The 267,668-nt window shown below is 51.0% G+C and overlaps 2 protein-coding genes and 2 long non-coding RNA genes across 5 annotated transcripts; 1 reads left to right on the forward strand and 3 right to left on the reverse strand.

Annotated features, from left to right (window-relative positions):
- Positions 1–22,013: 22,013 nt before the first annotated feature.
- Positions 22,014–109,857, reverse strand: PHF2 (PHD finger protein 2). Of its 2 annotated transcripts, none has more exons than XM_051846981.3 (22): positions 109,469–109,857; positions 60,925–61,010; positions 56,143–56,257; positions 49,363–49,523; positions 47,168–47,309; positions 44,001–44,187; positions 43,027–43,189; positions 42,091–42,178; positions 41,529–41,635; positions 40,202–40,293; positions 39,398–39,487; positions 38,512–38,880; positions 36,201–36,320; positions 35,062–35,177; positions 32,517–32,695; positions 32,370–32,440; positions 32,081–32,244; positions 28,035–28,312; positions 26,192–26,287; positions 25,592–25,701; positions 24,501–24,951; positions 22,014–23,867 (listed from the first exon to the last, which is right to left on the reverse strand). In XM_051846981.3, the coding sequence occupies exons 1-22, from the start codon at positions 109,564–109,566 to the stop codon at positions 23,779–23,781; spliced, it is 3,372 nt and encodes a 1,123-aa protein (XP_051702941.3). In that variant the 5' UTR covers positions 109,567–109,857; the 3' UTR covers positions 22,014–23,778. The 2 variants fall into 2 exon arrangements, with proteins under 2 accessions (XP_051702941.3, XP_051702943.3); XM_051846983.3 differs by having other exon boundaries at positions 32,081–32,241; positions 109,469–109,787.
- A 2,538-nt stretch (positions 109,858–112,395) lies between these two features.
- On the forward strand, positions 112,396–114,370 carry LOC138843983 (uncharacterized). The gene is made up of 3 exons (XR_011379272.2): positions 112,396–113,409; positions 113,520–113,618; positions 114,068–114,370. It is a non-coding gene; the product is annotated as an uncharacterized LOC138843983 (long non-coding RNA).
- A 7,338-nt stretch (positions 114,371–121,708) lies between these two features.
- Positions 121,709–239,972, reverse strand: FAM120A (family with sequence similarity 120 member A). The gene is made up of 18 exons (XM_051846971.3): positions 239,262–239,972; positions 211,287–211,533; positions 207,502–207,584; positions 187,717–187,845; positions 186,943–187,039; positions 172,065–172,162; positions 171,598–171,860; positions 163,272–163,359; positions 161,534–161,761; positions 158,452–158,626; positions 146,762–147,011; positions 142,295–142,409; positions 136,235–136,444; positions 135,314–135,497; positions 134,765–134,899; positions 132,641–132,782; positions 131,463–131,559; positions 121,709–123,598 (listed from the first exon to the last, which is right to left on the reverse strand). The coding sequence occupies exons 1-18, from the start codon at positions 239,733–239,735 to the stop codon at positions 123,287–123,289; spliced, it is 3,327 nt and encodes a 1,108-aa protein (XP_051702931.3). The 5' UTR covers positions 239,736–239,972; the 3' UTR covers positions 121,709–123,286.
- On the reverse strand, positions 228,871–237,491 carry LOC149128686 (uncharacterized). The gene is made up of 2 exons (XR_016236356.1): positions 237,355–237,491; positions 228,871–228,912 (listed from the first exon to the last, which is right to left on the reverse strand). It is a non-coding gene; the product is annotated as an uncharacterized LOC149128686 (long non-coding RNA).
- Positions 239,973–267,668: the final 27,696 nt, after the last annotated feature.

Raw genomic sequence — 267,668 nt, forward strand, 5'->3', positions numbered from 1 at the left:
TGGCTGTGGCTAGGAATGCCACTCCTGGCATGTCATTCCTTTCGTTTAAGGGTCTGCTAGTCCACAAATGTGTCTCGAGCAACCACTGCCCACCGGCCACGCTCACTGCCTAAGCACCAGACAAACACCCCCAGGATATGCAACAGGCTGCAGGCTCCTGGAGTCCCTGCTCGTGAGGGTGCCTGACTTCCAGGGCCTGTGCTGGGAGCAGGAGACCGCAGCAAGGGAGTGATTTCGGGGAGGGGGAGTGGGGGAGCCAAGTGCTGATGTTGACAGGAGCCAGAGTGGCGGCCTGGGTGAGCAAATGGGCCCGGTGGAGACTGAGGCCAGGCGAACAGGCCCTGCCCCACCCCCACACAAAAGCTGCCACTCAGCTTAGCCCCTTTGCCACCATATGGGAGCTTGGGCCTTGCGTGGCCAGATCTCACTTCCTCCAGAAACCCTGGTGAAACGTGTGCACCACTGAAGCCCGCCTGTGACCCGCTGCACAAACAACCCACCCCCACGTCTCCATCATTTCAGGTGACAGATTTTTCTCTCTTGTCCTGCTCCAGGTGGTCACCACAGTCACCCACAGTGAGCTATGCTCTGTGTGACTCACTGGCCAGAAGAGCAGCCCTTGTACCAGAGGTGCAGAGCTCTGCAGGGCCTCCTGCTCGCAGCCAGGGGGTGCCATCCTGGGAGGGACCTCGGTCCCCTGCCCACGCAAAGAAGCAGACAACAACACAGAACAGCGTGAATTCCTTGAAGTAGAGTTGCTGGATCATATCATAACTCTGTGTTTAATGATAGATAGATAGATAGAGATAGATTCTGTGCTTAATTATAGATAGAGAGACAGACAGACAGCGAGCTCCTATGTCTCATCTCTCCCTGCTAGTCCATGCCCTACAACAGCTGGGGTTGGGTCAGGGCTAAAGGTCAGAGCCAGGAACTCCATCCAGATCTCCCCTGTGGGCGTCAGGGACCCAAGTGTGGAGCCATCACTGCTGCCTCCCAGGGTCTGCATCAGCAGGAAGCTGGAATCAGGAGCCAGGGGAGCTACCAAAGCCAGGCACTCCAGGGTGCTATGCAATCATCTGTGTCTTAACCACCAGGCCAAATGCCTGCCCCGATATTTTTAGTAATTCACACTCATTGGGGAAAAAAAAGTGAGAAAACCGCAGACAAGAGAAAAAGAAGGAAGCAAAACAATGGCTGTTTTTCCAACTTCCTGGAGGGAAACCACTGTTACCATGGGTGGGGTCCCCTCCAGCCCTCCAGGTTGAGCCCTGGCACCCTGGGCTCAGTTGGGAGGCCCCGGGGGATGTCACCAGGGCCCCTCCCCAGTGCCCCGCCCACCGCAGGCAAGCCTTGCAGGTGCTCCGGCTGCCTTCACCGCCTCATAGCAGCCGGGAATTAGCTACGGGGTACATCCGAGCTGTCGTGTGGAGTTGAGTTTCTTTTGGCAAACGCTGGAGACTGACAAAAATACTCACGTCAAAACATTTCTAGTGCAAAATTTATGAAAGCATTTGAATTTGGCCTGGGCACTTTTCCCCTTCTTTGCTCTGCCTGCCCCCTCCCTGTCCCGGCTGGGGTGGGGAGGGAGATAGAGTCCAGATGTTGGTGGGAATGACTCTCCCCTCTCCCTCCCCGCCCCCCTCTGGCCAGGGGCATGGCAGAATCAATGGCCGCTGTGTGCCCGAGCACAAAAGGCCCCAGCCCCGGCCCTGGGCGCTGGGGCTGGGTGAGCTCCGAGGAAGTGCCCCCCGCCTGGAGTCTGCCCCCTAACCCCGGGCGCGGGGTAATTGTGTGCAGAGGCGGCCTGGGGCCGGGCAGGCCATAATGATTTAGGCAGGATTGATTTCACTTCAAGCCTTTTCTCCTCCGAAGAGGCCTAATCGAAAGTAATCTGAAAATTAGGGAAAATAAAAACCATGCCCACTGTTACATAAATACCCATTTCCTCACATCGGCTGCTCGAAATCACCTCATTCCAGGGCGGCGTGATGTTTCCCTGACGGGCGAGGCCCGGCCCTTGGAGCTGTTTGATCTGCCGCCTGCTGCCCCACAACTGACCAGCGCCAGAGGAGCAGAGGGTGGGAAGAGAGGGAGGCCACGGGGCGCTGAAGGCCCGGACTCCACAGGGGCTGGACCTTCCCTGCAGATCCAGCATCTGGCCCGGGGCTGGGGGAGGAGGGGACAGAACTGGACCCGGGGTGGCCTCAGTGAGTCAGTCACTTACTCCTCCGTCCCACTTTTTCCCTGAGACCCACAGGTCCCTTGGGATGGCTCAGGGAGCCCTCTCCTCTCGAACCCCCTCCCCAACCTCCTGTGTCACGCCTTTAGCCCTCAGACACTTGCAGCTCAGTCACACCCCAGGGACTTTGCACATGCTGCTCCCGATGCCTGGATGGCCCTTGCCCAGTTCCGCACAAGCCTCAGGCCTTCTCTCCACTGTAGTCTCAGATGACAAGCCCTTGATAAAGGACCCGGTCTCCCTGGGACTGGTGGGTGTCCTTGTTGGTTTCTTGTCTCCCCAGGTCCTGTCTGAGCTCCAGAAAACAGGGACCTTCCCCAGCAAACAGTTGTCGACAGAATGAAGTGGTTCATGTAGCAAGGGCGTGCAGCTGTTTACAGTAGGTGTGTGGGTGTGGGGGCCTGGAGCCTGCACATGGGGGCGCCAGGGAGCAACATGCACCTCACAGGGTGTCCTGAGTGCACACATGGGAGAGGGGGCTCTGGCAAAGCCGCAGCCCAGCGCCCTGCTCCAGGAGTAGCCGCTCCTGTTACTGCTATCTGTTCTGATGGGGGCTTGTCCTGCCCCTCATCAGGGAGTGGGGTGAAGCCTCTCCCCTGGAGTAGGCCTGAGCTGCCGACTCCTTTGACTGACAGTCTCAGGGAAGCCACCCTGTGATGGCCTTCCGCCAGCTGCACCAGAACAGCCACCCTCAGGGCCCTGTGCCTCCTCACAGAAGCCACGGAGCCCACCATGCCACGAGGAAGCTCAAGCCATGTGGAGTCATCCTACCCCCAAGCTAAATATGCGAGCGAAGAAACTTCCAGATGATTCCAGAAGACGCCAGCTATCCGGATGTTCTGGGTCAGTCTGTGGCTGGGATGTGCAGGCTCCTCTCTGGCCAAGTTACTAGCTGGGTGTGCAGATGCGACCAGGAACCAATTCTGACACGTTGGCTCTGTCACCCTGTGCTCCTCCCACCCCGCGGACCCCACGCCTCAGCCCTCTGGCAGATGTCCATCCGGGCAACCGGGGCTCCTGGATGGAGGGCTTGGTCCTCAGAGCCCTCTGCAGATGATGGGCAGGTAGGAGATGCCCCACGGGCGCAGCTGGCAGGCATGGAAGACAAACACCCCAGCTCACTCACCCTCCGCCGAGCAAACTGGGGTCGGGTGTCGGGAGTCAGCTTTTCACTGCCACAACAAAAATCTGAGGCCGCTGACCTTACAAAGAGAAGAGGTTGTTGAGCTCAAGTCCAGCGTCCAGCGGCCCCACAGCCCTGGTGTCTGGGGAGGGTGGTGGGAGGCGATGGCGGACACGGGCGTAGTAACTCAGCCTCGGCTGGTGCCGCGGCTCACTAGGCTAATCCTCCACCTTGCGGTGCCAGCACACCGGGTTCTAGTCCTGGTCAGGGCGCCAGATTCTGTCCCGGTTGCCCCTCTTCCAGGCCAGCTCTCTGCTGTGGTCCGGGAGTGCAGTGGAGGATGGCCCAGGTGCTTGGGCCCTGCACCCCATGGGAGACCAGGAGAAGCACCTGGCTCCTGGCTCCTGCCTTCGGATCAGCGCGGTGCGGTGGCCATTGGGGGGTGAACCAACGGCAAAAGGAAGACCTTTCTCTCTGTCTCTCTCTCTCACTGTCCACTCTGCCTGTCAAAAAAAAAAAAAAAACTAGTAACTCAGCCTCACGCCAGACCTGCGGCCTGAGGGCGCCCCCGGGACCCGGGAGCCCCCCGCTAGGCCGCTCTCCCGGCCGCCATTATTGGATTTCGCTTGCACCTTTTTAGAACCATCCACTTCCGACCTGGGGGCTAAACCCCTGCGTGAGTTAGACACCAAACCTGTTCAGACCACAGCGCCAGCCGGCCTGGCTCCGGTGCTGGTGTTTCGGGTAAGCCGCTCCCAGTCAAACCATGCCCTTCACGCTAGTCCCAGAGGCTGCTCCCTGTCCTCACAGAACACAGCTGCTCGTACCCTCCCTACACCTGGGGCCCCGGGAGCTCCAACAACACAGACAGTGAGAGCCCTGGGGCCCACGCAGCGCCCAGGGACGGCCAGCCCCGTGCCCTCTGTACATGGCCGGGACATCGGCCGGTCTCCCCCTCCTGTCCGTGGAATCTGCCTGTCAGCTATGTTAGCTCCCAGCAGCGGTCCTAAAACAGCAGGATCACTGGGGTTTCCCCTTGGTGGGGTCAAAGCTGCTCCCCAATCCGCACCCTTCCCACCCCACCCCCACCCCCCTTGACTCAGTGCACAGAATGGCTCCCGCTGGGACAGAGAAGACGCCAGGAGAGGCAGGGCCTGGGCATGCTGCAGGGACAGCCCTGGGCAGAAGGGCGGATGCTTCCGACTCGGGCCCAGGATGGGTCAGGACCTCTCGAGTTCTCTGACGGTCGGCCTCTAGGGGCCTGTGTGTCACAGGCAAGGGGCTGGGTCACACGCAGCCCCACAGCGCCAGCCACTGTCACAGCCTTTGCGTGCGCAGTACCCCCAGCCCACCAGCCCTGCCGGCCCTCCCCACTCCCCAGGGCCCCAGGGACATGGGGCCTGCGCAGCCTGGCCTCGTCCTGGAGCAGCCCGAGGGACACCTTCCCCAAGGTGAGGGTGCTTCGTGGGGAGCGGCAGTCAAAGCCTCCACCAGCTGCCACACAGTCGTTTTTCTGTGCAGCAAACGAGACCACAGGGAATCACTGGAGGCCATGGCTTCCTGAGTTAGGGAAAGCAGGTACCTGCTATGTGGGGTGGAGGAGTATCCAGAAGGGATCGCGCCGTGCTGGGGTGCGCACAAGCTCACACAGGCAGGTTCGCTAAGGCAGCCTCGGCATTTTGGGTAATGAACCATAGACTCCTCCCAGGGCGGGGAAGGGTAAGCAAAGAATGGCTCTGGCCGCTGCTGGGCAGGTCTGTGTGGGCGTGGCTTTTGCGGGAGGGTGGAGCTTGGGCCAGTTCACCGCGGCTGGTCTGGTGGCTGCATCTCTCCCTGGAAGGTAACTGAAGAGCAATTTTTAGAGACTTTAGAGCTCTGAAGTAGGTAAAAGACTTCTGGAGGCGCCGACGTTGTGGCGGAGCGAATAAAGCCACCGCCGGCATCGCACAGGGGCACTGATTCGTGTCCCGGCTGCTCCACTTTCAGTGCAGCTCCCTGCTAATGGCCTGGGGAAGCAGCTGAAGATGGCCCCAGTGCTTGGAACCCTGCTACCCACGTGGGAAACCCAGATGAAGCTCCTGGCTCCTGGCTTTGGCCTGATCCAGCCTTGGCCCATTACAGCCATTTGGGGAGTGAACCAGCGGATAGAAGATTTCTCTGTCGCCCTGTGTGTGTAACTCTTTTGAATAAATATCTAAATCTTAAAAAAAAAAAAAAAAAAGACTTTTGAAGGGCAGGCGTTTTGTGTAGTGGTTAAAATGCCACTTAGAATGCCTGCGTCCCGTATTGGAGTCCCTGGGTTTGAGTCCCAACTCTGCTTCCAAACCCAGCTTCCTGTCAGTGCACACCTTGGGAAGCAGCGCTGATGGTGCAAGTAGTCGGACCCCTGCCATACCCATGGGAGACCCACATGGAGTTCCTGGCTCCTGGCTGCTGCCTGGCCCAGCCTTAGCTGTTGCAGACATTTGGGGAGTGAACCAGCAGGTGGGAGATCTCTTTCTTTTCTGTATCTCTCAACCTTTAAAAAAAAAAAAAAGACGAGTTTCTCAGGGCGTCAGCTGGTGACACAGGTGGCAGGGGCTTGGGCATCCACTTCCAATCCTGCTCTCAAGACGATGCTGCAGAGGCAGGCGCTCTGTGTGGGCTCCACCCCTGAGCCCCTGGGATGGTCCAGCATGGTGAGAGCTACCCGATGAGACGGTTCAGGAAGACCATGAAGCAGAGAACAGTGGGAGAGCTGAGCTGTGGCCAGAGCCTGAGTGCAGACAGATTGCCAGATGAGGGCCTCCCAGGAGCGGGACAGGTGAGCAGGCCTGATGGTGTCCTGGGAGCAGAGGCAGGGTGCTGGGGAAGGAGAGGACCCCGCAGATGAGCTGGGCAAGAGGCCGCGGCTGCAGACTGTTGGGGCGCAGGTGGCGACCGCTCAGAGACCACGCAGAAGAAGCGCCCTGAGGACTGGACTTGGGAAGCCAGAGCTGAAGCGTGCGCAAAGACTCACGGGGAGTTGAGGAGACAGGACGCCATGGACTGAGACCCCAGGAAGCTGTGTCCTCCCTTCCCCCGTGGAGAGAGCTCTTTCCAGAAGCCCAGTTTCTGTAAGTCTGGGGTGAGACCTCAACTGGCATGCTGGGCCTTGAAGCTTCGGGGGTGGGTGCCGGGGTCTCCCAAGGCCGAGGCGTGTTCCCCAGTAGTAGGGCGGGGATGCCAGGCGGGGGCTCCCCGGCAGAGCCGGTGTTCTGTTGCAATTACCCGTAAGCCTGGTGTTTACACGGGGTTTACAGGGAATTCAAAGCATATCTTCCTCTTGCTGTGGCAGCAAAGGCGTATCAAGTGAGTGTTCAAAAGGGCCGAGCCGCGTCTGCAGAAATAGAAACCAAATGGCTGAGTAATTTCCACCAGAGAGGAACTTACTCTCGCAATTGCACGGTCTATTTAGCGTGCTTTCATAAAACCTTTTAACGAATCAGCCCTGAACCCCCGACAGCAAGGCCCACCCCACCTGTCAGGCTTGGATTTCCAAACACAGGTATGGCCACTCGCTCCGAGATTGGATGCAGGTTTCCTTCCCACTGGAGCAGAAGCCCTGGAGTCCCTAAGGACAGGCCCCAAGCAGGGGGCCCGCAGTCCTGGCCTCGGGGCTCTGTGCTCCACGAGGGTGGGGGTCCCTGCCCTAGAGAACATCCCAGGGGACAAGGGAGCCAGTCATTCCAGGAAGACAACCAGGTCAGCTCTGTGGCCCCGTCAGGACTCCAGGACCTAGGCCGCTCAGCCTAGGGCATCCTGGAAAGCTTCCGGGAGGAGCAAGAACCTGAAAAGTAGGACCTGCCTTCTCAGGAGAATAAGAGCCAAAGGAGACTGGAGGAAAATGCTTGCACATGCAAGACCCTGTCCTGGAAGAGGCTGGCAAGACTGTTTCCCCAGGCGGGGCTACCAAGGCAATCAATGGGCTGGAGATTAGCCGTTAGAAAAGGGGGGGCCGTGGGGCTGGCACTGCGGGGCAGTGCGGTAAGCCACCACTTGCGATGCCATCATCCCATATCAGAACACTGGTTCCAGTTCTGGCTGCTCTGTTTCCAATCCAGCTCCCTGCTAATGCACCCAGGAAGGCAGCAGATGATGGCCCACCCACTTGGGCACCTGTCACCCACGTGGGAGACCCAAATGGAGCTTCTGGCTCTTGGTTCCTGGAAGCCACCTGGAGGCATGAACCAGCAAATAAAAGATACCACTCCTTCGCTCCCTCTTTGTTTCTCCTTCTCTCTCTGTAACTCTGCCTTTCAAGTAAACAAATGAATCTTTTTTTTAAAAGGGGAGGAGCATGTGGGAAGGTGTTTTAATTTTTTAAAACATAGGTATTTTGAAAGGCAAAGAGACAGAGAGAGGGCGAGAGAGAGAGAGAGAGCACGCACCAGACACACACACAGCACTGGTGGTGCACTCCCCAGATGCCCGCCATAGCTGGGGCAGGGACAGAGCCTGGAACTGAATTGGGGGCTCCCACTTTAATGAGGCAGGATTTACAGAGCATGAAATTCACCCATTTTAAGTGTGATGTTTGATGGCTTTGGGTCTCCCCCACACCCCTGCATGGAGATCTGAAGTGTTTCACCTCCCTGGAAAGGTCCCTCCTGTCCCCAGCCCTGTCTCAGGTAGCCCACATTCTCTGTTCTCCCTAGGAGGCCAGTTTCCCCTGCTGATAGGTCTTTGTTTTGTTTTTAAGATTTATTTATTTATTTGAACAGCAGAGTTACAGAGAGGCACACGCAGAGAGAGAGAAAGAGAGGTCTTCCATCTGCTGGTTCACTTCCCAAATAGCTGTGACAGTTGGAGCTGGCCTGATCCAAAGCCAGGAGCTTCTTCAGGGTCTCCCACATGGATCCAGGGGCCCAAGCACTTGGGCCATATTCTGCTGCTTTCCCAGGCCATAGCAGAGAGCTGGATGGAAAGTGGAGCAGCCAGGACTCGAGCCAGCACCCATATGAGATGCAGGTGGCGGCTTTGCCCGCTACGCCACTGCGCCAGTCCCGATGGTAGATCTTGTATGATCGGAACCCACCCACGTGCGCCTGTCTCCGGTGCCTGCTCAGCTCAGTGTGTTCCCTCTTTACTGCTGAATGGTGCTGCACCATGCAGAGGTCCTGGGGTTCTCACCCACTCACCTGTTGCTAGAGATCCAGGCCGTTTCCAGTTAAAGCAACCTGTTTCTAAAGCTGCTCTGGCCAGGACTTGCAAGGCTCTAGCTTTCACTTCTCTTGGAAAAGTACTTAAACACGAAGAGCTCTGGGTAAGTCCCTGGTAGGAGGCAACCACAATGTCTCACCCAGGGGCGCCCATTCTCCACAGCCACCCAAGGTGGATGGAGACCCAGAGCCTTCACGTTTGTTCCAACGCATGTGCAGTCATTCAGGCTGGCAACACTAAGTGATGCTTAGTAAGTGGTAGCGCCTTCCGGTTCCAGTGTGCATGTTCCTGATAAACGATACTGAACACCTGTTCCTGTGCTTCCTGGCTGTTTGAGTATCTTCTTGAAAGGTCTGCCAGGGGCCTGTCCGGTACTGGATCGGTTCCCTGCCGCTCCACTTCCAATCCAGCTCTCTGCTATGGCCTGGGAAAGCAGCAGAAGATGGCCCAAGTGCTTGGGCTCCTGTCACCCATGCAGGAGACCCAGATAGAATTCTAGGCTCCTGGATTCAGACTAGTCCAGCCCCATCCTTTGTACCTGTTTTGTGGGACTGAATCAGTAGATGGAAGATCTCTTTTTCTCTGTCAGTCTGCCTTTCAAATAAATAAATAAATAAATCTTTTAAGAAACAGCAGCAGTACATTGTGAAAACAAGGGAGTCAACATTGGTATAATCCGCAGAACCTATGCTGATTTCCCCAGTCATGCATGCACTGTGTGTGTGTGTGCGCGTGTGTGCGTGCGTGCGGCGCTGTGCACTCAGATCATATGCAGGTTCATGAAATGAACACCAGCACAGAGACGCGTAACTGTGCCATCTCCAGAGGCTCTCTCACACTCCCCGTGACAGCCATTCCTGCCTCGTCCTAACCCCAGCAACCGCCAACCTGTTCTCCATCTCCATTGTTGCCTTATCTGATGGGTGTGGTGTGAAAGGAATCATGCACAGGTGTCCTTTTGACACTGCGCGCAGTCCCTTGAATTCCTGCACATCCCTGTGTGCAGCGAGGCTCCATCCTGTTCACTGCCAGGTAGCATCCGCGGTGGGGATGTACCACAGTGCATTTCGACATTTGTTCCTTGAAGGTGATTTGGGCTGTTTCCAGATTTGGGCTGTTACAAAGAAAGCTGATATAAATATTCCTGTGCAAATTTTGACATGAAAATAAATATTCCTTTCTCTGGGATAAATGCCCAAGAGTCCAATTGCCGGGCCTTCGAGTAATTCCATTTATAGGTTTAAAAAGAGCTGCCGTTCTCCAGAGTGGCTGTACCATTTTACATTCCCAGCAGCAATGAATGAGTGATCAGCTTCCTCCGTGTCCTCATGGCGTCGCGTGTTGTCCCTGTTTGTTAGTGTAGCTGATGGGTGGATCCTAATATCCCGTTCTGGGCTGCATTTGGTGTTGAGCACCTTGTCACATGGTGGTTTGCCACCTGCATATCATTTTCAGCAGAACGCTCGTGCATTTTAGCAGTTCCTCTGGTGGGGACTGTTCTTCACTGTTAGGTTTTGAGAGGTCTTTGTATCTTCTAGACACTCTTCCTTCAGCAGGTCAGCAATTGCAAATCTGTTCTTCCAAGCTGCAGTCTGTCTTCTCACCCTCTTAGTAGAGACTTCCACAGGGGAGCAGAAAGTATTTTTCTGCGATCCATTTTCCTTTTATGGATTATCTTTTTGCTACCCATCCTGAGAACAGTTCGATTTATCTAAAACTCTAAAATTTTCTTCTGTGTTTTTTTTTAAGTGGTTTAGTTTTACATTTCACATTTAAATCTCAGATCCATTTTGAGTTTTGATCTGTTTCTAGTTTGCTAAGGTTTTTCTTTAAATCAACGGTTGCTGGATTTTTATCAAAAGCTTTTTCTGCATCAATTGATATCATTATATGATTTTTCTTCTTTAATAGTGGATTAAATGGATTGATTTTAAATAGTGGACCAGCCTTGCATCCTTGTAATAAGTCCCACTTGGTCGTAGAATATACTTTTTTTTCTTATATTGCTGGTACTACCTTTGCTCTCGGGATCAAGGCACTCCTGGCCTCAGGAAATGACCAAGGAAGTGTTCCCTCCTGTCCTGTTTTCTGAAAGAGACACTGTGGACATGGCACTAACTCTTCATTATGTGTTTGTTGGAATTTTCCAGTAGAAAATTTTGGCTGGGACATTTATTTTTTAGTAGCTTTAAAATGACCAGGTCAGGGCAGGTGTTCAGCCTAGCAGTTGGGACACCCCATTCCCTTTCAGAGATCCTGGGTTCAAGTCCTGGTTCCCTCCCAATTCCAGCTTCTGGCCAGTGAGCACCTTGGGAGGCAGCAATGGTTGCTCAAGTGGTTGGGCTTCCTCCCACATGGGAGACCTGGATCAAGTTCCTGACACCCAGCTTCAACTTGGCTTTGTCCTGGCCATTGCAGGTATATGGGGAGTGAACCAGTGAATAGGTGGGGGGGGGGGGGGGAGGAAGAGAGAGAGAGAGAGAAGAGAGTGAGAGTACTTACTTGCCTGTCTCTCAAAAATAAAATAAAATTACTGGTTCAATTTATTTAGATGTTATAAAACTATTGAGTTTGTCTCCTCTCAGTAGCATTTTGGTCACTGGTGGTGTTGGAGGACTTGGTCCATTTCTTCTAGTTTGTGAAACTGATGAGTGTAAATCTGTTCATAGTTTTTCCTTGTGACACTTGAAATGGCTGTCCTATCCCCTGTCTCATTCTCGATATTGGTGGTTTGGGGCTTTCCTCTATGTACCTTACTTTTGCTAGCAGATTATCAACTTTACTGATGCTTTCATAAATTTCCTGTATTATCTTCCTCTTTTCAATTTCACAGACTTTGGCGCTGGTGCTGTGGCACAGCAGGTTAAAGGCCTGGCCTGCAGTGCCAGCATCCCATATGGGTGCCAGTTTGAGTCCCAGCTGCTCCACATCTGATCTAGTTCTCTGCTTTGGCCTGAGAAAGCAGTGGAGGATGGCCCAAGTCCCTGGGCCCCTGCACCTATGTGGGAGACCCGGAAGAAGCTCCTGGCCCCTGACTTCAGATTGGCGCAGCTCTGGTTGTTGCGGCCGTCTGGGGAGTGAACCAGTGGATGGAGGATTTCTCTCTCTCTGTAACTGTCTTTCAAATAAATAAAATAAATCATTTTTAAAAGATTTATTTATTTATTTATTTGAAAGACAGAGTTACACAGAGAAAGAAGGGGAGGCAGAGAGAGAGATAGAAAGAGAGAGGTCTTCTTCCATCCTCTGGCTCACTCCCCAAATAGTGAACCACCTCGGCCGAAGCTGTGCCAATCTGAAGCCAGGAGCCAGGAGCTTCTTCCCCGTCTCCCAGGTGGGTGCAGGGGCCCAAGGACCTGGGCCATCTTCTACTGCTTTCCCAGGCCATAGCAGAGAGCTTGAATGGAAGTAGAGCAGCCGGGACTGGAACCAGCACCCATATGGGATGCCGGCACTGCTGGCAGCGGCTTTACTCACTACGCCACAACAACGACCCCAATAAAACAAATCTTTTTAAAAATGTCACAGACTTCTGCTCTTGTCTTTATTATTTGCCTTCTTCAGATTGCTTTGGAGATAATTTGCCTCTCTTTTCCTGTTGCTGTAGTCCACATGCCCTACCCATGTGGATTAATTTCTGGATATTCATTCAGTTCCATTTTTCTGTATCTGTATAGATTGTATATGGGCTTCTATATACATTCTTTATAACTTCATATCAAGGATTTTTAAGATGTTTATTTATTTAAAAGGCAGAGAGAGAGATAGAGTAAAAGAGAAAGAGAGATCTTCCATCTCCTGGTGCATTCTCCAAAAGGCCACAATGCCCAGAGCTGGTCCAGGCAAAAGCCCGCAGCCAACCGGCACCCTGATGTGGGAAGCCTACACTGCAAGCCGTGGCTTCACCCACTGCAGCACGAGGCTGATTTCCTATACCAAGTCTTGAAATCAACCAGTGTAGTCCTCCAATTTTGTTTTTTTTTTAATTGTTTGCTTTGCATATTCCAGGCCCTGTGCATTTCCATGTCAGTTTCTACTGAAAATATTGCTAAAATTGGAATTGCAACAAATGCGTAGCCTAGTTTGGAGGAATCAACATCTTAAAAGTATTGGCTCTTCCAATCAATAAACATAGTTTATCTCTCCATTTATTTGTCTTCTTTAATTTCTCTCAGCAGTTTTGTTAGTATTTTGTGCATATGTCTTGCAAATATTTTTGTTAAATTTATCCCTAAGTATTCCCTGTTGTTTTGAATGTTATTGTAAAAACAATTACTTTATAATTGCATTTCCACTTGTTCATTGCTAGCACATATAAATATAGTTGATTTGTCTAGCACTGATCTTGCATCCTGTAACCTTGGTACCTGACTTTTGATGGTCTCTCCGGCGTTACCACTTTTCTTTGTCTCTCCTTTGGACATTACAAGAGAAAAGTGATCTGTGGTCCAAGTCTTTGCTCAAAACAGCGCCAGTAGCTCCTTTGTAGATTCCTTAGGTATCGCTGTGTACACAAAGTCATCTAATCAGCATGCCTTTTACTTGTTTTCTTGCCTCATTGCAGTGACTAACTGCAATGTTGAGTAAGTCCTGACAGTGGCCGTCTTTGCCTCAATTCTGTTCCCGGGGAAAGCAGTCAGTCTGCTTCTCACCAGGAAGGATGAGAGTACTTCAAAACAGTCTGTGGAAAAATAATTCAAAGACAAGTTCGCTTTGCTGGCGAGTAACTTTGAAAGGCACGCACAGCCTGTGCGCAGTGCACACGCCCATGGACTCTGAAAACCCGCCATGTTCACAGATGTCCTGCATCAGGACATCCCCCTGCTCAGTTTGGGCAAATGATTTCTGATCATACTGTTCTCTGCTTTATTCTCTTTGGACAAATTAAATTGATTGGAGGATGTTAAGCCGCCCCGCCTTCCTGAGAGAAGCCTCACTTAACCGTGATGCTGGGGACAGGCACAGGGCCGGCACAGCGGCTTTCCACACTGGCACGTCTGAGGCTGAGTCCTGCCTCCCTCCAGGTGCAGACGAGCTTCCCGCTAATGCACACCCTGGGAGGAGCAGCTGATGGCTCAGACGTTTGAGCTCCTGCCGCCCGCGCACGGGGGGACTCGGATCTCGGATGAGTCTCTGAGCTGCTGGCTTTCGCCTGGCCCAGCCCTGGCTGTTGTGAGCATCTGGAGAGTGAAGCAGAAGGTGCTATCTCCCTCTCCTACTTTCAAATAAAATAAAAGTAGATAAGTTTTAAAAATGTGAGGCAACATCCTTTTAATCAACTTATTTCATGGAGAATATGTGTCTGTATGCATAAGGAATGTAAGTTTGCAGATTTTTTTGTAATTTCTTTGTAGTACCTCTTTGTGATATTTCTTTGTCATTTCCTTGTGGATAAGGATAATGCTGACCTTGTAAAATAAGAAGTGTTGTCTGATCCTCTATTTTCTGCCAAAGTTCATATATTTTCATAAAAGGTTTGCTAGGATTCACCAGTGAAGCCATTCGGGCCTGCAGATTTCTTGGTTGGATGATTTTAAAATTAAGAATGCCAAGGGGCCCTCCCTGTGATGTAGAAGATTAAGCCTCCGCCTGCAGTGCTGGCATCTCATATGGGCACCAGTTCAAGCCCTGGCTGCTCCATTTCCAATCCAGCTCCTTGCTAATGCTCCTGGGAAAGCAGTGGAAGATGGCCTAAGTACTTGGGCCCCTAACATCCACGTGGGAGACCTGGAGGAAGCTCCTGCTTCCGGCCTGGCCCAACCCTGGCTGTTAGGGCCATCTGGGGGAATGAACCAGTAGATGGAAGATCTCAGTCTCTCTCTCTCTCTTTCTCTCTCGCTCTCCATCTCCCTCTCCCTCTTCTTCACCCTCCCTCCCTCCCCCTACTCTCTATCTCTGTCCTTCAAAAACATAAATAAATGTTTTTAAATTTTTTTAAAAAGAATGCCAAGCACATTTTTAATATACAGACACCTAATTGGATTTTCTATTTCTTTTTGCATCAGTTTGGTTTTGTGTGTCCTTTGAGGAATTTGTCATCTAAGTTGTCAAACTTGCTTGCATAAAATTAAAATATCCTTTTGTTTAAAAAAAAGATTTATTATTTGAAAAGCACTGTTACAGAGAGGGAGAGAGGGAGGAAGAGAGAGAGAGAGAGATCTTCAATCCACTGGTTGACTCTGCAAATGGCCACAATGGCCGGGTCTCCCATGTGGGTGCAGGGGCCCAAGGACTTGGGCCATCTTCCACTGCTTTCCCAGGCTGGATGGGAAGTGGAGCATCTGGACTTGAACCAGCGCCCATGTGGGTGGCTTAACCCACTACGCCACAGCGCTGGCCCCCTTTGTTGTTCTTTGAATGCCTGTAGAATCTGCAGTGATAATCCTTCTCGTTGCTACACTGGTAATTTGCTCCATTTGTTTCTCGGTCTGTCTAGCTAAAGGTTGGTCAATGTTATTGACCATGTCAAAGAATCACTTTGTTGTTTCTTTGATTTTCTCGATTGTTTTCCTGTTTTCTACTTCATTTTTTTTTCAAGTGACTATTTAACATTCAGTCACTAAAAGTACATTTAAGATGCAACGCTCAGCCGTGCCCTGGGGCCATTTATCCTGAGGTCCTCTCGGTACCCCTGCAGGCTTCCTGCGTCCCTGGGAGGGCCAGGTGGCTCCGCAGCCCTTCCTGTCCTCTCCGTGACCCTGGCCTTGGCCCCAGCTCAGCACCTATCCATCACCACTTCCCCTCTCCCTTATCCCTCACCCCTACTGTCTGCGCCCACCTGTACTTCCAGAGGGAGCCTTCCCCTCCCCCAGACTCCACCCCACACTCAGGTCTCTGGCCCCCCAGGCTTCCCAGCCGGGGAGGGCCTGTCTCACCAGCAAGGGTGCTTTCAGACGCGTTGGGAGCACCCTGTCCCCTCCTCGCTGTGCCCAGGGTACTTGGGGAGGGAGGGGACGAAAGTGACAGCTCCAGTTCCAGAGCTTACAGCCTGAGGCCCGAGGTCCTGCCCAGGATGTGGCCGCTGCCAAGCTGGGGCCATGAATCACCACTGCCTCCCGGGAGGAAGCAGCAATAACCCAGACCCCAGCAAGGCCACCCGGGGCCTCATCTGTCCTGCCCATCACCCAGCCCTCTGCCCCCACAGGCAGCTCCTCTTCCAAAGTCCCCTCTTACCCTGCCACGCCCCAAGCCTCCCAACCCCGTCCACATCCCAGGCTCCTGGCCCCTCAGTCCTCCTGGCTGGCCCACCACCCACCAATGCCCTTGTCTACCCACGAGTGAGTGAGAACCCTGAGGGTGAGACCACCACTGGCTCACCCCTTTTTCCAGCACCAGCCAGCAGAGGGTCAAGCAGGGGCTCTGCTCTCAGAAACCAAGGGGACCCCCCTGGAGGCCTGTCTGACCATCCCCAGGGATGCCCCAGGGGCTGGGCATGGGATGCCCAGAAGGTTGAGATGCCCTGGGCAGTTAGTGGACAGCCAGAGGGCAGTGGGGAGCCTCCCTGAGCTGGAGGAGGGTGGCCAAAGGAAATGAGGCTTCCAAGATGGGCGGAGAGGAAGACATGGGCTGCTGTGGGGTCCCAGAGGCTGGGTGGGCCGGTCCCGGGGGCTGAGGGGGAGCAGGGCTGTGGCTGCAGCTCGGGGACCGTGAAAGCACACCGCCTGCACACGCCTCCCCAGATCTGCAGCGCACTCACCCGCAGGAGGGCAGGTTGGAAACTCATCAGGAGACCGTTATCAAAACTCCAGGGCACCCCGTTCAGAACAGAAGAAACAGTACAAAAGGACCATATTCCCCAGAAACCCCTCCTGCCTGGAGTCCTCTCCCTGGCCGGGCTCCTGGATGCCCAGGTGGAGCACAGAGTCCAACCCTGGATCAGAGCTTCCCACCAGGAGCAGCCCAGGCCAGGGGACCCCAGCGCCGGGAGACATCTGTGTGCTGCTGCAAACATCAGGGTTCCGGAGGGCCCCCAGGTCGGAAGGTGACGTAAGCGACTTTTTGGGGACAATCAGGATCCGGAGCCAGCTCCACGCTCTCGCTCTCGTGGTTGGTCTCTGTAATCCCGCAAGCACCTGAAGCCTCAGAGGGGACCCAGGGGGCCCCCTGGAGGCAGAGGCCCGCGGTCCTCCCAGCGCCTAGGGGGTCGGCCTCGGGGCGGGCCCTGGCTCACTCTGCAGGAGCTCCCCAGGACCTGCAGCCAGAGGCCAGGTGCACAGGTCGCGTTACTAGGCAACTGGGCCGAGTTTCTAGGCAACACGTGGAAGGAATTCTCCCTCTCCAGGGCATCAAGGTGCGTGCAGCCGCTGGCGGGCGCAGGTCTGCAGGGGCCCTCGTCCAGGTGGGCCCCACGCCCCTGGCCCTGGGAGCCCAGGGCCGACCACGCTCAGGCCTGGCAGGTGCGGCCCCCCGCGCGGGGCAGGGCGCGCGGGTCTCACACCCACAGCCGCCCATGAGGCCGGGGAGGAAGTTGAGGTCCAAGGCCACAGAGTTGGGGAGGGTCCAGCCGGGACCCCCGACCCCAGTGGAAGTGGAGCGTTCCGCTGTCTCCCGCACCGGCCTCGCGGCTCTGCACTTCCGCCTTCTGGTAAATAGTGTGCGGGGCTGGGGCGAGCGGGGGTGGGGGGTTCCGATCTTGAAGCCACAGGGGCTGGGGTGGGGGGGCCCTGGGCCGGACAGTGAGTGACGAGGCCGGGCGAGGGCCCAGCGGGGCCGGGTGTTTACACGCGCGCTCGTCTGTTTGGGGCCTGCAAATCCGTGTCAGATGTTAATGGAACAGCGTCATTTTTCTGCCGAGGTGGCACCCCGGGTTGTTTGGATGAGGCCGCCCAGGGCTCAGCCTGGGAGAGGCCTGGGGGGCGGAGAGCAGCTCTCCGCAGCCCTGGCTCTGCCGGCCCCACCCCTGCCTGCTGGGTTCCTGGGGGGCGGAGAGCAGCTCTCCGCAGCCCTGGCTCTGCCGGCCCCACCCCTGCCTGCTGGGTTCCTGGGGGGGACGCCCTGTGTCCTGAGGAAAGCACTGTAGCAGGGAACTAGAAACTGGGAATGAGCCAGTGTTTAATCAAGCATTGATTCGGCCCAACGCTCGGGGTGGGGGGCAGCCGCTGCCCAGGCTCCAGCCCTGCCTGGCACTCACAGGCCTCAGCCTGCACCCACAGCAGCACCGCAGGTGTGGGCGGCCCACTTGCAGGCTGGGGGGTGGGGGGGCTGGCTCTGCCCTGCTGACTGGCCTCAGCTCTGCGGGCCATCTCAGATGTGTGGGGCCCCTCCCCTCCACCCCGACGTGTCCTAGGCCTCCAGACAGCAAATAGAGGAAGAGGCCCAGAGAGGGAAAGCGACCCATCCAAGGTCACACAGCATGCCAGGCCCTCTGGGCAGGTCGCTATCCGGGAGTGGCCTGGGAGGGATGAGGATGGAAACACCTCCGAGTGATGTCAAAGCCCTCATCCCCCTCTGCAGGTGAGAAGACTGTGCAGGCCACTGGGGCCGCACAGCTGGGCTAGGCAGAGGCAGGGTCTGGATTCCTCGGAGCTGGAGGCCCAGGCAGCTGGGCTGTGCAGAGCAGACTGGGCCAAGAGTTCGAGGAGATGAGAGCTCCCTGTCACCCTGGCCCTGCCATAGTGACCCCCACTGCCTCCAGCGGGTCCTCGGCAGGCTTGCTCTTGCCCCTGCCCCAGGGCCTTTGCACAGGTGGCTCCTTCTATGGACCGTTCAGGGAACTGGGGATCTTGGGGCCCTGTCAACCGTGGTCTCCTTAGGGACCTCCCAGGCCAGGCTGGGAGAGTGACCCAGCCGTCTCCCTTCCATTGGGTGAGGCTTAGGGAAGATAGTAAGTGCTAAGCCAGTGTGTGACAGCTTATAGCAGGCACTCGGGGATTGGGGCCACACTGGTTCCACTGAGGCTGCAGGAAACCCCGGTGTGTTTAATGCCTTCCATCTGAACGCCCTCCCCCCTACCCCCCATCTTTTTAAAGATTTATTTATTTATTTGAAAGTGTTACAGAGAGGGAAACACAGAGAGAGAGAGAGAGATCTTCCAACCCCAGGTGGCCAGGGCTGGGCCAGACTGAAGCCAGGAGCCAGGAGCCAAAAGCTCCATCTGGGTCTCCTACAGGGGTTGCAGGGGCCCAAGCACTTGGGCCACCCTCCGCTGCTTTCCCAGGTGTATTAGCAGGAAGCTGGATCAGAAGTGGAGCAGCCAGGACAGGAACTGGTGCCCATAAGGGGTGCCGGTGACGCAATGGCAGCTTTACCCACTACGCTGCAGCGCCGGCCCCTCTGCGTCTCTCTTCACACTTGATCTTAGCCAAAGGGCCGAGAAGCGATTGTGCCTCATCACTGGGAACTGTGACTGCGAACACTGCTGTCAAGACGGCTGGGAACACAGCATAGATTTCCAAATCAGTAGCGTCTGTTTTTAAACCCTGGGTGGGGAGTGCTCTCGGGTCTCCCTTCCATGCCCCAGCCAGCGCCTCAGGACCATGGAGGATGAGGGCAGGGGCTCTTACAGCCACGTGTCCCAGACAAGCCTGCCTCAGTGCCCTCCCCCATCCCCCTGCAAAAGGGGCTCCCTGCCCAGAGCTCCACAGTGTCTGGGGTGTGTGCAGGGCCCAGGCCAGGCTGGGGAAGGCAAAGAGAGGAACCTGGAGGGCAGCGGGCGACCCCTTCATGATGGAGAGGGGAGCCTGGGGTGAGGATGGTGCTGCCGCCCTGCAGTAAGCTTTGGGTACCTGCCGCTGGGCTCAGCCCCTGCCCTGGCCAGCCTTAGAAAGGGGTGCTTCTCCCCACCCCAGGCCCTTTGCACTTGCGCCACTTCTCCTGCAGACTGGGAGTTGGCTCCTGGCCACCATCTGCAGGGGTGGGCTTACCCCCGGTCCACCAGCCATCCGCCTGGAGGCCAAACAAGCCCTCCCCACCCCCCCATCAGTACAATAGTCCTGAGCCAAATGAGATTTAAAACGGGTCACTGCTAAGGCAATTCTATTTTACTGTCTCACTCCCAACACTCACAGCATGCTTTTCATTTCATTCTTTCTGCCTTTAGTCCCCCTGAGCCATAAGGCTCTGTATCCCAGCCCCAGGCATGTAATACCTCCTGCGATTGTCTGCCCTGTTCCCAGCCCTGCCCTGCCCCCTGGTGTTCGTTCTGGGAAGTGCCCCCCCAGGCTCGTGAGTTTAGGCCCCTTGCTGCCAACCACAGGTTCAGACAGCTTCCGGACTTGGGCACCTGGCAGGTGGGGGTGTAGAGCAGACGGAGCTGCCTGCTTTGCCGAGCTCCCTGGCAGGCAGGGGGAAGATGGGCATGTGAAAAGGGGTGGGGAGCTCCTGTATGCGGCCCATCGGCCCACAGTGTGGGCCGCCCCTGCCCTGCCCTGAACCCTGCTCTGAGTCGACCCCAGGCCCTCCTCTCTACTCATTCCACAGACCCAGCTGACCTCAGCGTCCTGGCTCCAAGGGGCTGCCCAGGCTGCCTTCCCCTCTGGGGGTGTCACCCACACCCTGCCCTGCGGCACAGGGGGTTCTGGGGGCTTGTGCCTCCACTGAGCTTTGGTGGGCTGAGCACGCTAGGACACGTAAGATGCCTTCCTGCAGGAAGCTTCCCCCGCAGTGCTGGGCACTCGGGAGCCAACCGTGGGCTCCGACGAGCTTGCTGGGCCGGCCGCTCAGTTGGACGGGGCTGCGGGAGGAAACAGCCTCCCTCCCTCCGAGGCCGGCGCAGAGACCCTGCTGCTGCCTGCCCTGGGCAGCCCTCCTCCTGGTGGGCGCTCCAGGACCCGGCCGTGCATCCCAGGCCCCCAGTGCTGTCCCAGCAGGGTGGGCAGACCAGCGGCGCGGTCCCCCACTATGAGAGGGCTGAGCAGCGATGGCGAGTGCGGGCTGTTCCTGGCGCGCTGGGTCCCGTCCTCCAGCCCAGGCTGCCTGAAAGTGGACGGGGCATGGGCAGAGGCCCGAGGGTCGCAGTTCTCTGGATCTCTGCGTGCCGGAGGGTGCAGCTCTGGGATTGGGGCCCCATCCCAGCCCGCACACCCGTGGGGTCTAACTGGACCCAGGAAGGCAGGAGCCGAGCCCTGCGTGCCAAGTCCCAGGACTCCTCGTGGTGGCTCCCGGAGGTGGACTATGAAGCCAAACGAAGAAGGGGTCCAGGCTGTCTGCAAGAATCTAGAGTGCTGCCCCGTCGAGGCTGCCTTGGACAGAGCTGGGGCCTGCCTGAGTAGGCTAGGTGCCCACCTGCTGTGGGCCTCAGCCGCCCAGCCTCACTGGCAGGGAACTGTGATCCGCAGGAGGACCCCGGCCAGGGCCCCCCACTGCACCTGCTGCAGGCACACGTGCACTGAGCCAGGAGCCACAGGCTGGCACGAGGCAGGGCAGGCCAGGGGCCCCAACCCTGCTGCCTCTGGACCCCCAGCTCCCTGAGGGTCCTGACAGTGAACCCCAAAGCACAGAGGGGCAGCCCTGAGGTCATGGGGTCAGCCTGAGCATGGTGAAGGCCCAGGGCCAGTCCTAGAGAGGCCGCATGGGCCTTTCCCTGGCTGGGGGGGGTGTCCTGGAGGCTTGGGAATGCCCCTACCCTTTGTCTCCAGAGGACGGGCTCAGGCGGGGGGTGCCCAGGGCCCAGCACTGGGCTCACTGCAGCAGGGGTGGGGGCGTCTCCCCTGAGCGTGCAGCGGCACACAGGATCCCAGCCACAGGCCCGGCACAGTGGGCTCCGTCCAGTCTCCCTCAGGAAACCTGTTTCTAGGCTTAGCTCAGGGTCCAACCTGGCCCAGCTACCTGCAGACTGGGTGACCTTCCATGGAAGTAGGAGCCTTCCTCACGCCCAGCTCCCATCCCCATGTGTGTGCGGGCGCAGGCACCAGGGCTGGGGGGCAGCGCACTTCCGCTGAGGCTGCCAGGGCGACCACCGGTGCCATCACCGGTGCTGACACGGTGTGAGCAGCCCATGGTGACTGTTGCTGTCTCGCCTACCGTTGTCAGCGTTGTCATCAGCCCCCACCATAGAACCACCTGTGTCCCAGCAGCCCCACCCACTGCAACCAGGAACTGTCACCTGGTCCCCGTGCTGGACACCCTCTCTCGTCCCCTTATTCCCGTGCGTCTGTCGGGGGCCAGGGCCACTCCCGTTGGTTTGTCGTGACGAACCCTGAACCTCTGAGTGCCCTCTGGGGGGGGGGGGGGTCTGGCCCCATGCTGGGTGGGTGCACCTGCGCGTGTGCCCTGGACTCAGCCAGGCCAGGCACCTGTGAGTAAGGCAGCTCCAGGGGCCCCCCGAGGACACTCGCGGGGCTGAGACTGGCAGAGCCAGGGTCTCAAGGACCACCCAGCCCTGGGAGTCGGCTCGGGGCACTGCAGGTTTGGGGGGGCCCCCCGAGGCTTGCTGTGGGGAATGCCGGTGGCCTGGCCCCCACCCCCAATGCCGTCCCCCCACCACGACGGTAGATGAAGGCCAAGGAGGCAGAAATGACACAGACATGGTTCTGTACAAAACCTGAAATATTTTTACTTTTTTAAAACTTTGGTCTAAGTTGCCTTAGACCTCATGGACTCGATACAAGAGTAATATGAATCGGGAAATAAAACACTTTAATAGCCACGATAAACTTTGTTAGAAATGTACATGTTGCCAAAATAATAATAATAAAATTAAAAAGAGAGAGAGAGACCAGCTTGGTGCCCGGGTTCGATTATATAAATGCTCATCAAGGACGGGGCGCGGGTTCCGAGCAGGCCTGGGGCCCGGGGTCCCCCTCTCCCAGCCTCGGGCCCTGGACCCCGCCGCGCCTCCCCGGACAAGTGGGAGTGGGGAAGGCTTCCGCCAAGCTGCTTCTCCCCGTGGACAGAACATCCAGGGGACGGGTGTATAAACAAAGCTCATAAGAAATGTACAAATATAAAAAGCTACAAACATTAATAAATTACAGCATCACAAAACACGGAAACACTTCACAAGGTGCTAGTAAAATAACTGTATCCCCACCCCTCATCATACAAGAAGGAAAACGAAGAGCTGGTATAGAGTCGAAGTCATCCTGACGCGGGCGCGGCGGGGGCAGCGGCTGCACACACGGCACTTGTTTTTCAGGCAATACCTTAGTTCCTAAAAGAAAAACGACAGCGACGGGAACGGAAGGAAAGAAAGAGCGAGGGCAGAAGCGTCGGAACCCACTGTCCGTCAGACTCGGCAAAAAACTCGTATAAATGTTAATGGAGGACTCTCTAGAAAGAAATCCCTAAAGATACTTTTACTCTTATAAAAAAGAAGTTATTTAAAAAGCTATTTACACGCTACATTCTATGAAAAATATGCTTCAGGAAATACATCTAAAATGAAAATACAGGATTGCCTGAGAAACAAATCCAGCCACTCTGTGTCGCCGGGCGGACGCGCCGCCCAGGGACGACCCACGCTCGCCACGCACACGAGGGCCGCGTTCCGACTGCGAAGTGCTTCTCGGGAGCGTCGCTGGCAGGGCCGGCGGGGGCCCTCCCCGTGGCTTAGCCTGGGCCCCCCGGACCCAAAGACGTGGCCGAGCCCCCGCCCTTCCCTTTCCACACGGCTCCCTGGCTCCCTAACACACCGACCTGGCTGTCGGTCCCAGCCGCCCCCGAGGCATGCCCCCTGGGCACTCGGGGCACGAGGCCCACCACACGGCCTGCCGCGGCCAGCCGGGGAGCGCAGGGCACACCTCTCCTCGCTGGCCAAGCGCCCTCCGCACTTGTCTGAGAATCACTCGGGAAGGCAAGGGAAGGGAGGCACATTCACGCCCCACCTGCTCCTCCTCCTCTCTGTGTTCTTGGCCTTATTTTTTTAAGCCCCTGGAGGCTACCAGCCTGTGGCCAGCTCACGCTCTGGGGCTGGTGAGCATTGGCTCACTCTGCCTTCCTGGAAGGACTCACGCTCCCAGCAGAGCTGCGGAGGCCCCTGCAGTCACACCCACACTCAGGGGTGCCCGGAGGCTGTCCTGAACCTGGAATGGTCCTCCTCCTGGCAGGGCTGCTGTTCAGGAACTGGTCACTCTAAGCAACTTGAGAAAGGACGTCCGTATTCAAACCGCGGGACGGCCGGGCTCGGCTCCCCCCCGCCTGCTCCGGGACACGCGTTCGTTTGGGGAAGTGGTAGCTGGCAGGAGGCAAGGCCCCCACCCCCGGGCAAGGCAGCTTGGCCACCCTCCTGGGGGGCGATGGTTCAGCGGGGCTCCAGGGGTCCTGAGCGGAGCGAAGGCTCCTGGCTTTCCAAGCTTTAAAGGAGCAGTTTCCCATTCCGATGAATTTTCAGAATCTTCCCGAGCCTCTGTTTGGCGGTGGCCATGCCCTTTTTTGTACGTTTTCCTACAGAGAGATGGGGGGGGGGGGGCAGGGACACGAGAAAGGAAGATGAGTGAGGGGGCAGCACGCAGCCCCTCGCCCGCGCCCCTACGGCCCATGAAGAGCGGCTGGACTCAGGCTCAGGTCGGCATTCACGGAACGTGAGGCCACCCGGGGCCCCCACCCCCTGCAACGCGGCCACCTGGAGCCACGCCAGTGACCACGCCAGGCTCTCGATCTGGGGGGTGGACTGGGGGCAGGAGAGGGAAGACACAGCGAGGCTGCAGGGCCTCTGGCCAGGTTCCTCTGTCCCCCAGCCACACAGAGGGACCCTGGGGGGTCAGCCTGGCTCACCGCAGGCCACCCCCAGCCACACTTGACCGCGTCAGGCCCCAGAGCTGAGGACCTGGACAACTCTGCCGTAACCAGGGTCCCCTCCCCGGCCCCATCCGTCCATCTCTGTCATACACAGACGAGGCACATCACCTGGCAGGCCAGCCGTAAACACTCAAGTGCTACACTGCGGGGCACGCAGATGCTCAGAGAGCCTGCCCTGGACCCCGGCATCTGCTGCCCCAGGCCCAGAACCACCCCTGGTGGAGCGCCGTCCCCTCCCGGGGAACAAGGCCATGACGGGGAGGGCGGGAAGGACGCTACCTTTGGCAGCGGTGCTGTTGTTGGGGGGTGAAGCCGAGGGCCGCCTCTGGGTGAGGAAGACGCCGGGTGCCATGGGCTGGGAGGCGCGGCCACCCTGGGCCCCGGCGAAGGCGCCAGCCGCCGTGTACTCATGGTCAGTCAGGCTGCTGCTGTGGGACTCGGGCGGGGGCTCGGGCGAGCTGCCCTCCTGCGAGGCCTGGCTGCTAGCCGTGCTGGTGGAGGCCGGCGTGGTGGAGGCCGGTGTGGTGGAAGCCGGCGTGGCCGAGGCCGGTGTGGCCGAGGCCGGCGTGGCGGAGGCTGGCGTGGTGGAGGCTGGCGTGGTGGAGGCCGGTGTGGCCGAGGCCGGCGTGGCGGAGGCCAGCGTGGCGGAGGCCAGCGTGGTGGAGGCGGAGGCAGCGTTAGGAGTCAGCTTCCTCTTGGCGCTCTTCTTCTTCTTGCTTTTCTGCTCCTCCTTTGAACAAGGCACGCAGGTGCGTTACCTGCAGCCCTCAGACACCCACCACTATCACCGGGGACGGGGCAGACCCGCTGGGGGCAGGCGGGAAGGGCCGGACCTCTCCCAGGCCCACACATCTGGCCATGATGAGCTCAGTCTGCCAGCTTTGGCTCCCGACGCACACCTGCCCAGCGGCAGGGGGAGGTGGGGGGGCGCGGTGGGGGGCTGGCGTGGCCTCTCAGATCCTGCTAACCTCCCTGAGCCCAGTCCAGGGGATACCTGAGGCTCAGGACCTCCCCTTCCTGAGTAAGAAGGAGCTGGAGGCAAACAAGACGGCGCTGGGGAGGAAGCCGGCTGCCGCCAGCAGAGGCTGCCGGCCAGGGGCGCGTAGAGGCCTCAAGGCCCCCGCATCGAAGAACAGCCCACCCTCAGCAAGGGCACCTGCCCAGACTCAGGGTTCCAGGCCACCGAGTCTGGCTCCCTGCTCCCCACTCACAGGCCTCAGAGGCCCAGAAGAATGGGCCACTCTGTCATCAAGCAGCCCCAGGTCCTTTGCAGCCCGCAGCCTGGGTGGCCCGTGCCCGGGGGTGCCTGAGCCCAGGGGGGCATGATGGTACCTGGCCACTGGGTGTCACCCACCTCAGCCCCTCCTCACCTGCTGGGACAGCTTGGCCGCGGCGGCCGCCAGCCCAGTCTCAATAGAGGCCACTCTGGTTCCCTCGCGTACAGGCCTGTCCTGTCTTGGCACTGACGGGCCGACCCTCGCTGTGGAAGAGAGAAGCCCCTCAAGCCATCAGCCACGGCCCATACCAGCCTCGTGGCCTGGGCCCACCCCACCTGGCCTGTCCCAGAGTCCAGGGCTACGAGCACCAGGCCCCTGGAGGCGAAGCCGTCAGAAGCGTCACAGCCTGGCCACCCAAGCAGACAGGTGCCTCCCTGGTGTCTCCCTGGGGCAGAGCCCAGACACGCAAGACGGCAAAGGGCAGGCCCCGGGGCGGGGGGGCATGTGGAAGGAGGATAGAGCCCACGCCCCTGGCCACAGTGGCAGGCATCCCACAGCCCCATAAAGCGGGCTTGGGGGTGGAGCTCCTCACAGGAGGAACCCAGAGAGGAGGGGCAGGAGTCAGGGGCTTCTGGGTGAGGCGAAGCTGGGCCCATCCCACCCCCAGGGCAGTGAACCCTCCCTGGGGGCCAGGCTGCCAGCGGTGGGCCGGGCAGGAGCAGCCCCGGACTCACACGCCTGCCCTGGCACTACCTGTGGGGCTGTAGGGGGCGTCGTCCGATCCTTTCCTCTTCTTGGACCGGGACTTGAAGACGGGGTTGTCTTCGTCAGACTCCAGGGAGGGGTAAACTGAAGGAGGCAGAGGGAAGGCGGGGCGCTGAGCCACTGGGCGTGGCCACGGGGGCGGGAAGCTGCAGGTGCCAGCAGCCCTTCTTGACCAGTGGCCCCAGGCCAGTCCTCAGGGCTGTGCCACATCACTGGGGACAGAAGCTACCCAAGTGAGGATGCCCCCGCTCAGAGCCCGTCCACAGGGGCTGGGCCTTGCCATACGGCGGGGCACCTGCACCCTGCCAAGCAGTCATGCCCGCCCCCCAGGACTGCTGTCCACACCACTGTTCGCAGAGCTGAGACCCAGAGGCCTGGCCATGGAGGCAGCTGCAGCGCACAGGGGGAAACCAGGGAGGCGCGGGCCCCGGGTCCCAGGAAAGGCTCTGCGTGGGGAGCAGTCTCCGCGGCTATCAAAGGAAATCGTGTCCAGCGTCCATGGCGCAGGGCCTGCCTGGCGGGAGCGGTTCAACTCAGGGACCTGCAGTGACCCGCTCTGAGCCGGGCGCAGCCCTCTAGCGCCAAGGCCTGCCAAGGACCCCCGGAGCTAAGACGGCCTGAAACAGAAGTTGGCTTCGCTGTCAGTGTGTTTGTCGGAGCAGGGCGGGCCCCACCACGAAGACCCAATCTGTCCACCAGATGTGGGGCAGGGCCAGTGGGAGGCGTCTCCCGGGGACAGTAGGATAAACATGTAGCTCTCCCAGTCACAGCAGCCTTGGGATGGCTGAGGCCCGGCCTCTGGCCTTAGGAACAGGTGTTGGAGGCGGCCCCGGATGAAGTGAGCCACAGCACACCCGGCCTTGGGAAGCACGAGCCTGTGCCAGCTTCTCTCAGCAGTGGCTGCAACGTCTCCCTTGCAGCCGGAGCAGCTCCCCCTAGCGGGAGCCGGGAACCCCCAGCCTACCTCTGGTGTGGCCCCAGGCTTCTCCGCCTCACAGAGACCGACAGGCTGGATGGGCAGGGTGCAGCCCAGTAACCACTCGCCTGGGACAGAGCCAGGCAGCACGTGAGCACTGGCCCCCAGCAGGAAACCCACGCACCCATGTTTGCAGACGGCTACTCAAGACAGCCCAGAGCAGAAGCAACCCGCGCATCCACCGGCACACAGACAGGTTAACACAACAGCGGAGCGTTGGTCAGCCTTATAAAAGGAAGGGATTGGGGCCGGCGCTGTGGCCTGGTGGGTAAAGCCACTGTCTGCCGTGCCGATATCCCATATGGGCGCCGGTTCAAGTCCTGGCTGCTCCTCTTCCAATCCAGCTCTCTGCTATGACCTGGGAAAGCAGTGGTAGATGGCCCCAAACTTGGGGCCCCTTCACTTATGTGGGAGACCTGGAAGAAGCTTCTGGCTTCAGATCAGCCCAGCTCCAGCTGTTGCGGCCCTTTGGGGAGTGAACCAGCGGATGGAAGATCTCTCAGGGAAGGAGGGAGGGAGGGAGGGAGGCATCCTGACACTGTGATAGCCCAGATGAACCTTGAGGATATGATGCCAAGGGAAATCTATGAAATGTCCTGAACAGGCAAACCCACAGACAGACAGCGGAGCAGTGGTTCCAGGGGCTGGGGCGAGGCGATGGGCACAGGGTTTCCTTCCGCGGGGATGACTGCCCCGGAGGACTGCGGCCTCGGCTGCACACGCCAGCTCCCCAAGTGCACGCTTTCCCGCGGCAGACCTCACAGCAGTGAACCGCAGCTCAAAATGAAGGCGGGCCCCTGCTACCCAGCCGCCCCAGACCCCAGGGCAAGTGGCCACCCGTGCCGTAACGCTCACCATAGTCCGAGTCCTTGAAGCAGGCGTCCAGGTGGTCCTGCTCCTCCTCGTAGTCGTCCAGGTCCACGCTGTTCTTGGCGGGCCTCTTCAGCAGCCGCTTGCCTGCACCCTTGCCACCGCCACCCCCGTTCTTCCGGGTGCCGTGGGCCCCCAGCGAGCTGCCCTTGGCCTGGCCAGCGCCCCACGTGGTCTGCAGGCAGGAGTCGGAGGCCTGCAGGTTGGCCATGGACAGCATTCCCTGAATGGCTTCCTGCGTGCTGGGGGAGGCCGGGGGCTGGCTGGGGGCACAGGGAGACAGGGACTCAGCCCTTGGCCACGGCCCACAGCCCAAGGCCCATGCCCATGGGCCTCGCAGCCCAGCAGAGGGCACGGAGTGGCATGGGTGGCCAAGGGCTGATGATCTCCCCATGGGAAAAGGCCAGCTGCGCCCCTCCACTCACCTCCCCGTACGCCCGTGGGGAAGGCTGGAGGCCCGGGCAGGGTCAGGAGGCTGAGGACAGCGGGGTCCCCCCCCCCCCCCCGTGCTCAGCTGTGAAGAGATTCAGCCACCTCCTCCCATGCCCTTCAGTGGGCTCTGCACACCCTACACTCCCACATCCACCCTGCACCTCTCTCCCCAGTGCAGAGCGTGTCCCCCTCCCCTCCCAGGACACCTGTCGGCCACTGCCCCGGGATGGCAGCAGGACGGCCTTCCCTCGCCAGGGGACCCCACTTCTCCATGCCCACCCTTGTGACCTCCCTGGACAGGCACAGTTGCCACTTGCCTCAGTCCAAGATCTCCGGCGGCACCAGAATCCCAGGCTTTCTCATGGCCACCCAACCGCCACTCCCACAGAGGCTGCCCGGGGCTCGGGCTGTGTCCTCGGCCCCGGCCCCATGCCTGCGCCTCCTCCCCCGGCGGCACTGGCTCCCTGCCTCCCAGAAGGGGCTTCTGAAACACCAGGGTGTGACAGGCTTGCCCGGGCTCCAGAGGGCTGGACAAGGTGGTCACTGTCACCTCACACAGCCAGTGCCCAGTGTTGCCTCAAGGCCGTCCACAGGGGCCTCCCCTCCAGGCCCCCAGAGCTGCCCACAGGGTCCAGCCCCAGCCTCTTCATGAGGCCCTGCCCCCACCCTGGCTCACCTGAGCAGCTCACAACAAACGGCTGATGGGTCAGGGGTCCCCCTGGACCCCCAGGCCATGTGCAGCCCCACAGCCTCCCACACCGCCACACGGGCCTGGCCTTCAGCATCCTTTCTGGGCCGCATCCTTGCCCACCGCCCTGTGGCCCCAGCCCTGGCCAAAGGCGGACAGGACAGCCAACCCCAGCCTTCAGGGAAGGCCTAGTTGCACTGTCACTGTATCCAGCACTCCAGGAACCAGACTCAGGCACGCAAGATGCCTGCCATCTCCTTCCTCCACTCTGGGCCTGCCCCTCCCAGCACTCCTTTGGTACCACCCCCACTATGTCCAAGGACTGGCCGGAGCATTGTTAGTGAAACCATGAGAAGAGGGTAGGTGGGAGATGAACGCATGGCAGGCCCAGGCCCCGCTGGAGTGCACGTGGGTGCTGCGTGGACTTGTACACCCATGCCCTTTGCTGGAGGCAGGGCGTGTGGGAGGTGAGAGAGGAAACCAAGGCAGCCGCAGGGGCCATCCACTATCAGCAAACACACACAGGCGCCCAGGCAAGAGGGTTCCCAACATGGAGGCCCTGCCACCAGCCAGCTGGGAGACGAGGCTGTCCCCAGTGAACACAGCTGCTCCTGTGGCTGGCCATGCCAGCTTGTCCAGAGCTGTCTCCGAGGGCCAACACTGACTGAGGCCCAGACTCATCGGCCCTCTGAGGGTCCCGTGGACAAGGAGAGACTGCACCATGAGCCTGGGGAGGGGGGATGCAGCCACGTTCAGTCGCCGCCCACCAGCCAAAGCCACGAACATGGGAAAATCAAGTCTGGCGAGGCAGCCCTCAGAGCCCCTGGAGGCCCATGGTACCTGGGCCGCAGTGCTGCGGAGCAGGGAGCACGGACAGCTCACCCCACATGGCCTGCACCAGGCGCCTGACGCTCCAGCCTGCTGGGCCCAGATAGACAGGAGGGCGGGGCCTGCAGCCAGCCTGCAGCGGGGGCGGGAGGCGCCAGGACACCCACCACGCGGGTCCCACACAAAAAGCATGCTGCCACCCATGCCATGTAAGTGACCTGGGGGCGGGCCCGTCTGTCCACGCGGTCGCAGGCGAATCAGTGGGCAAAGCTTAACCAGTTGGCATAGAAAATAATACTTTAATCCTCCAATTATCATACCAAAATCCTCTCCTTTTCCCTCTCCAGCGGTAAACACTAAGCAAACGATCCTCGAGAAATTAGCATATTTTCCTCAGCTGTTCTTCCCCAAACAGTCAGTACTCAAAACAGAGCAAATGGACCATCAAAAACTGACCAACGCTCCAAATGGGAGACTTGGGAGAGGAACTGCCCGCGGCGGCGCGGGGGCCGGCCGGCTGCAGAGGCCCAGTAGGCACGTGTGTGCACGTGTGTGGGCACACGCTGGCGCTGCACAGCGCGCTCCTCTGGACACACGCACAGGACCTGGCAGCTCGGGGCTTCTCCTTAGCACACAGGCCGCCCCCTCCTGGCTCTCATTCACAGCCAGGGTCCCCGACCCAACCCTTGCAAGACCCCCGGTGCCCAGCCAGGTACACAGACCTATTTGCCACCAACATGGATGGGTGGCCCCAGACGCCCTGGCCCCACAGTGGCCGGCATGGCGGTGTCAGCTGGCACACACTTCCTACCCAAGACGTGGACCCCAACACGTGGAGCCCTGCCCAGCAAGGGCCACAGCTTTGGCGGGGGGCGGGGCAGGCACTCACAGCCAGACATCACCGGGTGGGCACAAGCACCTCTTTCCAGGTCAGAACATAGACCACCTCATGCACACAGGGAATCTGTCCCCAAGGCACTGGGGGTACCTCTGCTCATGCTGCAGTCCCATTAAAACAGAGTGCCTATGGGGCTGGTGCTGTGGCACAGCTCGTAAAGCCACTGCTGCAGTGCCGGCATCCCACATGAGCACCAGTTTGAGACCCGGCTGCTCCACTTCCAATCCAGCTCTCTGCTGTGGCCTGGGAAAGCAGTGGAGGATGGCCCAAGTGCTTGGGCCCCTGTACCCACGTAGGAGACCCGGAAGAGGCTCCTGGCTTTGGATCAGCCCAGCTCCAGCCATTGCAGCCATTTGGGGAGTGAACCAGCAGATGAAGACCTCTCTCTCGATATTTATTTATTTCAAATAAATAAATAAATCTTAAAAAAAAAAAAAAAAGAGTACTAACAGCTGGCTGTGAAATAAAACACAGCCAATTGAGTCAGCCAGAGCTCCTCTCAATCACCCTTAATCCGCTTCACTGGAGCCCCTCTGTCATCTGAGAGTGGCCTCAGCCCACCCTGAACAGTCCTCGGGGCTGTGCTGAGCTGTCGGCCGCGCAGCCCCGGATCACCTACCCTGCAAAGTGCAGAGGCTCGGCAGCCACCCGGCAGGCCCCGTGGGCCCTGTCTTCCGCAGGCCAAGGCGCTCCCGTCAGACAAGGGCACACATATCACGGGCTGGCGCAGTCAACACCCTGGAGACCCCAGGCGTGGGCTCGAGAACCACATGGAGAGTCTAGGCCTGCCTCTGCTGTGCACTGGGATCTGCACTGGGGAACGCCACTCCCCATGGTGGCTGGGGTCCCCACGTGCACCCAGCTGGGGGCTTCGAAGGCATGTGTAGACCCACCCCCTCAGGCACTGGTCTGCGGTACTCAAGCGGAATCCCCTTGTGATTCTCATGTAACGAAACGAGATCACAGTGATGAAAACAAAACAGACACCCGTGACCTCCCTGGGACTGCTTTGAGAGCCACAAGCCCTAGCTCTCCTTGCACACAATGCCCAGTGGGATGCTGGCCAGGCCGGCACCTCTGTCCTCTGGGAGCCCTGCCCGGGCCCCAGCCAGCTCAGCCCCTGCTGGCCCCAGCCCCACAGCCCGAGGGCCAGCCTTGCACCTGCCGGACGTGGCCGGGGCCCACCTGTTGGGGTTGTACTCGAGTGCCCCGACCTCCTCGCTGGCCTGCAGCAGGTCCAGGATGCCAGCCGCAGAGCCCCCGCTCTCCTTCTTGGCTTTGGCGTTGCGGCCGGGCTTGGTGTCCGTGTCGATGTGCAGCGAGCCCTCGTCTGACGAGTCATCACTCTGCTGCGAGGCACAGAGCAGTCGGTCAGCGGGGCTCCCGGGATGGAAGGGGGCTCCTTCCTCCCTTCAGGCACGCCAAGGGCCCCTGAGAGCCCCGCCCGCCAATGAGCACAGGCTGGGTGGCTCACCTTGTACACGGTGGAGTCCAGCTTTGGCTTCGTGGCGGGCGTGGGCAGCACCTCCTTCTTATCCAGCAAGACTGCGAGCAGAGCAGACGGCGTCCGGCACTGGCCCCCGGTGGCCCTCCCCCGCCCCCCAGGCCCCGCCACACTCACAGGACAAGTCCCTTTTCGGGGCATTCTTCTTCCTCCTGATGGGGAACTCGTCGATCTTGAGCTCCCCGTCGTCCGACACGTACTCGTACTCATCCCGCACGGGCTTGGGCTGGTCCTCCTTGAAGTTCTGCAAGGCCCCGAACACCCCAGGGCTCGTCGGGGGCCGCACCGCCTTGGAGCTAGGGCAGCAGAAGGCGGCGAGTCAGCGGGCGCCCGTGTGGCCCAAGGCCAGCGCATGGGCAGCATGGCCCTCGGGACCCTGGCCCCGGGGCAAGTGTCGGCGCTGCCCTGCCTGCTCAGGGCTTCGGGAACTCACCCAGCCCCAGCCCCATAGCCCACTCCCGGACGCTGTGTTCCCCGAGCGTGGCCCTGAAGCAGCCCGCGTGGCACGGAGAAAGCATTTCCCTGGACGGTGTAAGTACACGAGCCTCCGCCCCACTGTCCAGGGCCGCAATGGCGTGGGCCTCCAGCCAGCGGCTCAGATACCCTGACACGTGCTGAAACCAGCCTCACACACAGCAATGGGATCCAACCTGCCTGTTTTTTGTTTTCTTTTTTTTCCCCCTGCACTGCTATTTTAGAAAAATGAATTCATGGCCAGGGCCAAAGCACAGACACAGTGATCTAAGAGCCGCGTAATCCGTCTCCCTGCGGGGCCAGGCAGAGCTCCCACACACAGGCGTGCCCACGCACTCGGCCTGCGAGCACTCTGGCCTTGGCCTCCGCGAGGGCTGCAGTACAGCTTCCCTCCCAAGGACAGGGACAGCAGGCCCAGGCAGAGATGTCCGGTGCTTCCAACAGACACAGCTCCCATCGGGAGCCCAGGGAGCCACAGCTGTCTGGTCAGCACTGGGCACAGGGTGGTGGCGGGGCCACAGCACACACATACATGCACACACAGGCAAGTGTGCGTGCACAGCCGGAGAGCCACCTGCAGCTCTCTCCTCCCGTTTTACACTCTCAGTAGCACTGTCACCGACCTGATGCCACCCGGGAGCCTTCCCGGGACCCGGATGCAGAGCTTTGGATAAGGTAAGTGACACGCTCGAGGCTCGAGACATGCGGTAACGTGTTGGGCATTGCCTAAAACCTCCACTACAATATGGCGCCTGGCGGATGTTCGAGGGGCCTGTCTGCGGCTGCTGCGGTTAAGCCACGTAAGATCAGACCACCGGCAGGGACAGGTCCACTTTGGTTCCGGACACGTGGACAGTGCGTGATCCCTATACTTTGCTTAAGATGCCCCTGTGCGTGGTCTACCCATGCCTGCGTGACCTTTTCACTGATTGGCTCCCTTACTGCGCACGTCCTTCGTAAGCTTTATAAGCCTGCACACTTCCTCAATAAAGTGGTTCCTGCTTCGACAGAACTCACGGGTGCTGTGGTGTGTTTGACCAGTCGACCTTACCTCTCCCATTCACCTTGTCGGGGAGTGTCTGTACTGCCCCCTGCTGGTCAGGGGTCAGCCTCGGGCTTGAGACCCCAACAGTAATGGAGCCCCGCAGATCAGACCCACACACGTTTGGCTTCTGCTGGGGCTTCTGCTGGGACCCCGACCCTTTCCGCACTCTCTCAGGCCCTGCTTCCTGTTTCTCCAGCACCCAGAAAGGGAAACTGAGGCCAGGCCAGGGAAAGTGGCCACCACTTCCCCAGGGACATGAGTCAGCAAGTGACCGCATGGGGAACATCTCAGCGGGACTGGGGGCCAAGCTCACGTGTCCTGAGTCCTGCCTGGCAGGTGTGCCACTCCTAGAATGCTGTCCATCACTCAACTCAGCACCTCCTCCCTCCTCCCAGAAGTCCTCCTGACTCCCATGTGAATCCTTCTCCAGGGCACTTGTCACAGCCATAACTTTAGGTGGATTTATCAGATTACTAAGTTCACCCTGCCCCCCTCACTGGCCACTAAGAGCCAAGGCCATGCCCATGTCCTCAGCACCAGCCCACAACTGCCCAGCAAACACCTGTGGAGTCACCCGCACTCCCCCGCCAGGTGCTGTGCCTCCCACAGGCGGCCTCCTTCCAGCCCACCCCCAGTGCTGCTGTCCCGGCCTGCCCTGCAGAGGCCCACGCAGAGGCTGTGCCACTGTAGCTCTCCCCGGATCTGCACCGGACCACGGGTCCCAGGGCACAGACGCTACCAGCTCATGGGAAGGGGCACTGCCGGGGAACCCAAATGCTCAGGTGTGTGTGCTCTGTACTCTGTGTATGTGTGTATGTGTGCGGTGCAGTGTGCAGTGGGAATGCAGGTGGTAAGTATGGTGTGTGTGTGTGGTATGCGCACAGTGTGGTGTGTGGTGCAATGTGTGTGTGTGTGTGTATTTGGGATACATGTGCAGTGTGTGATGTGTGTGCTATGTAAATGTGTGGTGTGTGTGCACTGTGGGGTGTGTAGCCTGTGTGGTGTGTATGTGTGCACTGTGGGGTGTGTAGCCTGTAGGGGGTGTGTATGTGTGCACTGTGGGGTGTGTAGCCTGTGGGGGTGTGTATGTGTGCACTGTGGGGTGCCTGCATGGTCTCCCGTCCCACCTGCACCCTCACGTACCCCAGGAGTTTCTTGTTGGAGAAAGAAAAGGAGAACTTGTCCTTGTTTCCAGCCACGGGCGGCTTTTCCAGCTTCTGCTCCTCCTCCATCTTCAGCAAGGAGTCAGGTTTGCTGTTCTGAAAACAAGACCAAGCCTGAGCGCTGACTGCACGCATAGGCAGAAGGCTGCCCACGGCTCTGCCGGCTGCCTGGGCCACTGTGGGGCACTCGGGAGCTGCACCCCACAGACTCGGCAGCCACTGCAGCCCCAGGGCCTGCAGCACTGGCCCTCAGCACCGCCCAGCCCAGGGAAGCACGAGCCAGGGCACGGACAGCAGCCGGGGGAGCGAACTGCCATCAACACAGAGGGCGGCGCGCTGGGTCTCCTGTAGCCTCACAGACACGGGAGAAGGCGGCCGGCACAGACACCCCCCTGGCACTGCCTCCTGGGAACAGGCCGACACAGCCTGCATGCACACGGACACGTACACACAGGGCCTCGCAGGCTGACATCACACACACACACACACACACGCACACTCACACACAGGGCCTCGCAGGCTGACATCACACACACGCACACACACATACACATGCACACACACACAGGGCCTCGCAGGCTGACATCACACACACGCACACACAGGGCCTCGCAGGCTGACATCACACACACGCACACACAGGGCCTCGCAGGCTGACATCACACACACGCACACACAGGGCCTCACAGGCTGACATCACACACACACACGCACACGCAGGGCCTCGCAAGCTGACATCCCCCACACACACAGGGCCTCGCAGGCTGACATCACACACACACACACACACACACGGCCTCACAGGCTGACATCACACACACACACACACACACACACACAGGGCCTCGCAGGCTGACATCACACACACACCCATACACACAGGGCCTCGCAGGCTGACATCACACACACACACACACAGGGCCTCGCAGGCTGACATCACACACACACACACACAGGGCCTCGCAGGCTGACATCACACACACACACACACGCAGTGCCTCGCAGGCTGACATCACACACACACACACACACACGCAGTGCCTCGCAGGCTGACATCACACACACACACACATGGCCTCACAGGCTGACATCACACACACACATGTGTGCACGTCTCACCTTGTACTTCCACTTGGCCTCCGACTTGCTCTTCGTTTGCTCTCGGACTTCCAGCCTCTCCACGTCATTCTGCGTGTGGACTGTGTCTTTATTGGGCACGCTCAGGACGCTCTTTGTAGCCTGGAAAAGAGAGCAGCAGTGACCCAGATGCAATTCGGGAGGGAGACAGAACCCCTCCAGTTACAGCACAAAGGCCCGGCCCATGGACACCTGTCCACCGGCACATACGCAGCTCGTCCGCCACTCATCTATTCATTCTTTTTTTTTTTTTTTTGACAGGCAGAGTGGACAGTGAGAGAGAGAAACAGAGAGAAAGGTCTTCCTTTGCCATTGGTTCACCCTCCAATGGCCACCGCGGCCGGCGCAGCACGCTGATCCAATGGCAGGAGCCAGGTACTTATCCTGGTCTCCCATGGGGTGCAGGGCCCAAGCACTTGGGCCATCCTCCACTGCACTCCCTGGCCACAGCAGAGAGCTGGCCTGGAAGAAGGGCAACCGGGACAGAATTCGGTGCCCCGACTGGGACTAGAACCCGGTGTGCCGGCACCACAGGCAGAGGATTAGCCTGGTGAGCCGCGGCGCCAGCCCATCATCTATTCATTCTTTCATCTACCCAATCACCCAGCCATTCTCGGTCATTCATCCACCCCATCTGCTGTCCGCTCGTTTACTAATTCATCCATCTGCCCACTTGTCCACTGATTCGTCCATCTGTCCATCTGCCCACCCATTTGTCAGTTCATTCGTCCATTTGCTCATCTATCCATTCATATCCATTCATTTTGAATTCGTTCATTTCTTCATCTATCCACTTAATCACCCATTTGGTCACACATCCACCCATTCACCCATCAGCTCATAACCCATTCATTCTCCCATCCCATTTGTTCATTCATCCATCTATCCCCATTTTTTTTTTTTTTTTTTTTTGACAGGCTGAGTGGATAGTGAGAGAGAGACAGAGAGAAAGGTCTTCCTTTTTGCCATTGGTTCACCCTCCAATGGCCGCCACGGCTGGCGCGCTGTGGCCGGCGCACCGTGCTGATCCGAAGGCAGGAGCCAGGTGCTTCTCCTGGTCTCCCACGGGGTGCAGGGCCCAAGCACTTGGGCCATCCTCCACTGCACTCCCTGGCCACAGCAGAGAGCTGGCCTGGAAGAGGGGCAACCGGGACAGAATCCGGCGCCCCGACTGGGACTAGAACCCGGTGTGCCGGCGCCGCTAGGTGGAGGATTAGCCTATTGAGCCGTGGCGCCGGCCTCCCCTCATTTCTTCACCCATCCTTAGTGCACATATCCGGGGCCGGCACTGTGGCACAGTGGGTTAAGCCACCATCTGCAGCACCAGCATCCCGTATGGGCACTGGCTTGAGACCTGGCTGCTCCACTTCTGATCCAGCTCCCTATTAATGTGCCTGGGAAAGCAGCAGAGGATGGCCCAAGTGCTTGGGCCTTGGATGAAACTCCTGGCTCCTGGCTTTGGCCTGGTCCAGCTCCAGCCATTGTAGCCTTTTGAGCAGTGAACCAGAGAATGGAGGATCCCTCTCTCTGTCTCTCTTCTCTCCCTCTGTAATAAACATACATCTTCTCTCCCTCTTTCAAATAAAAATACATCTCTTTAAAAAATCATACATCCATATTATGTTCAATTTCCTCATTTGTCCACTGATCTGATAATTAGCTTATCTACCCATTCATCTATCCACCTATCCACCTACCCGTTCATCTGTGCATGCACTCACTCACTTGAGCCTGCCCTGAGTAAGAACACGGACACATCCCACTGCACAGTGGTGGGCTGCTGCTCCCAGGAAGTGGGCGGGAGCCTCCTCCCGGCAGAAGCCCACACTCAATGGCACTTGATGTCAGGGGCTCCTGGCCCCAAAATCCCAGGGGCAGGGTTCTCAGGGCTGAGCCCACCTCTCTCACTGTCCACAGGGACTCAGGCCACCACGGCAGCCCTGCCTCTGCCCTCGTCCTCTCCACCAGCATCCTCCTTCCCTGCTGTGCCCGCATGGACACCATGTTGTCACCTTCAGGCCTTGGCCCCAGGGACAGCTTCTCAGTCCGCTACAACCTCCCACCCCTCCCTGGAATGCCACTCTGTCCCCTCCAGCAGGCGCGCCCCCCCCCCTCCCCGCTCTGTGGGCTTCCTGGGCTGCTCCTACCCTCGCAGGCTCTGGGCCTGGGTGGGGAGCAGGCAGTACGTCTGCCTGACAGACTGCCCCCACAGTGAGACCCCAGAGGTTTGCAGCACAGCCGGCTCTGCAGAGGGCTTGCACCCCGGGCCCCCTCAGCGCCCACCCTCACCCACCTTGCCCTTCTTGGGTGGCTCCATCTTGGTCAGCGCCTCCTTGGTGTGGGCCTCCAGCAGGTCCAGGTCAGGGATGGTGGGCGAGGTGGACTCCCGGCTCCTCTTCCCTTTCTTCTTGCCTCCATCCTTGAGCTTCAGAGACTTGGGGGGCTTGGGCGGCTTCGGGGGCTTGGGGGGTTTGGGCATTTTGGACGGCTTGGGCATCTTCACAGTTTTGGGAGTCTTTTTTTTGGACACTTTTTCTAGGAGGGATCGAGGTGGGGTGGCTTCGATGGGAGATGGGGGTTCTTCCTTCTCCCGGTCCCCCTCACAGATCTCGTCTGAGGAAGCCACAGCATTCACTTCCGGCCGGACCGCCTTGGAGGCATTCTGGCGGGGGGAGCGGGCAGAGCAGAGAGGGCCATGACTGGGTTTCTGCAAAATGCAGCCGGGAGTCTCACAGCTCCCACGCCACGACACACTCATTCATCTGTGCCAGCAAGTGACACCGCCACCAGCTGTGTCCTTGAGGGACGGGTTCACACCTAGCCACTCCATCGTGACGTGCTCACACCCACCCTGCCATCCTGCGACACCATCCTAAGCGGCCCTGCCATCAGCCCCCAGGCCCCCGCACCCCAGGGCTCTCGTGTCTTCCTGAGTTCCTGAGCACAGGAGGCTGCAGGGCTGGGCCAGGCTCAAGGACATCCGGATGCAGAAGCTCCTTCCAGATCCCCCACCCCTCGCTCCCTGCATCTTCACATCCAGAGGGCTGAGCCCTCACCCAGGTGAGCTCAAGAAAGCACAGGGGCTGTGGGGGACCCTGGCCCACCCCCAGTGGGCCTCCCCGGGCACGGCTGGCTCCCAGGCCAGTGGGTCCCCTCTTGCTCCAGGGGTCGGGCCGTACCTCGCTGAGCCGGATCTCTCTGGCCAGGTCTTTGATGAGCTGTGAGGGTCGGAAGTGCTCGGGAAGCTCGTCCTCGTGTTCTGCCAAGGCCTGCATGATGGTGGGTGGGGTCAGTGCCTGCCCTGGCCCCCGAGGCCCCTTGTCACTCTCTACATCCCAGCCGGCACTACGGCCAACCAAACAGGCAAAGAGCAAGGGCAGCCACAGGACGGCCTAGGTGCACAGGGCCCTGGACCCCAGTCCTGACAAAAAGGCTCTGCTGTGACCACCCGCCCTCCCCCACTGCCCTGCAACTCACAGGTGGGCACACCCAGCCCTGGGTGACGGAGCTCACCGGAGACCACCCCCAGCTGTCTGCACACTTCTGAGCTGATGCTGGCTGGCCAGGAGGAGCCGGGGGTGTCCTGAGCCTCCCTCTCCAGAACCAGACGCCTCCTGCTCACTGGGTCCCTGTCTGCCCCCTGCCGGCTCCAGGCCTGTCTGTGCTCACACAGTGCAGTCCACCCACGGCTGCCTAGCCCTTACTTGCCTTCCCCTCCGGCGTGCCAGAGCCCATTCACTTCTCTCATCCACTGGAGGGGACTTCTAACCACCAGGGTCCCCCACCCCAGGGGGCCCAGTCAGCAGCAGCAGCAGGGTGTTGGTGTGGGATGCCCTGTACATGTGGGCCAGCCTGGGCAGGTAAGCACTGCCTGCCCTCCCTCCCCACACCAGCTCACTGAGGCAGATGGGCTGGGCACTGCTCTCAGGTCTCCAGGACGCCCCCCCCCACCCCATCCAGGGCACGAGCGATGTGCTGCCTACCTGCTTCTTTGTCCATGACCTGAAAGCACCATTGAGAATTTTAGCTCCTTGGACTAAATGAGGGGGCAGCTGTTTCCCGGATTTGTGAGAGCCTAGGAGGAGACGGGCAGGTTAGCTGGGGAGGGCAGCCGGCCCACTGTTCACTGCCTGCCACCTGCAGGCCAGCAGCTAGTCAGGGACATGCAGGGCCCCACGTTCCAGGGCCCTCAGCCACAGCCACCCGCCCAACTGCCAACGGTTGCTCTTGGAACCTGGGGCGCCCAGTGGCCCACCCTGTAATGGGAAGGACTGGCCTCCCCATGTCCCACCCACAGCCCACCCACAAGGCCCCTAACACTGCCCCACAGTCTTCACCAAGGATCCCCAGCAGCCTTCCGAGTCCCACCTCGGGACAGAGAGCCCAGGGACCAACCGCCATGCCTCAGCCAGGTAGGGGTTCCTGCTGGGCAGGGCCTCAAAAGCACCCTTAGGCCAAGGATCAAGTGCATCCTCCCCTCTTCCTGCTGTGGCATTCTGCAGGCCTAGTGCTCTGACGCCACCAGGGGACCACAGCAGCACCCTGCAGGGCTCTGAACTGTCCCACGGAAGGTGGCCCAGACACACAGAGGCCAGAGGACTTGCCCAGGAGGCCAGCTGACCCCACAGCATGGCTCCACCCCAGTGCCACCCCATCCCCACCCTGGCACCAGCCCCCCAGGGCAGGGTGGGCCTCCCTCCTGCCAGTCAAGCTCAGGGCTAAAAATCATGGGGAGTAGCGGACATGTTCACTGACACCTGGCCAGCCAACGTTAAGGATGCTTCTCAGCTTGTCGCAAATGAGAGACACAGTGCAAAGCATTCTGGGAGACTCTCGGCTCATAGCCATTATCAAAACCAAAGAGCAGGGTACCACCAAAACGGAAACCGTGCGTAAAAGCAAACCTTGCACCAGTCTGCTCTCATACTGCTGTGTGGCCGAGCCCTAAGCAGGGGGGATGGCAGCAGGGGCCACCGGCTCTCATTCTGCCGGAAGAACCGGTGGGGCCCAGGACCGAAGGTGCAACGCCAGGATGCAGAGTCCGGGAGGGCGGGGACCTGCCCTGCAGCGGGACAGCTTGAGGAGAGGTCCCTGGGCTGCTACAGAGTAAGGAAGACCCCTAGGTCTCCCGCCTGCGCAGGGGTGGAGCTGGGAGTGTTGTCCGTAACTACGCTGGGGCCACAGGCTCCATACAGCACAACTCTTGCTCCCGCAACACGCCGCCTCATTCTCTAAAACTCAGGCAGCCCTCCCAAGAGGACAGAGCAGCCAGCCCCCAGGCAGCGCCCACCGACCTGCAGTGACCAGTACCTTTGAATGCCTCCAGCAGATGCTTCCCCATGTACCAGCAGGCAGTCTCAAAGTTGGGAAACTGAGTCAGGCTGCCCAGTTTCAACCTCCTTTCCACTTCATATGCTCTGTGGGCCACAGCAAAGAACCGCTCAGTGCACTGTGCACCAGGCACGCCGTGCCACAGCGTGAATCTGGACCACAGGCACACAGAAGCCACGCCCCAGCCACGCCAGAGCACGCCTCCCCACTGGGCATGGTGAGGTGGACCAGGGTAGCAAGCACGTGGGGACAGGCACCCTGGATGGTGCCATGGGCTACGGCTAGGGGACTTGGTTAGAACCCAGGAAAGGCAATGGTGGCCTCAGGGACCCCAAGCCCACCCGGCCAGCAGGGCCACCACACACCAGGCCCCTCAGGAGTCTTGGGAGACCAGTAGCCACATGCTCCTTCCTCACAGAGCACCAGGAAACCCAGCGAGGCTGGCGGTCCCACCCAGGGCCAGCCCCAGTGCCCGTCACAGCAACTGGGCCTCAGGGGACCCTCCCCGTGGAGCCTGAGGTCGCCGGGGTACATGCACTACCTCATCTGCATCTCCACGCTCAGGCTGTGGAGAAAATGACCCGCGAAGGCCAGGCAGTCCACCGGGGTGAGCGTGGCATAAATCCAGCCTGGGAGAGACAGACAGGGGCACAGCTGGTCTCCAGCCTGCTCCTGAGGGCAGCCGGCCTGAACCTCAGCACCCCCACCTGCCCCCAGGGCATTCCCAGAAGCAGCTTTGTGGCCCAGCCTCCACGGGGACAGACTCCGTCTGAGGTAGCCTGGCCTGTTCAGTCCAACTCTGCAGCACAGAGATGGGGAGACGGAGGCCCGGGAGCTCTGGGGGCAAGCTCAGGACACCTGAGGACTGCGCTCAGACCCAGAGAGCGAGCCCGGCGGCCATCCTGTCCTTGGCACCCAGGGACAAGGGAGACTGGCTGGGGCCAGACTGCAGGAAATCCATAGCTCCTCCGGGAGGGGACAGGGTGAAGTCCAGCCCTGCTCCAGGATCCAGAGGGTTCTAGACCAACTGAAATGCCGGGGCCTTGCTGCAGCCCTGACTGAAATGGGGGAAAAACCTACACACAACAGCAGGGAGACCTCAACACCCACGGCTACCTGCGACCTGGGGCAGGGTGGGTGACGGCTCACGGCTGAGGCATGCCCGTGGCATTTTAAGTGTATTATTTTCGAAGGCAGGCAGTGTCGGGGAAAACAGAGTGATGGGATCTGCTCTCACTTAACGCTCAGGCAGGTTCTCTCCTGCGCAGTCTAACCGTCCCTCAACACAGGGTTCTAGATCCGTGGACATGCACGCCCAGGACCCTCGGGCAACCTCGCTGTCTCTGAAGCCATGGCCACACAGAACTCGCTCCTGCTGCTGCCAGGCCCACGGCCAATCCCTCAGAGGAGGGATGCGGCTGGGATGAGTGTCAGGCCCAGGGAAGGGTAAGCAGGCCAGGGGCGCCAGGACACTCACCCGAGGGGATGAAGAGGGTCTGGCCCTGCTTGACGGTGCACCTGTAGCACTTGTCCACCTGGTCGGCAAAGAACATCTCGCTGTGGTTCGACGCTGACCGCCAGCGCTCATACAAGGAGATATTGGCAGAAGCTGGCCGGATGAGATAGAAGATCTTCTCCCCCTGCCGAGAGAGCTCATTGGCAGAGCCGCGCGCACAGGGCCCACCGCGTCCCGATGGCTGGGACTGGGTCCTGGATTGGAAAGCGTCCCGCCTGGGCCTACCACTCCTGCCCGTGACACCATGGCACATGGCGCTTTGTAATCCCCAAGTGTGCACTCACACGAGCCCTGGGCAGGTGAGCAGCAACGCCCTGCAACCCCGCCTCCCTTGACTGCTCAGTACCGCAAGTGTGTGCATGCATGCCGGGGCCAAGGTCTTGTATGGCTGGCTAGCTGGTCAGCTCCAGGAAGCTCTGCTCACGGCAGGTGCTGGGCCCTGGGGCCTCCTGCTCACACACTGGGCTGAAAATGAGCTCAGACGACACAGAGCCACACCTGAGCCTGCCACCCTCAGTCCACGCTCTAGCTGATCTGGAAAAGCCATCCTAGGCCTTGGCCCCTTGAGCCTCGGGCTTAGGGTTTACTTTGTGGTTCCTTACGGCTCACTTGTCTTCCAGTCTCCCTACCTTTGCCCTACACACACCCCGGGAGTGAGACTGCTAGCACTCTGGCCCCTGGTTCCTGGGCAAGGCACCTTGCTGGGCCCTTTCCAGGGCTGTCTCCCCAACAGCCCTCTCCCTTCTCGGGGTGCTCCAGGGTCTGGGCTGCCCCCACGTCCCGTCTCCACAGCCTCCTCTCCAGAGATGGGCATCCCAGTGCCCCTCCTGTGGGGCTGTGAGGCAGCGGCGGCGGGGTGGGGGGGAGTAGTGGGGGGAGCTGGCGGCACAGAAGGAGGCGAGCTCGGAGGGGGCAGGCTCGGGGGCGGAGCTCACTTTGAGCACGTGGTGCCAGGCGGAAGCGCCGCCCGAGTCGATGTGGAAGTCGGTGTAGCCGTCTTTCACGCAGATCAGACAGTACTTGGTCACTTTGGGCTTGGCCAGCAGCGCGTCATCAGGCCAATAGTTTTCTACCCAGGACAGCTTCTTCACGATGTCAGGTGGCTCCACGAAGCTGGACATTCTGGGGCGGGAGGGAAGAGGGGTCAGCGGCAAGGGAGCCGGCAGCCCCATTTCCGTGTCCCCTGGCGGGGGGGGGGGGGGCGCTCTGCAGGCCACGCCCCACACCCTCCTCCCCACCTGTGGGCCACGCGGCAAACCCCATTTTGCAGATGAGCCAACTGAGGGTGGGATGGGGCTGCAAGCTATCCTAGGCAGACACGGAGAGAGCAGAGAACCAACTACCCCGGGAAGGGGGGGGGGGGCACTCCCTCTGCTGGGACGGGGAGGCCAGCGTTTCAGGCTGACAAACAACTGTGTGGCTGGCAAGGCCCCGGGAGTCAAAGTCACTTTTCCACACAGCCCCAGGCACCTCTTGGTGTCAGCCGTGTAGACAGCACGGCTCTTGGGCAGACAAGCACGTGTGTGCAACGCTGACTCCCTGTCCGACCTGGCTAACTCAGGGCAAGACTGGAAAAGGCGAGCACAGCCTTTGAAGCTGTGAAATGTCTCTGTCTGGGTAAGACACACAAGGATGCCTCACAATCGTCAAGCTCGGCGGCGCCCGAGGGGGGACACAGCAGCCGCCACGAGACTCTCCATCACCCCATCTGGAAGCCCGCTGGCACGCTTCGTCTCTGGAGCCCGTGCCCACCCGAAGTCTGCAGGGAACTCTCAAGTTTTACGTCATGGCTGCATGAGTTTTCTGTCCAAATCTTTCTCATACAGAGTAGGGTTTCCCCCCAGGCCCCACTGTGCCCCCTCTGGATCTCCGCCTCGACGTCCCCTCCTGGGTACCAGCTTCCTATGGGGACGGCTTCATGCACCTGCTGGACAGGCCCCCGGCCAGGTGGGTGCAGAAGGACCCCCTGGGGATTCGTGCCTGTTGCTTGAAACTGACCAATTAAAACTGCCCCTGGAAAACCTGTTTGGATAACGCCCTGGGCCCAGTCAAGGCGCTGGCCCCCAAGTTCCTGGCCTCCGTGTACCCCCCAGGCCCTGGGAATGCTAAAGGCTGGATTTCCATCCTGTCTCTCACAGTCACTGAAGGGGCGCTCCCCTTTCTCAAACAGCCTGAGTCACAACCATCACAAACCATAACCTGACCTAGGGCCCCGAATGCCCCAGCTCAGTCACAAACCTGCCCTTTAAATCCCTAGCGTGGGGGCCAGCACTGTGGCACAGTGAGTTAAAGCCCTGCCTGCAGCGCCAGCATCCCATAATGGGTGCCAGTTCAAGTCCCGGCTGCTCCTCTTCTGATCCAGCTCTCTGCTATGGCCTAGGAAAGCAGCAGAGGGTGGTCCAAGTCCTTGGGCTCCTGCACCCATGTGGGAGACCTCAAAGTAGCTCCTGGCTCCTGGCTTCTGATCAGCTCAAATGGCCATTTGGGGACTTTTCTCTCTCTACCTCTCTAACTCTTTCAAATAAATAAACCTTAAAAAAAATTCCCTAGCATTGTCCATGCTGATGTCTCCGTCCCCTCCCCAGGGGTCTAGTCCTGGGTGGGCCACTGTGCAAGGGAGAGGGTCCTTGGCCAAAGGACAGCAGCCCTGTGCACAGAACATGGCCCCTGCTCCCGCAGCCCGGGCCTGAGACTCAGGTCTGATCAGGCGTTCACACCCCGCACACCACAGGGACTGGCCGTCCCATCTGCCGACACGGCCCCCGACTGCCTGGATTCCTCGGCTTGGCAAAGTGAGGTGCAGAGCCAGACCCTCCCAAGTTGGCATCCCGTGTGACGGGTACCTGCACGGCAGGCACGCTGTGGTCTGGGGGTCACTGAGAGCTGCCCCGGGCAGCACCTTGGCTGAACGTGGCAGTCTAGGTGACATCTTGGGGACGACTCGCTGAGGAGGTGGAGACCACACTCAGTAGCTAGCGAACAGAGCGGAACAGGTGCCAGGGCTGGCCCACCAGCCCCAGCCCACACCTGCACGAGTGACCCAGTATGGAAGCGGCTCACCACCTGCCGTGGCACCTGGACTGGGCTGGGGTCAAGGGAAGCAAAGGCAAGATCCTGCGGGGCTCACGAGGGAACTCCAGGGCCAAGCACCATCTGCCCCTTGCTCCGCCCCTCTGTGAGGACCCTTCCGGCCGGGGCATAAATGAAGCAGGCGGCGACACAACCTCCCAGGGTTCTTTGGTGCCCTGGAGGAGACTTTTCTTAAGAGGAACACACAGGAGGCTGCTTCCTCTGGTACCAGCCCATCTCCCTTTTTGCCTCTGCTATCAGGAAGCTCAAGCAAAACCCCATGTCCAGATAGAGTTTCCATGGCTTCTGGTGTACTTCTGCATTCTCTCAGTGTGGTTTTTGACCCTCCCTGTATTTTTCCCAGCCTCACATGTGCTTTCTGGAAGACACAAAATGTCTCAATCTCCAACACACACCTTCCATCTAGAGATCTGAAGCAGACCGCAGGGGAAGGGGCCTGACCGTGGCGAAGCTGAAGGCCCCAGGAGGAGGGTACAGAATCCTGGGGACAAGGGCAGAGCTGGCAGCACTGTCACCAGAAGCAGCTGGGATCCCACCCACCTGACCAAGGCTGCCCCGACCCTGGCGACTAGGTGCTGATGGCAGCACCTGGGCCTCGTGGGGCGAGACTGCCAGGGCACATCTGTGCGGGGACCTCATTGCCTAAGCAAGGGGGCCAGAGGAGCCGGGCCTGGGGCGGGGGGCAGGTGCAGGGCAGCGGCCGCTGGGAGCCCATGAGAGGGGCTGCACACACGTGTGAGGATGCCATGGGCACCGCAGGGGCGTGTGGTGTGGGTGTGAGCATGTGCGCCCTGAGTGTATGCCTGCTGGAAGGAATGGCTCTCCCCGCGGAGGGGGAGGGCACGGGCGGGGGGCTCCCCACCTCTGCATCACTCTCATACTCTGTCAGAGGAGAGAAGCAACAGACGGCGGGGTGCCAGGCCCGGTATGTCACTCCCAAGACCGTGACCGGAGCTTCTCCGCCCGCTCCCAGGGACGGCTGCCCCCGATCCCTGGCCCACAGCGCCCGCACCTGGTGTCGGAGAACTCGAGGTTGGTGACATTGAGCACACGCTTGCGGCTGGTGCTATAGTAGTAGTCCACGAACTCCTTCAGCTTCATCTTGCAATCCTTCTGCTTGGTGACGTCCGTCACGTCCACGCTCCGCTCCGGCCCTGGGGAGGTGGGGGCATGGGGGTGGGGCTGAGTGCCCAGCAAGGTGGCCCATCGAGGCCGGGACCCGTGGAGCAGATGCACACCCTCTGCTGCCCTCACATGAGGCACTGGCTGCCGGCTGTTGGACCTGAGACCGTGGGTGCTAACGTCTGTCCCCTTCCCAACTCTCCCAGCTGGACAGAGCTGAGGGTGGCCATCTGCCACCTGCACAGGTGGCCAGGTCAGCAAATATAGATCCAGATGCTTGGTCAGCTTGGACTTCAGGCAGACAGTAAATATAAAACATGCCCAATGTGTCTACACTTGGAATATGCAAGTGGATTCGTGATCAGCTGAGGGGCGGGCGGGCTCAGCAAGGCAAGAGGCCACTGGGATTCCCGTGTGCAGATGGGGCCGGGTCACGAGAGGTGGCGGCAGGTGCTGCGGCTGTCCCTGTCCTCACACACAGATGCTCCCTCCCCCCTGGATGTGGGGAATTATTCAGCACCCCCAACCCCGCGCCCAGCAGACCCAGGGGCCAGGTGCAGCATGTGGGTCTGGCCTGCAGTCGGACCCAGAGAGCGGAATATAAAAAGCGCTTTGTAGTTAACGGGGGAGGAGGAACCCGGGTCTCAGACACCATCCCAGAACTGCCGCTCAGGCTGTGGACCACAGCAATGGAACTGTGCTGTGTGTCCTGGGGTTCTCGTGGGTGCAAAGATGGAAGCAATGAGATCCACTCTAAAATACCTCAGAGGGAACAGAAGAGTGAGGTTGGCAGAAAACCAGCCACAAGCTGGGGGTGTCTACAGCCAGTAATGGGACAGGGGCTCACCATTCATTCCCCTCATTTTCTGTGTGTTTGAAAAGCTCCATATTCAAAACAAATGTTTAAGAGGTGAGAGAAAAACACAAAAGCAATAAAAACCAAGAGCCATCTCCTCCCCCACTCTACAAGGACAGCAGCCGAGGGGCAGGGCCTGGGGGTGACAGGGAGCCCACGGCCTCCAGGGAGAACGGGTCCCTACCTCCCACCGCTGTGGAAGCGGTGAAATTGGCTCCAGTGTGGGAGGAGCTTGGAGAACCGCCTGGCGCTGAGCAGCCAGCAGCGGTCATCCCTGGCGCTGGCCTCGTGCTGGCCTGGTGAGCAGGAACGCACCACACAACAGCCCCGTGGAGCCCTCTGCTGCATCCCAGAGCCACAGAACAGACCAGCAGGCACGCCGTCTGCACACAGCTGGGCAGCTCCAGCCATGCCACCCGCCCTCCCCGAGAAGAGCCCCATCAACACTCGGCCCAGGATGAGCCCTTCCTGGCCCTGCCCCCGGGCGGCTCCAAGGTGGCCCCCATCCCCCTGCTTCCCACGTGAAGTGCTGACAGCTTGTGGGGATGGTCCCATCGGGTCCTTCAGCACCCCACACGGGGAGCTGTGGATGAAGGGAGCCAAACTCAGGGCGAGGAGCCACCTGCCCACAGGACCCCGCCCTGTGTCCCCTCTGGGTCCTGAGCGTTTGCCTCTTCGGGGTTTTTCCTGCTCCACCTACCACAACCCAGGCACTGCCCCGAGCACCCGAGCCCTACAACCACTGGGGCTGCAGAGCCCGGGCCTGCAGGGGTCAGTCCCAGGGGGAATGCAGGGTGTGCCCTCCCCCCACGGCATCCGACATGGTCACCTTCCCCCAAGCACACAGGCCCTGTGTGTCAGTCCTGGGGGCTGCAAGAGGACACGCAATGGCAGCTGCTGACGGGCTCAGCAGGGGCCAGAAGAAGCCAGGAGGCAGCCTTGGCGTGGGGGGGGGGGGGGAGGTGGTGGTGCAGCTGGGGACAGCACAGCCCCAGTGTGGCAGTGAGGACAGGACAGGGCCTCGTAGCTCTGGGATCCTAGGCACGGCAGTGTCACGTGGCACCCAGCAGTGGTGGAACTCATGGCTGGCAGGACCAAGGGGGCCACATGCCTGATCCAAGAGCCCCGGGGTACGGCCAGGGCCCTGGGGACAGAGGGCAAGGAGTGTCCCCAACACCCTCCAGCTCGGGCCCCATGCAACACCACGGAAGGGACCACACAACACTCACCCACGTAGTTCTCGACGTCACTGACGTAGAAGGTGGGGGCTGGGACAGCCAGGCCCAGCCCGTCTTTCTTGGGGACCAGGATGGGCTCAGTGAAGCCGTGCTCCTCCAGGTAGCCCAGCGTGAGCTGGCCGCCCGGCACGCGGGCCACCACGTCTTCCGCACTGCAGGGGAGGCACGCATCAGAGGTCGGCAGGGGCCTCAGGGCACGGGGGAGATTGAGCTGCACTTGTCTGCACCCCTCCTGACCCCACCACCTGGATAGGCTGAGCAGGCAGGCCCCTCACGCACCCCTGCCCACGCAAGAGGGCTGGCCAAGCTCCACTCAGCCCTGGTTCCCATGGGCAGGGGCTACCAAGACTGAAAGGGGCCCAAGAGGGGGCCAGGTTCCCTTTTATTCCAGGAACGCCCCACCCAGCCACCCTGTCCCCATAGGACTGCCCCAGAGGAGGTGACCGGTGAGTGTCTGGGCCTGGCCTGCCCCCTACTGGACACCGCCACCACTGCAGGGCCAGAGGCAGAAGAGAAGGGGCCCACAGGTGGAGGGTATGAGTGACCATCACAGGCACGGACATGTCCTGGCATCTTCCAGCGGACATGGGAGCCCGAGGAGAGCATAGTCTACTCGAAGCCACATGCTGGAGGCCCTCTCGTCCCCACCCCTCCTCCAGAGGCTGCCTGGCCACCCACAGTGAGCAGCCCCCTCTCCCCTGCACTGGGTTGGGCACTGCCTGCCCTGGGCCCCGGAGCCACCAGTCCCACAGGAACTGGTGACCATGGGGCAGGCTCCCCTGGGAGGAGCGCACAGGGCCCCACCCACAGCTGAGCACACTGCTGAGGGCCAGTGAAAGACAGAGACCCCGCAGGGCCTGGGAGGCGAGGAGACCCCCAACAGGCAGACGCCTCGGCTAGGAGACCGGATCCCAGGCTCCGGTGTTGCTGGTGAGGCTCCCGATCATGCCAAGTCCCAGAGTGGGGACCTGGCCCCAGCAAAGGGCAACCACAGAACCCTCCTGCAGGGACACAGGGGCCGGGGGCGTGGCAGGGGGCATGGGGGCTACTGAAAACGCTCCCCTCCCAAAGGGAGGCTGTGCAAGCCAGGAGCGGGTGTGGGGCCGGGGCGGGTCCCAGGAACCGAGGATGACCGAACCACGGAACCACGGAAAAGCAGATTTTCAGATGGACACGAGCAAGCGCGTTCAAAATGGTAACAAAAAGATGGGGGGAAAAAAGCAAACAGGGAAATATGGGAACAGACTGGGCAATACAAAACCAACTTTACAGAAATCCCAGAAAATGTGATGATTAAAATGCGAAAACTCAAAACGGCAGAAGGAAAGAAAGGAAGGGAAGGAGGGTGGAGGTAGAGAGGGTGGAAGAGAGGGAGGAAAGGAGTATCATATTCTTAGAATTATATCTACGAACCAAACTGAATCTGTTAACAACTATTAAACATTTTTTTTAAATAAAAAAAATTTTAAACTCAATGAATGTATTAAATGGTAGTGGCTGAAAAGTAGTGAATTTGGGAAAGATGTGCAAAATGACACAAAGACTGTGCGAGAAATGCTAGTGAAAGATCAAGTAGAGGCTGGTGCTGGGGCCAAGCAGGGTAAGCGGCTGCCTGCGACACCAGCATTCCACAGGAGCTCTGGTTCGGAGTCCCAGCTGCTCCGCTTTGGATCCAGCTCCCGGCTAACGCACCTGGGAAAGCAGCAGAGAATGGCCTGAGTCCTTGGGCCCCTGCTACCCATGTGGAAGACCCAGATGGAGTTCTGGGCTCCTGGCTTCAGCCTGGCCCAGCCCTTCCACCTGTTGTAGCCATTTGGGAAAAGAGGAGATCTCCACCTCTCCCTCTCTGTCACTCTGCCTTTCAACTAAATAAAATATATCTTAAGAGAAAAAAAATGGAATATTTTTCAGAATACTAAGATATGACTCCTCAAATTAATGGAGCTTGCTGAGCTCTGAGCAGGATAAACGAAAACAAATGCAGATGTACGACTTCAAAGACAAGAGGAAAGTCGTAAATGTTGGCAGAGAAAAAAAAAGATTACTTACCAGAGACAAAACAAAAACACAGCCCTGAGACTGCCAACAGACATGTCATTAGCAGCACAAGATGTCAAAAGACAACAAAATAGCATCTCCAAAGAGTTAAAGGAAAAGAACTTGCACTCTAGAACGTCAGATACATCTTGGAGAGGGAGACGCACTCTGGAATAGGGATGAAAAGAAAACACTGTTGGACCGAGTTCAGCACATCGGAACTCAAACGGAAGGAAGGAAGAATTCAAAACCCGAGGAAAGCTGACTTACAGACTCCGCGCAAACACTGTATCACAATCCCAAGTGACTTCTTCCAGAAACTGACAGAGCAAACCTGGAATGCTGAATGGAAACGAGGTACTCACCGTGACCAAAACAGTCTTTAAAAAGAACTAAGTTGGAAGATGCTTCGCAATTTCAAAATTCACTTCAAAACTACAACAATCAAGACCGGGTAGCCCTGGTGTGAGAAGAGACATTGAGAGGAATATAGAGAGTAGAGGAGGATAGGACAGGACAGGACAGGACAGGACAGGATAGGATAGGACAGGTATACAAAGCGGAGGTGTTAGCCTGGTGGTGAAGATGCTCCTGCCCCACACTGGGGTTCCCAGGCTTGACAGCCTCTCTGGCCCCCGAATCCAGCTTCCAGCTAATGCGGATCCTGGAGGCAATGGTGGTGACGGCTCCAGTGACTGTGTCTCCGTCTCCCACATGGCTGACCCAGACTGAGTTCCTGGCTCTCACAGCTCTGGTCCCAGCCCAGTCCTGGCTGCTGTGGGCATCTGGAGAAGGAACTAGCAGATGGGAGCTCTGTCTCTCAAATAAATAAAATTTTACAAAAGAAAACAGAATGATGTCCAGAAATAAACCCTTCCATCTCTGGTCACTTTTCACTGGAAGCACTGAGACCATTCAGAGCAACGTCTCCCGGACACAGGACGGGGAGAGCTGGGCACCCACAGCCCTCACGAGTGGACAGAAAGACAGCAACCTAAAGCGGGGCACCTGCCCTCCGCTTTCATCTCCACTGGGAGCGGAGCTCGGAGGCCCCGCCCCACCTTCACAACAGGAGACAAGCCAAACGAAGGAAACACCAACCGTGCCCTTAATCTCATCAGAGAACTGGGGTCAGAAGGCAAACAACCGCCCCCAAATCCGGGAGAAAATCATGGTGAGGCCGCCTGCCCCAGACAGCGGCTGCAGGGGCAGCAACGGGCAGGCACACCAACGGTCACTTCTCTCTGGGACCGCCTGGCTTCTCCCTCCACAACCACCATCCGCTTCCCATGGGCAAGGCCTCCGCCTGATTCAGGCACGGGAGGGGAACACTCTCCACCAACATAAGTCTGCCTTCCCGGGGAAGCCACTTGACCAGGCTGTCACCCGGCAGGAGCACCCCACCCTGTCCTGTCTTAGGTGAAGAGGAGAGATGATTAGACCACAGTCCTGGGTCGACAGCACATGCTCACCCACAGCCTCCCCGCCACGGTTAGAACTGCCAGCAGCGAGACAGATGCTATTGGATGCTCAGGGAGCAGGCGAGAAAAATACACAAGGAAACTATGAGGAAGCAGTCTTTCGTACCTACAGCGGGAGCAATTTTAACTCAGCCCAGCTCCCAGCCAGATTAACACAAAACCTCATACCTGCTTACCTCAGGCCCTGGCACCTGGCACCATCACCTCCAGCTCTTAACAAAAAATACAAGGCAAGGAAAACCACAGCCTAAAGAGACAAATTGGGCACCGGTGCTGTGGCACAGTGGGTTAAGCCATGGCCTGCAGTGCCAGCATCCCATATGGTTGTGGGTTAGTGTCATGGCTGCTCCACTTCTGTTTCAGCTCCCTGCTAACGTGCCTAGGAAAGCAGCGGAAGATGGTCCAAGTGCTTGAGACCCTGCACCTACGTGGGAGACCTAAAAGAAGCTCCTGGTTCTTGGCTTCCACCTGGTACAGCCCTAGCTGTTATGGTCACTTGAGGAGCGAACCAGCAGTCTTATCTCTCCTCTCTCTGTAACTACCTTTCAAATAAATAAATCAATCTTCCGAGAGAGAGAAAGAGAAGGCAGCAGAACCAGATTCAGATATGGACAGATCTTAGGAAATTTAAAATAATTAAGATTAATATGTTAGGAGCAGGGGCTGGCATCATGTTGCAGCAGGTTAAGCTGCCCCTTGCAATGCCAGCATCCCATATCAGAGTGCCAGTTCAAGTCCTGGCTGTTCCACTTCCAATCCAGCTTCCCGCTAACGCACCTGGAAAAGCAGCAGAGCATGGTTCAAGTACCTGGGTAATTGCCACCCATGTGGGAGACCCAGATGGAGTTCCTGGCTCCTGCCTTGGTCTGGGCCAGGCCCAACTACAGAGGCCATTTGGGAAGTGTACTACTTTATGGAAGATCTCTCTTCTTCTCTCTCTCTGTCACTCTGCCTTTTAAATAAATAAAAATAAAATCTTAAAATGTTAGGAGCACTCATGGGAAAAGTGAACAACATGTAAGAACAGATGGGTACTATAAACAAAGAGATGGAAACTCTAACAAAGAACCCAAAGGAGATGCTACAATTATTTTTTAAATGGAAACTATAATGGAAAATTAGAATAGCCTCAAAGGGCTCACCAGTGGACAGGACACATGCCAAGGAAAGAATCAGTGAGACTGAGGATATAGGAAATCCCCAACCTGTAATGCAAAAACTATGAGAGAGAGAGCTTGAGTGAAGAACACGGAAGAAACATGGATGTACAGAGGGTGTGACAGGTGCCCAGTAGGAGTATCAGAAGGAAAGGAGAAAGGAGAAGAAATAGTTGACGTAATAGCAAATGAGTTTTTCAAAATTAATGACAGACATGAATCCACACTTGCAGAAGTTCAGACAACACCAAACAAGAGAAATACAGGAAACCCCACACCTAGGTACACCACGTTCAAAAAGCAGAAAAACCAACGACAGCGTATCTTGAAAGAAGCCAGAGGAGAGAAAAACTTGCAACAAGACGAGGAAGTGGGGAAAATTATGCATAAAACAGCTGTTCAAAGCCGCTGGGAATGGTCCCAAGACTACACAGCAGATGAAGGCATGCTGATGCAAGAAAATCTACAAAACTCAGTGAGAAAGGCACGCATCTAGGATGCATGGACCAAGACCACTCCCTCTCCACCTCACACTCGGAGGATGGAGTCTCCACTCCAGAACACGGCGGCCAAGAACACAGGCTGCCTCCCCGCCGGCTCCCAGCTCCCTGCTAGCAGCCTGGGAAAGCCATGGAAGATGGCTCAAGTTCTTGGGCCCCTGCACCCATGTGGGAGACCCGGAAGCTCCTGGCTCCTGGCTTCAGATTGGCGCAGCTCTAGCTGTTGCTGCCAACTAGGGATGAACCAGCGGATGGAAGACCTCTCTCTCTCTCTCTCTCTCTCTCTCTCTCTCTCTCTATATATATATATATATATATATATATATATATATAGCTCTGACTTTTCAATAAATAAATAAATCTTTATTAAAAAAAAAAAAAGACAGTAAGTCCACTTCCCATCCACTGCGATGGTCACGATCGAAAGGCCAGGCAGTAGCCAGCACTGGTGCAGGGGTGAAGAAACAAACCCCGGCGCGCTGTGGGTGGGGTGCACAGCGGTGCAGCTGCCTTGGAACAGGCTGCCAGAGGCGCCCAGCACCAGCCACTCCGGGCCTGCAACACGAGCACACACGTGCACACAGGAACGTGCACTCAGGGTAGCCACAAAGGGGAACCACACAAATTCCCATCGCCTGCTGAACGGGTCAGCAGAACGCGTGTGTCCCCACCCTGGCGCATTATTCAGCTGCTAAAAGGATGACGCACGGACACACGGATGAACCTTGCAAACTTCCTGCTGCCTGGAGGCAGCCCGCCACGCACTGCATAACTCGGCTGAAATAAAACACCCAGAAGCAGCGAGTCTTCTTGTAGATAAGACAGTAGCTGAGTGGCGGCTCAGGGCTGCGGAACAAGGGGGAGAGGGGGCGACGGAGGAAAGGCGATGGGGGTGATGGGAACGTGCTACAAGTGGTGCCCAGATCTGTGACTGCCCAAAAGCCACGGCAACACGCACCCTGAACGGGTGGATCGTATGCTGGGTAAACGGTATCTCAGCAAAGAAGCCGGGGTGACACAGCTTAGGCAGAGAGGGGCAAGAGTAAGGCTGCCTCGGGTCTCTCATCACAAGTCTCTCAAGCAAGAAGGGAGCAGGAGGTATTTAAGCATCAGGAGAAAACCCCACCAGCTTGGAAGGCTGTTGCCAGGGGGTGACACCACACACAAACACACACACACACACACACACACACACTCACTCACGAATACAGAAGAAATAGACTCAGACAGACAGACGCCATCTAGGGCGCTCCAGGGCACGGGCAGCTGCTCCGACTGGCCCTTTCCCACTGGACGCCTGCTCGTCCTCCCAGCTTCTGCCCTCACGCAGGACAGGGGTGCAGGTGGCCGGGGTCAGAAGAGAAACCACGAGGGAACACCGGGCAGGCTCACAGCCGCACCGGGTGGCCAGGGGTCCCTTCTACCCACAGGAAGCGTGGTCACCAGCACTGGTGCCCCTTTTCCTGGGAGGAGCTCACACAGGGGAGAAGCGGGCTCTGCTGCAGGAGTGGGGGGCGCGCCTCGCTGTCCTGGAAGAGGCAGCCCCCGCAGCTGAGGGCTGGGCACACCCCGCAGCGTGGGGGGACGGGGCCCCACCTGGGGAAGGTCCGGCTCCGCAGCTCCTTGATGAAGAGCTGGCTGCCGTTCTGCACAGGCTTCACGTCGGCCGTCGGCCCCGCGCCGTGCTTGTGCCAGGTCCGCTTCTTCTTCACTACGGGCGAGACAGGAGGCAGCTTTGTCACCCTGCAGTGCAGCCCCTGCCCAGCGCCCACCCCTCAGGCCCTCTCCCCAGCCCCAACAGCACCTCCTCACCCCCGCCCCCTCCACGCCCGTACACAAGTGCGGTGAGGAGCCACCTCTCCCAGCCTCAGGTCCCCTCCACACCCCACGAGTCTGGATGGCACCAGACCCAGAAGCACATGTGCACACGCACACCTATGCACCCACCCCACTGCACTGTAAGCCCTGGCACACTCCCAAACTCTCATGCACACACGCAGGCACTCCCACTCCTACTAGCTTTGAGCACCCGTGGGAGGAGGGCAGTCTCCTCCCTACCCGTTTCCCTGACACCCACGCAGGTGCTTGTTCAGGGCAGACAGAGTAACCTGAGGGTGCAGGCAGACAGATGCTCCCCTAGGGGGCTCCCAGCTGGGCCCGACCTACGCAAACCCTGGAGCCACGCAGACTGAATGCAAGGGCCAAGCCAGACAGGACCCACGTGGCACCTGCACTTCCCAAACCAGGAAAGGCGGGGACAACAGAGCAGGGGCCTTGGTGATAGAGGGCCATGTGCCCCCACTCTCCTGAGTCTTGGTGGTTATGGGGACAACAGGAGCTGAAGAGCACACAGTGAATTGTCACTGTCCCTGAACAAGATCTGCAACTGGTGCAGCTCAGGATGGGGCAGGGGCTGGGTAGGGAGGGTTCACAGAGATGGTTCACATTATGCTCCTTTGGTTTGCAGAGATCCTTCACATTAGGCTCCATCTCCCACCCACTAAGTGATACAGAAGCCTGGCCAGGGCCCGCAGTGTCAAAGCTGGAGGTGACTGAACCATCTTCTGGCTGTGTGGCCTCAAGCAAATTGCTGGACATCTCTGTGCTCACACAAGCTGTGTGGAGTGGCCAAGGCCGTATGTCAGCCCAGCACTGGCCCGAGGGCTCCACTTTCCCATAGCAAAGCCACCTGTGCTCACACAAGCTGTGTGGAGTGGCCAAGGCCGTATGTCAGCCCGGCACTGGCCCGAGGGCTCCACTTTCCCATAGCAAAGCCACCTGGGTGGCAGGTACTCAGTCAGGGCTAGGTGCTCCTGTGAGGCCTCCCCGTACTCAGTGTCAGAGTGACACACTGTGGGCACAGAAAGGTCATCTGTGAAAGGACGGGGTCTCCCAGAGGGCCTGGAAGAGGTGGTGGACGTGTCTGTCCTGGGAACCATCACACAGGGACGGACTCAGCTCATCCCATGCCTCTACCCACTCTGTGTCTACCCGAGCCAGGCAATCCAGGGCCACGGGCAGCACCGAGCCACCCTTCTGTTGCCCACTCTCTCCTAGCACATCCTCACAAGTCATCTGTAAACGCTCACCAAGAGGCTTGGTGCCGAGCAGGTGCCACCCTGGAGCCTGCTCTTCGGGGCTCATACACACAGGGCCCCGGGCTGGCCCTGGTGTGCAAGTGTGGACCGGGGCAGCCAGGTGACAGGGTAAGCAGGGAAGACACTGTCCACAACAGCAGCCCGAGTCCTCCCTCCCCACGATCACGCCTAACCCTCAGCAGCTCTGCACACTCCGATGTCCTGCAGGACTTGGGCTGCATCAGGAGGGACCAGTGTACCGCAGGTGCACGGACTGCAGCGATGACAGGGGCCTGCCTCATCTAGGAGCCAGAGACACGCATGTGATCTGTGGGGCCCACCAGTGCATGCAGGGATGGGCGGGGGGAGGGCAAGTTAGAGACCCAGGCTGCAGATGGCTCAGGCAGAGCTAAAGACTGTCCTGCCCATCTCTGGGCGGCAGTGATGCTGCAGCTAGGGGAGGCCATGAGACAGAGGAGATGGTAGCCCCAAGCAGTGCAGGGGCCACGGAGGCTGCGTAGAAGGAGAAGGGCCGCCCACAGAGTGGGGCCTGGAGGTAGGAGGGTGGGGGCAACCCCAGGTGCCCACCTCCACAGTCACTACTTCATCATAGCAGCCTGTGCCCGAAGACATTCGCTGTGGCACCTGTGTCCCCTTCTTTCCTCTCCATCGACGAAGAGACTAAGCCAGGGACATGGCCCCAGGTCAAGGTCTCCATGGAAGGTAAACGGAAGGGCATGGACACAGTCTGACTCCTGCCATTGCCCAGCAAGGCAGGCCCTGTCCCAGGGGGCCACGGGGGAAACTGAGCCTTGGGACAGTGGTGCAAGGCTGAGCAGTGACACAAAGGAAGTGGGGGAGGGGCAGCTGGCACTTCAGATTCTCACCCCCAAGAGTCGAGTGGCCTCTCCAAGCGGCCGAGGACAGCATGGGGATGCTCAGCGTCTCACCCCAGCCCTGCCAGGCATGACGTGGCAAACACCCAAGGGACACAAAGTGAGTTTGGTCCATCAGGTGCTCCGTGATACCACAGAGCCACTTCTCACTGATGTGCCCGCTCCTCCTGCACCCTTGTCACACAGAAAGCCCTGCCACGCGCCCATCCAGAACCTGGGCCCTGGGCCAGACCTGTGTCAGGCAGGTTAACAGTGGTGTCCATGGCCTCGCCCATGGGTGACAGCCCAGAGCCACTGCAGGGACACACATCAGGCCAGTGGGGGCAGGGCCCTGCAAACCTTCCGACGTGGCCTTGCTAAAGAAGAGGGGAACCGTGAGGCCCTGACTGCAGGCACGGCTTACTCTGGGCGTCAGCAGTGTTCCCATCCTGGTCCCTGTCCTGCTGGGAGCCCCTCCCAGGCCAGGGCCATGAGGGCAGAAAGGGCAGAGGCAGGCTTGAGGCCCCCAGGGGATCCCAGGCACAGACCATGGGCTGCAACTTCTCCGGGGATGTGGAACGAGTGACCTGCCCTAATGATGCAAAATCCAGCTGGGGGTCAGAAACAGGCACGGGTCACAGTGCTGGCTCCCTGCAGAAGGTGCCAGAACCATGCACCTTTGTCCCTGACGGAGCACCATGTTCCCCAGTATTAACACTGAAGAGTCGGACTCCCAGAGGGCACACAGCATGGTCAACATCCGTACACACACGCATGCACACACATACACAGGCAAAAACAGACAAGCACACACAAACGCAAGGTCTTCAAAAAGTTCATGGAAAATGCGTATCATGAAAATATTATGCAGGTATTTCAAAACTCTTCAGAAATAAACTCATCTTTTAATTCCATTTCCAGGAACTCATTCAAGTGCCCCATCTATGCCCATGTACACACACCACACACAGGTGACAGCCAGGCAGAGGCTGGGGCCCTGCTCGTGGCAGTCCCACTGACTGCTGGTCTAGAGCACGGTTCCCTGGGTGCTGGCTGTAGGAGACCGGAAGGGGAATCTGCACTTGCCTCTGCCGGCGGGCAGGTCCGGGAGATGCACACACACTTCCTGGGGCAGGCAAGTTGTCAGCACTGGGTGAGGGGTTTCTGAGACCCCGGGGACACTGGAGAAGTCAGAGCTGTGTGCTCAGCCCTGCTCAGCACCCATACCCACCACGACCCAATCCCAGCCTGACTCCCACAAGAGCCCCACCACACGAGAACGCTGCCCTCCGGCCTCACAGCTGTCACCAGAGGACGCATCACCAGCTTGCCTTGAAGGGCCATCAGCCTTCTCGCCTTCCCCCACCCGTGTGCTGAGCGCACTGGACGGGCTGCCGAGGACGTGGCAGGGAGCAGGGGATGAGATCAGAGCAAAGGCAGTCTCCGCGGTCATGTGGCTGGACACAGGCCAGGCACTAGGTGCTCAGGGCCTGGAGGGGCCAAGAGAGAGCGGCAAGGTCCTCAGGGTGGGGAGACCCCGCCTCCCGGCTGCAGCTTCATGAGGTGCCAGCCCACAGAGCTGGGGTGCTGGGCCTCCCCTGCTGCCTGCACCCAGGCTTGTGACCAGGCACCAGGAAGGGGCTCACTTTGCAGGGAATGGTGCAGAGTGGCCGTGGCTGGAGTCAGACACACCTACGCTCCCTGCCCTTGGCTCAGCAGGCCCAGGGCTCGGGCCACCGGGCTAGGAGCAGCAATTGGCCAGGGCCACATCAGCGGACAACTTCAGTGCTCACACACACACCTCATACACTAACACACACACACAGAGCTGTGTGCCTTCAACCCGCAGGCCAGGCACTGTTCCCCACTAGCGCCTGCACCTGAAGCTTCGGCTGCGCCAGCCCACGTGCATGCGGCTTGCAGCACAGGAGCCCCCAGGTGTCACCACACACAAGAAAGATGGGGGAAGGGAAAGCCCTGGGGACACACACAGCAGGGGAACTGGGAAAGGCGGGGCCCTAAGAGTCCAGTCCCTGCAGAGGAGGCCAGGAGGACAGAGGCACTCAGAACCCACCTGCGAGTGGCAGCGGCCAGCCGGGCCGAGAGCCCTGCACAGCCGCTGCCTTTCCATTCACCCAGTCACCACATCCACACCCCTGGCTCGAGCCACAAGCTGAGTGTATGACCCCTGCCCAAGCCTTGAAGCCCTGGGGTCTGTGCACAGCTGCCACCGTGAGCGGGGGTGGTCAGGAAGGGCCCCAGAGGCCAGACGCAACCCTTGGCTAAGCCAGCAGCTGTCCCCAGGTGCTGACACCATCATCTCACTACCCATGGTGTTTCAGCTCCAGCGGCCCAGGGTGCAGACCCAAGGAGCCCGTGTGCACGCAGCCAGGGCGAGGGGTGGCCCTGTCAGTCACGGTACTTACAGGTGGACTTCCCGTGGGTTTTCTCGCAGTTCGGGCAGTGATAAATGTCGATGTCTGGTGCCTCCTCCTCTTCCACCCCAACACAGCTGAAACGGAGCAAACACACCATTACCAGGTGTTCAACCCCACTCGGGCACCTTCCGTCTGCCAAGCCCCGGGGAGGGTCCCTGCTTGCATCTGGGCCCCAGCCAGACGGAGCAGAGCTGTGCCAGGACCGTGGTCCACGGCGGGGCACACAGCCGCTGCCACAGCCACCCGGAAGACCCCGATAGCCCCCCTGAGGGGCAGAACTCGCCAGGGGCAGCCTGGAGCCACCCACTGGGCCATACCACAGCCACCTTCAGCTCTGCTTCAGAGAGTTCAGGGCAAGGCCCACGTCCAGCGACTCCAGCGCCCAGGACCCCTCAGTGCGCCCCCCTTGAGTTCCTCCAGCCCTGCAAACCTGCACAAGGACTGAGCGCTAGGAGAGCTCGCCCGGTATACAGATACGGCCTTGACACGGGCCTCAGGCCACTAGTCAGCACCAAAGGCTTTGCCCTAAGACATCCTCAAGCGTCTACAGAGGCAAGGCTGGCAAATGGAAATCTTCAGCCCTCTGCATGGTTTTGTTTTGTTTTGGGGGGGAGGGGGGTTGAAAGTGACAAGACGCAAGAAATGCATACAACTATAAGATCCCAGTGGACGGAGGGCAGGCCTGGGAGCAGGCAACTCCCATGAGAAAAATGCACCAAATGAGCTGGAAAATCCTTCCACATTTTCCTCTAGCGAGCACTTAAGTGTAAATAACACTGGCTAGCAAATTTAAAACTCCCCTTTTCCCTGGGGCCAGCCCAGATCGCCTATGCAGGAGGCGCTCGGGACAGCAAGCGTGGAAGCCACGGATGTGCCCCGAGCAGCCTGGTTTTACTTCGGGGAAGCATACGAGGCCATCAACAATTCAAGTCTCCAAAGCTGCTTTTAATCACGTTTAGTGTTTGCTTTAGTTTTCATCTGGGGTCTCAAGGGGGCTGACGCTGATGTTATACTGCTTATACCTCAGGAGGGATTTTGTACGACCACTAAGATGCAAAGGTAAGGTGACCGGGAAACCGGGACAGATGTGTCCCTGCACACAGGGCGTGGCCCAAGGCTGGCCAGGAGCCCAAGCGCCCCGTGCCTGCTGGACAGCACACCCCCCAACAAAGACACTTCCAGAACACTCTTCAGCAGAAGAAAGTGTTCCACGTGGCACGACCACCCTCTCTGTCAGAACGTTGCAAACAGCTTAAAAACACACTTAGAGGGACCAGCCATGTGTCTGCCTGCTGTCCCTCCCTGGAATGGAATCGTCCACAGCCAGCAGAGGTGAGGAACAGGACCACGCTGGCACAGGTTCTGAGCCACTGACACAAGGGAACGGAGCCAGCGACCGGACCAGAACCCGGGGTTCAGCTGCGTCAGGGGGAGAGGCAGGCGGCTTCCCCTTTAAAATGCCCAAGCTTGAACTGCTTTGGGAGCAGCAGACCGCAGTGCAGATGTTGGCCTCAGCCTCACACCTGTCCACACATCGGCACAACGGAGAGAATCCACCAAACCAAAAGGTGGCTCGGACTCCAGTCTGCCTGACCACGAAAATGAGAGAGAAGACGAAAGTCAGACATGAAGTAAAGACACTGCCACTGACCCTAAAAAGCAAGGCTCGTAAGAGCATGCTATAAATCATTATAGGCCAACAAGCTGGATAACCTGATGAAACGGACAAATTCCTAGAAACATAGGAACCATTGAGGTGACCTCAAAAAGAGATAGGAAAATGGAACAGGTCAATAACAAGAGAGGGACTCAATAATAATAATAATAATAAACTCCCCAAAATGAAAACCACAGAACCACCAATGGTGAACTCTACCAATTTTTTTAAGATGTATCTATTTATTTGAAAGGCAAGTTACAGACAGAGAGAAGGAAAGACAAAGAGAGAGCTCTTCCATCTCCCATGTGGGTACAGGGGCCCAAACAATTGGGCCATCTTCTGCTGCTTTCCCAGGCTCATTAGCAGAGAGTTGGATCAGAAGTGGAGCAGCCAGGACTCAAGCAGGAAATCCCTTATGGGATGCCAGCACTGCAGGTGGCAACTTAACCCACTATGCCACAATGCTGCCCACAAACTCTATCAAAATCTTAACACCAATTAAAATACAGGAGACTAACACCAGTCTTCAAACTCATCCAGAAGCTAACAGAGGAGGAAAAGTTTCCTAACTCTATGAGGTCAGCATTACCTTAACTCCAAAGCTAGACAAGACACTACAAGAAAAGTACAGATCAGTATCGTGTATGAATAATGATGCAAAAATCCTCAACAACATACTAGCAAATATAAACCAGACGCATATTAAGGGGACTGTACCCTATATGACCAAGTGGGATTTATCACAGGAATGCAAGGACAGCTCAACACAGGAAAAGAAGCCAACGCTTCCAACCCTGAGGCTCACCTCTGACAGCAGGGAAGGACACAGCCCGGCGCTGGAGGCTGGGAAACAGAAGCTGAGCTTTTCTCCCGCAGCCCACGAGGGCACAGCTCGTGAAGGGGGTAGAAGATAGGAGGAGGAGGCTCACCCTACCCTTCCCCCCGGCTGGTACAGCTCCTCAACTCATCCCTCTGTTCCTGCCTCTCCCAGTCTCTTCCAAACCCTCCTCCTCCCTAAGATACACCACACTGTATTAATACAATGACAAAAAACTCCACATGTTCATCTCAATCAACAGACAAAGCCTTTAGCAAAATCTAACACTGCTTCATGATAAAGACACTCCACAAACCAGGAACAGAAGGGAGCTTTTTCAGCATGATGAAGTCCATAGGGACATATGAAAAACCCAGAGCTCACATTATATGCAATGGTGGATGGATGAAAGCTTTTCCCAGAAGCCCAAGGACCAGCCAGGATGTTTGCGATTGCCACTTGACTTTCACGCAGTGTTGAAATTTCAGCCAAAGCAATTAGGCAAAAGAACAAAATAAAAGGCATCCAAATGGAAAGGAAAAAGTAAAATAATCTTCATTTGTAAAACACACATTCTATATAGCAAAAAATCCTAAAGAAATCCGTACACAAAAGAGTTGCTAGATCTAATGAATAAATGCAACACAGTGTAGGGAGCAACATCAACATCCCAATACCAGTTGTAGTTCTGTGTACTAGCAATGAGCGCTCCGAAAACTAAATCAAGAAAGCAATTAAAAGAGCATCAAAAAGAATAAAATAGGGGCCAGCGCCATGAAGTAGTGGGCTAAGCCTCTGCCTGTGGCATTGGCATCCCCCAAATGGGCACTAGTTCGTGTCCCAGCTGTTCCAGCTCTCTGCTAAGGCCTGGAGAAGCAGTGGAAGATGGCTTAAGTGCTTGGGCCCCTGTACCCACTTGGGGGACCTGGAAGAAGTTCCTAGCTCCTGAATTTGTATCAGCCCAGCTCTGGGCGTTGCAGCCATTTGCAGAGTGAACCAGCAAATGGAAGACCTCTCTCTCTATCCCTCTCCCCTTCCCTCCCCCCCCCCCCCCCCGTAGCTCTGCCTCTCAAATAAATAAGTAAAAACATTTTTTAAAATATGTATTTATTTATTTGCAAGTCAGAGTTATACGGGGGGGGGGGGGGGGGGATCTTCCATCCAATGGTTCACTCCCCAGTTGGCTGCAACAGCCGGAGCTGCGCCAATCCAAAGCCAAGAGTCAGGAGCTTCTTCCAGGTCTCCCATGCGGGTTCAGGGGACCAAGGACTTGGGCCATCCTCTACTGCTTTCCCAGGTCATAGCAGAGAGCTGGATCGGAAGTGGTGCAACCAGGTCTCAAACCGGCGCCCATATGCGATGCCGGCACTTCAGGCCAGGGTGTTAACCCACTGCGCCACAGCACTGGCCCCATGGGTAAAAGCTTTTTAAAAATAATCCAGAAAACCAGAGACTTTGGTAGACTGTTTAAAAAAAAAAAAAAAGCCAAATAACTACAAAAAATTTAAGCCAGGAAACCAGCAGATTCAAGATTTGCACACTGTTAAAATAAAGTTTAAAGGCAGAAATAGACAGAAACACACACTATGACCATGGACTGGAACACTTAAAAGTGCTAAAACTTAATACTACCAGAGCAATCTATGAATTCAATGCAAACTCCAGAAAAATCCTAGCATATTTGTTCACAGAAATGGAAAAGCTGATCCTCAAATTTTTATGGAATTGTCAGGGATCCCAAAACAAATTTCAAAATGGAAAATAAAGTTAAGAGTATCTGTATCTCTGTTTCGAAATTTACTACAAAGCTACAGAAATGAAAACAGTGTGGCACTGGCATATGGATAGACACGTGGACCAAAAGAATTGAATGGAGACTCCAGAAATAAACCCATACTTTAATGACCAACTAATTTTTGACAGGGGTTCTAAGACAGGGAAGGAATAATCTCTTCAATAATTGTTGTTGCAATAAGTGATTAACAGTAAGGAAAAGAATAAAGTTGGATGCTTCCTTCCCATTCTGTATAAAAGTTAACTGAAAATGGATAAACAGCCTAAATACACATAAGACTTAAAATTATAAAATCTCTTAGAAGAAAACAGAGAAAAATCTTCCTGATCTTGGATTTGGTGATATATTCCTAGATAGGACACCAAAAGCATGAGAAACTAAAGAAGAAAATCCAGACTTCAGCAAAATTTAAAACTCTGTGCACTGGGCTAGCACTGTGGTGCAGTGGACTAAGCCTCTGTCTACAGCGCCAGCATCCCATATGGGTGCTAGTTTGAATCCTAGCTGCTCCACTTCCAATCCAGCTCCAGCAGTGGAGGATGGCCCAGGATCCTTGGGTCTCTGCATCTGCGTGGGAGACCCAGAAGAAGCTCCTGGCTCCTGGCTTCAGATCAGCCCAGCTCCGGCTGCTGCAGCCATTTGAGAAGGGAACCAGCGGGTGGAAGATCTCTGTCTTTCCCTCTGTCTACAACCCTGCCTGCCAAATAAATAAATCTTAAAAAAAAAAAAAACAAAACAAAAGAAAACTCTGTGCATCAAAGCACACTATCAGCAGAGTAAAAGGGCAACTGAAAGAATGGGAGAAAATATTTATAAAACACGTATCTTACAAGAGTCTAAACCATATAAAGAATTCTTATTATAGCTCAACAATAAAAGGCAAACAACCCAATTTAAAAATGGGCAAATGACTTCAACTGACATTTTTCCAAAGACACGCAAATGACTAACGAGCACATACAAAGATGCTCAGTCAGAACTGCAGTAACACACCATCTCACATCCACCAGATGGCTGCAAGTCTACTGGAAGAAAAAACTATTGATGAGAACGCGAAGAAATCATAACCACCTTACAGCAGAGAAGGGAACGTAAAATGGTGCAGGGCACTGTAGGCAAAGGTTTGACACTTTCTGGGAAAATTACACCTAAGGGGCCAGCACTGTGGCACAGCAGGGTAAGCGCCTGCCTGCGCAGGCGGTATCCCACACTGGAGCGCCAGTTCAAGTCCCGCCTGCTCCACTTCCAATCCAGCTCCCTGCTGGTGCACCTAGGAAAGCAGCGGAGGAGGGGCCGAACACTTGGGTCCCTGCCATCCGTGTGGAAAACCTGGAGGGAGTTCTGGGCTCCTGGCTTTGGCCTGGACCAGCCCTGGACATTGCAGTTATTTAGGGAGTAAATCAACAGACAAAAAATCTCTCTATATCTATATCTATATCTATATATATATCTATATCTATATCTATATCTATATCTATCTTTGTGTGTCTCTCCCCCTCTCTGTTACTCTGGCTTTCAACAAACAAATCTTTTTTAAAAAGAAAATTCAACATAAAACTACAAGTCCATTCATAGGTAAATATCTCAGAGTTAAGAACAGGTATTCAAGGGGCCGGCACTGTGGCGTAGTGGGTAAAGCAGCCGCCGGCATCCCATATGGGCGCTGGTTGGAGTCCCCATTGCTCCACTTCTGATCCAGCTCTCTGCTATGGCCTAGGAAAGCAGTAGAAGATGGCCCATGTCCTTGGGCCTCTGCACCCATGTGAGAGACCCAGAAGAAGCTGCTGGCTCCCAGCTTTGGATCGGTGCAGCTCCGGCTGTTGCAGCCATCTGGAGAATGAACCAGCAAATAGAAGATCTCTCTCTCTCTCTGCCTCTCTGTAACTTTTTCAAATAAATAAATAAATCTTAAAAAAAAAAGAACAGGTATTCAAACAAGTCCTTATACATAAATAACAATATTATTCACCATAACCAAAAGGTCCAACAACAAATAAATGGATACACAAAATGTGGTCTATAAAACAAGTTCTGCTACATCCCACAACATGGATACACCCGAAAAACATTCCCCTAAGTGAAAGAAGTCAGCCACACAGGACTAACAACGTGATCCCATTTATATGGAATGTCCGTTAACAGGTAACTCCAAGGAGACACAAGGCTGACTCCCTGTGCCAGAGGGTAGGACAAGAGAGGAATGGGAGTCATGGCTTGGTGGGTATGGAGTCCCCCTTGGAAATGAAAATGTTTTGGAACTGGATACAGTCAATGGTCACATAGTACTGTGAATGTACTAAATGGCACTGATTTATTTTTAAATGGTTGATTTTATGTTATGTGAATTTTATCTCAATAAACTTGGGCGGGGGGAGTCCTGGCCCTGAGAAAATAACATCGCCACCATCCCATCATCACCATCACCACCATCTTCACTATCATTAATATCATCACCATCACCATCATCACCATCATCTTCACTATCATTATCACCATCACCATCATTGCCACCACCATCTCCAATCACCATCACCAATCCCATCATCACCATCACCAATCCCATCATCACCATCACCACCATCTTCACTATCATTAATATCATCACCATCATCAACTTCACCATCATCACCACCACCTTCACTATCATTATCACCAGCCCCATCACCACCATCACCACCATCTTCACTATCATTATCACTACCACCACCACCATCATCACCACCATCACCACCACCATCACTACCACCATCACCACCATCTTCACTATCATTAATATCATCACCACCACCATCACCACCATCTTCACTATCATTCATATTGTCACCATCATCAACTTCACCATCATCACCATCATCACCACCATCTTCACTATCATTAATATCACCATCATCACCACCATCTTCACTGTCATCATCATCAACACCACCAATCCAATCATCACCACCATCACCACCACCTTCACTATCATTATCACCATCACCATCATCGCCACCACCATCTCCAATCACCATCACTACCATCTTCACTATGATCATCACCATCACCAATCCCATCACCAATCCCATCATCACCATCACCACCATCTTCACTATGATCATCACCATCACCACCATCTTCACTATCATTATCACTATCACCATCACCACCACCATCACCAATCCCATCCTCACCATCACTACCATCTTCACTATCACCATCACCATCACCATCATCACCATCACCACCATCACCATCATCACCATCACCATCCTCACCATCACTACCATCTTCACTATCACCATCACCATCATCACCATCACCACTACCATCACCAATCCCATCCTCACATTCACTACCATCTTCACTATCATCATCACCATCATCACCATCACCACCACCATCACCATCATCACCATCACCACCATCTTCACTATGATCATCACCATCACCATCATACCACCATCACCACTGCCACCAACCCCACCATCGCTAGGCCTGGCCGAGCACTCACCCACACGGGTGGCAAGTCAGGAACCCTAACTGCTCTCTTTTACAACCCTGTAACCACAGGGATTTTATGGCTCCTATTTAAAAGACTAAGGGAAAGAAGAGATTAAATGTCTGCCCCACTGGAGATAGTCCTGCCCTTGTCTTTGGGGCACGTGCAGAAGAAACTGAAGCTGGCAGACAGCTGGGTTGCCTGTCCTGGTGTGATGACCCCACAGACCCGGTGGTTACGGCTCATGCCCAGGGTGTCAGACTAAGCCCACCAGACCACCAGTGAAAGGCCCTGCACAGGTGGCTCTGCCGCAGCTGCCATAGTCCTGAATCCTGCGAATACAGCCTGTAGTCTAGCAAAAGATCTTGAGAAGATAAAGTTCACTATACCACAGAAGACAAACCGAAGCCAAGTCCAGGTCTAAAGTTAAGTGTTATAGATAAAGACATAGGGGCCAGCACTGTGGTGTAGCAGGTAAAGCCGCTGACTGCAGTGCCAGCATCCCATATGGGCAACAGTTGGAGTCCCAGCTGCTGCACTTCGGACCCAACTCTCTCTGCTATGGCCTGGGAAAGCAGTGGAAGATGGCTCAAGTCCTTGGGCCCCTGCACCCACATGGGAGACCCAGAAGCTCCTGGCTCCCCACTTCGAATAGGCTCAGCTCCAGCCATTGCAGCCATTTGGGGAGTGAACCAGCAGACGGAAGACCTCCCTCTCTGTCTCGACCTCTCTCTGTAGCTGTCTTTCAAATAAATAAAAATAAATTAAAAAGAAAATACAACAGATACAGCAAAGTGTTAATATTCCCACTCTGGGGCCAGGGCTGTGTACTGTGGGTTAAGCTGCCACCTGTGACATTGGCATCCCATATAAGCACCGGTGGGAGTCCTGGCTGCTCCACTTCCCATCCAGCTCCCTGCTGATGGCCTGGGAAAGCAGCAGAAGACAGCTCAAGAGCTAAGGTCCCTGCCACCAACGTGGGAGACCCAGATGAAGCTCCTTCCTCCTTCAGCCTAGCCTACCTCCTTCAGCCAATTGGGGAATGAACCAGTAAATGGAAGACCTCTCTCTCTGTAACTCTGACATTCAAATAAATAAATAAATAATCTTTAAAAAAATTCTCACTCTATGAACTTTTTTTAAAAGGATTTATTTATGTATTTGAAAGTCAGAAGTTACACAGAGTGAGGAGAGGCAGAGAGAGAGAGAGTCTTCCAGCCGCTGGTTCATTCCCCAGTTGGCTGCAATGGCCAGAGCTGTGCTGATCCGAAGCCAGGAGCTTCCTCCAGGTCTCCCATGCGAGTGCAGGGGCCCAAGGACCGGGCCATCCTCCACTGCTTTCCCAGGCCACAGCAAAGAGCTGGGTAGGAAGTGGAGCAGCTGGGACTCGAACTGGCACCCGTATGGGATGCCGGCACTGCAGGCAACAGCTTTATCTGCTACGCCACAGCACCAGCCCCATCTATGAACTTCTTAGTGAGAGAATCGCCTCAACAGAAGAAAAGGACCCAAACCAGGTAGAAAGAAAAGCACATGAGGGCTGGACACATGGGAGGGCAGGCACAAGACACAGGGCCAGGAGGGGCCCAGGACGAGGCGGAAGTGCTGCCAGGGGCCCCAGCTTCTCCTCAGCGATGCTGTTTTAGCCACATCCCAAGGGCAGGCTGAGTCGGCGGACAGGGGAGCTGGTCTCCCTCCCGAGTACCCTGGCCAGCAGGGCCCACCGGGTACTGTCCCACAGCTACCTCTGAAAGGCCAGCGAGCCTGGCTCACCTGGCTCACCTGCGACAGAGGGTGGCAGAGAGCTTCACAGGGCAGTCCTCCCTCTCCCCAGCTCCACTTGGGTCCTCCACCCACCAGGAGCTGCAGGCTGGGAAGGAGCTGGGTCCTTTGCCTTCACACCAGTCAGGGGCTGGCTGGCCCAGGAGCTGGACCAGCACCCACACGCACCAGCAGACCCCTCGTCAACCCCATCCTGCCCCACATCCATGCTCTGTGTCTGGTGCCCCCGGCAGCTCCGGGCCATCTCTCGCCTGCAGCATCTGGAGCAAACAGACGGTGGGAACCGCCCACGCGGCTCCTGTCCCTGGCTGAGCTGTCCCACCTAACCTGCACAGCACCGCCCTCCCAGGCACTGGTGCTGACCCTGTGGGCAGGAGGTCCAGGATGCACCTGCTGAACTCAGCAAAGACTCCTCCAGGCTCACACAGCAGAGCCAGCAGCCCCTGCCCACGTGAGACATCAGCAGTGCCCAGGAGTGAGATCGAGGTGCTCACCCCAAGTCCCAACTCCCCAGCATTCCCAGGCCAAACCACTCAGTGTGATGAGACCAGTGGGTCCGCACAGCACAGGGGGCCCAGGCCAGAGCCACCCGAGTCTGTGGAGAGCCCCAAATGCTGGGCATGTTCCCAGGAAGCACCAAACCTCAACAGCCCAGTGCACCACGGGAGGGCACAGATGCAGGCCCTGCGAGCACAGAGGGAGCCACCCCATCTGAAAGCCACGAGGGAGTTAGGGATCCAGGCCAATCCACAGGACAGGCACCCACGCATTCCTAATGCCTCCACTACAGACCTGGGCTCTGCAGGCGCACTTACTAGGTTCTGTCAGCACCTGCCATACCCGGCCTTGGCAAGTCCAGCAGGCCCCCAGCGCCCGCCCACTGTGGCTCCGGCCAGGCTGGCAGATCCACTTCCGCACTGTCCCTGCTTCCAGGCAGGCAGCGTGGTCAGGACAGCCACCTTGGCTGGTCATTTGCTGCTTTGAGCAGGAGGCCCCAGGGACTCACAGGGTAAGAGGTAACCATGGCAAGGTGGCCCCTCTGCCCAGAATTAAGTTCAGAAATGGAGGGCCTTGAGGCCCCTCAGCCAGGCGTCACCCAAGGCCTGCATCAGCAGTGAGTGTAGCCATCAGCAGGGGCCCTCATCCTGCAGGAACCCTGCGTAGCTTTGCCAGTCCTAGCACCAGTGCCCTCACCCCCTGACCTGGGGGTGGAAGCCAAGGCCTTGAAACAGCCACAGGGCCCTAGGGAACTGCACACAACTCCCAGGTCAGAGCAAGACCTCCGTGCAAACCCTGGCACTGCAAGCATCGGTCAGGTCCTATCGTGGTCACCACCATCCTCACACAAAGGCTGCTCAGCCGTTTATTCTATTATTCCAAAGCTAAGACTTTCCAAGTGCACCCTAGGAAATCACTTGACAATGACCAGCATGAAAAACAAGAGAACAGCTGCAGAGAATGAGGAAAATGTTTCTTTGCATCAAAGTCAAGAGCAAAGGTTGCTGATGTCCTTTTTCCTTTTTAAATTATTTTATCTATTTGAAAGGCAGAGAAGAAAAGTTCAATCTTCTGCTCACTGGTTCACCCTGCCAAGTGTCCACACAACATCCCGAGCTGGACCAGGCCAGCCCCAGAGCCCGGAACTTAATCTAGTCTCCCATACGGGTGGCAGGGACCCAAGTTCCTGAGCTATCATCTGCCGTCTCCCACAGTGCTCATCAGCAGGAAGCTAAAGTTGGGAGCAGAGGCAGGACTCAAACCCAGGCTCTCTGATATGGGGAGTGGGCTGTCCCAAGCAGCGTCTTAAGTAAGCATTGTGCCAAATCATGGCCCCAGATGCTGATGTTCTAACTGGGGTTTTGCGGCCACACAGCAGCTGTACCCCTGGCACTCGACGTCAGCGCCAGCCATCCACGGCGAGTGACAGGAAATGCTGGCGTCGTGACAGCGCTCCGTGGCTGGTAGTGTGATGAATCAATGTGTTAAAGACAGAAAAGCAGCCTACACTTCTCTTTAACATAAATTCAACTCCTCCCACCCCTTGCTAAGGTGAAGTGGGCCCGTGGATAAGCATAGGAGTGTACAGATCCCAAGAGGCTCAGGGCGCACAGCCGTGTCTTGGTGGCCCTCTGCAGGACACCTGTTGTGGGCCACCTGACACACAGGCAGCCAGACCTGGCTAACATTTAAAATTGCCCAGGGAAGGCGGGCTGGTTCACAAGAGCTAAGCGCCAACCCCAACCGGCCCAGCCCACGCCTGCATCTCTGTGCCCCCCAGGCCCTGCTTGCCCCCTCCTATGGAGGGTGTGATCCCAGGACCACCACCACAGATCAAGGGTCAGGAGGCCCCAAGTGTGCAGGGAGGAGAGGCAGGGTGGCCCTCGGAGACAGACCCCCAGACCCCAAGGCTTCTCAGAAGATGGAGGTGGGCATCTCTGCCCCAGGAGGCAGGCCAGGCCCCGCTGGGTCTCTGAGCCCTGAGCCCACCCACATCTGCAGAAGGGGCTGTGGAATGTGGGCTGCAAGGGCTCGCAGACCAGGAAGAGGAAGTGGTGGGTGAGAGAGAAACTCAGGCAAGGCGAGGCAGTCTGGCCGTCTCTGGGGGAGGGGCAGCGACAGGAGCCTGAGCCCAAGGGCACTAAGCAGAGCAGGAGAGTGGCTGGGGGTGGAAGTGCGGCGCCTGGAGAAAGCAGCCCCAAGTACAGCAGCAGCGCCCAGCCAGCTCCCCGCTTCCTTTGAGAAGGGAGCTCCTCTGCCACAGAGCCAGCCCCAGGCCTCGCTGTCCCCGAGACCCTGTCCATGGACACAGGAGCATCAGAACCGATCTGTGGGCCCCCAGGAGCCAGGCTCAGACAGAACAGTGCTGTCCCCACCAGCTCACAGACCTGGGTCTGTCTCCCAGGGCTCCCAGGGGCTAGGAGACTGGGGCAAAGGGCTCTACACCTGTCACAGCTCCAGGGAGCAGGACAGACTGGCCTCCCATATTGAGAAGAAGCAGAGACCACGGCCAGAGGCCAGTGAGACATGAGGGAGCGTCCTCTGGCCCCAGCAGGGCATGAGGCGCAGCATGGGGGCAGGTCCGCAGACAGATCCCAGCCAGTCAGTGACCGTGGGAGACACACACCCCAGTGTGATGCCACAGGACTCTAAGACTGTGGGGACATGAACAGGCACCAAGAATGAGGCCTAGACGCAGCTTAACACACACAGAAACACACATATGGATAGACACAGACACACACACTCCATACGCCCAGACACAAACCATGTGTAGACATACAACACACACACATGCAGACCTATCACACATACACACACATGCAGGTAGGTGTGCATGTGCAGAGTGCTCCATGTGAGCAGAACACTGGAAAGCTAAATTTTACAATAAAAAGAATTAAAGTGATATCCACAACATATTCCTAAGTGGACAAGCACAGGACAATGTCTAAGGTACAATTCCATTTGGTGGAAACCCAAACCAAAAGGTGTGCCTGCATGCCTATGGTTGTGTCTACGTGCACACACACGTGCATTCTGTGTGTTTTGTATGTGGCCATGTTTGTGTCACATGTGTGCGTGCATATGCACGTAAGTGCTAGTAATCACGTGTGTTGCCTTAGGTATGTGTGTCCCTATCTGTGCACATGTATGTGTGTGCAATATGTCCATGCCTGTGCTGATCTGTGAGTGTATGCTCATGTGCACCTGTGTCCGTGCACATTGTGTATGTCCGTGTTTGTGTGCACACCCGTGCGAGTCTTGGACAGTAAGATGCAGTCCACCCCACTCACCCTGCCTCTGAGGACAACCCAACAGTGGAAATGGGGTGGAGGGCTGTTCAGGTGGTGCACGTGCACTAGCTCAACTGCAAGAACAGGTGAGACCAAGCTCGAGACAGGATTCACTGGAGCCAGCTGTGACCCCAGTACCCAGAGCTGAGTCAGCTCCACAGAAGTTTAAAGCCCAGTAACGAGAAAGATAACAGAATTTTCAATCACAGAGCTTCAGCAGAGGGTCCAGTCCTTATCGCAGCACAGGGAGGAAAGACAGGACCCTGACCTCCTACCCCCAGCCTGGGTCCAGCCCCAAAATGCACTCCTTTGTGTTTTCGAATCAAGTCTGGAATTTACCTTAGGAACAGCACAGCTATAGTGCATACGCAGTTTGTTGCTGTTAGGGAACACTGATTTAATGTAAACTACAGTTTGTCTAACCTTGGTTTGACATTTTTTTTTTTTTAAATTACAGGAGGTGCCTAAAATACGAAAGGAGGTGACAGACAGAGCCCGAGAGCCCGGTCCTCTGCAGTGTCCAGCATGGGAACTGCGGCAGGCGCGCTTTCAGGGGCCGCGGTCACCTGGAAGTAACCAGAACCCACGCTCAGGGTGGCCGCAGGGAGCGGGCACTCTCATCCCTCCCGTCAGGGAACTGAACTGGGGACAAGCCTCCTAAGACCACTGCGTGTGGCAAGAGCTCCAACAAGACTCGAGGGCAGGCACTTGGCACAGTGGTCAGCATGCCCAAAGACGACTGCATCCCGTATCGGAGTGCCTGGGTTCAAGTCTCAGCTCCACTGCCAGTTCCAGTTTCCTGCTACTGCGCAGCCTGGGAGGCAGCAGATCACGGCTCCAGCAGCCAAGTCTCTGCCACCCACGTGGGGGATCCAGACTGAGTTCCTAGCGCCTGGATGTGGCCTGGTACAGCCTTAGCTGCTGCAGCCACTTGGGAGTGAATTAGCTGATGGCAGATGGAAGAGTCTGTCTCTCTCTCTCTCTCTCTCTCTCTCTCTCTCTCTATTAGTTGATGGCAGATGGAAGACCCCCCCCCCTTCTCTGCCTTTCAAATAAATAAAAATCAATTTAAGATATCAATGATTAATGAGCAGCATATATCTCCCACCAAAGGAAGTCAGGTAACCAGGTCATGCTGTACACACACAATGGTGTATTACACAGCCATGAAAACTATAGGCTGGCGCCGCAGCTCAATAGGCTAATCCTCCACCCTGTGCTGCCGGCACACCGGGTTCTAGTCCCAGTCAGGACGTCGGATTCTGTCCCGGTTGCCCCTCTTCCAGGCCAGCCCTCTGCTATGGCCCAGGAGTGCAGAGGAGGATGGCCCAAGTCCTTGGGCCCTGCACCCCATGGGAGACCAGGAGAAGCACCTGGCTCCTGCCTTCGGATCAGCGCAATTGTCCGGCCGCAGTGTGCCGGCCGCAACGGCCATTGGAGGGTGAACCAACGGCAAAGGAAGACCTTTCTCTCTGTCTCTCTCTCTCACTGTCCACTCTGTCAAAAAAAAAAAAAAAAAAAAAAAAACTATGAGTTTTATAAATGTTTGTGTTTACAAGTTTAAAATCTATGCAGACACTAAAAACTACAGCACTTCTTCCTGGTGCACAGTGCCCAGTGTTCTTTATACTTCTCCACACTTTCCTAAGTCATGGGAAATGACAATGGACTCCTTTTAACAAGCAACAGAAATCCCACTTGAAAACCAGAATGGCCACCCAACTGCCTGCTTCCCAGCCACCTGTGCCAACTTCTCTGGCTCTTTGCAAAGAAACCACCTGGGTCAACCACTCTGGAGAGAGCGGGGGACTGTCAGCTCAGGACTGCAGAGATGGGTTCCTGGTGCTTGGTCCCATGGGTGCCTCACAGGAGTCTGGTGGAAGCTGGGTAAGGGAGGTGGTGCTTTCGGGATGGTGGGAGAGCCGACCCCCAGCACAGCCCCAGGGCAGCTCTCAGGGCCAGCAGCATACAGCATACATGAGCCTTGGGCTCCGACTGCCGCCAACAACTCCATGAGCACGAGAGGCACCCAGAGTTACGGACTCTCATCCTCCTTCTACGCAAAGAGCAGAGAGCGCTACTGACAGAATTACAGAAAGGGTTGCGTGTTCCAAGCCGCCCACGGCACCCAGCAGAGCAGACGCCTGTAAAGGCAGTTTACAGTCGTGAGCACGAGCACCCTCAGCATCACTGTCACCATCGCCACCATCGCCATCGTCATCACTGCCGTCTTCCCCTGCTGGGCTCAGGACCACGACTCCAGCGTTCACTGCGGGCACTGAGTGGCTAAGAAACGGCAAAACTCCAGAGGCGAAACACAGAGTCTGTGTGGGAAGAACGCTGACGGCTCTTCCCTCCTCCCAGCCGTGCTGCGTCTGCTCCCCCAGAATTCCCAGCCGAATGGACCCCAGCACAGCCCCTTCCTGCCTCCAAGCAGAGGAGGGCCGGTCCAGCCGGGCCCTGCCCCCGTCTCACCCAGAGCGCCTTCCTCCCCAGTGTGACGCTGTCTCAGGTGAGGCCCCGCTGCAGGGTGAGGAACCCACGCTCGGCGAGCCTGGGCCCCTGGAACTTCTCCATCTGTTCCCATGCACAGACACACCCTGTGGGCTTATGCCATCCTCTCCTCTTCCAGCCCAGTCATGGCATGAGCTGGGTGACAACCCTGTGAGCCGGTGTCCCTGGCACCCCAGGCTGCTCCTCCTGGCAGCCTCAGGGCTGGTGATTCAGTTTCTCTGTCTGGAAGCGGAGACAGAGGCGCCAAGTCCTCCAAAGGAAGTGGCAAGGACAAGGTACCCAGAACACGGGGATGTAGAGCCAAGGGGCCCAGCAGCACCAGGCTCAGCCAGTGGCCACCAGACAGGCACCTGAGGACACTCACGGTGGCCAGCATGGACTGGCCCTGGGGCTTCAGGAAGAGCCACCAGGAAGAGGGAAAGCACTTCGCTCCCTATGGGTCAGATGCCAGGCCAAAAGCCCCAGGGCTGCCATTCCCCAAGCCCACTGCCCTGTCCAGGGCAGGGTCCCACTCAAAAGAACATGGCAGGGTGTGCAAGGTTGGCAGTGGAGCCAGCACGGGACCCCAAACTCCTCGTGACCCTGGCTGGGGTCATGAGTGCACGCAGGTGCCACCTGGGGACAGGCAGGCTTGGTCGAGCAGGGGAGGGGGAGGTGGCCAGAGGCAGGCCGGTGACAGTGCTCGATGTCCCCAGCCTCTGGAGGGGCTCTCCCTCCCCTGGAGAAAGGCTGGGAGACTACTGGGATGAATACAGAGGCCAACATTTCCCCGCCCCCGCCTCTCGCTCCCTGTTTTCTGGATCACTTGCAACTAAGCTCCAACATCAGGACCTGTGGCCCTAATCCCTTGGCCTGGGCCTCCTAAGAGTGGGACGTTCTCCACCTATGCCAGACAAGGGTAACACCCGACCTGGCTCCTCTAATCTATGCGTGCTCTCAGGTTCCTGGGGATCCCAGCACTGCTCTTTACAGCTGCTTGGGTATGTGGCCTAGAGTCTCACGCAGCCCTCAGGTGGACTTCTCGTTCTTTGGGAGCTCCAGCCAGCGGTCTTGTGCAGAGACCCTCTTTGCCCCTGCCTGGTGTCAACGGAGCTGGGTTGTGCATCTCTGGGGGGTGCTGTGTGTGCAGGTCACAGACACCTGCCAGGCTGGGTCTCCTGGCTGAGGCGAGTCCCCGAGATCCGGCCCCCGACCAGGTGCAAAGAAGGGGCTCTGACCGGCAGGCTCAGCCTCCAGCGTTTCCCACTTAGCAACCCCCAGCCTCACTCCACACAGGGTCACGGCGACCTCTGGGGAGGCTTTGAAAACCTGGGCCCCGAAGCCTGGGGCCGTGGGGTCAGAGTCTATTCCCAAAGACAGGCCAGGCCTGGGCCACATGGTGGGGGCTGCCACAGGTCCTGGGTGAGTCAAGGGACCAGGCCCTGGTCCTGGCTTCCCATGACCCTGGGGGACAGCATCTCATGGGGTGGGGGGGCAGCCCAGAGGTGGGGCCACGTTTCCTGTCAGCTTCCTCCCCACAGCAGCGGAGGCTATGCCAAGGTAGTGCCTTGACTGCCACAGCTCTTTTTTTTTTTTTTTTTTTTTTTAAGATTTGTTTATTTATTTGAAAGTCAGGGTTACAGAGAGGGAAAGACAGACAGAGAGCGAGAATGAGAGAGAGGTCTTCCATCCGCTGGTTCACTCCCCAGATGGCTGCAACAGCCAGGGCTGAGCCAGGCAGAAGCCAGGAGCTTCATCTGGGTCTTCTACATAGGCCCAGGGGCCCAAGCACTTGGGCCATTATCTACTACTTTCCCAGGCCATTAGCAGGGAGCTAGATCCAAAGTGGAGAAGCCAAGACTGGAACCAGTATCCAATGGCTGACACCCCCCACCCCTGCCACTACCTCCTGCCCTGCCCCGGACTTGGCTGTTAACTGCATTTCTAGAATGTCCCTGCATGAGAAAACCCCAGGCATGACCGATGGAAAGCAGCAGGCTGCAGACCTGGAACTCCTGAGATGTCACCACTTGTCATTGTTGATCCCACACACTTAGCTGTAGAGCCAAGCGCTCTACCCAGCCCATTTCACAAGTCCTCACAGCTGCCACGCAGTGACAGAGACACTGAGAGCTGGCCCTGTACCCAGAGGAAGTGGGGAAGCCCTCATGTCCCCAGGCACCATCACAGCGATGCCCCACCCAGCCAGCAGGGAGCAAACAGAAGTAGGGAGGGAGACAGAGAGACCACAGCACCAAGTCTCCAGGGCTCTCAGCTGCAATAACGCATTCCTAGGGCTGCCTTCTGAGATCTGACTTTAAGGCACCGACAAGCACAGAAGCACACCAACAGACTTGTTTAAAACCGGCGTCTGCTGGGCACACACAGACTTGCTGTTCTAATTAGACAGCGCCCCTCGGGGCTTGCTATGGCATGTACCCAAAGGGGAGCTGGCCCTTCTCTTCCCCAGAGAGACGAAGGGGAGACTCCTGGGGGTCCTGCGAGGGTCCACTACAGCCTACCTCACAGGTGCAAAAATCAGAATGACTCAGGACTACGGCACTGCTCCCCACTGCTCTGAACAAAACCAAGGACCGACAAGAGTGACTGCTGGCCATCATGACGCACGCACCCAAAGGAGTCCTCAGTCGACTCCCAAGATGTGTGTGAGGGACGCGGTCATCGACGAGGAGCCCCACAAGCACACTGACGGCGTCATGGCCTGACGTGCTTGCAGAGAAGGGCCCACCAATGGCTTCACAGGCAAGCAGACAAGCCAAGTGACTTGGAGTCAGACCGTCACCCAGCACCGCTGTGTGATTTCTCTCTACCGGCGAGCCAAGGGGAGCCCACAAGGAGGGGCGCCCGGTGTGGCCGAGGCCACGGAGCAACAGGTTCTCACGTGCACCTGCAAGAACACGCTGGCACGATATTTCCAGCACAGGCACCTGCTGCCCGTTCCCTTCTGGGTCCAGCTCAGACCCGCAGCACATGCGTGCACAGGCACTGGAAGAAACCTACTTGTCCACCCACAGGACACGGAGCTAAACGTTCTGGAGGGTAGACAGGTCCCAGCTGGACGGTTGCTGGGCTGGACAATCCCCAGATGTACCATCTGGCCAAGGGCACAGCTGCCCACGGCTGCAGAGCCACACCTGCTTCTGCGGGGACAGCAGCAGAGCACACATCTGTGACCGGCATCTGGACAGACACAGGGCACCTGATCCAGCGGCCACCTCTGCAGATGTCTCGTGGCAGAGAGGGGCAGACTTTCCCCTGGAGACACAGTGTGTTTTGACTGAAATTTTTTCCTGTGTGCTTAGACTGCTATCTGCCCACTGATAGTTTTAAAGAGTACGTTTGGTTCCAGCAACTTGCTTTGATTCAAATCATATCTATTTAAATTTTTTTTTTGACAGACAGTGGAGAGTGAGAGAGAGAGACAGAGAGAAAGGTCTTCCTTTGCTGTTGGTTCACCCTCCAATGGCCGCTGCAGCCGGCGCACCGCGCTGATCCGATGACAGGAGCCAGGTGCCTCTTCTGGTCTCCCATGGGGTGCAGGGCCCAAGCACTTGGGCCATCCTCCACTGCACTCCCGAGCCACAGCAGAGAGCTGGCCTGGAAGAGGGGCAACTGGGACAGAATCTGGTGCCCCGACCGGGACTAGAACCTGGTGTGCCGGTGCTGCAGGGCGAAGGATTAGCCTATTGAGCCGCGGTGCCGGCTCTATCTATTTAAATTTAAAAGTACATACAAACTGATTTAAAAAAAAAAATGCTCTCTAGGGGCCAGCGCTGTGGCACAGTAGGTTAATCCTCTGCCTGTGGGCACCAGTTCTAGTCCCGGCTGCTCCTCTTCCAATCCAGCTCTCTGCCATGGCCTGGGAGAGCAGCAGAAGATGGCCCAAGTCCTTGGGCCCCTGCACCCATATGGGAGACCCAGAGGAAGCTCCTAGCTCCCGGCTTCGGATCAGCGCAGCTCCAGAAACTGCGGCCATTTGGGAAGTGAACCAACAGACGGAAGACCTTTCTCTCTGTCTCTCCTCCTCACTGTCTGTAACTCTAACTTTCAAATAAATAAATAAAATCTTTTTAAAAAATGCTCTCTGACTCTCGAGAATAAATGTGCATGGAACTGTAGTCAAGAGCAAGGAGGAGTTTAGCTCTGAACTGCATTTCCCTGGAGTAGTGGTTAGGATGCCTGCATCCCACACGGGCGTACCTGGGCTCCACACCTGGCTCCACGTCCTGCCTCCAGCTTCCTGCTAACACAGACCCTGCCACCCACACAGGAGACCTGGGTTGAGTTCCCACTTCCAGCTTCGGCCCTGGCCATTGCAGGCATTTGGAGGAGGGGGGAGTAGCTGCGTGAAATAACTATTGTTTAAAGTAAAAGCTAATATGCTCAGATCTTTCAGTGACAGTGGCTGGAGGGGACAAGAACTTGTGGCTGTCACAGCGACAGAACAAAAGGAATGAGCAGACACCTGTCCTGTCCAGCTCTCTGTGTGACAAGGACAAGAAGCCAAGGGTGGTGGACACGGTGCTTGCCCACGACACAGGGTCTCCTCCAACCACCACCACTTGGTGCTGCTGGGGGAGACCCTGGTGCAGGACGAAGCCTTCTCCAACACTACTCAAAGGAAGCGGAGAGACTGAAACATGAGAGACGCGGGCAGTCCCGATTCTCCAGGCAGGAAACAGCACCGGGATGTGTGTGTGCACAGAAAACGCAGACAGGACGGAGGCACCTGTGAGCAGGTACCCCAGGTGGCTGCCTCCGGACAGCGGGTCTAAAGGGGCAGTCTTTTTCTAATTAGTTGTTTACTGCAACAAAAATTACAAAGCATACCGAGAGCAAAACAAAAACCCCACGCGGGCTGCAGAGACGAAGCAAGCATGAAAACCAGACCTGAAAGTGGCTGGGACGCCATGATGATCAGAACAAGAATGTGAAGCAGCTCCGATTACGACGCCGAGAGCTCTGACGGGAAGAGCGGACAGCCTGCGCGGGCAGCTGGACAACGAGAGGGAGGTGGACGCTCTAAGATGGAATCAAAGGAAATGCTGGCGATCACAACCACTGCCACAAAAGCACCAGTGCCTCTGACGGGCTCCACAACAAACGGCACACAGCCAGGGAAGAACCAGTGCGCACGAGGGTGCATCAACTGCAACCGCCACAGCACACGTGCGGAAACAGAGAATGGAGGCCATGGGGCAGGCACAAACGCACGACGGGACACAGGAGGAGGAGAGAAAGGAGAGCAGGAAGCGTCTGAAGCATCTGACGTAACAATGGCTGAGAGGCACCGACCCACGGATGCAGGCAGCTCAGAGAACACTGAGGAGGATGAAGACCAACAAACCTACACCTAGAGGGGCCGGCACTGTGGCATAGCGGGTAAAGCCGCCGCCTGCAGCACTGGCATCCCATGTGGGTGCTGGTTCAAGTCCCAGCTGCTCCACTTCCAATCCAGCTCTCTCCTATGACCTTGGAAAGCAGTAGAAGATGGCCCAAGTGCTTGGGCCCCTGCACCTGCATGGAAGATCTGGAAGAAGCTCCTGGGTCCTGGCTTCGGATCGGCCCAGCTCCAGCAGTTGCAGTCATTTGGGGAGTGAACCAGCGGATAGAAGACCTTTCTCTCTGCCTCTCCCTCTCACTGTCTGTAACTCTATATCTCAAATTAAATTAAAACTCTTTTTAAAAAAGAATGAAAGGCAAAAAAAAAAAATAGAAAACAGTAACAAATATGGTAGATATTAATCCAACTATATCAGTTACCATTTTAAACATCACTGGTCAATATATACCAGTTAAAAGACAGAGACTGTCAGAGAGATAGAAAAACAAGACCCAATCGTGTGTTGTCTTCCAGAAACCCACTTTATATATAAAGATTAAAAGCAGGGGCCGGCATTGTGGTGTGGAAGGCTGGGCCTCTGCAAAACCCCTCAACAGAGGTGTGTATTTGGTGCAGCAGCTAAGCTGCTGCTTGGGTTGCCCACGTCCCATAAACAAAGCGCCTGGGTTCAAGTCCAGGCCCCACTCTTCATCCTAGCTTCCTGATAACGCACACCCGGGAGGCAGCAGATGACAGCTCAAGGAGTTGGGTCTCTGCCACCCACGTGGAAGACCAGACGGGGTTCCAGGCTCCTGGTTTCAGCCTGGCCCAGGCCTGGCTGCGGCAGGCATTTGAGGAGTGAACCAGATAATGGGAGTTCTCTGTCAGCCTCTCTCTCTTCCTCTGTGTCTCTCTGCCTTTCAAATAAATACAATAAACAAGTTTAAAAAAATTTTAAAGATCTGAAAAAGGCAAGAAGGTACTCGCTTCACCACCGTCTTTCCACACTGTACTAGAAGCTCGCTAATGCAGAAACACAAGCTGAGGAAATACAAGGCATGAAGATCGAGAAGGAAGAAACAACACAACACGCTCTTTGTTCACTGATGGCACGGTTGTCTGTGCGGACAATCCCACAATCCCACAGAACCAACGAAAGAACTCCTGGAACTAATAAGCAATTGCAGAGCAAGGCTGCCAGGAAAAAAAAAAAAAAACAGTTGCTTTCCCATATACTGGCAATGAACATCTGAAATTTGAATTTAAAAAATACAATACTACTACTTATATCAGCACTCTGAAAGTGAAACGAGACATAAAACAAAATACATAGAAAATTACAAAACCCTGAATGAAGAAAACAGAAGTAAATAAATGGAGAGATGTTCCCAGTTCACAGAAAGACAGAAGACTCAATGTTGTCATGATGTCATTTCTTTCCAGCTTACTCTAGAAAATCAACACAAGTCTGATAAACTTCCAGCAAGTTATCTTGTGGTGCTTTACAAGTGGATTCTAGAGTTTATACAGATAAGTGGAAGACCCAGAACGGCCAATGAAAGACTGAAGCAGAACAGGTGTGCAGGTCGGACAGCATCCAATTTCAAGGTGGTGCAGTACTGGTGCAGGAGTAGACAAGCAGATCCATAGAGCAGCACAGAGCTCAGAAACACTAATGTAGTCGATTGATTTTTGAAAAACGAGCAAAAAGCAATACAGTGGAGAGAAGATCGTTTCTTTTTTTCAAGACGCAGGACTGAAACCACGGGACCTGCGCATGCAAGAAGAAAAATGAATGTAGACAGAGATCCTATATTGTCACAAAAGCCAACTTTAGATTGTAATGTAATGTGAAACGCAAAATGATGAAACGCCTAGAAGATAACAAAAGAGAAAATCAAGGTGACTTTGGGTTTGGCAATGCCTTTTTAGATAAAAAAACATCAAAGGCAGAATCCATGAAACAAATGATAAACTGGACCTCATTCAGATTAAAATTTTTAGGGCCGGCGCTGTGGTGTAGGGAGTTATGGTGTCACCTGCAGTGCCAGCATCCCATATAGGTGCCGGTTCCGGTCCCAGCTGCTCCACTTCCAAGCCAGTCCCTGTAGATGCACCTGGGAAAGCAGCAGAAGATGGCCCAAGTGCTTCGGCCCCTGCACTCACATGGGAGATCCAGAAGAAGCTCCTGGCTCCTGGCTTTGGCCTGGCCCAGCCCTGGCCTTTGCAGCCATTTGTGGGTGTGAACCCTCTCTCTCTGTCTCTCCCCTTCTCTCTGTAATTCTGACTTTCAAATGAATAAATAAATCTTTTAAAATTAAAATTTTCTGCTCTATGAAAGACACTGTCAAAAAAAAATTAAAAAGCCATAGTCTAAGGCCAGGCTCTGTGGCACATGGGCATTTGTTCAAGCCCTGGCTGCTCCACTTTCTATCCAGCTCCCTGCTAGTGCTACTGAGAAACCAGTGATGGAGCCATGAAAAGTCAGGGAGGAACCTTACGTGCATATCACCACGAAGTGAAGGAAGCCAGGCTGAAAAGACCAGAGTGAATTTAGTGTCGACTATGGACACGTGTCAGTCCTGGCTCCTCAACTGTAACAAATACACCACACCACCAAATACATTAACAACAGGGAAACTGGGAGAGAGGGGATTACGAGAGAACTCTCTGTATTTTTAACTCACTCTTTTCTATAAATTCAAGACTGGTCCAAAAACTTAAGTCTATTAAAAATAAACCACAAAGATGGGAACGGCATTGTGACACAGTGGGTTAAGCTACAGCCTGCAACTCCAGCACCCCATATGGGCATTAGTTTGTGTTCTGTCTACTCCTCTTCTGATCCAGCAATTTGCTATGGCCTGAGAAAGCAGCAGAAGATGGCCCAAGTGCTTGGGCCCCTGCACCCGCGTGGGTTTCTTGGATGAGGCTCCTGGCTCCTGGCTTCAGCCTGGCTCAGCACTGGCTGGGGAGTGAACCTGCAGATGGAAGATCTCTCCTCACCCCCCATAACACTGACTTTCAAATAAATAAATAAATCTTTAGAAAAAAAAAATAAGCTACAAAGAGAAAGGTCTGTGTGTCTATCTGGGAGATAAGGAGAAAACTTATCCAAGTGGGAAAGTCTCGGGAGGGAACGGCTAAACCAGTGCTCAGAATGGAGTGATGCCGTCTCCAATACTACTTAAAAGAAGCTCCTGGCTCCTGGCTTCAACCTGGTCCAGCCCCGGCTGTTGAAGCCATTTGGGGAGTGAACCAGTGGATAGAGGATCTCTCCTCTCTCTGTAACTCTGCCTTTCAAATAAACAAATAAATGTTAATCTTAGAATCCTGTGCAAATGCCAAGAATTATCTTCCCACAAAATTAAAAGCAAGGCCTCCTGCCCCTGCCAAAGACCACTCCTCCTCCGGGACCCTGGTCAGCCAGGATCTGACACGGACGCGTGGCCTGTGCCGCCTGCCTGGGGCCTCAGGCCCCAGCAGAACAGCGGCCTCTTCTGTTTCCCACCTTGGGGACCTCCTCCTCGGCCTCCCTGTGCTGCCCCATCAGTCCCAGAGTCTAATTCCAGGTCTCTGACTCTGCACCGAGACTCTACAACAGCCTGGTAGAGACCAGCAGTGCACGCTGCCTGTTCCAGATCCGGGCCCCGTGCTGCACAGGCCGCCTGCACTGGCAGCAGGCTGGGGGATCTGGAGGCGGCGACTGGAGCCAGCCCCCAGGTGCCCAACTAAAGGTGGGCATGGTGAGTGCCCTGTGCCAGCCCTCACGACCCTGTGGGCTGCCAGCTGCATACAAGACAACCTCTGGGTGAAGGTGCACGTGCACTCCAAGAAGCCCCTTGTGGTCTGGCTCAAAACCACAGCTCATCGGAACACCAGATCGTTGAACACCAGGCAGAGGTGTGCTGCCCCAATCTGCAGGCGATCGGGTACCCCAGGCACCCTGGGGCCTACACGGTGGGTGAACTCGAGCGGGGAGAGGCGAAAGGCCACCACTCGCTGCAGTGAGTCCTCCAAGCTCAGGTGTGCTGGCCCATGAGGGTCGCTCTGCTCTGGCTTCCTGTGACCCCTGTTGGGTGGGCTCTAGGATCCAGAGCCAGCAGTACTTTAGGGGACCCAGAAGCACCCAAACAACAGGACACAGACCAGGTCTCCTCCCTGCCAACGCCCTGTGTTTGGAGCTGCCCCACTGTAGACAAAGGGTCAGCACTGGTCAGTGGCCCCAGGCAGAGGAGCAGGCCTCTTCAGGCCGGGAGGGCACAGGCGGAGAGTATCCAGGTTGGCTTCCAGCCCCCCATCCTGTGTAGCCACTGGGGAAAAGGCCAGCCCAAGGCACCTACCCAGCACCGGGGAGACTCAGGGCACCAGGGTGCCCACCCAGCCCTGCCCTCTCTTGGGTCCAGGAGCAGCCCAGACATCTGCTCTACTTCCTGGCCCCACCTCTGCCCCCGGCCCGGGCACCGCAGCAGTGCTCTCCACTCCATCCTGCTGATACCTCGGGTTCTGGGAGAACCAGAAGCTTCCACCCTCAGGTCGGCCTCCCCAGCCTGGCACAGCTGGCTGTACCCGAGTGCCCCTTCAAAGAGCAACATCCAATCAGGGAGCAATAACCAGACTCTGGACCTCTGACCACAGAACCTTGCTCCTGGAACACGAGTGAGTCCAATGACCGGAGAAAGAGGTGACCCTGGAGTCAGTCTACTCCCAGCAACGACAGGCAGAGCCATCCACCAGCTGGGATTCAGGGGAAGCCACAACCTGGGGATATCCCAGGCCCCATGATGGTGGGGCATTTGCGTACAGCACCCAGGCAGGACCCTAGCTTTGTGCAAACTGCCCCGTGCCTGGGGCCAGGGACTAGGACAAGTCACATTGGTGGTGAGCTGTGGCTGTGGGGGCTCCTTCTACGACAGCCAGGCACAGCTGGTACCCTCCCTTATCAACACACAGGGCAGCCTGTGGGAGTGAGAAGAAGCGTGCTGGGGTGCAGGCAGGGCCTCCCAGTCCTGAGGCCCTGAGATCCGGGGGTAGGTGTGAGCTCGGTTGTGGGGAGCAACTGGGAGCAACTCAGACTAGACTAAGTTACTGGAATTAAGACTTATTCTATGCATCTGCTCTTCCACAATATGGCGCTGGGAGAGGAGAAAACAGCTTCTACGCAGCTGCCTCTTGCCAACTTGAGTGATGACCTCCAGGAGCTGATCCTGCTCCTGATTGGAGGAGAGCAGCGTACTCGGCGTGTGGGCAGCCGAGTTGGGATTGGTGGAAGAGGACTATAAAGGAGGAGAGAGACAACATGCATCAGGAACATCTATCTGAAGGAACACCTGTGCAGCCCCTGAGAGAGCCGGCCGGCAGTGTGCCGCTCCCCTGCGGAAGTGGGGAAAGTGGCAGGGGGCCCGCCCCTCCACAGAGGTGGAGGGTCGGTAGCCAACCCGGGAAGAACCAGCAGCAAACCCGGGGAGGGCCGAGCAGACAAAAGAACAGCGCAGGGTCCTGTGTCGTTCCTCCACGAAGAGGGGGAGCGACACTCAGTCTCATGCAAACTTGGGTAGGATCTCATTTAATGGGGCCTCAGGAAAACAGGCCTTCCTGGGCTCCTGTAGTCTGCAATACAGGAGAGGAGTCCTAATGCGGAGCCCTGCTAGCCACTGCCCACCCTCAGCAGACGGCTCCCTGCAAGCAGGTGCACACGTGGGTGGGGTGTGGCCAACACCCCAATAAACACCCCACAAGTTCTCAGTAAGGATGGGAAGTCCCCAGAAGAGAGACAGAGAGTGCCTCGGAAACCAGTACAGCTGGAAGGTGCTCTGGGCTCTGACACGGCCAGCCTGCGAGCCAAGAGCTCGGGTTTTGAGATTATTTGGTCAGAAGAAGAGGCAGGAGTCCCCGCCCCCAACACCCACACACACAAGGCCAGACTGCGGAAGGACGTAGCCCTCCATGCAAAGGCCATCAGGCCAAGCAGAGACACTGCCTGACGAGCCTGGGCTCTGGGCAGGGAACGAGGCTCCCGGCAGCAGCCCTGAGCCCAGGCCCAGCCTTCTAGGAGGCCAGCCACAACCCAGACCGTCCAGCAGGCCCAGGAGCCCAGGGCCTACAAGACTGATATAAAACATCCCCCCAAACTCCACGCAGGATGTGATGCCCCGAGCTCCCAAACAGAAGCAGGAGGCTGACCTTGGGTGAAGCCGTTGTCAGATTAAACCGCCAAGAACCTAACACGGCAGGGTCACCTAACGCAGGACAGGAGATCTGCTTTAACCCGCGGCACAGCAGGGAGACCACGGTTCACAAGACCCTGGTGCATATTTTATGAAGAACCAGAGCAGAGGAGCTCAAAGGTGCCAACATAAAGGAATGATAAGGAGACGTAAACGCTAATGACAACAATTTGATCAGTACTTGTTCCATAAATGTCTTGAGGTACCACACTGTACCCCATAAACATGCACAATTACAGGTTAATAAAACGGTGTATAAAATCCTTGTGGGATGTGAACAAAAAAGTTATAAAGGACAAAAAGAATATTAGAAATGTTTTAAATGATTATAGAAAAAGACTTGAAAATGTGAAACACTCTCTAAGACACATCACCTAAGACACATCAGAAAACAACAATCAGAGCCTGGCGCTATGGCGTAGCAGGTAAGGCCGCCACCTGCAGTGCCGGCATCCCATATGGGTGCCGGTTCAAGTCCTGGCTGCTCCACTTCCAATCCAGCTCTCTGCTATGGCCTGGGAAAGCAGTGGAGGATGGCCTGGGTCCTTGGGCCCCTGCACCCATGTGGGAGACCTGGAAGAAGCTCCTGGCTCCAGGCTTTGGATTGGCACAGCTCCGGCCATTGCGGCCAACTGGGGAGTGAACCAGCGGTTGGAAGACCTCTCTCTCTCTCTCCCTTTCTGCCTTTCCTTCTCTCTCTGCCTCAGCCTCCCTGTAACTCTGCCTTTCAAATAAATAATTCTTTAAAAAAAATCAGATAAATTTCAAAAGCATGAGCCTATAGACATGAAAAAATGATGTTAAACCCTAAGATTTCATGAACAGTTTAAGCAACACATCGGACACTTTACCACATTCAGGGAATTGTGATTCGGAAGAGAAAGTTGACGAAATGACCCACACTGGGTTAGGCCACCTCTTGCAGCATCAGCATCCCATGTCAGAGTGCTCGTTTGAGTACCAGCTCCTCTGCTTCTGATCCAGCTTCCTGCTGATGCACCGGGAATTACCTGGACCTCTGCCACCCATGTCGGAGACCAGGATGGAGTACCTGGCTCCTGGCTTCCGCCTGGCCCAGCCCCAGCTGTTGTGGGTATTTGGGGAGAGAAACAGCAGATGGAAAATACCTCTGTCACGCACTCTCTGTGTCTGTCTGCCTCTGCCTCTCTCTCTCTCTCTCTCTCTCATATGCTGCCTTTCAAATAAATAAATAAATCTTAAAGAAATCACCAGTGTATAACATGGGGAAAGAAGCAGCAGGGAGAGCGAAAGCCCAGTTAGGAGCTGGGATGGCAGTGAGAGGACTAACACTGCAGAGAGAACAGGAGTGTGGCCGGGAGGTCGGGCTGGAGCCAGGCACCTGTGCACACGCAGCTTTCTCATCAGAGTGCCCCAGGGAACAGGGCACTCCCTCGAGGTCTCCCTGGAAAGGAGCACTGCCACCTCTCTCTGCAGGACACTGACTGCTCTGCCCCAACAGTGCTGGGTAGCAAATGAGCCCCTCACCTCCAGGGCAGAAGGAAGCCTTCCACGCTGGGGGCTCAGACGCCCTGCCCACACCTTGCTGGGCACCTGCGCTGGGCAGGGCTGCGGCTTCCGTCTCGCAGGGGAAGAGGGCAGGGGAGGCGCTCCCTCGGGCCCAGCATGAACTCTGGCCTGGCAGGCTGGAACTGCAAACGGCCTTTGGGTAGAGACAGGTGGGACACATTTCAGACACAGACTCACAAAGCAGCAGCTAGAAAGCTCCTCCCCAACCTGGGGGGGATGGCAGGGGCACTGCTTCTCCCCTTCAGGAGAGAGCCTGTGAGCCACAGCCGGGGGGTGCTCAGGAGGCACAGACACCCAGAAACCTAAATCACGTACACACAATGTACCACCCACTGCATCCACAGATCTCACACATACACACACACACACACACACACACACCACAGGTCACATATACACAATGTAACACACACTGCATCCACAGATCTCACACACACACACACAGGAACACACCACACATGACGTACACACAATGCAACACACACTGCATCCACAGATCTCACACACACACACACACACACACCACAGGTCACATATACACAATGTAACACACACTGCATCCACAGATCTCACACACAGAGACACACAGGAACACACCACACATGACATACACACAATGTAACACACACTGCATCCACAGACATCACACACACACACACCCCACATATCACATACACACAGCCTAACACACACCACACACTGCATCCACAGATCACACACACACCACACACCCAGATACCACATATCAGACACCTAAATCATGTACACACAATGTAACACACATTGCAACACACACTGACACATTCCACACACATTCATTCCATACACACCAGACATACTCTACACATACATGTCACAACACAGAGCACACATCACATATACCACGCACTCTAACACACACACAGAGCAGGGTTCTCACGGGGTCGCAGGGCAGATCCCCCTGAGCCGCGCACGGCCCCACAGGCCCTGCCTCTCATCACTGCTGCCCAGGAGGAAGGGCCGGGCTGACCCTGCTGACCTGACCTGGAGTAACCCTGAGCTTCCACAATGTCACTGGGTGTCCTGGTGTGTCCCCTTGTGCTGTGCCACCACTACAAAGCTCAGAACTCGGGGGCTGGGCCCCAGGCACGCCAGCATGATGCCTACGGGGGAGTAAGGTGAGGTCTGGGAAGGGACGCACTCCCTGGACAGCTGCTCAGGCCGTCCTGAGCCGCCGTTGGGCCTGAGACACCAGCACTCTGGCCTCATGCGTGTGCTCTTCCCCTCGGCTGTCTAAGCTCACTTCTGCCCCCTGCTGCTGCCCGCCTCTGCCACTGCTCCGCTGGCAGCTACTTGCAGCCCACCTGGGTCCATGCAGGTCCCACTCACTGACTAGCACTCCACCGTGCTGGTGGTGCTCTGCAGGGCCGCCCGCTCTCCCACCCGGGGCCGCCTCTCCAAGGGAAGGCATGGATGGTACAAGGCGCACATGGCACAACCCTCCCGGCCCACCTGCAGCCACCCCATCTGCCCGCAGGAGTGCCTGGGACGGGGGCCAGTGGAGACCTTTGCCGACTGTAGGAAAAGCCGCAGTTTGATGGCATACACAAGGTCCTTCAGAAGTACGCAAGATTCCAAAGAGCACTGGGATTTCCTAAGGGCAACCCCTCGCACACGAGGTGGCCCATGGGAAGCCCCTCAGGGCACAGGGGCAAGGACAGGTCAAGGGTAAGGCTAGGGACTTTTAGGGACATTCTTACCTGCGCGACTTAGGCGTGATTAAAATTAGATTGTAAAAGAAGAAACACCCTGGATGGAGCCCACCTCTCCCGTCCCACGCCAGCCACCAGGGAAGGCAGCTGCCCCTGGCTCCTCCCAGCCCAGGTCCTGCCAAGGCGTCCTCAGCCAGGGTGAACCTGCCCTGGACCCCGCCATCACTGTCCTGGGCGGGGGGGGTGGGGGGGGTGGGTGCCAGGGTGCAGACAGCTGCTGCATTCAAGGGGAGCAGGGTTTGGGGCACAGAGGCGGTGAGTATGCATCTGTGGAGCATTCCCTGCTCACTAAACAAACGTCCGTGGAGCCGGGAGCCGGCCAGGTGGAGCCAGGTTTGTGCAGGACGACAAATGCACGCCCTTCGAGGCTGAGGTGCTGTGTTCCACAGTCAGCACGGCCCTCCAGCCCACTGGCCTGGCGACACAGCTTCCTCGCCATTCAAGGGCCCGGAGGATGCCCTCTGAGAGTCTGAGAGCTCTCCCAACCCCAGTTGTGCCCAGTCTCCTATGACACTGTCTCCACGGCCCTGGGTACTGCACACAGGACAGGAGGGACTGCCTTAACAGAGAGGCCAGGAGCACGGGTAACATAACACAGACAAAACCACTGCTGCAGATCAGCCTGCTCAGCCGACAGACACCCTGGATCACCACCTGGGTACTGACTGCTTCACAGGCTCCAGGCCTTGCAGACTCAGGGGTCCCCCGTCCCCCCCAGCAAGGACTCTGGATGCACACGTATGGAGCGTGCACATGCACATCATGCGGGGAGCACTTTGAGCCAGGCACACCCAGAAAGGACCTGTGCACGACACACGGACATGCCACTGGGCACCCTGGGCCAGGCGCACGACGACGACGGCCCGAAAATACTTTCTGCAACTCCCAGTCTTAATTTTCCCAAAGCTTACACTGTACGTTCAGGAACTCTGTACTGCTGTTGCTGAAGTGGATCCACTTGAAGTGGCTCCTCAGACTCCTGCCCTCCTCTCTGCCTCCGGATGGGATACCTGTGAGTCTCCATCAACGCTCTCTCGGCGTCGGTAGGCATCTGAGACTATGTACATAAACGCTGAGCGTGCACACACAGCCTGGGCTCCGGGAGCCGGCCCTTCACTCCTGTAACACCCGAGGTTCTCTAAGTTATGATAATGATAATTCAGCACCTGCACATATTCAAGAATCTACAGGTAAGCACTAGGTACTGAGCACCTAGAGCATCCCAAACTGAGTACTTGCAGTACTCAACAGCATCTAGAAGCTGGGCACTTATGAGCAATCATTTAGCATCTCTAAGTGCCTGAGTATCTGGTAGTAACTGGTCAGTATCTCTTAAGTACCTGAGCATTTTTAAGTTCAGGGTTTGCACCTGTAAGTACTGCTTTAATGTCTGTAAGTACCTAAGTACCTACAGGTAATAATTTAGCAACCACAGTATCTGAATATTTATGTTATTGTTCAGCACCTGAAACTAATTGTTAGCATCTGGAAAGTACCCAGTATCTGTATGTATTCTTTGAGTATCTGTAAGTACCCAGGTACCTGTAAGTAAACATTTAGCATAAGTATCTAAGTACCCAAAGTCATCATTTAGTATCTTTACATGATCCTGTAACGTCTGTCAGCATCCAAGTAATCATACAGCATCTCTAAGTGTCTGTTTCTAAGTAATTATTAGAATCTATAAATGCTCGGCTCTGTGCACGCAATCGCTCAGCTGCTAAGTGCCCCTCTGTGAGCACTAGCAGGTGATCATCAGTGTGCGTAAGTACTGAATGGCTCTAAGTGTTCCTCTGGTGTCTGTAACTATCGGAGTACCTGTCACAAGGTCCCAGCTTGCTCTTCCCCGGCGCAGGGCCTGTGCGCTCCCTGACAATCAGCAGGAGGCTGGGGTCACACAGGCCACCCTGGGAGCGGGGGAGGGCAGCCCTGCTGCTCTGGGACATGGTCTTGGAGGGCCTATCGCTGACCGAGGAGCTCACAGTCTGCAGAATGTGGGAACGGGAACCCCACCCCCACCCCCACCCCAGGATGGTCCCAAAGGAGGGGAGGATGGTCCCCCTTCTGGGCTGAACCTTCCGCCTGCAGCCTCCTGCCCAGCCACAGGGACTGTCAGGCAGCTTTGGCCACGGCGCCCATGTGTTAATGGGGGAGGGGTCATGGCAGAAAAGGGTGTGCCAAGGCTGGGGAGATCCCACCCCACCCAGCCTTCGGTGTCGGGAGGCCTGGGGCCAACAGCCTGCCTCTGCTGCGTGGCCAGTGAGATAATTAAACAAACCTGTGTCTGCGGAATCTTGCAGAAGGCAGCAAGAGCTCCGGGGCCCCTCATTCTAGTGCACTGCTCACTGTCCTTGTGAATACAAGAGTAACGTGACACGCCTGGAACCCAACTTGGGAAACACAGAGAACAAAGCATCAGGAAAACACAACCTTGACCTTTAACATTTGGTATGTTCCCTTCTAGCATGTCTTTGAGTTGGACTGACTCACCCCAGCTATCATTACTATGCACACAGCGCTCCACCTCATGTTTCGTCATCAACACTTCCCATATTAACACCTTACTGAGGGGGCTGGCGGTGTGGCGCAGGTCAATCCGCCCCCTGTGCTGCTGGCATCCCATATGGGTGCCGGTTCTAGTCCCGGCTGCTCCTCTTCCCTTCCAGCTCTCTGCTGGGAGAGCAGTGCAAGATGGCCCAACTCCTTGGGCCCCTGCACCCACGTGAGAGACCCTAAAGAAGATCCTGGCTCCTGGTTTCGGATCACCACAGCTCCGGCCATGGCGTCCACCTGGGGAGTAAGCCAGTGGAAGGAAGACCTCTCTGTCTGTTTCTCACTCTCACTGTCTATAACTCTCAAATAAATAAATAAAAACACCTTGTCGGCCCCATCCCCACTGACAGCTGCATAGCTCCCCACGGTGTGTCATTCACTTCATCCTCTCTCAGCTCCAGTAAGCAACAGTGCAGGTGCCTTGAGTTGTTCAATGAGTAACCAAAATGTCTCTCTGCGTACTTTTAAAGCTGCGATGGTGGATTTCGAACAGATAGTCCAGATAAAAGGCATAATCTCTTTCAAAATCAGAAGCCAGCTTTGCAGTGGCAACTCCAGCGGTTTCTAGGGAAACCAGTTTTATGAAGATGCAGATCGCTCCCTCGGGAAGCGCTGGATGAAATCCTCAGAGACCGCAGAGGACATGCAGTCCAAGGTCCTATGAGCAGAGATCGGGACTCCAGACCAAGGGAGGTGAGCCCTGGGCCTCGGTCCCACCACAACTCCAAGGGCATCAATCTGGTGGCACTGCAGCCCCCAGAGGCAGCCCAGGGAAAAAGGTGGAAGTCAAGACCCCTCTGGAGGCTGGCACTGTGGCACATCAGGTTAGGCCGCCTCCCTCAAAGCCAGTAGGAGTGCTGGTTCAAGTCCTGGGCACCCTGCCTCCTACCCAGCCCCGATAATGCAGCTGGGATAGCAGGGGAAGATGGCCCATGTGCCTGGGCCCTGCCACCCATGCGGGAGACCTGGATGCAGTGCTGGGCTCCTGGCTTTGGCCTGGACCAGCCCTGGCTGTTGCAATGAGTGAACCAGCAGATGGAAGCTCTGTCTCCCTCTCTCTATCACTCTGCCTTTCAAGTAAATAAAAATAAATCTTTCAGGGAAAGAAAGGAAAGAAAGAAAGAAAGGAGGCCTCTCCTGGCATCACTGGGACTCTAGTCCCCAAGGCCAGATCCTGCTAGAACTAGAACATTCTAGCATCTGCTCTTTGAACATTTTTAAAGCATAAGGGACACGAAAAACAAAGACGGGAAATAGCAGCTTGTTGGGCCAATGTAGCCTGAGCCGCTCCCGCCCAGGGCCTCCAGGTGGGCCCCGTGCAGACCCTTGAAGAGGAAGCCACACGATTAGGGACGCCCACAGCCCACCTGGGAGTGCTGGTTTGAGTCCCTGGCTTCCCTGCTTCCAATCCAGCTCCTGCTCACGTGCCTGGGAAGGCAGCACACGGTGACCTTAGGTCCCTGCCACCCAAGGGGGAGACGTAAACGGAGTTCTGGGTTCCTGGTTTCTGCCTGACCCAGCACCAGCTGTTGCAGGCATTTGGGGAGAGAACCATCCAATGGAAGATCTCTGTCTATCCCTTTTTCTCTCTTTCAAATAAATAAACTTTAATAAGAAGGAGAGGAGAAGGGAGGGGAGGGGAGGGGAAGGGAGAGAGGAGGGGAAGAAAGAAAGAATCAAGGGCTTGGAGTAGCGATGTAGCTGCAGGCTCCCGATGCCCCCCTCCACCACAGTGGGGCTACAAGCCTGGGGGTGCCAGCTGGGGCCTCTCGGGCAATACAAGACCAGGCAGTTGGACTGGCCCTACTGCAACGATACCTGTTGGTGCTTGACCACCTCTGACCTCACTGTTGTCTGCCAAGGCTCCTGGGCCACCAGAGCATCAGTTTTCTCATCTATAAAATGGGGACATGGCATCACACATAGGCAGGCAGCAGACACCAGCTCAGACACCCCAGCCACAACCCACAGTAAACACACAGAGACAGACGGACAGACAGAAGGCAGCATGCCTCTCATCGGCACGAGCTTCCAGACGTGTGCTGCAATCCCAAGGAGGAAGTCTGGTCCCTGCGCTGCACCCGGCAGATACCTCAGCAAGCCTTGGCCTTGCAGGATGCTCAGGCCAAGCGAGTGGTGGGGCCTGCGGGTGGGCGGGCGCCGTGGAAGAACTTCGCCGAGATCCCAGTGCTCCAGAGAGCCAGGTAGCAGGTGTGGATTACCCCTCTGAGGCCAGCGGGGTGAAGTCCTTCCCAGGGCAAAGGCAAGCACAGGGTATCCAGTTCTATAGAAACTCAGCTTTCCCCAACCCCCCAGGGCGCCCCACTCTGCGGACCCTGCCCTGGCTCCGTGGGCTTCACAGGCCTGAAACTGAATTTGGTTGTGGGCATTTCCTCCAGAACACACAGGAGGAAGGAATGTCGGGTGCAGAGAAGACTCTGGGCCCGCCTGGCCCTGACCCACTGCACAGCCTCAGCTCCCTGTCTGGGAAGGGCGCTTAGAGCAAATGCTCCCAGTGCTCCCAGCACACACCTCTGGTTCAGGGCCTGCGGGGCAACAGAGGTGCGATTCCAAAGGTCATTTCCACTACATCTGTCCTTCCCAAAAAGGAAGGGAAGGCTGAGAAGGTGCCATAGCACCCGGAGGGGCCAAGACCATGGGGGACAGGTATACGAGCTTCACGGTGGCTCCCAGCTAAGGAAGGACCTGTGGGGAGGGCCCGCAGCCTCGTGGGTGGTGGCGCAAGATGTGAGCCCTCAGGGGAATGGGCCCAGGGTACGAGAAGATGTGTCTACACCTTCTCTGGAAAACTACAATTCCAAAATTAATGGGAGGAACAAAAACCAAAGGAGGACTGCCATCACGGAGGGTCTTGGACAAGGCAGGGGCATTTTGCAAACAGGTGGGAGGGAAGAAGGGGGCAGGCAGGAGGCATCAGTGTCACCTGACCTCTGGGACTGACCCTGTCCGTCCTATCTCCACAGAAGTATCGGGGCCATAGACAAGGACCTACAACCACAGGGAGACAGGATGGCAACACCAGTGAGCTCAGTAATTAGGAAACTGCAAGCTGAAACGATGGTGGGAAATTGTTCTCCGCCTTCCAGGTTGAACTGATACAGATCGAGACGTTCAGGACGTGTGCTGCCTGCCCAGCGTGCAGATTTTAAAATCTGAAATGCTGACTCCTTCCACTCAGCAACTTGACTTCCTGGACTGGATCCAGGAGATACACTTGCAGATGTGCACACAAACGTACAGACCAGGATCCCACTGTGCAAGACTACACAAGAGTGCAAAAGGAGCCACAGGCCACACGCACCCCAGAGCTGCGCCGCCATGGCCCGATGGAGGGCACGGAAGCATCAGGGAGTGAGTGGGGGCTTTTGGGACCATGAGCTGCCCCGGGGCTAGAGTCCTGCGGGCTCCAGAAAGAGGGCTGGGGGGTTCCAGGCAGAGGGCTGGGGAAACCAGGCCTGGTCTTTCGCTCCATCCCCCACTCCCTCTTTAATCCGTGCTAGTGTTTCCTCTGCAAAATAATTTAAAAACTTTCGAATAAATAAATGTGCATCAAAATAAATAATTAAATATCAGTTTTCCACCAGATACAGTTGCAACATATCTGGAAGAAGGTTAGTGGCTTCCTGCCTTCAACCAGGGAGATTCAGCAATGACCCAAGGCGCTTCAGGTTGTCACCCCCAGGGTGGCACTGCTGCACTCGGCTGGGTGGGGGCAGTGCATGGGCAGCCCCGCCACAGACGAGTCTCCAGTGCAGGCCCAGGGCCTGCTGTGAACACGCTTCCCTCCACCGTGGCCTGTTACAGTTCTTACAAAGGCTTCCCTCGGATGGAACCCCAGCCAGCCTGCTTACTAAGCTCCCTTCTCCGGGTGTGAATCCAGCACTTGGGCCCTTCCCAGCGCTGTGGCCCGGCGGCTGCTCTGCAGACAAAACTGGAGTGAGGAGACTGTCAGGTGTGGCAAGGGACCGAGCCCCAAGCTGGGAGTGAAGCTTCCCCACCCCCCGGCTGCCCCCTGGGGTCCCTCTCACTCAGCCAGCACCCCCAAGCGCCAGAGGGGCTTCCTCAAACACAAATCCCTTCGGGTTGCCCCGGGTATTGCCTTCAAGGCCAGGGCCAGAGGTTTCATAAACAGTTGGTGGGGTACAGACTGAGTAGGACCAACCTCTGACATCAGAGGGAGTTACCCACACCACCTGCTTGGCTTCATGCTTAACAGCAGTAGAGCTGGTGCTTCAAGGCCAAGGCTGTCAGGGGGTGGACAGCAGAGGGGCAGGGTGGGAGCAGAGGGGCAGAGGGGCAGCTACCAGAAGGCAGATGGGTGGAATGAGTCCCAGGCCAACACTGGGCTATGACACCCTGGGGCCGAACAGCAGCCACAGCCTCCTTCCAAAGGCACCAAGTGGCTCAGAGCAGGTGCAGCACCGGCAGGCTCAGCCCTCCCAGAGGGCAGGCAGGGTGACAGTGACAGACGCCCTCCCACCTCCCACCCTTCAGCGCTCATCAACCCCTACCGGGAGCTCCAACATTGTCACCCTGGGCTTCCCCATCCTTCAGTCCGGGGCTCTGCATCCCTTACCCAGGCAGCCTCCACCTTTCACCCTAGGACTCCATCGTCCCTGGTGTCTCTTTCTCACCCTACAAGCCACACCTCCCACAGCACTCCGAGAGAACTCTACAAACGTAAACTGGAGAATGCCCTGCCCCTGTCCTGCCCCTGCTGCTGCAGTGCGCTCCTGAAGGTGGCTGGTGGTGAGCGCTGTGCCTGCCCCATGGGATCGTTCCCTGCCCCAGCCCCAGGGTCTCATGCAGATGCAGAAACCCTGCCATCTTCCTCACTGCTGCACCCCCTGGGCTTAGAACAGAGCCCAGTCCCCTAAGGTGCTTGGGAAGTGTCACCAGCCAGGTGACAGATGAGGAGCCAGGCCCAGGCGTGGGCAAATCTCCCAACTCCCAGCCTGGCATGAGACTCAGGGATTCCTGGAGCAGGACATGCAGTAGCCACGCACAGCCAGGGGTGACGAGAAAGTCTCGCAGCTGTCCCCAACCGGCCGGCACTCTCGCTGTAGTAGAGGGGGTGGGGCAGCTGGCTGGGGCAAAGCCAGTGGCCGCACTATCAGAGGAGGACGTGGCAGGCTGCAGACCCCCACCCCAGCTCACTCCTCCTGAGCAGCCCTGGGTCTGAGGCCCTCCAGGGAGCAGCTGTGAGGACGGCATCCAGGGGTGCCCAGTGCCAGGGACAGACAGTGCACAGGCACCTCTGGCAGGTGCCGCAGTTCCAGACAGCCGGGGGTTGGGGGTGGTCACTTTGTCCACTTTGAAGGAGACACCGCAGTAACTGCACTGACTAACCCTCATGTGTAGCGACTCCAGTGGGAGGAGATTCACAGCAAACCTCGTGCTGCCCACCTGAGCCTGCACGCAGCCACAGGGTCTCCTCTTCCCCATGACCTGGGGCGCTCCCACAAGCTGCACACCCTCCGCCCCCAGCCCTGTTCACCAAAGATGGACAGACCCAGGCTCCAGTTTCTGCCTGATTCCAGGCTGCTAGGACCTTAGGACTCCAGGTCTCAGTCTGTCCTGCAGGAAAATGGGAGCTGAATCCCTGGGTCAGCCTGCAGCCTTGCTCCAGCAATAGCAGGACACCCCTGGGGTAGGGGGACTGGCAGGGAAGGCCCTCGAACCCTCTCCACGCTGCCTCTAGCCTAGACCCAGATTCCTGGGATGCAACCACTCTTCCAGCCTCTGCTTTTCCGGAGGTCTCCTGCGGAAGCTGCCCTGGGGGAAGCTTGTCCTCGGGGCAAGTCACAAAGCCACGTGGAGACCCCCAGGCTCCCAAGCTGCCGCATGTCCCACTGTCATCTGCAGTAGTCGGCCCCACAGGTGGCCCTACGTGGGGTACCCAGTCTCCAGGACAAGGAGGCACCCACAGCACCCCGCTCCCGCCCTCAGTAGCAGCCTCAGCTCCTCCTTGGAGCCTCCGTGAGGCAGAGGGGCTGCACCTTAGATGGCCAGACCAGTGCACCGGCCACAGGTTCTCTTTAGCTGTCCCAGTGCTGCTCTCATGACCTCCATCCTGACTCACTGGCCCTCCAGCCACCGAGACCCACCCTGGCTCTGTGTGGCCTCTGATGGGCAGCCTGGGTCCAAATCCCACTCCACACTAACCAGCGGTAGGGCCCTGGGTCAGCCCTATTGCTGCCCTCACTCTGGTCTCCAACCTTGGAGGGTAGGGTGAGGGATGAGAAAGGATGCGGCTTCCCTGGGGTCCAGGGCTCAGCGCGGCCGCGGCACTCCTTCCCAGCCTCCTTAGCGCGGCGGCCGCGGCACTCCTTCCCAGCCTCCTTAGCGCGGCGGCCGCGGCACTCCCTCCCAGCCTGCTTGCAGGCGCCCCGGGGCCCCACCCTCCTGCCCCTCTGGCTAGAACACGCACCGGGCCTTCCCCTGCTGGCCCGGCGAGTTCCAACTCCAGGCCATTCCAAAGAGTTCTATCTGTGCCTGGTGGACCTTGTGGCTGGCCTGGAGCTCCTGTCATGGCGGCTGCTTGCTCAGTGCAGCGTGGTCACTCGCCTCGCTCTCAGGGGCCCTAGACTCGTCCCAGTAGAGCTTCCTCAACAGTATCTCGTGCAGCTAAAACGGGGAGGATGCAGTCGGGAGGAGGGAGTCCTGGGTCCTGCACGTGTCCAGACAGTTCTCAGCCCTGCACCTAGGCAAGAGGCTCCACAAACACTCACAAAGACAACATGCAGGCGCTCTGGGTACACCCAAGCCAGCACGCCAGGGGAGCATGCCAGGAGAGACGGTGCCTGGCACACGCATGGTCCTGGAAACTCCGCCACCACGTGCAAAGGCGATTACAAAGAAAGATAAAAGTGCCAGCAATGAACAGTCTGAAAAGGAAGCTGAGAAAACAATTCTGGGCAACAGCACCCGAAAGAACAGAACACCTAGGAATAAACTGGCCTGAGGAGGTGAAGACAAGCACAGTGAAAACCACAAAACCTGGCTGAGATAAGCATGGCACAGATACAAGGAGAGACGGCTCGTGTTTGTGGATGGGATGACTTAATGCTGGGGCGGGCATCTGGGGCACTCGTCACCTGGATTTGAGTCCTGGCTATACTTCCAGTTTTAGTTTTCTGCAAACAAGCAGGGGGAGGCAGCAGATGATGGCTCAAGTATGTGGGTCCCTGCCACCCACGTGGGAGACCCAGATCGAGTTCCTGGCTCCAGGTTTTGTCCTGGCCTAGCTCTGGCATTTGAAGAGTAAACCAGCAGATGTCTGTCTGTCTGTCTCTCTCTCTCTCATTCCCCCTTCAAATATAAAATAAATAAATAATTTTCAAAAGCCTTAATGCTATTACGATGACAATGCTACCCAAAGGGACCTACAGCTTAAACGGCATTCCTATCAAAATCCCAACAGCCTTTTTTGCAGAAATGAAGCAGCAAATCCCAAGATTCAAGTGGAGCTGCAGGTGCCAAAGAACCACAAGTCTCATTTCAAAACTTCCTTCAAACCTTCAGTAATCAAAACAGTATGATACTGGCACAAAGACAGACATGGAATCCAAGGGAACGGAACTGATATGATAGTCCAGAAATAATCTCATATATATGGTCAAACGAGTTTGATAAGTGTGCAAAGCCATTCAATAAGCAAAGGACAGTGTTCCCAGTCAATGCTGCTGAGACAATGGATTATCCATATGCAAATGGGCCAAACTGCACCCTTCCCTTAGGTCGTAAACAAAAATAAGCTGAAAATGGATGAAAAACCTAAATATAAGAGCCAAAGTTATAAGACTCTTAAGGAGCCTGCGCTGTGGTGCTGTGAGTTAAGCCACCACCTGCATTGTCAGCATCCATGTGAGTGCCTGTTTGATTTCCAGCTGCTCCACTTCCAATCCAGCTCCCTGCTAATGCGCTTGGGAAAGTAGTGGAAGATGGCCCAGATGTCTGGGTCCCTGCATCCATGTGGGAGACCTGATGGAATTCCTGGCTCCTTGCTTCAGCCTGACCCAACCCCAGCCTATTTGGGAAATGGATCCGTGGATAGAAGACATCTGTTTGTCTCTCCCTCTGTAACTCTGCCTTGTAAATAAACAAACAAGTCTCAAAAAAAAAAAAAAAAGGAAAGAAAACATTACACAAATCAATAAGCATGTGGAAAAGATGTTCAAAGTCGTTAGTCAATAGCAATAGCTAAGTCAGAACCACAGTGATGTGACTTCACATTTGCTGGGGCAGCTATGGTTTAAAAAAAATTAGGAAAGTAACGAGTGTTGGCAAGAATGTGGAGAAATTAGAACACTCATACATTGCTGATGAAAGTTTAAAATAAGTGGCCCCTGTGGAAAACAGCTTGTTGGTTACTCAAAAAAGGTAAGTGTACAGGCATGGCATTGAGGAACAATGGATTAAACCTTTGCTTGGAATACCTGAATCCCATATCCAAGTTCCTGGGATTGAGTCCCATCCTCCACTCCCAATCCAACCTCCTGCTCATGCACACCAGGGAAGGCAGCTGATGATGGCCCAAGTACCTAGGTCCCTGCCAGCCGTGAGGAAGACCCAGGTTGAGTTTTGAGCTCCTGGCTACAGCCTGGTCCAGCCCTGGCTGTTGTGGACATTTGGGGAAAGAACCAGCAGATGGAAGATATCTCAATACCTCTCTCTTTCTCTCCCTCCCTCTCTCCTTCTTTCTCTGTTCCTCTGCCTTTCTAACAAATAAATCAATCTTTTAAAAAACCACTTAATAATAAAATTATTGTATGATCCAGCAATTCCATTCCTAAATATATACCCAAAAGAACTGAGAAAGGCGTTCAAACAGATAATCTTCACGGCAGCAGCATTTCCAACAGCCACGGGTGGAAACAACTCAAATGTCCATCAGCCGATGAATGGATAAAGTGTGGTCCATCCCACGGTGGAATATTATCCAGCCATAAAAATCAAGGAGACACTGCTACAGGCTACAGCACGGATAAACCTCAAAAACATTTGGCTCAGTGAAAGGCAGGCACACAAGGTCACATATTGTATGATTCTATTTATATGAAATATCCAAGATAGATAAATCCATAGAGACGGAAAGCAGATTGCTGGTTGCCAGGGGCTGGGGGGCGGGGGAGGGGAGAGCAATGAAAATGTTTGGGAACCAGACAGAAGCGATGGTTGCACAACATTGTGAATGCACTAAATGCCACTAATCTGTGCACTTTCAAATGGCTAATTTTATGTGTATTTTGCCTCAATTAAAGAAAAAAAAAGATGAAGATCTGGTTTTTCCACTTGTCGGGACAGATACCACAAAGAGCTACACACTCTGAGATGAAAACCAGTCGCGGGTGGGATCCTAAGTATGGTCGTCCGTGGTTGACCTGGCCCTTCGGTGGTGGGGGAAGTCCAGGGGAGAAGTGTACAGACCCCACCCCCAAAACAGAGCTCACAGCCAGGGGAGCCCAGCCGCCACCACACCCCGGGGCCAGGAATCCAGGTCAGCAGAAATATGGAGCCCGAGAGGGAAGGATGCAGACACGACACAGGCGCCCCGTGGGAGACCCTAGGGAGCTGCCCCAGGGCCTCCCGTGAAGGAAACCCCCTCCATCGCCTGGCACGGTCTGCAGCGCTCCTCTGCGACGTCTCCACCCATGCCACGCTGTCGCAGCCATGGACACGAGTTGTTATCAGCACCTGGTATTTGCTCAGGCCCTTGAGCCAGAAGAGCATAAGCCAGGCAGACGCCACCTCCTCACCTGTACCGCGTGGGAGGTGAGTGTGTCCACCTGTGGCATAGCCAAGGGCACCAGCTGGAGCAAGGACACAGGGCTGCCTATGCGCATGCAGAGAAAGATGGGCCACGGCGTGAGCCACCCCAGCTACCACCCACAGTGCACATGGAAGCCAAAGAAGACGATAAGGAGTCCAACACACCCAAGTGCCTGCCCCTGCAGCAAGAATCTCAAACAAGCGTCACTGGGGCTGGCTCTGTGGCACCAGCATCCCATACGAGTCCTTTTGAGTCCTGGCTGCTCCACTTCCAATCCAGCTCCCTGCTGATGTCCCCGGGAAAGCAGAAGACAGCATGAGGGTGTGGGCCCCCGCCATTCAACACAGGACACCACGATGAAGCTAATGACTCCTGGCTTTGGACTGGCACAGACCTGCTGTTGCAGCGATTTAAGAAGTAAACCAGCAGATGGGAAAACTCGACCTCTCTCTCTCTTCCTCTCCCTCTGTCTCCCTCCCACCCCAGACACACACACTTTGCCTTTGAAATAAATAAATAAATAAATAAATCTTTAAAAAAAATTAGCGAATTTTGTTTCCCCCACAGTCTGGTTTTAGGAGTTCCAAAGCGTCACATTATTTACTGGCCCACACACCAAATCTCTTCATTCTTCTGAGATAAGGACCTGGTACGTGCAAGACACCAGGAAAAGAGGGTGCCTGGGTGGCAGAGTTGACAGCAAGCACCCCCAGGCTCTGCCCAGATCCCAGACCCTCCGTAGTGACCCGATGCTTGGGTGACACCAAAGAAACACGGGCTGCAGTCCAGAAGCTCCCACCAAGCCCTTGCCCAGCCAAAAATGTTTCTAAAAGATACACACATTCTGGAGAAGCAGTAGACACTCACAAGCCACCCCCTTCGGGACACCTCTCCTTTGGAAAGCAACCCACAGGGACGTCCACTCTGCCCTCAGAAGTGGGCAGCACACTCCCCTCTCCTCCTCCAGAGCTCCCGCAGCTCACGCGGGAAGGAAAGACCCACTTAATTAATGGATGGAAATGACGAAGCCTTACTGCCAAACACGTCACCACGCTATCTCCACGAGAAGGGCCCCAGCTCCCCAGCATTCCACGTCTGGGGCTCTGGAAACCCAAACTCCAGTGTTGGCGCCGGCCTGAACCCCGCAAGGGTCAGCACTGCTGACACTCACTCTGCCATGTTCTGCGTCCCCAGGCACCTCCGTGTGGCTCTGCCCCAAGGAGAGTGAGGCTGGGTGTATACACACAGGCAAACTCAGTTCCAAGGAAGGACTCGAAGACCCTGGCAAGGATGAGCACGCAAGAACCAGGCGAACCCTGCCCCCTGAGGCTGGTCCACTCCACTTTCTGAGAACTTCCAGAGGCCAACTGTTGCCTGTGCCGCCCTCTCTCACCTGGATGGGTAGCAGCTTCCTTACTGTCTCCTGCCCCCACTCTGGGTCCCTTCTGTCCCCACAGCAGCCACGGGGACCCTGTCAAAGCCCCAGTCCCCTGCTGTCCCTCGTCTGTTCAGATCCCCTGCAGGGCTTGCTCACCTCTGGGTACAGACTGGAGTGGAACTCTTCACACACAAGTTCGACTTCCCCACCCTGGCAGAGGCAAGCAAGCTGCCCGGGAGCCCCGGAGGCCAGCTGAGCCCCGCAGGAGTCGCGCCCAGCACGGGCACAGGCTTACGGAGGGCCGGGCAAAGCTCTCGAGCTCTCGGAGGATGCCCCCACAAACCCTGGAGCCCAACAGAACAAGCCCCTGTGAGGACGTCTGACACATTACAGGATCAGTCCTGTCTCCCAGCGGTGGCCAGTCTTCAGCTCAAGTTGGTGACAGGGTGAGAGGCCCGGTCCTCCATCACAGGGCACCGACTCCACCCTCTAGACGGAAGACACCGGACCCAAGGACGGACCACAGCACTCAGCCCAAGGGCAGGAGCCTGAGAGCGGGATACACATCCCTACTGACGGGGCAGACAGGACATGCTAGACAGCATCCGCCAGCCTCCCTGCCTCCTGCCAGGTTCTGCCCCAAAATCCATTCCTTCCAAGTCAAAGCCCCGATTCCAGGGCAGCAGCGGGGCCAGCGCAGGCCCTCTAAGCTGAAAGGCTTCCCTCAGCCAAGGTCAAGGTGGGGCTGGAGACGGAATCCTACCGGGCAACTTGGGGGCAGCCCACACACCCAGGGGCCTGAAAGGAGGGCCTTTTTCTGCAGCCCCTGCTCCACAAGGCCCTTTCAGGAATGCAGGACAAAAGATCCCCTGCCCAGGTGACTGCTTTTCCTCTCCCAGCCCAGTGGGGCGCCCTCAGGAGAACACGGGGACAGTGCTTCACCTTAGAAGCCAGCTCTGGCCCCACCAAGTCCTCACCCCCGAAGCTTCCAGGAGCAAAGACTTGGGTTCTGTGAGTGCAGATGACTCACAGACCCTCTGCCCCATCCTCTGCACAGCGGGGGTCACAGGGCAGGTGCAGCGTTGCAGGGGACAGGCTACTGCTGCAATGCCTACATCCCATAATGGACCTCAGCACCCCTGCTTCCCATGCAGCTTCCTGCTAATGTACCCTGGAAAGCAGGGTGCACTTGGGTGCCTGCCACTGCGTGGCAGACCAGGATGGAGTTCCCAGCTCCTGGCTTCAGTCTGGCTCAACCCTGGATGTTGATGGCATTTGGGAGGCGAAACAGTGGATGGAAGATCTCTCTCTCACACTCTTACTCTCTCACTCTAAGTTTCAAGTAAATGGAAATAAACTTAAAAAAAAAAAAACGGGCTCACTGAAGAATGCAATACGACCACAGCGGGGAGGACACAGGCTTTTCACTTCAACAGTTCCGTGTTTATTTTCACAGTGACTGTGCACAGCAAGTGACACTAATGTTCTATTTCAGGGAATGATATGAACTTTCCTTTTAAAAGAAATATTCACCAGAGTAAGGAGACATGAGAATTAAATGTACCCTGGGACCCTAGACAGAAAAAGGGCAGGAAGGGGCTGGTGCCGTGGCTCGCTTGGCTAATCCTCCACCTGCAGGACTGGCATCCCATACGGGTACCAGGTTCTAGTCCCGGCTGCTCCTCTTCCAGTCCAGCTCTCTGCTGTGGCCCAGGAGGGCAATGGAGGTCCTTGGGCCCTGCACCCGCATGGGAGACCAGGAGGAAGCGCCTGGCTCCTGGCTTCAGATCGGCACACCACACCAGCTGTAGCGGCCATTTGGGGGGTGAACCAACGGAAAGAAGACCTTTCTTTCTGTATCTCTCTCTCACTGTCTATCTCTATCTGTCATAAAAAAAAAAAAAAGAAAAGAAAGAAAAAAGAAAAGAAAAAGGGCAGGAAGCAGGGGAAACCTGGTTCCAGAAATACGAGTAAATGTTGTTGGTGGAAGAACAGCATTGTACTAGTGTGAATATCTTCGCTTGTGCACGGGCGCCATGGTTATGTAAGACGCTAACTTTAGGGAGATGGACAGAGTGAGCGCAGGCTACCCCACGGAGGAGCTGCACCATTTTTGTAATGCTAAAGTCCCCCCGAATACAAAGTTAAAAAGGACTCCAACTTTTGAAAAGTGAGCTTTCAGGTAAACTATGAAGCAAATGGCAGCACAGGTGGTATGCCCGGGGTTACTGAGGGTCATCCGAGCGACGCAGATTGGGAAACACACGGGCGTGGCGACACACTTTCGTTTCACTGATGGTAAGAATGATGCCGAGAGAGCCGCATGCGGCCAAGCCCCACCTTGTCCACATAGCCCTGGTCCCTGAGCCGGCCTTCTGTCCATCACAGCCTGGAGCCACTCAGGGGGACCAGACACACCAGGAAGTTTTCTCCTCCCAGGGTTCCCAAGCAATCCTCTCTACGGTGTCTAAGGTCGTATCTCTCCTGCCCCCAGCCTGGACCAATAGAGCAAAGGACACCAGCCATCTCCCCTGCCTGTCCCTTGTTCCTGGGTTTTCCCTCGGCCTAGAAGACCAGATCAGAACCAGCCCCCTTCCCCAGAGCTTCCCTTAGGCACAAGAGGAAGCCCCCCCACCCCAAGCCCTCTCTCCTCCCCAGTCTGGGCACCACATGTGGGCAGCAGCCGGAGCTCAGGACCAGGGTCCACAGGGTTCTGCAGGCCCCACGTTCAAGGATTTCTGGGGCCAGTGTCTCGGGATTGGCACAGCCATACAGGCTCTGGTCCTTGCACTCCCAGAGGATGCAGTTAGTGGGTGTGCACATGGGCCTGGGGCAAGCAGCAGTCAGAAGGGGTCTCCCAGCACTGGGCAACCCCGAGAGAGCATCCTGGGAGCCCCACGCGTAGTCAGCATGTGTCCCGAACCACACAACTCCACACCCTCCTCACAAGCATCCCCTTGACAGGCACGAAGTGGGACTTAGGCACAGAGGGGACCAGGTCCTGCCACCCTGCTCCCCACATACGAACAGGGCGCCTGCGGACCGGGGCCTCATTTGTCAGAGGGTGTGAGAACCCCTGAGCCCAGTCTCAACACCCTCAGCTGGGACCTGCAGGGGGTCTCCACTCCGGAGGGAGGATCAGGAGCTGCAGCGACCCCGCCAGATCCCCCAGGCTGTCCTGGAACTCCGCAGGGCAGACAGCCCAAACACAGCCCACAGGCAAAGTCAGCCGCGGGAGAACCTGTCGGAGCAGTTCGGGCAGGAGTACCCCTCCTCTTCCTCCCGCTGCTTTTACTTCTGGGTGGGAAGGGCCTTTGGCTTGTGAAAAGTAGGCACCGGGCCAGGTCACGGCCACGGGCAAGGGCCAGGAAGGCAGGCTTCAGTGTCTCCCGGCTTACCTCCTGCCCCCTCCCCACCTTCCTTAGAGAGCATAAGGTCACGTCAAACTGGGGTGTCCCTGCCTAAGGAAATGGGGAACCTTGCAGGCCAGGGCGGAGGCGGCAAAGCCTGGCGCCCGCCCCGCGCACCGACACGACTCTGCCGCCGCAGTCCGCCGGGCTGGGTCCGCCCGCCGGGACGAGGTCCGAGGAGCCGCCGGGTGTCCCGGCCGCCCAGCCCCGCCGCTCGCGCCTCTCGGGGACCCGCGCCGGCCGCGCGCCCGCCTCCCCCGGCCCGGCAGCCCAAGCCCGCGCGGGGAAAGTTCCTGCAACTTCGCAGGGGGAGGCGCGGGCGCGGGGCCTGGGCCTCCCTCCGAGCCGCCTCCGCGGCCGCGCGGCCCCGCTGTCAGGCGCCCGGCCGGGGCCTGGCCCCAACTTCCCCGCACCCTGGCGCCTCCGGGCCGTGGGCCTCGCTTTGTGCGGGCGCCAGGCGCCCCGCCGGCCCGGCTCGCGGCCCCCGCCCTGGGCACAAAAGGGCGCGCGGCGGCCCGGCCCCAGCGCGCGGGTTCCACCGAGCCGGCCCCGGCGAGCCGGCCTCCCCGAGCCGTGCCCGCTGAGCGGGCCGTCCCCGCGAGCCGTCCCCGGCGAGTCGTCTCCGCCGAGCCGTCCCCGCCGAGCGGGCCCGGGCGCCGGGTGGCCGCGGTGGCCGGGCGGGCGGGAGGCGGCCGGGCCGCTGCGCGCTCACCTGCCGTGGAACCAGTCCTTGCAGGCGTCGCACTCGATCATGAAGCGGGTAACGTCGTAGGGCAGCCGGCAGACGCAGTACACGGGCACCGTCGCCATGTTGCCGCGCGCGCCCCGCCGCTGCGCCGCGGTCGGGCCGGGCCGGGCCGGGCCGGGCCGCGCGGGGGCGGCGGGCGGGGGCGGCGGGCGCGGGCGGCGCCGCGGCCGGGGGACGGGCCGGGGGCGCAGACCGCCCGCGCGCTCCCGGCCGCGCGTCCGCACAATGCCGCGCGCGCTGGAGGCCGCGCCGGAGCCGCCCGGCCGCGGGGCGCAGGGCGCGAGTGTGCGCGGGCCGGGCCGCGCGCGGGACACAAAAGGGAAGGGACGCGCGGGGGCGGCGGGCGGGGAGCCGCGGCCCCACCGCAGGGACCCCCGGCCGCCGAGCGGCCTCTACGTCAGCGCCCCGGGTGGCGCCGCCTCCGCCCGCCGGCCTGGGCCCCGCTGCCGCGCGGGGAAGGCGGGCCGGGTGGAAGGTGGGCCGGCCGGGGGACCTAGCCAAGGGGAGAAGGCGAGCCGGGGGTCTCTGCTGGACAGGAGGTGGGCCGTGGTACTTGCTGCGGGAGAAGATAGGCGAGGGGTCCCTGCCCGGGGAGGAAGTTGGGCCAAAGGCTTCCCCGCCCCCGGGGAGGTGGGCTGCGGGGACCCCGCGGAGAAGGTGGCCGGGACCCTAGGGCACGGCCGGCCGCCGGCCGGGCTACTCGCGGCCGGGTCAAGGGGTGCCAGGCTGGAATGCTCCTCCTCCAGCAGAGAGGAAAGTCCTAGACCCCTAACTTTCTTCTGACCCCGCGGCGAGTGGGAAGGAGATGCCTTCTTTGGCCTCCCTGCCTCTTCCCCAGCCCTTAGTCCCCAGTGGTGGTGCTGGCCCAAATACACCTCCTCCTCCTCCTCCTCCTCCTCCTCCTCCTCCTCCTCCTCACTCCCCTTATCCTAGCTGGAGATGTTCGCTCCCCAGATGCCGGGGACAGATCAAGAGGCACGAGGAGAGTGTGGCGTGGAGCTGCCCGGGAACCCCACTGAAAGTCCAGCCCTCAGCCGGGAGACCGGCTACCCTACTTCTGTGTCCACAGGAGAGGAAGCCAGGGGTTGGCATTGCGCTGTCCCTGCAGCCTGCCCCACCTCACCTGCAGTGCCCGGAGCCTTTGGTGAGTGGGGTGGGAGAGGTGCCCTCTGAGATGGACCCACCCCCCACCCCCCAGCCGCACCTGCCCTGCCTCCCCAGCTGCTGGCATCCCTGGGGCATCTGTGCTGGACAGAGGCCACGTTCATAGTAAGAAACCTGTCAGGCCCGACTTGCCCTCCTCACTGCCTCTTGCCCCAGCTTCCTGTGGCAGAAGCCACCTAATGCTGGGAGGTGCTGGGCAGCTCGGGGCAGGAATCTTGGCCCACCGTGCCTCAGGACACCCTTGACAAGGGGCTGATGGCCCACAGCATGCAGCTTGCCCTCCAAGCCCTCCTCCTGTCCCCAGCAGGTGCCCCTGTGCTGATGCATGAGGAGAGGAAGGGGCACCCCGACCTCTCCCACCTGGGAGCCGCCCCGTGGGGTCACAGGAAGGCTTCGTCCCGGTTTTTTCCTTCTGCCTGCTGCTTTGACTGCTGAGGCTCTGGGCCCAGCTGGGCGGGCACCACCCGGCGCTGATGGGCACACTGCCGTTCCCCTGACAGCGCCAGGAGGGCAGTTGGGTGAGAGCTGGACGCTTCTGGAGAACACCGTGTGCGGCCCTGGCTCTGGGCAGCCCTGCCTATCCCAACACTTGTCTTTCCTTGTTTACAAATAAGGAAACCATTGCACGGCGCGTGCCGCGGGCTCCCCAGGTGCAGCGCTGGGTGCGTGGCCCTGGGCCTTGTAGTGCCCAGCCAGGCCTTGGAAAACCCTGTGCCAGGGTCTGGCTTGGATCGCCACACCGGACACTCAGGCTGCTGCTGCGGCAGATGGTCCTGGGGCAGTTTGAAAGCCGTGAAGACGGAGGCTTGGAGTGTCTCGGTGTCAGCCAGCAAGATCAGCCGGCTGGGGAGAGAGAAGGGTGAACTGGAGGCCTGGCCGGTGCCTCCGCTGCCTCACAGAACGTGCCTGGGACAGCCTGTCCTCCCTCCCACTTGCCCCCGGAGGTCTCCTGTCTGCAGCCAGCCCTGCCCACAGCGTCTGGTTCTGAGCATGTCCAGACAGAGCCCGGTTCAAAACCCACTTTGCTCCCACTTCTCCCCATGACTCCCCTGTCCTGTCCTCTGCCCCTTCCCTCTCCCCTTCCCTCTCTGCCCCACTCAGGGACGTGGCAGAGCAGTGAAGACATGGAGCACTCTCAGAGATACAACTTGAGAAGGTGACCTGGGAGAGCAGGGTGGTGGGTGGCAGGGAGGGACAGCTGACTGGGCCACACAGAGGGCCAGGGGATGAAGGGAGCCTCTTGTGTGGCTCAGAGGGAGGGGAAGGACCCTGAGAGGATGAGGACAGTGGCCCAGAAGCTCAGCTGGCCTCGACCCAAACTTGATGCCCCATTGCTTTTGCTGTCTGGGTCTCTACACCTGCCACCAAAAGCCTGCACGCCCCAGGGCTCAGCTGCAGTCTGGCACCTACTAGTCTGCCAGCATGCGGCAGTGGCCCCCTGGGCCCCAGGCCGCGTGGCCTGTAGCAAGGGTCAGGAGGATGGCCCCCGTGCCGCTCTCCATCGCGGCACCCCGGGAATAGCGTGACGCAGCATCGCATGCAGGCGTGAGCATCGGAGGCAGGTGTGTTTTGTCCCTCTGCTGCCCAGCAGGTCATTGTATGGAGTGCATTTATTCTGCATTCATGCATTCCTCATTCCCCCGCTCAGCCAAATGCAGTGCAGTGAGTGCTACTGCAAGTTTGTTTTTATTTAATTTTGGTTAAATACCCATAGTATAAAATGTACCTTTTTTTTTTTTTTTTTTTTGACAGGCAGAGTGGACAGTGAGAGAGAGAGACAGAGAGAAAGGTCTTCCTTTGCCGTTGGCTCACCCTCCAATGGCCTCCACGGCCGGTGCGCTGCGGCCCGGCACACCGCGCTGATCCGATGGCAGGAGCCAGGTGCTTCTCCTGGTCTCCCATGGGATGCAGGGCCCAAGCACTTGGGCCATCCTCCACTGCCTTACTGGGCCACAGCAGAGAGCTGGCCTGGAAGAGGGGCAACCGGGACAGAATCCAGCACCCCGACCGGGACTAGAACCCGTTGTGCCGGCGCCGCAAGGCGGAGGATTAGCCTAGTGAGCCGCAGCGCTGGCCAAAATGTACCATTTTTAAAAATGATTTATTTTATTTGAAAGGTCGAGTTACAGAGAGAGAGAGGGAGAGACACATAGAGAGAGAGGGCTTCCATCTGCTTGTTCACTCCCCGATTGGCCACAACGGCCAGGGCTGGGCCAGGCTGAACCCAGGAGCGAGGAGCTTCATCCAGGTCTCACACGGGTACAGGAGCCCGAGCACTTGGGCCACCTTCTGCTGCTTTCCCAGGCCACTAGCAGGGAGCTGAATCAGAAGTGGAGCAGCTGGGACTTGAACCGGCACCCATATGAGATGCTGGCACTGAAGGCGGCAGCTTTACCTGCCACAGCACAACATTGGCCCCCCAAAATTTACCATCTTTAACCATCTTTGGTCAGTGTGAAGGCCATTCACTTTGCTGTTTAACCATCTCTACCATTGTTCTGCAGAACCCCTCTTCTCCACAAACTGAAACTCCATCCCATTCAACACAGACTCCACATTTGCCTCCCCCAGCCCCTGGCGCATGCACACACACACTTACACTCACACTCACACACACACACCCCTCTACACCCCTTCTCCCTCCTGTCTCCATTAATTTGACTACTCTAGGGACCTCGTACACATGGGTTCACAGTGTGTGTCCTTTTGCGACTGATTTCACCGAGCACAGTGTCCTCAAGGTTCGTCTCTACTACACTGGGTCAGAAGTCCATGCCTTTTTAACACTGCCTAGTATTTCATTTCATGTGTGTGTAGACCACAGTTTGTTTTTCTGTCCTGTGTCACTCAGTGGACACTCGGGGTGCTTCTACCCTTTGGCTGTTGTGAATAGCACCGCTGAGAACGCTGGCATGCAGATACCCGCTGTAGAACCTGCTCTCGCGTTCAGGTATGTGTCCAGAAGTGGGCTCCCTGGGGCGCAGGAACTTCTCGGGATTTTGATTTGCATTTCCTGATGACGAGTGATACTTGATATTGTTTTGTGTGCTTCTTGGCCACCTATGTATCTATGAAGTCTATTACAGTCCTTTGCCCCATTTTTTTTTTTTTTTTTTTACAACCTATGTTGGTCATCTCCAAAGTGTTTTTGTGGTGGTGGTGGTTGTTGTTTTTTGGTTTTTGTTTTTTTTTTGTTTGTTTGTTTGTTTGTTTGAGACATAGAGTTAGACAGTGAGAGGGAGAGACAGAGAAAGGTCTTCCATCTGTTGGTTCACTCCCCAAATGGCCACAACAGCCGGGGCTGCACCGATCTGCAGCCAGGAGCCAGGTGCTTCCTCCTGGTCTCCCACGTGGGTGCAGGGGCCCAAGCACTTGGGCCATCCTCCACTGCTCTCCCAGGCCGCAGCAGATAGCTGGACTGGAAGAGGAGCAGCCGGGACTAGAACCGGCACCCATACGGGATGCCAGTGCCGCAGATGGAGGATTAACCTACTACACCACAGCACCGGCCCCTGCCCATTTTTAAATTGGGTTGTTTGTTTCCTGGTTGTGGAGCTTAGGAGTCCTTTATGTACAGTATTCTATATATTGATCCCTTATCACTTAGAAGATTTGCAAATATTTTCTCCCATTGTGTCAGTTGCCTTTTTATTCTATTACTAATCTCTGGTTCTTTAATAAAAGTTTTTTTGTTTCAATGAATTCTGAATTATCTACTTGCTCTTTTGTTGCCTGTATTTTTGGTTCCATATCCAAGAAATCACTGTCAAATTCAATGCCATGAAGCTTTCCCCCTGTGTTTTCTTCTAAGAGCTTTATGTTTGTAGCTCTGTGTTTGGGTCTTCATGCCATTTTCAGTCCATTTTTGTGCTTAAGGTAAGGTAAGGTTCTGGCTTCATTCTTTTGCGTGTGGATGTCAAGTTTTCCCAGCACTGTTGTTGAAGGGATTGCCCTTTGTCCTTTTCCCATCAAGTGGGTTTTGCCACCTTGTCGAGTAGCTTTTCACCATATATGTGAGGGTTTATTTCTGGGCACTCTATTCCATTCCGTTGCTCTGTATGTCTGTATGCCAGTGCCGCACTGATTGCTGTTTGTAGTAAGTTTTGAAATCAGGAAGTGTGAATTCTGCTTTAATATTCTCTGGGCTATTTGGGGTCCATTGAGATTACGTATGAATTTTTTTCTAAAAAATATTGTTTATGCAAAAAATCTCATTGGTATTTTGATAGGGATTACAGTAAATCTGTATATTACTTTTTAAGAGAATGACTTAATAATAATAAATCTTGTAAGACCACAGGCTGTCTTTTCAATTATGTGTGTCTTCTTTAATTCCTTTCAGCAATGTCTAGTAGTGTTCAGTGTACAAGTCTTTTGTCTCCTTGATTAAGTTTATTCTTGAGTATTTTATTGTTTTTGATGTAAATGGAATTTTTAATTTCCTCTTTTGCATTTTTTACTGTTAGAGTATGGAAACAAAATTGATTTTTATATGTCAGTTTTTTGTCCTGCTCTTCAGTGACTTTATTAATTCTCACGGGTTTGGTTGTTTGTCTTGGGGAATCTTTAGTTTTCCTAAATTAAAAAAAAATTAATTTTATTTATTTTAAAGAGTTACAGAGAGAGGAGAAGATATCTTCTATACTCTGGTTCACTGAGAGAGAGAGAGAGAGAGAGAGAGAGAGAAAGAGAAAGATTTTCCATCTGCTGTTTCACTCCCCAGATGGTCACAATGGCTGAGGCTGGGCCAGGCTGATGTCAGGAGCCAGGAGTTTCTTTCAGGTCTCCCACTGTGTGCAGGGACCCAAGCATTTAGGCCATCTTTGCTGCTTTTCCCAGGCGCATTAGCAGGGATATGGATCAGAAATGGAGCAGCTGGACTCAGCCTATATGGTATGCTGGTGTCACAGGCGGTGGCCCTAGGTTTCCTAAATCTTGATGAGTGTGTGTATACATACATATATATAATACATACCTACATACATATACATATGTATATGATACCATATCACTCTAAGCAGAGATCATTTTATCTCTGCCTTTCCAACTTGGATGCCTTTTATTTACGTGTTTGTTTGTTTTTGCCTAACAGCTCTGGCAAAGACTTCCAACGCTGTGTTGACTAGCAGTGGTGAGAACGGGCATCCTTGCTCTATTCCTGATCTTAGAGGGAAAGCTTTCAACTTTTTAGCATTGAGTATGATGTTAACTATGGGCTTTTCACAGGTGGCCTTTACTATGTTGAGGAAATTTCCTTCTAAATTTTTTGATTTTTGGTTTAATAATAAGAGGGTTGGATTTTTGTTAAGATTTTTTCCTACAACAATTGAAATGATCATGTAGGGTTTTTTTTTAATCCCTCATTCTATTATCATGGTGAATTGCACTGATTTTCATGTTGAACTATCCTTACATTTCAGGACTAACTCCTACTTGGTCACAGTGTATAATCCTCTTAATATGCTGCTGGTACCTGTTGGCTAGTATCTGGTCAAGGATTTTGGCAGCAGAATTCATAAGCAATATTGTAGTTTTCTGCTCGTGTCTTTGGCTTTGGTGTCACGGTCATGATGGCCTCAGAGAATGAGCTTGGAAGGGTTCCTTCCTCTTCTGTTTTTTTTTTTTTTTTTTTTTTTTTTTTTTTTTTTTTTTTTAAGATTTGTTTATTTGAAAGGCAGAGTGTCAGAGAAACACACACACACACACACAGACACACAGATAGCATTCATCTGCTGGTTCACTCCTGAAATGGCCACTACGGTGAGAACTGAACCAGGCTGAAGCTAGCAGCCCGTAACACTACCTGGGTCTTCCCTAGGGGTGGCAGGGACATCCCTGCTTCCCAGGTGCATTTTCAGGGAGCTGGATTCATAGTGGAGCAGCCAGGACTCGAACTAGTGCTGGAATATGGGATGCCTGCCTGCCATGACACACCAGCTCCTCCTCTCCAACCTTCTGTGAGACTTTGAGAAAGTCTAGTTTATTTTTCTTTCAATGTTTGGTACAGTAGGGCTTTTCTTTGTTGGAAAAGTGTTGATGACTGACCTAACCTCACGGGACTACTGAGATTTTGTTATTCATGATTCGGTGTGGGTTGGTTGTATGTTCCTGGGTGACTTCATTGTCAGGTTACACAGCTGGGCACAAGACAGGTTCATTGCCACCTCCAGGGAGCTCACAGGCCTGAACAAGAGACAGGTAAGTAATACCCATATGGGCATGGGAAATAGAGAAAGGAGAAGCCACTGTGCAGCTGGGTGAGTGCTTTGTGACAGGTGAACCCATCTGCAGGATACACAGAGTTCTACAAGTGGGCCCCTTCCTGGGGGAGCCGGACAAGCTGATGTGATCCAGAACACCTCTAAACAAACAGGCCGCATGGGCATCTGTAAGCCACGTGGTGGGTGTGAAAGTGGCCTTCGTCCTGGCGGTGTCGTGGTGTAGCAGGTGGAGTCCTGGATGCTCCTTCTCCAATCCAGCCCCCTGCGAATGCCCCTGGGAAAGCAGCAGCAGATGGCCCACGTGCTTGGGTCCCTGCACCCACGTGGGAGACCAGGAGGAAGCTCCTGGCTTCAGCCTTACCCAGCTCTGGCTGCTGTGGCCATTTAAGGAGTGAAGCAGTGGATGAAAACCCACTTTTTCTCTCTTCGCCCTGCCCCGCGCCTTCCAAATCAATAAAGTGAATCTTTAAGGAGACACATGACACATTCTTGTTGCTGTCTGCAGGATGGCCCTGGCACGTCTGCATGCAGGGGGTCTGTAGACCAGAAGCGCCCCTCAGCCAGCTGACCTCACCATTGCTACCCAAAAGGATGTTGTTCATAAAACTCCGGCACTGGCCGACCGGGGCACTGCTGGGCAGCTAGGGTGACTGTCCCTCCGGCCCGTGCTGGGCTCAGCTGTCCTCAGGGATGGGCGTGCACCAGCGTCAGGGGCAGGCACGGTGTGACACGCTCTCACCTGAGCTGCTGCTGCCTGCCCGGCTTTCCCTCGAGGTGTCCGGCGCTCTCCTGGGTAATTCCCACCTCCAAGTGGCAGAGGCGTCTATGATGCCCGCCTTGCACTGCCCTAGATGAGCTCCTCTTTCCCCAGCATGGCTCCCGGTGGAACCCGCTCCTGCTGCAGCTGCCATCTTACCTCGGGTTGTCTTTCATGGGTGCATTTTCGCACAGGGCCATCTCCCAAGCAGCACACAGCACAGCTGTGTCACACCCTCCTGGGGTGACCTGCTGGCAGATGCAGGTACAGACTGACATCCTCCTACATGAGGGAGACAGGAAAGCTTTCCTTCTGGGTGCAGGGGTTGGGGGGTGCTTGTGCAGGGCCCAGCCTGGTCACTGGGTCAACCCCCTCAGCCTCAAGTCCCACCTCCGCCCACTGGGGAGGCAGCTTCATTCCCGACAGGACTTTCTGCGTTCTGGTGGCCCAGGCCATGTCCAGTTCTGGGAGGCAAGGATCAACAAATGTGTGTGACCCAAGCCAACGCACAGCTGCTGTGGGACAGGAAAGGTGATAAACGGTGGCATTTGGGGTGTGCGAGCGTCCAGGGCTAGGGGACCAAGGCCCACAGACAGGTGCCTTGGGAAACACATTTAGCATCTCCAGTTCTGGAGCCAGAAGTCAGAGATGAGGGTGCTGGCAGGACCCGGCCCCTCCAAGGAGGCTTGGGAAAGATCTGTTCCAGCCCCTCCAGCCTCTAGGGGCTCCTTAGCCTAGCAGCTTAACTCCAGTCTGCCTTCAGCACGCTTCCTGTGAGTGTGTCTCTCTGCCCAGACGCCCCCTCTTCACAGAAACAGTCCCATAGGAGCAGGGCCCACCTGCTGCAATACGACTTGGGCCTTTAAGTGCATCTGCAGAGGCCCCATTTCTGACTAAGTTCACATAGTGAGGCAGAGGCCCCGGGCTATGATTTCATCTTACAAATCTGGGGGGACACAGTCCACAGCATGGGGTGAAGTAACTGAATGAAAGGCTTGCCTCAGGCCTGGGGTCACCTAGCTCGCCCAATGCTAGGGAACACCTGCTGTGGCTCCCTGGGGCACGTGCAGCACTGAGCAGACAGCCTGGGGACCAGTGGGGAGGATGCAGGGCAGGCGAGGGGACGCTGGTGGCAGGCTCAGGGCAAGGAGGTCCTCCCCACCAAGTGCAGAGCCGGGTGGCAAGGGGCTTTCCCAGGTGCAGTGGAGGGGTGGTAAATGGATGGCAAAGACAGCTCCCCAAGGACGTCCTTCCTCCCTCAGGTGCCTTCCCGACTCGGCAGCAGGCAAGGACCTGGATTAAGGAATGGACAATGAATTAGTTCTCCGAATTCGTACCGCAGGCCTGGGTGGGGAAAGGCCGAGTTCCCTGTCGAGGAGGAAGTGAGGAAACCAGGGTGTAGTAACAGAGGGCGTGTCTGCCTCAGAGACCAGAGTCACGCACGTGAAAACCCGCTGTTCCCTGTCAGACCGGCAAAGACCAGTGCTCTGGCTGTGCCCGGGCCCACGGAGATCGATGGCTCTGATGGGGGCACCGCGCCATCCAGGGCCACATGGGTGGGGGCATCAGGACTCCCTTCCTGGACCGGCAGCACCTCCAGAACCAGGCATGATGACAACTGCAAGACTTACCTATATGTGTGCTGGGCACCTGGAGTTCTCGGGGCTGGTCCTGTCTCAGCCTTCTGGGGACGCCCCAGGCTGCTCCCTTTTTTTTTTTTTTTTTGATAGGCAGAGTGGACAGTGAGAGAGAGAGACAGAGAGAAAGGTCTTCCTTTTGCCGTTGGTTCACCCTCCAACGGCCGCTGCAGCCAGCGCACCGCACTGATCCGAAGCCAGGAGCCAGGTGCTTCTCCTGGTCTCCCATGGGGTGCAGGGCCCAAGCACTTGGGCCATCCTCCACTGCACTCCCTGGCCACAGCAGAGAGCTGGCCTGGAAGAGGGGCACCGGGACAGAATCCGGCGCCCCGACCGGGACTAGAACCTGGAGTGCCGGCGCCGCAAGGCGGAGGATTAGCCTAGTGAGCTGCAGCGCCGACCCAGGCTGCTCCCTTCTGCCCACTGCTGAACACTGTGCTCTAGTTCTGGCCCAGGTCCTCTCATCACCTCATTTTATTTGCATATTTTCTGGCCAGAAATTATTCTTCTTGGCCCTCACATATGCTGCCCCCCTCATTCAAGTGTCAATGCTACAAAGGCAGAGTCCTTGCTACATTTCTGCCAGGGGGCGGGGGCAGGTGGACACAGCCGCTCCTGAGGGCAAGGAGACGGGAAAGATGGGGACTGGACAGTGGTGCCACACAGCATGGAGTCCACAGGGCTGCGACAGAACACAGAATGGGAAAAATGTTAGGACCATTTCCTGTTTAAAAAATTTATATACTGGGGCCGGTGCCCTGGCACAGTGGGTTGGTCCTCCACCTGTGGTGCCAGCATCCTATATGGGCACCAGTTCTAGTCCTGGCTGCTGTTCTTCCAGTCCATCTCTTTGCTATGGCCTGGGAAAGTAGTAGAAGATGGCCCAGGTCCTTGGGCCCCTGCACCCGCATGGGAGACCCGGAGGAAGCTCCTGGCTCCTGGCTTCGGATCAGCGCAGCTCCAGCTGTTGTGGTCATTTGGGGAGTGAACCAACGGACAGAAGACCTTTCTGTCTCTCCCTCTGTCTGTAACTCTACCTCTCAAATAAATAAAATCTTTTAAAAAAATTTTATATACTGCATAGAAAAAGGAGAGACCCAATGTGAACAACAGGTGTCCCAGGATGCAGTCACTTGATTGTTCTTTTTTGTTTTATATTTTTTAAACCTAGCACAATAAACATACTACTTTCGAAACAAGAAAAAAATCAATTAAGTGACTTTAAGAAGGAAGAAATTGGCCAGGAGGTGTGCATCTTGCCCCTGGTGCCGCACCCAGGGCAGCACCAGCCTTGGAACAGTGGGTCCTCAGACCTGTCACTTTGGTGGTGGGGTAAGGGATCGTGTTTCCTGGCTCGCTCTTCCAACCCCGCTGGGTTCTGCAGCCTGCACCTCCCTTGCATAAGGCGCAGGAGAGGGACCCCTGGCTGGGGCTGGGAGGACGCTTCCTGCGGTAGTCACCAAGAGTCCTGGAGCACTTAGACATGATGTGGGAGCCAGCGGGAGCAGCGCCCGCCGCCACCCTGCTCAGCCTGCCGCCCCGTCCCCTCGCCGACCCAGAGGGCCGATCCGGTCAGTTTGCTGCTGGCAGGTAGCGTGAGCCTGGCCCCATGGGACGTAAAAGGGCAGTGCGTGCGCTTTTCACGGAGGAAGGCCCCGCGGGCGGTGCTCGGCAGCACGGTGGCCGCGTAGGGCGGAGCCGTCCCGCACCCACGGCACTCGCGGCTTCATTTCCTCCAAAATCGGAATGCCAAACCCCGCGGAAGGCAGAGCGGGTAAATTCGCTTCCGGTCTGCGCGGCCGGGAGCAGGAGAGCCCGTGGGGCTGGTGTGGACAGCCGGGCCGGCGGCTCCGGGGTCCCTCCGCATCGGAGCCGCTCGCCAGCCCTTCCCGCCCGACGAAGCGCTCACCCCCGCTTCCGCGGCCGCACGGTTCCCGGCGCCCGCGGGATTCTCCCCGCCCACAGCAGCCGCCCGCCGCCGCGCGCACTCCCGGGGGCGGGGACACGCGGGGCCCCGCCCCCGCCGCCGGAAGTGAGCGCGCCTCTCGGGCGAGCGCCCGCCCCCGACGCCGCGCCCCGTTTCCCGCGCGCCGGTGCCAGGCCGTCCAGGCCCGCCTGTGGGCAAGGCCGGCGCGCTGCCGCTGTAAGTAGGAGATGTAAAAACGCGTATAAACGCGGGCTTACAACCGACTCTTAGTTACTAAGCCAGCTTTATTCGAGCTTTTTTTTTTTAATGCCTTTGGTTTCGGGACGCTGCCCTGTAACGCAGTGTGGGAGCGCCACCGTGGACGCCCCCCAGACCTGGGACGCGGCGGTTACTCTGAAAGGGCAAACCTCTGCTAAACGCTGGCGATCTGCTATGGCTGTTCAGTAGCCTTCTCGATTTGAATGACGCCTCACAAGGGATTGAAAAGCCACGCCATACTTTATACTAAAAGAATAAAGATTTTTATTAAGCATTGTAAGTTGCATTCAATAGCCTCCAATACGCCACACCACAGTCCATCGACAGTCAATCAAACCCAACAGCAGTTCATTCTTCACAATCCATGAGTTAGGGCAGAACTCCCTTCAACTTACAGTAAGATCCTACTTAGCTCTTGCGGGCAGGGGTTGGGGAATTACACTTCATTTCTGATCACTAATGTGATGAAGAGCATCAGAAGTATATGAAAACGATAAGAAGTGATTCTGATTTCAAAGTACATTGTTTGGAAACATTAACAAAAACATCAAAATGATAGAAGTATACCTGCTTCTACTAAATTCTTGATGGGAAAGTTCTCAGAACAAGCAATTTGTTTCCTGCTACAGAAGGGGGGGGTGTTTTTTTTTTTTTAAGATCAAAGGGTTTTTTTTTTTTTTCACAGAATTTCATATTTTGCTAATATGAAGGCATAAAACAGCAACAAAGAACAATAATGCATACAGCAGTGAATACACCAGGGTAATGTTGATATTTGAGACGGCTAGATAATTTTGGGGGGTTTTAGAATAAATGCAACAGAGGTCAATAATCACAAAATTTTAAGGTTAGAGCAAGATCAGTCAATTACTAAACAGAGTTAACATCTTTTATAGGACTATTACTGATTATTAGCATTTTTGTTTTGCAAATGGGCACATACTGGTAAGAATGGAAGAAAGGACAATAACATGCATAATATTAACTACACACTTTAAAAATTATGAACCATGCAGAAGTTTAGCTCAAGTAGTAGTACTAACGTCTACATCCGATTCAAAACCACATAGTTCACTGATCGCAGATGCATGGTATTAGTCACCAAAAGTTTCAGAACACATTGTGTGGATTTTGAAAGGTCATTTGCATCTTCTATGATTTCAACTTTACCTCCATTTAACTTGCTTATAAAGTATGTATGATGTACTGTGTATTTAAAAATCAGCAGAACGGCAATATTACTCTATAATTTTTCAGTTTCGATAGTTGCACTTTTTTTTTTAACACAAAAGAACCACATCAACAGTGATGAAATTTAAGAAAGAAAAACTGTGGTTGTGCCTTATTTCTTTCATAATCATAAAAAACAAAGCCTTAAACAAAGCTTCATTGTGAAACAGTAATGCAAAATCAAATATAATGGCATACATATGGTGCCAAATGCTAAAAATTATATTTTAAGCTATATATACTTAAAGACTGCCAAAATTTGTTTTCTTTATAGTTCAAGAAACACAACTATAGGCTTTTGTCATAACCAGTTTAAACTTTATGTGTACTTCATTTTAAGTGCGGGAGTCAAATGCTCTTCATTTTCTTTCTCTCTTTTTGTTTTATTGTAGCATTTTGACCACAACTGGTTAAAACTAAAAATGTGTTGTTTAAATCTCTGATATCAAAGAGGGATCTGAATTTCCAAAGTCCTCATTTTTCTCTTACGGAAAGGACAAAATGTACGTAACTGCAGGCTCTCTTTCTCTCCAGATATTCCTAAATCCTTACCCTTCCAGCATCCTTCACCCTCTATAAAAAATAAGTTTACTCTTCTTTATTTAAGACAGCCGCCTCCAGAGCAGCTTCTCTGCGGCAGGCGCTGTCTGTACTTAGTGCATTTAAGCGAGGATTTGTATTGCACGTTTTAGAGTCACTGTTCAAGGCACTTTCGGAGCGGCTGGGGGCCCTGGCATCACCCGCACTCCCATTCATCTGGGGCAGGGGCTTCTCCTCGGCGGTCACTCCGTTTTCTGCCAGGGACCCGTCTGAAGAGGCAGCAGATGACTTGGGTTCCCCGGATTTCGACTTGAGCTCTTTGGCCACTTCCTCTGCTGAAGCAGCATACGGAGGTCTGCCCTGCATGGAAGGAGACAGGGCGTGAGGAGGAGGCTTCGAACAAGCAGCAGGGACAGAGGGGCCCACGCTGGCCTCAGGGTGCCCCGCAGACACCAGAGCACTCTAAGTGGTATATTATGTGCTCAATTTAAGTTTATGTGTCATATATATATATATATATACACACACACACACACACACACACACACACACATATATATATGATGAGACATAATGGGGTAACACATGCAACCCAAATTAGCAGGTCTTCTGACCATGCATAAACCCCATGTATGTGGGAAACCTCAACAAGCAACAAACTGGCATTGATCATGGTGGCACATCTGTGGTGGTGGCTTCTGAATGAGCCCCCCTCCGGTTAACAGATTTAAAGCTAACTCTAGAATGAAGTGCTGTGGTGCTTCGGATGCCTACACCCCATTTTGGAGTGCCTGGTTCAGATGTAGTAGAATATGGCTCAAGTGCTTGGGCCCATGCCATTCTTGCGGGACAAATGGAGTTCCTGGCTCCAGCCTGACCCAGCCTGCCTGTTGCAGGCATTTAGGGCATGAATCAGCAGGTCAAAGATCTGTGTGTGTATGTGTGTGTGTGTCTCCCCCTTCTGTAACTGTGCATAAATAAATCTTTTAAAAATAAACAGATAAATATAACTCTTAGAAAAAAAAAAAATCAGCCCAGGGACTGATGCACAGCCACTCCAGGCCACTGTGGGGTGCCTAGCAGCAGCTCTGCCCCCGCCCATGTCTGCAGGGATCCCTCAGAGCCAGGAGGCATCACACGCAGTGCACAAGCAAACTTGCATGGCTTCCCCTCCCAGTGGCCATGTCTCAGATGAGAGCAAGCACTTCTGTCTCATCACCCTACTCCCTTCCCACCCCAGATGGTGCCTTCTAGCACCTTCCATTCCTTCTATCCTGATATACAGGGCATTGGCCTTACTAAGGACAAAGCCCACTGCTCAATTCAGGTTGTGCCCAGAGACCTCCAGGGAGCAGCATGCCACCAATCCCCCCCCCCCCCCACAGTATCTTATCTTAGCTTCCAAATAAAAACGTTAGGATACCAAAATGCCCTTCTTGGGGCCAGCGGGTGGCATAGTGGGTAAAACCACTGCCTGCAGTGCTGGCATCCCATATGCGCACCAGTTCAAGACCTGGCTGCTCCACTTCCGATCCAGCTCTCTGCTATGGCCTGGGAAAGCAGTAAAAGATGGCCCAAGTCCTTGGGCCCCTGGCCCAACATGGGAGACCCAGAAGAAGCTCCAAGGCTCCTGGCTTTGGATCAGCACAGCTCTAGCCAGTACGGCCATCTAGGATCTGGGAAGTGAACCAGTGGATGGAAGACCTCTCTATAATTTCACCTTTCAAATAAATCTTTTTTTAGTGCTCTTCTCCTTGAGTCATTCTGTGGAACTGTGAGACAAATACCCAATATAAAATTATAGCAGGACCAAGAAGGGGAGGAAAAAATGCTGACATTTTCACTACCTCCTTTCAAATCTCAGAGCTCACCTGCTGCAGCAGAGCCACCTGCAGGGCGGAAGCAACACCTGGCATGGGAGCACACACATCCCCCAGGGGCACCAGGAACCGCCAGGGGTCTGGCTGTTGGGAGTGCTCAGGGTAGCAGGGGAAGGGTGTGCATAAAGGATACAGGCGATGAAAAAAAGCTGGCTTTCCCCGTGTGGAAACAGACACCCTGTCTGTTTCCCCTGAAAGCTCTGCTCCAGGTAGCTCCTTCCACTACTGCCAAGCGCACCATCTCAGCAGCGCAGCCTCCTCTGAGAACCCACCAACCACCAGGATGGGCTCCCAGCGAGAACAAGTGCTGGGAGTGAAATACAAGCGGCGTGGACAGCAGCAACAGAGGCAGGGAAAGAGAAGGCCCTGAAATGCAAGAAGCAAGCTCTGTGTGTGTGTGTGTGTGTGTGTGTGTGTTTGACAGGCAGAGTGGACAGTGAGAGAGAAAGAGAGAAAGGTCTTCCTTTTGCCATTGGTTCATCCTCCATTGGCTGCTGCGGCCGGCGCATCACGCTAATCCGATGGCAGGAGCCAGGTGCTTCTCCTGGTCTCCCATGGGGTGCAGGGCCCAAGCACTTGGGCCACCCTCCACTAAACTCCCTGGCCATAGCAGAGAGCTGGCCTGGAAGAGGGGCAACCGGGACAGAATCCGGCGCCCCGACCAGGACTAGAACCCGGTGTGCCGGCGCCACAAGGCGGAGGATTAGCCTAGTGAGCCGCGGCGCCAGCCGCTGTGTGTGTTTAACACGAGGTGAGAATTAACAGGAACGACAGCAACACTGTGCACAGCGTCCAGCCAAACTCTCAAGGTACATAAGACCCAACTTCACCTAAAAATGTGCAACAGAAAACACCAAGATGGAATCACACACAACACTAAAAGCAAAGAGAAAATACAGAATGCAGACACATCCCACAGACAACCAACCACATCAGAAAGATGGGAGCGTAAGAAAGACTGAGAGCACCTCCTCTGACAAAACAGGAGAATAACACGATAGACGAAATGAAAGAGCAGCAGAAATTAAACTTTAAGAATAAAGACTAAGGCAGAGGAAACACCAAGAACAAACAACTTCAGAAAATCTAGGGGAAGAACATTTTAAAGATGCAAAAGAAAGGAAGATAGAGGAAATGCAAATCAAAAACACAATGCTACCACTTCACATGCACGAGGCACAGACTCTCAACACGCTGTTGAGGCTGTGGAGACACTGCAGCCCCTGTGCACTGCTGGTGGGAACTCAGCTGGTGGGAACCAGTGTGGCAGAGAGAGCAGTGGACCCAGCAATTCCACTCCCAAAAGAACTGGAAACATTTGTCCACAGAAAAGCTTACAGATGAATATTCATATCACTATTATTCACAATATCCAAAAGGCAGAAACCCAAATATCCATCAATGGATTTTAAAAATGTGGTCTGTCCATAGAATGGAACATGACTCAGCAACAAAATGTCCTGATACAGGCTACCAGCTGCGCTCTCCAGTCAAACACCCCTAACAGGCAGTCCAAGGACACACAGAATTGATCAGCAGTCACCAGCAGCCAGGGGTGGCACGACTGGGGGGTGACTGCCCATGAATGAGAAAGGAGTTTCTACTAGGAGAGTGATGCATGTCCTATAGTTAGCACTGCTGGCCACTTGATCCTGCGAATACGCCGAAACCCACCCAATTAAAATAACGTGACGACATATTGGGGCAAAGACCTGAACAGACTCCACCAAAGCTAAAACAAAGATGGCAAATAAGCTGATGAAAAGGTGCTCGACCACGTGTCACCGGGGGAGCACAGCTAAAGCAACGACGAGCTACACTGCACACATCAGAACGACCAGAACCACCACACGACACACCAGTGCTGCTGAGGATGCCCTGGGGTCCAACATCGTGGGGTAGCAGGTAAAGCCGACAGCTGTGATGCCGCATCCCACACATTCGCCAGTTCGTTTTTCTTCTTTCTTTTTTCTTTTTTTTTTTTAAAGATTTTAGTTATTTATTTGAGAGGTAGAGTTACAGACAGTGAGAGGGAGAGACAGAGAGAAAGGTCTTCCTTCAGTTGGTTCACTCCCCAAATAGTCACAATGGCTGGAGCTGCACCGATACGAAGCCAGGAGCCAGAAGCTTCTTCTGGGTCTCCCACGTGGGTGCAGGGGCCCAAGCACCTGGGCCATCTTCTACTGCTTTCCCAGGCCACGGCAGAGAGCTGGATTGGAAGAGCAGCAGCCAGGACTAGAATTGGTGCCCATATGGGATTCTGGCGCCGCAGGCGGAGGATTAACCTACTGCGCCACAGCACCAGCCCATCAGTTCATTTTTCCTTTGTGCTGTACTTCTGGTCCAGGTCTCTGCTAATGGCCTTTGAAAAGCAACTGAAGATGGCTAAAGTGCTTGGGTCTCTGTCACCGACATGGGAGACCAAGAAGAAGTTCCTGGCTCTGGCCTGGCCCAGCCCTGTCATGTACCATCTGGTGAGTGAATCAATGGATGGAAGACCTCTCTCTGTAATTCTTTCTCTCTCTCTTTTTAAATATTTATTTATTTATTTGAAAGTCAGAGTTTACAAGAGAGAAGAGACTGAGAGAGAGAGAGACAGAGAGACAGAGAGATCGTCCATCTACTGTCTTACTCTCCAAATGGCTGGTGCTGGGCCAGGTTGAAGCCAGGAGCCAGGAGCTTTTTCCATCGCCCATGTGGGTGCAGGGGCCCATGGACTTGGGCCATCTTCTGCTGCCTTCCCAGCTACATTAGCAGGGAGTTGGATGGGAAGTGGAGCAACTGGGACTCGAACTGGTGCCCATATGGGATACTGGAGTTGCAAGTGGCAGCTTTACCTGCTATAACACAACGCTGGGTCCGTAACTCACTTTCAAATAAATAAATGAATCTTTAAAAACAACTTATTCACTGCTGGTGGGAGTGCAACATGCTGCAGCTACTTTGGAAGACAGCTTGGCAACCACTGTGTCCTTCAGGAGAGGAGTATATAAATAAATCGGCTTATCTGCACAATGGAATATCATTCAACGCTAAAAAATAAGCTATCAAGCCATGAAAAACATGGAAGAACCTTAAATGTGTATCACTGAGTGCAAGAAGCCAGTCTGAAAAGGCACCATACTGTATGATCCCAAGTATGTGATATTTTGGAAAAGGCAAAATTATGGGGGCAGTGAAAAGATCAGTGTGGGGGCCAGTGCTGTGGCGCAGGTTAATCCTCCACCTGTGGGGCCGGCATCCCATATGGGCACCTCCTCTTCCGATCCAGCTCTCTGCTATGGCCCGGGAAAGCAGTGGAAGATGGCCCGAGTGCTTGGAGCCCTGCACCCTCATGGGAGACCTGGATTGACCCAGCTCTGAACGTTGCGGCTATTTGGGTAGTGAACCAGCAGATGGAAGACCTTTCTCTCTGTCTCTTCCTCTCACTGTCTATAACTCTGCCTCTCAAATAAATAAATCTTTAAAAGATCAGTGGATTATGGAGTCATTGTGAGGGAGGCTGACTAAATGGCACATGGAGGACTTTTAGGTCCGTCATACTACTCTGTATGAGCCAACAGTGGTGGATCCTGTCATAATACACTGTCTAAACCCACAGAATACAGGACATCAGGACAGAACCCTCATATGAATGATAATGACGTGTCGGTGTAGATCATGGATCGAAACAAATGTACATTCTGGAAGGGGATGCTCACAGTGGAGGACACTGTGAGGAGGAAGGAGCGAGAGGTACATGGGAAAACTCTGTATCTGCCTATTAAAACTTAACCTGAAGTTGGTCTACAAATCAGTCTTTAAAAAAAAATCACTGAATTGTACACTTTAAATAGATAAACTGTATGTGAGTTATGTGCCAACAAAGACAGAAGAGATGACAAAGAATCAAACGAGTAAGCCACATATTGAAGACAGGCCCAGAAGAGCATGACGGGGTGATGGGAGCACCAGGACAGCGACAAAGCAAAGTAAAGGAACAAACACAGAACCATTCATTCGGGATGACTTTCTGAAATAAGATCGGGGCCGGCGCCGCGGCTCACTAGGCTAATCCTCCGCCTAGCGGCGCCGGCACACCGGGTTCTAGTCCTGGTAGGGGCGCCGGATTCTGTCCCGGTTGCCCCTCTTCCAGGCCAGCCCTCTGCTGTGGCCAGGGAGTGCAGTGGAGGATGGCCCAGGTGCTTGGGCCCTGCACCCTATGGGAGACCAGGAAAAGCACCTGGCTCCTGGCTCCTGCCATCGGATCAGCGCGGTGCGCCGGCCGCAGCGCGCCAACCGCGGCGGCCATTGGAGGGTGAACCAACGGCAAAGGAAGACCTTTCTCTCTGTCTCTCTCTCTCACTGTCCACTCTGCCTGTCAAAAAAAAAAAAAAAAAAGATCGGAAACCACATTTGGGAAGAGTGTCCCCTGCACTAGGAACAGGGATCCCAAACAAATGGCACAAGGAAAGGCACTGAACTTGCATGGGGAAACAAAACCAGTTTGAACATTTACATCAAATCAGCAAGCTGCTTCAAAGGGAAAGAAAATTATATTACTGTCAGTCTTTTTCAGCCACTCTTTATGCAAGAAGAAAATGACACAAGGTAACGTGAGGAGAAAAAACAGGAGCCTATGCTTCCAAGGATAAGGAGAAATCTCTACTTCACATCAAAGATTGTCTCTCTAAATCTTTCTGAAGGCATTCTTTCAGAATAATCTATGAAAGAAGGGGTTTCAGCACCCAAAAGACATGCAAAGACACTGGATGGTGGGGGGCATAGGACAGGAAGGTATTTATAGAACCAAAACAAACGAGGTAAAGGAAAGTGTAGTAGGTCATGGCCATCTGCACAGACAACACAGATAATAATAGCACTGCTATTTTTTTTTTTTAAGCACAAGAATGGTGGAGAATGAGGAGGGGACATGCAGACACCTTCTTTGAACTGTTCTTGAATAGGCATTAAGAGACTTCCTCAGCCTGTGCGTGCAATGTGTCCCTGTGCACAGTGGATTTATATGTGCACCGGTGCACCTTCCCCCAGCACCATCCACAGGAAAAGCCCAGACTCTGACAAGGTACAGGAGAAAGGAAGCACACACCTGACAGATGTTAATTAAGAGCCCTATAGTTCTCGATCTGAATTAGAAACATCAAGAGGAGCTCATGAGGATGTTTTTTTCTTAATTATTTATTTATTTCTAAGGTGGGGGGGGGGGGGGAGGAGGAAGGTGAGAGAGAGAGAGAGAGAGAGAGAGAGAGAGGACGTGCTTCCATCCACTAGTCCACTCCCCAAATTCCCACAACAGCAGAGCCTGAACCAGGCCAAAGCCAGAAACCAGGAACTCAATCTGGGTCTTTCCTGGCTTCGGATCGGCGCAGCACGCCGGCTGTAGTGGCCACTTGGGGGGTAACCAACAGAAAAAGGAAGACCTTTCCTCTCTCTCTCTCTCTCTAATTCTGCCTGTCAAAAAATAAATAAATAAAAATAAAGCAGTGTCTTAACTATTAGGCAAAACATCCACACTGAGGAAATTTTTTTTAAAGATTTATTTATTTATTTGAAAGAATTAGAGGGAGCGAGAAAGAGATATCCTCGGGGCCGGCGCTGTGGCGTAGCAGGTAAAGCCACCATCTGCAGTGCTGGCACCCCATATGGGCGCCGGTTAGACCCGGCTGCTCCACTTCCGATCTAGCTCTCTGCTATGCCCTAGGAAAGCAGTAGAAGATGGCCCAAGGCTTTAGACCCCTGTACCCACATGGGAGACCCTAGCTTCAGATTGGCACAGCTCCAGCTGTTGCGGCCACTTGAGGAGTAAACCAACAGATACACTACTTCCTCCCCTCTCCCCTTCTCTCTTGTAGCTCTGACTTCCAAATAAATAAATAAATAAATAAATCTTTTAAAAAAAGAGAGAGAGATCCTCCATCTGTTGGTTCACTCCCCAAATGGTTATAATGGCTGATCCAAAACCAGTAGCTGGGCCAATAAGAAGCCACGAACCTGGAGCTTCTTCCAGGTCCCCAACATGGGTACAGGGGCCTAAGTGCTTGGTCATCTTCAGCTGTCGTCCCAGGCCATTAGCAGGCAGCTAGACTGGAAGTGGAGCAGCCAGGACATGAATTGGTGCCTATTTGGGATGCCAGCATCACAGGTGGTGGCTTTACCCACTATGCCATGACACCAGCCCCAAGGATCTTAGTTTTAAAAAAGAAAAGCACCCTTGTGCCAGGCATTGCTCATGCAGGACATCTACAGAACACCTTCACCCCTAAGTCTGAGCACAGGCACGGAAATCCCACCTCAGGGAGGAGACACAGCCGGGACAACAGCAGCAGTGCTGTGTGCACAATTACCTGAATCGCTCCCTGGTTCTTATAGCCTCTGCCGTAGTACCTTCCACCTCTTCCAAAGGTTCGAATCACTGGGGTGGAAATAACTCCTCTTGGACGCCTAAGTGAACAGAAGGGACAACAGCAAACAGACGTAGAGCCATTACAGATGGCATTCACAATAATATAGCAAAAGACTTTAAAAATGCCTCATCTAGGGGCCAGCACTGTGGAGCAGTGGGTAAAGCCACCGCCCACAGTGCCGGCATTCCATCTGGGTACTAGTTCGAGTCTCAGCTGCTTCACTTCCAATTCAGCTCTCTGCCATGGTGTGGGAAAGCAGTAGAAGATGGCCCAAGTATTTGGCTGGGACCCTGCACCCGCACAAGAGACTCCAAAGAAGCTCCAGGCTCCTGGCTTCAGATCAACCCAAGTCCAGGTTTCAGATTGGTCATTGTGACCATTTGGGAAGTGAAGCAGTGGACATAATACCTCCCTCCCTCCCTCCCTCTCTCTCTCTCTGCCTAATACATAAATAAATAAATCTTTAAAAAAAAAAAAACAAACCTATGCTCTATAAAGCATAGAGTTTAAGTATGGCTACTTCAAACATTTATATATATATTTTTGGTTTATATTCAATGCATCTGTTTTAAATGACACTTTAAAAAATAAAAAATATTAAGTTTAAGGGTTGACATTGTGGAGTAAAGCCACTGCCTGCAATGCTGGCATCCCATACGGGCCCTGATTAGAGTCCTGGCTGCTTCATTTCTGATCCAGCTCCCTGCTAATGACCTGGGAAAAGCAGTGGGATATGGACTAAGTGCTCTGGCCCTTGTACCCATAAAGAACCTGGAAGAAGTTCCTGTCTCACGGCTCCAGCTTGGCCCAGCCCTGGCCATTGCAGACAACTGGGGAGTAAACCAGAAGATGGAAGATCTCTCTCTGTCTTAACTTGACTTTCAAAAAAATAAACAAATCTAAAAAAAACTGTTTAGAGGTAATATTTGGAAAACCCATCTGGTTAACTGTGTGTGGTTATTTAATTACTTACTTAATGCTCTGTTATGGAATCCTATGCAACCATTAAGAAGGTTAGTTTTAGAACATATATGAAACAATATAAAAACTCATGTAAAAAGGCAAGTGAGAGGCTGTTTTCTGTTCATGTGAAATGTATGTTCCCAGTCCCAACGCACCCTCTGGCAGATCCTCCAACAGAGACCACCTGCAAGGGGAAGGGCCCACGGCCCCCCCGGCCCCGCCTGCTCCCGGCCCAGTGGCCCACCACGGTGCCAGCGATTTCTAGCTTCCCTCCCTGAGAAGGCATAGGTTGGACTCCTGCACAGAAAACACACAAGAAGAAAACATCTTTACAACCACAGCACTGAGAACAGTGAACACAGAAACAAGCAAGCCACTTCTTTGCATTTGGGTTCATATTTTGGATGAAGCTGCTTCATCCTGCCCTGAGAAGACTCTGCACCGCTTGATTTTCAACTGTCATGAAAAACCTGTGACAACTGAATGTGGCTGCAGCTGCAAGGCGCTTCAGAGAGAAGAGGATCAAACGAGGTACCACAGCCCCGCGAGAGGCTCGCCCGGCATCACTGGGAGCGTTTCTGCGGTCAGCGTTTTCCTCTTTAGGCAAATCGCTTTCATGTTTACAACCTTAGCAAACATTACAGAAGGCAATTAGTCTGTAGAGTTTCCTTAAGCAGAATCACAACTATTCATTGAAATCACTAACTTCTATTCATTTCTGGTAGCCTGCATATTGTTAGGTTTTCTAATGCAAGAAAACTCTCAAATTATTAATTGAGAAGTATCTGATAAAAAGAAATACAACAGGGGTGAGCACTGGCACACTGAGTTAAGCTCCCACCTGCAATCTGGCATCCCATGAGTGCCAGTTCAAGTCTCAGCTGCTTCTTCCCATCCAGCTCCCTGCTAATGGTCTGGGAAAGCAGCAGCAGATGGCCCAAGTGCTTGGGCTCCTGCATCCACAGGGGAGACTGAAAAAAGTTCCAAGCTCCTGGCTTCAGCCTGGCACAGCCCTGACTGTTGTGCCCATTTGGAGTGAACCAGCAAATGAAAGATCTCTAACTCTCTCGCCTTTCAAATAAATAAATAAATAGTCTTCAAAAAGAAATAAAATAGAACCTCAGGTATCTTGTTTTCTGGCAGGGGGCTGGGTTATAATGAGGTCCCGGTTTCCCGGTGTCAGCTGTGGTCACAGCCACCTCACGGCTTTGCCTTATATTTTCTGGTAGCCAATGAAGTGGATGAAGTTTTAATAATCAATCCTACTTAACACAAAATATCCAAAATAATAATGTTTCCATACGCCATCCAGTTAAACTACTTTACAGCTCTTCTCTATTCACTCTTTAGGGTCCCAGGGTCCCGGGCGCAGCCCTGCCCAGCAAGGGCCTGAACTCCAGACACAACGTTAGGAGCGTTCCCTTTGACTAGAGGATCCCTCTCACCCCACAGCACCCATGGCAACCCCGCCCCTGTCCTTCAGCCTTGTGGGCCAACACAGGGCGGCGCTGAAGGAGCGGCAGCAGCCAAGTGGCGGAGGACGCGGTGGAGCTGCAGGAGGCGCAGCCAGGGGCAGAAAAGCCCCATGGGAGGCTGGGGGAAGGGGGGACTCCACTGCAGAAGGTGCAGGCACAGCTGGTCTGCAGGAGTCTCCTTCCCACAGCCGGCGCCTCCTGTTGGCCTCCCTGAGCACCCTAGGGACCTGAGTCAGAGATAGAATGTGGGGCTGCAGCGAGGCTTGCCTGTCCTCCGTTACCCCGCGGGGTCACTTGATGGCTACAGAGATTTGCAGCTCCAAGATGTGGGAAGAGGACAAAGCCACAGCAGAGTCACAAGTGTCTCCAGAACAAATAAGGCTTTGTTCCCCTCACACACACACAACATAAATGAGAACAGAAGCAGCAGCGGGAATGGACAGTATCTAACTTGTTTATATACCTGGTGTCAGATCTTCTGTGAAAATGTTTCTATGAAACAAATTGTGACCGACTGTTCACACCAGGACTCGCGTGCCCCTTAGAGCCCTCTGTCCCAGCAAGGCACCTTTAACCAAGGATCCCCACCGAGGACCAAGACACCGCTGGGCAGGAGTCCGCGCTGATCCTGCGTGCATGGGGCGTGGCCAGCTCTGCTCTAGCAGACTGGACAGCCTACCCTCAAGAGAGGGCGCAGGAGATAGGGTGTGCACTGGGGTGGCTCAAGAGGACAGGAAGGGGCTGGAGCAAGAAGTGCTGGCAGCAACAGCTTTCATGGGGGGAGAGGAGGAGGGTGATAATTACCGCCCTGGGCCTTGCTAGTTCTGCTGCTGTCACTGCCTGAGAAGGCTCCGCAGGGTCCCGACGCCGCCACCCGGAAGGCTCGGTAGGGGCCTGTTGCTACCGCTTCCCCATAGGGGCCTCCAAAGCCACAGACTCCTGTAGGACCCAGGCAGAGAGAGACAGGGGAAAAGCATGAGGGACAGCGTCTCCTTCAGTGGCAGTTGCTGGCGCACCATCTGCACCCCAGGTCCTCAGGGATAGCACCGCTGGCCACCCTCCCTGTAGCAGGGCCTCCAAGAGTGCACTGACGAGGGCTGAACTCAAAGACAGCTCCCCAACTCACATGGATTTATTTTCTCCCAAAGAAACCTTAATCCAAAATTTTGAGGAAAGGGTTTCTAGCTGTGTGAACAGGTTCTGGTCAGCGGGGCGGCTCCCACTCTCCCTCCCCCACCACCCCCTTGCTGCTTTGCAGACAGACTGACAGTTACAGGGTCTCTGCACTGTAGCTCTGGCTCCCTAGTAGACTGCCTCTCCTCCCACCTAGACAAACGCTGCCACACGACTCACCTGCAAAGCCTCTGCCCCTGCCTTGGGAGGGTGGCACGGGCCCGAAGTGCCGTGGGTACACTGAGGTGGGGTAGAAGGGCAGGGCGGGGGGTGGGGGGAAGGGCAGGGGGTGGTTCTGCCGGGAGAGGTTGAGCCCCTCGAGGATGCTCTGGCGCATCTTCTCCACCTTGGCAGCCTGCTCGGCCTGCAAAGCAAGGACAGCGGTGACTATTCAGCTCTGCTCCTGCCAGGCCTACACGCACACTGGCAGAACCACACATGCCAACTCCACTGCTCGTGAGTTCTGTATCTGCAGCTTCACCTACTGTGAAATACTGCATTGTCTGTACTCCAAACTGATACTCTTGGCACTTCCCTGGTTGTTGGCAGGCTTGGGCACGGGTTGAGTGAGACAAGCCTGCCTGCTTGCTTCAGCTCATGCTGCAAACACTCCCCTCCATGGTCTGTGTTTGCCATATTTTTCAGTTTGGGTGCTTTTGGTGGTGATTCTGCTGTTAAAAATGGTCCCTAAGTGTGGTGCTGATGTGCTGTCCAAATGCACATGAAGATATGACATGCTTGTTGCAAAAACACACTCATCAGAGAGGTTTCCTTCAGGCATAAGTTACAGTGCTATTGGCCGTGAGTGCAACAGTCATCAACAATACAAACAAAGCCACATACTGACTGCCTGAAGAAAGCGTATGACCACAGCCTCACAGGAACCTCATCCTGGACCTCCCCCCAAGAAGAGGTGGTTCAGTTTTCAAGGCAAATTTCACAACCTAACTACTACTGAGAAGTAAGCAGTCCATGGTCTGATGGGAGCACTCAGTCACACACTGGCTCGGCCTAATCTAAAACCATCACTATCACACTGGTTCTGACAGATTCAGCTAGTGTGCTGTATTCCGTGCTAGCCAGCGGTGCCCCCCGACATACCTGACCATCACAGAGGTCGATGAGCGGAGTCTTTTCCCGGCTGGCTTTGAGGAGCTTGGACTGGAAGAGCTTCCCATCAAAATACATCCATGGACAACAGTGCTCCCAGGGGATGGGCTGTCCACACGCGTCGTTTGCGAACAGCGCCATGTCCACCCCACTCATGAAGAGAGCTGATAGCTGAATCCCTCGGGGGTCGAGGTTCTCAATCTTAAATTGAAAAGAGTAATTTCTATGGAATAAGAGCACTACAGCATTAATTCTTCCAGCGTCTCACTACATTCCCTCCCCCAAAGTTAACAGAGAACATTCCTCAACAAAACAGTACCCCTAAGTCATCCCGTCACTATCTTACAGTGACCCCATTGGCCCCACATTGAACAGAAATACTTTTCAGTGATTTAACTGAATCTATTCTAGTTTGGGCTTTGCAAAGCCTCACACAGTGTGGAGGGATACTCTGCATAAGGCTGGCTCATAACACCATCAGCCATGATGTATAGTCTTGAGCAGACCAGAGCCCAACAACCCTGTACAGAATAATACTCCACACCTCAGAAGTGAACACGGGAGTGTACTACAGCAAGGGTGTCAAAAGGAACAGTCAAGATTTTGCATTTTTCAAGTAGTTATAGTAAAAAATTACTTGATATAATTTCATTCTAAAGTAAATTTGTACTTTGGTATTTTATATGTTAATGTTTTAGATAGCAACTTATTAATGACTGTCAAAATGTTTTTAGGAGAAATGGATAGATTATAAATGAAAGAATGCAACAACAAAAATGCTGTGTTTGCACCATGCATGCTATAGAATTTGCATGTGTTATTTCCCCAGGGATGGGGAGCAGGGCAGGAATCTAACAGGCACAGTCAACTCTTGATTGCCTGTGAGGGGCCTAGTTTGTGGATTATCCAGAACTAAGTTTTCACTCTGCTCTGGTTTTCATCTTCCCAATCTGGTGACTTCTTAAGGAATATACTCTTTATGGGGCCACAGACCCACGGGAAGTAAAATGGCTGCTCATTAAAGAGAAAACAAAGTTATTTTAATGCCGAATGCTAAAAAATCTATGATTACCTGCTGTTCTACGCTATTTGTGTCAACACTCCCAGTGATCAGCCAACACTGAGTCTGAAACCTTTCCTTACACTTGAGGTAAATGTGGTCAAATATCCATGTAGGAAAGCTGTTCATCTCCACCCCAGTCCTACCATGCATAGCCACCCCACTTTCCCTCACAGGGAAGTGAACTGAAGAGTGTCCAGTTGAGGGCAGGGGAGCTGGACTGACAGAATCAGAAACATTTTTATGTCTATGTGCCATGTGGAGAAAGAGAGGGCCAAGCTGGAACAAAACAGAAATGTATTCGGTTTAGTTAGAAGCCAGCCACTGTCTCTGAACAACTACAGAAAGGAAGGAGAATCCTCAAGGAGGAGGAAGCCAGGCCAGCAGGAAAGGGTCTAGCAGAGGTGTGGCTGTGGGTAAACAGTTGCCCCAGCACAACAGCACAACCAGCCATGAGTCCCTCCCAGTGACATGGGACTCCAGCACTTCGCATATGGAGCCTCTCCCAGAGAGTCAGGGATCAGGGAGAAAAGTGATGGGGTGGGTGTCGTCTCAGATGTGCCTCACCATCTGAATGTCACATACAAAACGGCACCAGAGGTTCTCACTCACGCACTATCACTGGACACATCCAGATTCAAGCCCCTAGGGACCCAGGGAACTCACAAAGCCATCTGCATGCTGAGTTTAAAAAGTCTCTGCAGATGTGCCCTGCATAGATGTATTTTCATCAAAATCTCTCATCTCCAAACTTGTTGGCATGAGGAACTGGAGCAAGGCTATACTACCCATACACACACATACCCACATCCACACAGATATGTGTGTACAAGGTAGTTCAAAGTTCAGTGAAAAATAGAACTAAAAGTTTAGTTTAGAACTAGGTGTTCAGGCCACTGCATAAGATTACAGGTAAGATGCCCAAGTCCCGTATATCTGAGTGCCTGGGTTCCAGTCCTAACTCTGGCTCTTAATTCTAGGTCCTTGCTAATTTGGACTCTGGGGCCAGCAGGCGATAGCTCAAGTTCCTGCCACAAACATGGGAGTCCAGGATTAAGTTCCTGGCTCCCAACTTCAGCCCAACCTAGCTCTGGCTGTTACGGACATTTAGATAAAAGTTCTGTCTCAGATAGACGTGTGTGTGTATGATTTTGGTGCAAAAGTTTTTGAAAGCCATGCATATGAGGGGTCTTCGAAACATTCATGGAAAAATCTGTATTACGAAAAAACTGTATGGTTCCCCAAAATGTTTTTGCACCAAAATAACCCTATCTCTTGATACGACTTTCCATGAACTTTTTGATGCATTGTGTGAGTGGTACATACAAACACATATTAGTAAATGGCCTTAGAGTTAGTTGAGACTCTGTATTTCATGGATTTAAAAACGATGTTACAGTGGCCAGCACTGTGGCACAGCAGGTTAATGCCCTGGCCTACGGTGCCAGTATCCCATATGGGTGCCAGTTCGAGACCCGGCTGCTCCACTTCCGATCCAGCTCTCTGCTATGGCCTGGGAAAGCAGTAAAAGATGGCCCAAGTCCTTGGGCCCCTGCACCCACGTGGGAGACCTGGAAGAAGCTCCTGGCTCCTGGCTTCGAATTGGCACAGCTCCGGCCATTGTGGCCAACTGAGAAGTGAACCATCGGATGGAAGACTCTTTCTCTGCCTCTCCTCTGTCTGTGTAACTCTGACGTTCAAATAAATAAATAAATCTTTTTAAGACAATGTTACAGTTTCCAGAAAATTAGTTGTAGTAGTGACCATTACCAATATTTAACAGAACGCTTCTTAAAACTGTAAAAACAATGTGAATAAAATCACAATTGCTGTACAGATTTTGCTTCCTTGTAACAATTTTAAAACTTATATTAAATAGTGTTTTTATTTCTTTCTCCAAATATTAGTTATATAAATGATAATGGCTAATATTCATGGGAACTTAATAAATACCTAACAGACACTGCCCTTCTCACATGTATTTCTGCACATACTGTCTCATTTCTACTGCTCACCAGTGCAGAACACAGGCACTTCTGAGAAAGAGCCCATGGCAGAGCTGGGGCCCAGGGAGCTCGTGGACACAAAGCCAGACACTGCAGGGCTCAAATCTGAATCCTCAATTGTTGAAACTGCTGCCATATTCACATTCTAACCTCATTTTCTGACTCTAAAGATAATATGTTCAACATTACCCACAGCTCCTCAACTAGAGAAACAGACAAAACCAATTCTGATTTTATAGCAAATACAAATTTGGAACTTAATTTCTGCCCAGTTCAAGAATCAAATTCTAGTGAAGTTACACTGTCTGATTTCTTATTAATGGGCAACAGACTCTTACTTTGTCATATTTACCTATATGAAAAACAGTTCTTTCAGGGATCAGACATGTTGCACTTCCCTAGTACTATCTTTAAAGCTCTTCAATTTCCATCTTTCATATTCTGCACTTGGCACGTGAAACTGTTAATATAATTTGAGGCAATTATAGAGATGTCAAGAACAGAGGAGAAAGAAGCTGGGCAGATATTACAACTGTGCAGAGCTATCTCTCCTGACCGTCCACCTACCTGCCTCAAGGCCCAGGCTTGGTGGGAATGTTACCTTCATAATTACATTTCTGCTGGCAACCAAGGACAGTACAGCAATGTAGCAGGGAGGGAATAAGGGCCATAACTCACTGACACAGGAGTTCAAGAACCACATGAGAAACCCAGCTTACTCATGGACACGGAGGTGGAGGAAAATGGATGAGATGGGACCTCACAGATCCACCTCAGGTCTCAATGTCTGCTCCCCAAACCTCTCCCAGAGTACCTAAGAGTTCAAACTTTCCGAAATGGGTGTTCTCTTCTTTTTCTCCTCTGATAGCAAAGCCTGGAGTGGACAACACATGGGGAGGGGACAGGAGGGGAATCTGGGCAATCCACAAACTGGGCAGGGCCGGATAGAGCAGTGCAACAGGCAAGAGTTGACCACATCATAATCAGTGAAATGGTGTAGTGTGAAAAAGCAATGTCGTTGCTTTTGGTATGTCAAAAACTAATGGTTAAATGAAAAAAGTAATTTTAAAATGGCAATTTTCTACCACTGAGTTTTGAAACCCTCAACTCTGTGTAATTTTTGTAGCACTTAAATAATGATTATTCCTATTAATTCTCAATGTGGAGCTGAAAGGATCTTCAATAATTTAAAAAAAAAAAAAAAGCAAACAACCACCTCCCGCCACCCCGGCCAATAACTGCTATCTCAGATCTCACACTAATCCTGTGCTCACAGTGTAGGCTGTCCTTGTGAAAGTAACTGTCTACCTCCACATAAGCAAGACCCCGGGGAACGATGAATGAGCCTGAAGGCAACTCTACATGAAATGTGTCTTTTGGAATACATCTAGAAATGTCTCACTTTAGATGAAGAATCAGGAGAAAACCATGAAAGCACTAAGACCTCAAAAGAACCAAAATGAAAGCTTAAGGGTGTGATTGTTTTTCACAAGTTATCTCCTATGTGTTGATCCAAAAATGAAAAGGACATGGGATATAAGATGAACTCTGGTTAAAGTAACTTGATGGTGAATACGGCTCGGTGGGCATACCTGGTCCCTGGCGGTCTGATTTTCAGAAGTGGGATGTCAATACTGATGTAATAATCTATATAAGAGAAACAGGAGTAGAGGTAGAGGGTGGCACCACACTCTAGGAAAAGTGTTTCCACCCCCTGAAGCACAGCCTGCAACGAAGACAGCGTGATGAGACCCGGCGAGGACACGGGAGGCCGTGACTGGGCCCCGCCACACTGCCCGACAGGGCACCTGACCAGACATTGAGAGCAAAAATGTTAAAATAATAATAATTCTGTCCAGAAAACAGAAACTGGATCTGCAAAGTAAAGAATACAATTTGGGGTCAATTATCCCACGTGCTGGTTTTTATATATATTGTTTCAGAGCCTCAGGTGAGCTGCACACAGTTGAGGAGGGTCTCAACACCAAATACTCAATGTAATACAATAATCTGTGGAGTACCAGACATTTACTGAGCTCCAACTGGTAAACACTAACACCCTAGGAAGCAAGCCTAAAATTCCTCTGCAGGGAAAGAACGCCTTCGTAAAGAACGACAAAAAGATCTACAAGGGAAGGCGGGTTTGTCAAAAGAGATTAAATGATTACAAATCAAACTGCATGAAAAACAGAAAACAAAAAACAAAACTGATGGCAAACCAAAAATTAAACCCTGCACAGTAAAAAGAAAAAGCAGATCTATGAGTTTAGCTAACTTCGAAACATCTTGGCCTTCCGAAAATACAATATAGAAATTAGAAAGCAATTACAACCAGGCGAACACAGCAATCAATAAAAGTGCACTGAAAAGACAAGCACACTAAAAAATTAGGTGACAACTCAGAGAAAAATCAATGTTGTCAAAACAATTAAAGAACAAAAGGAATTACTAGAAGGCAAAATTAAAAGGAATATGATGTTAAATGCTGACTAAACGGGCTTCGGGATGATGGGGTCACACCGTCCTTCAAGTGGCTTAAGGGATTTTACAATACCAGAAGGGCAAAGAGCACTTTTTAGAGAAAACCAGAATTGTAACTAGGAACAATGGGATGAAATAAGAAAAAGAATCCTGACTAGATGTTACGAAATTCTTAAGATCAAGCCCTCCTCACCTCAGGTTTGGAATCCCCTCCTAAAATAAAAAAGGCCAGTTTATTTCCTGATCAGACAAACAAGAATAAACATCCATTGGTAAACAAAGAAAAACCTTTCCCTGACAGAAGTGGAATTGACTGCTTCCAAACTGGGGATGGCAAATCTCTAACTAGAAAGGAATGTCCCCCGGCCCTGCGAGCCCTCAGTTCACCCTGCAGTGGTGTCACCAGTTCAGAGCATTGGGCTCTCCTGCCTGGGAGGGTGAGCTGTGTCATACCAAGTCAAAAGCCAGACTTCCCAGGATCATGAAAAGAGGAGGATACGTTACCTTGAGCTCCTGTAGCTGATCTGGCTCGTAGAGCTTGGGGGACAGCGCCTGGGCCAGGAAGGCGTCGAGCTCCTGACGCCGCAGTATTCGAGCTCCTGGCCACTGCACCATATACCTGGTATAGGACACAAATCATTGGCATTTAACTGAATGGCCACCCATCACACAGCACACCTGCAGGAGGGTCTGAGTCAATGCGGGGTCGGGGTCAGGGTGAATCAGGGTTAGGACAGGAGGTACCAAAGACTCAGGATTTCTCATGCAGCCCTGCTCTTTTTGCTTCAAGGAGCCAATTACAAACAAAAACACAATCACCATCTGGGCTGAAGGGAATGTTTTAATTTAGAGTAAAAATAGTGCATGCTCAGAATGAGATGATCGGTAATTTTGTATTTTTTTAATTCTTAAAAATATTTGAGACACAGAAAGAGTGCAAGTTCCCAATCCCTGGTTCACTCTCCAGAGCTGCAAACTGGATCCAGGACTCCCATGTGGGTAATCACTTAAACCTGAACCACCACCACTGCCTCCCTGGGTCTGCATGAAGTTGGAGTTAGGACTCACACCCAGGCACTCTGCAGTGTGATGCAGATCCCCTGTCCCACATCTTAGTGGCTAGGCCAAAGACCCACCCTGGTCAGCGATTCCTGATACAACTGTGCTCTTGTGATGGTACGTGGAGGACCATGGGGAGGTAGGGACTGAGGAAGGCACTGCCCAGGGTGGTCACTGAAGCGCGGCCTTCAAAATGGGTGCCCTGGTATGGGCAGCTGAAAGGAAATCACCTTCCATATCATCAGCTAGAAAGCGTAAGTGCTGGGAAGTTGCAGGTGCAGGCTTCCCTTGGCACCTTGCACTGCCGAAATAACAAGCACCCTGGGCCCACGTATAGGGCACAGGCCCACATGTTATCTGCCATGAACTAGTGAACAGCTAACCTCCATGGCTGTGTTATAAACCTTCCTGCAAGTCCAGTAACCCCCAATTCTCTGCCCTAATCAAGCTGCCCAGTGATGACTAAAGCAACTACTAAAAACCAACTTCTACGTGATCTCTGGCAAATGACTCAGGGAGTCCTGAGTGCCATGGCAGGATCAGCAAAGCTGTCTCATCTATCTACTGAGCGACCAACAAAAGCCACGGGCAGAGTTGATGCTCAGCCCTAGTGTGCTCCTGTGATAACTATATCCACTGAGAGATCATTACTGTGCGTCAATATAGTCATTCAATCATCTCTCACCGAGAGACACACCATCTGTCACATCCCCAGTTCCCACTGCAAGGCCTGCTCACTCGCTGGCTCCAAGCCTGGGTCAAAGCATTTCACACACAATGGCTCACCCACCCAGCAACGCTGTGGCAAGAATCATTAATACCCCCCTTTTAGAGGTGGGGAAATTGAGGTTCAGACAGCATACATACTGCATGGAAAAATTATGTGACAATGTAGGAAGAAAATGCAATTTCAAGGTCAATGACTAAATATACACTCTTCCCCAGCCCCCGGCCATAGGTGCCTTTTATAAACCGGAATCAGAGAAGGCTGTCTTGGGAAAGGCTGTATTTCTTAAGATCTGTCCTGCTTTCCTGGCAGTGAAGGCTCCGGGAACTCAATTTAGCTGAAGTGACACAGCTATGTTGGTCGGGACATCTGCTGCTGCCTCCTCTGGGCTTTCTATGGCAAAGGTGACATTTAGCTCCTCCTCCTCCTCACAGGTCCTACCAACACCTTCCTGAATGCAGAGTGTAAAGAATGCACACAGGGAAACATCTGGATTAACACCAGAACACTGGAACAGCAGGAGCAGGACTCCGGTGAGTTAAGGGGAAGGTGGCTAACAGCCTTCTCTTGGTTGTCTCACTGATTCCAGATCTCCCTGTCTGCATTTGGGGAGTTTCCAAATCCCTTTCCATGCTGCTACACCTACCCATGGATCTGTGGGAGAATTTTCTCCAGATGTTCTTTCCTGCACATGAGTAGAATGTGGGAACCTGAGCATAGATATGCTCAACAGCTATGAGAACGGAGGAGAGCTGCTTGACTTGCCTGGCCTCACCCTAATAGTGTGGAGGGGTGAGGACGCCCAGAGAAGGCCCGTAAAGCCTGGACACTGGGGAAATCCAGGGCTTCATGGAGATGGAAAGGGCATAGTTGGCCGGGGCCCTGCTTCATCACTGGGGAACGGTGGCCTGATACCACCATTAGGACACAACTGGTATGGCCAATACCATTCCTGGGGAGCCTTGCTTTGGGGCCTCACGTCCTCTCTCCTTGTTATGTTATTCACTATCTGACTTTAAGTTCTTGCAGGACCTATCTCAGTCTGCATCTGTCCACCTGCTGTCTTGTCTCTCCCTTGTCCACCTTATTTCCCCACAAAGACCTCTATTCAGCTCTGCGCTGCCCACCTCACCCTCCCCTGCACCAAACCCTGCTCAAGCTACCTCCCTGCATCTCTGCTGCTGAGTAATCCACAGATCTGGATGACATTTGTCCCCTGTCCCTCTCAACTGCTGTCATCAAGTAACACTTAGGATGCACGTGTACCCAACACTATCTTACTAGGATCCAAAGTCAGCACCACTAGTCAAAAAGCAAAACTCCCAGGGCCAGAGCTGTGTGCAGCAGATTAAGCCACAGTCCACAGTGCAGGCATCCCATATGAGTGCCAGTTCAAGTTCCAGCTGCTCCACTTCCAATCTAGCTCCCTATTAATGGCCTGGGAAAGCAGCAGAAGATGATCCAAGTGCTTGGTTCCCTGCACCCACCTGAGACCCAGAAGAAGCTCCTGGTTCTTGGCTTTGACCTGGCCCAGTCCTCGCCCCTATGGCCATTTGGGGAATGAAGCAGCAGATGGAAGATCTCTCTGTCTCACCTCTCTCTATAGCTCTGCCTTTCAAATAAATAAATATTTTTTAAAAATTCAAGAAACCTCATAAAGCTGTCAAAGGCTAATCCTCCGTCTGCGGCACTGGCACCCTGGGTTCTAGTCTTGGTTGGGGCGCCGGGGTCTGTCCTGGTTGCTCCTCTTCCAGGCCAGCTCTCTGCTGTGGCCCGGGAAGGCAGTGGAGGATGGCCCAAGTGCTTGGGCCCTGCACCCGCATGGGAGACCAGGAGGAAGCACCTGGCTCCTGGCTTCAGATTGGCGCAGCATGCCGGCTGTAGCGGCCATTTGGGGGGTGAACCAACGGAAGGAAGACCTCTCTGTCTCTCTAACTCTGCCTGTCAAAAAAATTAAATAAATAAACAATAAACAAACAAGTGAAGAGTATATTCTGAGGGTTACCAAGGAAGAGGAGTTCCAGCTGTCAAGGTTCCCAAAACCTGCAGCAGTCACAGAAGAGGGAGTAACCCCACATGCCACACAACCACCCTGTGCCCTGAGAACCAGAGTCCTGCCTCACGGGACACACAGAGCTGTGTGCCCTCTGGTCAGGAATCACCCCTGAAAGCATCGCGGTCTGAGGCAGGATAAACCAAAGGATCCAGGTAGGTTGGTTCTAATGGCCACATGGTGGTTGTGTAGGAAAATGTTATTAAAAAATCACACTGAAGTATGGAATAAAAAAAAAAAAAGCTTTCTGTGGTTGTGATTTTTTCCTACATTGTTTCAAAACCAAACCAGATCGACAAGCCCTAGAAACTTAATAAACATCCATGAATGCAAATGTCAGCAAAGAGCCAGCAGTGTGTACATCAGCAAGGTCCAGAGCTCACAACTGGGACTAGGCTGTTCCCCAGAGTGGGGAGACACAAGGGGCACGGAAGCATCTTGCAGGGCCAGAAAGCAAGAAGCCCCCAAACAGACAGTGTTAAGGGTCCCTTGGGCCAACCTGAGATGGCGCCTAAGGCCAGAGCTGACAATGTGAGCACTGGATCCCAGCCTCAAACAAACTCACCACAACCCTAGGAGAACACGATTCACAAGACAGATCCAAGTAAACCAGGGGTCAGCGCTGTGGTGTAGTAGGCTAAGCTTCCACTTGTGGTGCCAGAATCCCACGTATCCCGACTGCTCCTCTTCTAGTTTGTGTCCCAGTCCAGTTCTCTGCTTATGGGCTGGGAAGGCAGCGGAAGATGGCCCAAGTGCCTGGGCTCCTTCACCCACATGGAAGACCTGGAAGAAGCTCCAGGCTTTGGATCGGCTCAGCTCCAACTGTTGTGGCCATTTGAGGAGTGAACCAGCAGACGGAAGTCCTTTCTCTTGATCTCCCCCTCTCTGTCTGTAACTCTACCTCTCAGATAAATAAATAAATCATAAACAAAAAAAAAAGAAAAGAAAAGAAAAATACCCTGCTTGGTGTACACTCTGTAACACTTATAAATACGGGGTTAGGACAAATTCCAACAGACAACACAATTCATCCCTAATAAGTCCTTTTCAGAATGTTCCACACCATGCCTCAGCCCCTGCTTGGTCCCAGGTGCCTCCCCCCACCCCACTGAACACTCGACTTGCCACCCACCGTAAGACGCAGCAGAGCACCATGAGGTGGGTGGGCACGTTGGCAGGGTTCAGCATGGCAGGAGTGTCTGACCGCATGCAGGCCAGAAAGGCCCTCATCCTGCGGTTCTTGTCCTCCACTGCCTTGCCCAGCCAAAGCCTCTTCAAGTTGGGGCAGGTCCATTCCCTGAAGGCCAGGGCTTCCACCAGTTCCGGAGTTTGAGGAGACTTCCCTTTGTAAGCTGCCCATTCCTTAATGATCACCGGCGAGACTGGAGAAAAGAAAAACCAGAGAGGGCTCATTCAGGCATCAGCTCGCCAACGTTCAGTCTTCACAAAGACAAGCTGCTCTAGCAAGGCACCTGCCGTCGAGGCCCTCAGCAAGCCACCGCACGCAGGCTCCTGAGTGCAATGCTGCACCTGCCCTCGCTGCACAACTGCTCACTCAGACCCTCAGGCAGGCCACAACGTTCTTCTCAGGCCAGTCGGGATTTGATTTCCCCATATGGCTAATCTGTGTGCCTCAGTTACACAAACTTTGTTCTGATATTTTAAATCTATTGATAGTTTTACTAACAACAATTGGTATAAATTCACAGATGTCATCACCTGGTTATTTTAACATGGAAGAAAAATCCAAGCTAGATAGCTACTCTCATTTTCTAAACGTCTACAAATTAGGTTTGAGAAAATAATCTGTATTTGGGAGCCACTTTACACGAGGGTATCCTACTTTAACAAACATTAAACTCTGTTTGCAAGGCCAGCTGATAAGAAGCAACTAGAAGCAATACTCCCAAGTGTTGAAACCCCACATGATCTCAGCACAGTAATTATACGCAGGCAGACTGAAGACAAGAGTGTACGATTCTCCAACATTGCACTGCAACAAAGGCAAGAGTTTCTAAATTGATAGAACACAAAACCAATGACCTTGTATCCACAGTTGTTTTTACCATCATTAGAGTCAATTAATTCTTACAAACACATAAACATGCCCATTTCCCCACATAATTTTCAAATAAATTAGGGAAAGAACTATGGGGAAATACAGTGAATGATGCATGTTGAAATTTCTCATCAACTGCCCTCAGGCAAGTATCCAGTGGTGAGATTTGGATATGCACTGACAAGTGGTAAACACCAGAACCACAGTGGGGACCCACACGGTCCCATGCCCCACGGCCGAGTCCATTCACGACCAGAATCAGGAGAGCACCCTCAATTCTAGAGCAATTTTCAGCACATTAGTTCTATCCAAATAACATTAATCCAAAGGTCCATTTTCTCTAAAAGAAGGCCTCAGACAGATGAGAGATTCTGAAGAATCCAAACTTGTGACTGGCTGATTTCTAGTTCTTCTCCAAGTCTAAATATAGTCAGGCAAGATCTCTTAAAATGTCATGAAAACTGCTAGGAGTCAGACACTCAGATGTATGCATTATCAGCAATCCTCAGGTGACAGCGTCACACCTGGGAGCAGTCAGGGACCACAGGACTTGCACAGGGGCATAAATGAAGACATTCACCAAAAGTTTCCCTTTTACAAAAAAGTCACTGCTATCAGCATTTAAATGATAAAGGAATATTCAAGACACTCAAAGGTTTATTTTGAAGCCCAGAACTCAGAATACAGATACCATGTATATATAAATGTACACGTATTTGCTTTTATTCAGTATTTTTAGGGATGAAACATAAACACAATACCATCAAGCAGACCCTGTCCTTAGACGCACAATCTAAGGCCCCACCCCCACCACATTCCATGGAGCTCCAGTACAGCCCAGCTTCCAGAAACTTCCCCAGCAGCATTGGCAGAACATAGAGGAGGATCATCATCATCATCAAAGGGTTTCCCGTAAGCCAACCCCTCTTGCCACCCAACAACACTGCAGGACCCCCCTGCACAGAGGGCAGCCTATAAGAGTGCATAACCAGTATGCTGTTTCCACTAGATAACTATGCTACATACACACATAATCACACTACGCATCACACACTCAAATAGCAGGGGGTAGGGGGGCTCCCTGCAGCTGTGGTGCAGTGCAATAAGCTGCCTCTTGTGCCAGCATCCCATACTGGAGCACTGGTTAGAGTTCCAGATGCGCCACTTCCAATCCAGCTCCCTGCTGTTGCACCTCGGAAAGCAGTGGATGACATAGGAGACTAGGATGAAGCTCTTGGTTCGGCCCAGCTCCAGCTGTTGTGACCAATGAGGGAGTGAACTAGCAGATAAGATCTCTCTGTGTCTCCCTTTCTCTATCACTCTTTCAAATAAATAAATAAATAAATAAATCTATCTTTTTAAGTGAGTTTATTGAATCTAAAAAATACATGATTGCACTGTTAGAAATCCTCCAGAAGATTTCACAAGAGAGGAATTAAATCTCTTTGTCTTTGCTATTTCTCTTTCCCTTTTGTCAGCTGTTCTTTCCACAATAATTTTTTAGCAGTCATTTTATTGTTTTGTTTTTATTCTAGAAAAAAACTGTTGGAAAAGGATGTTTACTTTCTAATTTAGAGTGCTTAGACATTTGCATATTTCACTTTGCAGGCCCTGGGGTGATCGCAGTTTCTTGACTGCCCTCAGAAACACTGACCACAGAAATGCAACTGGAAAACCTACACTTAGTGAAATAAGCTAGTCCACCAGCTTCCGCTGGGCCGTGAGCTGGGTGGACCCACCTCTGCACCTGGGACTCTCGTGGACGGGCCAACACTAACACTCAGGCAGGCACAGGGCAGCGGCAGTCAGACACACAGCAGGGATAGATGAGGATCGGTGTCTTGCTTATGGCGCTGGGCATTTCTACTGCCCTTCTGCAATGTTCACGAGTATGGCTCCAATTTAATTTAGGAAAAGAAATTTGAGAAAATAGGTATGCCCAAGGCTCATTCTATGCAAAAGTGCCCTTGATTTCTATTTTTAGACAATCTACCATTTGGAGACTTCTTGAGTGTACCTATGGCCAAATGTGTGACAAGTATTAGTGAGCAGCTGATTTGTGCTAGCAAGGCCAGGACCAGGTGAGGCAGGTGAGCAGCAGCACTAAGACCCAGGAAGGGCTGAATCTTTACTGTGAAACACAATCCCAATCAATAAACGTAAAAAGCACCTAGCACCCTTGCATGGAGGGAAAACCACGTGAGGTAGGCTAACATCTCATATTACTTACATTAATTAAAGATTAGTACCCATAAATCCAAGAATTCCAGGAGTCCAATTTTCAGGTTGCCACATAGCAGTCTCAAGGGTTCCAGGAAGTAGACAAAAGAAAAGCCATAGCTCTGCTTCCCAAGTCCCCTGGCCTAGGCTGCCAGGGGCGTGTTTGCCACACCTGCTTCTCTCTCTCTCTCTCTCTGCTGCTGGGGAGGGAGGGCTTTTCAGCTTCACTGCATTGTTTAACTCTCAGGAAATAAGCAAGTACAAAGTAGTCGGCTAACAGTGAGTAATTCCTGAGTTTTGCAAAAGCCCCTGGGCACACAGACCTTCAGCACAGGAGGACTGGCTGCCTGGATGCTGCCTGCGGCTCTGGAGGTATGGTGTCATCAGTGCCAACACAGCTGCAGAGAGAGATGCCCACAATGCCTCTTAGGATAGACCAACAGGGAAGCCCTTACTTAGGTCAGCTCATCCAGCTGGACGTCTGGAAATGAATTTTGTGCATCCGCACCAAGAAATAGTTATCTGTTCTACTGACTGAAAAACTATTTCAGGAAATAGCCTGAAATAGCTTCTAAAACACTGACTATAAGATTACATTCCCTTCTCATAAACTGCATTTTTACACTACCAAAAACCACCCCAGGGCATCAGCTTTCTGTTACACAGAACCTCTTCAATATACAACTGAGCCCAAAGGACACCACCATCCTTCAGCTGTCAGTACAAACCCAATGTTTCCCATTAGACCTCAATCATCATCTCCTGATACAACCAGCCACTTTGAGAAACTGTTACAATGCCAACTCTGGGACCAACCCCAGTTCAGGAATAAAAAACACAGCTCATCTTGTAAGCCAATCCCCGTTGACAGTACTGGTTGTCTACATTGTCAGTGATAAAGTATGTCTTTGCTCACTACCAGGGCACCAGTCCCAACCAGCCACAACACAGCGAGATGAGTGGCTTCCAAACTGCAGCCTGCTGGACTTTTGATCTGCGTGAATACGTGTGCACATGCGGGGAGCTATTGGTTTGTTTGCTGAGCTTTCCTGGGGTTTTTATGAAAACAAACACAAATAAATAATAATAACAACCAAAAACTGTAGCTCCCACATATCAGGGCAGAAACAAAAGGTGGATATGATAGTGGCTACTCTTTCTAGTGTGTGCCACGGCTCTCTGTCGCCTCTCAATGATGCACCTGTGAGAACCTCCATGAGGCCAGCGCCACTGCTCAATAGGCTAATCCTCCACCTACGGTGCCGGCACACCGGGTTCTAGTCCCGGTCGGGGTGCCAGATTCTTTCCCGGTTGCCCCTCTTCCAGGCCAGCTCTCTGCTGTGGCCAGGGAGTGCAATGGAGGATGGCCCAAGTGCTTGGGCCCTGCACCCCATGGGAGACCAGGAGAAGTACCTGGCTCCTGCCATCAGATCAGTGTGGTGCGCTGGCCACAGCGCGCCAGCCGCGGCGGCCATTGGAGGGTGAACCAACGGCAAAGGAAGACCTTTTTCTCTGTCTCTCTCACTGTCCACTCTGCCTGTCAAAAAGCAACAAAAAAAAAAAAAAAAAAAAAAAAAGAGAGAGAGAGAGAGAGAACCTCCATGACTCCCAAAGCAAAAAACTGTGAGTGAGCTCCTTAAACTTTTGCTACCTGAGGTTAAGGGAAACCTTCTGTCCACAAAACTATACATCCTCAGCTAACCATAGGACAAGGGGCAGAACAGTCAGACATGTGGGCAAATGCTGCTCCTAGCGTATCAGAATCGACAGTCACAGACATATAAAATAAATATTAATTCAAAAGAGTGGCACCAGACCACTATTCCATGACTTGCCTCCCAAGAACCCACCCATGAAAACAGTAGTCACTGCTACTCCTGAGAAACTTTGTAAAGAAAATTAAGATTGATTTATAAACAGTGTTCACAGAAATGATGGGGAAGATGTTTACAATAACCATTTTTCACATATTTTAAGTCAGCAATACTGCACAGTGGAAGTACTATTTCATAATATAATCCAAAATGAATAGAATTAGTATAATCATTTCAAATTAGCAGTCCTAATTATTAGCACAAACAACAACATTTCTAAGGCAAACTGTATCAGAAAAAAAAGTCAATGTTTCTTTTGGCTGATTTGCTAGCTTAAAAATTACTAGAATAAATACAGAGAAATCCTTATACAACAGTACTCACAGTCTATCCATTCACTTTCTAGTTCTATACATTCATTTCTCAGGTCTATCATTTATGTCCATCTACTTTTTGAAAGCCTACTGCTTTCACTTATTTAATTTTGGGGCAAGAGGGAGCATTCATTACCAAGATGAGGCAAGAAAAGAAAGCCAATGTTATCAAATAGATAACACTAATTGAACAATGTACAAAATCACTAAGCTGTACCTGCGTCCTGAACTCTTCACTCTCTACAGCAGAGGCTACTCGTTACACACAACCTTTTAAACTTGGGCCTTGCACCCTCATGTGTTCTCCCCATATCACTGCAGCCTCCCACCCCAATGCCTGGGGAGAACGTGTGGGAGAAGGGAAGCAGAGATACAAGTGGTGGTGGTGGGGGAGACCCCAAGCAGGGTGATGGGAGAAGAGGGTGCAAGAGGAGGTACAGCCCAGGGAACTTGCCCTACTCTGCGTTCTTGCTCGTGATGCCTCAAAGCCAGGAGCACTGTCCAGGACTAGCTTTCACTCCAGCAGCAACACAATCAGGCCCCAGTGTGAGTGCTCGGAGAGCTTAGATTCCACTAGTATTCCACACACACCGCCTTATTAGGCAGAGATTGTGAGGAAGTTCTCAAAAGCAAGATTATAGAGCTTGGGGATGGACAGGGAGGAGCAGAATACTAAATTGCCAGCCTGTAATTTGCTATGATTTTCAGAATGGTGGCATCTTAAAAATGACACCGGTGAGGCCGGCGCTGTGGCACAGCGGGTTCACGCCCTGTCCTGAAGCGCCGGCTCAAGTCCCAGCTGCTCCACTTCTGATCCAGCTCTCTGCTGTGGCCTGGGAAAGCTGTAAAAGATGGCCCAAGACCTTAGGCCCCTGCACCTTCGTGGGAGACCTGGAAGAAGCTCCTGGCTCCTGGCTTCAGATTGGTGCAGCTCCAGCTGTTGTGGCCAATTGGGGAGTGACCCATCAGATGGAAGACCTCTCTCTCTCTCTCTCTCTCTCTCTCTCTCTGCTTCTCCTCTCTCTGTGTAACTCTGACTTTCAAATAAATAAATAAATCTTTTTTAAAAAATGACACTGGTAAGACACACAAAAACTAACTTAAACTATGCACCTTTTATCATCTGCCTTCATCAATAGACTGTACATTTCCAAATGAAGACATGTCTTAACTCTCCTGAGAAATAGTTTTAAACAACCCTTAAAGGGCTGGTTATGTGGTGCAGCAGGTTAAATCCCCGGCATCCTATATGGGCGCCAGTTCTAGTCCTGGCTGCTCCTCTTCCGATCCAGCTCTCTGCTATGGCCTGGGAAAGCAGTGGAAGTGTTTGGGCCCCTGTACCTGTCTGGGAGACCCAGAAGAAGCTCCTGGCTCCTGACTTTGGATTGGCTCAGCTCTGGCTGCTGCGGTCATTTGGGGAGTGAACCAGTGGAGGGCAGACCTCTCTTTTTCTGTCTCTACTTCTCTCTGTAACTCTGTCTTCCAAATAAATTAAAAAAAAAAAAAAAAAAAAAAACACACACACACACATCCCTGAGGACTGTGATGTGCCTTCTGCGAGGGGCCGTCATAGGAAGTCTGCACTGGCACAGTGATCAGTGACACGAGTACACACTGCACGGTAAGATTCTGAGGTGACCTCAGATCTCAGACCTCCGACCACAGATGCCATACCAGGCGCTTGCAGCAGGCTCACTCGGAGCCGACGGACAGCCTGAAGGAAAACAGTTCCACAGGACTTTATTCCATGTGTCAGTGATGCCATAGAACCTCCAGGTGTTCCAAGAATGGCCACACGGTGGACAGCAAATGTCAGTAAGTCTCAAACCCAATCATGGCTCCACCTTGTCACCCAAGCACGCTGGAAAACTCTCCCCTGGGGAGCTTCAGCCCACCATACCCACTTTCCAGCTCACCCAGAGCACCAAGAGGCTCCGGTATTCTCATTCATACTACAAAGTGTGCAGTCACTAACAGGCACTCCAGGTAACAAAGCCTATCTGAGCAGAGTGAGTGCTTGATCAGCTGAACAGGAGACACAGGGGGCCTCGGAAGATTCCCACCCCGTGCACACACAAGGCCTGTTCTGAGTTTTCAGGCTCTGCACTCAGCAGATTCTCTAGACAAAACCTCCTGTGGAGAGTGCGAGTCAGAGACGACGAGAGCCTCCTCACAGTTCAGTTTTATCAGCTCCCCACGAAAACCAAGATTCCAAAGCCACTTACAAAATCTCACCAAAATTAAGTTCTAACCCAGGTCTCTCAACTTTTAAAAAGAGAGGTCAAGTTTTATACATCTTTTCCATTCAGAGGTAAATTTTTATTTGTAACAGCACAATAATACACTTCCCTAAACTCTTAGCTTCCAGGGCACAAGGAATTCCGTCCAGGCAAAGGTCTCTGGGACATGCCCTTTCTCCTCAGCAAAGGCTTCACCTGTTTCAGTTCAGCGTCCTTCTCACCTTTCTACATAGCAAAATCACTTGTGGCAAACCCTCGGTGGCTTTCCCATATCTATCGAAATATGAAAAACTAGGGCCAGCACTGTGGTGCAGCAGGTTAAGCTGCTGCCTGCAGTGCCAGCATCCTGTATGGGTGCCAGTTCAAATTCTGGCTGCTCCAGTTCCAATCCAGCTCCCTGCTAATGCACCTGGGAAAGCAGAAGATGGCCCAAGTCCTTGGGCCCCTGCCACCCATGTGGGAGACCCAGATGAAGCTCCTGGCTCCTGACTTTGGCCTGATCCAACCCTGGCCATTGTGGCGATTTGGGGAATTAACCCCCCTCTTCCCTCTGTCCCTCTCTGTAACTCTGCTTCTTAAATAAAAATAAATCCTTTATAAAATTTTATAAAAAAATAACAATTTGCTCATTTTTATTTGAGAAGCAGTGTTACAGTGAAAGGGAGAGAGGGAGAGACAGAGAGACAGAGAGAGAGAGAGAGGTCTTTCATCTACTGGTTCACTTCCCAAATGGCAGCAATAGCCTGAGCTGGGCCTATCTGAAGCCAGGAGCCAGGAACTTCTTCCAGGTCTCCCACATAAGTGCAGGGGGACAAGCACTTGGACCATCTTCCACCACATTCCCAGGTCATTAACTGGGAGCTGGACTGGAAGTGGGGCAGCTGGGACTTGAATCAACACCCACATGGGATGCTGGCACCGCAGGAGGAGATTTAACCTACTATACTACAGTGCCAGCCCCTAAATAAATCAATCTTTAAAAAAATAATTAAGGTAAAATCCATGTTCATAAATCACCTGGGCAGAAAAGACCACAACTGGTTTAGCACCGACCTTTCCAAAGACCTCAGTTATTATGTATGTGCTCTCACTTTCATTTAATAAAAGTTTATTTGAGTTTATTTATTGATGGATTTACTGATTAATTAATTTGAAAGTCAGAGTTACAGAGAGGGAAAGGCAGAGAAAGTGATCTTCCATTCACTGGTTCATTATCCAGAGGGCTACAATGGCTAGGGCTGGGCCAGGCCGAGGCCTGGAGCCAGGAGCTTCATCCAGGTCTCCCACATGGGTGGCAGGTGCCCAAACACTTGGGCCATCTTCCACTGCCTTTCCCAGGCCATCAGCAAGGAGCTGGATCAGAAGTGGAGCAGCCAGGACATGAACCAGCACCCATATGGGATTCCAGCACTGCAGCCGGCAGCTTTACCCTCCAAACCACAACACCAGTCCATGAGTTCAATTTTCTAACACAAAGAACTTCTGATCTTCCCCTCCAATAAGCCATGCATCTATAATTAATTATTCATTCAGTTCTAACTGCTTGCTGGACTCTGCTCTAAGAGAATAATACCAAAGTAACAGACATAAATATTTATGAAAGAGCTTTTAAAATTTTCTTTGCCATTTCAAAACTGTGAAATGGTATTTGGCAAATGGCAACCTTTGTTCCTCCCCTGTGTGAAGAACACCCTGACCCCCATTAGCTCCTCCTCCTGACTGAGCCCACTGTCTACTGCTGGCTGACTTCTTTCCCAACACCAACCTGGCGGATCCTCACCCTTCTTTCTGCCTTCGTAAGAAAGGCGGCCCCCAAGCACAGATTCCTTTCTCTTCTCCTCCCTCTGCCTAAGCCTAGAATATCTGCTCCTATCCACAGCTTTCTAAGCTTTCCCTATCCTGACGCATTCTTCTTTTCTCTCCCCTACTAGATCCTTCCATGACCAAAAGAAAGCAATAATCAAACTATTCAGTGTCTTACCCTTAATAAGGGGAAGTGAGGGAAAGGGGAAGAAAGGGGGAACAGAGTCGGGGCAAAGGAGAGGCAAGCCCCGCGAGCTCTTGCTCAGAATCCATGGCCTTCTCCCAGCTGTCTCGGCCTCCAATCCTTCCAGCATCTTCCTGCCTCCCTTTCCTCAATGGCGTCCCCATCTGGGGCCTGATGTGACTACCTACGTCATCTCAGACTTCCCCAACCCTTCCTGTCTTTCCTTCTCTCAATAGCTCCATTCCCATGACCTCTAACCCCAGCAGAGTTGGCCTCTTGGGGCAGGGTCAGTATAGATGGACACCCCTGAAGTCCTAGCTTTATCTGGCTCCCGGCAACTCCCTCTCCTGCAGCTCTGCAGTCTGGTGTCTCTCCTGGCTGTTAACAGGACAGCCTTCTAGGCCCAGCAAGACACCTCCCAGCATAGGCACAAGGTAGTTGGCAGGCATAACATCAGCACAAGGTTAGCCCTGTGTACTGTAGATCTGCAGCAGGGCATACAGGGCAAGGCCTCCACTTCCTGTGAAATCTGGCGCGGTGCTGGGGCCATGATGCAGAAGGTTATGAAGCCAGAGGAGCAGGGGATAGTCACATCTGACTCCACAGGATGCAACAGAGCCCTCGGCGTCCGAGATTCCAACTGCTGGAAACACCTTGAGAGGTCTGTTGAGAAAAGGTTAACTCTGTGTGGGGGACACGTGAACAAATAAAGAAAGGATACCTTCCACTGTGGCACCAGTGTAGCACTCAGAAGCTGATAAGGAGGGTGCCACAGCAGCCTGGGTATCCCAGAAAGTGGGACTAGATGGGCATAGCGCAAGCACTATCAGCCAAGAAGAAAAGGAGTGCAGAACAAAGGGGCCCAGGCCAGGCAGGCCACAGGACTGCAGGGCAGCAACTGGCCATGTACATGACAAGAAAATCACAACACAAGGAAAGAATAAGAGTGTGCACATATGACTATGTCCCGGATCCCTGGAGAACATCATCTACCACACTAGGTGCCCCAGTTGGCATCTCCAGCCATCAAGGATGTGAGGGTGAGAGGCAGCAGGCAGGAGCACAGGCGTCACTTTCTTTCAGCTCCCATCTCGCAGTTCAGCAGTGGCTCCAGAGCAACCATCCCCAGGGAACAGTGGCCAAAGGCGCTTCATTTCAAAGCCTGGTGGATCGTAGTTTTGGTATGCTAATCGTAAGTAGACACTGACTCTAGTTTGAGGCTCCAAAGCTCAGAACCACTTGGCTGGTGCAGGCGATGAGCTTCAGCTCCTGACCAGGCCTGCACTTCCTTCCACACAGATCATGGGTAGCCTGTATCTGAAGGTCCTGCTTTGGAGGGTGACCTGGTAATTTTTCATTTCCACAATTTATAATATCCTTATTTCAGACTGCATGTTTTGGGATGTTTCCTGTACTTCATAGTAAATATACAGTGTCTTTTACATTCTTTTCATTAGGCAATAAAATTACCTAGAACAGAAAGGAATTGTTTTCCCAAAATAGGATACAGGCCCACCAGAAGTGAAGGAAAAAGCTACTGATCCCAAAACTCAACCACCGTTTCAAATAATACTTTTCAGTCTTTCCACCAACCTGCCCCACAATCAGCTACAAGTGCACTGGGTACCTCAGGGGTTTGGAGGCAAATCATGGTAACCCCATGATGCCCCCTCAGGTCCTAAGGCCTCAACTACAGTCACAGCGCTGTGCACAGCAGCACCAGAGCACTGCAGACCAGCTCTCCAGACCACTGGCTGCTTGGAGAGAACAGATCTGCACTTCACAAACCAGAGCACACACACTCGCATCCCGATCACTGAGACGTGGGCATTACAGAGTGACAGCAATCCACGGCTGTTTTCAGGTCAACATTCGGTGCAAAGTAAAAACCCTACTGTTTCATCATTATTACCAAACAAACATCGTTACTAGGACGTTACTGGGGAAGAAGTCTGGCTTCTCCTGTTCTGAGAGCCTCCACCCTGGCCTACCACCCCAGTGATGACCCACCTCCTGGACACGCAGGCCCTTAGGCCAACTCAGTCATGAGTCTTCTAAGGCTTTAGAAAATGCACAAGAGATTACGAGGTAGCGAGGTAAACAAACAACGGATTGTCACAGTACATACATTCTGGTGGAAGTCTGTTCTTTCTAAAAGCAAGTCTCTCAGTTTTCTTTCTGCTTTCTGCCAAACTAAACAGGACTCCGTAAACATACTGACGAACTGGCCTATAGAGCAGGGCGGCCGGAGGCAGGTCTTTGTTGGCTTCATCTTCAATAGAAACAGCAATTTTGATTTCACCCTTTGCATGGAAGAAAGCAGAATAATATTGCACATTTTTCATGTTGAATTTACAATAAACTCACAGAAATATACTGTATTATTTCCATTAATGACATTGCAATTCTATTCCAAACCAATGGTTTAAGAATTCGCCTACATTGAGACATTAGGAAGAGTTCATTTGGCAGGCTAAGGTCAATTTGCATACTCAGAAGCAAAATAAAATCAACATTATTTTATTTTTAATCTGAAACCAAGAACACAAGAAAGCCACATAGATGATCCAAAGTTTTTGAAACAATCTAGACAGATAACACCAGACAACAAATAGCAGAGAAAACACTGAGATTTTTAACTTTCATTTAGAGAGCCAAGATGGTCATATGTGATAAAATTTATAATTTAAATGATCTCTATGGAATCCAAGCAAATGGTATCCTGGAAATAAACTGAGTCAAATTTTCTTCTCCAAATTCACTCATAAAAAAACTATCACATATTAAAAATGGTATAACTAAGAGAACTCTCCACCGTGAGGTGTACTGGGCCCCTGCCACGGTGTGGGGAGTGTGCAGTGTGTCTCACTGCAGGCACCCCATTTCATTCACTCTCCACGGCCAATATGACACAAACTTCATCTGGCTCAAGAACAGGCTGCCAAGAGACAGATGACTGACTGCAGCCTCCGGCACTGAGATCACTGCCAGAACACTGTGGCCCCTGGCCCAGGGGCACGGTATCAGGATACATCTCAAGATTTACTTCACAAGAAATTGTATTCAGGTATATTCATAACATGAACATACATTTATGATCTTCAATGTCCACTCAATTTATTGATATATATTTTTTCAGTAACAATTTCATAGCATATATTCTTTCTTTCATCTATGTTTAATTTCAAACTTTTCCCTTATCCAAATTGCTTTTGTGTTCAGTAATACAGCAGCTATGTGTGTTGTAGCATTCTGGTTTAGAGAGTGTTTCTCTTAATACTATGTGTGATAATCTTCTACATTACTAAGAAGCTTCAACTCACTGCAAATGTCTCAACCTGTATAATTCAATACCAGAGCCATTTGGTTCATAGGACATAGTGCACATTATGGTCTAACCTTGCTAACATACTAGAAAACTTTTTAAACTACCATTTTAAAATCTGAAAAGACGGTTTACTTTCGTCAACCACAGTCATGTTATCAGTATCTTCCCTTGAAATTTGGCAGAACTGAAAAAGTGTGTTGGTACATCTTACAACCCTCACGCGATCTGCTGACCATCCACATATCAAACCCGGCAACGCAGACTGTGGGTGACCTGGGACACCTTGCACCTCAAGCAGTCCCTAGGGGAGGGGATGCCACCTCTCTACTGTTATTTTGAAAGATGCCTTTCCCAAATTTTGATCTCTTGTACTAAGCAAAATCCTTTTCCCATAACAACAAATTTTCACTTATACTTTATAATTTATAGGGAAACCCGAAAAAATAAGACGTACTTACAATCACAATCTGAAAAGTGATACTACAGGTATATACCACATCAAATAATAGATGACATTTGCAGGCAATTACGATTAAAAACAAAATTAAAGGAGCTAAATAACTAGTACTAGCTTAATATTCTTCATGTTCTTTACTGTATAAAAATAAGCCAGATCTGCACTGGTTCACAGTTGAGGTACATCTCAGGAGCACTGTGGAATAGGAGTGTCTTTTTGTCAGTTAATGGCTCCGTTTTATAAACCACAGATGGAATGCAGAAAACAGAAAAAAATCTGATTATATATGGTAGGATAGGTATTGACGAAAACATGTTAATAATGCATAATAATAAACCAACTGCATGACAAATCTTGTCACTGAGATAACCTGTTACTTGTAGGTCTGTGATTATAAGGGTAACACAAAGATTACACATCAATGAGGAAGTTTAAATACACAAAGCTGCATTCTAAGAGATTTAAAAACACCACACTATATATATATATTTAAGTATACATTTGGTGGACACTAATAAAATGAAATTATGACACCATGTAAAAAAACTGCATTTTCTGACTGTACAAAATCACACATTCCATTTTTTACTATTAGCACTACTAAAATTGCACTCAATGAGATAGATGAACAAGTCAAAATGCATAAAGTGCTAAATTAACCACTCAAAAAGTGGAATATATTTTCAATGGATGAATATTAAGAGATCATATCAGACATTGTATCTGATGTTAAAACTTAACCTGATATTACATCACAAATACCAGGGTACTTACAAAAGTTCATGGAAAACAGAATTAAAAGAAAAGTTTAGGGGTAGGCTTTTAGTCTAACAGTTAAGTCACTGGTTAAGACAGCCACATCCCGTATGGGAGTGCCTGCGTGCCTGCATTCAATTCTTAGTTCTGGCTTCTGATTCTAGCTTCCTGCTACACCACTGTGGGCATCTGAGGAGTGAAGCCAGATGGAAGCTAGCTCTCTTTCTCTCCTCCTTTAGAGGAAAAAAAAAGAAATTTAAGTTTATTTTGGTGCAAAAAAAAATTGAAATCCATTCACAGTTTTTTCATAATACACATTTTCCAAGAACTTTTTGAAGTATCCTCCTATGGTGTTAAGAAATTCTGAAATTGAAATAAAAAGAAAAAATATTACAAGTCATAATATCAAGTGTCATTATTTCATTAGAAGTTTCAAAAATATTTTATACTGAATTAGAGGGGAGAATGACACTTTCCACAAGTTATTTTAAAACTATGTTCATAAATATAAATTTTGACCTTTTGTTTGATGGATAGAAAGAGGAAAATGAACTCAGTTTCAAATAGTGTTAATAAGAAAAATGATTCATAAAAGACACAAAGACCAAACAGCCGTGGGAAGACCATCTGTCAGAAAGCAGAAGCCACTCCAGGGACCCTAGATAATACCTTGGTCAGGACATGGAAGATGTAGGGGTACATCAGCCCCTTCTTGTGCCTGTGCTCAGCCACTCTTAGCACCTCAGGTGCAACAGGGGGCAGGGGAGGGGTAGTGATGTCCATGTGGTTCCTGGTGGGCATCGACAGGAGGCACGGGATCGGCTGGACTGTGCCCATCTGGCTCCCTTTGCCTTCCACTGGCTGGCTTCCCGAAGAGGCAGTGGATGAACCTTCTGCCTGCAGAGTAAAAGGCAGGGAGAAGAGATGCAAGCTCACGTCAAGTTTCTCCTCATCGTGAAGTTGCTGGGTGTTATCCACCTGCCACAGGAGGGCAAGAATGAACCCTGCCTAGAGAGACCAGCTAGAACTGTCCTAAGGACGGAGCAATCAGAGTGCTCTACCTGATCACTCACCTGGCACAGCTGCGGTGCTGACGGGGAGGGGCCTGGAGGATGCATCTCAGGAGGCAACTCTGGTCCTGTCCTCCCAACCCCACCAACTGCTCCTTAGGCCTTTGCACTCATTGCCTCCCATCACCCACACGGCCCAGGGCCTCCCTGCTCTGCTTTCCTTGGGATTCTGCTAATGTCTTTCTAAATGAGGAAATCAGCACTCAGAGGAGTGACGATCTGACCACAGTTAGTTATGCAGCCAGCCAGTGACTCAGAGAACTGGGATTCAAATCCAGGCCTTCCTCACTCTCACTCTTCTCTGCCTCAGGCATTCTGTTGTTATTATAAAGCTTCAAATTAATCAGATGCAGGCAAAAATTAAAAGCAGCAACCAATAAGCTAATCTCATTAAAAACAAAGGCACAGATGCATAGGCACTAAGATTGAGATAGCTGCATAGCATGCTGAGGCAGAAAATGTCCCATTCTCTTAACAGCTGGCCCCAAAACCCATGATGTATACAGGACAGGAGTGGACCTGGACCCCACATAACTAGCTCAGTTTCAGTTCCCAAGAGGTGAGGGCAAAGAGAGGGAAGAATAAAAATGCTTCACCATGGTCTGAACTGTCTCAGTAGTGTCCAAGAGCAATTATATATGTTTGAAATAAGCATTGCCAATTACTTGACTTAATGCTAAAAATATGTACAATTTTCTGTTTTGGAACAAAATGCATTCTTTACAATGGTACTTGACTAAGTGTTCAATTTTATCCTTTAAAATACAAAGGGCCAAAATTAGTCTTAAGAAGCGTAACTCACAGATAGTTCACAAGTGTTTTCTACATTTTCCATGCCACAAGAATACAGATGGGAAGCAACCCCAAGTGCTTTGAAAATAACAGCATCCACAAAGCATTTTTGTTGCTTATTTGCAGGACAATCCTTCCTGCAGCAGCCCTGCTTGCTCTCAGTGACTGCATGTGGCAGATGTGGCTTTGCAAAGTCAAAACACATCTCTTCATGTCATTATCAACAGGTAGGAGAAGGAAGAAAAGAGAAATGGAATTAGCTTCCATTTTAAACACACACATCCCAGGTACTTTCTCAGTTAATCCTCACAAAACCCCACAAGGAAGTTGAGTTCAGCAAGGTTCCAGCATCCTGTCCAGCAGGGGAGGGGCTGCAGTGAGACAGGCAGGCTGAGGGCTGGCACAGGACCCCTTCAGCCCTGTTGTCCCCCTGGAAAAGCACGTATCACTGATAGCATGCTTAGGGGGAGTGTCTTTAAAAGGATCACCAGCACTAAGGGTATAAAGAGCCAGGACTTAAAGAATAAAAGGCACAGACTTTGTACCTTTGTTTGGTCTCCTGCGTCCCCCCGTGCCTGAGGCTCTGCATGGCTTCCTGTCTTCTCCCAGCCAATCTTGTTCCCGCTGATGTGGCTGAAGGTAAAGAGGACACAATTACTGGTTCCTGTGAATCATGTTCCCAAGAAGCTCACAAGAATGAGGAGGACCCTAAACTGAATCTATGGACTCAATAATTAGAATACCTTTCATGCTTTACAAATCTCACTCCCTAACACCCCTTCCCTACAGATGTAATTCTAATAATGGAATATTTCACCCAGCAGCCCAGATATCCGTGATGAGCGCAGGACCATGGTGGGCACAGGAAAGACACAGACAGGCCCTGCCTGGAGAAGCCTCCAAGCGCCATAGGGAGACCCAACAGAGTCCCACTGTGTAACTGACTGCTATTGGCCAGGATGAGAGTTTGTGTTATTGAGATCAAATGTCATACAACACTTTAAAGATTTATTTATTTATTTGAAAGTCAGAGTCATACAGAGAGAGGAGAACCACTGGTTCGCTCCCCAATTGGCCACAACGGCCAGAGCTGTGCAGATCTGAAGCCAGGAGCCAGGAGATTCTTCCATATTTCCCAAGCAGGTGCAGGGGACCAAGGACTTGAGCTATCTTCTACTGCTTTCCCAGGCCATAGCAGACAGCTGGATCAGAAGTGGAGCAGCAGGGACTCGAACCAGCGCCCTTATGGGATGCCAGCACTGCAGGCAGCAGCTTTACCCGCTATTGGACCCTAGAGACTAATTTAAGGCAACATGTATAGCACATTCAGCCTGTTCACGGAAAGGTGCATCATTGGTCATGACCTTGGACAGATGACTCAGATTGCAAAATCAGGAAGGCTGGGAAAGTGCACTCAGGCCAAGGAGAGATTTAGCAAACAAGGAGTTAATGGACATGTATTTGGAAAATGGTTATTTGAGGTAAAATTGTAAAAAAATAGGGTAGGAAAGTGATGGGCAGATTATGGAATGTCTCAAACACCATCACTAAGCGCTTGTTATAAAACTGTTGGGGGGCAGAGCTGTGGTGTAGCGGGTAAAGCCACCGCCTGCAATGCAGGCATCCCATATGGGTGCTGGTTCAAGTCCTGGCTGCTCCACTTGTGAGCCAGCTCTCTGCTATGGCCTGGAAAAGCAGAAGAAGATGGCCCAAGTCCTTGGGCCCCTGAACCTGCATGGGAGACCCAGAAGAAACTCCAAGCTCCTGGCTTCAGATGGGCCCAGTTTCAGCTGTTGCGGCTATTTGGTGAGTGAACCAGCAGATGGAAGACCTCTCTCTCTCTCTCTCTCTCTCTGCCTCTCAAATAAATCTTAAAACACACACACACACACACACACACACACACACACTGAGTGGGACCCATTTGTAGCCTAAGAAAACATGTGGTTGGTTTAAGCAGCACTTTAAAAAAACTGAAATGGAGCAGACCCCAACAAGTGGGGAGGACAGAGCACACAGCTCCGAGCACTGTCCCTGCATAGCCTCTCAGAACAGTGCTCACCACAGGGCAGCCCCCAGCGCGGCACACTGCCCCCCTGCTTCCCTTCCTAACTGACCTGTGTGACAGACTGAAAGATTTTAGGATCCATTAATTTTATATTCCAATTGACTTCATTTTAGTTCTATCTTTAAAATCTACAAACGAGGAGATATGAGATGGCCTAGCCTCATTCTAGCTCCTTGATCCTAGTTACACAATGAGTTCCTCTGGTCAATGAACTATACACCCAAAATGACAAGACTGCCATCATGCCCAGGCTCCAAGGTCTCCACAGCACAGCAAAACCACTACTCTGCACAGGTTGGCTGGAATTTCAAGATGCATCTTAGCAGACCAGAGAAGCCTAGTGACAGCCAGGTGCATCGACATCAGGGCAAACACCACTGGGGTGGAAGGGTCTGATCCTCTGACAGGCAAGGAGATGGAAGTACCCAAGCTAGGCTGACATGATGCAGGGGAGGCTCAGGAGGTGGGTCCTGATGGGAGGGGAATCAGGGTGCAATGGTGAGAAGCTGGGGAGAGCAAATCACTCAGTCATGGCCTAAGGGCACACATGCATGCCAACGAGGACACAAATGTTAGGAATAGACAAAGTGCTTTCCTAAGTGGCAAATAGACACACATGGCTCTCGCTCCTTTCTCAGGCTTATTGGGGTTTTTCACTATTATCTGGCAGGCCCACCAGTCAGGAGCTACCCTCTTCCATCTGCAAGAGATAGTAACTGCGCACTGCAGCCTGGTAACAAGACTGACGCAAATATCTGCATCAATGAGTGGAATGGCTGGAACCTCTCACTGCAATAGGAGAAACCAAAACTAACTTTTGCCAACAGGTAACATTCAGAATTGCTTTTATAAGATAGTCAACACGTTACCATGTGTTAAAAACTCAAAACCTAAGTAAGTATAAAGCAGCAGTATATCAGCACAACAGATAGGCACTGGCATGTAAGGAAACGACCAGCCCCTTGCCTGGAGGCCCTGACCCTAGAGCAGGCTGGTGTGAGGAATCACAGGAAGCATCCACACCACCCCAAAAGGAGGACACAGGGCTCAGGACCTGGAGTGACAGTTAAAGTGGAGCTGAATGGAACCAGTTAGTTATTCTACATTAAAAACCAAAGCAATGGTCTGGTTTTATGCTGCACCAATAGTTAACTTTGAAGCAACAGTGAAAGCTTTAACATACTCACTAATTTAATTCACAAACAATACAGCAAGCTTCTCATCTAATATGATAGCTATGGGAACTGGTGAACTCAAGGCCATACAACCATCCCTTCAAATATCAAATGTCTCTGGGACAGCATTGTGGCATGGCGGGTTAAGCCATTGCCTGCGATGCTGGCATCTCATGTGGGTGCCAGTTTTGCTCCACTTCTGGTCCAGCTCCCTGCTAATGGCCTGGGAAAAATAGTGGAAGATGGCCCAAGTGTTTAAGCCCCTGTTACCCACATGGGAGACCCAGGTGAAGCTCTAGGTCCAGCATGAGCTGTTGTAGCTAATGAGGGAGTGAACCAGCAGATGGAAGATCTGCCTCTTACCCTCTCTCTGTAACTCTTTCAAGTAAATAAATAGATCATTTTTTAAAAAACCAGAAAGTAAAACAAATATCTTTAAATAAAGGCAAAAAGTTTTAAAAGAAATCAAGATAGTTTTCTTTCTGAATAGGACATTCGCATATCCATTTACGATTGTCAGCAATACAGTATAAAAACACTGATGCAATACTGCATATACTTGTCTATACATAGATCTACATTTACATACACAGATAAGAATATGAATATCCTTATAAATGTATTAAATATAAAAAGAAAAGAAATTAAGGCAAATTGTTGTCCCTAAGACCTCATTACTATAAAAGTCACATTTTAGAATATGCAGAGAAAAATAATGTATCTGAATATTCATTGATTCTTTTAATACAGTTATCACCTTAGAAGTGGGATCATGAGAGATTTCTCTTATTGTAATACAGCTTTGCATTGAGCTAATAATTAGAAAAAGATATACAACTATGAATTAGAAACTCCAATTCAGCAATCTCAGACTTGACTCAAATTCTACCAACCTAAATGAATCCCTGAAAACAACACAAAATAAACATCAGCACAAGGATTCAACTGAATTTTTTATAAAACCAAACCAGGACTAAAATGATCTGAAAGGTACCAAAAGAAAAACAAGAATGCTATTTCAATTTTTAAAAAACTTTAACTAAGAATAAAGCTACAAGTATATGCCAATGCTGCTACAACAAAAATAATGAGGTAAGTATTCAGTTAGAAAACAGCACGTTTCTCATTTTTCTGCCACGCTATGAAAGGCTAGGCCTGCAGGAAGTGACCGGTCTATGTGGTGCAGAAAAACTGAGCTCAGATGCAGACCAGGCTCCCCACAGGTGTGGCCTCTGTCCTCTCTGGGAAGACACCAGGCACCCAGCTACTAAGCCTGACATGCCCCACGTATCTTGAGGATGCCCCATCTACCAAGGACTTTTCAAAAATTCTAAAGAGGAACTCAGCCTCCCTAGAGTTAAGAGCCCATGACTCATAGCCCCATGTCCAGTGAAACAGACATCGAACAAGTGTCCAACTGAAGAAACTAGAATGCCAGATGAGGCACTGGAACAATGAACTGAAGAGGAGGGGGTAATGAACATGGCTGCCAAGAGCCATCTGCCACCTGTGCACACCTGCGCTGCAGAGTGCACTCCACCCTCCCACAGAGCCACACACCCCTCCCTAGAGCACTCATGGGCAAGGCTGGGGGCTGAGGGGCAACTTCTGGAGAGCTGGGCCCCCATGCCCCACCAACCGCACACCATTTTTGTTTAATGACTTATTTATTTGAAAGGCAGAGAAGCAGAGCAAAAAGGACACACACACACACACACACAGTTATCTTCTACAGAACATGTTAAATGGTACCACGAGGAAGCAAAAAGTCAAATTCCAAATATGGGACAATCTACAAAATAAATGGCCTGGCTTCCCAGCAGTAAATCAGTGGCAGAGAAAGAGAGAGACAGAGAGGTCTTCCATCTGCTGACTGGTTCACTCCCCAAATGGTCACAATGGCCAGGGAGCTGGACTGGTCTGAAGCCAGGAGCCGGGAGCTTCATCTGGTTCTCCCACATGGGTGCAGGGGACCAAACACTTAGCCATCCTCTGCTGCTTTCCCAGGCCCATTAGCAGGAGCTAGATGGGAAGTGGAACAGCAGGAAGCCGGCGTCACAGGAGGTGACTTTACCCACTATGTCACAACACTGGCACCAGAATACTTTTATTTAACTTATGAAATTGCCAAATGTTGTTTGAAAGATTTATTTGAAAGAGTTGCAGAAAGGGGTCTTCCATCCTCTGTTTTACTCCCCAGATGCTGCAACGGCCAGGGCAAGGCTAGGCCAAATCTGGGAGTCAGGAGCTTCTTCTAGATCTCTCACATGGGTGGCAGGGGCCCAAGCACTTGAGCCATCCTCCACTGTTTTCCCGGGCACATTAGCAAGGAGCTAGATTGGAAGTGGAACAGCCAGAACCCTAACAGGTGCCCATAGGGGATGCTGGCATCACAGACAGCGGCTTAACCCACTACACCACAGCACCAGCCCACGACATTGGTTTTTAATAGTAAAATGTGATAGAAGGGGCCTGGTACTGTGGGGAAGGAGGTTAAGACTCTGCCTGCAATGAGCATCAAGTCCAGGCTGCTGTACTTCAATCCAGGTCTCTGCTAATTTGCTTAGGAAACAACGGGAGATGGGCTGAGTACTTGAGCCGACGTACCCACGTAGGAGACCTGGAAGAAACTCCTGGCTCCTTACTTTGGCTTGGCCTAGCCTTGGCTGTTGCTGCCATTTGGGGAGTAAACCAGTAGATGGAAGATAACTGTGTGTGTGTGTGTGTGTGTGTCCTTTTTGCTGTTTCTCTGCCTTTCAAATAAATAAGTCCATTTAACAAATAAATCTTTAAAAAATTAAATCAAAATAAAGATGTCCTGCTTTCAGTTGCACTCCTCAGGTTTTTCCAATGAAGACGACCGTCCTCTGACATGTTCATCCGCCGTCTGTGATTCCTCTGTAAGCTGTGTTAGACCTCCTGCCATTTAAGACACTTGTCTGTATAATGTGCAGGGGTGCTTTTCTTTTTCAGTTGTCTTTTTTATAAGTAACAGTCCCTACCACCTAACACGATCACCCTTTAAGAAAATGCCACTGATTTACTGCTGGGAAGCCAGGCCACTTATTTTGTAGACTGTCCCATATTTGGAATTTGACTTTTTGCTTCCTCGTGGTACCATTTAGCATGTTCTGTAGGAAACATTTCTAAATTGTAAAATTAGCCCTTTGTTTTCTGTTGCAGACATCCTGTCCCATCTGGTAAGTCCGTACAGAGCAAGCCTTGGCCTAACTTGGAGTGCTCTGCGCAGTCCTAAGGGTAGAGGGTGTGCCCAGGGCTTGAGGCACATCTCATAGGATGACCAGAAGATCTCTCTCCTTTGTTAATTTGCTGTCTAGAAAGTATAAACATCTTTACAATCAATCTGTTAAAGAAGCTAAGGGCAGAGTTCTGGGGTACAGGAGCTCATGAATTCCCAGCAGTGAACGATCCCACAGTACAGGGATCCATCTGTCACCAGAGGTGAGCAAACTCCCTCCCAAGGACTGGAAGGGTCTCCCTCCTCCCCACCCCTGCCCTGAGCCAGTCTAGGCCCACTCTGGGCACCTCCATCACAGTCTGGGGCCTCCTCTCACTTCCATCTCCCTTTTCCCCCACTCTTGCCTTCTGCCTGCTCTGCACCAGCTGCTCTTCTGCACCTCCTCTGACCATATTTGCCAGGGGTTTGTGAGTTCAATGTTTATACCACCCGCCAAGGGAATGCCACAAGGAGCAAAGCTCTCTCCTATCCTGTTCACTGTCCTTGCACTGGTAAAAACTAAGTGTTCAAGCACTGCTTGGCAAAATGAATGGGTAATTTCCTTCCATCCTGGAAGCACAGTGTAAGTGCAGGGTCTTGATTCAAAGGGAGAAGTCCAGACTTGCTACTCCTAGTGAGTTTATTTTTTTCAACTCCAAGAGCAATTCTCTTTCCTCTTAAGCACAGCCTCCAGCTACACAAAACACGCCATACTCGGTGCATTCGACATGCTGGAGCCCTTGTGAGAAGCCAGCATCGTTTCTTGCCCCAGGTGCCACAGCACCTGCATAAGCAAAGGATGCTGCCAGCAAGGGTGTAAACGCAGCCAGAGGCCCCCAGCCTCAATTCTAACAGGGCCATCTCTGATCTACGATGATGAAGTGCAGGCTGAGTCCTGTGGAGTTGCATGGCTTGGGTCCACACTGACCTGTGGCACACACACTGCCCTCTGCAAGGCATTTCATACCACAAAGATGGCCAAGGCTAGAGCATGCCCTGTTGGGGGTAAAGACAACACAAGCAGCATGAGTTCGGAGGAAAACAGAACCCCAGGGGCAAGGAAGCTTGACCAACGGGCAGGGCTACACACACAGCAGGGTGGGGACTCCTCAGCCAATCCCACTCACTAACCTGTGGGGTTGGATGGCCCCTTACCATCTGTGACCCTGGCCCTAAGGGCAGGCAGTCTCGACATAGAAGGCACCTCAACCTGGACTTGTGCCTGCCAGTCACTGGCACAGGAAGCCAAGTCAGAAGCTTATAGCTGCTGCGTATGTCTCAGAGCTCAGAAGGAAGACTGCGTGCTGAGATGAGCCTGTCTCGCACACTTTGATCCTACTTTGCCAATTTTTAAAAGAAAATCCACAGGGTCTTGGAATTCTGGAGCGAGGCTTCTTAGATCATCTGCCAGTTCTTAGGCTGCCACGTGGCAACCACTCCCAGGAGCTTAAGACTCACTTATTTAAATGCAGATTTCTGGGCCCCAACCCAGAACTTCTGGCTTGATATCATAAATACAATCTATCATGCTAGAAGGATCATTTATAACTCTCTACTTCATTCTAGAGTTTTAGAACTGCACAAACGGCAAAGGAACGTTTGAGTGTCATCCTGCTCTGTGACAGAGGGGGCAATCCCTGGTGGCAATGAACTCTCCAATGACTCTCTCAAGGCCAGCAGACATTTGCTCCCATTCCACAGGCGGTCAGAGGACAGAAGGAAACATGAGTGCTGTAGGTGATACAACAGAAAACCCTCACAAAGGCTGGGAACTGTCCCTCTTAGCTACCCCATACAGTAGAGTTCACACTAAGGAAAAGGAGACAGACTCAAAGGAAAAACGCTCTGTCCTTTCTTCTCTCTTTTCTGAACCGTAAGATAGTTTAGGGGCATGGCTCTAAGTGTAAGATCTCCTCAATCAGATGCTAACCAAATGTGGATCTGTGAACTACAACACTCCTCTAGGAGAACAGAGCCTGGGTCTAGGTTGCTTTCCGTGGTTTGGGTTGGGCAGTGTTAATTCATGAGCAATCTTACGGGTTGCTGAATTTAGAAGGCGAGGAAATGCAGCATCCTCTTGATTCAGAGGCCTCTGGGGGAATGGTGGGGTTGGTGTGTGAGAGTGAATAGTGCCATCCAGGGAATGATACCCCTTATGTTTTGGTCAAAGCCCTCCCCCGAATCTTTCCTGAAGTGCCAGGCCGTGGATGGGAACCCTCCAGAGACGGCCAACCTGCCTCACTCCTCTAGGCCAGAGAGTCTCACACTGAACACAGTGAACCTCCCACCCTCATAACAAGTATCTCTGAGCCGACACTTGTGCAGCTGCGCCCCAGGTGGCCCTCTAGGTCCCAGGCTGCAGGGGCAGCCCATGGCCTGTGCACACTTACTTTGTTGCCCCTGCACTGCCCTCATCGTTGTCTGAAGACGATGAAGTGGAAGAGCCAGGGAAGTAGGTGGAATCCACGTGGTTGGGGCTGCCACCCTGCGCTGGATTGATGGGTGAGGAGCGCTCGTACAGCGGCGTGTGCTTCCCCTCGTGCGGAATGTTGCTGTAGCTGTTCTGCTCCACCAGGGCCTTCCCGCTCGTGTCCAGACCGTAGGGGTACGGCCCCTGGCCCGGGGTGCCCCCTGGGCCGGGCACCTGTGGGGCCTGAAGCAGACAGCATAAGGCACAGGTCACATGCACAGGGCCAGACGAAGGCCCAGGCTGCCTCTTCCTTGCTAATTTTTAATTCAACATTGGGAACTACCTCACAAATCAATCCCATTGCTTAAGAAATGGCTCAAGCATTCACTGAAATGTGACACATGCGCAGCGTCCAAGACCAGCCGCCCCCCGCCGGGGTCACCTTACCGCGGGCTTCACTTGCAGAGAGGTCTGTGGAATGTTGAGCATCTGAGGGGGAACACAGGGCGGCACCATCCCAGGCATGCCAAATGGATTTGGTCTGGCTGTGTCAACCACAGGGGAAGAAAATAACACAACTGTAAGCAGAACACCATCACCCCAGGGCATCCCAGGGCCAGCCTACAGCCCTGGCTCTCACCTCTGGACGCTGACCCCACCAGTCCTGCTTCTCAGAGAAACTGGGGTTTAATGTTAGGAAATGCTCAGTCTTATAATGCCCACTTTGATACATGTGGGCTATGGTTTTAACTTCCCAGATGTCTCAGTTAACTTTTGATGGTCTTTTTGTTCTCATGCAGCCCCACATGCCTGACATGTCCCTGCCTCAGTCTTTCCCAGCCTGAAATCCCAGCAGAACCAGGAGCCCTGGCAGGCATCAAAGGAACAAAACAGACATTTTCCTTGGCTTTCATAGGCATGAGAATTTTACTTTAGCTTTACAATTAAGTTCTCACTCATCCACCAAATTTTGAAATATAAAAAGGTGATAATTGGGGTCAGCATGGTGGCATAGCAGGCAAATCAGCTGCCTGCAGTGCAGGCATCCCATCTGGAAGCCGGTTCGTGTCCCAGCTGTTCCACTTTTGATCCAGTTCGCTGCCCAAGTGCTTGGGTCTCTGCAATCACGTGGGAGACCCCAATGAGATCCAAGCTCCTGGCTTCAGCCTGGCCCAGACTTGGCTGTTGTGGTCAAGTGGGGAGTGAATCGGGGATGGAAGACAGCTACCCCCCTCCCCAACTCTTTCAAATAAATACATTAAATTTTTTTTAAAAAAGGGTGATTATTGCTGCTGCTACTTTGGTTTGTTTTTAATGCTAAAGCAAAACCATTACTAGGTTACACATCTTAATATTATAGTATCAGTAATTTGGGATTTTGTGCTCTCCTAAGACAATGTGACAAACCTATTCTGATGCACACTGGTATACTTATATTTTATTCTCACGCTAATTTGTAAAGTGATGAATTCTGTCTGGGAAGGGAAAGACACAGGACACCAGGTACTTCGATCTCTCAACACTTGGGCCCCCCCCATAGTTTTGTGGGACCTAAGGAGGCTTCAGGGGCCACATCAACGCCATAAAGAAACCACTGACTTTCTGCAAAGCAGCCGGTAAAGGATTTCCCAAGCTGACCCAAACCTGAGGTACATGAAGCATGGGTATCCCCATGGCAACACTGCAGACTACAGGAAGCAAATACACGTGGGTCATAGCATGGCCTGCACAGCACTGCCCCGATACTGAACAGTGACCTAAGGAGCCAGAGAGGGCACAGCTGAGACTCGGCCTGCCAGGGCCATAGAGAACACACAACCCATGAGGAAACACCACAGGCCTGCCTGGCCCTCATACTGGGCTGTGGCTTCCTAGCCTCTGAAGAAAACAGCGTTGGCAGGAGGAGCACAGCCACACACCACCACCTCTCGCCAAGATAAATAAGCCACGAAAGCCCCCAACCTGCCCTCTCAGACTCTGAAAGCTGTGGAGCTGGCAAGACGTTTGCTCAGCAAACACAAGCCATGGTGAAACCAGCAGTGTGAACCCTGTCCTGACGCTCTGGACCTGCAGCCTCCTGGAAGCAAAGACATGGGCGTGGAGGCCAGGCCCCCTGCTTATTTCTACCCACCCAGAGGACGGCCCAGAAGTTGTACAAGCTGCAATCTTCCTATCTCCAAGGGCCGTCAGCTCCCAAGTTCTGAAATGCCACGAGCCTTTGATCCTGGCTCGGAGAGTCCTGGCACAGCTTCCACCTTTGTGCTGAACAAAGAAAGCTGTAGCTCTGGGAGTACAGACTGTGCATGCTCACTTGCAAGCTACACTCAGCATGCAACATGCACAGTTAAACATGGACACATTTGCACACAGCAGACATCCAAACAGCATGTCCACTAGTTCTGTGCCTCCAAGTGAGAGATAAAAGTCATGTACCTGTAAAGGGCCTATTCTCAGGTGATTCGGAATCAGTCAGATTCAGAGCACAGACTATTACAAAACCCATTCAGGTTCTTGCACTATAACTTAAATTACCATAAAAAGTCTAGTTCACAAACTCTGGTAGCCAACCTTGCAAACCTAATCTTTGAGTAGCAACAATGAAAGACTGGACTCACCTATCCAATAGTAACAGCCCTTGGGTGAAGATGATCATTTTTGTTTTATTCTATTTGGGGCTATTAGTGCTAAAAAGTTCCTCAACAGCCTAAACTTTCCTTTACACAAACCTTATTATAGCTGCAAAGGAAAAAATATCTTCTAAAATCAGACAGCAATCATCAACCGTCAATGAACCCTTGTGAAGCCACAGAGCAAGGCACTATTCCCTCCTAACTCAGCCCAGTAAGCGAACAGATTTGTGCACACTGTTCCAAAGGCTGCTCCTGAGGGCTGCGGCCTCCTCTGAGCAGCATGCCCATGGCACCCAGCACAGCACCTCCACCCTCATTTACACTGACTGCAGCAGTAGACTGTTACGGAAAAGTACGCAGACTGAAGACAGAGATGGAGGAAAATGCAGAAAGACCACTTAATTACCACACGCAAATCATTTTCATTGTGCTAAACATGTGTTTCAAGTATGAAGACCATTTTAAGGATGAAAAAAGAAGGCCCTGGCGTGCCCTGCAGGCTTTTCACCTTGGGACTACCTCCAGTGACTCCCAGTTCTGCTCTGAACTAAAGTAAGATAAATTTAACAAGGGATGGAGTTAAACCAGAACCGCTATCCAGCAGCCCTGCATAGCCCTACTCCTAGTCCAACCTACGAAGCCTCCCTTGTACTTGGCATATTGTTGCTGAGGTGTTATCATAAAGAAAAAAAAAAAAAAGAGGTGTTTTTTTTTTTAAGCACAATTGTCCAAATATTTTAAACATGGTTAGAGAGGCATATTTATTAACTACTCATATTCTATAGAAGTTAAGACACAAAGTTGGGGGCAGCACTGTGGCGTAGCGGGTAGAGCTGCCGACTGTAGTGCTGGCATCCCATATGGGCTCCAGTTTAAGTCCTGGCTGCTCCACTTCCAATCCAGCTCTCTGCTACAGCCTGGGAAAGCAGTAAAAGATGGACCAAGGTCTTGGGCCCCTGCACCTGCGTGGGAGACCCGGAGGATGCCCCTGCCTCCTGGCTTTGGATCGGCACACCTCTGGCCATTGCAGCCCACTGGGGAGTGAACCAGTGGATGGAAGACTCTTTCTCTGCCTCTCCTTCTCTCTCTGTGTAACTCTGACTTTCAAATAAATACAGAAATCTTAAAAAAAAAAAAAAGACACAAAGTTATGGTAAAGAATGTTCATGTACTCTGCTCCTATTGTCCTGCAAGTGGACAGGTTCTGGAAAGACAGGGGTGGCCCTGGAGTGCCAGATAAGGGGCAAGGACAGTCTGGGTGCAGTTGTAGGCAGAGGGGGCCCAGCTACATAAGTTGGGTGGCCAATCCCCAATAGAGACCAGGTGCAAAGTCACCATCCTGGAGAGTGAAGCTGCAGACCCTGAGGGGTAATCAGCTTGGGGACAGCTTTGTGCAAAGAAGTGAAAAAAATACTGGTAAAGTGAGTAGGCGCAACAGGCAACTCTGCAGCACCTGAAGCACCGGGAACAATGGAAAATAACTGAACCGTGGAAGTCAATCAAGTCAACATAAGCAAGAACTTCCAGAACCAGATGAGTCAACACTGAGAGGGGCTGCCTTCACAACGTGAGGCTGCACATGAGAGCTTCAAGCCTCTTACCAAACGTTCCTGCTGTTGAACGTGGATGGCAAGAGGGAGACTTCAAGGGACACAGCCCCACTAACAAAGTCCACCCAGCACCTGAGTCCTGAGATGCAAACGTTACCTACATATACTCAATTGTGGCTTCCACGCCCTACAGTCCATCTCTCAGGAGTCTGGCCAGCAGGACAGTTGCACTGAAGGGGAAAGCTCAGGATGCAGAAGAAACAGAGCAAGAAGCCTCAGTGGTGTAGCAGTCAGCAATTAAATAAGATAAATTAATGTCCGTCCTTCGAGGCAATCTAGAAAGCTACTCCTATAGAGTCTATGGGTCCTTACTCAGAGTCACTGGTTAACTGAACTGATTCCTGTCCTGGGACCTAAGATTTAAACAACACTGATAGCCCTAATCATGTCCCTCCTGGGCAGTCACATCTTCACTCTTTCAGACCAGAACACAGTTGCATAGGAAGACGGATGTCTTCTCAGTTCTCTCAAAATACATGAAACACACACACACACACACACACACACACACACAAACTTCCACAGGCCACAAAGATCTTTCAAAACCACAAGACCAGACAGCTTCATTTTACTCATCAGCTAAAATAAACACACTGAAAATGAAATGATAGGGTGCAAGAACATGGTCTGGAAAGCAAAGCTCCAGTGGGACTCAGGAAACTCCAACTTTTACTTGGAAAATCTGGGCTGGATAGGAAGGCTCAGTGGACTTCCCACCCAGCCTTAACAGTGCCCCGCTTCTCTGCAGCAGATGCCACCTGCCTGTCCCATCAAACTCTTGACTTCAACGCATTAGCTCTAAACGGATAAAAACTGAGAATGATGAACAGGACATATTTCAAAAAATAAATCAAGTGCAGAACATGTAAAGATAATAGTGAATCAAAACACTCTTACGGAATAGTAAATAAGTGTGAGTTAAAAAAACACAAAAGCAAGCTCAAGGGGCAAAATAATGACTCTCATTATAGCCTGGTGTATTTAAAAAGCAGAAGGAGGTGCCAATGTTATGGCACAGCTAAGTTGCTGCCTGCAATGCCAACATCCCATACGGGAGCACCAATCTGAATCCCAGCCGTTCTGCTTCCAATCTAATTACCAGGTAACATGCCTGGGAATGCAGTGGAGGACGGCCCAAATATTTGGGCCTCTGTCACACACATGGGAGATCCAGTTGAAGTTCTAAGGGGCTACTTGCTTCTGCCTGGCCCAGGCCCAGCCACAGTAGCCACTTAGGAAATGAACCAGTTGGGGGGAAGGTCTCTCTTTAATTCTTTTTTTTTCTCTCTCTCTCTCTCTCTCTCTCTTTTTTTTTTTTTTTGACAGGCAGAGTGGACAGTGAGAGAGAGAGAGAGAAAGGTCTTCCTTTGCCGTTGGTTCACCCTCCAATGGCCGATGCGGCTGGTGCGGTGCAGCCGGCGCACCGTGCTGATCCGAAGGCAGGAGCCAGGTGCTTCTCCTGGTCTCCCATGCGGGTGCAGGGCCCAAGCACTTGGGCCATCCTCCATTGCACTCCCTGGCCACAGCAGAGAGCTGGCCTGGAAGAGGGGCAACCGGGACAGAATCCGGCGCCCCGATCGGGACTAGAACCTGGTGTGCAGGCGCCGCAAGATGGAGGATTAGCCTACTGAGCCGTGGCGCCGGCCTCTCTTTAATTCTTTCAAATAATGTTCAAAAAAAGGAAAAGAAAGAAAAGAAATCCGCTCTCTCCAACATTAAAAAAAAAAAAGTCATTAGTAGGAGTTGCCAATTGTCTTGTAGCAGGTTAGGCCACCACCTGCAGTGCTGGCATTCCATATGAGTGCCAGTTTGAGTCCCAGCTGCTCCACATCTGATCCAGCTCCCTCTGATGTGCTTGGGGAAGCAGAGGAGATTACCTGAGCCATCCATGTGGGAGACCCAGAAGGAGATCCAGGCTCCTGGTATTCGCCTGGCCCAACTCTGGCGACTGCAGCCATTTGGGGAGTAAAGAAGCAGATTGAAGATCTCCCTCCCCACCTCTTTCTAACTGCCTTTCAAATAAATATGTCTTCAAAAAAAAGTTATTAGTCAAGTAGAGCAAAAATAGAGTACTTGGCGGAGATAAAATGTTTTTAATCGCAAAAACTGAACATGCTCTAGGTGCTGGCAGCAGGGGCAGGGTGAACCAGTGAAGCACCCTCTGAGCACCACGCCCCTGTTCTCATACAGCACAGGCTGCTGGGAACTGAAAGCAGGCTGGCTACTGTGCAGCTTGCATGATGGGCCACTCGTCGGCCTTGGGGGTCTGTGAGACCAAGGGAGGGGAGGCCCTGAGCTGGGTGGTGGCCACACAGCCTCTCTCACTTTTAGCCCTTTTCCTAGAGTTCCTGTAACGGATGTCCAAGCTTCCTCAGGCAGGTCACAAGTGGCTTGTTTTCTGGAGGGTCTGCATGGCCTCAGTTAGACCACGGGTCCAGCTCTCACCCTTGGACACTGACCACCTCTCTGTCAGCTTGGGGGTCTCTGCAGTGGCTAACACCATTCTTCACACAGTTTCTTCGTTTCCACAGATTTTGGAGGTGCACTTTATTTCCCAAATAACCATTAGCACAGTGTACAGAGCAAAGTGATAGTGCTACAGGCTGCAGTAACATTTAAAGTACAGGTAAGGGAGTGCACAACGCACACTTCGGTTTGCCACAAGCTACTTTCTCCATATAAGTTCTGCAAAACAGCTCTGGGTCATCAAGTCTCCCCTCTCAGTTCATTCAGCCCTGTCACAACTTAAGCGTGTGTAATCCCCCCTCCCATCTCAGAATCCCACCCCTTCATGGGTAGGTCTGACCAGAGGCAGACTTGGAGGATATCACTGGCCATACCCTTCTGGCTTTCCCTGCTGAACAGGTAGAAAGCTAAACACTATTTTTTTTTAAAGATTTTATTTATTTTATTTGAGAGTTAGAGTTACAGAGAGTGAGAGGAAGAGATAGGGAGAAAGGTCTTCCCTCCATTGGTTCACTCCCCAAATGACTGCAAGGGCTGGAGCTGCGCTGATCTGAAGCCAGGAGCCAGGAGTCAGGAGCCCCTTCCTGGTCTCCCACGTGGGTGCAGGGGCCCAAGGATTTGGACCATCTTCCACTGCTTTCCCAGGCCATAGCAGAGAGCTGGACCGGAAGTGGGGCAGCCTGGACTAGAACCGGCACCCATATGGGATGCCAGCACCACAGGCAGAGTCTTAACTCACTGCACCATGGCGCCGGCCCTGCTAAACACTATATTTTAGGACTCCTGGTTCCTTGTTGATAGCCAAGCAACCAAACGCACATGGGTGTGGCCAAGGCCTGCTGCTGTTCTGACTCTCCACTGGTGGTCTGCCGCCTTCCCTAGTCCCGCCTCGTACGACACACCGGTCTCCTTAGCCTCACTAGGGCCATTCTCTGCTGCACTGTTCTCCTTGGCCTGGCCTGAGGCACTGTCTCAGATTCCTCACTGCTTATGCCGTCCCACAGCTCCAGCCAGTACCATGTACCAAGGAATCCCAGGTCAGGACTGGCACCCCCATTCTGCTTCCACCTGGGAATTCACCTGCTTACTGAAAACTGGAGATGCCCCACCTCTAATTTTCTGTCTCACAAATGGTACCTGCATCTGTGCTGCTCAGGCCAAATACCTGGGAGATAGTTCCCAAACTATCAGCACCTGCTAGGCTATCTTCAAGTCTGTGAACTGCTCCTTCTCCTTCCTCCTCCTCTGTGCAGGGTCCAGCCTTGTGGCCATACACCTACCTCACCACTTCCCCACACCTGCTCCTGCCCACGCCACACTGAAGCCCAGCGACTGAGATGAGCTTGCATATAGCACTCCTCAGAATACACCTCTTGAACAAGGATGTTTGTTCATCTGCAAAGGCGGGTAGATAATGCTAAGTGTCAAGTGATGAAAAGTTAAGCTCTCCCCTTTATTTTATTATTTTTAAAATTTGGAGTGAGTTATTTGAGAGACAGTGAGACAGAAAGAGCAAACTTCCATCAGCTGGTTCACTCCTTGAATGCCAACAACAGCTGGGTTTGGGCCAGTGGAAGCCAGGAGCTGGGAAGTCAACCCAGGTCTCTCACATGGGTGGCAGGTGACCCAAGTACTTGAACTACCACCACTGCCTCTCGGGACGAGTGTGAGTAAGGAGCTAGAATCAGAAGCAAAGCTTGGAATCAAATCCAGACATTCTGATAAGGGGAACTGGACATTCTAATCGGCATCTTAACCACCAGGCTAAACACCTGCCCCCAAACTTTCCTCCTTAGATCAGAAACTACAAGAGAATAGTCACCATCCCTACGTTCTACTATATAGTGTGTTCCAGGTCACAGTTGGTTCAGGTAATTTAAGGATCAAAAAGAAAAAGACATCAGGGTTGATGCTTGGACACCTGTATCTCACTTCAGAGGCCTTCGGTTTGAGTCTCAGAATGGTCTACGATTCAGCTTCGTGCTAATGAACACCCTGGGAGACGATGGCTCAAATACTTGCGTTGCTGCCACCTATATAGGAGAACTGGATTGAGTTCCAGGCTCTAGGCTTTAACCTGACTCAGCCTTGACTATTGTGAGCATTTGGGGAGAGAACCAAATGGAAGAGATTTCTGTCCCCCTCCAGCACCCCGCCTTTCAATTGAATACATCTTCAAAGCACACACAAGAGGGAAAGGAACAAATGAAGAGCCAATGACCCACCTACTTGCCCTGTTAACTGCATGTCTAGCTTTCCTCCCCAGTGCTACATTCTTATGAAGCAAACCTCAGACACAATATCGTTTCACCAACACAGAACAGAATTTCTCAACAGTGCACACACAATGAAGGAAAATAATCATGCATTGATGTTAAAACTAAAAGCACAGGAGCCAGCAAATGTGCTATAGTGGGTAAAGCTGCTGCCTGCAGTGCCGGCAACCCATATGGGCGCCAGTTCCAATCCCGGCTGCTCCACTTCCAATCCAGCTCTCTACTATTGCCTGGGAAAGCAGTAAAAGATGGACCAAGGCCTTGAGCCCCTGCACCCACGTGGCAGACCCAGAAGAAGTTCTTGGCTCCTGGCTTCAGATCCACCCAGCTCTGGCTTTTATGGTCATTTGGGGAGTGAACCAGTGGATGGAAGACTTCTCTCTCTTTCTACCTCTCTGTAACTCTGCTTTTCAAATAAATAAACAAATCTTAATTAAAAAAAATAAATAAATAAAACTAAAAGCACATCACAAAGAGAAAAATGCACACTGCTAAACTTGGGAGACTATGTCTGCAATCCACATGGCCTGACAAGAGGCATCCATATAAGGAGGACACTTCAAAATTTAATGAAAAATGGAATTAAAAGACAAGTTTATTTTGGTGCACACACCTATGTGGCGTCTTCAAAAAATTCATAAGAAAATGAGATTGTGAAAAACTAAGAATGGATTTTAAAAAATTTTTGTGCCAAGATAAACTTATTTAATTCCATTTTTCCATGGACTTTTTGAAGTCCCCTCATATATATATATATATATATACACACACACACTTTATATGTATATAAAGTATTCCCATGAATCAACACACGCATAGAAGAACAAGCCAATAGAAACCCAGGCACACAACATGAGCAGGTATTTCTCAAAGTGGGAAATACTATGAACTGCTGATCTTAAAGACATGTAACCCCATTAGTAACCAGGGAAACAAAAACTGAAACCATCATGAAATATAGTTTCACAATCACTAGATGGAAAAAAAAAAAGTGGAGTAACTAGAGGGCTTCCTGTCTTCTGCTGGAAGAAGAAACGGGAAGTCTACACTGGGAGCACGAGCAGGACCCTGCCCCGCAGTCTGCTTGGAACCCTGCAGGCCCGTGAGGAATGTTCTCAACGTCGCTGTCAGTACATGCCAAGCAACTGGAATTAGCCCAACTTCCATCAGCAGAATGCACAAGTATATACTGATGCAATGGAATGTCATATAGCAATCAAAAATAGAATCACACCAACATGAGTGAAATCTGGTCACATTACTATTGAACTAAAAGAGCAAGTTAGAACACTACATGCCATGAGATTTCATTTCATGACAGACAAATGAAACTATCTAGTATTGAGGGACAGAGACAAGATAAAATTATACAGAAAAGGGAACAATGAAGACCAAATTTACTGGGGAATGCAACCAGAGACAAATATATAAGAGAGTTAAAATACTAATAGTGCTCTACTAACAATACATCATAGCACAGTAGTTACAAAACTTCAGAGTTTTTATAATGAAAGCTCCTCGGATGAACTTCCATTGTCCTGAGAGCAAAGTCTGAAATCCATGGTGGTGCGTGGCCCTGCACTGCACCTTCAGCATCACCACCCATTCTCCTCTGCTTCCTGGCTTCGAACAGGGTCTTCCTTTGCTTCCACACCATGTTCTCTTGCCTCAAGGCCTTTGCACACTGTCTCTGCTACAAGGAGTACCCTTCCTCCCATATCAGTACCTCACTAAATCCCCACCAACTTCCAACCTCACCCTCAACATCAATCTAATCAGTCAGAATCAGAGGGCTGATCTTATCTGTGTTAGCTCCCTCAGACTGCCTTTCCTTGAGCTTCCTGTTCTTGCTCATGCAGGATCCTTGGTGTCGGTCTCCCCCACTAGTCTGTACACTCACCTATAAGGGCAACAATGAGAGCTCTCTTGTTTGCCACATAATCCAGCACCCAGCACAACGCCTGGCATGGAAAGAACAAATCAATGTACTTTCTTCTGTTTAAACAAAGATTAACAGACTTTATTGCTTTGAGCATTTTTAGGTTTAAAGGACACCTGAGAAAGTACACACCTTGCACTGCTGAGGTTCATTTGTTGCAATTGAGGAACCTACACATCATTACCACCTGAAGTAGTCTTCACTAGAATACATTCTTAAGAGATGTACATTCTATGGGTTTGGGCAAATGCATAATGACATATGTCCACTTTTACAGCTACATAACATAGTTTCACTGCCTAAAAGTCCTGTGTTCCAGCTACTCATCCCCCATCCTCACTAACACCTGGCAGCCACTGATCTTTTTACTGGCTCCATAGTTTTGCTTTTTTGAGGTCAGAGAGTGGCAATTACACAGCAGGGAGTATTTCAGATCAGTTTTGTTGACATCATATAATGTATTTAAAATCCCTCCCTGTCTTTTCCTAACTTGTGTCAGTTTATTTATCCGTTCACCTATCAAAGGACATGTTGGTTGCTTCTAAATTTTATAATTTGTGAGTAAAACTGCTATAAATATCTGAGTGCAGGTTTTTGTATAAACCCAAGTTGTCAGCTCCTTTGGGTAAACACCAAGGAATGATTGCTGGATCACACGGCAAGAGTACACTCATGTTTCGTTTTGCAAAAAACTGACAAACTATCTTCCAAAGTGGCTGTATCACTCTGCATTCCCACCAGTGGTGAATGAGGAGTTCCTGTTGCTCTACATCCTCGCCTGCACTGGGTGTAGGTGCAGTTTTATGCTTTAGTCATTTCAACACATGTGCAGTAGGAGCTCATTTACTTACTGTGCTCCATGGAAGGCCAGTGAGACACAGCAGCTGCTCCTTCAGCCTCAGGGGGCCTCAGCTCCACCTGCGCCCTTCTAAATATATGACAGGACTAGCTAGTGCCACAAATTCTACATGCACGACCAGAGGCGGGATCCCAGCACCTATGTTATGTGTTATGAAAATTCTGCCAATGATTTTGAAGCTACTTGTGTAACCAGGGAACCAAATATTTTGACAAGTTGATCTTGTTTGTGTGCTGGCATTGGGAGGGGTGCTTCCCGATGAGCTACAGCAGACCATGCGCTATGACAGCAAGGACAAGCTGCAACTGCCTCTAGTCTGCAGGTCCCCACAGTATCTATGACACAGTGAAAGCCTGAAAGGAAGCACTTTCCAAGCCAACACAAATAAGTGAGCTGGGAGTAACATTTCAGAGAGTGCATGGTGCAGAGTCAGTATATACCAGAGCCCGCCCTTCCCACCCAGGAACAATGCCCTGCCTCTGCCCAGAAAGCACTGCTGGGGCAACAGAACAAGGTGTGTATTTCCTATGAACTGTACTGCCATCAACTCCTGGAAATCTGAATTTTTTTTCTCAACACTGCAAGAAGACCCACAGGTTTGAACGAAGGGTGAGCAGTGATTCCCAAAGTGTAAGATGGCTGGGGTCAAGCCAAGGATACTTTGTTTTGTAAACAGAGATTCCTGAGGCCCCAAAAAGAGCCTGACAGTTTTGAGGTAAATCAGAAATTCCAGCTAAGATTATAAACCTCCAGTTAAGGTCAACTAACCACCGCCTCCCCAAGTGGCCATACTCTAATCTTTTAGTATGACTCTTTCAACACAGTGCACCATGGGAAGGTTCTAACATAGATTGCCAGGGGCCACTCATGCCTCACCTGCCACTCAAGTGAATACACTTCATAGGAAATACTTCTTGGGCTCCAACCAAGGTGTCCAAAAAGTGCCCTCCCACATCCACGCAGCGTCTTGTGGACTCCTATTGGTTTCCAGGCCTGCCCTCTGGCTTCCCTGGCAGGGTGCAGAGGTGAAACCAGCAAGACCCTTCTACACAGTACTTGCTTCTTTAGAACTATCAGAAAAGCGACCAAGGTAGTTGTTAAAGAGTCGATTCTGCTGGTTCTACACGGTGCACATGTAGCCTAAGACAAGCCTGCCCCAGTCCTGCTCAGGCTCCATTCAACCTCATCTCCTGCTGCCCCAGGCCACACCACCACCCACAAGTTCAGCACTGCCAATATCCAGCATGATAATTGTGCACCTGGCACTGATTTGAGCCCCTCATATGATTCTGATTTCTGCCACAGTCAGAGCGTCAAGGAGTTCTGTACAGGATTTACAGGCAGTTACCATGTGCATCTGCCTGCCTGAAAATAATTTTCTAGAAATCCCTAATTCTTTATCAATTCTACTTTTCCTCTCCATAAACTCCTGAGTAGAAATGACCCAGGGTCAAAGGCAGTGGAGGATGGCCCAAGTGCTTGGGCACCTGCACCTGCATGGGAGACCAGGAGGAAGCACCTGGCTCCTGGCTTCGGATCGGCGCAGCACCGGCTGTAGCGGCCATTTGGGGGGCGAACCAACAGAAGGAAGACCTTTCTCTCTGTCTCTCTCTCTCTCACTGTCTAACTCTGCCTGTCAAAAAAATAAAATAAAAAAATTTTTAAAAATATTTTAAAGAAATGACCCAGGGTCAGTATCATCTAGAAAAACTCACCAGCAACGCCAGGTTGATGTTTTCAGAAGGGCAGGAAGGTGTCTGGCAGTCTACCACATGCTAACGTGACTTAGCACTCTCCTTGTCTATTCAGAACTGTGACTGTTAGCCCAGACCAATGCCAATGTAAGGCAGACTGCTCCTATCCACGTTTACATTCCTGTTCGCCTCCTCCTGAACAAACCATCCTAATCCCAAGCACATGGTGACAACTCCTCCCAAAGACAGTGTGAGAAGGAGCCGAGTGTTGGCAGGGCCATCAGGGGTGCTACTCCCACCCGTGGGTACCATCTGCCTTCCTGACTGTCCAGTTCAATGCCTGACCTCTCAGTGCCTGCTGAGGTCACTCTGCTTGAGGAGCAACAGTGACGGTACCTGCCACGGAACAACCACGTCACTGCACACTTTCTTCCTGATAGTCACATAATAACCTCTGTCCAAAAACACAGAGCAGCAGGGCCAGATGCAGATTTTGGTGTCAACTCCTTGCTCTCCGTTGTCTCCATAACCCACTATTAAAGTCTTCTGTGTGTGACGCACATAGTAGACATACGTTAATTAACCCTGTGTAGCTAGTCTCCATCCTCCCAACAGCTCACATCACTTTTCTAGCAGTAATCCTACAACACAACTCGTCACTTCATCCCCCAGATTTAAAACCCGTTAGTGGATTAACTCAAATATTTATTCACTGACAAGCTTGTGGCCTAAGAGTAGGGACATCCAAGCCAGGTTCTCCTAGCTCAGAAAAGCCCAACACATCAGCCACAGCAAGGAGCACCTCACGTCAACTATGGCCACCAAGGCCACAGCAGAGGCAGCTTGGTTCACTCAAGGAAGATGGGCCTCAGTGTAAGGAGCAGATAGCAGGCAGGGGTAGATCAGGGGTGAGAGCAGGTAAAAAGCTAGGAGTTCATCTGAGTGTGATGGGTGTCCACAGAGGGTTTCAGGTGCTAGAGCTGTCCAGTATACACTTTCAGTGTCACTCTGGCTGCTGTGAGGAGGCTGAACTGAAGGGGAGTAGGCAGCAAGGAACGTGCCCCAAAGAGGGGCTGGGGCAGGCAGTGATGGTCACATTGAGCTGCCCACCCACCTCCCACACAGTTACCCCAACCCAGCACTGTCTTCTAGGCTGTGGCCCCAGTGTCTGGACACAGGCAGCCAGTAATACAGTGCACACAAGGACACTGTCTCAGTAAAGGACTGCTCTCAGGGGCATTTTCAACCTTGGAATTAATCTGATTGCCCTCAGAGCCGGAGCATGCCTTCTTTGGTTAACAGCTGACACGAAGCAAACCTCACAATCCCAGCAAAGCTGGGAACTACTTCCCAGACGCGCAGTGCTCTGGACTCACAGGAGGCCCATACACCTCAGGGGGCGCCAGTGCTCAGCTGAGGGCTTCCCAACCCCGGGAGACAGGACCTGCAAGCAGGCCCTGCGTTGACAGTTTCCATTTACTCCCTTTTCCCAATTCCAAATCTCTTCTCCAAAACATAAATAAATAAAAGGCAATAAAGGAGCAGCGACAAGTCCACCGCACATATGAAGCCCTCCGCAGCTCCTTCGGCCGCCTGTGCCCTGGAGGAACACAGACAGTAAGAGCTCCACCCTGCAGGGCCGTGCCTGGTCACGTGGCCCACTCAGCTCCTCCACTCTAGGGATGCCCTCAGCAGGGTCAGGGACTGCCTGAGTCTGCCCAGGAAGCTCAGCTGCACTTATCTGTACAACCACAGAAAATCGACACTTCAAAACAAGCATCCTCCATGAACATCTACAGCTCTGGATTACTGAATGGTCAGTATTGATCATTGAGGCCCGTATTTACTTACCTAAGTAATGTGGTGGGTGAAATGACACAGGCTTACTAGTTGCTGAGTAATATCCAATCGCTCTCTTAAATCGAGTGACTTTGTCACCTGTTCTAGACTGAAACAGACGTAGGAAAGCCTTTGTAAATTAGGATGCCACTGGTCATGTGCACTAACATTTCTATAGTTCAGCTTTTCATGTTAGACAGAAGTCAGAGTGACATTAAAGTCTCCCAGGAAGTTAAGAGATTATTCCTGAACCTTAACTCCGAAAGTGATACAGCAGGAAAGCAGAACTGGGAGGCGGCAGCCAAGCCAGGACTCCAGCACCACAACCTCCGCCTTCTCTGCCACGCCCCTGGTCCCGCGCAGAGAGGCCTTACTCACCATCTGCAGTCAACGGAGCTGAGAGCAGCCAGCAACTTGAACACATCTGCCCAGGGTTTCAGTTTCCCAGAGGCAGAACAGGAGTCCCTCAAACCTCACCTTCTCTGCTAAAGCTGGCCTGCCTGCATGCCTTACTCCCCAAGGGAAGAAAACCCCCGACAATCCCCTGACGGGAACACACACATCAAAGACTCAATACCCTCGGACCCATCTGATGTAGATAACTTGAAATCCTGCAACACAAATCCTATTAAGATGGAGAATTTGGAAGCCCAGAGCCCAGGGCTTCTTCAGAGTGGCCTGATGGCCAAGGACGTGCTCAGACACAAATAATCAGCTTGTGCCTCCTAAGCCCCCCTCACCTGGTACACCACTGGGCAAAGCCTACCCTGCAAATCTGAGGTTTACCTGTGAGTGCTGGAAAACATCTTTAGCTATGGCATCCAGGTCAGAGGTATCCTGAATGTTGCGGACGTAGTCGGCGACAGCTTTGATCACTACATCACAGGGTGGCAAGACCAGCTGGTGGGCCCGGACCTGGGAAAACAACATACCTGTCAGCCCCCAATCCTCACCCATCCATGAGACCTCGGCCCAGTGCTCTCCTCCGGAGCTTTCATGCTGTGACGCTTAAGAACTAGGCTTTCTTTTCATGGATGAAATACAATACAGCTGCTTACACCCGTCAGGTTAAAAACACCACCAGCAGCCTTCCATCACCAATGAGAAGTCTAAAAAAAATCTAATGATGATTAAAAATACATCTAAAAGGAGGGGCTTTATGTTAATCAGAGTAACGGCCTCCCCAGGCTGTCCAAAGCCACTCTGCAGAGCCTGTATGTTGTGTTGGGCAGCAAGATGGGATTAAGGTTGCTCAAAAAATAAGACTGTCACGGGTAATTCAGACAGGCCACTGCAACCACTAGGAAAGGAGGCAGAGGGGTTAGTGTCAGTCACTGCCTGTGGTTGGCTCGGAGACAAAGGAGGGGCCACAAGCCAAGAAACTTGGAAAACCTGGACAGGGTCAGGAATATTCTCCTAGGCTTTCCCAGAAGGAGCAAAGTAAAGTCCTGCCCACACTTTGATTTTAGCCCAGTTAGCCTCGTTTTGTATCTCTGTTCTCTAACATAAAGGTAATAAATCTGTTGTTTCATTAAACAAAAAAAGGAAGAAGAAAATTAGGAAAAAAAAAAAACTAAAGTGTCCCCTAAAGCCTTCTGATTGGCTAAACACCACCAAAGTTGGGACTCTGCCTAGACATGGAAAATACAGCCCAGATGGTGTCTGTAGCCCAACATACACCTGCCATACCTGACTGGTTTCCAACCCAGCTGAGGGTGAGTTTGCTGACAGTATCCTGAAGGAACATCCTTAGGGCACGATCATACCAGTAGACCCCCCCACCACTACCACAAGAAATTGGCTGGGGACAGAGAAATATAATGCTACAGGGACAGGCAGGAGGATTTTACTGCACTGAGACACTTAAACTTACCACAGCACACAACTGAATACCTAGATTCTATACGTGACATTTTCAACAGCATTTACCAGAGAATTCATTGTAGTAACAACATTCCCTGATATATTTAAATGAATATATTTACAAACATAGAATCTATAAGGAATCTCCAAAAAGTTCATAAAATGCAGATTATAAACTGCATGTATTTCAAAATTCTTTTGCATTAAAGTAAACTCATGTTAATTTGTTATATATCTGGACAAGATCTAGTCTGAGGTCCAAAAAAGTACACCCGTTGAAAAGAGTCTATATCAAAACAACATGAATTTTGCTAAAATTGAAACAAAAACAAACATCAAATTGATGGTAAAGAATAGTGAAACTGGTGATGCTTTACAGACATTTATGGGACAATGCTCCCCCAGCCAGCAGCTTACAAATCGGTAACTTCTTTAAGAGACAAGGTGATGCTGAAGCCCTCAGCAGCAGACCATCCACATCAGCTGCTAATCTTACTCACACCCTAACTGAAGAGAACTAATGATTAACTACAGAGACAACAGCCAACACCATGGGTATCTCAATATACGCTGGATTCAGCTTATATCATTTTGAATGAAAAAGTCAAATAGAACAAACTTTCTGCTCAGTGGATGCCAAAATTGTTGCACCCAGATCAACTGCAGAAAAGATCAGAACTTTCAATGGAAATTTTTTGAAAGTATCATTAGGATTCTGAGGTATTTCTTCCAATAATTGGAATAGGGTACGAAACATGGCTTTACCTGTACAGTCCTGAAGACAAAGCACATAGAGGTAAAAGTGGTCTACTCAAAGCAGACCGGGACAAAGCAGAAGGTTGTGGTAACAGTTTTTTGGGATACTCAAAGCATTTTCCTTGTTGACTTTCCAAACGAAAGGGAAATAACATTTGCTTATTCTGAATCCTCTTCTTTTTTTTTTAAGAAACAGAGAGCTCTCTTCTATTAGTTGACTTCCCAAATGACTACAACAGCTGCTATCTAGGGACAAAGCCAGGAGCCAGGAACTCAATGCAAGCCTCCCATGTGGGTGGCAGGAGCCCAATCACTTGAGCCATCAGGGTCCACATTTGCAGGAAGCTGCAGTCAGGGCCTGGAGTCAGGAACTGAACCCAGGCACTGCAATCTGAGATGCAGTCATCTTAACTGTTAGGCGGAACACCAGAGTGCTTTGACAAAGTTCATCATGCCTCTATACCAAACAAAGGCAATGTTTTAACAGGAAGTCATGAGATTCCCACTCTGCAGTCCTGATTTGGTTCCTCTTATTCTTGTTTCTTAATGTCTTCATTTAATAATGTAAAAAAACCACTGCATTGACATGACTAAATTCACAGGACTCTCTGTTCTAATACCAACTAGTGCTTGTTATTATCACTTAAAAAAGTGTCTTGAACATAATAGAGCTAATGCCAAGAAATAATAAAATTTATATTTTTATCTTTTAATTCCATTTATCCACAAACTTTTTGAAGATCCCTACTTCAAAAGGGTCTTAGAAATGGAATTAAAAGTTTATTTTGGTGCAAAAATTCCTGAAACCCACAATTTTTTTTTTTTTTTTTTTTGACAGGCAGAGTGGATAGTGAAAGAGAGAGAGACAGAGAGAAAGGTCTTCCTTTTGCTGTTGCTTCACCATCCAATGGCTGCCACGGCTGGCGCGCTGCAGCCGGCGCACCACGCTGATCCAAAGGCAGGAGCCAGATGCTTCTCCTGGTCTCCCATGGGGTGCAGGGCCCAAGGACTTGGGCCATCCTCCACTGCCTTCCCTGGCCACAGCAGAGAGCTGGCCTGGAAGAGGGGCAACCGGGACAGAATCCGGCACCCCGACCGGGACTAGAACCCGGTGTGCCGGCACCATAGGCGGAGGATTAGCCTATTGAGCCACGGCGCCAGCCTCGTTCTCATAATATATATTTTCCACGAACTCTTTGAAGAGCTCTGATATTTACACATAACTACATAAGTACATGTATCATATAGATAGAGCTATTTATCAACATATTTTAAACCGGGAAAACTATACCAAGACTTGCTTACTCACAAAACATGTCATTGGCTGTGCTGGATTCTAAAATAGCCTCGGTTCATCTCATCACAGCCATAACTGCATAGGAGGGTTAATGAAGACTGTCCTTTCTGCTCAAAAACACAAACAGGCTACAAAAATACTGTAATGAAAATTTCATTTCTTCCTCTTTTTTCTTTCGTCATTTTTAAGAAAAAGAAAGCAAATGTTCATGATCAGTTGCCTTTTTCATGGGACTCTGTAGCAATTTTATCAGTTGTTAGTTACTTGCTTCCTAAGCAAAGAAATTAATTTAGGGGGCCTGCATTATGGCGTAACAGGTTCAGCTGCAGGCATCCTATGTGGGTGCTGGTTTAAGTCCCTGCTGATCCACTTCGGATCCAGCTCCCTGCTTTTTCCTCCCTAGAAAAGCAGCCGAAGATGGCCCAAGTCCTTGAACCCCTGCATCCACATGGGGCACCGGATGAAGCACTTGGCTCTTGGCGTTGGTTTGGCCCAGTGAGCCAAAGATTTCTCTCTCTGTCTCTCCCTCTCTCTAACGCTGCCATTCAAATAGATAAAATTAATGTTTAAAAATAAAAAGAAATTTAGGTCTGCACAAGACAGAGATTCAGGCATTCCTCTTCCTGCAGAAAAGAAAATTAAATACATAGGCAATGTTTGGTGGAAATTGATGATTGTCTCTAGGCAAAAAGATTCTCTTAAATGAGATTTCCACTTTTGGCATCATCTTTCCCCAGTCTTCTAGCCACTCCATACTGAAAAAAATTTGTGCTACAACCTCCATCAGTGACAGGCCTAATATGGAAAGTGCTTGCGGAACAAAGATGCCTAGCAACCTACTGCACAGGCTCCATCTCTTTGACATATCACAGTCCATGAGGCAGTAGACATTTCCTGTTTCATGATAAGCTCCTGTAATTTAATTTGTATTTTTAAGACCTCTGCACTGGGGCACAGCAGGTTAAGCCATTGCCTACAACACTCGCATCTGATTTGTAGGTCCCAGGTGCTCCACTTCTGATCCAGCTCCTTGCTAATGCATCTGGGAAAGCAGCAGAAGATGGCCCAAGTTCTTGGCCCCTGCCAGCCACATGGAGGACCCGGATGGAATTCCAGGCTCCTGGTTTCAGCCTGACCCAGCCCTAGCCATTCTGGCCAGCAGATAGAAGACCTCCTTCTCTGTCTCTGCTTCTCTCTCTGTAACTCCGCCTTTCAAACAAATCTTTAAAAAAAAAAAAAAAAAAAAAAAAAAACAGCATGAGGCTGCAAGCCCTAGACTGGTTTGGTAGCATGGGTGCCAGCCAGCCACACTCCTGGACATATTCACTATGCAAGTACTTCCGACACAGCTGGAGGCAGAGACGTACCTAGACAGTGGTGAGTGCAGGATGGCTCCCACATTCCAGAACACAACAAGTCCACAGAAACCCCAGGCGTGCATGTCCTCAAAAAGGCGCTGGCATGGTGGCAAAAGGATAAAGCCACCACCTGTGATAATAGCATTCCATGCAGGTGCCAGTTTGTGTCCTGACCACTCCACTTCAGATCCAACTCCCTGCCAATGGCCTAGGAAAACTAACAGAAGTTGGCCCAAGTGTTTGGGCCCCTGTTACCCATGTGAAAGACCCAGATGAAGCTCCAGGCTTTGGCCTGACCCAGCCCCAGCCACTGTAGCCATCTGGGGAGTGAACCAGCAGATGGAAAATCTCTCTTTCTTTGTAACTGACTTTCAAATAAATAAATGAATCTTTTTCTTTTTTTTAAAGGACTGACACAAAGCCTTCACTATGACCACTTGCTGGCACCCCAGACAGAAAAGACTTGATTCTTTGGTCAATTTTTTCAGCTATTCAAGGGGTACAATAAGAAACTACAAAATAACTATATCCTAACACTTGAAACCCAAATAACACTTGCCAAGCTCTTGAAGGAAAAAAAAAAGTGACTGATGCTAGTCATTTATTTGCTCATTAGCTGCTAATATTTCATGGCTTTTAATTTTATAATTTTATTCTTTGTTCTGTTCTAAAAATCAAGTATTTTCCTGTAGCTGTGAATCTGATTAAATGATGTCACCATATTACATCCAACTGCTATATGTTTGTCAAGCTAGTACTCAAACAATTCGATCAAAATTCATGTAATACATTGATAAAAACTCTTTCACAATTTTTCTAAATACCTTGAAAAGGGATCACCTGAAGGGATCTTTCAACAGTGGGACTAAAAAGGCACAGGTGTGAAGTGGCAACCCTCCCCAGCCCCCTCCCCCCCCAGCCTGTAGGTCCAGTCTCTGAGGTCTGCTTGTACTACATGATCTGTATCCCACAGAATGTGGGGAAACCCACACTTCTGATATACCATGCATCAAAATTTTATTGTAGAGGGCTGGCCCTGTGGCACAGCTGTTAAAGCCCCACCTGCTTGCCACACTGCATCCCATATGAGCACTAGTTCAAGTTCAGATGCTCCAGTTCTGAACCAGCTCCCTGCTAATACACTGAGGAGAGCAGCAGAAAACAGCCCCAAGTACCTGGGCCCTGGTCACCCACATGGAAGACCTGAATGGAGTTTTAGGCTCCTGGCTTCAGCCTGGCCCAGCCTTGGCCTTGCAGCCATTTGAGGACTGCACCACTGGATAAAGATATTCTCTCTCTCTCTCTCCCTCTCTCTCACTGTAACTTTGCCTTTTAAATAAATAAATAAAATCTTAAAAAATTACTAGACTTCATGAAAACTGTGAAGTGTCATTTTAATCAGTCATTTCCTTCATAAGGCCGTATCAGTGAGCAAGCCATGTCTATCTTTGTAATAGACTTTGCCCCAAATTCTAAGTGATCTCAATACCCCACTCAGACCATTCTATTTATGTTTTAGAGACAAAGAAAACAAGCATTTTCCAAATTAAGTGTTTTATTTTTCATATTAGCTAACAGTTTTCCCTTCTTAAAGTTTTTAAAAATTTATTCTTTATTTGAAAGGCAAAGAAAAAGAGAAAGAGAGAAAGAGAAAGAGAAAGATCTTCCATTGGCTGGTCCACTCTCCAAATGCCCACAAACAGCAAGTGCCAAGCCAAAGCCTAGAGCCCCAAACTCAGTCAGAGACCCAAGTACTTGAGCTATCACTGCAGGAAGCTGGAACTGGAAACAGAGCTGGGATTTGAATTCAGGCACTCCAATATAAGAGGACTGTCCCCAGCAGCACTGCAACAGCTGTGCCAAATGCCTACCCCTATTTCCCCTTTTTAAGGACGCAGATTCTCATTCAAATTTTTTTTTTCATTTTACTTTATAACAATTAAGTCAGTTTTTCTATGCAGAATACCTCATAATCACATCCGTTAAGAAACCTAATCTGTCACATCACTGATTCCCTTTTCCACACGAACAGGGAGAACCATGCCTATCAGTACTGCATTTTCAAGGAAAAAAACTTCAGCATTAGTTTGGCTACAAAATTTAGATAAACACCTTTATATACACCAGTTTCTTAACACAAAAAATGAGGTGTCCTCACCCCAGGAAAGTATATAAGACCCAGTTAAACTCTACTGGAGGTTTGTGTGCACAATGTAACTCAATGCCAGTGCATACAGCTCGTGAAAGGCAAATAATAATATTTTACTTATTTTTTAATAAAGATTTATTTATTTATTTGAAAGTCAGTGTTACACAGAGGGGGAGGGGGAGGGGGAGGGGGAGGGAGAGGGAGACGGAGGGGTCGATCTTCCATCCACTGGTTCACTCTCCAATTGGCCACAATGGTTGGAGCTGCACCAATCCAAAGCCAGGAGCCAGGAGCCTTCTCTGAATCTCCCACATGGGTGCAGGGGCCCAAGAACTTAGACCACCATCTACTGCTTTCCTAGGCCATAGCAGAGAGCTAAACTGGAAGCGGAGCAGTCAAGACTTAAACCAGTGTCCATATGGGATGCCAGCACTGCAGGCAGCGGCTTTACCCACTACACCACAGCGCCAGCCCCAAATTATTCTTTAAATAATCCTCAACCTCTCCATTAACCTAATTTAAAATATATGATTTTTAGCCATTTAGGTATCTTTCTTTTATTATCAGAAATCTGAATTTCTGGATGCCCAGAAAACTAAAGCCACAGCTGTCAGAACTCCTGAAGCAGTAAATGCATTGCATGTTTTACTTACATCTGGCGGTGCGAAATAAAGTTTGTGGAAAGCAACTTTTAAAGTGATAATAATTCAATATAAATCAGTGTTCCCAAATTTCCTTAAATAAGAACTCTGACTTTAGTAAACTGGTTATAAAAGATATTTTAAAATGCTGTCTAAAACTGATATCTAAATAGAGGACGATTGATACATTCAGCTGGACTGTGTTCTACTTTACAGGATATTAACTAGACATAATCTGGAGCTGGAGTTGTGGCATAGGGGATAAAGCCACCGCCTGGGGCACCAGTATTCCATATGGACACGGATGCTCCACTTCCGAACCGGCTCTCTGCTATGGTCTGGAAAAGCAGCAGAAGATGGTCCAAGTGCTTGGGCCCCTGCATCCACGTGGGAGACCCAGAAGAAGCTCCTGGTTCCTGGCTTCAGGTTGGTTCAGCTCCAGCCGTTGCAGCCATTTGGGGAGTGAACCAGTGGATGGAAGATCGATCTCTTTCTCTCTCTCTCTAACTCTGCCTTTCAAATAAATAAATAAACCTTTAAAGAAAAATCAAAACTATCTCTAAAATAAAAAAAGATATTTTCTTTACACATGTTTAGAAAATCTAAATAAAAGTTAGAAATTTAGAAACTTCGATAAATGAAGGGAATAGCCCTGGGGTGTAGCAGGTAAAGCTGCTGCCTACAGTGCCAGCATCTCATATGGGTGCCGGTTCAAGTCCCAGCTGCTCCACTTCCTGATCCAGCTCTCTACTATGGCCTGGGAAAGCAGCAGAAAATGGCCCAAGTCCTTGGGCCCCTGCACCCATGTGGGAGACTCAGAAGAAGCTCCAGGCTCCTGACTTTGGATCAGATGGAAGACCTCTCTCTCTCTCTCACCTTTTCTCTGCATAACTCTATACTTCAAATAAATAAATATATCTTAAAAAAAAAGAAATGAAGCAAAGTCTTCAAGTTAAAAATAAATATACAAAGTATAAAACCAGATGTGTATTTGCTTTGTTTGAATAATACTATGTCATATATCCATTTTCTTACTGCTAATTATATCCTTGTAAGGATGTCAAATTTTTTGGCATTTTATTTTACTTTTAAAGGACACCTTAAAATGTGTTATTGTGGGGCCGGCGCTGTGGCATATTGGGTAAAGCTACAGCCTGCAGTGCCAGCATCCCATATGGGCCCTGGTTTAAATCCCAGCTGCTCTGCTTCCAATCCAGTTCTCTGCTATGGCTCTCTGCTTTAGCAGCAGAAGATGGCCCTAGTGTATGGGCCCTTGCACCCATGTGGGAGACTGGGAAGAAGCTCCTGGCTCCTGGCTCCTGGCTTCGGATGTATGAAGCTCCAGCCAGTGCAGCCAACTGGGGAGTGAACCAGCAGATGGAAGACCTCTCTCTCTGCCTCTCCTTCTCAGTGTAACTCTAACATCCAAATAAATAAATAAGTATTTTTTTAAAAGTGCTATTAGTATCTACCCTTTCAAAGGTTTTATATGAAGTATTTGTATATGACAGGAAAGTGTAGTACCACTATCATGATTAGCTGAATGCATCTAAGCATTGAAGTAAAGCTTTATTACATGAAAAGAACAAGAAATAGAAGACCCTTCCTGGTGCTCACCAAGACTGTGACCCGCATCTTGTGAATGCGACTCATCATGCGCATTACTGATGCTTTATCAACTCTGAAGACCACCTCGTCACCATGATGCAATGCACAGACAAGAATATGCATCAGTTTCCCAGCAACAACAGAAATAGCACAGAGACCCAGACAGTGACACCAACAATAAGATCACCCTTCATATGCTCATCATGTGTGTGTCTACCTGGACCTTCAGCACCCATCAGCAGCATGTACCTGCAGCTCTCACAAGCTGATTAACACAGCATATGGAACCAGGACTGAATGGCTTTGAGACCAGTGTGCAGCTCCAAATAGCACATGGAGGTGGAGACCTGGCCACTTCATCACTCGCAGAACACTAAAGTATAAGGATTATGAATAACTCTCTTGGCAAAATTTCAGGGAACTGAACTGGAAACTAGATTTAGTCAACACTCCATTGTGGGAGAGGCACACACTAGACAGCAGAATGCCAGGGCTCTCCAAGTTCCCTGACAGCAAGATGCTGAAAGGATGAGGTAAACGCTGGACCCAGGAGGACAGGGAGAGAAACGCTTCCTTGGATGTACCAGCAGTGGTAGGCAGGGCTCAAGGTGTGGTCTCTAAGAATCTGTCACCCTTGCAGTGCTGGGCCTCAGCCCAGATCTACTGAGGGGAGGGGAGACGGTAGAGGCTCCAATAATCTGTGCTTTATTTAGCATGCCCTTGAGCAGGACCAACGTTTGCTATTAAAACAGCCAAGAGAAAGAAAATACTTAATGCTATAATTGTTAATCACTAACAGTCATGCCTCCCAAACTCTTAAAAAGTCATGATATATAAGTACCTTCTGTAATTTGCCCAAATAAAGCCATGAATAAGCTGCCCAAATGCAACTAATCACAAATAATACTAAGAGTGATCACAGCTCTGCAGGCTGATGCACCTTGTAATGGACAAGTTCCTCACCTCATTCTGCAGGCTAAGGGCCCAAAGGAGAATCTGGGCACCCTCCTATGGAGGTGGCAGGGTCTCCTAAGGAAGAAGTGCCATGAGCCCACAGTGCCCCGAGGTCCTTCTTGCCTGGAGGTAGGCTGTGCTGTGTCCTAGCAGCTCAGTGAGCACTGTGTGCACGAACTTCTCTAAACACATGCCTCTCACTTATCATCACCACCACACTGAGGACAGACACCACCATTCCCACCCCACCCATAGGAGCCACCACCTGTGCCGGACCTGCCGGTGAGCCTCTGAGTGAATTCAACACATTTGGCCACTATGGGCTGGTCCTTTCCTTTTACTCTGGGATGTGCTTTCTTTAAATGAAAAGATGGCAGATAGGCAATTCTTTTTTCTTCTAATATTCTTTTTTTATATGAAAGATTTATTTATTTATTTGAAAGGATTTATTTATTTATTTGAAAGAGTTAGAGAGAGAGAGGTCTTCCACCCGCTTCCAGATGGCCACAGAGGCCGGAGCTGCACTGATCTGAAGCCAGGAGCCAGGAGCTTCTTGCAGGTGTCCCAAGTGGGTGCAGGAGCCTGAGGACTTGGGCCATCCTCTACTGCTTTCCTAGGCTATAGCAGAGAGCTGGATCAGAAGCAGACCAGTTGGGACTCAAACCGGCACCCATAAGGGATGCTGGCACTGCAGGCGGCAATTTTACCTGCTAGCTACACCAGTGCACAGTCCCCTCTTCTAATATTCTTATATAGAAAGCTTAGAAATCAACAACTGTAGTCCCTCATCTTTTTTTAGTTTTTTAACAGATTTATGAAACTCAAACCACTCTATAGATGAGAGGCACTGAGACCCTAAGCAGGGGATAAGGCAGATGGAGATAGATAGCCATGTTAGCCACAAGGGAGACAGGGAGGAGGCAGTCACAGAGAGGGAGGACACAAAGCTCCAGCTCAAGTCCAAGTCTGAGTGGCAACAGAGGCAGAGTATGGAGAAGAATCGTCAGAATAGACCCAGGAGTGGGGAAAATCAAATGACTGCAATTCTACCCTGATGACTGCAGGGCAATGGTATCACAGCCTAGGAAGTGCAAAACAGGAAGATAACTGGGGTGGGGGGGGGGAGGGGAAGGATGATGACACATTTAATCAAAACATCAAATTTAGCATGCGGGTGGAACGTGTAAATGGAACGCACTGGTGGACATTTCAATGAAGACCTGCCAAGAGGGTAAGAACCACAGTTCCTTCCAAAAAGAACTTGTCAGAAGGACCAACACACACCACCAATGTGGGGAGCCAGGCAGCAGAGCCACAGGGAGGGAGAAGGTAAGGCTGACAACCACATTCAAGGTTAGGCAATGGAGGCATCAGCAGTCTTGATCAAAATAATCTCAACAGCAAGGCCTCCAATGAGGGAGATTAAACTTTCAGGGACAGATGTAGTGAGAACAGGGAGACAGGCAGATGGTGGTGGGGAACACAGGAGAAAACTAACTATATTTACAAACTGAAGCTGAGAAGCAAGCAAGGGAAAAAGCACACAGGACTAAGGTGCTCACAGGACAGTGTACCAGAGGTATACCAGAAGTACTTATCCTGCAAAGTGTGTTCATGATAAGAGTTCAGGAATGCCAGGAATGGGGCCAGTGCTGTGGTATTGAGGGTAAAGCTACTGCCTGCGGTGCCAGCATCCCAATATGTGTACTGGTTCAAGTCCCAGCTGCTCCACTTCCAATATAGCTCCCTGCTAATGTGCCTAGGGAAACAGTAGAAGATGGCTCAAGTCCTTGGGCCTCTGTACCCATGTGGGAGACCTGGAAGAAACTCCTGGCTCTTGGCTTTGGATCTGCACAGCTCCTGCCACTGTGGCCCTTTGGGGGAGTGAATAAGCAGATGAAGAACTCTCTCTCTTTCTCTCTGCTCGCTGTAACTTTGCCTTTCAAATAAATAAATCTTTAAAAATTAAAAAAAAAAAAAAAAAAGAATTCCAGAAACACCCCAGCCTCAAGGTGGGAAAATGGGGTCAGCATTGTGGTACAGTGGATTAAGCCACCACCTGTGATGCCAGCATCCCATCTGAGCACCAGTTTAGTTCTGGCTGCTCCACTTCTGATCCAGTTCTCTGCTAATGCACCTGGGAAAGCAGCAGAAGATAGCAAGTACTTGGGACTCTGCCACCCATGTGGGAGACCTGAATGGAGTTCTAGGCTCTTGGCTTCAGCCTGGCCCAGACATTTGGGGAATGAACCAGCAGAGATAAGATCTCTATTTTCTGTCATTCTACCTCTCAAATAAATAAATACTAAAGAGGGAGAGGGAGAGATGGAGAGAAAGACACATTCAGGTAAGCCGGATTGTGGGCACACAGGGACTAACATCAGTAAAGGGTGACATTCCCCAGGCTGGTGGCTGTCCTGGAGCCTCTAATATTCACCAGAAGATGACACCAGGGTCTGTGTCATCTGCCCAGGCAGAGGAGGTGGTATCAGGTGAGGATCAGGAAGCAGCACCAAGCACCGTCATTACGTTCACAGTGAGGCCAGAGTCCTTGCAGGAAGCAACAAGAAGGTTGAGGCCAAGGACTCATCAGGTAGGAAATGAATTACAAACTATTTACACTGTTTTTTTTTTTTTTTTAAATATATATTTAGAGAGACAGATATAGAGGGCTCCCTTTTGCTGGTTTACTCCCAAAATGCCTGCAACAGCCATGAGCTAGGGACTAAAGTCAGGAGCCAGGAATTCAATTCATGTCTCCCAGATGAGTGGCAGGGATCCAACTACTTGAGCCATCCCCACTCGTTCCCAGGGTCTGCGGTAGCAGGGAGATGGAATCAAGGGTAGAGCCAGCAATCCAACCCAGGTACTCCAATAAGGGACGCAGGTGTCTTGACCACTAGACCAAATACCTACCTCTACACTGTTATTTACAGAAGCAATGCTGAGCCTCCTGTGGCCCACTCACTCTCAATCTCCCCAGGCCATGAGAAGCACTGGTTTCTCAGACCACTCAGGCTGTGCAGCCCGCTCTGCTGGCCTTACCCCTATTCCCACTGCCTGGCAATCCCCTCACTGCACAGGGGAGCCAAGCTAAAGGAATGATGTGACAAGTAAGGAGTACAGTCTCTTCCCAGCACCTGGCCCCTGGTGCCGGGACTGAAACAGACAGAAACACTAGTCCTGCTCCCTACAGACTCCAGCAGATCCCTTAGAACTTCATGCTTTCCACCTTTATTTTAAAATGAACAGGGAACAGAGAAGGAAGTTCTCACTGAAGACATAAAGCAGCAGAAAATACTGAGTTCAGTCTTGTATTCAAAATCATTCCATCTAACAATTCCACATAATTTAAAAATTAGCAGCTTCTCCTTACATGCAGGTTTTCAAGACCCAAAAGCTTAAACTCAGTACAGTGAATCTATTAACCAGAAAGAACACACAGCAGGCAGACATGCATGATGATGATGATGATGATGATGATGATGATGGTTATCATGACAAAGATTTGCAGGATGTACTTTTTTTTGACAGGCAGAGTGGACAGTAAGAGAGAGAGAGAGAGAGAGAGAGAGAGAGAGAGAGAGAGAGAGAGAGAGAAAGGTCTTCCTTTTGCCATTGGTTCACCCTCCAATGGCCGCCGCGGCCAGCGCGCTGCGGCCGGCGCACCGTGCCAATCCAATGGCAGGAGCCAGGTACTTCTCCTGGTCTCCCATGGGATGCAGGGCCCAAGTACTTGGGCCATCCTCCACTGCACTCCCTGGCCACAGCAGAGAGCTGGCCTGGAAGAGGGGCAACCGGGACAAAATCCGGCGCCCCGACCGGGACTAGAACTCGGTGTGCCAGCGCCACAAGGCGGAGGATTAGCCTAGTGAGCCGCGGGGCCAGCCAGGATGTACTTTTTTTTTTTAAATTCTGGAGAATCAAATAGCAATCTAGGTAATGGTTACCTGCTGGTAGTCAGTCTATCTCCCGTACATGTACAGAGAACATACAGCATAATATAAAGCTTTATATGCTCTTCATGTGGCAGACTCTCTGGGCAGCTGGCACCAAGTGGCACATGTGACCCACAGGGTTGCCCAGCCAGAGCTCCATGGAAGAGGTCAGGCATCGTGGGCCCGAGGGCCGCAGACTGGTGACACTGGGCCACCGGTGTCCAGTATCAGAGCAGTCATCTGGAAGCCCAGGGAGGGCTAGTCAGACTTCTTTGTCCTGAAGGACACTGAGCTACAACACACTGGCTGCTGTGCGCTGTGTTGTACGTCTCCCTGTGGAAGCAACACAGTCTTGGCAAGCCCAGCGCCTGACTGCTGCCTGTTGTCTGCTCCACGTCCTAGAGACCTGACACAGAGCATCCTCACTCCTCTCAGAACCAGACTCCACTGCCATACATCTCTAATGGACACTTTCTGCAAGTATTCTCAGTGTCTTGTGGTTGAAGATGGTCAATGGCCTCCAAGAAGATAAGCGGGTAAAGGAAGAAACTAACCCAAGTGCAAGATAAAGATATTCAAACCAAAAAGGAAGAAATGCCAGTGCCAGAGGGAACTCCTGGGGAAAAAGTAGGCTCCAGAGAAGCACAGGGAGGGGCTGTGGAGGAGAGGGTGGCTGGGGAGTACGAGCACAGACATAGGCCCGCAGGCTACGTATCCGCTCGTAGCAGCACAAGGGGCTCCGTGGCCGGGAAACCTGATCACTAACAACCCCTAGGGACAGAATCTCAAAACACAGGAAACTAAGGAACACAACTTTAGGAACACATAAAAACATTTGATGAACAGATGTCCTGTAACTAATGATACCACATAAACAGTATACCAAATATAAGGTGTATTAAGAAAACCAATCCAAAAACTCGAGCTTCAGAAAAACCAGAGGCAACAGAAGGTAACATGTAAAATACAACTGAAGCCCAGCAAAGGCCTACAGAAACATTTCCTTAAAAAATTAAAACAGGGGCCAACGTTGTGGCAGAGTTAAGCCGCAGTCCGCAACGCTGGCATCTGGTACTGTAAGCTGGTTCAAGTCCCAGCTGCTCCAGTTGTTTTTTTCTTTTCAAAGAACTAGCTCTTCGTTTTATTAATTTTAATATTGCTTAAGATTCTCCCTTATTTATTTCTGCTATGGTCTTTTTTTAAAGATTTATTTATTTATTTGAAAGTCAGAATTACAGAGATAAGGAGAGGCAGAGAGAGAGAGAGAGGTCTTCCATCTGCTAGTTCACCTCCCAATTGGCCGCAACAGCTGGAGCTGTGCTGATCCGAAGCCATGTGGGTACAGGGGCCCAAGGACTTGGGCCATCTTCCACTGCTCTCCCAGGCCACAGCAGAGAGCTGGAGCAGAAATGGAGCAGCCAGGACTGAAACGGCGCCCACATGGGATGCTGGCACTACAGTCAGCAGCTTTACCTGCTACACCACAGTGCCAGCCATGCTCCAGCTCTAATCCAGCTCCCTGTTAATGCACCTTGGAAAGCAGAATACAGCCCGAGTGTTTGGGTCCCTGACACCCACCTGGGAGACCAGGATGGATTTCCAGGCTCCTGGCTTCTGCCTGGCTCAGCCCTAGTTGATGCAACCATTTGGGGAGTGAACCAGCAGATGGAAAATCTCTTTTAACTCTGCCTTTCTAATAAATAAATCTTAAAAAAAAAATTTGGCCAGTGCCGCGGCTCACTAGGCTAATCCTCCACCTGCGCTGCCGGCACACCGGGTTCTAGTCCCAGACAAGGCACCGGATTCTGTCCCGGTTGCTCCTCTTCCAGTCCCGTTGCTCCTCTTCCAGTCCAGCTCTCTGCTGTGGCCCGGGAAGGTAGTGGAGGATGGCCCAAGTGCTTGGGCCCTGCACCCCATGGTAGACCAGGAGGAAGCACCTGGCTCCTGGCTTCGGACCAGCACGGTGCACCAGCCACAGAAGCTACTTGGTGGGGTGAACCAACGGAAAAGGAAGACCTTTCTCTCTGTCTCTCTCTCTCACTGTCCACTCTGCCTGAGAAAGAAAGAAAGAAAGAAAGAAAGAAAGAAAGAAAGAAAGAAAGAAAGAAAGAAAGAAGAGAGAGAGAGAGAGAGAGAGAGGGAGGGAGGGAGGGAGGGAGGGAGGGAGGGAGGGAGGGAGGGAGGGAGGGAGGGAGGGAGGGAGGGAGGGAGGGAGGAAGGAAGGAAGGAAGGAAGGAAGGAAGGAAGGAATTCCAAAAGCATATTTCTAAAACCACTCATCTGGCATCTGCCTATACCCAACAGACCTGCGGGCTCATAGCTACACCAGGCTATGTAGGGGCATACCCAGACAGTGACCAGAGCACAGAGGAGGCACGAACAGGCAAAGCTCAGGCCGTGGACTCTAAAGCCTGTGCTCCACCTGCTCAGCTTTCTAGGAGAGCACTAGGCTGCCCAAGGCCTTTCCCATCTCTCACAGACCAACTGAAGGGGCAGGGTAGCCCAGGCAAGACAGGAACTGGAAGCCTCTTCCAAAGGTCAGCACACACAGGCCCGTTCTCCATTCTCCATTCTCATAGATGCCATACTATATCTTCACTAACTCAGGGTCACAAACACATTGTAACAATGCTTCATCCATTTTGCTAGTAAGTATGATCCTTTTTGAAATACTTTCACCAGAAAAAAGTTTAAATAAGTGAAGCCCTCCCCATTATTTGGAAACGAGGCATCAAAGGAGCACAGTTCAACTATTACAGATGTGCAGAACATTCTCCTAAGTCCCTATAAACAAAACAGATTGAGTTTCCTAAAGCAAAGTAAGGAAAACACAGCCTCAGGACTGGGCCCCCAGCCAGTGTGCGGCCCTACACACCCTGTTACCAGCCCACTGGCTCACAAAGCAGCCCCACTTCCCACTGGCAGCAGAAGGACTGACACACAATCCCAATATTCTTCCTTTCACTAGAGAGTAGACCCTGTCTTCAAAGCTGCCCCCCTCAACCTAGAATTTTACATGTTAAATGAAATGGGCCCCACTGTCCTAAATGAAATATTTTTGACTTCTAAATGTAATAAACTTGATGCCCACCTTTTGCTAGCACCTCAATATTGACTGTGAAGTGTGGATATGTATAAAGCTAGAGGAGCCAAATCATTCCTATTTCCAGTTGCTTTCTTGCAATTCTAGGCCACGAGTGTGCTCAGCACTGCATTCATAATCTCCTACTAAGCACAACCTACTGATTAACAAGGTAGCACAAAACACAGTTTCAGGTGTTATCCAATGATCTCATCACCCCTGCTATTCTCCCTGGGCACTGCAGGTTTTCTGTGCTCACCACCCTACAGGAGACACACAGTTCTTTTCATGTCATCAGAGGTGTAGACAGCTTCTTGCTGATCCACCTGACGAGAGGAGTTGAGAGGCATACTCACAGTGAGCAGATATGATGCAGTGGTGAAGTAGGTAAAGACATGCTAAAGAAAATGGGCTTAGGGGCATACATTTGGGCTAAGAGGTTAAGACACACATTCCACATCAAAGTGCCAGAGTTCTCTACCTGGCTCCACTCCTGACTCCAGCTGCCAGCTAATGCACACACCAGAGGCAGCAGTGATGATTTAAGTAACTGGGCTCCTACCACACATTGGGGAGATTTGGATTATCAGCTCCCATCTCTATTGCCCCCGACCCTTGTTGGCATTTGTGGAATAAACCAGTGGATGGGAGTGTTCACTCTGTATCTACCTCTCAAATAATAACTTTTTTAAAGTGAGTCTAAGGGACCGGCACTGTGGAACAACAGGTTAAAGTCCCAGACAGCAGCACTGGCATCCCATATGGGCGCTGGTTCAAGTCCCAGCTGCTCCTCTTCCGATCCAGCTCTCTGCTACGGCCTGGGAAGCAATAGAAGATGGCCCAAGTCCTTGGGTCCCTGCACCCGCGTGGGAGACCCAGAAGAAGCTCTTGTCTCCGAATCAGCTCAGCTCTGGCCGTTGAGGTCATTTGGGGAGTGAACCAATGGAATGGAAGACCTCTCTCTCTCTGGCTCTACCTTTCTCTCTGCAACTCTGTCTTTCATATAAATAAAATAAATCTTTAAAAAAATAAATAAATGAGTCTAAGAGGGCTGCTCATATACAAAACAAGTAAATAAAGTCACTGTGCTGCCACCATACAGAGGCAACCGATGGACTACTGATGCCTGATTTCCTATCCATGGAAATTTGTGATTTACATTAGATGGTAACAAAATGAAATTTTCTCCTGATTTTTATTAATTCCTTTTTAAACACAGTATGCTGGATTTACATGTTATTTTCCTTTCTTTTTAAAGATTTTATCTATTTATATGAAAGGCAGAGCCACAGCGACAGAGAGGGAGAGACAGAAAGAAAGGTGTTCCATCCACTTGATCACTCCCTAAATGGCCACAACTGCCAGAACTGGGCCAATCCAAAGCCAGGAGCTTCCTCGGGGTCCCCCAAGAGGGTACAGGGACCCAAATATTTGGGCCATCTTCCACTGCTTTCCCAGGCCATAGCAGAGAGCTGGATTGGAAGAGGAGCAGCCAGGACATGAACTGGCACCTACATGGGATGCTGGTGCCACAGGCAGAGGCTTAGCCCACTATGCCACAGCACCAGCTTCTCCTTTTCTTTTCTAAAGATTTATTTGAAAGCCGAAGTGACAGACATGGAAGGAGACAGATCCTTCTTCTGTTCGCAACCCAAATGCTTAAAACAGCCAGGGGTAGGCCAAGCCAAAGCCAGAAGTTAGAAACCCTATCAGGGTCTCCCACAAGGGTGGCAGGGACCCAGGTACTTGGATCATCATACACTGCCTCCCAGGTACATCAGAAGGAAGTAACCAGTGTGTGTGAAGTAACCAGGACTTGAACCAGGCACTCTAATATGAGATGTGAGGCAACCAAAGTGACGGTTAACCTGTTTCGCTACATGTCTATGACCACCCACACCCTGCTACCACCATACACAGCTCTTAAGGACATTTCATTGTGCACCCTTGTCCCTTTTGTCAGACTACACTTCTAGACTAAATACACTCAGGCTTGAGATCTTGCAAGTTTCCCACCCTGCTCTTCAAGAGAAAATGACCCTTCTGGAGAAGTGAGCTTCTACCCATGTCTGTGCATATAAACCAGTGTTCAACAGTGCTGATGAGCACAGTTGCTGGCTTCATAGACCCATCACTTCATTCCTAAAAACATACAGGAGAGGCACTACGGCCAAGGGCAGTCAGAAGTGGGAAAGAACATCTGCTTGCATATTCAGGAATTATGAGTGTGAATTAAAATGTGGGCAGAAAACTTCTAACTGGAAACTAACCGCCAGTTAAAGTTGTTTGTAGAGAAGGTTACTTCTGACAGAAGTGAGAATCTTGCAGGGCAGTCTGCCTCCAGAAGTCTTTGCTCAAACCTTCTCTCGCAGTTGCAGAGCTAAGAGCAGACATGAGCCCCTCTTCCCTGATTCCCTGTCACCAAGGGCACTTTGCACCCAACAAGTGACCGCCAAGGTCACAGGAACCACCAACAAGTACAGATGAACCCCAACTTACAGTATTTTCCACTTAGGGGAAGGGTACGTCATGACATATCCCACTGTTGTCCTGCACATAGGAGTGTGTCTGTATACCGGAATTTCCTGGGGGCTCATCCCAAACTCACTCACTACTGCTACACTCACAACAACATGAACCGTCCCACTTCAGAGAATCAAGGTGAGTGCTTCTTTGATGTTCTTTACTATCACAGAAAGGAAGGGGATTAAAAGGGAGAAAGATAAGAAAACCACTTATGTTTAATAAAACAGTACAAATGGAGGTTTTTCTAATGAATTTAGGTCCTCTATCACCCAAAAAGCATGTAAGCCTAAATTAGATTATTTTATGATTGTTACAAAATTAGTGAGAAAGCTATAAAATTTACCAAACTCTACTGAAAGATGCTGATCTATGTGACTGGAGGGGAGGTGAAGTCTGTACCTTTAGTGAGGCTAGTGGATGTTCTGGACCTAGCAGACTCCAGTGAAACGACGCCAGATCCTCATCAGGTAGAATGTGATTTCCTGAAACACAAAAGTAGGTGACGTAAAAGCAAGCATCACAGTGATACAGGCAACCTGATGATCCCTATATACCACAACAACTTTCATGTATTAACAGAGAGCAACACAAGCAGGGACAATCCGCAAGGCAGCCTAGAGTTCTACCCGATTCCCAGTGTGGTCCCAACAGCATCCAAAATGAGAGCTGCACAGTGCCTCCAACCTCAGCAACTTCCCAGCGCAGTATTAACAGTAAATACCAGTTTGCAAACAGGTGTGGTAATGCCAGGATGCCAAATACTGACCAAACTGTTTTCATTTATTCATGCAACAAGTGCGGTTCAAAATTATGTGAACTAGGTTCAACAACTAAAGGTAGAATCTGCATGATTATAAAATCTTAGCAAGATTAAACATTACAGTGACTGTTGACTGTAAAAGGATTAATACCTGCTCCTCTAATTTCCTTTACAATCTGACAAAGCACATCCCACAATAACAGTCATGCTGTGCTACCTCATCACCTGTACTGTGCACGGTCTACAAATGCCTTCAATGCAGAAACTACATTTTGAGAGGAATACTCCACTCTCATGGTACTGCCTGAATGCCTGATACACTAACATCTTTAGTACGTTAGTTCTCTGAAAACAATTTAAAAGCAGTATAACTTCTTAAATAACTCCTGTGGTCTTTAAACATAATGTGATTTAATCATATCCACATTAAGATAGCAAATTCATTAATTAGTTGATAACAGAAACAAGGCAAGATCATCTGCAACTCTTCATATATTATGCCAAACACAGCAACACACAGCACAGAGCTCCTAAACTACCAGCACACACAATGAGCAAGGCTTGGCCCACATGTCCAGCACTGTTGTGCTTTCCGTGGTTTTCCCCCAATGGACTGCACAGAATTTTACTGTCAAGTCTGAAGTGTCAGAGATTATCTTTTTTTTTTGGACAGGAAGAGTTAGACAGTGAGTGAGAGAGAGAGAGAGAGAAAGAAAGGTCTTCCTTTTTCCATTGGTTCACCCCCCAAATGGCCACTAAAGCCGGCGTGCTGCGCTGATCCGAAGCCAGGAGCCAGGTGCTTCCTCCTGGTCTCCCATGGGGTGCAGGGCCCAAGCACTTGGGCCATCCTCCACTGCACTCCCGGGCCACAGCAGAGAGCTGGCCTGGAAGAGGAACAACCGGGACAGAATCCGGCACCCCAACCGGGACTAGAACCCAGGGTGCCGGCGCCGCAGACGGAGGATTAGCCAAGTGAGCTGTGGCGCCAGCCCAGAGATTATCTTTGAATCATCAGTGTGAAAAACTACAAAGTCAATTCCAACATCAGTAATACAAGTAGTCTCTGGAAATGGGTCAAATACACAAATGAATACAAGAGAACTTCAAAAAGTTCATGAAAAATGCAAACTAATGAAAAACTTCTTGCACCAAAATAAATTTATCTTTTAATTCCATTTTTCTACAAGATTTCTGAAGTACCTTTATTATTTCACAAAACTTTCCTAAACAAAATTACAGTTATACTTTACATTACAGAAGGAGAGAAAAAATAAGCTTTGATATTTGAAGACACTGAAACTTTCAAAACTAAAATAAAAAATTCACCCAGCTAAAAGTTTACTTATAATTGGCACAAACTTTTTTTGAAGAGATACCAAGCCTTAAAGTAATCTGATGACAAATTACAACTGATTGTACTTTTCATCTACTTCAAATTTCCACAAAGCAATTAGCTAGAAAAGTATGAGTTGGCATTATCGCCTAAGAAATACATGTAATGTTTCTTAAATAAGATATTTTTCTATATTTCAAATCAGCTCAAACATCCATATTCGAAGAGTATGCAATTTTCATACTCAATGAAAGTCAATTATCTGCCAAGCTATAGCTGCCTAGTACTAATGCAAATGTGGAGCTTTGCATATGTTAACCAATTTCAACATAGGAAATACTTTTTTATATATTAATATTTGGAAAATATAAGATTAGTCTTAGTCTTCCAAACCCCCAAATTTCCTAAGAATTTGAGATTAGATACAAAAACAAGTTGTAAAATTAGAATTTTGTTCATTGTTATATAATTTAAAATGCTACCACAAGAATAAAACACAGAGCCGGCGCCGTGGCTCAATAGGCTAATCCTCCACCTTGCGGCGCCGGCACACCGGGTTCTAGTCCCGGTTGGGGCGCCGGATTCTGTCCCGGTTGCCCCTCTTCCAGGCCAGCTCTCTGCTATGGCCAGGGAGTGCAGTGGAGGATGGCCCAGGTGCTTGGGCCCTGCACCCCATGGGAGACCAGGAAAAGCACCTGGCTCCCGGCTCCTGCCAGGATCAGCGCGGTGCGCCGGCTGCAGCGGCGGCCATTGGAGGGTGAACCAACGGCAAAGGAAGACCTTTCTCTCTGCGTCTCTCTCTCTCACTATCCACTCTGCCTGTAAAAAAAAAAAAAAAAAAAAAAAAAAAAAAAAAAAAAAAAAAAAAAAAGAATAAAACACACAATATTGTGACTCCTTCAGTAAAATTTCTAACTATATAAGCTATTTTGGAATATGTATAACAATCTTTCTAGTAACCAGGGATTTCAAAAATAGCCCACAATATAATTCTCTTCTTAAGCAGGATGGATGGAGCTGCTGATCTCTGTGGGATACAACAGAACCAGGCAATAGTTTCAGTGGAAACCACACAGCTTCCAGAACTCTGAATCACCAACAGCCCTTATCCCATCAGAACCAGGATTCTAAACACAGCAGTGATTAGAACACACCTCTATTTGGACACAATTCTTACCAACTCTCAGCAAATCAAAGCAAGACTGAGACACTTAGCACACAAGAAAAAGTAGCTGACAGATACAAAACAACAGATGAATAAATTACGTCTTGAAAAAAAAAAACTTTTTAAAGATTTATTTGAAAGGCAAAGTGACAGAGAGAGAGGGAGAAACACAGAGAAAAATATCTTCCATCTGCTGGTTCACTCCCCCAAATGCCTGCAACAGCCAGGGTTGGGCCAAGCTTATGCCAGGAGCCAGCACCTCCATCCTAGTTTCCCACATGGGTGGCTGGAGCCCAAGCACTGGCACTATCATCTGCTACTAAAGCTGGATTAGCAGCAAAGGAGTCAGGACTCAGCCCAGCACTACGCTGATATGGGATGCAGGTATCCAACGGGAAGCCTTAACTGCTGCACCAAACACCTACCCACAAGGGAATTTTTAAAGACATTTATACATTTACTAAAAGGGTAGGTGACGGAAACAAGGGAAGATGATTTTTTTTGTTGCTGTTTTTCTTTTAAAATAGTGAAGGTCCTGAAAATGAGGGAAAATCTAACAGTGCTAACAGTATGTCTGCTTCTATTAAAAACACAGTTTATGGCAAAGGTTTAAATGTCTGATTATCTTAGTGAGCATGTGTAAACATCTGTGATTTAGAAATATTATTTTTCTAAAACTTTAAAGAAGTTTATTCACAAAATTAGTTTTTCAACCAGAACAGAACAATACATAAACACACTGAAGGACAAAAGCAGTACATTATCAGCTACATCAAAAGCAATGGGAAGAAATGCTAAGAGCCCATTCCTTGGTTCTTTTAAATGTAAGGCACACATCTCAAAACTGAACAAGTTGAAAGATCGATGTGTTCACAGTGTAGACATCCTCTATAAAATAAGATGAGGTTTCACGCTGCCCCACCTACCTAGCAGAGCAGCAAAAACAGGAAAACGGTTTGGATTCAGGTCCAGCTGCTTGGCAACCTCATGCATCAGGTACTGGCTTGTGGTGAGGCTCTTCCCGTTGCGGCTCAGTTTGAGAGCATGGGCGCTGAAGTAACAAGGGATGTTGCACAGGGCGTAGTCAGAGTCGTATGCCACCAGGCCGTGGAAGCCATTCTCTCTGCAGAAGCCTATCACCTCCTGATGGTGATCCTCAATGCTCTGTGCAACCTGCAACAGAAGGGGACAGCAAACATCAGACATGAGATCAGAACAGCACACTTCAAAGCACATGTTTGTACAGAAGCTGAAAACTTGAAGGAAAACTACCCAAGAATCCACATGGTCAAAAAGTGCCAGGATCTACTGCTCAGCACACAGCTCCAACAGCTCTGTGGGAAGTCAGATTAAAGCACCTCGTCAGTAGCCTATGATTCCATCTAGACTGCAAATTAACTTGCCATTCTTGTCAAGTACAAAGATTCCCTTACTTTAAAATACATAAAGCCAGCTGACCACCTTCTGATACTGATTGGAAAGAAGGGAGGGGAAGAAGGAAAAACAGAAGAGAAAAAGAGTGGGAAGGAGGAAGAGAGAAGAAAGTACTGTCCCCTTCAGAAAAATCAAAATAGTTTATTTTTTTATTTTTTTTTCTAAGTCTGAGTTAGGGCAGGGGCGGAGAGATAGAGAGCTCTCCCATCCACTGGTTCACTATCCAGATGGCCAGGGCTGGGCCAGGCAGAAGGCAGGAGCCAAAAGCTTCTTTTGGGTCTCCCAAGGGGATGCAGGGGCCCAGGTACTTGGGCCATCTTCCACTGCTTTCCCAGGCCATTATCATGGAGCTGGACCGGAAGTGGAGCAGCTGAGACTCAAATCATCACGGATATGGGATGCCGGCGTTGCAGGTGGTGAGTTAACCCACTGTGCCACAACACCAACCCTCAAAATAGTTTCTTCAAAGTAGGTATGTCAAACAGGGATTTAAAAATAAATAAATGGGGGCCAGTACTGTGGTACAGCTAGTTAATGCCCTGGCCTGAAGCACTGGCATCCCATATGGGCACTGGTTCGAGACCAGATACTTCACTTTTTTTTTTTTTTTTTTTGACAGGCAGAGTGGACAGTGAGAGAGAGAGAGACAGAGAGAAAGGTCTTCCTTTGCCGTTGGTTCACCCTCCAATGGCCGCCGCGGCCGGTGCGCTGCGGCCGGCGCACCGCGCTGATCCGATGGCAGGAGCCAGGAGCCAGGAGCCAGGTGCTTTTCCTGGTCTCCCATGGGGTGCAGGGCCCAAGCACCTGGGCCATCCTCCACTGCACTCCCTGGCCACAGCAGAGGGCTGGCCTGGAAGAGGGGCAACCGGGACAGAATCCGGCGCCCCAACCGGGACTAGAACCCGGTGTGCCGGCGCCGCTAGGCGGAGGATTAGCCTAGTGAGCCGCGGCGCCGGCCACTTCACTTTTGATCCAGCTCTGCTGTGGCCTGCGATAGCAGTAGAAGATGGCCCAAGTCCTTGGGCCCCTCTACCCATGTGGGAGACCCGGAGGAAGCTCCTGGCTCCTGGCTTCAGATCAGCGCATCTCTGGCCATTGCGGCCAATTGGGGAACCTCTCTCTCTCTCTCTCTCTCTCTCTGCCTCTCCCCTCTCTGTGTGACTCTGACTTTCAAATAAATAAATAAATCTTTAATAAATAAATAAATAAATAAATACCAAGTATTAACCATCACTCACTGGCTACTAGCCCTCACACTCCTGAGGCCTTCGGCATCGGGGCAACAGGAGCTGCACGTGGTCCCCCTAAAGTAAGTGCTCACTTTTTCTGTCTCACAATGTCGGGACCACCATGGGTTCTGGCTCTAAATGAGCTGACTTTTGAGCAATGAAAACTGCCAATGACTTGCAGTAGGCCATATCCACACCGCCACAGACTTCCACAGCACCCAGGAGGAAGCAGGGAGGTGAGGCCTCTGATAAGTGCCAAAAATATACCAGAAAGCAAACATGTGCTCCTACAGTGCTTCAAGTCCCAGACCATGAATGTCTCTCCTGTGGATGCCATCCTCATTCATGCAACTGAAGTCCGGGCAGGTTTTATGTTTCCACACAGATACGGCATTTTAGAGAACAGAATTTTACATAAACTCAGGTGATACAGTTAAGAATGGCAAATTGGGCTGTGCCAACGTTCCCACCATTGTTGTGCAGTGGATTAAGCTTCCACCTGCAACACCTGCATCTCATATCAGAGAGCCAGTCTGAGTCCTGGCTACTCCATTTCTAATTCAGCTTCCAGCTAATGCATCCTGGGAGGCCGCAGATGATGGCTCAAATGCTTAGGCCCCTACCACCCATGTGGCAGAGCTGGATGGAGTTTTGGGCTTCTGACTTCAGCCCTGGCTGTTATGGGCATTTAGAGAGTGAACCAGCAGACAGAAGGTGCCTCTGTGTGTAACTCTGTTTTTTAAGTATATGAAAAATAAAAATAAATAAATTTTTAAATGGCAAATTTACTCTCCAGATAATCTGACAGGATAAGAATATATGCCCTTTACTTTAAATTTCTAGAACTGCTGTCCAATGTGTAGCTATATTCAATGAAAATCCAAACTAAACTAAGCTCACAATTAAGACCAAGCACTCAGCAGTCACATGTGATCAATAGCTAATACATAAACCGGAGATCACAGACCGACACAGAACATTTCTATCACCTTGGAAATTTTACTGGACATCATTGCAAAGTTATCTCATTTCTCACTCAACTTTAAAGTCTATAACAAATTTTACAGGGAAGTTGGCTATAATGAATTCTCACTGAGAAGCAAACCAAAATTTACAAAGATGCATATTGAAAGGAAAAATGACTTCCTGGATTTTTTTGGTCAATATTTCAATTAAAATATTTTACTTTATAAGAAAAATTCAATTAGTCAACCAGTGTTCTATTTCTTAGAATACAAAGAATGCCGCTTTATCTTTAAATCTAAAAACATCATATATCAGCTAAAATAGGTAAGTATAGTTAAAAAAAAAAAATAGGGGCTGGCGCTGTGGCATGATAGGCTAAGCTTCCCACTGTGGCTCCAGCATCCCCTATAGGTGCCAGTTCATGTCCCAGCTGCTCCTCTTCCAATCCAAATCTCTGCTTATGGCCTAGGAAAGCAGTGGAGGATGGCCCAGGTGCATGGACCCCTGCACCCACATGGGAGGAAGCTCCTGGCTTCAGATCGGCCCAGCTCCAGCTGTTGTGGCCATTTGGGGAATGAACCAGCAGATGGAAAACTTTTCTCTCTGTCGCTCCCTCTATCTCTATAACTCTACCTCTCAAAATTTTTTTAAAGATTTATTTTATTTACTTGAAAGACAGAGTTACAGAGAGAAGTACAGACAGAGAGAGAGGTCTTCCATCTGCTGGTTCACTCCCCAGATGGCTGCAACAGCCGGCGCTGCGCCAATCCGAAGCCAGGAGCCAGGAGCTTCTTCCAGGTCTCCCACATGTGTGCAGGGGCCCAAGGACTTGGGCCATCTTCTACTGCTTTCCCAGGCCATAGCAGAGAGCTGGATCGGAAGAGGAGCAGCCAGGACTAGAATCAGCGCCCATATGGGATGCCGGCACTTCAGGCCAGGGCATTAACCCACTGCACCACAGCACTGGCCCCTCAAATAAATTTGGAAAAAAAAAAAAAAGAGAGAGAGAGACAGGCTTTATTCTCTCACTCTCAGAAACGGTAATTTCTAAATCTGAGTTCTTTACCTCAAAATCAACTATTACAAATAATTTTACGTTTACAGTGGTGTTTAAGTATTTTAAATCACTAAAAATAACCAACTGTTTTCCAGACATCTTTGGTAGTACAAGTTAAATCTGTGATGTTAGCATCCCGCATCAGAGTCCAGATTCAAATTCCAGCTGCTCTGATCCAGCTCCCTGCCAATGCACCTGTGAAGGCAGCAGAAGATGGTTCCAGTACCTGGGCCTCTGCCACTCTTGTGGACACCCAGATGGAGTTCCAGGCTCCTCGCTTCAGCCTGACCCACTGTGGCCATTTGGAGAATGAATCAGCTGATAGAAGATATATTTCTTTATCACTCTTTCAAATAAATAAAATAAAAACCTTTTTGAAAAATACTGAAAAAGGCAGCAGGACCACTGTCTGCTCCATGGGAGCTCCACCTCCAGTAGAGGAGACGCAGCAGAAAGACAATCTCACACCCTGAGTTCTGTGTGCTCCACATTTATGAGGTAGTTTATTAACCCCCTTCTTCCAGGAAACTGTGCCTGACAGCAAGTCAGAGCCTACCCCTGTGACTGTGCAGCCTAGGGGCTTGAGAAACAGGGCCTGGGAGGGAACTGGCCAGCCTGGGTGGGAGGGAGGCATCAGGAGTGGTTAAGGAGAATGTCCACACAGGGCAGGTGCCAAGGTCCCAAAGGCAACACAACACCCATCTTCCCAGCACAGAGGTTGACGTCCTGACCCAGCAGAGGTGAGGATGACAAAGTCTGAGCAGTCTGGGATCAGGTCTGATCTAGCAGTCTTCAAACACCGCTGTGTGTGTGGTCAAACAGCAGGCAGCAGTATTCAAGAGCTGTAGTAACCTCACTCTGGAAACAGAGCCCAAGACATCAATTCAGCAAACAACATTAGAAGCATAAAAAGGGGGCCAGCGCTGTGGCGCAGTGGGTTAACACCCTGGCCTGAAGCACCAGCATCCCATATGGGCGCTGGTTTAAGACCCAGCTGCTCCACTTCCAATCTAGCTCTCTGCTAAGGCCTGGGAAAGCAGTTAGAAGATGGCCCAAGTCCTTGGGCCCCTACACCTATGTGGGAGACCCGGAAGAAGCTCCTGGCTCCTGGCTTCCGATCGGTGCAGCTCCGGCCACTGCAGCCATCTGGGGAGTGAACCAGTGGATGGAAGACCTCTCTCTCTGTGTCTCTCTCTCTGCTTCTCCTCTCTGTCTAACCCTGACTTCCAAATAAATAAATAAATCTTAAAAGGGGGGGGGGGGGCAACGCTGTGGCACAGCAGATTAATGCCCTGGCCTGAAGCGCCGGCATCGGATGGAAGACCTCTCTCGCTCTCTCTGCCTCTCCTCTCTCTGTGTAACTGATTTTCAAATAAATAAATAAATCTTAAAAAAAAAAAAAGAAGCATAAAAAGGATCATGGTATAAACTTCTATGGAAAAAATAAATTACCACTACTGAGATAGGTATACACAGTAACAACATTGTACTGGAGATACCTGGGAAAAGCTTTGAAAAAAACACTAAACAAAATCATTTCAGAATATAATATTGCTGAAAGAGTGTGGGGGGAGGGCAAACTTCAACATAATTCTATCAAAGTGGTAAAATTACGCTTTAAAATAGTTTTTTAAGATTTATTTTTATTTATTTGAAAGTTACAGAAAGAGAGGGAAACACAGAGATCTTCCATCAGCTGGTTCAGTCCCAAAATGGCTACAAAGGCCAGGACTGTGCCAGGCCAAAACCAGGAGCCAAGAACTTCATCCAGGTCCCCCACATGGGTGCAGGGGCCCAAGTATTATAAGCCACCTTTGGCTGCTTCCCCAAGCACATTAGCAGGAACTGGATCAGATGTGGAACAGCCGGGACTCAAACCTGCACCCATATGGGATACCGGCATCTCAGCTAGTGGCTTAACCTGTTAGGACACAACGCCAGTCCCTAAAATAAACTTTTTTTAAAAGAAAAAAAAAAAAAAAGCTGAAGTTCTATTATAAACCACACCCACAGAATGGTTCTCTCTGCTTCCATATTTTGGATGAATTCCCACTTTACACATTTGTCTCACCAGAGGACAAGGATCACAACTTTGGCACCTGGCACCCAAAAGACACAGAAAGATTAAAAACTGTTCCATTTTGAGGCCCACTGTGAGTCCCCACAGATTCCTTAAATAATCCAACAAAATTAGTAAACGACAGCTCTTCCCATAGGCCACAGAGCAAAATGGGATGTGAGGCTCTGCAGAGTCACCTCCCCCAGCTCCCAGCTGAAGTCCTTCTTCATCAGAACACTTATTGTCAGACTGGCATTTTTAAAGTGAATGAACTACTAATTATTCACAACCAACTCTAATTGACAAATGATTAACAATAGCTTAATCCTCCCCAAAAGTATACACAGCATTAAACAAACAGCTGGCTGCAATGTCCTGAAGAAAAGATAAAGGAAACAACCCAGGAACACCTGCAGCAAAGGTGGGAGCCCACTCCAGACTCACCTTCCTCCAGGGAACAAAAACTGTTGGGGCTCCAGCTCTGTTGCAGTACCCCACCTGCCAGGACAGCCAGCCCAACTACCACGGTGCAATGTGATGGATCTTTAATGTTCCTTCAAACTCTAAAATTCTTGTTTTCTTCCTCCACGCTAAAACTCATTTTACCTTATCTGAGGAAATACAACATGGCATTAAAAACCACAAGGACAACCGAGAAATTCTCGTTTCCAATGGGCAACTGACAAAATGTGGTTTATTTAGTTATGGGAAAACGACAAGTAAACCTAAATGAGAGTTTAAGTCCATGGGCACAAGATGACTCTATGCATCTGTCAAAATGTTTGCAAGTGTACAGCACAAAGAAAGAATTTTAATATATGTAAATTAAAAGGTCACAGAGCTGGTGGTATTGTGCCCCAGTGGGCCTGAGCACCAGGTTCAAGTGCCAGTGCTCCAATTCAAATCCAGTTCCCCACTAATACACCTGGCAAACAGCAGAAAACGGCCAAGTGCTTGGACCCCCGCACGCATGTGGGAGACCAGGATGGAGTTCCAGGCTCCTCACTTCCGCCTGTCCAGCCCTGGATGTTGCAACCATCTGGGGAATGAACCTGCAGATGGAAGATTCATTCTGTCTCTCTCTCTCTCTCTCCCTGCCTCCCCTCTCCTCTGCTCTAACTCTACATTTCAAATAAATAAATCTAAAAAAAATTAAAAATCACCTAGATTTTTAATGTGTGAAGGAATGCCAGGACAAAACTCAGTCCCACCGATGTAGCTGACTGTATTATAAAGTGTACAAAATAACCTCTCAGAGAAGGAGTTGCCTGGGAAACTTTGGCAACTACTTGACAGGAACCTAAGACAAACACTGTGCTCTACTTGGCAAGTGTGTCTACTTGGTCTGGACTAATAGTTCTGAAGCCACTTTGCAGAAGCGCCAGGGTCCGGTAAATGGTACCTAAGCCATGTTCTCCCCATCAGAAAAAGAAGGTACAAACATGGGAGAAGACTGGAATGAGCCCTTGGCATGAGACTATCGCTCAGAAGAGACAGACAGGTAAGGAAGGTGGAGCTGATGCACACCCAGGTTAGTGCACACAAATCTCCTGTCTGCCAGTGGTGAGGACCAGCGCTGGGTCCAGGCATCTCCCAGGAGCAGGGAAACCTAAGACGTCCCAAGTATCTTGTAAGGCCTGGAAGCAAGGAGAAGTTCCCAAACAGAGGATGACAAGGGTCTTAGCAGCCAACTTAAGATTACTTGGGGGTGGGGGGGACTGTGGCATAGCGGGTAAAGCTGCTGCCTGTGACACTGGCATCCCATATGGGTGCTGGTTCGAGTCCCAGCTGTTCCACTTCCCATCCAGCTCCCTGTTAATGGCCTGGGAAAAGCAGCAGATGACCTAAGTACTTGGACCCCTTGTCACCCACATTAGACCCCCCCAGATGAAGCTCTTGGCTTTGGCCTGGCCCAGCCCTGGCAGATGCAGCCATCTGGGGAGTGAACCAGCAAATTAAGATCTCTATCTTTGTTTCTCCCTCTATCTCTCTAACTCTGACTTTCAAATTAACAAATAAATCTTAAAACAAACAAACAAACAAACAAACAAAAAAAACCACCGTTCAAGACCAGAGCTGTGATAATGTAAGAAGCAAGACAGGGGCCAACACTGTGGTGTAGCAGGTTAACGCCCTGGCCTGAAGCACTTACATGCCATGTGGGCCCCAGTTCGAGTCTTGGCTGCTCCATTTCTGATCTGGCTCTCTGCTATGGCCTGGGAAAGCAATAAAAGATGGCCCAAGTCCTTGGGCCCCTGCACCCACGTGGGAAACCCAGAAGAAGCTCCTGGATTCGGATCAGTGCAGCTCTGGTCATTGCGGCCAGTTGGGGAGTGAACCAGTGGATGGAAGACCTCTCTCTCCTCTCTCTGTGTAACTTTGACTTTCAAATAAATAAATAAATCTTTAAAAAAAAAAAAAAGAGGACAAGTAGTACAGTACTGGATCCCAATCCCAAACAAACCGATCATAGTCCTTTAAGTACACACTCCACAGTAAATAAATAAATGATTAAACAAGAGGGTAAGAAGACAACATTTTCCATACGTAAGGATTCAAACAATGTATAATCCTATCTCTGTAGATGAAGATTAACTTCACACCCCCTTCCCTGAATATGGCTTCCAAAGAGTATGGATGTCACCAATATGCAAAGGGGGAAATGCTCCCACAGAGCCACTACCTACACACAGAACCCCAGCAGGGTGATCCAGGTCCTGTGGATACTGCAGGGCAACTGACAAAAGCAGCCAATCTGAGTGACTCCTCCCCTAAACACACAGCCATAGTTTAATCCAGAAAAAACGTCAGACAAACTCAAATGGGGAACAGTCTACAAAATACCTGATCAGTACCCTCAAAAGTGTCAGGACCACAAAGGACAGCCAGAGAAGCCATGCCAGATCAGAATGGACTGCGGAGACAGGGACCTAACACAGAATGGAGTCCTGCAGGTGCCCCAGACAGATGAGGGCCCTGGTGGGAACACAGCTGACATCCACGCTCACATTATGGTTCACAGTATTCCACCAAGGCCAAGGTCTTCATTCTCATCACTGTGTGAGCCAGTGGGAAGTTAACATTGTGGAAGCCCAGTGAAGCATATTCGGGAACTCTTTTACTATCTTTGCAACTTTTCTACAAAAAAATTATCCCAAAATTCAAAGAATTTTTTTATTTTTTATTTATTTATTTTAAGTGTTGGAAACTGCATCCATTAACTCTCATCAGAGGTAAACCCCTTTGGATGCTTCGTGGACTTGGAGATGACCAAGTCGAGTATAGATTTTTTTTTTTAAGATTTTTATTTATTTATTTGAGAGGTAGAGTAATAGACAGTGAGAGGGAGAGAGAGAGAGAAAGGTCTTCCATCCGCTGGTTCACTCCCCAACTGGCTGCAATGGCTGGAGCTGCACCAATCTGAAGCCAGGAGCCAGAAGCTTCTTCTGGGTCTCTCACGTGGGTTCAGGGGCCCAAGGACTTGGGCCATCTTCTACTGCTTTCCCAGGCCATAGCAGAGAGCTGGATCGGAAGAGGAGCAGCCAAGTCTCGAACCTTCGCCCATATGGGATGCTGGCGCTTCAGGCCAGGGCATTAACCCGCTGCGCCATAGCACTGGCCCCAAAAGTCAATATTCTACAAGATATCATCAAAAAGACTACCTCAAAACAATTTGATGAGGCCGGCACCTCGGCTCAATGGGCTAATCCTCCACCTGCGGCGCCGGCACACCGGGTTGTAGTCCGGTTGCCCCTCTTCCAGGACAGCTCTCTGCTGTGGCCTGGGAGTGCAGTGGAGGATGGCCCAAGTTCTTGGGCCCTGTACCCGCATGGGAGACCAGGAAAAGGGCCTGGCTCCTGGCTTCGGATCAGCGTGGTGCACCGGCTGCAGCGCGCCAGACGCAGCGGCCATTGGAGGGTGAACCAACAGCAAAAGGAAGACCTTTCTCTGTCTCTCTCTCACTGTCCACTCTGCCGGTCAAAAAAAAAAAAATTTGATGAATAAAGCAAAAATAAGACCCTGAAAAATGAATGCTAGCCTAAACAGCCATCTCAAAAAGCTCACTGCCAGAAAACAGAAATCTTCCCAGACAGTCCAGCTGAGAAACAGGAAAGCCTACAAGGCATAGAACTTGGCTAACTGTAAATTCATGAATGAATAAATGCAATCAAACAACTGATAGTATTTATAAGACACCCATAAACCATCTAGTAAGATTTAAGTCAAAGGGGTTTGGTGTTGTGGTGTAGTGGGTATAGCCACTGCTCACGACGCCAGCACCCCATAAGGGCACCAGTACCTGTCTCAGCTGCTCCAGCTCTCTGTTAATTGCCAGGGAAAAGCAGTGGAAGATGGCCCAAGTGTATGGGTCCCTGCCACCCACATGGGAGACTCAGAAGAAGCTCCTGGCTCCCGGCTTTGACCAGGCCATTGCAGCTGAGGAGTGAACCAGCAGATCAAACATCTCTCTCTCTCTCTATTCCTCTCCCTTTGTAATTCTGACTTCCAAAACAAATAAATCTTTAAAAAAAATTTTAACTTAAAAAAAGTTTACTAAAAACCTTGGTGGAAGATTTGATTCCAGGGGGAAAAAAAGTGTGAATGGGAAAAGGAAAAAGATTCTGGGACTGAATTCTGGGACTTAACAGACAATTTAATTAAAAACAAAAATGAAGTATAAGGACTTGTGCTTTGGGTAACCACAGCCTGGCAGACTGGAGGATCATCGCTTCTCTTCCAGTCTTCAATTTCTTCCTTCTCCTCACCTCCTCATCTGCCTCTTCTCTTCCCCTGCCCTGCAACTCTAGTTCTTAATTTTAATTTTAGAAGTACAAACTACTAAATACAAGGTTGAGAAGATAATTGCATTTTAACTCCCCAAAAGTATAAACAAGCCAAAACACTAAACCCTCCCAAACTACTGAATTACAAGTAGCCTTTAAAAGGGGGTAAAATCACTCTCCAACAAAGGCAAAGCAGACTGAATTCTGAAATGCCTCTGTACTGAAACCCCAGGCTAACACCCAAGGAGACCATCTGCCCTGCCAAGAGCACCAGACTTGGATTACTTTTGCCATGGCTGCATGATTACCATAACAAAATGCAACTAAAGATGGAGGAGGTAAAACTCAGACACTCCTGTACACAGCCTAAGGGGCATCCACTTCAGTCTTCTCCATCAACACCAGCCTGAGACAGTACTAGGTAAGACACCTGCCCACAGCCTCATCCTAAGCAATACAGTAGCACAGAGAGCACAGAAAGTTCAAGCTGCAGCAAAAAGGATCCACTTCTGCTCCCAAGGAAGTGCTCTGTACACAGCTCACAATGATAGCTCCATGCTAACATAAACTGATCCCAGATTCCTGGGTAACAGCTTCAAATTCATCATTAAAAAGGAAAATAAAACTTGGCATTTTTACAAGCAACAAGGATTAAAACTGCCCCTCTTACTTGACAAGTAGAAGTGACTGGGCGAACCCTGAGGATGAAAACCCAGCACCATCGCTGCCTGATGGCCAGTGGAGCCACAGCTAGAGTCTGTGTTTGCCTCCAGGCGGGAAATTCCACCACCCTAGGAACACTCTCTGCACCCCCTTCCCTCAACCTACCAACGTAACAGCACTCTTCTCCCTCCCAAGATAGCTGGGATGATTAAACAAACTACATGAAACAGCTCAGAATCACTCACAGATAGGAACCACTTCATAAATGCCCACACTATTTTTTCTTGAGTAAGTCATGTGAAAAAGGTTCCCTTGTGCTGCTCATAAGCGCCTGAAACACTATGGGCTGTCATAAATAGATCTGCTGGCACAAAGAAAAATGTGGCTTTTCCCCTCAGAAAACTTGTACACCATATCAGGAAGTGTGCCTTCTCTCTCCAATCCAACTAGCAAAAGTCAGCCTGGATCACCCAGGGGCACAAGTTGGCCTACATTCTTGAGTTTATGAAAACAGGCTGGACCTCTACCACCCACAGTGTCAACAGGTATTAGGCAGGTGGGTCGAGCTTACTCAAGCACTGCTGCTACAAACTTGTCCCACTGACAAATGAGAGCATAAAAACCAACTACAATTTGGTGGCAGATTGTTTTTGTTTTCTTTAAAAGGTCAATTCAAATGCTATGACATACCTTAACAATGTCAGGAAACCTGAAATCATAGCTGAGTAAGATTCTCCTACCGCCGGCGCCGCGGCTCACTAGGCTAATCCTCCGTCTTGCGGTGTCGGCACACCGGGTTCTAGTCCCGGTCGGGGCGCCAGATTGCCCGGTTGCCCCTCTTCCAGGCCAGCTCTCTGCTGTGGCCAGGGAGTGCAGTGGAGGATGGCCCAAGTGCTTGGGCCCTGCACCCCATGGGAGACCAGGAGAAGCACCTGGCTCCTGGCTTCAGATCAGCGCAGCGCGCCGGCCGCAGCACGCCAGCCGCGGCGGCCATTGGAGGGTGAACCAACGGCAAAAGGAAGACCTTACTCTCTGTCTCCCTCTCTCACTGTCCACTCTGCCTGTCAAAAAATAAATAAATAAATAAATATAAATAAATAAAAGATTCTCCTACCTACTTTGTTGTGTTTACCCTATAAGAATGGGTGCACCAGTCTGAAAAGCAATAAAAAGATTTCTTTTAAAATAAAGAAATGGAGGGGCCGGCGCTGTGGCATGGCAGATGCCTGCAGTCCCAGCATCCCATATGGGTGCCAGTTTGAGTCCCAGCTGCTCCACTTCTGATCCAGCTCTCTGCTATGGCCTGGGAAAGCAATAGAAGATGGCCCAAGTCCTTGGGCCCCTGCATCAACGTGGGAGACACAGAAGTAGCTCCTGGCTCCTGGCTTTGGATCGGCCCAGCTCCAGCCATTGTGGCCAACTGGGGAGTGAACAAGAAGATGGAAGGGCTCTCTCTCTCTGCCTCTGCCTCTCTGTAACTCTGCCTTTCAAATAAATAAAGGGGAGGAAGGAAGGAAGGAGAGAAGGCAGGAGGGGGGGAAGGGAGGGAGGGAAGGAAAGAGGGAGGAAACATGAAAAAAATGCTCAGCCCCACCAGTCATTAGAGAAATATTAAATCAAGGGGCAGGTGCTGTGGCATAGCAGGTTAAACCTCTGCATGCAGTGTCAGCATCCCATATAGGCACCGGTTTGAGTCCTAGCTGCTCCACTTCTGATCCAGCTCCCTGTTAATGTGCCTATGAAAGCAGCAGAAGATGGCCCAAGTGCTTGGGCCCTTGCACCATGGGAGAGACCCAGGAAGAAGCTACTGCCTCCTGGCTTCGGCCTGGCCCAGCCCCAGCCATTGCAGCCATTTGGGAAGTGAACCAGCAGATGGAAGGCTTGTCTCCTCTCTATATATCTCTGCGTTTCAAATAAATAAATAAATCTTTAAAAATACATTAAAATACATTAAATCAATAACACAATGCCTCAGGACAAGACAAAAAGTGTTGACAAGGATGTGGAGGAACTGGAAGCCTTGTGCACTACTAGTAGGAATATTAAATGGTACAGCTATCATGGAAAATAGTAGTGGCTCCTCAAAAAGTTAAACATAAAACTATCACATAGTCCAGCAACTGCACATTTGGTCTCAAAGACTTATTTGTATACTCGTGTTCATGGCGGTGTTATTCACAATAAACAAAAAGCAATGCAACCCAAATATCAATCCACGGAAGGATAAGCAATGTAATATATCCATATAACAGAATATTATCCAGCCTTTAAAAGGAAGGGATTTCTGACATGCTACAAAATGTATGAATCTTATGGACATGATGTCAAGTGAAAAAAGCCAGGCACGGGGGCTGGTGCTGTGGCATAGCAGGTAAAGCCACCACCTGCAGTGCTGGCATCCCATATGGGCGCCAGTTCAAGTCCTGGCTGCTCCACTTCCCATCCAGCTCCCTGCTATGGCCTGGGAAAGCAGAAGATGGCCCAAGTTCATGGGCCCCTGCATGCATGAAGGGCTCCTGGTTTCAGACTGGCACAGCTCTGGCCATCACGGCCAACTGGGGAATGAATCAGCAGATGGAAGACTCTCTCTCTGCCTCTCCTTCTCTGTTTTACTCTGATTCAAATAAAGAAATAAATGTTTTTAAAAAATAAAATAAAAAAGTCAGATACAAAAGAAGACATATTGTATGATCCTACTCACAAGATACTCATGGAGAACTGAAATTCACAGAGACAGAAAGTAGAAAGGTGGTTACCAGGGGTTGGACGGGGGATGAATGGGGGGAGTGGTTATATAAAGGGTACAGAGTCTTACAAAACGAAAAAAATTCTGTAGATGGATATTGGTGATGGTTACACAACAATTTGAATGTACTTTACACCAATGAACTGTACACTTAAAAACAGTAACACTGGGGCCGGCACTGTGGCACAGTGGGTTAAAGACCTGGCCTGAAACGCCAGCATCCCATATGGGTGCCGGTTCTAGTCCCAGCTACTCTACTTCCAATCCAGCTCTCTGCTATGGCCTGGGAAAGCAGTAGAAGATGGCCCAAGTCCTTGGGCCCCTGCACCGGCATGGGAGAACTGGAAGAAGCTCCTGGCTCCTGGCTTCAGATTGGCGCAGCTCCAGCCACTGTGGCCAACTGGGGAGTGAACCAGCGGATGAAAGACCTCTCTCTCTGTAACTCTTTCAAATAAATTAAAAAAATAAATAAAAATAAGTAACATTATGCTACCTGTATTTTACCATAATTCAAAACAATAATAAAAAGGACATTGCCTTGTTACCCTGTCTTTTCAGAAGGCCTAGGTGCTTGGCTTTAAGACGGAGCTTCCCACCTGTTAAAAGGCAGTTTTATTTTTCCTTTAGATAACAGCAATTAGGACACATGTAATGGATACCTGCCAGACTAAATTAAAAGATGAGATTTCTTTTTTCTCTGACTTTATCAAAGTGCCTGTAATGTGATCATAATTTGGTTCAATACTTATTCAATAATAAAACTTTTATTTCCTTTTAAAAAAATAAGGGAGTGGTTCATAAAAAAAAAAGTCGAAAGAAAACTTTATAGACCTTTAAAATCAAAATATAAAATGGTAAAAGGGGGGGCCACCACTGTGGCTCAATGTACTAAGCTGCCACCTGTGTCGTGGGAATTCCATATGGGGTGCTTGTCGTAGTCCTGGCTGCTGCACATTCCATCCAGCTCCCCACTGATGTGCTTGGGAAAGCAGTGGAGGATGCCTAGTGTGCTTGGGCTCCTGCTACCACAGTGGGAGGCAAGGATGAAGTTCTAGGTTCCTAGCTTCAGGCTAACTGAGGCCTAGCCCAGGCCCAATCATTGTGGCTACCTGAGGAGTAAACCAGTGGAAGAAGATTCCTGTTTTTACCTTACTCTGCCTTTCAAATAAAAAAATCTTAAAAAAAGGTAATAGAAGGAAATATCCACAATGTTTGTATTCAGATTCTATTTAGCTTATGATAAGTCTATTGACTCGGTTAAATCCTAGCAATATTATTCTTGTTAAAATTTCACACCAAGGGGCCAGTGCCATGGCATAATGGATAAAGCGGTTGCCTGCAGTTTCAGGATCACATAAGGGTGCCGGTTCAATTCCTGGCTGCTCCACTTCTGATCCAGCTCTCTGCTATGGCCTGGGAAAGCAGTAGAAGATGGCCCAAGGACTTGCACACATGTGGGAGACCCGGAAGAAGCTCCTGGCTCCTGGCTTTGGATTGGCACAGTTCTGGTAGTTGCGGACATCTGGGGAGTGAACCTGTGGATGGAAAACTCTCTTCCTCTCTAATAAATAAATAAATCTTTATAAAAAATTTTCATACCAAAAAAATGAAATGACAAAATTATCAGAATTTACGAAAAATGAATCTCAGATTTACACAATTTGTTTTAAGACAGTGACACCTACAAACTCCTATACGCTCAAGTGATTGGAATCTTGCAAGGGGCCAGTGATCCCCTCATGCTGGGTTGGTGTTACCCTCCCACAGATGTGTTTCAGTTCCCAAGGAGCACTTCACATCTGTGAACAGTCATTCCTTCAGCAACAGCACTCCAGAAACTGGCCCTCACTTACCAGCAAGATGCCAACTTGAAAAATTTATTCTTTCCAAAAAAGTTCTTCTATTCCAAGACAACTGAGAAATGCCAATAACCGGGGCGCAGACGTATTTTTTCTACCATCTGCAAATTCACCTCCTCCTTTGTAGATACCCTTGTGTATCAAGTTTAACTCTACCCTGTCCCTGGAACACCTGAAAACCACGTGCCACAGAACTAGATACAATGAGAAGATAGCTAAATTCAGCCAGTCCACCCCAGCAGTCACCCCTTCCGCCTCACACTCATACAACAGAAGTGGGAAAGGTTTACGCAGACAACCCTCTAAACCAGGAGCCAGGCTGACCCCAGCCATCTGCAGACCACTGTACTTGCAAGACCTGCCTTCCCACCCCTCCTGCTGCTTGCAGCCCCTCTTCCAGGGGACACGGGTAACTGTGAGTCACATCCATGTGCACCAGACACTGTCTCACAGCTAAATAATGAGCAAGTCTTCCCAGAACTTACTTCTAGCGAAAATAAAAACAAACCTGAAATAAACGATGAGCTATGTGGAAAGAGTCAGAGAACTTAAGAATACTTTTATCTAAACCATTTATACATCTGTTTGGTTTTTTTTTAAAGATTTATTTATTTATTTGAAAGAGTTACACAGACAAAGAAGGAAAGGCAGAGAGAGGAGAGAGGGGAGAGGGGAGAGGGGGGAGAGAGAGAGAGAGAGAGAGGGGTCTTCCATCTGCTGGTTCACTCCCCAGATGGCCACAACAGCCAGAGTTGTGTGGATCCGAAGCCAGGAGCCAGGAGCTTCTTCCAGGTCTCCAATGTGGGTGCAGGGGCCCAAGGACTTGGGCCATCTTCTACTGCTTTCCCAGGCCATAGCAGAGAGCTGGATTGGAAGTGGAGCAGCCAGGACTCGAATCATCGCCCATGTGGGATGCGGGCACTGCAGGCAGCAGCTTTACCCACTACGCCACAGCGCCGGCCCCCATACATCTGTTTTGTTTAGGAAATTGTTTATAAATCGTATTAGAAAACTAATTTTTCTAATTCTAAAATATCTTTTTTTCAGATTAGCATATGGTTGATTGTGTAAAGTTGGAATGTATAGAGTATGTAAAAATTTCCATTAGTACAAATTTCAGAAAACTAAAATCAAAAACAATGTGGGTCTAAAAATATTAGAGCTAAGATGTATACACAGGAGTTCTTCAAAAAGTTTATGGCAAATGGAATTAAAACATGAATTTTTTATTGTAATTCTTTTTTTCAGATGAGTCATTTTTAAGAATTTTATTTTTATTTATGTGAAAGGCACAGTTATAGAGAAAAAGAGAAAGAATCTTCCATCTGCTGGTTTATTCTCCAAACAGCCACAACAGCTGGTGCTGGGCCAGGCCAAAGCCAGGAACTTCATCTGAGTCTCCAAAGCGAGTGCAGGGATCCAAGCACTTGGGTCATCCTCCGCTGCTTCCCCAAGTGCATTATAGCTAAGATCTGGATCAGAAGTGTGCAGATCCAAAGCCAGGAGCCAGGAGCTTCTTCCAGGTCTCCCACGTGGGTGCAGGGGCCCAAGCATTGGAGCCATCCTCTGCTGCTTCTTCAGGTCCATTAGCAGGGAGCTGTATCAGAAGTAGGCAGCTGGGACCCACGTGAGATGCTGGCGCCAAAGGCCAGGGAACCCACTGCACCACAGCACAGGTCCCTGCACACTTTTTTCATAATCTTCATTTTCCATGACCTTTTTGCAGACCTCTCATATTTATGGTTTCAAAATTTTCTGTACCAAAATAAAAGTATCATTTAATTCCAATTTCACAAACTTTTAAATCGCTCTCTATGGGTATATTTTAATTTAGAAAACTACGTTATACTTTCAGCCTCATCTTTCTGATATAGTTAGAAGTCTCTATTTCAAACACTTACATGGCATTATCTTAAGGTTCTTTGATTTGTTCACACCAGGATTTTGTTGCTTTGGTACCACTGATACCCTATTTGGAGCCAGGAAGTTCTTTGCTATGGGGCCTCTTGTTCATTGTGGAATGCTTAGCAGCATCCCTGGCCCCTGCCCAATAGATGCCTGCAGTTAACAACCTTTTCCCCAAACTGAAACAATCAAAAATGCCTCCAGACACTGCCAAATGTCTAAACTATCAGCCCAAATGGAGGAGTCTCCCTGAAGCCTTGGCTACTCAGCTGGGTGTGCAAGACAACAGGGTCAGGAAACTGGTCCATAGTACATGCCTTGCATTAGGTTTTTTTGTTCCACTTCATGCTACTTTTTTCTAAATGCTGATCAAGACCCAGTAATCTGGCTTCATAACCCACCAACAGGCTTGCAAAGCACTTGTGAGACTTTAGGAGTGAACCTGGTGAATTCAGGGGATGGGTGCAGAAACCAGGAAGGGCATAGTGAATATGGAGCTGGCACTGACACAGTATGTCATGACTCCAGGGTGGCTGCTGTGGGGCAGTGCTGAGTATGACCCAGTGCTAAGTGACCAGGAGGTTCAAATGGGTCAGGCTCAGTGACATCAAACAGGACAGAGGACAAAAGAGGACACAGGAAGGAGAAGGCAGGTGGGAAACACAATGAACAGCTCACAAGGGAGACCCAAGAACAAGGCCACTTTATTCAGTGAGTAAAGGGTCCATACAAGTTGAGCACCAGGCAGCTAACGAAACGAGAACACTCAGAGCGTATCAACAGGACACAGAGGGATCATTCTAGCACCAGGGAGCTCTCAGGTGCAGACTAAGCACAAAGACAGCATCAGCCTCAAAGGTGACACTAGGAACCATGACAGGGAAACACATATGAGGGGAGGTTGGAGAATGGTGGCATTTAGGTGAAGTCATATTTCAGAAATGTAACTAATTTCTTTCTTTGGGGCTGGAATTGTGGCACAGTGGATTAGGCCTGCAACACTGGCATCCCTTATGAGTGCCAGTGAATCACAGTTGCTCCACTTCTGATCCAGTTCCCTGCTAATGCACCTGGGAAAGAAATGGAAAATGGCCCAAGTACTTGGCTCCCTGTATCCATGTGGGAGACCAGGATGGAGTTCCAGGCTTCTGGCTTCAGTCTGCCCAGCCCTGGCAGTTGCAGTCACTTGGGGTGTGAACCAGAATGAAGATCTTTCTCTCTCCCTCCCTCCCTCTGCAGTTCTGCCAAAAAAAAAAAAAACCAAAAAAAAAAAAAAACAAACAAACAAACAAAAAAAACACCCACTTCATTTATTTGAGAAACAGAGACAAAGAGATGTTTCATCTGTTGGTTCGCTCCCCAAATGCCTACAACAGCTGGGGTTGGCCCAGGTCAAAGTCAGGAGCCAGAAGTCAATCAGGATCTCCCAACTACAAGTGCTTTGAAAATGGAAAACAGTTCAGTGAGCCAGTAGGGAAGACAGAGTGGGCTTAGGGAAACTAAAGACAGAAAAAGAAGGATGCTAACTGTTGATTCAGCACTCAAATCACAAACTGGTAGCTCAAGAGCTAAATCTGGGGACCAGTGTGGTGGTGTAACGGGTAAAGCTGCCACCTGTGACACCAGCATTCCATATGGGCACCAGTTCATGTCCCAACCATTCCACTTTCAATCCAGCTCCCTGCTAACGGCCTGGGAGAAGCAGCAGAAGATGGCCCAAGTGCTTGGGCCCCCGCCATTCATGTGGGAGACCTGGATGAAGCTCCTGGCTTCAGCCTGGCCCAGCGCTGGGCGTTGATGCCACACGGGCAATGAACCAACAGATGGAGATCTCTCTGCCTCTTCGCTTCTCTAACTCTGACTTTCAAAATAAATAAATAAATCTTAAAAAAAAAAAAAAAAAAAAAGCTAAGTCTGGCTTGGAGCCCTGTTTTGCTTGGCTGGCATTTTTTAAAATGGGATCATTTCAAATAAAATCTGGATTTCTTGAAAAATCTGAAGTCCTGGCAATGTTGACTCTATCATCCTGCATAGTTTTTAAAATGTGCACACCCTTAGATTTATGGCATGAGTGTACCATCTGTAGGGGGTGGGATAAATTATGCAACACTATGGAGACGTTAAAAAGAACTTAAAATTCTAAGTACAGGTGTGGAGAGACCTTTTACTTACTTATAAAAAAAGCAAATTGTTGAATACAGTATAGTGTTAACACATTAATGTTAAACATTAGAACAATATTGTAATAATACATAACACATTGTATAATGTATGATATAAAATAAACAGCTTACACAGCTACTGTGAAAAACAGTATGGTACTTCCTGGAAAAAGTTAAACATATTAACATACGATCTAGCAATTCTACATCTGAGTATATACTCAAAAGAAGTAAAAGGAGGTACTATAACATTTATTTGTATGCTACAGTCAATGAAGGCATTATTCAGGATTCACAATAGTCAAAGGAGGATGCAACTCACGTGTCCATCAATGGCTAAATATGCAAACAAAATGGAGTGTGTGTGTGTGTATATATATATATATATATATGCAATGGAATAGTATTTAGTCTTAAAAAAGAAGTTCTGACACATGCTACAAATATGAATGAACCCTGAAGACACTGTGCTGAGTGAATTAAACTACTATAGTCATGTGTTGTGTAACAATATTTCAGTCAACAGCAGAAGCATATACAACAGTGGTCTCATAAAATTACTAGTGCTAAAAAATTCCTAAGGCCTAGTATGTTTACCTTTTCTATCTTTAGACACATTTAAATATACAAATACCTAACAATCATGTTATAATTTCCTACAACATTCAGTATAGCAACCTGCTGCACAGGTGTGGAGCCCAGGAACAATGGATTACATCACATAGCTTAGGCATACAGCTGTACTATCGGATTTGTTTAAGTGCACACTTCATGGTGTGCAAATCAAGCTGCACAATGATGTATCTCAGAATGCATGACTACAGACACAAAACTGGTATACTAGAAGAAAGTACACATTTTAAACGGATGAGTGGTTTGAGTTCCAATATGTTCAATTTTGAACCTTCAGTATTTCCTGGTCAATTAAAGAATATGTCCAGAGTTGAGGGTCTACTGATGGGTACTTTCCTTCCATTTAGAAACTCTGCTGTTCCTGCTCTGACTGGAAAAAGGAGCAGAGGCATTCTGTTATCAGAGTTGGCTTGGGATGAAGTAGGGAGGCACACCCCAAAGCACTTACACAATGAACCTGAACTTTGATTTCAGCACCGCACTTCCCTCTTGCAGGGGTCACTAGTGACTTGACCCTAGATGCCACCTAATCAGCAGATCACATAAAATAGGGTAAATGTTCTCTGAGGGCTAAAGGAGACAGCAAGTATGAGGAAGGAGTTGGCAGGAACCTGGTCTGAGAGTAGTTACTTACTTGGCCAGGAAGTTCACAAGAGAGATCATCAGCCCTAAACACAAGCATGTTGTTATGCTCACCCTGAAAATCTGAAACCACAGTCTAATCTCATATTCTTCCACTGCCTTAAAACACAAGTGTCATTTTAGGGAGGATCTGAGTATTTGTACCCAGAGCATTGGTTTAACAAAATTCCAATGGAAGCAAGCTCAAGATCTAAAGGACTGAGGTGGCATTTGGCACAGGCATTAACAACTGCCTGGGGATGCCCACATTTCACATTCCATATCGGAATGCCTGGGCTTTAGTCCGGGGTCTGCTTCTGATTCCAGCTCCCTGTTAATGCAGACCCTGGGAGGCAGCAGATGATAACTTGTATTTGGGACTCTGTTGAATAAGGCCCAGCCCCAGCTGTGATGAGCATTTGGGGAATGAGCCAACCAATAGATGATCTCTGTTTCTAGGCATTTCAAATAAAAGGAAAGTAAATCTTAACAATTAAAAAAAAATCAGGACTTCTTCCTAAATGCAGGTCTATGGCAGAAACACTGGGAAAGCTCCAGTGGTTCAATGTCACCAATATTTTAAATAAACTTAAGTCATTCACTGAAGTTTCAAAGGTTTTCATTCAAGAAACAGAAAGAAATTCTCCAACTAATGAAAGCTAAGCTGAAGTTAGGCTCGTCAATGACCTAAATAAAATTAGTTGATGCACAATTACTAATAATTAAAGGAGCACAATTGTTTCTGTACAAAAAATACAATTATTACTCTAGCTATACTTTCTAAATCAAAACAGGTTTCTCTACATAAAGACTTAGGCCTTTCTGCCAGTTTACAAAACACTACAGGAGACCAGTGAGATGGTACATTTTTGCAAGACAAATATCCCATTTATCTCTAATTATATAGTGTTCATGCCAATTCCTTTGCCAATACCTTTTATTTAACTTTTTAAAATTATTATATGGTAAAATTTTTGTTTTTGATATATACTTGTGATCTTAAGACAAGTCACCACATCACTATCAGGATTCAGATCAGTTCTATCAGCCCACTGTCCCTTTATACTCGCACCCTTCCTTCTCACAACCACTTATCATTACATAGTTTTATCTTTACAAGAATGTCAAATAAATAATCATACCTTTGGAAGCCAGCTTCTGTCACTCAGCCCAAAAGTTTCATTAAAGATTCATGCAAGTTGCTACATATACCAATAGCTCTTTTTTTCTTGCTAAATAGTAATCTGAGGTATGGAGGGACCACACATCATTACTTTGTTTCCAGCTTTTGGCTGTTATGAATAAAGCTATGAGATGGCTTAGGTCTGAACAAAAGTTTTCATTAAGGGGCAGGCATTGTGGCATCCTGTACTAGAGTGCCAGTTTGAGTCCAGGCTTCTCTGCTTCCAGTCCAGCTCTCTGCTAATGTGCCCAGGAAGGCTGTGGAACACTGCGCAAGGGCCTGGGCCACTGTCACTCATGTGGGAGAAGATGAAGATGCTCTGAGCTCCTGGCTTCAGCCTGGACCAGCCCAGGCTGTTACAGCCACATGGGGAGTGAACCACCCGATAGATCGCTCTCTCCCCCTCTATCAGTCTGCCTTTCAAATAAATAAATAAATCTTTAAAAAACAAATTTATTTATTTATTTATTTATTTGATAGGCAAAGTTAAGGAGAGTTTGGAAAGGCAGCAGCAGAGAGAGAGATGTCCTCCATCTGCTGGTTCACTCCCCAAATGGAGGTAATGGCCACGGCTGGGTCAGGCTGAAGCCAGGAGTTAGGAGCTTCATCCAGGTCTCCCATGTGGGTGCAGAGGCCCAGGAACTTGGGCCATCTTCCACTGCTTTCCCAGGAGCAATAGCAGGGAGCTGGACTGGATGGAAGTGGAGCAGCCAGGACTAAGGAGCACCCACACTGTAAGCCACCTGCAGTGGCCTAACCCACTGCACCACAGTACCGGCCCCAAAGAAATCTTTTTTTTTTTTTTTTTTTTTTTGACAGGCAGAGTGGACAGTGAGAGAGAGAGACAGAGAGGAAGGTCTTCCTTTTCCGTTGGTTCACCTCCCAATGGCCGCTGCAGCTGGTGCACTGCGGCCAGTGCACTGCACTGATCCGAAGCCAGGAGCCAGGTGCTTCTCCTGGTCTCCCTTGCGGGTGCAGGGCCCAAGCACTTGGGCCATCCTCCACTGCACTCCCGGGCCACAGCAGAGAGCTGGCCTGGAAGAGGGGCAACCGGGACAGAATCTGGCACCCCGACCAGGACTAGAACCCGGTGTGCCAGCGCCGCAGGCGGAGGATTAGCCTATTGAGCCGCAGCACCGGCCTAGAAATCTTTTTTTTTTTTAATAAGTTATCATTGGGGCCAGCACTGTGACATAGTAGGCTAAGCCTCTACCTGGGGTGCTGGCATCCCATGTGGGCACCAATTTGTGTCTCAGCTGCTCCTCTTCCAATCCAGCTCTCTGCTACAGCCTGGGAAAGCAGCAGAGGATGGCCCAAGTGCTTGGACCTTGGCACCCACGTGGGAGACCAGGAAGAAGCTCCTGGCTCCTGGCAGATTGGCCCAGCTCCAGCCAGTTGTGGCCATTTGGAGACTGAACCAGCAGATGGATGTCTTTCCCTCTCACTGTCTATAACTCTGCTTCTAAAATTCAAAAAAAAAAATCATTTAAAAGAAAGTTTTTATTAAGGGGTATGGGTTTGGTCTAGTGGTTAAGATGTTGGTTAAGATGCCAGTGCCCCATAGCAGAGTACCTGGGATGAATTCCTGGCTCGATTCCCAATTCCAGCTTCTTGTTAATGAGCACCCTGGGAGGCAGCAAGCCATGATTCAAGTACGTGGGTTGCTGCCACCCATGTGGGAAACCTGGATGGAGTTCCTGCACCCAGCTTCCATCTGAACCAACCCTGCCTATTGCAGGCACTTCAAGTAACACAGCAGATAGGCGCTATCTGCCTCGCTCAATTTTATTTTTTCAAATTAAAAAGATAAAAAGTTTTCATCAAGAAAACACCCAGGAGCCACATTGTTAGATCATGTGATAAATGCATGTTTCATTACAAGAAACTTCCAAACTTTCCCAGCGTGGCCATGCCTTTCTTCAATCCCACCAGCCTTGTGTAATCCAGCTGTTTAGCGTCTTGGCCAGGACTTGGTATTGTCAGGGTTTTTTTAAATTTTATTTTTTTAACCATTTTAATGAGCATCTTTTAAAAACAGCTTCACGAAAAAGGTACCCTAAACCACAGTTGGTGGGAATGTAAACTGGTAAAGCCACTATAGAAGACAGTATGGAGATACTTCAGAAATATGAATACTAACCTACCATATGACCCAGCCATCCCACTCATGGGAATTTACCCAAGGGAAATGAAATCAGCAAGTAAAATAGTTATCTGCACCTCCATGTTTATTGCAGCTCAATTCACAATAGCTAAGACGTGGAATCAACCTAAATGCCCATCAACCAGAGACTGGATAAAGAAATTATAGGAGGGGCCAGCACTGTGGCATAGCGGGTAAAGCCACCACCTGTAGTGCAGGCATCCCACATGGGCACCAGTTCAAGTCCAGGTTGCTCCTCTTCCAATCCAGCTCTCTGCTATGGCCTGGGAAAGCAGCAGAAAATGGCCCAAGTGCTTGGGCCCCTGCACCCATGTGGGAGGCCCAAAAGAAGCTCCTGGTTCCTAGCTTCGGATCCATGCAGCTCCAGCAGTTGTAGCCAATTGGGGAGTAAACCAGTGGATGGAAGACCTCTCTTTCTGCCTCTCCTCTCTCTATGTAACTCTGACTTTCAAATAAATAAATAAGTCTTTAAAAAAAATTATGGGATATGTACACTACAAGAATACTACACAGCAGTTAAAAAAATGAAATCCAGTCATTTGCAACAAAATGGATGAATCTGGAAAACAAACTTAGTGAAATAAGCCAGTCCCAAAGGGACAAATACCATATGTTCTCCCTGATCTGTGAGAATACAACACCTAAAATGGAAAAAAAAAAAAAAAAAAAAAAAAAAGAGCTTCACTCCTTTAAACAGAACAGAGAACACTGAACATCAATTTTTCTAACTGACTCAAAATCATCCTTAAATACATGGTGCTATACTCAGAAACTACTAAAGTCCATAGGGTTGTTTTCCTTTTTCTAAAATAGCCTAGAATTATATCTGCTTTTTATAGCTTTCAACTCTTCTCCCTTGTTGTCACCTTTTGCTATTAATGGTGCTCCTGCCTCTGGCAGGCTTTCCCCTTCACCCTCTTCCAGATAACCAAGCTCGGCAGAATTCCATTTAAAAAGCAGCCCTTCCTACTTTGGAAATTATATTCATTAAATAACAGTTAAAAAAAAAAAAAAAAAGCAGCCCTTCCTCTGAGAATGGGAGCTTAAAGGATTTTCTAGCGAAGAAAGGAAGAATCTGGTTTTTTCCTGTCACTGAACCTGAACTTCCAGATATGTATTTTGGTTGGTGAGAAATTCTTAACAGCTAAATTTCTTGGGTACTTCTCAAAAAGGTCAAGTTGCCAGGTAAGTGACCTCACCAGGTTAACTGGGTCTTCACAATATTAACCTGTGATCAACACTACACTACAATTTCATATCAGGAGTTTAAAAAGCTCGTCTAAAGCAAAATATAGGCAAAATTATCCTATGCCCAGAAACCCAAGTGGGTTTAAATATAGTTTAAATCAAACATTGGTCAAAATTTAGAGCACCTGCTAAGTCTGCATGGCACTCAAAGAGGCACAAAGAGGAATATAAGTCTACAATGGAAAAAGAATCTAACAGTTCTTCCAAAGCCATCTGACCAGACATATGCAACTGATTCTAATCCTAAGTAGTATTTACAGTGGATACAGCCTTGTTGTTACCTAAAACAAGTAAAGCTCATCCGGTCTTTAAGTGCTATCTTCCATCTCAAGATAAAACCATGAACACTTCTGTGATCTTTTCTGGAGGCAGATCACAGCGGAGAAATGGCATCTCCGTGCCCCAGGCTCCAATTCAGAAGAGGCACATACTTCATTTCCTCTCACACGAACTTGCCTGCAGAATGGCCTTGCCTGCCTGCCAGGCTCACAGGCCAATCGCCAGCTTCCCAGCCACCTCCTCCCACAGGCATAGAAACCGTTTCACCAATTGCCACAGGATCCTGGGTGGGACTTCCGCTGTCATCTTAGGCTTACCTACCACCATCTCATCATAGGCAGCCGGGCAACCAGGAAGGAGAATTTCACAAACTTTAAGCTTGAGAATAATTCCAAGCAGAAATAAAAGAACAACGAGATGGAAAACAGAGTGGCCAGAGCTTAAAAAAAAAAGAGAGAGAGAGAGAGAAAGAAAGAAAAAAACAGCCCCCCAAAAAAATCTTTAAAAAAAAAAAAAAAAAACCAACTAAAAAGCAACCATTCAAAACCGAAGCCCAGGATCACTGACGTGCTTATCTTTACAGTCAGGGCTGGGCCACGAGGTTTCCTCTGGTCCAGTTTCAGCCATGGAGCCCTCTGCCAAAGGAGCAGCAGAGGCCCACAATGAGGAGTTCTGATTTCCCATCCATCAGGGCACCGCTGAAGGTCACTGAACATTCACTGTGCACCTGAAAAGTAATCCCGCAGGTTCACCCTGTACTGCACGATGCACAAATGAGCTTAGTCCCTGGATTAAACCACTGCTTTTTCCATCAGATACATCAAGTGAAAACTACTATAAACGCACAGACTCCTAAGTTACAGAACTGACGGAACTCCATCTTGTCAAATCTACAATTCCTTGAAATCCAACAGAAGAAACCACAATTTCTCTAAGTTCTTCCTTCCCACGAAGAGGCAAGTGCACTGGTCTTACACACGTTTCTCTGTCACCTGCGAGGGCAGCGACAGCACTACCGTTTCCAGCCGCCTTCCCCCGGCCCTGGCATCCCCCTACTACTGCGATTTCTGCCTCTGGCTTTCCACGATAAACCTGTTGCTAGGGAAGAACGGGAAATCCGGAAAATGAGTATTCTGTTACAGCTAAAGAAGGGGAAATATTAAAGACATCGGGGATGATGACACCACCACAGCGAGTTCCGGCGGACTCCCACCGATCCTGAGTGCTCAGCCGCCCGTGGGGCCCGAGCAGGCCCGGCAGGAGGGCCGGCGGGCGGCGGGCTGCAACAGTGCACGGCCTGCACCGCCGGACGTCCATCTTGCGCCCGGCCCCACCGGCCCTCAGCCAGCTCTCCAGGGACCCCCGCAAGCCTTCCGGGGATCCCCGGGCGGCCGTGGTCCGGAGGGAGACCAGCTGCGCCCGGGAAAGGCTCTGGGGCAGCGAGGCCTGGTCCCGGCCCGATTGCTCTCAGCCTTCCGAACCCAGACCCAACACTGACTACCGACGTCCCCTAAGCACGGGTCTCGACCCGTCGGACCCTTCCAGACCCAGGTCCAGCCCAGAACCCTGGCTCAGCACCGACCCTCAGCTCGAGCGGCCTCAGCTCTCCCACACTCCGGCCCCAAACGAAGCCCAGGCTTCCTGGACCCCCACCACCACCAGCCCCCGGCACCCACGGACTAGGCCGAGCTCCGACCTCGCACCCGAGCGACCCAGGCCCAACGCTGACGCCGGCCCTCTTGGCTCTCGGTCCCTGGACCCGGACCCAGCGCCAAACCCAATGTCCAGCGACCCCAGTCTTCCCGGACCCTGGCCCAGCACCGACCCCGGATACTCTGGACCTCAGCTCTGCGGACCCCGCCCCGAACCTCGGCTCGAGGGACCCCAGCCTTCCCGGCCGCGGCCTCACCTTGACGTGGAAGCGGATGAGCGCCAGGCGGATGCAGTGGGCCATGCAGACGGGCGGCAGGAACCAGACCTTGGGCGGCGGCGTGCCCTTGTTCTGGACGTGGCTGACGATCTGCTGCGCCGTCTGGCGCTCGTTGCCCTGCCGCTTGACCCACTCGTGCAGCCGCGCCTTCTCCAGCGCGCCGTTGAAGAACACCAGCAGCTCGATGTTGCCGCCGAAGCAGGCCTTGGCCAGCGCCGCCAGGTAGCCGAGCATGTGGCTCCACTGGCCGCCGCTGACCCAGTCGGTGTAGAAGCCGCCGTACAGGCGATGCAGGCAGTCGTCGGCGTCCACCAGCAGGCGAAGCGGGGTCTGCGGGGGCCGCTGCCGCCCGCCGCCCACCAAGCTGCCCCGGGCCAGCTTCTGCAGCTCCACCGGCACCACGGCGCTCGGGCAGTGCTTCTCGATGTAGTCCTGGAAGCCCTGCACGCCCATGGCGGCGGCGGGGCGGGGGGCGCGCGGCGGCGCGGGCGGCGGGGCGCGGGGCGGCGGGGCCGTGGCGCGGCGGCGGCGGCCTCTAGGGCGGGCTGGGGCGGGTCGGGGGCGCGCTCATGGCCGCCGCGGCCGCCATGTGCTGCCGCCTCCCTGGGCCGAGTCTGGGAGGGACCTGCCGCCGCCGCCGCTGCCGCGCTGCTAGGCCGGGCGGGCGGGCAGGCAGGCGGGCGGGCGGGCGGGGTGGGCGGCGCTGACGTCGCGGACCCGCCCGCGCGGCCCGGGGCGGAAGAGGCGGCGCCGAGCGGGCCCGGGCCTGGCCCGGCTTGCGGGCCGACGGCGGCGGCAGACGAGGAGAAGCAGGAAGGGGAGGAAGCGGCGGCCTCTTCTCAGGCCCGCAGGGGCGGGCCGAGCTCCGGGGGTGGGCCGCTCGGGCGCTCGGAGGCCGGGCGGGGCGGGCCCGAGGAGGCTGCGCTCGGAACGGGCCCTCAGCCCGCCCGCCTCAGGCCTGTCGGCCCCCAGGCCTGGCCCGGCGCCTTGAGAGTCCGCCTCGGCTTGTCGGGCTTCCCCCCGCGGGAACCGGCGCGGGAGTCCGGACGGCAGCTGCAAGATGGCGGCCCAGACGCTAGGGCTGCCGCCCGCGCAGACCCGAGCGGAGCTGTGTGTGCTTCGGGGGCCGCCAGGAACGAGTCTTGAGTGACCCGAGTAGTGCGGGTGTCGGGTCCCCGCGGAGGGACGGCCCCGGGTGCGCTCGGCGCGCCGCCAGCGTCTGCTGTGAGGAGGTCGCTTCCGCGATTTCTGCCCCAGAGCTCTGCGGTAACTGCTTCCCAACACGAGGCTAGACTGTCTGCAGATTCGGCTTCCATAAAACGTTCTTAAAGCGATGCATGCCTCTCCGAACGCGGCGTTTGGGAACCCGGAACTCGCAGGAGCGGGAAAGCGCGCTTCGGCGGCCGTGCCCAGGAGCGCTGGCCCCTGCCGCCGAGGGCCGCGCCCCTGGCTGCGGGACGGGCAGGTGGGGCTCAGCCTCCGGTAACGACCTCGCACCCGGGCCTCGACGACGCGCGCACGGACAACGTGTGCTTGGTGGTGCACGAGTTATCTCTGATGTTTAAAGAACTGCCTGTGGCCACCCATGCCACTCGCCCAGGCACTCGGTTAATGAGGGAGGAATCCATTTTACAGTTAGCTCCCCAGAAATAGCAGATTGCCCTGTGCAACCCGTGGTAGGGATACAAGATTAAGAGATTTAATCGCGCCTATTCTCATGCTTAGCGTTCCTTGTATTCACCTTCGCTGTGTACCTGTTTTTATTTAGTGCAGGTGTCCAGGACTCCGGAAATAAGTTTATTTTCACGTTAAGGCCGTGTAAAATGCTAAGGGTCTGGGGTCAGACCCCCTACAATCTTGACTGCCCTTGCTCAAATTACTTAACCTTTTCCAGCAGGTTTTTATCACCTGTGAAATGAAGATATTAATAGTACGTGGCACCTCCCAGTTGTTACACAAACGCACAGTAAATGTTGGCTTTTGTAGTTATCATTTCCACATACTGTATAATAGACTTGACACTTGAGAACATGGGCCAGTTATTTTAATTTTTGAAAGTTTAAAATTCATTTTCATAAAATGTTTAATGTATTTTTTAATATTTATTTATTTGAAAAACAGTTACAGAGAGGCAGAGGCAGAAAGAGAGATTTTCCATCTGCTGGTTCACTCTCCAAATGGCCCCAGAGCTGGGCCAATCTGAAGCCAGGAGCCAGGAGCTTCTTCTGGGTCTCCTACACAGGTACAGGGGCCCAAGCACTTGGGCCATCTTCTGCTGCTTTCCCAGGCCACAGCAGAGAGCTGGATTGGAAGTGGAGCAGCGGTGGTACTAGAACCAGCACCTATATGGGATGCCAGCACTGCAGGTGGTGGCTTTACCCACTGTGCCACAGCGCTGGCCCTTTAATTTATTTAATTTGAAAATCAGGGTTACAGAAAAAGGAAGAGACACAGAGAGAGAGGACTCTTCCATCCTTTGGTTCACTCAAAAGCCAAAGCCAGGAGCCAGGAACTTCAGGTCTCCCACGTGGGCGAAGGAGCCCAAACACTTGAGCCATTTTCTGCTGCTTTCCCAGGCCATTACCAGGGAGCTGGATGAGAAGTAGAACTGCCTCTATGCGAATAGGTGTCCATATGGGATATTGGCCCGAAGGTGGTGTCTTTTACCTGCTGTGCCACAGTGCCAGCTCTGTGTTTATATATTTTTAAGAGTATTATTTTCTTTTTTTTCTTTTTTTTTTTTTTTATTTTTTGACAGGCAGAGTGGACAGTGAGAGAGAGAGAGACAGAGAGAAAGGTCTTCCTTTGCCGTTGGTTCACCCTCCAATGGCCGCCGCTGCAGCCGGCGCACCGTGCTGATCCGATGGCAGGAGCCAGGAGCCAGGTGCTTTTCCTGGTCTCCCATGGGGTGCAGGGCCCAAGCACCTGGGCCATCCTCCACTGCACTCCCTGGCCATAGCAGAGAGCTGGCCTGGAAGAGGGGCAACCGGGACAGAATCCGGCGCCCCGACCGGGACTAGAACCCGGTGTGCCGGCGCCGCAAGGTGGAGGATTAGCCTATTGAGCCACGGCGCCGGCTCAAGAGTATTATTTTCATCTTTTAAGTAACATTACTAATGATTGGCAAAATATTCGGCTAGCAAATAATTTATATACTGTATTCTCAGCTCAAATTCACTAGTTGAAGGTAAATTTTTGAAATATTAAGGGAAAAGCAAACGGCTGTGTTTAATACAAAGTTATATCTTCACAATGAATGGTTCCACCCTCTTAGTATTTGGACGGTCACGTAGACTACAAAAGAAATTTGTAATTGCGCAAGATTGCCCCAAGAGAGAAAAAAAAAGAAGAAAACCCTGAAGAATAAAAATCCTAAAAAGGACATGACACTATGCTTTCATAAAAATTACTCCCTCAAAAAACTCAAAAAAAATTACAATTAATAAAAAAAAAAAAAGCTAGCCCGTGGAGTGAAAAAATTATGAGTTTGTGACAAACCAATCAAATATTTTCTGCTCTTTCATCACCATCTCAACCAGTTTGTTTTTGATCAATTTATCTACAGCCCAGAGCAGGAAAATATTCTTTTTATTTTTTTATTTATTTTTTTTGACAGGCAGAGTGGACAGTGAGAGAGAGAGAGACAGAGAGAAACAGGACCCAAGTACTTGGGCCATTCTCCACTGCACTCCCTGGCCACAGCAGAGAGCTGTCCTGGAAGAGGGGCAACCGGGACAGAATCCGGCGCCCCAACCGGGACTAGAACCCGGTGTGCCAGCGCCGCAAGGCGGAGGATTAGCCTAGTCAGCCGCGGCGCCGGCCAATTAAATCTTTTTTAAAAGAAGAGTCCTTATCTCTTCACAGGTGTGAATTGATTTTCTCTCTCAACCACAATTGTTAAAACAAGAATATATGTACAGGTTTGTTTTTTGTTTTTTTGTTTTTTTTTTTTTTTGACAGGCAGAGTGGACAGTGAGAGAGAGACAGAGAGAAAGGTCTTCCTTTGCTGTTGGTTCACCCTCCAATGGCTGCCGCGGCTGGCGCACCACACTGATCCGATGGCAGGAGCCAGGAGCCAGGTGCTTTTCCCGGTCTCCCATGGGGTGCAGGGCCCAAGCACTTGGGCCATCCTCCACTGCACTCCCTGGCCACAGCAGAGAGCTGGCCTGGAAGAGGGGCAACCGGGACAGAATCCGGCGCCCCGACCGGGACCAGAACCCGGTGTGCTGGCGCCGCAAGGCAGAGGATTAGCCTAGTGAGCCGCGGCGCCGGCCTTATGTACAGTTTTTTTGTGTAATCAGTTGGTTACCATTTCTGCCAAAAGGTCTCTGCACTCCCTGGATCACTGGGATTGGCCTTCCCTGTCCACCACAATGATTCTCTTTACTTACCCTATCGAAAGTCTGCAAAGGACTGTCTGTGTCCCCTCACTACCACTGTTAGAACACTCAGAAGCCACTTTATTGCCTGGCATCCAAAACCTCTTCCTGTCCATCTCCCTCTTTACTGCAGCTGGATACTCAAAACATCAAATTCTTGATTCTCATCTCCCTGACTTACTACAGGCCAGGCAGAAAGGGAAGGAAGAGGCCAGCACTGTGGCGTAGCGGGTAAAGCCGCCACCTGCAGTGCTGGCGTCCCATATGTGCACAGGTTCAGATCCAGCTCTCTCTGCTATGGCCTGGGAAGGCAGTAAAAGATGGCCCAAGTCCTTGGGCCCCTGCGCGCGTTTGGGAGACCCAGAAGAAGCTCCTGGCTCCAGGTTTTGGATCAGCCTAGTTCCAGCCTTTGCAGCCATCTGGGGAATGAACCAGCGAATGGAAGACCTCTCTCTCTCTCTGCCTCTCTGTAACTTGGCCTTTCAAATTAAAAAAAAAAAAAAAAAAAAACTTAAAAAAAGGAAAGGGAAAGGGGTGGCAGTAGTGGATAAAGCCACAGTCTGCAATGCTGGCATCCCATATGGGTGCCAGTTCTAGTCCTGGCTGCTCCACTTCCAATCCAGCTCCCTGCTAATGTGTCTAGGAAAGCACTAGAACATGGCCTAAATCCTTGAGCCCCTATACCCACATGGGAGACCCAGAAGAAGCTCCTGGCTCCTGGCTTTGGCCTGGCCAAGCACTGGCCATTGTGCCCATTTGGGGAGTAAACTGGCAGATGGAAGCTCTCTCTCTCTCCCTCTCTGATTCTGCCTCTCCCTCTCTGTAACTCCGCCTTTCAAATAAATAAATCTTGAAAAAGAAAAAGCAAATGAAAAGACAGTTTCCTGCCTGCACTAGAGCAAGAATCCTGGTAGAAAGGTCTTTGAGTCTGCATGTCTCTGCCTTTTTACTCACAAATGATGAATGATGTTCAAAAGAGCAAGAGAATCCATAACTCCATGTTCTCCTAGTTCCCTTATTGGAATGTAAGTGAAGGAGAGTGACTCACAATACCACTAACTTAATACATTGCAAACTCTGAACTTCATCCTAAATGGTACATGAGTAATTAGTCACACTGTACCCTTCCAGGGTCAGCCGTTGAGGAACAGCATTGGTCTTTAGGCTGTGGATCCCAGCAGTGCTGTGATTTACCAGCAGTGAAGGCACTGAGCTGGTCAACAGACTCTTGAGACCATGACAAAATGCATTTCATACTCTAAAGGACAGATTACCATTTATTCTTTGAGAAGCTGTTGTGTCAGTCACAAAGTACGTTAAACAAACTATACAAAGCCACCAACACTGCCGATGCTTCTTGAGACTAATTTGAAAACTAAGGTCATTGCGCAGAGCCATTGATTTGTAGGCCCTGTGCACCGTGCCAGGGTAAACAGCACACTCCTTAGCTTCTGGGTGTGGTTTCAAAGCTCTCTCCATGTTGTAGGGGTTTCTTGGGTTATATGATGGCATCAGAATGCGGGAAGAAAGATTTTAGATCAAATCCTCCTCTGAAGGAGCAGGAAATGTAATGATGAGAATTCAGTGCTGCCTCCACGAGAAGGTAGTTTCATTTAACTCTAAAGCTGGTTAAGGTCTTCACCCACCCACCTACTCATTTCACGGATCTGCAAGACAGTGAAGCGGCACACTCAAACTCAGAGTCAATAGCAAAACAGGACGCCACCCTTCACTGAGCACACTGTACACAGGCACTGGGGACGTGGAGATGAAGAAAACAATCTAGCAGGGGAGACCAGCAAGTAAACAGCCAGATTACAGTGGAGTCTGTTAAGAACATCAATAACTTGCATAAAAAGATTAATGAGGTAACTGAGCAGCCATTTCAGGCCTGCTCTCCAAGGTAGAAATGAGAATCCTATCACGTTGAATTTCATGTGCACTCCAGGGCCATGTGTAGATCCTGGGTCCACTGCTCATAAACAGCATTACTTAGGCAGCTCTCATCAGCCGTATGCACTGGCGTCATTGCTAGTAGAAGAGACACTGTCACGAGTTGGAGGAGGCCACAGGATGAGACCACACCGCTGAAGGCCGCTAATATTCTCCCTGGGGCTGTGTAAGACCTCAGAGTTTTCTGTCTGTATTTTCATTCTAAAACAGTACTGTCTTTTTGTTGTTCCTGCTTGTTTTTTGTTACCTACCATGCTTGCCAAACTTGTGTCCAAATGACTTTGGGCTGATGCAAAAATAGCTCTGCTCAAGAGAGAAGAGTTGTCATAGAGAACTTCCAGATGGGTGCTATAGGTTCCCTAGGCAACTCCAAGGGGTGGCCCAAGCTGTGTGGGCAATAGGAGCTGCTATGGTAAATGGACAAGTGTCTACAGAGACTGCTTTAAAAGAAAATACAGAGTGTATTTGCTCTCATTTGGATTAAAACTTCACAGTCATCCCTTAAATACTGCCTGATGGAATCTTCAGAATCAATCGTTTATAAAAGTAAGCAATTTTATTTTTAAATGTGATGTAAATCAAATGAGAATTTTTTAAAGAGATTCTCCTAAGTACAAAGCTGTGTTAAATATTTGGTCATTTAGGGACTAGTTAAGCAGTCTATTGCATTTGTGCAAATCATAATAAAACTTGCAGAAGGAGTAGTTCTCCCACACCACATTAGGAGAAGCCTCCAGGGCTGACCAAGCTAAAACACATGAACCTGACTTCCTGCAGGGAGTCTGTGGCTCAGACAAGTGGAACTGGACAGTCCTCCTGGAAACAGCTGCGGCTGCTGGCAGGCCTGTGATTTTGCTGCCAAAGGAAGAGATCAGGATTGCTTGTGGAGCTACAAGGGGAATGCAAGTGTCTCTGGGAGACAGAAAAAGGTTTACATACCTGTATCCTCAAGGTGGAGTAAGACCTTGAACCTGGGAAAGAAAAGCCCAAGAGACAGCCCATCTTCCAGCTGCAGGTTCCAGGTGTGTGGTGCAGGGAGCATTTGCTCAGAGCTGCAAGCCTGAGCAATTGTCCACCACACCGGTGCAATCAGGAGTAGGGATTTTGGCACAGTGATTCATGATATGTTGTTAATCCATCATATAAACCACCTCCAGTTTTGTCAACTAGGAAGCACTATATACACAAATCAAAAGTTCCTATCCCTAGAAAAAATTGTAATCTTAATCCTGGCATGTCTTTTTCTTGAGGTATACTGTCCAATAGAACCTTCTATTATGATGGAAATGATCTGTAATAATATGGTTGCCACTAGGCATACATGGCTACTGAGTTTTTAATGTGTGACTAGTGTAGTACAACTGAGGAACAAAATTTTAAATTTAACTAGCTACATGTGGCTAATGGCTGTTACACTGGAAGATCTTAATTCTTAAGCCTAACCCCATAGTAGATTATGGTAATTTGTTCAATAAATTAGTAATACCTCAGTCACATTTCTGCAGTGCTTTATTGCTTATGAAACATCCTTCTGGTCTTTGATGGATGCCTACCCACTTCTAGACATGTGGAAATTATAAAATAAGGCTACTCCCCTACAGTTTCAATTCTGTAACCTAAAAACTCTATTACATCATTCATAGAATTCTCCTTACAAATATATACACTAGATGTCTTTGCAGTTTGTCAGTAATTTTTTTAAGGCTTCTTTGTTTGAAAGGCAGAGTGACAGAGAGAAGGAGAGAGAGAGATGCATCCACTGGTTCACTCCTCAAATAGCCACAAGGCCAGGACTGAGCCAGACCAAAGCCAAGAGCCAGGAACTCCATCCTGGTCTCCCGTGTGGCTGGCATGGACCCAAGTACTGCTTTCCCAGGCACATTAGCAGGAACTGTATCGGAAGCAGAACAGCTGACACTTGAGATAACTTGCTGCTTCACAACACTGGCCCCTGTCAGCAATCTTTAAGAATAGCTTGTTTAGGGGTCCAGCTTTGTGGAACAGCAGGTTAAGCCACTGCCTGCAACTCTGCCATATGAGCCCTGGTTGGAGTCCCAGTTGTTCCACGTCCAATTCATCTCCCTGATAATGTGCCTGAGAAAGTAGCAGAAGATGGTCCAAGTGCTTGGGCCCCTGCAGTTGGGGGCCTCTCTCCATGTGGGAGACACGGATGGAATTCCAGGCTCCTGGCTTGGGCCTGGCTCAGCCCCGGCCATTTGAGGCTATTTGGGGAGTGGACAAGTTGATGGAAGATCTCTCTCTTTCTCTCTCTTTCTCCCTCTCTTTTCCCCTCTCCCTCTCCCTCAGTAACTCTATCTTTCAAATAAAATAAATCTTTTAAAAAAATAGCTTGTTTATACCAGACACTGTACTCAACAAAGTGAGCCAATTAATCCAACTCCCTGGAATAAGTTTCCAGGACATGATGTGAGTAAAAGGCAAGCAGACCCAGGCAGTCTCCCCTGGGTTGAGACAGAACTGGGAATCTGGGTTGGGCAAGATGACTAGAGTTCACAAAGCAGCGTCCTGGACACAGGAACACTGGACAAGGAAGAGGGCTCCAGTGACCCTCAGAGACTCCTAAAAATGATTAGTGCATGTATATGAGGAAAACCAGCAGAAAGAATGAGAGGGTACAGTTTCTGAAGCTCACACATCAGAAGTAGTACCTCTTCCCAACATCAGACTGGAAAATCACATCATTCAAATGTCATCAGAATATTAAGTCTTCTCCAGTAATAAGATAAAAATCAACTTGAGACAGCACACAACTCCAGACCTGTCTAACAAGGATAAACAACAAACTCAGGAATAGTTGTAAGAATACAAAAGTAGGGCCAGCACTGTAGTGTGGTAGGCTAAACCTCTTCCTGCAGTGCTGGCATCCCATATGGGCGCCAGTTTGAGTCCTGGCTGCTCCTCTTCCAATCCAGCTCTCTGCTTATGGCCCGGGAAAGCAGTGGAAGATGGCCCAAGTAATTGGGCCCCTGTATCCATGTGGGAGACCTGGAGAAAGCTCCTGGTTCCTAGCTTCGGATTGGCTCAGCTCTGGCCATTGCAGCCATTTGGGGAGTGAACCAGCAAGCAGATGGGTAACTCACTCTCTCTCTCTCTCTCTCTCTCTCTCTCTCTCTCTCCACTTCTCTGTCTGTAACTCCTCCTCTCAAATAAGTAAATCTTAAAAAAAAACAAAAAAAAAAAAAACAAAAAAAAAAACACCTCACCAAGCAACAAAGAAACTGGAAAACACTTCCTGAAAAGTGTATGAATTTTCTATTGCTTTTGCAGCATGTTACCACAAAACTTAGCTGCTTAGAGTCACACATATCTACTAGTTTATAATTCTGGAAGTCAGGGGCCGGCGCCGTGGCGCACTAGGTTAATCCTCCGGCATCCCATATAGGCGCTGGTTCTAGTCCCGGCTGCTCCTTTTCCAATCCAGCTCTCTGCTGTGGCCCGGGAAGGCAGTGGAGGATGGCCCAAGTCCTTGGACCCTTGCACCCACGTGGGAGACCCAAAAGAAGCTCTTGGCTCCTGGCTTCAGATCGGCACATCTCCGACCGCTGCGGCCATTTGGGGAGTGAACCAACGGAAGGAAGACCTTTTTCTCTCTCTCTTCCTCTCACTGTCTGTAACTTTAGCTCTCAAATAAATAAATAAAAAATCTTAAAAAATAATTCTGGAAGTCAGCAGTCTGTACTGAGTCCTAAGAGCTGCATTCCTTCTGGAGGCTCGGGGGGAGAATGTTTCCTTGCTTTTTCCAGCTTCTAGGGGCTCCCCACATTCCCTGGCTCATGGCTCCATACCACTCTGTTTCCACCATAGTAGCTCCTATCTCTGTCTCTAACTCTCTGGTCTCCTTTGTGATTACAGGGGCCTACCTGGATAACCCAGCATGAAGTCCCCATGTCAAGGTCCTTCAATCTCATCTATGAAATCCCTTTCGCCATGGAAGGTAACATATTCATAGATTCAGAGGATTAAGGTGTAGGCATCTTGGTAGCAGGGGCATCATTCTACTTACCACAAAGATAAAGTCAATGAGCACTGACTCAGATATGGAACAGATGATGGAATCAGTAGACAAGGACATTGAAAAAAGTTATAAACATAGTCTATATGTTCAAGATATAGAGGAAATACTGAAATTGGAAGACATTCTTGAAATTTCTAATTGAGCTTCTAAGAGGTAGCATCTGCAATATCTGAATGAAAAATACAGTAAATAAGATTAATGAATTAAGCATTGCAAAACTTAGATACATTACAAAAGAAATGAAACAGCAAAAACTGGGGGAAAAAAGCACAATATCAATACATGGAACAATATCATGTTTATTAGTACACATGCAATTAGATCCCCTGAATGGAAAAATGTAAATAATTTTTCAACTTTGATGAAAATTATAAACTCATAGGCTCAAGAACTTAACCCCCAAGTATACATTACGAGGAAAATTACTCCATCTTAAAACAATTGCCCTCCCACCAAAGACAATGGCACATTTCCCATCAGAAACAATACAAGCCTGGAAAAAGTGGAACAACCTCCTGTTGACCAAACATTACTTATGCAGCAAAATATCAATTAAAGAATGAAAGACCTTTACAGAAACCAAAAGGTAAAAGAATCTGCATCATAAGGAATGTTAAATGACATCCCTTGGGCAGAAGGAAAATGCTTCCAGATGGAAATCTGGAGCTACATCAATGAGAAGCAAAGATGATAACTACATGGCTAAATCAAATTTCCTTTATTTACATCTCTTTAAGGGATCATTATTTATCAACTATTTATCAAAAAATTCAAAGCAAAATAATATTGGGTATTACTTAGCTCCGTAACAAACTGCCATAGACTGAAGGTTTGGATGATAGGTACTCATTTTTCTCACAGTCTGGAAGTCTGAGATCAAGGTGCCAGCATGGTCAGGTTCCTGGCTTGCAGATGGCCACCTTCTCACTGTGTCCTCACACAGTGGGCAGAGCAAGACAGGGAAAGATGGAGACATACCTGGAGAGCTCTCCGGTGTCTCATAAAAGAATGCTGATCCTATTGTTTCCAGCCCTACTCTATGACCTCATTTAACCTTAATTATCTCCTTACAGGCTTTAGCTCCAAATATATTTGGGGTTAAAGCTTCAACATATGGCCTTCGAGAGGACATAATTCAGTATGCATTGTGGGGTTTATAACATGTAAAAGTAAACTTTCTACATTTATATGACAACAGTAGCACATGCTAGGAGAGGGGAAGTGAAAGTACACTGTCCTGTTTCTTCTATTGTGTGTGAAGTGATATAATATCACATGAAAGTAGACCGAGATGAGTTAAAGGGAACAGCGTGGCTGAGTGGGTTAAGCCATTGCTTGCAGCACCAGCATCATGTATTTGAATGCCAATTTGAGTCCTGGCTGCTCTGCTTCCAATTCAGTTCCCTGTTAATGTGCCTGGGAAAGAAGCAGATGACCCAAGTACCTGGGCCCCTATCACCCATCTGAGAGAACCAGATGAAGCTTCTAACTCCTGACTTTGTTGTGGCCATTTGGGGCGTGAACCAGTAGATGGAAGATCTCTATGTCTCTCCATGTCTCTCTGCCTTTCAAATCAATAAATAAATCTTTTTTAAAAAGATTAAAGATCCTAAGAAGAATTAAGATCTTAAGAATCAGCTTAAATAAATAATAGTTGTTAAAACAACAAAGGAGATTGAACAAAATCATACCAAATACTCGAATGATACAAACGAAAATTTAAAAAAAAAATGGACACGTGCAGCAAATATAAAATAGTAAGATGGTAGATTCACATCAAATCACATCAATAATCAAATTCAATATAAATTACCTAGGACTTCTGTTTCCAGAATGATGGAGTGGAAGTACTTTTCCCTATTCCTCCTGCTAAGGAATACAAACGTAACAAGCCTTAGAAAGTGGAAAGATGACAGGTTGGTGAGGCACTCCAGGCCCCAGGAACACCATAGCAGCAAGCTCCATGGCTTTTCTTTTTCTTTCATGTATCCAAGACTCAAAGAAGCTGACGACATGGAAGGACAAAGGACACAACCAAAAATGTCAATATGGAACCCATCTGCTATGAACAAAGGACCAGGAAAAGGGCAGTCTCAAACAATTTCAACAAAAACTTCACTAGTCTAGGCAAGCACCACAGAAGAAACTGTAGCCAAGACTCCCAGTCACATCAGAAAAGGCAGAGAAGGGAGCCTCGTCTTTCACCTGTGCTGGGTATTAAAGAGGCTCCCCAGGGAGCCCATCCACCAGGGTGGTTTTAGAGAAGCCCAAGTAGGGACTTAGGACTTTCATCTTCTCCAAACGTAATGAGGCCTGGTCTCTTTGTGTCAAAAGAGACTGCAGGGCCTGGCGTTGTAGTATAGTAGGTGAAACCTCCACCTGCAGCACTGGCATTCATATGGGATACAATGATGACAAAGATGTCATAATTATTTTTTCTTGAATTTTAAGCAACCACCATGAAAATGCTTCAATGAGAAATGTGAAAGTGCTTAAAACAAATGAAAATAGAAAGTCTCAGCCAAGAAATAGATAGTGTGAAGAACCAAATGGAAGCTTTAGAATTGAAAAATATGACAATTAAAACAAAATGGAAAAGACAGAGAAAAGAGACTGTGGACTGGAAGATAGAACAATAGAAGTGACTCAAGCTGACCCAAACAACTTCAGGGAGCTGTGAAACTATAACGAAAGATCTAAACTTTGTGTTGTCAGAATCTAAGAAGGAAAGGATAAAAAGAGTAGAGCTAAATAAGTATGTGCAGAGTGAGTGAGCATTTGGCACAGTTAAGTTGCCACTAGGGATGCCTACATCCCTTATGGAAGTGCTTGGTTCAAGTCCTAGCCTCTCCATACCCTAGCCAGCTTTCTGCTACTGCCCAGCCTGAGCAGCAAAGATGGCTCAGGTTCTTGGGTCCCTGCCACCCACATGAGACTGAATTGAGTCCTAGGCTCCTGGCTTTGGTGTGGCCCACCCTAGCTCCCTGACTGTTTGGGGCATTTGGAATATTCTCTCTCTGAGTACTTTGAATAAAATGAAAATAAACAATAAAGCTAAATTTTTAAAAGAAAGTATAGAAATAATGACTTAAATTTTCCCAAATTTGGCAAGAGACATAAGGCTATAAAGAAGCTGAACAAACTCCAAATAAAATAAATACCAAAACACAGCATAGTCAGACTTCTGAAAATTAAAGACAAAAAATCTTGTAGGCAGCAGGGGAGAAATAAAATTTTACCAAAGGGAGAAATCAGTTAGAATGACAGTGCATCCTTCATTAGAATCCATAGGAACCAAGAGGAACTGGCAAAATATTTTTGGGAACACAGAAGCAAAAGAAATGGGGCTGGGGACCAGCATTGTGGCATAGAAGGTTAAGCCTCTGCCTGCAGTGTCGGCATCCCATATGGGTGCTGGTTCGAATCCCAGCTGTTCCACTTCCAATTCAGCTCCCTGCTAATGCACCTGGGAAAGCAGTGAAAGATAGCCCAAGTGCTTGGGCCCCTGCACCCATGTGGGAGACCTGGAAGATCTTGGCTCCTGGCTTTGGCCGGGTCCAGCCCCAGCCACTGCAGCCATTTGGAGAGCAAACCAGTGGATGAAAGATATCTCTCTCTCTCTCTCTCTCTTTCTCTCTCTCTCCTCTCCCCCCCACCTCCTTTCTCTTTCTGTATCTTTGCCTTTCAAATAAACAGATAAACAGATAAATATTTTAAAAGAAAGAAAGAAATGAGGCCAGTGTAGTGGCACAACTGTTGAGGCTGATTCGTTTCTGAGAGGATTTGTTCTGAGAGGAGGAGCATGGTGGGGGCAAGAGGCATGGAGTCACCACACAGACCCCGGGAGTTGGGTGAAAGCAGGACAGAGGCGAGCAGCCCACAGACTCATTTATTTCAGTTGCTACAGCTGCTTATATAGCCAAGGCAGCCAATCCAGTCAAGGGGCGGTCTATGCCCTAACCAATCACAGCCTGTTGCCAGGCAGTTTCCAAAGCCATCCAATCACAGCCTGTTGCCAGTCAGGCTCAGTTGCCAGGCAGTTTCTGAAACCACCCAATCATGGCCTGTTGTCAGTCAGGCTCTGTTGTCATGTGGTTTCCGAAGCCATCCAATCACAGCCTGTTGCCAGGCAGTTTCTGTTGTCAGCAGCCATCTTGGCATGACCTTCTCACCTCAGTGGCCATCTTGGCATGACCTTCTCACCTCAGCAGCCATCTTGGCATGACCATTTCACCTTCTCATTCCACCACACACAACAGGCTACACCAGCATACATATGAGCATTGGTTGGAGTTCCAGTTGCTCCATTTCCAATCCTGTTCCCTGCTAATGCATCTGGGAAAGCAGGAGAAGATGGCCCAAATTCTTGGGCCCCTGCACCCATGTGGGAGACCTGGAAGAAGCTCCTGGCTCCTGGCTTCAGCCTGGCCCAGTCTTGGCCATTGCAGCCATTTGGGGAATGAACCAGCAGATGGAAAATCTGTTTGTCTCCACCTCTCTGTCTCTGTAACTCTGCCTTTCAAATAAATATATCCTTTAAAAAAATTTACACGAATAGGTACAGGAAAAAAAATGCACATACAAAAGAAATGTAAACTCACTCAACATCCTAAAGGAATCAAGGAGTAATCAAGACATCCTCAGGAGAAGGAAAACCAAGAAAATTTATTGACAGCAAATCTACCCTAAAATAATAGCTAAAGGAATGTGGGGAGCAACCGAGACTAGACTAAATTACTGGAACTGCTAGGACTAATTCTATGCATCTGATATCCCACAATATGGCGCTGAGACAGCAAACAACTTCTACACAGCTGCCTCACCAGTTCGACTGACGAGCTGCAGGAGCTGACCCTGCTCCTGATTGGAGGAGAGCAGCATGCTCGGCATGTGGGCAGCAGAGCACGGATTGGTGGAAGAGGACTATAAAGGAGGAGAGAAACAACATGCACCAGGGAACACCTGAGGAACATCTGAGCAGCCCCTGAGAGAGCCGGCCGGCCGTGTGCCGCTCCTCCACGGAAGCGGGGAAAGCGGCGGGGGTGCCGCCACTCCACGGAGGCGGGGTGGGGGGGGGGGGCTGGCAGCTAACCCGGGACGGCGTTGTTCCTTCGCAAGTGAGGGAACGGCAGCTAACCCGGGAAGGGCCGGGCAAAGAGAACAGCGCAGGGTCCAGTGTCGTTCCTCAGCAAATGGGGGAGCGACAAAGGAACTTTTTAAACAGAAAGGAAATAATAAAAGATAAAGCCATGGAACATTAATAAAGAAGGAAGAAGTGAAAAAAGAAAAAGAGAGGTAATCACAATACATATTTATTTTTGAAATTACACATGATGATGATACAAAAATGATAATTGGAATGATGATATGTAGAGGAAATATTTAATATATATAGATAAAATATTTAAGATAATCATAAATGAGAAAAGGTAAAGGGACACAAAGGGTAGTGAGGCTTATATACTTCACTTGAACTTTCAAAATGCTGACATAGCAGTGGATAGTGATAAGTCGTGTGCACATAATATAATATTTAAAGCAACCAGTATAGGAGGTATTCAAGGAGATACACCAAAAACATTACAGATAAATCTTTTTTAATTCTAAAAACAAATGAACAAGTAATCCATGAGAAAGCAGGTAAAATAAAGCAGAAAACAAACAAAAGGAAATAGAAAACAAAAAATAAAATGGCAAACATGAGCTCTAACATCAATAATTACATTAAATGTAAGTGGTTTCAATATCCCCATTACAGACAGAGACCTACCAGGGCTGATGTTGTGACTCAGCATATTAAGCTGCCACTTGCAATGTCAGTATCCCATATGAGCACCAAATGAGCCACAGGTGTCCATCATCAGATGAATGGATAAAGAAAATGTGGCATATATGCACAATGGGATATTACTCAGCTGTAAAAAAAAGAATGAAATCCCATCATTTGCTACAAAATATATGGAACTAGAGGTCATTCTGTTAAGTGAAATAAGCTAGACACAGAAAGACAGATACCATGTATTCTCCTTCATATGTGGAAGCTAAAAAATTCAGTCTGAACATAGAATAGTGATTATGAAAGTCTGGGAGAGGTAGGTAGCTGGGACAAAGAGAGTTTGAATAACTGGCACCAAATCAGATCAAGTGTATAAATTCCTAGTGTTACACTGCAGGGTTGGGTTACTATAGTTGACAATAACCTAGTGTATATTTTATGAACACATAGAAGAAAGGAGCTCCCGGCCTCCAATAATAAAGTAATATCAAAGTAGGAAAATGTTGATTACTCTCATTTGATCAATATATTTGTGTATATGTGTTGAAGCATTACTCTGTACTCCATCACTATGTACAGTTATTGCTAATAAAAAATTTAATAAAAAATGGGCAGAGGATTTAAACAGACATTTTTTCAAAGAAAGACATACAAATAGCCAACAGATATATGAATGCTGAACATCATATCATTAGAGAGATGTAAGTCAAAATCACAGTGAGGTATCCCCTCACTCCACTTATATTGTCTACTATCAAAAAGACAAGTGCTGGTGAAGATGTAGAGAAAAGCAAACTCTTGCACACCATTGGTGGGAATGTAATATAGTACAGCCATCAAGGAAAAGCATATGGAAGTTCCTGAAAAAACTAAAAATGGAACTACTATATGACCCAGCAAGCACACTGGGCATATCCAGGGGAAATGAAACCAGTCTTCTAAAGAGACATTGGCACGCCTACATTTATTTTAGCACAGTTAACAACATAGAAATGGAAACAACCCAAGTGTCCATCAACTGATAAACAAATAAAGAAAAAGGTGGTACATAGACACAATGGAACACCATTCAGCCATAAAGAAGGACGAAATCTTGCCATTTCAACAACAAAGATGGAACTGGACGTCATTATGTTAAGTGAAATAAGCTAAACCCAGAAACACAAGTACTGCATGATGTCATTCTAAAAAAGAAAAACTGAAATCATAGAAGCTCAGCATATGTTACTGGTTACCAGAGGCTGGGGAGAGTATGAGGGAGGGACGGCTGAGCAAAAAGTACTCGGTGGGTACTAAGCCAATTAGGAGTAAGAAGTTCCAATGCTTTATTGCACACTAGGGTGACTATATGGGATTGAGAAACTTTTCTGCTAACGGACTATATGGATTTTTATAACATCAGCCAAGGACCATACAAAATTATCAACTTAAAATTAGCCTGCTGGAGCTGCCACTGTGGCCTAGTGGGTTAAGCATCTGCCTGCAGTGCTAGCATCCCCAGTTGAAGTCCTGGCTACTCAGCTTCTGATCCAGCTCCCTGCTACAGCCTGGGAAAGCAGTAGAAGATGGGCCAAGTGCTTGGGCCCCTGCACCCACAAGGGAGACCTGGAAGAAGCTCCTAGCTCCTGGCTTCAGATCAGCCCAGCTATGGTTCTTATGACCATTTGGGGAGTGAACCAGCAGGTGGAAGACTTCGCCCTCTGTCTCTCCCTCTCTCTGTCTGTAACTCTGCCTCAAACAAATAAAAACTCTTTAGGCCAGCGCCGCGACTCACTAGGCTAATCCTCCGCCTTGCGGCGCCAGCACACCGGGTTCTTGTCCCTGTTGAGGCGCCGGATTCTGTCCCGGTTGCCCCTCTTCCAGGCCAGCTCTCTGCTGTGGCCCGGGAAGGCAGTGGAGGATGGCCCAAGTGCTTGGGTCCTGCACCCCATGGGAGACCAGGAGAAGCACCTGGCTCCTGCCATCGGATCAGCACGGTGCGCTGGCCGCAGTGCGCCGGCCGCGGTGGCCATTGGAGGGTGAACCGATGGCAAAGGAAGACCTTTCTCTCTGTCTCTCTCTCTCACTGTCCACTCTGCCTGTCAAAAAATTTAAAAAAAAATCTTTAAAAGAGATGTGTCTGCTGCAGATTTATTGAATTTCGAGTCCCACCTGCAGTTGGGTACGGCCAGACCAGATGAATCGTGGGCCTGATACAGCCCATGGATTGGACATTTCCCACCGCTGAAAGATAAGATAATGTACCATATACTTTTCTTTTTAAAAGGCTAGAAAAAGGATTTTGAATGTTTTCCAAATAAAAAATGATACATGTTTGCAAAGATAGATATATTTACCATGCTTTGGACATTACACAATTTTTATGTTTCAGTTAAAATCTAAAAGTATATAAAAAAGAAAAGAGCATAGCTAATTTCATAAAAAATATATTTCAGCAACTAATTAAAAAATAAAAATGGTCATTTCATAAGGATAAAGGGATAAATTCATCAAGACCATACAACTGATATATATATATATATATACACACACACACACACATATATATATCACTGCTGATATATTTATCAGTTGTATGGTCTGATGAATTTATATATATATATGTATAGCTTTTTGTATTTAATAATACAACTTCAAAATACATGAAGCAAAAGTTGACAGAACAGAAAAAAACTAGAGAAATCTAGAGCTATAGTTGGATTTTTAAAAGTTTTTATAAGCTATATATTCATTTTCCATCTCCTTGAAAGGCATAGTGACAGAGAAAAAGAGAGACAGAGTGCTTCCATTCATTGGTTCATTCCCAAGTGCCCACAACAGCCAGGGCCAGGCCAAAGCTAGGAGCCAGGAACTCCATCCAGGTCTTCCATGTGAGTGCAGGAGCCCAAGCCCCTGAGCCATCATCTGCTGTCTCCCAGGATGTGTTAGCAGGAATCTCAAGTAGAGGATCTGAAGCAGAGTAGCCAGGACTTGAACTCTGATATGGAATGCAGATAGCCCATGAAGCTGCCTAGCCCACTGCACCACAATGCCTGTCTACCCCGATAGAGTTGGATACTCCAACAGTTCTGGGGCAGGCAGTCTTCAGCATGGCTTCCCACGACCTCCTCTTTCTCTTCATGGCTGGTTTAACCTCTCCTGTATTAGTTTGCTATGAATGCCACAGCAAATACCACATGCTGGGTGGCTTAGACACCAAAATTAATTTTCCCATAATTTGAGGAATAGAAGTCCAAGATCAAGGCTTGGGCAGAGTTGTTTGCTCTGAGAGTCTCTCTCCCTGGCTCGCAGGAGCCCATCTAGTCTCTCTGGGTCTTCTCATGATCTTCCCTTTTCGTGTGTCTGTGTCCTCCTAACCTCCTCTTCTTTTCTCAGGGTTTTTTGTTAAGATTTATTTTATTTATTTGAAAGGCAGAGTTACAAGGGGGTGGAAGTGGGGGAAGGGGTGGAGACAGAGAGGGATTGAAAGAGAGAAACAAAGAGATTTTCTATCTGCCGGTTCATTCCTCAAATGACCACAATGGCCATGGCTGGGCCAGGCTGAAGCCCGGAGCCTGGAAATCCATCCAGGTCTCCCTCTTGGGTAGCAGGGACACAAGTACTAGACCATCTTGTGCTGCTTTTTTTGGTGCCTTGGCAGGGAGCTGGATTGGAAGTGGAACACCCAGGACTCAACCAGCACTCCTATAGGATATAGGATATAGGTAGGCATGGCTTAACATCTGCACCACAAGGCTGGCCCCTGCAACTTCTCTTTTTATAAGGTTGCCTGTTATACTAGGTTAGGGGCCATTCACGTGGCCTCATTTGATTTTAGCTACCTCTAATTAGCCTATGTCAAGTCATAGTTACACTCCGAGATACCGGAGATTAGAACCTAAACATATAAATTTAAGGGGGAGGGGGACACAATTCAGCCCATAAAAACCTCCCCTTATGTGTACTCTCTAAATAAGTAGACATCAAGTTATCTTTAGATTTAACACAAACCCATCCAAAATTCCAATAGGTCTTCTGAGAGATATCAACATGTGATTTTATTTTATTTTTTTAAAGATTTATTTATTTGACAGGCAGAGCTACAGAGAGCCAGAGGCATAGAGAGAGAGAGAGAGAGAGAGAGAGAGAGAGAGAGAGAGAGATAAAGTCTTCCATCTGCTGGTTCACTCCCTATATGGCAGCAATAGCCAGACTGCGCTGATCCAAAGCCAGGAGCCAGGGGCTTCTACTGGGACTCCCACACGGATGCAGGGGCCTAAGGATTTGGACCATCTTCTACTGCTTTCCCAGGCCATAGCAGAGAGCTGGATAGGAAGTGGAGCAGCCAGGTCTCAAACTGGTACCCATATGAGACGCTGGCACTGCAGGCGGCAGCTTTACCTGCTATGCTGCAGCGCTGGCTCCAATATACTGATTTTAAATTTCATATGGAGATGCAAGGACCTATGACAGCAAAAATAACTTTGTGGGTTGAAAGAACAAAGGTAGAGTGCTCATATTACCTCATGTTAAAATTGACTATAAAACTAGAGTAATTAGGACAGTCCGTACTGGCGTAATGATAGACAGAGATCAATGTAACAGAATACAGAGTCCAGATAGATACCTACAGACACGAAAAAAATTGTTGTGATCCTTGGTTGAAGATTTCTTAGACTGTGCCAAAGACAGGATCCATAAAAAGAAAAACAAACTAGAAAATTATTCTCATCAAAACCAAGAACTCTGCTTTTGGTTTTTAAAGAAATGAAAAGATAAGTTATAACAGTAGAAAATATTTACAAATCATGTATTTAATAAAGAACTTGTATTCATAATATATCATAAAAACTCTCAAGACTCTATGGAAAAAAATTCAGTATGTAATTTTTTTTAAAGATTTATTTTAGGGGCTAGTGCTGTGGCATACCGGGTAAAGCCACCACCTGCAGTGCCATCCTCCCATATGGGTGCTGGTTCGTGTCCTGGCAGCTCCACATCTGATCCAGCTCTCTGCTATGGCCTGGGAAGGCAGTAGATGGTCTAAATCCTCAGGCCGCTGCACCCACATGGGAGACCCGGAAGAAGTTCCTGGTTCCTGGTTTCAGATCAGCGCAGCTCCGGCTGTTGCAGCCATCTGGGGAGTGAACCAGTGGATGGACTATCTGTCTTTCATTCTCTCTCTCTCTCTGCTTCTGCATCTCTGTAACTCTACCTTTCAAATAAATATATTAAATCTTAAAAAAAGATTTTATTTATTTGAAAGGCAGATATATATCTATATCTATAAAAATATATATTTATATATATATATAGAGAGAGAAAGAAATAATGAGAGACAGTTGGTCCATCTGCTGATTCACTCTCCAAATGACCACAACAGACAGGGCTAGGCCTGGAGCCAGGAGTGTCTTCCAGGTCTCTCACATGGGTGCAGAGGCCCCAAGGACTTGAGCAATCCTCCTCTGCTTTCCCAGCACATTATCAGAGAGCTGGATCAGAAGTGGAGCAGCCAAGACTCAAACAGGCACCCATATGAGATGCTGGCATTGCAGGCAGCAGCTTAACGTGCTGTGCCACCATGCCAGTCCCCCAGTATGTAATTTATGCAAATAATTTGAACAGTCACAACACCACTGAAAATACACAGATAACAAATAAACACATGAAAGCCGGTTCAAAATCTTATTAGTTAATGAAATGAATATTGAAACCACAATGAAGAGATATGAGGAAAGATGACAGAGTAAGGAGCTTCAGGAACAACACAGCTGGCAGGAACTGCCTGGAGCAACTATTTTTCCACTCTGGTCTTAAAGAACCAGACCAGTTTCCAGGGAAGAACTTGATTAAGAGGGTGAAAATTTCATTAAATGAATTTGGACGTTAGAATTTTAGGGGCTACCATCCCTCTCACCCTGGCACCCTAGCCGTCAGCAGTGGAGGCATCAGCCCAGTCCTTTGTGTGGCTTGTTGGAGCCAGGATAAGCAATAAGAATCTTTTCCTTCAAAACTTGAGCTTAAGGATTTTGATTACTGATCACTGCTTTTGGTCACTGGGGGACCAGTCTGCAAGCTGGCCATTGTTTTAACCCGGAAAGGGAGAAGTGGCTTCCTAGCAAGAAGATTTAAAGAAACAGTAAGTCAGCACTCTGTATCTGTGGGTGCTGCACGCATGGATTCATTAAACTGTGGATTTAAAAAATACGTATTTTAAAAGCTGCACTGGGGATGGGCATTAAGCACAGTGGTTAAGATGCCACTTGGGACACCTGTATCCTGTATGAGAGTGCTGGGTTTGAGTCTCAACTCAGCTTCTGATCTAGCTTCCTGCTAATATTTACCCTTGGAGATAATGGCTCAAGATTTTAGTCCCTGGCACCTATTTGGGGGACCTGGATTGAGTTTCAGGCTACTGGCTTCCACTTGGCCAAACCTCGACCTTTACAGACATTTGGGAATTAAACAACAGATGGAGGTTATCTCTCCCTCTATCTCTCAACCTTTCAAATAAAATAAAATCTAAAATTTTGAAATTAAAAAAATTTAAAACTTCTCCTGTACTGAATATGTACAGACTTTTTCTTATCATTATCCCCTAAGTGATATAGTGTAATAGCTTGGGGGCCGATGCTGTGGCGCAGTAGGTTAATCCTCTGCTTGCAGCACTGGCATCCCATGTGGGCGCTGGTTCTAGTCCCGGCTGCTCCCCTTCCAATCCAGTTCTCTGCTATGGCCTGGGAAGGCAGTAGAAGATGGGCCAAGTGCTTGGGCCCCTGCACCTGCATGGGAGACTAGGAAGAAGCTCCTGGCTCCTGGCTTCAGATTGGCACAGCGCGCCGGCAGTGGTGGCCATTGTGGGGGTAAACCAATGGAAGGAAGACCTTTCTCTCTGTCTCTTTCTCTCTCTCACTGTCTAACTCTGCCTGTTAAAAAAGAGAGAGAGAGAGAGAGAGAGAGAGAGAGAGAGAGAGAAGCAACTCAGGTAAACTCATCCTCAGTGAGATTAACAGCTGTTTTCTCCCCCAGAAACCACGGAGGCCAGAAGGCAGTGGGATGATATATCTAAAGTCCTGGATTTAAAACAATAACAAAATATAAAGAACAAAAAACTGAACCAAGAATTCTACATCCAGGGCAGACATTTGGCCTAGTGGTTAAGACAGTAGATAAGATGCCCATGTAGCATATAGGAGTGCCTGGGTTCAATTCTCAGCTCCAGTCCTGACTCCAGCTTCCTGCCAATGAAAACCCAAGGAAGCACCAGGTGATGGTTTAAGTAGTTGGGTTTGGGGTCAGTGCTGTGGTACAGTGGGTAAAGTTGCTGCCTGTGATGCTGGCATACCATATAGGTGCCAGTTCGAGTCCTGGCTGTTCCACTTCTGATCCAGTACCCTGCTAATGCACTTTGGAGAGCAGCAGAAGATGGCCCAAGTGCTTGAGTCCCTGCACCCATGTGGGAGATCCAGCAGAAGCTCCTGACTCCTGGCTTCAGATTGGCCCAGGTCCAGCTGTTGTGGCCCTCTGGGGAGTGAATCAGTGGATGAAAGATCTCTCTCTCTCTCTCTCTCTCTCTCTCTCTCTCTTTCTCTCTGTCTCTCCCTCTATATAAGTTTGTCTTTCAAACAAATAAATCTCCTTTTTAAAAAAGTAGTTAGGTTCCTGCTACTCACATGGGAGACTTGCATTGAGTTCCTGGCACTTTGCTTTGGTCTAAGCCAACGCCTGCTGTTACAGATATCTGGGGAGTGAGCCAGCAGATAGCAATTCTCTCTCTGTCTTCCTCTGCTTTTCTTTTTCTCAACCTCTCAAGTGAAAGAGAAAAAAAAAATCTATATCTGCGAAATATATCCTTCAACAATGAAAGAGACAAGGGCCAGTGATGTGATGCAGCAGGTTAATGTGCTGGCATTACATGTGGGAGTGCTGGTTTGCATCCTGGCTGTTTCACTTCTAATCCAGCTCCTGCTAATGTGCCTAGGGAGGCAGAAGAGGATAGCCCATGTACATGGGTCCCTGTCATTCATGTGGGAGACCTGGAAGGAGTTCCAGGCTTCTGGCTCCTGGCTACAGCCTGGCCCAGCCCCAGCCATTGCGGCCATTTGGGGATTGAACCAGTGGACAGAAGATATCTTTCTTTCTGTCTCTCCCTCTTTCCATGTCATTCTGCCTTTCAAATAAATAAAAATCAATCTTTAAAGAAAGCAGTGTACAAGAAGACATTCCAGGTAAACAAAAGCTAAGGGAGTTCAACACCAGTAGCTGTGCCCAGTAAGAAATGCTAAAGGGAGTCCTTCAAGCTGAAATAAAAAGACTCAGACAGTGACTTCAAGTCATAAAAAATAAAAAACACTAGTGAAGGTAAAAGTAATATCATTTTGGCTTGGTTTGTAATTTTTCTTTTTCCTACATTAATTAAATGGTAAATGCATAAAATAATATAAATCCATGTTATTGGGGCTACAATGCATAAGGAGGTAATCTGTGACAATAACAACACAATGGGAGAAATGAGAATGTATAGGAGCAGCAGTGTCAACGATTGTAACCAAGCAGCTATTAATCAAACTACGTTGTTATAAATCCTTTAATTGATAATAACAAACATACAGAAAAGGAAGTGAAAATGATATACTACAAAACCAATTAAAGGCCGGCGCCACGGCTCTCTAGGATAATCCTCCGCCTTGCGGCGCCGGCACACCAGGTTCTAGTCCCGGTTGGGGCGCCGGATTCTGTCCCGGTTGCCCCTCTTCCAGGCCAGCTCTCTGCTGTGGCCCGGGAGTGCAGTGGAGGATGGCCCAGGTGCTTGGGCCCTGCACCCCATGGGAGACCAGGAGAAGCACCTGGCTCCTGCCATCATATCAGCGTGGTGTGCCGGCCGCAGCGCGCCGGCCGCGGCGGCCATTGGAGGCTGAACCAACGGCAAAAGGAAGACCTTTCTCTCTGTCTCTCTCTCTCTCTCACTGTCCACTCTGCCTGTCCAAAAAAAGAAAAAAAAGAAAAAGAAAAAAGAAAAAAAAAACACACCAATTAAATACCAACAAGTAACAGAAGAATTGAGGAACAAACACAAATGAGGCCGGTGCTGTGGCTCACTAGGCTAATCCTCCACCTTGCAGCGCCGGCACAACGGGTTCTAGTCCCGGTCAGGGTGCCAGATTCTGTCCCGGTTGCCCCTCTTCCAGGCCAGCTCTCTGCTGTGGTCTGGGAGTGCAGTGGATGATGGCCCAGGTGCTTGGGCCCTGCACCCCATGGGAGACCGGGAGAAGCACCTGGCTCCTGCCATCGGATCAGCGCGGTGCGCCAGCCACAGCGCGCTGGCCGCAGCAGCCATTGGGGGGTGAACCAACTGCAAAAGGAAGACCTTTCTCTCTGTCTCTCTCTCTCACTGTCCACTCTGCCTGTCAGAAAAGAAAAGAAAAAAGAAAAACAAAACAAATATAAAATAAAGAGCTAAATGGCAGAAGTAAAACTCTCTTCATCAATAGTTACATTAATTGTGAACACACTAATCTTTCCTAACAAAAAACAATTTTTTAAAAGATTTATTTATTTATTTATTTGAAAGGCAGAGTTACAGAGAGGCAGAGGCGGATAGATAGAGAGGTCTTCCTTCTGCTGGTTCACTCCCCCAGATGGCAGCAACAGCTGGAGCTGCGCGGATTCAAAGTCAGTAGCCAGGAGCTTCTTCCAGGTCTCCCATGTTGGTGCAGGGGCCCAAGGACTTGGGCCATCTTCTTCTGCTTTCCCAGGCCATAGCAGAGAGCTGGATCAGAAGTGGAGTAGCCAGGATTCGAACCGGTGCCCATATGGAATGCTGGCACTGCAGGTGCCCGCTTTTTTCTTTTTTAAGATTTATTTATTTATTTGAAAGACAGAGTTACAGGGAGGCAGAGTCAGAGAGACAGGGGTCTTCCATCCTCTGGTTCTTGCCCCAAATGGCTGTAATGGCTCAAACTGGGCAGATCTACAGCCAGGAGCCAGGAGCTTCTTTCAGGTCTCCCACACAGGTGCAGGAGCCCAGGACCTGGGTCATCTTCTGCTTCTTTCCCAGACCAGAGTAGAGAGCTGGATCAGAAGTGGAGCAGCTGGGACTCAAACCGGTGCCCATATGGAATGCTGGCACTGCAGGTGGTGGCTTTACCTGCTACGCCACAGCGCCAGCCGAGCGCTGGCCCCATCCACCCCTACTTTCTATTTGCCTAATGTTTGCTAACTTCTCAGAATCCTCAGGGAGTTCAGATTTGATTCTGTCAGAACTTCTAGTTCAGGTGAGAGGTACAGGAAAACTGTAATGCATTTCCTCCATGTTGGCCAATATGAGCAGTCCCCAAATGCTAAAAGTCGTAAAATTAAAGTTTGAGGGGTTTTTTTGGTCCTTTTTTAAGGTAATAAAGTGTTTTGAGTGACTTGAACATACTCCTTTTATCTTCCTCCCTAGCAGCAGGGACTTTAGAACAGTTTGGCGGGTGAAGGCTCTTCAATGCTATGATTTTTGACTAAATCAAAAACATCAAACTTCTCCTTAGATTTATTTTCTCTCCCGTTCAGTATAGTTTAACTTTAGAATTTCCTAAAGATGTTTTTAAGTTTCTTATTTTCAGTGTGATGGTATTTCATCTGTCTTCCGGCTTTGCTACCACTGTATCTTTGATATAAGATGCATCAAGATGATGTTCTCACTATTCTAGTTTGAACACTATTTATATGGAGCAAACTTCATAACAAAAGGAATTTTGGAGAAATTTTTAAAATATGCCTAAAACCCTATCTATTTTCTTTGATTTAAATTTAGGAAGAATTTAGGAGACTGGGATGGAGTTTCTGGCTCCTGGATTCAGCCTGGCCCACCCTAAGCTGTTGTGGCCATCTGGGGAGTGAACCAGAGGATGGAAGATCTGTTTCTCTCTCTCTCTCTCTCTCTCTCTCTCTCTGTGTGTGTGTGTGTGTCTGTATTATTCTGCCTTTCTAATTAAAAAAAAAAAAAACTTTAAATAATGGATAGAACAACCAGATGAAAGATAAGCAAATAAATAGGGGTTTAGAAAAATATTTAAAACTTGGGCTGGCACTGTGGCGTAGCGGGTAAAGTGGCTGCCTGCAGTGCCAGCATCCTATATGGGTGCTGGTTCAAGTCCTGGCTGCTCCACTTCCCATCCAGCTCTCTGCTATGGCCTGAGAAAGCAGTAGAAGATGGCCCAAGCCCTTGGGCCCTTGCACCCACGTGGGAGACCTGGAAGAAGCTCCTGGCTCCTGGCTTTGGATCAGCGCAGCTCCAGCCATTGTGGCTAGGAGTCAGGAGCTTCCTTCAGGTCTCCCACATGGGTACAGGGGCCCAAGCACTTGGGCCATCTTCCACTACTTTCTCCAGGCTCTCGAGCAGTGAGCTGAATTGGAAGTGGAACAACGGGGACACAAACCAGTACCAAGTAGGATGCTGGCGCTGCAGACAGTGACTTTACTGGCTACACCATAGCCCTGTCCCCAAGCGAAAGAATTGTTTTAAAAATCAGTCAATAATTATGCAAATTTTAATAAGAAATGCTTGATTTTAAAACATACTTTTCTATCAGGCTGTAGTTTAAAGACAAAATTATCCCGTCTGCCGTTAATGTAGCGTAAGAAACTGTACCTATCTCCATGGGGTAAATAAGACTGTGTGAGGTTCTGATCAGCTTTTGTAGCACCATGGAGAGGAAGCCTCATTAGCCCGTTGCCAGGCAACAGTGCTTCACAGACCAGAACTTGTGGACACCAACAAGAGGGCAGGGGCTAGAACTGTCTAAACCACAAGGGGAAGAAAGGGTGCAGTCCACTGATGAATAGAGGTCTGGGAAATCACCTTTGAAACAGCAGAGGCAATTCTAATGAGTATTCAAAAACAAGCCAAAGGCCCGATTCCTGAGTTCTTCTTGCACATTAAAACCCGCTGAACTCACGGGGGACTGGGCGTGGAAGGGCCCCAAGATTAACCCCCAAACAGCTCCATGAAATCAAAGTAAAAGACGACGATACAGCAAATTTCTAGGAACACACTTGACGCTTTGTGAAACGTGCCATCTCTCGTAGGTACGAAGAGAAAACCAGCACTAACATTTTACTGAGAGCGTTACATGTCAAGTCTGAAGCGCGAGGAAGGCGGCAAAATTAAATGGAAAGGTTAACATGGATTTAAGAGCTGAATGTCCCGTGAGTTTTAGATGAAACTGCTAGCACTACAGAAAGAAAGAGTTTACGGGGGAAATGGACATTTCTGTACG

The sequence above is a fragment of the Oryctolagus cuniculus genome, chromosome 1 (genome assembly GCF_051225735.1).
Source record: "Oryctolagus cuniculus isolate XC-2025 breed Fujian yellow rabbit chromosome 1, ASM5122573v1, whole genome shotgun sequence".
NCBI lineage: Eukaryota > Metazoa > Chordata > Mammalia > Lagomorpha > Leporidae > Oryctolagus > Oryctolagus cuniculus.

Excerpts from the sequence above, each read along its gene's own strand:
- PHF2 (XM_051846981.3), bottom strand. The coding sequence starts at position 109,566 with ATGGCGACGGTGCCCGTGTACTGCGTCTGCCGGCTGCCCTACGACGTT. Across the intron at positions 44,188-47,167 it reads CTCGAGTTCTCCGACACCAG|AATGTCCAGCTTCGTGGAGC; the intron begins GTGCGGGCGCTG and ends CTCCCGCCCCAG. Across the intron at positions 41,636-42,090 it reads AGCGTGGAGATGCAGATGAG|AGCATATGAAGTGGAAAGGA; the intron begins GTAGTGCATGTA and ends TGTGGCCCACAG.
- FAM120A (XM_051846971.3), bottom strand. The coding sequence starts at position 239,735 with ATGGGCGTGCAGGGCTTCCAGGACTACATCGAGAAGCACTGCCCGAGC. Across the intron at positions 135,498-136,234 it reads TCGACCTCTGTGATGGTCAG|GCCGAGCAGGCTGCCAAGGT; the intron begins GTATGTCGGGGG and ends CTTGCTTTGCAG. Across the intron at positions 123,599-131,462 it reads AGAACCAGGGAGCGATTCAG|GGCAGACCTCCGTATGCTGC; the intron begins GTAATTGTGCAC and ends CCTTCCATGCAG.